Source organism: Opisthocomus hoazin, chromosome 2 (genome assembly GCF_030867145.1).
Source record: "Opisthocomus hoazin isolate bOpiHoa1 chromosome 2, bOpiHoa1.hap1, whole genome shotgun sequence".
NCBI lineage: Eukaryota > Metazoa > Chordata > Aves > Opisthocomiformes > Opisthocomidae > Opisthocomus > Opisthocomus hoazin.
In genome coordinates this window covers 6,335,768-6,624,125 of record NC_134415.1, presented here as the reverse complement: position 1 = coordinate 6,624,125, position 288,358 = coordinate 6,335,768, and the positions used below count along the sequence as shown (strand labels likewise).

Sequence of the window (288,358 nt, the reverse complement as noted above, 5' to 3'; positions counted from 1 at the left end):
TTCTCGCTTGGTCTGAGCACTTTGCCTTCCTGTCTCTCACAACAGCGCTAACTAATCAGGCAATTTTTGTGTATGATGATGAACAACTCTTTCCTGTAACGACTTTCTGCGCTCCTGGTACACTTTGTTACATCAGACAGCACTTTGAGAGACGATTATCCCCACTCTGCAAATGAAGAAGATGAGATACAGAAAAGTTACCTGACCAGGTCAGTCAAGATCCAGTCGTGTTCACAGAAATACGTAAGAAAGGCCAGAAAATCCAGACAGCTGTACAAAATCGCTCATCCTTTTTTTACTGTGCAAACACTAGTTTGTTCCCTGGCACACTGCACTGGATAGGGACGATTATTAATGCTAAGGTTCATCTGCTCTCCTTAACTGTTCCTTATAAAGCAAGCACTAACAGACATCCACCAGTCTTGAGCAGGCACTGTGCAAATAATTATTTAACTTGTTACCAAGGGTTATGGTCGTTTGGGCACATACATGTTTGTGCATCTGACATGAACTCTGCATATGGAAACTGCTTTGTGAACACACAAAGCAGCTGCTTTTGAAGTGTCATATTTTAAGGCATTTTTTTAAGAAGCAAATGTCAAAGAAAAGCCCCCTCAAGCCCCTAAAAAATTCGAATGCACATATTTTGACTAATCTCTTGCCAAAGTTTGGTTTTAATTGGCATTTTTTACATTTAATTACCATATATAAGTGCAGAAATGCAAGTCAAACCACAAAAATCTCCCTATTTTATTTCACACTCACAATAAGTTACAGCAAAATTGTCAAAAGCATGGGGTTTTTTAACTAGCTTGGAAACCCTCTTTCTTGATCAGGGACAGTTACAGTTTCTGCATCAAGGCCACTCCACAATAAAGCCATTTCTCCAAGATCCTCCTATTCTTACACTAGGGGAAGAACTCAGTGAGATGCTATTTCTCAAAAATAGTAACAACATGTGCCCAGTAAAGCAGCAGGAGTAACCATGACAGCTTCCAGCGAAAAGGTTTGACTTCTATGTGGCGAAGCATTTCCACCTATGTTTTGGAGACAAAGGTTTGGGGACGAGCTCAAACTCTGAGTTCCACAAACTCCAAAATTGAAACGCCTTTGGAAGCTGACCATTACGATGCTTCTGGGACCCCTTCCAGGAGTGCCAAATGCACCTCGCCCTTGCTGGACATGGGAATTAGGGACACTTTCTGAAGGCTGGGCTGTCAGCATCTCAAAAATCAGTTGCCTGCTAATGAGTTGCCACCTCTCATGAACCGACTGTGAATTTTTTAAGTCCTTCCAATTATGAAGCTGTTGCCCACCTGATCCTGTCACTGCCTCCAATATGCCTTTCCACTAACTTTAATGGTCTTTGGAATGGCCCAAGGGAGTGAGTTCTGGACCTTGATACAAACCTGCCCTCAGGGATGGAGAGACACAGCCAGTCTGTGAGCACATTAGAGCTTTAACACGTCAGTGGCCTGAAGGAAAATCTTGCTGTGGAAGACTCCATCCCATGGCTCTGTGGTAGAGGGTGTACAAAGCGGAGGGCCGTGCAATGCTGACACGGGTCAAACCGATGTCCTGAGAAACCACAAAGTGAGAAATTGTGAGCTAAGGGCTTTAAAGAAGTGATGACAGACAGTAACCTAAATCCACCCAAGAGCAGCCACGAAAGATGCTGTGAAGTGGCTTCTCTCCCACTCCTCCATGGTTCCCCACCCTTTCTCTTCCGTGGCAGATTGAAAGGCACATGCAAACTTGGACTTTGAACTGGTTGTGATGAGCGGTGCTCGGCAGCCGCTCACAGTTACCCCGTCAGAAGGAGGAAACCCCACAGTTAGAGATAGCCGTGGCTGTAAGCAGGGTGGAGGGTGGATGGGAAGGTAGTGGCCTTGGTGGCATGCTTGCCTCAGAGCCGTGGCTCAGCCTCCCACCTGAGATGCGGAGATAAAAATAGGTATCTTTTCATCAGGGCCTCGCCAGCAGTGGACTAAAACCTTCTCCAAGCATAAGTGCATTTATTTTTTTCCCCAAGGCTTTAAACATTTGGTTATTGTCATGTTATGGTGCAAAAGCAGAAGTGTAGTCCTCTGGCAACAGGACAGAAACATTGTGGGTGACAGAAAAGAAGGCTTGCCTGCTCCATCCTCCCCATCCTTTCTGGACAGATGACCGTGTCTAAACCTGTTTCAGTTTTACCATGCACACAGGAGACGGGGCCAAGGCACCGCTGACAAAAAGCACCGCACATAGTCTGAGAAGAAGGAATTTCTTCTCTTGCTCTGCAGCTTCCTGGCTGAGATTGGTGCAAAAGAGGTTTGAGTCACGGGGTCTGGCAGAGGTTGCAGCTCTTTCCCCTCGCTCCTGCAGTGCCGTTGATCCCCAGCACGCAATGCAGCACCCCTAAAGGGCGAGCAGACCCATCCCAGGGTGGGGACCCTCCAAGGAGTTGCCTGCAGCCTCCCTGTCCATCCTTCCTTGGCCAGCCGTGATTCAACGTGACATCTCGACGTTGCCACAAGACAACTTTCATCCATAATCTTGTGATAGCTGATGATTTAATGAGAGCATAGCTGTGGAAACAAACGGTTACCTGAATGGTTGAGGGCTGTTTTTTCACTTCTTTTCTTTTCAACACATTTCTGATTTTCACAGAAAAAAAACCCTGACGTTGAAAAGAATGCAACCTTTCATTTTGTTCTGTGCGTTGTTAAGCCAGCCTGATTCTTTTGGGGAGAGAAAAGACTGGATGCCAAGGTGGTTGTAGGGTCAGGAGGAATTCAGCTACAGTAAAAGACCCCTCAGGCTTCTGGGGAGAACGTCAGGAATTTTGAGAAACAAGCTCATCTCTCCTTAACTGCCTTCACACACTGGTTTTATTTATGCTACGGCTATGTTTGTTGATGCATTGGCTATCCTATCTGGCCAACTGCTTAATCTCAACCTATCAAATGTGGGTTTGTGGGGATGTAGAAGCAGATGGATACCATTGTTCCAGTAAATCTTTTTTACAGTGTTTCTCTTTGTTTATCATGTGAAGGAAGGGACTCTGAAGGAATCCAGAAAGCCAGAGATTTCAAAGATTTTGTAGAATATTCATGGAACAGACTGACTACAAATTTGACTGAAGCTGGTGGGTTACCCACCATAGCTCCCACAGCAGCTTATCTGGGGAGGTGCACCATGGATGAGGTTTGTGCTGTGAGATGCTGGACGTCTGTGTTGCATCAGGAGAGGGGAAGAAGAACAAGCACAGTGCAGAAAGGTAGACCAGACCATCTGCTCTGTTTTATTGAGACCTTTGTCATTAGATCAAAACCAGTTTGCTTATATGCGATTTGTTTTTACCTCTAATCTTTTTTAGAGTCTGGCTGGTGACACTCACTGCCCTGCATCCACTATCCATGTCTTTGAGATCTATGCAAAAAAGACATCACTGAACAGATAAAGATATATAGACAGACAAATGAGAGATGACTGCATTTGCTTTAGTGTCTCTTTTTCACTCTTCAGACTTTTTAAAAAGGGATTTTAAAAAACAAAGGTAGTAAATCAAGCTCTGCAGGTGAACAGAAATCTTGCAGTGGAAGCTACCGGCATCAGTCTTAGCTCAGACAAAGTGCCCTGTAACAACTCCCAGAGCAGCCAGAGAAAACAAGAGCTGGAATACTCCCCGCTTTGTACCCAGGTTCACTCCAGATCCATGACTCCAGCTCCTCAGCCACTGGTGTAGTGTGCCTCTGGGACCAGCAGCACAGCAGGTGGCATTGTCCTGTACCTTGTCCTGGCTGTAACAGCCAAGAACCTGAAGTACAAAACCAAGAAATCTTGTGGCTTGGAAATCCCAGTTCTAGAAGATAAACACATTTTCTGGAGGGGGAGCATATGATTCTAATTCCAGTTAGGATATGTACAGGGAGTGAACATATCTCTCTCCATACAAAAGCTGAAGTCAGTATGGCCAAAGCTAAAGGCATTGGTCTTCTCACCTAGAGGCAGTAGCAGTCCGTGGACACACTGGGATGTCTCCAGCTAACCCCACGCGGACTGGCACATCCGTGATGCAGACAGCTACGGGGCTGGGTCCCAAAAGCAGGGTGAGCTGTTGGGAGCTCCTCTGGTCTGCAGCAACATGAGCACCTTTGCAGGACACTGGCCACCCGTGCTGCAGAGCATGCCCTGTTCCAGCACATCACAGCCACCCATGAGACCCGAGAAGTTCCCTGTGGCTGCACAGGCCATGCCTGCCGTGGGTGGTGGGCTGATGGAAGGCTGCAGGACTCAGAATCATGAAGAGCATTTACACAGCCACAATAATGTGTATTGTTGGGTCTTTTAGGTGGCAATGTGTGTTGGGTCTTTGAGGTGGCAATGTGTGTTGTTGGGTCTTTGAGGTGGCAATGTGTGGTGTTGGGTCTTTGAGGTGGCAATGTGTGTTGGGTGTTTTAGGTGGCAATGTGTGGTGTTGAGTCTTTTAGATGGCCATGTGTGGTGCTGGGTCTTTTTCAAAATGGCAGGTGCTGTTCAGAGGCCAAACACTGTTTCTAAGTGAGTTTTCTGCTCATAAGAAGGTCACACAAATTCCACCTCAACGTGCCCTCCCTACAGGAACCTGGGAGGCTTATTTTAGAGAGATTAATGAGTGCTTTTACGAGTTGCTGAACTTGTCATAGTGTGTCCTCGAGCTGGCCATGTCCTTTTATTTTGTTGGAACCGAGGCAAATTTGTCCCATCACCTTTGCTTGCTAAGAGCAACCTCGAGGTGTCCAACAGTACCACCACCGGGCCGTGTTCTCCATGCCCTAATGCTGCTGACACTGTGATACATTTTCTATCAGGTGAAATTTAGAGGCACATTAACCTGCTTGACAGGAACAGTGAGTCACATACTGCTCCTGAGGAGAAAGGTCCGCACTGTGGAAAATGTTTCAGGGTTTTTTAGGCTGCAGTTTGATACATCTATTAATTATATTTGCAGTTTCTCAGATATCCCTGCCAAAAAAAAAGCAAAGCATAAAAATACATAACCTGCCTAGAAACACAGTTGACTCTGCTGCCTGAATTTTCTAGACCTTTCTGTCTTTAAAAAAACAAAGGCAAAATCAGCTCTGAGACTCTCTCTTCATGCCCACTCTTCTGCTACTAATTTCAGAGTTGTTTGGTCTACATCACGAGGGCTGGTGGCGGCCAGTGCACCTGCTCCAGAGTCAAACCACGAGTCAGGAAGAGATGACCTTTCCCTTGCTGTACTTGCGTGTGCCAGTCTGTCCCGCGGTCCCCAGCGCTGCGGGTGCTGGCGCTGGAGCCGTAGGTGTTGCGCTCTGGGGCTGTGCGTGGGCCTGGCTTGGCAGCTTTGCTCTCGACAGCTCTGCGGAGCAGGAGAGGCGAGGATGTGGTGCCCTGGGGTCCTGGCCGTGGCTGTGCAGGGACTCCTGTCCTGTTTTTCATAGAGGACCAGGTCTTTCCCTGTTGGTGTACGAGTGCGGCATCGCCACTCAGCTGATTTCTGGCAGGCTTCCCTGGAGGCAGGCAGACCTGAGAGGAGCCTGGAAGTGGTTTGGACATACCAGGCAGCTTGGGAAGAGCAATTGGTACCGGTTATCTCTAGCCACTTGCTTTAGGAAGAGGAGTCATTCCTAGCTGGTGGTGATGGCTATTGTCAGAGACGTTTGAAACCAGAGTTAATAGCACCGCTGGCATCTTTAACTTGACAGTGACCATAGTTAGAACGAAATCTTCCCGTCAAAATGTTGATATTGCTCGTTCAGTTTCTTCTAACTAGTAGTGTGGCTGAGCCGCATTAATCACTTCTTTCCTTCTCTTGCTCTCTCTCACTCTATGTACTTGTATGGCTCTTGTCACACTCATATCTGAGTGCCCTTCCCCCAAAGGAATTTAAGGGTAAAAATAACTCTCTATCTCCTTTCCCAGGCTGGAGAACTGCCTCCAGTATACAGTTTCCTAAAAAAGTGTTGCACATACTTTGTCCTAAAAGAGCTCTTTTCCTCGGCAGGAGTATGTGATGAGAAAGTTAAATCAAACAACAGCTGAAGGTAAACAGAATAGGGAGAAATCCTAGGACCTGCTTCTGGTCATAGACACATAACAGGAATGTGATTTCTGATATGTTTGTGTAATCATAAATGACACCACAAAAGGTGCAAAGGAAATAAGAGATTTCCCTGCAGTAGTGTACCTATTTAATTCAAGTGCAAGATGTTTTGGGATGCATTCGTTCATGCTGTAGGCCACTATGAAGATGTAAAATGCTGTGTATGTGCCAAGTATTATTATTATTAAAGTTGAATTGAATGATGTAGTAAAGATTCTGCAGGGTAATTTAAAAGAAATAATTTCTTCCAGTTGTTTTGGGGGAACAAGAACAAAAAGATTAATGCCTCATAAAGAATTAGCAAACCATTAACTGCACTTGCTGTAGGGAGATCAGTGTTTGTTTCCTGGCAAAAGACCTTTTTCTAGATAGCCCCATCCATTAGATACTTCCAATTAAATTGAACGTGTTTCTTTTTACAGATGCTTTATTGCTTGATACTGATGCTAACAACTTTTATGAAAAGAATTGTCAATCCCGAGTACTTGAAAGTAGTGTTACCATAAAGGAAGGTCTTTGTCTACAAAGCCACCTGGTAAGATCTTGAGCAGGAAGATCATGAGGCATTCCCTAGTGCGTTTCCAACGTAAGGAAGTGCACTTTGATCAATTTGTACCACCACTTTTCTACTTTTACAGTCATTTCTGCTTTTTCACCCTGGTTTCCCAGGGAGTAATGCAGGCCTTGATGCTGATAGCATGTATGAACCCATGCATCCCAAGATGACAAGCTTCGACTGGCATCAGTACTATATAGAGGGGGGGGAAAAAGTGACAAAACTGTGTGTAGCCAGTATTCTGTATTATCAATGGCACATTCTTCAGAGGAAGCTGCAAAGAATTGTAAATTTTGGTATTTGAAACATCTTCAGAGTGACTGAAGAGACAGGCCTCTAGCTTGGATCTTCAGATGCTCCTTTGTGCCCAACTCCATGGACTGCAGCAAGCGGTGAGAAGTTAACAGAACAACTGACAAATGCTTTTGATCACCCATGTACAAAAAGGGGCAAAGAATCTTAGAGTACTTGTTTAGAGCAGAACATAGCTGGGCAGTTACATACTATTTCATCTATAATAGAAATTCTATTTAGAAAAGCATGTGCCCTTGTGTATACTCCTATTTGCTAAGAGAAGGCCAGCACATGGAAGAAGAATTTTCCTTAGACTTCTCTGATATGTAAATGCCTGATAAGTGGCAACGTATTGTTTATCAGGTGGCCAAGTCCCCAGGTGATTCAGATTTGCAGGATACATCTGCGCCAGCTGATGTGTGCAGAGTGCATCTGAAGTCAAAGCGCCCATCCCTTGTGCTGCTTCCCTTTCGAGGAAGACAGGAACGCACACACATTTTTCTCTGGGAGTTCACAGCAAGCTCGCCGAAATTGAATTAAGCTTTTGAAAGCAATCTGTAGCCTGTTACATCTGAGTGGCTGAACTCTGTGTGAGGTTACATCCAGAAAGAAGCTATTTCGCATTAGCAAAGCAGATTGTTTTCATGTTTTACTCCTTATTGTGGAATGAAGACCTCATCGGGGCTTGCTCCTTAGGAAGAAATGGAAAGAAGTATGATAAAACTCTTGATTCCACTATTATCTGGGAGAAGACCCTCAAAACCAGCACTCCCTCGTTCCTGCGCTTTGTGGCTGTGAGCCAGAGCTCTCTTAACCTCTTTCCTCACTTAGATCACTAATAAAATCAGCATAACACAACACATCTTCAGAGTGGACTTGAGCCTTAATCAATATTGGTTCAGGGTCCTTGATAAAATGAGTTGTTATCATTTGCTACTGAACTGGCTTGTTGTAACAAATAACAGAAACACATTTAAGAGTAAGGTATAATTTGGAAAATCTCCTCAGGACTTGTCCATAGAAAAGCATTAGCATTTTATTGCACCAGCAGACAAAGCAGAACAGCTCCAGAGTACAAGGTCAGCTAGACTGGCGTGAAATTGTTCGCATATCTATTCCTCAACAGCAGCTTCTACCGAGGCTCTTCACACCATGTATCTCCCTTGGAGAATTTTGCCCCTCTGCCAGCTCCAGCCACGCTCTGGATAACCCCAGCCAGCGAAGTAGACCCTGGCAGCGGGCTCAGGCACCAGCTCCAGCGGTGGGACTTCCCACTGCACTGAACCACTGGTAATTACTTTTTTTTCATGCATTTTCATGTTGCAAGTATTTCATGCATCTGTTCCTGCACCAGCAATTAAGCCAAAATTGCTACTAAGATCAGAAATCATTTTGCTTTAGCAAGAATGCATGTTTATCTAGTGCTTCTGCGTATGAGTATTCCTTAAATACATTACTGCTTGACATGCTTGCCAGTTCGTAAAAACTGACTCCCCTGGACCGTATACTTCTTTAGTTTAGGAATGCTCTGGTGTCATTAAGCGGTAGGGGACTTGGCTGACATGCAGTGTCTCTCCTTGTGGGCAAACTCTTAAAAAAACCCATTATTTAAAGTGAAGTTGGCTGAAGTGCTTCAGCATATTTCATTCAGCGTGGGGTTCATCCCACCTAGCATTAAATCGTGAAGAGACACGGGATCCCCTAAGCTAAGTGCCTAAGGCAGGTCAAGAGCCTGCGAGACCTGTGTCTCTCCACTGACAACAGAAAAAAAAACTAAAAGACTAACTCAGACCAGGGTGTCTGGTTTTTAGTCAGCTTAAGTTACCATCGTCAGGATGAAGGGAAAATACCGTGTGGTTTTGCAGTCAGCTGATATCAGCCTAAACCCCTGCTAGCTGAGGCAACCTGCCATCTCTCGCTCCCTGCCCTGACTGATCCTTCCCCAACACAGAGAAGATGAATCCTTCCTCTTCCTCCCCTCCCCCTTTTTTTTAATTTTCCTTCTTTCTTTACTTGTAAGATTATTTTAAAAGCACCTGATCTGTCTGTATATATGGCCACCCCCCAAGTGCGTCTGCCATCACTAAGGGCAGTGGCAAGATGAATCTCGGGCTGTTTAAGCCTGTCATGAAACTGCACCACTTGAAGCAAAGTTTCCTTTTGCCTAAAGCTTGCTTATGCAGGATGATTTTATTAGTTACATTACATTGGTAAAAATGTAGAGTTAAATCATACAGTTTACATCGGACTGAACTGTTTGTGTGTACATTCCAGTTCAGGAATAATAGTGGTAGGTTTGGATTTGTAGTAAACTAATTCTAAAACATCATTGACTAAAATGCAGGAGAAAAAAAAAAGGGAAAAAAACCCAAGCACCACGAAAAACCCCACGTTCTTCTTTCCAAAGAAATAAATTCACACTAGGAATTAATCCAGTAAAACTAAAGCAGTTTAAAAATGTACCTTTGTTTATGCCACTATAAGTTTTCCATGTAGACAACCCCATATAGGGAAGTTACATTTTACATTATAATGAGGTTACAATGTGCTAATCCCTTTGGACTGAAGCAATTATCACCTGCCTGCTAGGTGTTAAATGCTGCATTACGAGGGGATTATTTTCTCTTTTGTTCTGACTGAGGCCTGGTCTACCCACAAATTCACAGTGGTTAAACTAATTCAGGAGGGAGTCTGCATTTCACCTCCTCTGAATCAACTATGTATTGCGTTAATAAAACTGGACTCAGTGACAATTCCCTTGATATGTTGTAATTCGAAGTAGTAAAGTGATTATTTCTGTGCTACCTGGCCATTTACCACTATTCTCTAGCCTAAGTGACTTATTTGTAGAATATTTTATTTCATAGTTGTGTATTTTCTACTCCACAGCTCAGCTTTGAACCTTGCATCGAAGCACAGCTGAAGACCATAAATGGGGTGAGTTTGGGACTTCTTCAGTCCCTGGAATGACACACAGCAAATGTAGGTGCCACAATACATAGGTCAGCATTTGGCTTTTTTTTCCCTTCTCACTCCGTGCAATAAAACAGTGCCAGGGGACAGCTGGCTGTCAGAGGTGCGGCCTTTTGAACCAGCTCTAAACACCTAGCCATTTGTAGAGCTCTTCCAGCTCCCACGTCAATTTTCACAGCAGTAATGAAAGCTTGCTGCCTTGAGTGTCCTGGGTGAGTTCCAGTTACGTTATTACAGTTTACATGTCTCAGTTTCCTTATAACTTTTTGGTATGAAGCACTGATCACAAACCATTTGTGTAGACATGCATCCAGTTTCGAGGCATCTGTCTACCACTTCAGAGCAGGCTGTGGTTTAGTGATAGTTGAGTGAGCTGTACCCATGCACACATCGAACAAGAACACACATCATGCCTCATGTACAGTCCCACTGAACACAGGCAAGGAGAGAAATGCCTATTCCAGCCTGTCCTCAGATCTCCTATCCTGAGCTGGCCCTTTGCCTCTTACTTCAAAGCTGGGAGATGCTTTTTGGCATGAGTCATTGCTCCTTGTTCTGCTGGGTGTGTTCATCACACTGCCAGGCATGGCCCAGACCCGCTGCTCTGGGACACATCTCCTCCTGCCTTTCTCTCCACACTCCTCATGGGTTGCAGGACAGACAGTATTTCTGTAGACAGGCAGTTCATGACTGTGTACAGTTATATTGGACTTGCCCAGGATTTTGAGAACATTGTGTTCTTTGGATGAAAGACACCATAAAGTACCAACCTGCCCATCACTTGTTAGTTGTAATGTATCCAGAGACTCGTTGAAGGCCAATTATATTGCGTCTATTGCTTCAGGTACTTGGAAACATTTATGCAAATTATCTCAAATAAAAATAGAATTTATTGTGGCTGTGTAAATGCTCTTCATGATTCTGAGTCCTGCAGACAATGTCAAGAAGAAAGTTGATGCCAGAAACCTTTGTACAACCGTCTTGAAACCCACTTCATTTTCTTACTGGTAAGCTCAGTCCCACACTCAGTGCAATCAGTGTAAGACCAGCACATTTAAAAATCAGTATCTGACTTCGAACAAGTCAGTACTCAGCATTTACCTCACAGACGCCTATCGATTTCATGGTGCTTACAACCCAGGGATGCTGCAGCGGTTTCCCCTCTGGATAAACAATATGGCAAGACTTGCCAAGATTTCCGGATGTTGCTGCTCTACGTGGTGACACAAAGCAAAGGCCAGCCCAACTTAGAGAGCAGATTAAGATGTGTTTGCGGTTGGTTTGTACCATAGGAGTACTGCAAGCCTCCCACGCTGGCTTGTCTAGCTTCCTGAGCTGTGGCATGACAAAATGGGGTACATACAAACCCCAGAGAAGCTCCAGTGCCTGTAAAGTCCTGAAGGGTGCAGGCCCATTCAGAGGGAATGCAGACAATATTTTGAATAGGTGATGTCACTTTTAGCAAAGGTCTAAAAGAAGAGGCAGAAGAGACTCTGGCTGAACTCTCTCTGTCATCTCCTTTCAGTAGCTGCATCATGAAATAAGGCAAAGAGTGTGGCAAGGACTGGTTGTCATCACAGTGCTTATCTATGGTAAGCGTCTGTAAGCATGCACCAAAAAGGCTGGCCCCATGTCCCACTTTGCCCATGGCAGAGTCCCAGGAATCACTGCTGCTGGTGCTTCTGCAGAGGCGAAGGTGGGAATGGGGGAGAGGACTTGCCAGCACTGAAAAGAGAAGGGTTACTCAGTTATATTTGCAAGCCCCCAGAAGTTGTTCAGCCTCTCCTTCCTAGGAGGGCACAAGTAGTCCATATTCTGCTCCTGGGAAGAAACGTGAGCCACCTCTGGTCCAGGGTGACGAGCAAAGGGAAACTCTCCATCTAAACTAGCCATTGACTAGTTGAAGGCATGTGGCAACATACAACTGAGAACCGGCAATCCATCTGGATGTCTCCTCCACCTGCACACTTCACTATCGCTGTTATTTAATTAGGAGCTGAGCATCTGCACGTTTCTCACTCACAGAATGAGAAGGAACACTTATTATTTTTTCCACAACTGTCCTGTTATTCGAGTCACATCTGATTTACGTCTAGTAGGAAGCCAAAACTGGTACTGTCAGCATTGCTGATTAATAATGGCAATGTAACCCTTATGAGATCCCTGCCTTTTGTCTCACAATAAAACTGAGAGTCCTATATATTGTGTGCGGCTTCCCCGAAGTGCTGTCCACCATGCTACTTTAATGAGGAATGCATTAGATATGTTCTTCTTTAGCTACCAAGCACTTACCAACACCCTTACCTCCAACAGGTGGGAGGGAAGGGAGAGGGTGGAGTAGTAAAGTCATAGAGCCAGCTGTGATGGAGGTGGGAGGGAACAGCATCTCTAAGTGATTCACACCTCACTAGCTCAGGTCTTTGTTGGTTTCCCTTCTGCCTGGTCTACCTGTGCCATCACCCTGGGAAACCAGACTGGAGGAGAAGGTAAGAGTGTACAAGGCAGTGGCTATCGCTGGGGGCAGTGCTTTTAACAAGGGCAGTCATCATCCTCATCCTGCCTATTTCCCCAGTAGCAGGAGGAGCAAGAAGACAGGTTTTATAGATCCCTGCATGTCTGAGGAGCCAGAAGCCTTTGGCCAGTGCCGACTCTGCCTTCTCCCCATGTTCCCTGCTTTCCCCAGCCATGTCTTAGAGCTGCTCCTAGACTCACTGGAGAACATCGCTAGAGTAAATTCTGCTGACCATGGGTTATAGTTCAGCACTTTTCCCTCTAGTTAAGAGCAAGGCACATAATTAGAGTACCCTTTGCTAACAGTACCTTCAGATGGCTGGAATTCCTGGCCAAACATTGAAAAGTTCATGTCAGTCTGCACACGACATGATCTCCCCAAAGACTGTCTTTTCCAAAATGGTTTTGGTTGCCTCTGAATGCCTGGCTTGTGGCACCCGTGCTCTGGTTTGCAGGGGCAATATTTAACTTCAGTTCTTGTAAACTTCATGCAGACTTTTGAGCCTCCAGCAGTACGCAGAGATGGGCCATGATGCCTGAAATTGGGACTGCACAGCTGACAGTACCCCAAAGGAAGGAGAAGGCATTCATGGAAGTGTGACTGTAAGCCTTTGACTAGGCATGTGAGAACAATGCTGCAGAAATCCTTGAACGCATAGGTTCTGCCTCTGCGGTGGAGTCTCTGAATGCTGATCATCAGCTCATACCAAAAGATATTTGAACCTCTTAAGTGTATTTATTGTTCAGGGAAAACTTGTCCTTGCCCTTTTTCCTTCAGAACTTGCTATGATTCAGAGATCTGCGACTGTAAACCTTCATCTTTTCAGGGTCATAAACTCTCTGTGCTGCTGCAATGTTATTGAAAGAAGCAGTTTTCCTTGCTCACATCATCTCTTGGGCACTTAGGTCTGGGTGAGGTGGCTTGCAGTTGGACAGCAAGGTAAATGATACAGCACTAAAACAAGGAGATCACATTTAGCCATTGAGGTAGAAAATGATCTGTTTTCAGCCTGAAAATGCTTTTTTTTTTAATCCTTCTATATCAGCCATTACAGAAAAAGCACACTGTGGCTGAGCCATAATTGCAGTTCATATAAATGTCTACAGTGATGAAATTCTCTTCAGTCAGATAGTAAAGAAGAAAGATGATATCCTAGTCTGCAGGTGCCCCCAAATATTAGTTGAACGATTAACTGGTTTGCATTAAATTTCAAAGGCCTATCCCATTGCAGTAGGCTTGAATTCAGAGCTTTTTTCCCATGTTGTTCTTCCTCCTGCAGCACCACCCAAATGCCTACATCTACAGCCCTTTTGCAAGAAGACAGCCCCTAGCCAGAAGCACATAGCTAGTCTCTAAGGACCCAGTTTCTCAGAGCTATTGGCTCTTCTGCAGTCGTCACAGGAGTGATGCCATGGACCTCCTCCAATTTTTGCCACAGTAACTGTGAGCTCCACTGTGGTGGCCAGCCCTGATCTTCTCAGGCTCTGGACACTCTCTGTTCTGCACCATCACACAGCATTTGGATCTGCTCCAGAATTAAAAGCACAAAAGCCTAGAGAATGAATGGGGAAATGGCAAGAGATATGGCATTGCTCTTACCTTCTCTGGGTCTCACAGAGTTCAGGAGTGCTCCCCTTCAGACATGCCTGGAGGTTTTCTTTTGTGCCTGCTTTGCAAAAGGTCCTTCTTCCCTGGTGACCCCCAAGAAGGCAGGTCTTGGAGTGGCCAGCACAGTTTCTGTGGTCCTGAGCTGTCTTCTCTTCCTGAAAAGACTGTGTTGGGAAGCAGGGGACCCATACCAGCACCCTTGCTCTACAGCTCACCGAACCTTGACTGAGGAACACGTTGTCACGTGTCACTTAACTCTGGGTTAGTTTTACTATTTGATGAAAAAGTATTTGCAATAATGTAATAGGATACAAATAGACAAAGTCATAAAAATCCTATTGTTAAGATTACACTTGCTGGTAAAGATCCTTTGCGGATCTCGGCCATTTTATGTTTTTCCTTTAACTTATATTAGGCATCAGAATCTCCCTTTATTGACGTAAGATGGAGGTTCTTTGACAGAGATGGCTGTTGCCGCTGCTGTCTCCCCTGTCACTCCCCATTCACCGAAGAGAGGGAAGGGTAGAGGGGGAAAAAACTGTTTTTCTATGTCATCCAAAGCTCAAATACCCCAGTTTTCACATAGCTTGCTGGAGAAAACTTTCTTCTCAACACCTGTGATTAGTTTTTGGACCCCATGTAGTATCATGTGAAGAGTTACCTTACTTTTGTCTTCATTCCTCCTCAGGATCCTCTGATTAAAATGTCTAATCTATATCCTAATTTGCAAAATTTTAGGTCTGGAATACTTATCTTTGCCACCGTCTTCCGCCTGCAAACAAAACACTGTGCCTCTGTAATAATGCCCAGTCTTCTGACTAGATTTATAGCTGTTGGTTTTCAGTGACTATCTAGTAAAAAACAAATGTGATACTACAGATGGTGTTGAGCAATACCAAACACTACTCTATGCATTTTACAGAAACACTTTTGGTAGACACTGTCACAGATACTGTGTGAAAAGCCATCTCAACTTATGCCACATGTAGGAAAGAAGCAGCCATCTCCTTGTCTGAAGATGGATTTTTAAATAAGATGTTACATCTGACATTGCATTTAGGCACGCACTGATTTTTGTATGAATAAGAGTTCCTAACTAGATGGCAGAAATTAAAACCTATTCATACTTTTTCAAGAGTGAGATGTACAGTCACTGCAGTCCTCCGTTCCATACTCTGACACCTTGTCTCCTTCTCTTGAATAATCTAATAATAACTGAAGTTTCCACTCCAAAAAGCCCTCTGCATTAATCATTTGGTCTGTCGAGATCTCAGCTCAATTATCATCAGCTTGCATCTCTGCAACTAGGAAATTACATTAAAAGTTACTCCAAAGTGATGTCAGAGTGCGAGAGTTGAATGGAGAAGGGGTAGCTGGGCTTCATCATGTCACAGCAAAGCGTCCTCTCCAGGGCACTGCTGAGCTGGTGTGCAGTACTGTTTCCAAGGAAAAGAAAATAAAATTAATGCAATCGATTTACTTCACGTTTTGCCTTGTCTCAAAAATTATTGAGTCATTAATCTTAGCAATGTCATGGTGTTGTCATTCACTGAATTCAATTAAATAGGAGCTCACCATTAGAGAGATCTGTGTGTTCTTCACAGGCAGTAATACCCTTCTTGACCATAATGAGCGGAGCTCCCCTTGTTGAATTAGGGGGAATTCAAAGGAAAGGAGTTAATGAAGATGAATAGGGCAAACTGCTTCAGTATACATCATCCTGTACACACCTAACCCTGATAGTACTGGGCCCAGTTCTACTTATATAGGCATGGGAATTAAATGGAAATGCAAGCTCACAAGGTTCATTTCAGGGCCCCTGGCTCTTGTGCTCTTCCATTCTCTAATTTCTGTTTTCACTGAGCTAATGCAGAGTTTCTGGACCAAGAGGCCAGAGGCTTTCATGCACCAGGGCCCCCAGCTGCCTTCCTCAGAAAACTGTGCTGTGAAGTGGCTTTGTGCCTTTGTGTCACAGCAGCCGCTGCTGAAATAGCACAGTATTGCAAGGCAGAGGAGTGCCCACCAAAGAAACCGAGTGCTGATGGTCTGAAGGAAAACTAACAGGTCTGAAGAGAAATTGGAAAAAAAATATATGTCAAGAGGTTAATTGAGCTGAAGCTAATTTACACTGCACGAGCAAGCAAAAGTTTCTGTGATGCCACGCAAGAATGGAATTACCATGAGAATATCAATGAAACTGCAGTACATTAGATCAATAGACCATCAGGAAAAAAAACATCTGATTATGTCGAAGGGAACTGCCAGAACAAAAAGTCGCTTGGGAGACTTGCTTTCGGCCAGCAGGTTGACGTTATGTCACTGGGAATGCTACAAAAGATGGCACCCGGGCTCTGATGAAGGGAGAGCGTTGCTGCTGACCACCGTGGAATGCTTGGTGGGATCTTGGGGTTACCTCTATTTCACACATGAGCACGGTGCAAGGAATCCCAGGTCTCCACTGACAGGTCTTAGGCCACCTTACGACACGGCCTGCAGGTTATTAGCAATAACAAACATTAGTTTGATTGCCTAAGGACGTATAGCTGGAAGATGCAGGGCTGCACCTAAGGTAATTAGCCTGGCCTGTTAGCAGAGCTAATCAGCTATAGCACTAGTGATAGCACAATGATATGATGATAGGGCTTCTGCTTTTGGAGCTAACATGGGTGGGTGTCTGTGCTCTGCTTGCCGTGATGCAGCGCTTGTGTCATCTCACAAGCATCACTCTCAGCCTTAACTCCAGTCCTTATGCTTGGAAGTACTCTACAGAAAACGTGTGCTGGATACCATACGGGATACTTTTTGACCTGTTTCCCCAAAATACTGATACGACATAGGGTCACGGCATGTATTATATACACTGTGGTAGTGCCATGGGGCTATACAGAGTCAGTGGTAGGCAGTGTAGACACACACGGTAAAGGAGGGTTCTGGCATGGGCTCTAAAGATCTTCCTTCAAAAGAGACAGAAGTGGAGGAAGGGACGAGCACACAGGTATGCACACAGAGCACACCGTGATCATATAAACGTGGGACACAGTCAATGACTACAAAGTGATTCAACTCAATGTGTGATGTTAATGCACCTAAATTACAGGGTGTAGAGTGTGTTCAGTCCTCAGCTGAGTAGACTCATTCAGATGTGTACTATATTTTCACTGCAGCATAATCCTCTTTAGAAGAATGACTTTATTCGCAGATGAGGGCATCTGCATAGGAGCTTAGTGCACTTTAACTTGCGCTTACAGACTTTGTACCACTGACTGACTTGCTTTCACTACCCTGAATGGACCTGTGACAGACCAATGTTTGTAGCACTGCACTTCTAATCTTCACAAATATCTAAAGACCCACCTGCCTTTGGTGTTATGGACCAAAGAGATGAGGGTAAGTCACTGCTCACACTGTGCCCCTGTGAACAAGAGGTGTGACTTCAGAGTTGTAAAGGCAGAGTTGTTGTTGTCACTGGTACTGCCCCAGTCCTGTGTTGGGAAAGAAGCACCTGAACTTGAGGAGCTTTACTCTATCCCTGATCAGGTGTAACCATTGGAGGGGTACCCAAGAAGCGATGTATGCGTCTTCATCTCTGGTCGTTTCCTGGCCTCCTAGGCTCGAGACAGCTTCTTTCAGAGGGCACATTAGGTTCTGGTCTAGCCCTGCATCATTTACTCTGTGCGTGTGTTGCATATTCAAATTGTTTCAACAGGCTTTGTAATGATTCGGGGCACTGATTATTGTTCATACAGCAAACAGTTGTAGTGGCTTAACACCTTACTATTCCCCGTCATTTGATTAATGATCCTTTCTTGGAGATAACCCCTTCACCAGAAGAGAAAAGGTGCCTGCCTTCACAATATCTTATTTCATGCCATCTTTCTTAGCACAAGGCAGCCTTCAGTAGAAGCATCACCAAATTTTGAGCATCAGAAGAAAGGCAGGTGTCTTGGCAACAGCTTGCATCAGAGCCCACTAAAGTCTCGACTGGCTCAGAACTATCCACTGGGACATCTTGATCAGAGCCCTGCCGTCCTGGTGCAGCAAGTGATCGGTGGCTGGTACTCCCCAGGAAAACAGTCTTGCTGAGAGCTCTGCACTCTGAAGTCTTTGCTTTATTAAGAGGAGGAGTGCTTGCCTGGTGAAGCACAAATAAGTTTTAAGAGCACATGGAGCTAATATTGCTTAACTTCTGCTTCATGAAATTGTTAAGCTGAAATTGGAAAAGTCGGTGAAAATGCTCACTGATTGCTCCCTCAGCATAAACACTCTCATATCCACTTCCTTCTTTTTTTCCATGCTGTTGTGGTAACTTCATTACCTTTCTCACTTCTTCTTGCTGGCTATTTATGGGGCCTCTTTCAAAACTGGCAGCTCTTGCAAAGTCTTCTGCCTATGGGGATTTTTTTTGCTATGGGGTGACTCATGGTTTGCCAGAGGGTTTTGCTGTTATAATAGGAGCAAAAAGCATTTACAGAAAGACTAGCAGGAGAAGGGGCATGCAAGCATCAGGGAACAATTCTGAGGCAAGAGCAGAAAAAGAAAAAACAAACATTGAAGTAGCTAAAGGAAAGTTCAGCCATAACTCGCAGGACAAACTGTAGGGAGATGAAAGGAACAGGAGATGACAGCTTGCTGAGGGACAAAAGTGGTTTTTGTTCACATTGATGTGTTTATTTGTAGCTCATAATTGTGAGCAGATTTTTCAAGTAATTGGAAATATTACGTTTTTATCACCTTACACATTTTTTTCTGCTTTCTGCTCTTGTTTTACCATTGATAAAGTATCTCGGACTAGGAGAATAACTAGAAGGAAAAAGGCAACAAATAGCCACTTCTTAAAAATGAACAAGTGTTTTAGTTTATGTGCTTTCACCTTCCCTTGCACTTCTGAGAAGTTCTCAGTTTGCAACACATCCACCACGGACAGCTTTTACTATTACTGACGTAGTCTTTGAGTTCTCCCAGTGTAGGGCACGAAATGGCTTGCATTTCTGTACCTGTAAGCATTTTATTTAGTTAGCTACTTTAGTTTGACTATTCAGGTGCTAACAGCGGCGGGGAGCTACCTCTGTCCCGCCCTGGGCCCACTGCAATTCTTTGTATGCTAAAGCCAGTGGTCCATGCTAAGCGAAGAGTGTCCTCCCACCCCAGCTTGCCACAGACAGGCTCATCCCACACCGCCTTTATCGGGGGATGTGGCTGGTGTGATGGCCACTGTCCTTGTCCCCCCATGGGACTCCTTCTGAGGCGAGGAGCTGGGGGATGGAGTGGGCAAGCTGGGGTGGGGAGGAGGAGGAAGGGAAAGTTGGTGCCGAACAAAGACGGGGCTGGCAAGGGGAAGCGGAGCAGAGCTGGGGAGGGGAGGGATGGCCCCACGGATGAGGTGAGGGCACCGGGAAGGAGCGAGGCTTGCCAGGACATGGGGAGAGGGGAGACTTGGAGAAAGGGAGCAGCATGAGGAGAAACCCAGGGAGCAGAAGTTGGGATGGGATGGGAGGGAAAGTGGATTTGATGGAGGGGGGAAGACAGGGGAAGAGAAAGAAGCCTCATCTGCTGCAGAAATCAGGAGGTACAGGGTGAATTAGGCATTGAAGTACAGGGAATTAAAAGCTTATCTCAAGGTTGAAGCAACTGATGACTGCACTGAAAAATCCAATTCTGTCCTTAGAAACATCAAAGAGATCCTGTATCATGCCTGACACACCACTTAAACCAGAATTGGCATTGCTGATCACTGATACTCCGTTTCTTCTTCTATTTTTTGGTGCCTGACTTGAGATGCTGGAGCTCTCCCAGCTGCAGATGCTGACAACGGACAATGCTAGTGGGTGTGTTTCATGGTCTAAATTGCCAAATATGCCCAAATCATCACACCCTGGTCGCTTCAAGCAAGGTCCTGAAATCAATGTTACCTCTTGACCTTGTGCTTTGCATGCCTCAGCTGTGAAACAAGGACCAGACAGCCTCCACCCCTCACAGCGCTGCTGGGGTGCAAAGTCACACACCAGTTCAGCAGGTCCCGAGGTGTGAATCAGCCTGCAGGGAGGTGGGTGGCCCATGGGACATGGCACCGGGAGCCTGGCCGCAGAGCTGGAAGCGGTACGGCAGAGGATGACGCGCTGTCTCGGCCACGGTGCCAAGGAAGAGAGGTGTTACGGGGCTCACCAGGATGACTGTACTGGGAAAAGCAGCTTGGGAATCGTTGGACTGACATCTGAGATAGGTTCGAAGGCTGCATTGAGATGGCTTCACAGACTGTAGTGCTCAACTGGCGGAAAGCCAGATAAGGAAACACCCAGCTTTCTGAGAAGGGTTTGTACAGTGCGCAGAAAAGTAGGTTTCATTTGCAGCAGGCTGCATTTGAAACCGAAAATATTGAATATCTGCCCGTCAAGGGAGCACAATCCGCCATGTACAGTCACTGCAACAGGCCCTGCGATGAGAAAAGGGATGCAGGCAAGGTGATCTCAGACACAATGCATTCCTAATTACCTAATTCTTGAGCATGTAATTTGGCAACTTTAATGATGCTTTCCAGTGCTGCTTTTCCCTGCAATGACTGGTATTGGGGAAATTTTCAGCACCTGACTAGGACAGAAGCAGAATATATTCAGCCTCACGCAGCAGGACTCTTGAAAATGGTGAGACTTCAGACAAAAAATGCCTGTGCTGAGCGCAATTAGGCATTTATCACCTTTGGGATGGAATGAGGTTAAAAGTACCAGTATTGCTGAGTTCCATGTTAAATGATCTAATTTCTAAAGAAATTCTTCTCATTAATGACACTGTAACACGCTTTAAGCTGCAAAGAGTGAATCCGAAGCTGGCATCTTTGAGGACAAAGGAAAAAACAATCCAAAGCATCATTTTATGGAAAAGCAAAGGTTTCTCTCCAGATTCTTTTCTCCTGTGACCTTTGGTATTTGGCATTAGGCAAGAAATCTCTTCAGAAAGTTGCATCCATCTCACAGTAGGGAGAAAGAAAGGGACTGGTAGTTGGAAACCTCTGCTACAAAACTAAGGTAACAAATTCTCATTGAAAGACTGTAAATGAGGATAATTTTCGAAAATAAGTAGTTGGGTCAGTGAATTTGTGATCTTCTCCAGCCATTTTGTTGCTGTACAGCCAACTAGTCTTTGTGGCATCTGTATACCTGGTTCCTATTGAGTGCAGATAAAAGAAAAGTGAAGACCCAGCCAACGCGGCAGCAGTATGAATGTCTTTCAAAATACTCGTCAGAGGCAAAGTCAACAAAAGCTGAAAACCCATCATAAAAAAAGGCAAGTCGGGGAAAAATTGCCCTGTGTGCTCAGGCCAGATACTAAAGTAACAGTATTACAATCAGAAAGTAAATAAAATGAAGCCCAGCAGTGAGATAAAGAAGGTGATTGTCGTGACCATGGTATGATGCAGACAGGGAGAGAAAAGCCGTCTCTCACTGTACAATATAAAGAAGAAATTCTTTACCATGAGGGTGGTGAAACCCTGGCCCAGGTTGCCCAGACAGTTGGTCCATGCCCCATCCCTGGAAACATTCCAGGCCAGGTTGGACGGGGCTCTGAGCAGCCTGACCCAGGTGAAGCTGTCCCTGCTCACTGCAGGAGGGTTGGGCTAGATGGCCTCTGAAGGTCCCTCCCAGCCCAAAGCATTCCATGGTTCTATGATTCTATTATCCTGCAGCGGGAATCACGGTGCCACCTCTTTATCAAGTAGCTTCCCAGGAGCCAAGGGGGAGCATGGCAAGGCACGTGTGAGAAACCCCCAGATTTGTAGGTGAGTGGGTTATTTTCGAGTCCCTCACTGGAACACGCAGCTCCAGTGTTTGCCACTGTTCCTCCCCAAGCTCCCATTTCAGGAGCGAGGGTTTCAGTTTCTGCCGGTCATAAAATGAGAGTGATCCAGCATCACTTTGTTTATTTTGAACCATTTATATTTATAGTTTGTGAATAACAGGGAAAACCAGGGATGCTACCATGCCAAACAAAGCAGTTGAAACACTCTCCTCGCCCTTCCAGCCTAGAGGAAAATAAATATCATGGCATTTAGTGAAGATGCAGCACTGTCATAATAACGAAATACTTGGTTTTTAAGGCAATGATTGAAAATAACAGGTTCACAAGCAAAATAGGTGGGACCAAACACATTACGCATGCAAACCTAGTAACAGTAATTAAGGTTATGTTCCTGGGAGGAAAAGTGTAACTAATACAGATGACATGCAATTTTTTTCAAACAACAGCAAATTGTTGAAAGGCCTTTAAGTGGAGCAATACAGCACACGAGTGATCCCATCTCTTATTTGTTGCCTGGCAAACTGGATTAGAGTTTAACAGATATGAAAGGCTGCGACCAGCTACAAGATTTTCCTCTACTGTTATGCAAGCAGATCTTGACTTTGCAGTAACCTGTGCTCTTCAGCAGAGAATAAGCAGAACTCAGCTTCACTTCCAGCTAGAAAGGAAGAGAAAAAAACCTGCAAAACCAACGAGGAGTGTTTTCCATATCAGCCCGCTTCGAAATGCAGCAACCTGGGGCCAGATCCGGAGCTGTTACAGAGGGAGATGGCTCCACTGGCTCCAGCTGAACTCTCACGTCTCTAAAGGTTGCAGAGCTGGCTGGGAGTTATGCAGCCCATGAATTTCTTTTCACACTGCCTTTGAAGTTCTAAATAAAAGCAAAAGTAGTAGCCATATAGCCCTTCTCCCTGCCTTTTTAGGTACTCCACTGCTAGTATGAGCAGTGCAACATACAAATAGTGAAGGTCAAATTAATTCATTTCTTTTTTTAAAAGTCGGTGGAAAGCTGCTGGTGGCCCATGTGAGGTCTTGTGTCAGGAAGCTCCACCGTTTCAGAAGCTCGGGCACAGGGGAACATTTTATTTTTGAAGGACATATTTTTAGTGAGGCTGAGTCAGAGCGTGACTTGCTTTTGACAAAAACTGAGATGGAAAAGTGGAAAGATGCTCCTGTATTAGTTGCTAACACATTTGGTTCCCCTGCTACAGATGTACGACTGCCTAGACTGGCACTTGCATTTGAATAGTGCCTGCAGGTTGCACCCAGGAGCAGAAGTTGTCCTTCTGGAGATCAGGCCATCATCAGTGTCCCAGTGTCCCACCACCCCTCAATAAATTGCCAGGGAAGCTCTATGTTTCCTGAGGGTAAACTTTCCCTCTGCAGATTCTTCAGGAAAACTTCCCCCGTTTATGCTCTCATTCAAAGGCATCAAAATAGAAACACCTAGGCTTCCTCCATAAATTATCAGGACAATTTAAATTTCTTTCTTAGAGAAACAAAACCAAGAGATTGTTTCCATTTTCAGTGCTTCTGACTCACGTATTCTGTATTCAGTGCACTGGGTCTCAGCATATAAACAGCTATTCCATGGAATCATATCAGAGAAAGATTTGACTGTTCCCATTTTTTCTTCACTAATTTTTAATAAAAAGTCCTAAAGTCATGGGCCACAGAACTTCTGATTAGGGTGTACAGAATAGTTTTCCTCCATGCCATTAAGAAACCAAAATAAATTACTGAACAACTAAATGAATGCTTTAGCTCTTGGCTAAATAAGTAAACGCAGTTCTTGATTAGCATGGGAACTTCAACACCTCGTCCCAGCTGCCATGACAGCCACCAGCACCTGTAATATTGTGCCTCATTTCTGGAGCAGGGACCCACTCTGTGACCTGGCTAGGGAAAGTCTCCCGGTAGAAAAAAAATCACTATTGACAAGTAAACCAAGGCTTTCTCCTCCCTTAACAGCCTCAGAGAGGAGAGGGGAAGCTGGCGACGGGCTCTCTGCTGTCATGAGTGAGCATAATGTGAATACCTCGACAGGCAGGATCTGCGATTTTGACAGATAGCTGCAAAGCAAGTAATAACCGAGTGTTCAACCCCCGCAGCGAGGGCGCAGCCCATCTCTGCTGGCATTCTCCTTACCCTCTCTCCCCCACCCCTCCTTTGTGAGGTCGTCTTTGTGTTCTTTAGCTCTTTCTTCCTCCTCCTTCCCCCTTTCTTCCTTTTGTGCTTTTTTCCCCCCCCTACTTCTCCCCTCCTGGGATCCAGCGGTTTGGGCCCTGCGATTCTTCACGGTTCATTGGGTTTGCTTTGCAAGGCTTCATTCCTCCGTGTCAGACAAAGATTGCGAGGAGGGGAGCAGAGGCTGTAGAAAGCAGGTTACATCAGGCACGCTGCAGACAGCGCTGAAATGTGTTTGTAACCTCGCCAGACGGACGGACAGCCCTTGCGCGGAGGGGGCTCTTGAAAGCAGATTCAAAGTCATACGGACCAGAGGGTGGGAGGGGAGGGGGATGGAGAGGCGGGATGCCCAATTTCCATACATTTCCATGAGCTTACTGTCATTTCTGCCTAGCGTGTCACCAGCAGCACATTACAAGGCTTTCCTGTACTAGTCCTGCCTATTATAAGCATACCCTGACCTAGATGCTTCATTTCCCCCCCCAAAAACAAATTTATGCTGTGGAAAGATCACAGGCGCTGCCTGGAGCTGGTAGGAAGCGTCCCTCGTCACGGTTTGCTCGTTTGTGCTGGTTGCAGTTGCTGTTCTAAGCCATGCAAAACAATTCAGCAACTATAAACAGGGATACCCCAGCCACCCTTCGAGTGTATCGAGGATTTTACTCATCACCCAGCTACAAAGGTGCGTTGCGTAAACGGGCAGACGCTCGTCACGCCAGCAAGCCTTCCAGGTGTCCCAGCCTGCAGCCGCAGCCCTGGGTGGAAGCCCACGGTCCCAAGCTCCATCCCGAGGGCAGCAGGGAAGATCCCAGGCTGGGGAGTTTACACTGTAAACACGCCTGAAAAAGTGGCATCGTTAAAAATAGCAAATAAGAGTGTTTGACACTGTTTATGAAAGGGGCTTACAGCAATGGCCCATCCTTGATAGTCTCCTTCTGTCAAAGCCCCGGGGAAGAAGAAGGCTCACAGATGCTTCATCCCACTTGTGGTCTATCCTGGGCATGGCGGGCAGCCCGAGCCCAGCCCTCCATCCCATCACCACAGAGCCACCACTGTCAGCTCTGCTCCACTGAAAACCAAAGGGATAGATCTGTCCAGGGAGACTTGAGGATGGGCTTCTCAAAGCAGGGCTTACTCTAAACATGCATTTTTCTGTACTTCAGAATGTGCCCTAATGACTGAATCCCGAGCGGCAGCTGGACCACTTTGCAGCCTGTGCTGAAGGCTGAGCGATGCCCTGCCTGCCCCAGCAGCTGAGCCTTGTAAGGGACAGACAGAAACCTCCTTTTCCCCTGCCGAGTCTGTGATGTCAGTCCTTGAGGAGAGGACAAGTTTCCTCTGGCCTTTCGGGATGGAGATTAGGGAACAAGTTTTTCTAATTCTCATCTGCTAGAACGATATAAGGCGTGTCCTAAATCACACCCACCAAACTTGAACCCTGCAGGCTCTTGGGTGGACTGAGCCTTACCGAGCTGTGATGCCCAGAGGGAGATGGTTTAGCCGGTTCCTTGAAGTGCTCCCTGCACGTGGAAAGGCTCAGCCAAGCTCTCAGCCCACAAATGCTGCCCTTATCTGGAGAGAAGCATCAGGAGCATCCAGCCTCACAGTGTCCGTGCCCAAGCAGGGCAAGACATTTTTGGAGGAATTCATGGCTTAGAAAGATTGTAACAATTTCTAAGTATTCAAAAAGAGACCATATTATAACATGCCTGTCTAGTATCCACTTTAAAATCAAATTCTAGTCCAGCTCCCTTAATATAGCTACTTACAAAAGCTAAACTGCTTTAGAGATAATTTTTCTTATATTTTGTCTTCTGCCAATGACAATCATACGTAAGTGCATGTGTGTGTGTTTTTAGTTTAGCCAAAGTCAGCCAATTCTTTATTTTAGAGGGAAATAAATAACTTCTTTTCTCCCTGTTCCATTGTCTACCTTCCTGCTCCTACCACGGCTCCCTGCTCCAGCAGCTGAAGGCCAGAAAACTTCAACAGAACTTGCAGAATCCTCAAAAACTAACGAGACGAGCCTGAAGACCACAGGTTTGGTGGCTTGAGGGGGGTCAGGTGGGTCTCTGGCCCATCTTTCCACTGTGTGGGACCGCAGCCTCCAGCATGCTCTGGCATGCAGCAAGCTGCTTAGCTGCTCAACCGCTTCAAGGAGCTTAAAATAGGACCTTCCCCTGGCAGCAAAGGCGGTGGCTGAGAGTGAGCAAGAGCGTAAGAATTTGTCCCGAAGCGTCAGAATGAGCCCGGTTTTGCTGTTACACACTGTGGCTTTCCATTGCTTTTCTAACGGCGTTTCTTCTCTCCTTGGCACTCTGTAAAAGAAGGAGTATCAGGCCCCTCAAATGCTGTCAGATGCCGCTGAGATATTTGTCACCGAACCTTAAAGCTGTTGTTTAATCACTTCGCTCACAGCCAGATTCGCCCTTTTGTTTATAGAAACTTCTGCAGTCTGGTATGTGTTTTCAGGCAAGATCAAGCTGTTTTCCAGCAAAAAGGTCTTTTCAAATCTGCAGTCATGTCTTATTTGAACTCCAGCTGGGCTCCTTTCTGAGTGCAACTTGTCATGGTTTACAACACAGCGTTTCCTTCTGTAGCTGTTGTTTTACTGTTTGCATTCAAAGTTGACTCTGAGCTTCCGCCATCCTGTGCCCGCACCAACTCCTGGTAGGAAGCCCTAGGAAACAAGGGCCACCACCATGCCTTGCTCAGTCTGGAAATACATAAAGATGTGATGCTATGTTATGCTGCGTTATAAGCAGAACGCTGCAGCCATCTGTGCAGAGCTACATCCAGCCATGCCTGACAGACGGCTGGTGTACCCAAATATCTGGTGAACGCTTGATGGTCTGCTAAGATCAATTACTGTCTAACCGCCGCCTCCTACCCTCTTAATGTATTCATTGGTTTCATGGCAGTAATGAGTAACGGTCACATTTCTGGGAATTACCATTTTTGAGAATTTTTTTACCACACAGCTCAACATTGTCTGATTTTGCAAGTTAAATTATCAGCTCAGGGTCTCTCTTCACCAGCTGTCACAAATAACAAAAACAACTGCCTAGGAGAGGTTAAGTTAGGAAACTTTCAAGCATAGTTTAAATGACCTTTTTTGTCCCTCTTTTTCATTTCTAAAAAACAACAACTAAAAAATCCCTTCACCTGACCCCAGTGGGTATGGAGTGTAGAAGTAAACCATCATATTACAAGATATGCTGTCTAGGAAATTACAATTCTTTCTAGCATGGTTCACATGTGAACATTATGGTGTTCAGAGGAAGCAAATGTAGCCACAACAGCTTAGGTACAACTCAAATATGAATATAGCAGTGTCAGCAACTGGTCTAGTGTTGAGGGGCTGTGCACAGTCCATTTTCACTGAACACAGGAATAGGATGCAGAAAACCATTTGATCGATTATATACTATTGCCCTGTTCGGCTGCATGCACAAGGAGGAATAAAACAGAAAAAAAAAAAAAATTTGGAATACAAACTAGTTAGCTATCAATGCAGAAATAGGATGTGTAGGATGACTGCTAACAGTAGGTAATTTCAGGGCTCACAGATAGCATAATCTGTTAATTTACTTATGGCTGCTATCCAGCAATAGTGAGAAGTGTGGCTGGGTGGAGAAGGATATGACAGAAAAAAAATGTACGAAGTTTACACTAAGTTTGGCAGTGTCAGCCGACAGAAGGGACCCAGTAGAGCTGGCCACAGCCAGGTTAGCTGTGGGGTGCTGGAGGAGGGGTGCACAGCACCCAGCTGCGGCTGCTTCCCACCGCCCGCTCCGCTCCGCTCAGCCAGGGGTGACAACGCAGGGAGCAACATCTCCTTCCATCCACCGGCAGATCCACGCCTCAGGAGAGGATTTATTTTTTTTCCAAATTTCAGTGAATTCTGCTTGAAAAAAATCATGGAGTCTAGCAATTTGTCCCTTAGGTAAAGATTTAAATTTCACGTTTAGTTATATGTACAGACTAACTGGTCACTGCTGAGGGAAACTAAATCGGTTACAAAGCCCTAGGCTTGGAAGGTCTCAGCACCCACTGAAATCACCAGGATTTAGGCACCTATTCTCCTTGGAGGTGATGAACAGAAGCACATCGCGTATCTCCAGCAGTCAAATGAATTCCAAAACAGGAACTGGGCTGGAAAGTGTAGTTTCTAAAACCAGCAGTGTACCCCGTTGAAAACCTCGTGTTATGTTTCATTTGGTGGGCGCTCCACAAATACTCCCAGCAGCTGTTGCAGCGTCTCGCTTAGGATTCCTCTCACCCAACTTTAGCCTTCCCAAGCCAGGCCTGCACTCTGAATTTGAACCCCTGGCCTCCCCCCACAGCTGGTGGGAGCCACTCCTCCAGACAGCAATTCAGAACTCCAAAAAGTTGCTAAGGGGAATTTCTGTGGCTCCATAGTCGAGTTTACTTTTAACAATCAACTAGTTTGTAAAGTCCTGCTCTGAGAAAACACCCTTTAACCCATCAAAAATCACTTCATTCTGTTAACATGGAGCATGAGACACACAGAAATGTAGATGTAAAATAAAACAATTGTGTTTACTCCTTGAGGTTCCAACTGCTCCTGTAGATGCGAAGCTGTAAACCAGCAGGGAGCTGGCTGGGGATGGCCCCTGAGAGCAGGATGCTGAGCTCCCAGAACTCCCAGGGACCCAAGAACATAAATTAATTCATGGCTTTGGCCTTATTTCTGTCTCCAAGGGGTGGCAGGGCAGGATGCTTTTATTTCAACAGTGCTACTTTTGAACTGAGGGTGACAAAACTTGAGGTTCTCACCCTAGCTAGAGCTGCAGTCTGCAGTGTTACAGTAAAAAGGTCTTTCCTGGGAAGGGAGGAGAAAAGGAGGAGTAAGGGGATTGCTCTCTGGATTCCACGGCAGCCTCCCGGTGCTGCAGAAGGAGCTCTGGGGCAGCCATCAGAGCTGACACAGCTTCCAGGAAGGCTGTAAAGAAATGCAGCCACTTCCCCACGGAGCGCCGGCAAAGTCCTTGGTGCTACAGCGTTGTCACATTAGCAGGCTCTACTTAAAAGCAGCGCATCCCTCCCAGTAAAATACCAACCTTCCCAAAACAGTGAGCTCCATGAGCTCTGGGTAAAAAGCAGTACCTAGGACCTACAGAATTGAGTCCTTGGTTACTCAGAGGCATTGAAAAAAAAAAAAAAACTGGGACTAAGAGAAGCACCAAGGCTTTTGGTAGAGCGGTAAACTGAGATACTAACATGGGTTGCTGCTGCTGTTCTCTTTCTAGAAGGTTTTGGGTTTTTTTAATTCTCTGTGTGAGGGGGTGGGGGCATTTCTGCTCTTTCAGGCCACCTGAAGGAGGTAATTTAATTTGCCTGTGTGGCAGCCAAAGCTGTAATTAATCTCATGACTTGCAATCACTGGAGCCTCAATCGGTGGTGAATGCCCATCAGCTGTGCTGAATGATGAGGTGCCTCTGCAAGTGCCCTTCGGCCACACAGCCTAGAGCAAGATGGTTGGTCCTCATCACTTTTGGGTGGCTGATAGTGAAGCTGTGACTACTGAAGGTCCTGAGAGCAACAGAAAGAGTTTTCTGGACTGAGCTTCATAGATCTCTGCTAAAAGTTACTGGTGAGTGTTGATTTCTACCTATTAAACCCTTGTGTGGCAGCTTGGTGATAATTAGCAGAGCAGAACATGGTAAGAGCTGACTGCAGAGTCTGTGTCCTTTTTAATCCTATTTGAGCAGCCCTTCAGCCACCTGAGTGGCAGGGTCCTTTGAAAAGTGTTGCTTTTGGAGAAGGTAGTTGTATCTTTGCATGTTGCAGCTCCGATGTTCTGATGTTTGAAGTAGAGTTAAATCTGAGAGTCATCTTTTGGGGTCAGGCTTTTCTCGACACTGCTGAGATCTGCGCACCCACCCCCTTTGCTGGGAAGGACTGGTCCCAGCCGCGCTGAAATAGGTCTGTGGGAAGAGCTATTTTTGCTTTGGCCTGAGGTAGCTTCTCCTTTTTTCTCTGAAAAGAGAATTGCTCCTTTTGAACTGTTTATAATCCCAACTTTTAGATCTATTTCATGGGAAGAGTCCATGACCTCCTGTGACATAGCATTTCCCTTTCCTCAGACGCTGGCTCCTATGGCCTCTCCAGCTGGTGCAGCTTCCAGACTCCAGCTTTGTCCCTGTTGGTGAGGAGGGACATCAATCCATTTCTCAGAAAGCAAAACTGACCCCTTGTACCTGGGGGTCTGCCTGTACGAATCGTGTGAACCCCCACGCATTGGCCCGGGGCCGTGTGGCAGAGGGGTATTTCCAGAAAGGCTTTAATTTGGGGAAGGGGGAGGCATCGAGCTGCCGGTGCGTGACTGCTGCCACAGCTGTGATGTGCATATCTTGGCTTTGTGCTGTGGCTTTTGCTCTGTTAGTAATTGAATTGAAATCAAAATATAACCGTATTGCTCTGATGCTCTGCCTGCTAAACAGCGGCATTGTGAATAAATCAGAGTTACTTCAGAGAATCGCTTTAATGTGGCGGAATTGCAGCAATCAGGGGATAAAGTTAGATTTAAGAGTAACTGGTAAAGGAGCTGATTGGCATTCAAAGGAAAGCTGCTTTTGTTCAGTCTTTCTGCAAGTGGGGGTAAGTGTTGTCCAGAGCAATTAGCAGTGCTTGAGGGCCAGGGTAACTCCTTGCTCCTGCCCTGCCCCTGACTGTTACCCTGTGGCTTTATGTAGACAATTTTGCTTCCTGCTATTTTTCCCTAGTTTTAAGAGCACTTACATCCTTGTCTCTTAGTGCTGTGTAAGACTGCTCCTTTCACCGTATAAAGAGCTATGTGGGCAATGAAGTGCCTCCCCAGTACCAAACCAGCCAGGCTGAAGGACAGGAAATGGAATTGCTTGATAGCTAGAAGTGTAGGGCGGTGGTTGGAAGGACCTAGTGGGATTTCAATCAATTAATCCCTCAAGATAACCTTATGTCTTGCCTTCTACAATGATAAATGATGCCACAGTTCAGTATCGCTGCTATTCAGCTCTCCTTCGTGTTGATCTCGTGTGCATCCCGCTGTCTTTGCTGTCGTTCCCATAACACATCTTTGCCATCTGCCACAGCCTCTAACGAGACCATGCTCTACAAGCCTTGAACAAAAGAATTAGCCTACCGAGGGAGGGGGTAAGGAAATAAAGACAGACCAATCTTAAAAATAAAAACCACTCGAGGGAGTATTGTTACTGGTTGGTGTGTGAAGGAAACTTGTGCTACAGGTGTGGTAGGTCGGGGTGGGCAGGGAGGGCTGTTGGCTCTCCTGGCTTCCAGCGATGATGACAGGCAATGAGTGAGCATTTGGTGATGAAGCTTGAGTCTCAAGAGGCTCCCGTACCAAGCTGTCTGGATTCAGACTGCCACAGCCATGTAAATGGTGAACAGGAAGGCTGATCAGAGGGGTATATCCAACCTGGGTTTACAAAACCAGATTATCTTCGAGGTATTTGGTTTAAGATGCTAGATTTTTAGGGAGGTGGAGTGTCTGTGACTTAAACTTCTTTGAATTTGTCAAGTTTTAGAACCTCTGGAAACTTTCAGCCTAAGTCTGTGGGTCAACAACTGATTTTTTTCCTTTATTAAACCCATGGATATTTTTTTTTTTCTCCCTAGTTTGAAATGGGCACAAAGACTTTCCACGTAGCACAAACTGGCAGAGGGAAAGAAGTCAAGCCTCAGTCATGCTATCATGGCCACTTATATTTTAATGAGCTCTAGTAAATGGCCCTGTGAACAGATAATAAAAATACAATCTGTTTTTCCAACGTTTTTCATGATGGCAGAAAAAATAACCCTCAACTTGCCCACTTGAAAATTTTTTTTCTCAGTTGAGCATATGCAAATTAGAATTTTGCAGATTTTATCATGAATTGTTCCAGTTTTTACCCGGAAATGCCTTTAGCTACTCTACAGTCACATTAGCATTGCAAGTCAAAAATAAGGACTGTGGCTAGATATCCCCCATTAAAAAATCATAAAATGTCACTTTTTTTTAAGTAAAGACAATAGATATGTGAGACAACTTGATTTATACATTCGTTAACAAACATGGACGAGCTAATATTTGGTTTCATTCCTGATGCAGCTTAGTTGGATTCTACATAAGCTGTAAAAAGAAGATTTCTGTGTGTGCACATGGAAGTTTATTTCAGTTTTGTGATGGAAAGGATAGCTTGTAGTTTGAGTTCTTGCTGTGGTATGTTGGCACTAATCTGATTCAATCTAGATCAGAGCAAACAAATCTATTGTTTCTGATTTCTAGATCAAATCTATTGCCTCTTATAGTTGCTTATTATTATATTATAATTGCTAATTATAATTTTCTGTGTAAAAGGCCTTTATGCTTCACGGGCTGTTTAAAGCCACTGACAATAGATTTTTTTTTTTTTCTTTCTTAAATCAAGAACTTCAATCTGTTCTTGGGATCTGGCTAACCAAAACGCTAAGGCATTTCTTTCTCTGCCTGTAGATGTCAGCCTGTTTGGAATGGAGTATTATATGCTTTGAAGTATGCACTGTTGTTCTCAGTGCTACTCTTTAAGGTATAAGGCAAAAAAATCTAAGGCAAAAGTGGCAATTACTTGGGCACTACAAGAGATCATCTGCTGAAGTCCTTGCTCCATGATATTCCTGGCATTCCCCTTGTGAGAGTAAAGGAGAGGGAAAACAGCGTGTAGGGAAGTAAAGTTCTGCCTTGTCAGATTTCCTATACAACTCCAAAGCAATATGACACATAATTTCCAGCGCTCTTCTTCTAGGTCAGCAGTTTCAGAAGGCTTTCCAAAACACCTTGGTTATAACAGTAGCTGCATGCCTTGGTTGTCTGCTGTTGCAAAAGCTCCTGCGTATCGATCCAACCTACGCAAAGCTGCCTGACTGGTTTTGTCCTACCTGCGGAGTTCACTTCTTTCAGTTTAGGGAGCCAGGTGTGAGATGGAAGAATCCTTGAATTTGTGTGTTGTGAAGCTTCTTCTTGCATTTCTTAAGCAAGATGAATACATTTGGACTGAAATACAGTGGGAAGAACAGGCTGGGGCACTTTCTGACCTGTCTACGATAAATTATTTCCAAATGAGATGCAAGGTATTTTGCATAGATCTGGTGATCTCTCACACTTTAACTCAGGACGTGCTTTACAAGCAATCTGGAATTGTCTTCTCAGCAGCATTGAAGGCTTTTTGGGTTTTGTTTTGGCAGTTTCCATGGCTCTGAGTTACTTGCAAGTGGTGCTCTGTGAACTTCTACATCCCAACTCAATAGCACGTGTCAGGCTCCCAGTGGGTTGCCATCCTGCAGGGTATCTCAGGTTGTCCAAAACTCCTGAAAATATTGTCAGTGAAGTATCAGCAGCCTAGAGACCTATGTGATTATCAGGAATGTAGAAAGAGCAAGACTAAAGTCTCTGATCTGGGGAGACTGAGAACTTGAACCCGATTCTCTTGTACTCCAGGGAAATGCACAATTGCTCATCTACTAGCTATGGTGGGAAGTACAAGTGGTTTTTTATTGCTGGGTTTTTTGTTGTTTTGCTTTGCTTTCCTTTCCCTGAGTAAGAAGACTAAGAAAGCGCGATTTCCTCAGGAGGGATACAAAAGGAAGGTTTCTGTTCACAGGACAGGAGAAGTATTTCCTGCTCCGCTCTAATAGCAATATTCCATTTGTTCAGATGGTATTTCAGGTAAGCAGTGTCTCTGGGCACTTTGGAAACTTCTAGGAAAAAATATTTCCCCTTATAAACATCTGTTGCCAGCATTTTCTGGCTCCTGCTCAAGTCTAGAACTAGTCAAAGATGGTCTCTCATATATGTCCATCCCCTGTTCTTGCAGGACCCGGAGGGAGGCAGAAGGTGCACAGCGCAGGAAGGGAAGGCTTTGTCATTCATATTTGTGGTTAACCAGGCTTGAAGGGAGGCCCAGCCTGAGCTTTGTTTTGGCCAATGGCACTTGTTCTGTCAACACCAATTCCCTCACTCAAGTTCATCAAAGAGATTTATAGGAGCCTGTGCCTAGGTGCTTTTGTCAGTGGAGAAAAGAAAGCCATCAACTCCCTCAAAGATGATAGGAACTTGGCTCTTGCCTCTGGGTGAGAGCAGCAAGTACCAGCAAAGCAGAAAGCTCTTGTCAGAAGGGCAATGAGTAACAGGGAGAAGCAGGGATGACTTGACAATTGGAGCATGTTGTTGCCTCTGTCCCAGCCATCTCTGCAGCTTCTCAACATGTTGTTCTGCTGCTTGATGCTCCTGTGCCGCTGTGGGGACAGCCTACAGCAGCACAGGCTGGACAGGACATGCTCTGGTCACTGCTGGATTGCTCCAGCCAGTCTGTGTAGACATTCATGTGTGCAGGTTGGTTCAAGCAGGTGTTGGCATCCTATAAACCTGCAGATAAATCCTGTGCCTCTGTGCTTAGCTATGGAGATCCTCCTTAACAGAAAGTTCTGTTGCTCACTTCGTCGCCCCAAGGAAATGTGGGTTTATTGCTGACTTTACTTTTTCCCCCCACTTGGAGCTTAGCCCTGCTAGTTTTCCCCCTAGACAGCAATTCCTAGTGCACAGCAAAGATGAATATGGAACACAATAAATGCCATTAAAAAGAGAAGTCAAAGCCTTTGCTGATCTTAGCTGAAGCATTAGATGACTGATGAAAGCCATTAAAGCTAGGCCAATTGACGTTTCTATTACCAGTGCAAATCAAAATGTTACCTGCTGTCTCTCTCATTCTACGTAAATTGTCACATGCCCTTACCTTGTAAATGGAGATACTACTGGCGGTGTATCTTTTGGCCTTTTTTTGGTGGTTCCTTGTTTGTCCTCTTAAGGAGGGCAATTAAGGAGCTCTATTGTTCACCCCTTGCTTCTCTGCAGTCATAAGAGCCTAAACGTCTGCACAGGGTTACCTCTTGGCCCACTGGCCCTGGCAAAGGAGGGTGAAGCCTCTCTCTTCCTCGCTGAGCAAAGTTTTCCACCTCTGTTGCGCTGTGAAGTACTGGGTGAGAAGGAAGTCCGAAGTTATGCAAGGCTGTGCTGGAGAAACAGCCAGGAAGGGCAGGTGCGTGGAGGAAGCATTCGGGTAGAAGAAAGGTTTTTGACTGTGAGACTCTGCACATTCTGAAGCAGCAGTGTGATTATTGGGTTTGTTAGAGGAAAACCCACAATGGATATCCCAGACCCTTTGCTTAATGTTTGGACTTTCCTGTCCAGGCTTCTTCATTTAGTTTGGGCCAATGTAAATGAAAAAAAATACAAGCCCTGTTGGGGTCCTGTAGCCACAACCTTGAACAAACCGTGATGCTCCAGGGCAGCACTTCCCAATGGTGGAAACTGAAGATGTGGACAAAAGCAGAGGGAAGGGCACGTCCCGATGTTTGCCCCAACAGCCTGGGGATGGTGTGCCAAGCTCTGGGCCCACACTCAGCTGGGGGGACAGGACCGCAACAAGGGGGGTCCTACCAGCTGGCGTAATGCCCAAGAACGTCAGTTGGCTTGGTGTAAGTCTGGGTATTAGAGGCAGCTGTTCCTGCCTGTGGGTTTGGGCTCACAGCCCTGGTCTCCAGAGGGCTGCTGCATGCCGCCATGGCCTTTCAGCAAGTGAGCACTCTGCATTTAGTTTTCGCTCCTCTTCTCCTGCCCTCCACTAGCTGCTTCCCTGCCTTCAGAACTCTGCAGCCACCTCCCAGTGACAATGGCACAGCAATGGGCAGAGCAGCGTCCCCACTCTTGGAAAGGGAAATCTCATCTCTCTGACACGTAGTGCTGGATGAGTCAATTCCTATGTCCTTTGGTGTTCCTTGGAGCTGATGACAAAGGAAGCCAAGCAGCAGGTGCTAACACAGGAGGAAGGGCATGTCTGCAGCAAGAAACTTTGAGAAGCAGGAGTTTAAGGGATGAAAAGTCATCTCTGGTTGACTTGCTGTAACTCACATCAGTCTCTAGCAGTTCTGTGTTTATAGCTCTTGCTTCCTCTCTGTCTACATCAGGTTCATCTGTGCTTTGCACCTTGCTTGTGAAAGGATCTTCAAAGGCTGACACCCCTCTCTGAAACTTACGCTTTAAGCTACTCCTTTTTTTTTTCAAGAGGAAAAAAAAAAAATCAACCTTTACACAACAGTGCTTTTGGTGGATTTCTAGTGTGTAATTTCAAAACCATTGCTCCATCATTGCTCATAGCTGCTGCTCTACAGCAGCAGAAACATGTAGTACATTGAAACTGTTGATATTCTACTTCGGGTTTGAAATGGTAGAGAGAAGTAAGTTGAACAAAACGGTGTTCCCCAGTAGGGACTTCATCATCCAACCTCCTTAGCTAGATCTAATACTATGGTTTTTGAAGGGATGTGGGTCCTTTGAAGTTTTGTACCTAGCTTTTCTTGTAAGAAGAGCCAGGTTCAATTTTTCATCTGGACAATATATGAAAGTTAACATATTGGTCTTGTCTTGACTTTGGGTTTGAAAATCCATCTTGTTGCCAGTTGTAAAACCCTTTGAAAGTCCACAGTTGCAGGCGTTGTGACGACTGGCTGAAAGCATGCCATGAACTTGTGAGGAAAGGCAGCAGATGCTGAGCGCGCGGTCTGCGTGCAGCCAAGGGGGCTGCAACGCACCAAGGGAAATTAATTTGTTGCAGATGCTCCATCTGTGACTGAGCCAATGGAGGAAGCGGGAGAGGGCCGTATTGCCCCTGACCCTCGTGCCACAAATGCACTCCTCCCCCCCCCCCCCAAGCTGCATTTGCTGTGTGCAGTTGGGATGGATGGGAGCCCTCATTTCAAACCTACTAATATTCTGTATGGTAAAGAACTGGGCATCCCCTGCATCCTTTTTGCCCTACCCCAACCTCCATCTACCCCTGATATCTGTAGGAGTAAGGCAGACTACTCAATGTTTGAGACCTCAATATAGCAGCTAAATAAGGGAGAAGCTTGCTGCAGTAATTAAAGCCTTATAGCAAGCACGTACTTTGCTAATCTTAGATGGGCTTTGATGTCAGTGTTTCAAAAAGCTCCAAAAGATCCCTTTTCACTGTAACTACAATAAAAGAGAAAATATAGGAGATTACTTCTGAATGGAACAAAAGCCTGTAATTGAAGTTCTTTTCCAGGTGCCATGTACAAGTGCGACAATACCTGGAAATTCAATCTGAAGGGACTTGAAGTCAGATTAAAGGGCTGCAGGCACTTTCAGAATTTTGCCATCATTAATTCATTGAGTATCTTCTGTGAAATAGTTCTTAAAAATGGAGCTGATTTCAGTGACCACTGGATGGTCAAAAATAGGAGCTCGCACTCCACTTGACTCTGCTGTTCCCCAGCCTTTCTAGGGGATGGCTCTCCCCGGGACTGACAAGCCTTCTTCTGCCCTAGGGTCAGTTTGTTCTCTTCCCAAGCCCTGATCCAGGCTGTTGCTAAATTGAACAGACTTGGCTCAAAGTACGTATGTAAGCACCTGGCCTGAAGAATCCTGACCTTCACAGGTCGTAGCACCTGCAGCTCCCACCAAAACTGGTGGGAAGCCTGAGCACTCCTCTGCTTGGAAAATGGGCACGGCCTCTTTGGCTCCTTGAAGACAGACAGAAGGAGACAACATAGGAGAAACACAGCTATTGTCCATTTAAGGGGTGGGATCTCAGATACTAGTGAGATGTAGCTGAGAAAATGTAATCACAGGTTTTTACTGGTGTTTGGATGGCGGTGGGGAAGCATCTTTCCTATTCTTTTCTATTTTGTCTGTGCAGTCCCACTTCCATGAATAAAAGATAAGCAGAGCCCTTACTCCAGCCCCCGAGTCGTGCTGTTCTGTTTGGCAGTCTGAGGCATGGAGGGTAAGGAGCTGCCACGTAGGACAAAAGAGGTTCTGCTTTTTCACTTGAAATACTACTGTTTGAGTTCAGTGTTGGTCTGTGGGGAAAGCAAACACGTTTCAGGTGTTGGAAGACAGTGAATGGAGGCAAGTCTTGCACTGGGAAAGCAGCAGCTCTTCAGAGACCAGAGGCGTTTTCTGTCTGGTTTGCACTGAATGGCTCGGCGGACTGGTAACTAATGAGCCGGTACTCGGATGTGGTCCTCGCTGATCACGCAGCGTCAGCTGTTTGGGACCCGGCTGCTCAGCGAAGCAAGGCAGGCTGTTTGGTTTCTGTCCCAAACGCACGTGTTCACATCAGGAAGCAAAATCAGAACTCGTGTTAATTGGCACGGCAGCCGGCCATCTGCGTGCACAGGGAGGGCAAGCGGGCCCTGAGCACACGGGCTGGGAGAGGGTGGCCCCGAGCTGAGGATGCTGCCTTGGCTGCTGACCGGACTGAAAGCAGTGCAGAAGTTGGGCTGGCATGGAATTTGCTTTAACAACAGTTGAGGCTTGCTGGAGATACGATTCCTCAAGTGAGAAGTGAAGCCCTGACTCCAGACTGGGGGAGGCCTGTAGAGACTGGGAAGGGGTAAACTCTCCCTAGGTGGAAAAGTACATCGTAGCTTGTTGAAATGAAGACCTTTCTGCCTGCAGAAAATGCCAGTGGTTCACAAAAAGTTTTGTAACTGTCCAGCGTGCCTTGAGAGCCCTGTTCTGAGCTGAGGTTTTAGAGCTGCTGGTGTCTGTGCAAGAGGGCTGCAGCTCTGGTTCAGGTGCCAGCACAGCTCTGCTGTCTCCACATCCGAGTCGTGAGCCTGTGCTAAAGAAACACTCCGCATCGGATAAGGGAATAAGGTTCGTTGTTACTGGCTCCCTACCTTTATTTCAGGTGAAGCTCAGTGCAAGTGAGGTGTTTCTTAGCTGGAGGGGAAGGTGGGAACACTATCTGCAATTACATCCACTGGAGTATGGAGAAGAGCTTTTGAGCTGAGCAAGTAACATTTGTGGTTTACTTATTTCCAGTGAACGTGTGGCGTTTCTTCCATATGTGCAACTCTGCCTCTTCTCCTAAAATCCATCTGGGAAAATAACTGAATCATTTCTCATCAGGCTACAAGAATTTCAAAACTCCTCTCCAGGGTTCCTTCGACACACTTCTGCGTACATCTTAATTTCCTGTAACAGCCCTAATCCGCTTCCCATAGGTACCCACGGGAGCCTTGTTATCGACCTCAACTGGAAAAAGGATTGTTTCTCTCCCTCATTATAACTGCTATTAACTGGCATAGTTCTTGTCTGTCTCCATCACAGGGGCCATTAACATAATAGGTCAGAGAAAGTGAGCTCTGCCCGTGCCCCTCGCAGGTATCCCCACAGCATGGGGATGGAGCGTGTTGGCCGTGTGAGGGGGAGCTGGTCCAGCTCCCGGCCGCTCCAGCAGCTCCGAGACCTGGGGCTGTCAGTGAGGGCATCCTTCGCCAGCATTTAAATCCCCGTGCGCACGTCTGGGAGAGTGAGATGGGTGACAGGCTGGAAACTTCCCCTGATTGCTGTTCTTTAATTGCCTGTTCCCGAAGCAGCCTCTGGGGTGAATGTTACCTGCTTGGCCTCCGAAGGCTTCCTGCAGAGCCGGCGAGCAAAAGAGATGCTGAGTTGCCCTTGGAGCTTGCTTTTCTCCTTTGCCTTCTCAGAGTAACTAGGCATCCTAGGGTGAGCTGCCGATTTAAAGAGCGTGCTCCCTCCTGATATGGTGTGACAGAGCACGCTGAAGTCTTATCTTCCTCTCCAGCACTGGGAACACCCAAATTTCAGGCCAGCATTCAAGTAAAGGGACTGGAAACAGATTTGGTGGAGAAAATACAGGGATAGCGGAGTCCCATGTGCTTGTTCTAGGAGTAAGTCGCAGGTCCTACAAGGAAGATCCTGGATTAGCTGTGGCACCTGGAAACCCCACAGGGGTTTTAGCTACCTAAACTAGGTGCCAGAGACAGGTGTAGCACAGGCCTGTCCAGGTCTTGGACTGGCCACTGGAAGGTGGTTCAGATGATGATGTCCTCCAGAGAGATCTATTCCTTCTGAAAAAGCAGCCCCTTTCCTCCTTGATGGCAGAGGCAGGAGGAAAGAGATGCTGATTCTTCTGTGCCTGTGCTCTCACGTTTGCAGTGCCTTGAGCTAGCCCTTGCAGGAGGCATTTGAGATGGGAGAGCAGTGCAAAGAGACAGCCCTTCCACCCTGTAGAGCCTGCTGGCATGGGCCAGCTGCAACCACTTCTGGTATGGCAGCAGTCCTGATGTCCAGGTCTTGCCAGGTACATCCATCCACCCATGGCACTTAGCAGGAGAGGAGCACAATGTCTGAGCTAGGACTGGGACAAGCGTACAGTTAAAATTTGAATGGTGCTACAGACCTCGTTGCCAGACGTCTGCCCGGAATGTTCTGCTGTGGCCATACAGACTAAAGGGGATGTGGAGGAAGAGATAAGAAAAATAAGCTTCTGTGATGGGCAGCATGTAGTCTTCAATCCCGACAGATCAAAAGCATCAAACTTCAGTCTGGATAAAGGAGGACTTGGTGATGCGCTTTTGGGGGATGGGGGGAAACACCCCAGAAAATGAGATTGGAGAAGTACTTGTAGCTCTGCACATGGCCAGTACACAGAGCTTGCTAAGAGCAATAAAGATCTGTAATTACATTTGTATGGATTATACTAATCCATGAATCCGTAAGCCATGGGACCTGACCACATTGGGCTAGGGAAACACAGAATTATCAGACACTGCTTTGTCATTTGCCAGTATATGTCTCGTGGCTTTTTTTCTTAATCCAAGTAGAACCTTTCTAGTAAGGTGCTGTTGCCCTCCAACAGTGTGTGTTCTGGTTGATAGTGATAATTTTTTCTCTGTGTTTTTGGGAGCATAGCCTCAACTGTACATTCAGCAGGCAGGAAAACCTCACCACCCTTTAAACTTGCCTTAAGGGACAGTATAATCAGGGGTTTATTTAAATATAATCCAGGAATTTACTTATGTGTTCTTATTTTCTTACAGTGGTGTTGGTTTTGAAAATGCAAGCAATCTTAAAATCACAGATCACGGTTTACACTGCTCACCTTTGAGAATCAACTCACTCCAGCTTCATCTATTTGACATCTAATGTTTCTCATTCTCTGGCTTAACGCTGCAACTTCAGGGTCCCAGTTCCCACAGGGCATAGCTCAGCTTAGGCTGCTCGATGGCATTTCACCATTTGAATCCTAGCACTCCCTCTTAGCTTTGGCAGTCGCTCAGATATCCCTGACAGCACCCTTTTACAAACGTTTTCTCTGACATAATTTGCTAATGCCTCTGCTGGGATGGGGAATGCTAGTCCGTGTGCTCATCCAAGCCTTTAAAAGCTGTTACAGAGACTATTGAGGAATGGGACTATTTAAACATTCACCTGCAACGTGTACTCAGAGGAGGTTGTGGCCAAGCTGGAACACCTCACACATTATTAAATGGGACTGAAAGATAAATTTAAAAATTATTGACCTCAAGGGATGAGGATATGGGTTAAAGTAACTGACCCTTCCACTAAGCTGTTGAGCATCTTCCATATCTGCTGAAACCAAGAACGCTGGAGGGACTTGTGAACATCAAACGTTTGCAGTCTCAAACACTTCATGCTTAACTGGGGAACAGCGGTGAGATAGCTTCAGCTGATAACATCAGCTCAATATTTGTCTGGACTATGTTTTGTATTATAGAATTTGCATTGCTAATGTGGACTGAAGCCAACCTGCAGAGGTCACATTCCCGTGGGCTCTGCAGCCATAACTTGTTGGACCCTGGATCTATTCAATCTTTAAAGACGTACAAAACCAGGAAAGGCAGATGAGTTGTGCTGTGGAGTAACCCAACCTGCAGAGTCATTCTGAAAAGTTACTTGTTTGTAGGAATACATGTTGGGGAAGAAAACGCATAAAATGCATCTTCCAGTTACTGGGGGCAGGGAAATAGCAATACAGTCATGGAGGGACAGCAGGTCTCACAAGTGCCATTTGGGAAGTGTTGGAACAGCAGCAAACGAATTTCTGAACTCCAGGGTGCTTGTGAACTGCTAACCTGATGTGACTCTGCTCCCTGGCACATAAAGCACTTTTAAAAAAAAAAAAAAAAAAAATGCTTCAGCATGTGGTGCTGCCATCTGCTATGAGATGGAGGCATCTTCACAGCGACTGATAACGGGGTTTCTCTTGGCAAGCTCCATGTGCTCCTCTGGAAACAGGAGTGGGACCTCAGTACCCTCCAGAGGCCCCTTATATGGCCAAAAGGTAGGAGTCGATCCACAGCAAGGCCAGCTTTTGGCCCAGACACTAGCTGACGTAATTTGCCATTAATTTAAGCTGCGCTGGGATGCCACACCTCTGGCGAGGGGTACAGAAGGAGAGGCGAGACAGACATACCCACGCCGCCTCGCACGCTTTGGACTCCCAGGGCAGGGGTGCAGGCAGACAACCCCGCCCTGCTTGGCTTAGCAGAACCACTGCTGGACCTGGCTACTGCTACTCCTAGCAGCCACGCTGCCTAATTCAGAGTATGCGGGCTGGCTGGAGTGGATACTGGTCTGTTTGTCCTGGTTTCCTCAGTCAATATTCTCCATCCTGACAAATTTTAGAAGAGCCTTCTCAAAATGGAACATTCCCTCAGTTTTAGTCACACAGGACATTTGCACTAGGCACCAGTTCCTATCCCAGGGAGGTTGTGGAGTCTCCTTCTCTGGAGATATTCAAGACCCGCCTGGACAAGGTCCTGTGCAGCCTGCTCTGGGTGACCCTGCTTCAGCAGGGGGGTTGGACTAGATGACCCACAGAGGTCCCTTCCAACCCCTGCCACGCTGTGTGATTCTGTAATATTACCTACCCACTGCTGACCAGAGAGTTAAGCAAAGTACTGAAACCTCCTTAAGAAGTCTGCAAGCTGGAAATAGAGAGGTGGTCAATATGGCCCTGCGGGTGGGGAGTTGGGGGGAGGTGAGGAGAAATACCATCTTTGTGCAGAGCATTTGATATTTAAAGCTTTGGTAGTATTTGCAGAGTAAACTGATACCTGTGGTTGAAAATGGCATGTGAAATGCTGCCTTGCCAGCGCTCCCGCGGACGTGCATCCTGTTCCCTGGTTCAGTGGGGCTCGAAGGAGCCGCCACTCCTTGTCTGTAGACTATTTGACACCAACACTGGTGACATGGCTACTGAGCTAAGCAGGCTCACAGGCTCTGTGACTCACGGAGCTACTTTTAAACTGGTTAAGGATCGTCTGGCACAGACATGGACATGCCAGAGCTCTCATACAAAACACGTCTGATGTGTTGGAGTGTGATCTGGCTCGGTAGGATGTCTGGGATGCACCGGTGGAGTGACTTCTGAGTCAGATAGGGCCTTTCCTTTGGTCCTGCTGTGTCCCCTTGCCTCTCCTGACACAAAGAACCCTGTTCCCATGCACAGCAGCTCTTCAGCATCACGGAGCCGTGCAGACGGGGCAAGCTTGCATGGCCACCCAGCCGACACCTGGCCGCCGGCTGCAGCTTCTCTGGCATGAGAATCACAGCATTTATGTGTTAAATAAGAAAACGTGAAGCTATTTTTACCATCTAATTACTGTGTCAGAATGGGTTAATTAGCCTATGCCATGATGAAAGCAGGGTCTTGTATTATGTGCAGATTGGAATGAGTAGAACCAAAGGGCTGAGAGTTGGGGAAGGAGGAAATGACCCTGCGGCTTAACTGGGGATATCGTGTCCTCCAAGGGGGAAAGGCACATGCTGCCAGCCAGGCCTGGTTATCTTGCACTCACCTAGATCATCTCTGACCTGATCGTTGCACGAAACATGGCACATCTGTCTGTGAGCCCATGGTCACTGATCTCTGCATTTGCTTCTCTTGGTTTCGGCGGGACAGTGGTGGGACAATCCCTCCCTTCTCTTGGTGTGAAGCTGATGAGAGTTAGTGGTGGGAATCACAGAATCGCAGAATGCTTTGGGTTGGAAGAGACCTTTGGAGGAGCAGCGACATGTTCAACTGGGTTAGGTTGCTCAGAGCCCAGTCCAACCTGGCCTTGAATGTTTCCAGGGATGGGGCCTCCACTGCCTCTCTGGGCAACCGGTTCCAGTGTTCCAACACCCCCAGTATAAAAAATTTCTTCCTTACAGCCAGTCTAATGGCAAGCTCCTTACTCCTCAATTTACTTTTACTCCTGCCCCCGAGCGGGTGGCATGGACGGTTTGGCTGCTGCTTGGCGAGTGCACATTACTCACTTTATCAGCTGGGCTGGAGGATATGCAGGGAGGGAGAGAGGCATCTCCAGCGTGGGGAGCAGAATGGGAAGGAGCAGTAGGTGGAGGAAACCCTTTCAGGAGGAGCTTCCTGTGCCTGTGCAGACCAGGAAATTGGTGGGGGACCCTTGTTTCTTTGGATTAGCTCCACACTTGGGCACAGGTTTTTATGTCTTGGTCAGGGAACCTGGGTGAAGGAGGCTGTTTGGCTATTTTATACTACGTTTGCAAGACTGAAAATCATGTGAGGTAGAAGGAAGTTACTGCCCTTGGTTTAGCATAAAGCACAGAATTTGTTCTACACAAAATGGTGTGCCATCAATAATATTGCTGCTAATTCCAGGTGTGTGAGGAGATGGTGGTTGAACTCCTTACCTTGCCCTCTTATCACCAAGAAGGCTGGGGTTTTGTTCTTTTTTTAATTATTATTATTATTAATCCACATAATGCAAGGAATGGGACATACACCTTCTGCACTGTCTTGCTGTTGACATAGTGATGCATGATGGGCTCTGGGGTCTTACAAGCCCTTATATAGAAGGACACATGAAATCAGCTATGCTGAATTGTGCCCTTTAAAGGGACCTGCCTCGCATCCCCTGCCTCACCGGATGGAAAGTGTCAGCCTCGTGGGTAATTGGTAGGAATTCTGCAGTGTCTGGCCTGAGTCTGTTTTCTGTTTATTGCAAGAAGAGCAAGTTCCTACCACTCTCTGAAAGCTTCACATCTGCCTCTGAGCTGGAGGAGCCAGACTTCTACAATGCCTACCTTCTCTTGCAAAGCTTCAGTGACAAATGTAGTCATTCCTGTTATTTTATGAGCAAGAAATAGATGAACTGAGAGGACTCTCATATATGTTTCGAAGGGGAGAGAAGCATGAGGAGCCCTAGCAGAGTTCAGATGCTGTAGGGATGTGGCTGCAGACGTCAAAGTTCTTTATCTTCTTGTTGCCTTAGGTCAAGCTTTCCTTAAGAGCTCAGCCATTACCCCAAAATGGGCAGTAATTCGTTCCTTGTGCTTAAATCTTTTGTTTAGGTCAGTGCTGCTTGTAAAGATGCAATTCAGAGATGAAATGCACTTTACTGGCTGCAATTACAAGCATCCTGTGTGAATATCTGTATAATCTCAAGTTTCCCTAACATTTTAAGAGCAGAATTTGGGAACCATGTCAGTGGCATGCCTCTCGCCTTAGCTTTTCTCGTGGTATCACTTTGTGGCTCTCCTTGGAGAACTCTACACGATTCTGCATGCTCTAATGTTCCCTCCAGCAAAACCTCTTAAAGGATTACTTTGACTTGTGATTAAAAGTGGTAGGGAACACCTGGCAGATCTGAGACTCTCAACACAGCAGGGCAGTTTCCTTTCTGGGCCTTTATTTGCCTCTTCTTTACGTTTGAAAGCTGTCAGCTTGCCTACCAGGCCTGGGAGGGCAGGGGGGTTTCAGTTCAAGACCAAAGGTTTAGTCTGGGAATGTGTGTATTGAGGTGGAGGCAAAGCTTTCCCTTTGACAGCCATTGATATAAATTCTTACACCATGTCCCCTGCTAGAGAGGCTGGATATCTGCAAGGAGAAACTGGAAGGAGGAGGCAGGGTCTCCAGAGGGCATCAGCAGGTGGAAAGAGCAGCTGAATATCAGTGTCAGGATCTCAGGGAGCAGCTGAGGCTGTAGGAAGTGGAGCTGCCCATGTGAATGGTGCCTGCCCAAACTCAATCCAGATCCCTCCCAGCTTGAGATCTGCTCAGAGCAACGTTGTTCCTCCACGTGAGCTGCAGTAAAACTTGCCAAGTCCCTCTTTTACCCAAAACCAGCATGGGGGAAGTTGTTCCACCTCTTGGTGAGATGATGCTAGCTCTGCAACCTCTTGGCCAATGGCTGGGGGTTGAAGTACTGGCATTTGATGTTGTACTTGAGGGTCCTGCTGGGGCAGCTTGCTTGCTCTAGGTGAGAATTAAGCTGCATTTGGTCACATACTGAGAGATTTACAAGAGCACATGGTTGAAATCATGTCACAGAATCAAAAGGAAGACTTGACCTCTAATGGGTGCTGAATTTCGCAGTTTCTGTAGTTGCATAGTTTGTCTTTTCCTACAGAACAGGCTTCATGGAGGGTATCTTATGAGCGTCATTCCTCCTCATCAGCCGAGGGGTTACACAAATCCGTGCCTAACTATAGATGGTCATGACACGTTTTCTCTTACCTCAAACCTCCTTGAAGCTCTGTAGGCATTTTCAAAATTGGACTGGTGCCTCAAGTCAGAAGAGATGCAGACCCCAACCAATGGGCCTGATGAATAGCCTGTATCAGGTGCACAGCGCTTCCTTGCAGAGGGGGTTCCCACAGACTGTATCTGATTGCCAGGTACAAAGAGCCACGTGGATTTCTTCCTAGCACTAGTGCTCAAAATCACCGATGTGCTTAGGGGCAAGGACCTCTGCCCTCTCATCTCCCTTTATCGAGGATGGTGCTGAGCTGCACTACTAAATATTTGAGACAGGTTGGAGTTGCCTATCAAGTATGAGAGGTTCCTCTCTCTTGTTTCTCTGAAGTCCTTCACAATTAATAACTGAGCTATGCAGGACTGATGTATGAGCTCTAGCTGAGCCTGGTACAGCGAGGTGCAGAAAGCCTGTGAGCATACAGCCAAGTTTTGGTAGGGCGAGACGGAGAACCAGACTACCCTTGGCTCCTGAATTTGTTTTGTTGTATCTCCAGGTGGATGAGTTTGCTTTGCCTTTGCAAAGATGGGAAAGTAGCTGGTAGGTTCCCCTCGGGGCAACTGCCAGGGTGAGCCCTTGCCTACCTGAAACATACCTCCTGCCTCCGCTTTGACCCATGAAACTAACCTTTCTCGCCTATCTGGTGGTGGTCTGTCAGCGTTTTTGCAGTGATAGGGAGAAGATCTGTAGACTCTTTGGGTGTGCAGTTAGAGACAAATGGCTCTGCTCTGTGCCTGGCTGGCCTCAGCCTCTGAGGAGGCAGATGGGTGTGAGACTCTGCTGGAAACCGCTTTCTCTGAGCTGACCTCCGGGGATCCTTAATCCCCGACGGGCATGCCTGCCTCCCCTGAGCATCAGGCTCTTGGCAGGCTTCCACCCAAGGGGGTCGGGGTGAAGCACCCCAGCTCCATTTCATCTCTTGGACCGAGCGTGTGTGCCCATGCACGTCTGCAGGGTGCTGGGGCGAGGGCTGTCGCAACCCCCTGTGCCTCGGAGCTGAGCCCGTGGCAGGGGCACAAAGCTGGGCAGAGAGATCAGAGAGCTGAAATGAAAAGAGAGCTAGCAGAGGGGAAAAGCTCTTGAATTCCAGTATGAAGTTTGCTCCTTTCTTTCAAATCCGTGCACCGTTCAGGACACAAGTAAGCCACATGTTAAAGGTGTTAAAGGGATGAACGTGGAGTGCATGTGTCTGCCCGATCCTTTACCGAGGGGTAAGATAAGCACCTTGGCAGCTCCCAAGCATGAGAAACCAGCTGACTTTGCTTGGGTCGCTGTCGAGGACTGCCCGTACACAGGAGTTGGGATTATTTTCTTCTATTGATTCAACTCCTAGAGCTAAATAGCACCTCCCATAATAAATGGTCCCGTAACCATTTACAGTTTTAGAGGCAAAACTTGAAGCTTACAAATATGTTTTGTGAAAGATAAGCAGGCTCCGTTACCAATTTATAGGGAAAGCGAATAAAGAAATCCCTGAACGATTGTCCCTCTGCCCTCAATATATCTTCTGGGAAGAACTTTCTAAAGCCTGAGAGCTAAAGCTGCAGGAAAGGAGACATTAACCAGGCCTGGTGATTTATTTATCTTTCAGGAGAAAACATTGCTGCTTCAATTTTTTTCTTTCCGCTACAGAAGATCTTCTGTATTTTAATAGGATTATTAAGCATTGACATTTAAGCAGCCCCAATCAATACTACATTTCCAATTCGGGATAATAAAAAACACACGCAGTAGAAAGAAGGAAATAAAGCTGGTGATGCCTTACTGTTCTCGTGTCATAACCAGGGAGTGTTATTGTGCTGGAAGCGCTGCTGTGCGTTGCCGCTTTCTGTTCGTGATGCTAGGGAGAAGTTTCAAGGAGAGTTGGGGGTTTAGTACAGCTGCAGCATATGTTCACTCAAAGAATTTGAGGTACTTGATGGGAAGACAAAGAAGAAATGTTTCCCATCAGGATTAATGGAGAGAGACTGGCTTCACTTGCTACAGCTCATTATAGAAAATTAGCAATGACAAATCGCGTATGGCTGTGAGAGGCAGGGTGCTCTCTTCACCTTTTCCTTCTCACTTCATGAAAACAAGCGGCAACAGGTTGACCAAATGCCACCACCGTGAGCCGAGATAAGCAGTGCCTGATAGCTGCAGTGCTGGTTGGGCTTCTTTGGGTTTTCTTCTCTTGCAGAGGATGCTACGCAGCGCTGCAAACGGCTGTCCTGCCTCTCGGGCTGGAGCGCAGTGCGAGTGCTGCGGTGCTGCCTCGGCTCCCTGGCCACCGAGTCCGGTGCTGCACTGTGAAATGGGGCCCCAGCCCTCTTTGACCTGCCTGCTCCTGGGAGGGAGGAAATTTGGCTGGAAACCCTAGGCTCCTGCCTCGTCAGGCTCTGAACCATTTTGTAAATCAGTCTCGGCATCCCAGAAGAAGATTTACAATAAGCCCTTCTGTAACATTTGGTTTCACTTGCCCTTCTGAGCCAAGGTCAAGATCAGAGAGTAGGTAAACTGGCTTTTCCAACTTGCAGACACCCAGCTGCCATGTCCTCCAATGCCACCTTGGCAGCTAAACAACTGCTTATCAAAGCATTTCTTCTTTCTGTGCTTCTTATTTTTTTTAAAAAAGGAAAATGCCTGTTAAGGAAAATACCTGTGTTTAAGATAAAGCACTCTGACTGTTCCTCAGTGCCATGGGTATCATGCAGGACGTACGAGCCTGCGTTGTGGTCTTTTCTCAATCAAGAGCATTACATCTGGGATGCAGGAGGGCTTTCTTCACAATTTCAAAAAAAAAAAAAAAATAATCCCAAGGTTGCTTTGAGAGACAGAGTTTCTTGCTCCAGGGGTCCATTACTCACCCTGCTAGAAATGTCTTTTTTTGTTGTGGAGGATTCTGCCAGATGAAATAGGCAGTTGGCATTAGAAATCTTTCCCCATGTAAATACTAAGGGACACGAGTGAGTCACCTTTTGGTCTTTAGTTGGCTAAGTTATTTGTCCTGAGCATCGCTGCTCTTCTGTTGTAAGGAAGTCAGTTTTTTCCTAATCTCCAACTGTTCTTGTACCACTTTTCCTGCAACCTTGTCCACTTTTACCTTGTGGGGATAGCAGAGTTGGCAGCGCTCATAAAAGTCGCATGTGTGCTGTGTGTGGATGGCAATGTCACGTTCCTGCTCTTCGACGTTGCCTATCTAGGAATAAATAGGTCTCATTGCTTGACTTTACTGTATTTGAGCCAGGAGAAATTAAACAATCCTGGTCCTTTTAAATTCCAGGTCCTGGCGGATGCACGAGGATTCTTCTGAAAACACACTTTAAAGTGAAAACAATAGGAAAAGAAAGTTTTAAAGTTTCTGGAAGAGCACAGAAATAGTAAGAGGGCTGTGTCCCTGGGGCCCCTCCCCATTCCCAGGTAGCGTAGCAGGTTTGCCCTGGTACCTCCAACCCGATCCCCGTGACGCTGACTCCCAGCACGGTTCAGGACGAGCTCCTACACACAGAGTTGTGCCAGGCTCCGGGCTCCTGCGCCCAAGTCTTGCACTGAGGCTGCTCCTGGAGGGAAGCCTGAAGGCGGGTGCAAAGCTCTGGGATTTGGGAGTGAGCTGACACTTAAAATCTTGATCCTACTTGGCAAGGCGTAGTCTCATTGTCAGAAAAGTAGTAAATTGGAGGTTGCTTTCTTCCCCTTGGAAACCGGATTGTCACTGTGGAAAGGTTTCCTAATTTTCCATTTCTCATCTATCATGTGTCTCCTAGTTGTGACTCTGATTATTTTAATATTCTCTCTCTTCTCCCACTTAATATTCCTGTATGGCTGCTTATTATTATAAACCGTTTGTTCAACTTCACAGGCAATTATAAGAACAAATAGCCTAGTGATGTATTGACTGTGAGTGCATCTTTGACAATGCCCCAACACCCCCTTCTCTAAGACTGCTCTTTCAGACAAGAAAACAAGGAGAGAGTGAGTGAATGCCACGCATGTGAAGAACTCGGACATTTCCTTACTCACCCAGCCCCAGATGCTCTTTTCCCAGGCCTCGTAGTCAAGCTTTCATTAGAAATTTGGGAGAAATGCTTTACTGTGGCTGCTGGCTTGGCTGCTTTTCAGGTTCAGAGAGAAGCTTCTGTATTCACAGGCCCTTTTTTCTTTTTCTCTTTTAGTATCTCCAGAAACTTGTATGATCCTCCTTAACAGTGCAGAAAAATATCCACATGTGCATAATATTTTAGAGCTTCTTTGTAGCATATGTTAATCTCTGAGACGAAAAAAAACAACACCCTCTTGGTCCCAGTCTCATTTCTAATAGGATAGCAAACTAAGAGGATACATGAGGATTATTCTAATCTCACCCTGGAGCTCTCTCCAGCACTGCTGCCTGTCTGGGACCCATTATTGAACTGCCTTTGCCAGCGCTCCAGAAAAGATGTGCTTATCTTGATTTAACAAGTAATGATAGCAAAGGCAAAAGCCTGAGCTGTCACACTTCAGAAAGAATGGATTAGCTAATTGATTGTGAAAAGAAATATTAGGCTGGAGCTAAACACCCTTTGGGGTGCTGTCCCTGCCTCGCTTTCTTCTTTGGTCCCTTGAGAATATGTTTGTACACGGGGGCTGTGTGTTGAACACAACCAGCTGCTCCTCCTCCAAAGCACGTGCCATGGACCGCTCGAGGTGAGCGGCTTCCTTGTCTTGCATCTCTCCATCGCCGTGGCAGAGGTTTCTGCACACGAAGCCTCTGTTTCTCTACAAACTCCTCAAACCTTAGGGAGAACACAGGCAGGAAAAGGGCTTCTTTCTGGTGGGATTCATGGTTATAGGTGATGGGAGACCAGTCCACCTGGCGGAAACAAAGTCCTAGCATGTTTGTGTGAAACTAGTCCTTGGGGACACCACGGTCACCCTCCCACCGCTCATCATTTCACCATGGCCATGAGGGTGTGTGAAGAGTGTGACTTAGACCTCAGATATTGCTGTAGCTGGTGTAGCATCATACACCCCTTCCCTCCACTCTTCTTTATGAGGGAAGAGCTTTCCTCCCTTGGGTGAGGAACTGAGGGAGGCAGGCAGGATTCACTTGCACAGCAAGACCGGCTGAGCCAAGCCAGGACTGGAGTGCAGGTTTTACCTGCCTTTATAGCTCACTGCATGATACTTCTCTCCCTTTCATACTGAAAATAGCTACATTTTGCCATAAGACTCTAGTCTTGAACGCATCTTTAGACTCCTTCCAGAAGGCATGGGAGAATTTTGCAAGCAGAGGAACCACTGCTGTCACCAGCTCAGCAATACTCACACACATGGTTTCTCCTGTCCTCTACTCCCTCCTTACCCACATAATGCCCACCCCACCTCAACCCCCAGATGAAATTTCTTAAATCTTGTACACTGCAGAGAATGCAAACACACCCTGGGTTAAAAACATAGTTCTCTTTATGTGAAAGTTTTCTATCCACAGATAAAAGGCAGCTGATACATTGCATAGTACACATTTTTTTTTTTAAGTATGCTTATTATTCAGCGTGTCTGAGAAAAGGAATGATTACTGGCTCTAAGTTCCCCCAACAAACTGAAGTTAATGGAATAATAAATTAAAGTACTAGTAGTCCACATTATGTATAAATAAATGTTAACAGATACAAAAATGACATGAATGATGACTGATGCAGTTTCCCCTCTCCTCAGGAGTTCAGTGTCTTATTGGAGTGGTTGCATAAGCTGAGTTGTTATTAAAAAATGCAGTGCTGACTCTGGGGCTGTGAAACACAAAAGCCACCCAGGTTTTTCAACTGAATGGCAATGTCTTCAGGAAACCTTGCTCGTGAGAATGAGGGTGCTGTTCCCCTGCCTCTACGATGGCTGGTGACTGTCTCTGCTGCCGAGCCCTTGCTGCTGCAAGGAAGCAGACTTCATGCTTCAGCTGTGGCCAGTCCTGGCCCTAAGGCACACAGAGTGTTCATCAACTATTTACATTACAGGCACTACCCCTCCAAAGGACAAAACTCATGTAACCTTAGTGTACTGGCTGCTGTCTGGGCTGTCCTTGTTGTCCCATATAAATGTTCATTGCTGGAAATTCAGGACCTGGGCCCTCTGTGGTCTTAACCCACCTTCTGCTGCCTTGAGGAAACAGCTGTAAGAAAGATCTATCATGTCAGTGTGCTTTATTAACCGTTTACCTGACCTCATGTTGGTCTCCATGCTTTCTTTGTGGCTGACAGTCATCCCCAGGCAGCCAGGCTACATGTGCCCAGCCTGGGATTCCCAGGGCAGCCGGTCCTGCGCATGGGCTGAGCATCAGTGCCGCACGCTGCTGCCTTGAGCTGGAAACCAACGCCTTGCTCATCTGCCCGGGGGAGTTTCAGAAAGTGGCAGCTATGGGGAGGCAGGCATTGAACAGGTCCAGAAAAGCCTGGAGCAGGAAACTTGCCAAACAGTGCAGCAGCAGAGAAGCAAATCTCCATTTGAGCCCGAGCAGCAGAGTCCACGCACAGTGAAGATCCAAGAGTCTTTACCACAACGTGGATGCTGGCGCATGTATTATACAATGAGAAAGGTCAACCATGTTCTGAATTACAGGGCTGTAATTCCACCCTGAGGATCCGATGACTACAGAAACCACCTGAGCTCTGCTCCCCTGGTTTGACAACTGTCTACTCCTGCACGCGATTACAATCCTGTTGTATGTCCCAGCTGCCTGGCAGCTTTTTATTGCTTCCTCCCTCCCTATGTACTTAACATTGAGGTAGAAGTTTTAACTAGCATTAAAACACACAAAGAAAATGAACACAATCTTCGTGGGCCAGTAGTCCAATGACCTTTCAAATTTGAAAAAACCTCCACAATGTGGCTATAAAATGAGTAATTGAAGTAGCAGAAAAAAGTCATTCTGAAAATATCAGAGAAATAGTATAAAAAAAGTACAGTACTGAGTTGCAAGACATTTTCTTCCTCTATTTGCTTTACAAAAAAACCCAGATAGCTTTTCTTTAAAAATTCTCCCTCTGCAACAAATGGCAGAAGCAGATTTTTTTGTGACATCAGAGACATATTGCTATCCCAGTAAGAGTACACAGTGAATTCCTAAAGGCATTAACTGTTTTGAGCAATGCTCTAAATATAGGTCACTTATATTAGTTGGCTTCAAACATTGCTTTTATTTCCTATAAAAACGTGTTTAAGTATGTGTGTATATATATACACACATATATGTCTATTGCAAAAAAAAATCTGCATTCCTTGTGAAGTTTGCAAGGAAGCTCAAAGTAATATAATAGTAGTAATAAACTTTACAAGGAGACTTCAATGACTTATTTTTCACACAATAATAAATATAAGGAACAAAAATCACCAGCATAGTAATTTTTTTTTGCTTTACAACCCATGTAATACTAAAGCAAGTTTATATTAATACTTAAATGAAGAGAGTTAAACTACTGCTGTAAGGGCTGCTGTTAGTTACCTCCACTCTGCTCAATACCACTAAGTAAATGAGGTCCAAATTGCAGTTGAAAGAACTTGGTTAGCTTGAATTTCATTCTTTTGATTTAATTACTGGCAGGAATGTGAAAATACATTCAGTGTAAGAAAGCTGTTAAAGCCAAAGGGGAAAAAAAAAAAGCTCTTTTCCAAGACATACTAGAAGTCCAGCTTTAATACTACATTTTTAAATCAGAGGAGGGGGGGAAAAAATCCATGAGCAGGGAAGACAAATACTGTTTACGAGTCTTCAAGGAGAACGTTTCACTGACATTAAAGGCAACTTTGCAGACTCGCTTGAAACGTATCAATTTGTAATCTACACATTTACAGGGGCTGCTCTGCTCTGAAAGCTGTTTCCCAATCTGTGCCAAAACATGTGAGGCTGTGTCGAATACTTCTGATGATAGACCTCCAGGCTCTTTTTCTCCATAATTGATTTAGTTATTAGCTATGCAGGGAGAGAAGAGATCCCTGAGGCTTGGTAAAACAGTATTCAGTTACTAAAAGCAGCCCTTTGCGAATTAATGTCATCCCACCAGTTCTTTCTGCTCATTATTCCTTCAAGTCTTGTTTGCCTGGACACCAGCTGTCACAGAGGAAGTCTCCAGCCTTTTCTTCTCCTGCCTCCTTGGTTGGCTGAAGTTGTACCAGCACGGTCTGGAGTGTCTCCTTCACCACCTGGATCTCCCTCTGCAGAGACTGTGCAAGCTTTATTAAGGAATAAATCTATAGGTGATTGGCAGTCCCTTTTCTCTTTCCAAGTTATTAAATAAATTCTTGTTCTGCTGCTCACAACAGATGGCCATGGCTATCTAATTGTAGCTTCAAGTTCTTCCAAATTGTTTGGATTAAATATTAATACATTTCTCACACTTGCTTTCAGAAAAAAAAAAAAATCCAAGCAAATTGAAGTTCTGAAGCAGCATTATTTAGCACTTTAAAAAAGGGAGGGGAAGGGGGATACTGCTTGGATACTGTTCTCCAGGGAAGGAAGGAGCTGAAGCAACGGCACCATGGAGGCAGCAGCACACTAACCATGAGTTTCCTGATGGAGGGAGGGTGGATTCTTAAGCTGGAGATATGGACCTGTGTGGACCAGACCCCAGGTGAAGGCCACAGGGCAACAGGAGCAGTCCGAGACAAAAGGCAAGTGACCACAGCTTGTGTGGCATTAGCAAGCTCAGCAATGAGTGCTACGCAAGGTGGGGTGGGAATCCAGGTAAGCAGCAAAATTAGCTTACAGCAGAGAAAGTGTTTCTCCTCTACTTACCTCCAGAAGGCTTTAATCTTAGCCGAATTATCAGTACAATTATAACACAGAGAACACAAATGTAAAGCAATATGAGGCTCCATAATGAATGCTTTGAACCAGCTGAAAAGCAGAGAGATTAGCAGTAGCAAGGTGATGCCATCAGGCATTAAAAGCAAAAATGCCACCTGAAAAGCATCTGATAATTCAGTAAAAATACTTCATCCGGTCAAGAAAGGAGAGCTTCCCACATTCTATTTGCCATTGTCTGGTTCAAGTGTCCCGCAAGGCACTCAGGAAGAAAATGATGGCTAATTGCTTGGCCTCTTACGAGACCTTACACTTCCCTCTTTCCCCAGCTCCAAAATGACAGTGAGAAGGTGTCAGGCGGTGCCAACAAGAATGCGAGGGGTGCAGCAGCGAGCAGACTGGCAGATGAAGGTAGGACGTGCATGGAGATCGCGGCAACCTCCGAGACATGCACAAGTTTTCAAGTAGCTGGGCTTCCTCGGCAGCAGAGCTTTGTGTTCTAGTGACTAGTGTCTCCTAGGAATAAGCACACTTTGTATTACCAATACATCGGCCTTTCTGCTGATAAATCTAATCTTATGTTAATGAGACTATCCACTATTGAATCAAGTGCAAGGACTGGGCGTAGCTCAGTGAGACAGCCAACCTTATCTCCTCTTCCATCGGTTATGCTACACGGAGAGCAAAGCAAGCGCCAGACAAGCCAGAGCCTGCCGAAGCTCTGAACCCACGACCAAGTCTGTGCGAACAAGCCCTAGGGCCCACCCCTCCACCCTGAGGCCTCCTCTGCAGGTACGGTTGAAGGGCAAGGACCCCAAAAAGCTAACCCAAGTGGGTCAAGGGAGAGAGAAGTCAGTTCATTTCTAACAGTAAGTCATCAAATGATCTCCGAGAGAGCCAGAAACTCACTTGAAGAGAAATGAAACAGGCTGACACTGAACCAACGCAATTTCAAGAATAGAACACACAGGAAGGATAACGCACAAGGACAGGTTTTATCCTTTACAGAGCTCATTCATTATGAAATGTTGTTTTACTCGACCCCGATGTTAATGCAATGTCAAGTAAATAAAAGACAACCTCGGGTTATGTGACTGTAAAAAGTGAGCTGCTGCTTTTGAAAATTTGCGACTAGAGTGGGCCATGGGGAAGCTATACAAATCACCGCTATTTCAGGCACAGTTATGCCTTGAAAAGCCTTTTGGCTGCTTTTGATTCTGTAATCAGTTCTTCAAAATTTCATCTTTATGTATTTACATACATTTACTATGATGTCTTACTCTTCATATGTTCACCAGGAGTATTCACGCATACTTCTAATTCCTGAACAGGTCCATTAGTCTAAAGGGATTCTGTCTCTGATTACAAGTAAGAGCAGTACACACAAAACTTCTCCTACCCTACAATCTGTACAAAGCACTGTACAAGGGCAAATTAATTATGCTTTGCATCTTCTCTGAAGTAAAAAACATTATTATCTTCTTACAAGCAGTTCAGGACTGTCCACCACTTTGCGATTTAATCATGATGCTCTGCTGAAAACCTAGCTGGTAAAAGAGAAATTCTTCAGTTTATGAACACCATGAAGCCTCTGAAATTTAATTACTTCTGATGCACAGTCTCTGACTACATGCTGTTATTTGTAATATCCCAAGCAATTACAATATTATTTTCAGGTAGAGAGAAAAGCAAAATTAAAATTTTTCACTGCCAGTGGATCAGGAATCTTGAAGGATGCAGAAAAATGTAGGGGCCAGGGAAAGAAATTCTTCATCAACAGTAGGATGGAGCAACAAGATAGATGACTACAGAGTCTACCTACAGCAAGTTTCAGTAACCTCACAGATAATACTACAACCAGCTGTAGACTAGTAACTGTCAAATGAGCCTTTATAGCTAGGCAAAATATACGGTATAAGGCTGAGCATAGAATCTCTATCCCTATACAGAGGTTATGTCTGGATAAAGAGCTTCACCTGTTTTTAAAATGCAAAAAACCTTAGTTTTTCATGGGTCCACATGCAAACATGTCCTTCATGCTTAAATTCTCTATTCAGCGCTCCAAATATTGAGCCAGTATCAAAGGCAGGAGCCAAACCCCATTTCAACTATGAACATTTTCTGATCCTGCTGTCTTCCTGTGAAAAACTGACAAAACCTCTCCAATGTCTCACAAGCAGTAAATTAAAGTCCTTGGGAAGAGCTTCACACAAACGCAATCCATGTTCTGCAACGATGCTGCAACTCTAACGTTGTCTCGGTTGAAACTTTTCACCTGTTCGACTTCCTCTCTCTCTCTCTCTAAAAAACTTGAGCATCGTGACAGTCCGTGACTTACAAAGAGATAAAAAGCAGATCTAATTACTACAGAGTTACTTAATTTTTGGAAAAAAGCGGGTTCATCACTGTATCTTCTGTTCTCTCAGCACAGATGTTGAGGGAAGAGAGACAAAAGACAGAGACTGCAAAGCAGTTGCCTTCCTATAGGAAAGGTTAGAAACTAAGAGCATATGGTAGACAAAAGGCTGTGGAAGGACAGTCAATGACTACCACAGGGCTGACATAAAGCCATGTGGGATTTTGGAGAATAACAGCAATTTTCGACACCTGAAGAGGAAATTCAGACTTGAAGAACGGAAATAATCAGAAAGATGGTGGGTGTTTTTTTTTTAACCTGGTTAAATATTCTGCTTGTTTCTAACAGCTGAACATTACAGTGGCTGGAGACAGAAGCTCAGCTACATGTCCCACTACACAACCACACAGGTTTCTCCTAATCACAGACACCAGTACACCTGGGGGACCTTGAGGTCACAGTGGACAGCAAACTGAACCTGAGCCAGCGATGCATCTTGTGGCAAAGGTGGCCAACAGCCTCCTGAGCTGGATTACAAAAAGCATTGCAAGTAGGTGGAGGGGGCTGATCCCTCCACTCAACTCTGGTGAGGTCCCATCTGGAGTGCAGGGTCCAGTGCTGGGCTCCACAGTACGAAAAAGACACAGACTTACTGAAGCGAGTCTAGCACAGGGCTCGTTTAATGGACTTAAGCACCTGCCATAAGAGGAGATGCTGAGAGAGGTGGGACTGTTGAACCTGGAGAAGGCTCAAGGGGGTCTTACCAATGTGTATAAATACCTGAAAGGTATTCTGAAACACCTGAAAGGTGGGAATGAATAATAGGGAGGGAAGAATAGTGACTCTTCTCACTAATGTCCATCGACAGAACAAGAAGCAACCGGCAAAAACTCCAAAATACGAAATTGAATCTGAATACAAGAGAACATTTTTTTTACTGTGAGGGTGGTCAAACACCGGAACACTTCGCACAGAGAGGTTGTGGAGTCTCCATCCTTGGAGACATTCAGAACCCGACTGGGCATGGTCTTGGGCAACCTGGTCTAGATGACCCTGCTTGAGCAGGGAGTTGGACCACATGATGTCAAGAGGTCACTTCCAACTAAACGATTCTGTGACTGCATGTGCTGTGTGCCAAAGGACCAGCGAACAGGCAAGACAATTCAATGTTTATTTGGAATGACCTGGGTTTCAGACTTTCCGAAGGGCACTCTTGGGAGCAAAGGAAGGACACCAACCAAGTTCCTGTGCTCCTATATGAGGCCTGTGTGAGAACACGCAGCAAGAGAGCAAAAGGGCCTTTGGAAGTCCATCACTTACTTCTCCTCACAACATACAGGGGTGTCTGTGGTAGCGAAATCTGATTAGCATTTTTTTATTTCCCCCCTCCATTCCTGTCTACCTCCTTCACAGACACAAATGTATTTCTACAAACTAACGTAACGCCCCTCCTAAAATTACTCAACAAAAAACCCCAACGGAACAACTGCTACATTTTGAAAAATCACTTCAGTGATCCGGATATCAGATCTGTCTCCAAAACACTTGTTCCAGCTCAAAATGGAAGAAAAAGAAGCTGCAGCACATGGGTGGAAATGCACTGACCTACCTCCATCGCAGCACGAACACGAAAGGTGGAACCGTGTTCTCTCAATGTGACGTGCACTGGGAACAGCCCACCCTCCTGTCATCCAAATTTTGGGATCCCAACATTTCTTACAGGTTCACCCAGGGTGAGATCCCTCAGCGATGTACAGTCAGGGCTGAACCCTATGCTCCTGATCCTGTCAAAAACCCACGCTGGTGTAAAGCAAGACTTGTACGAGAGCCTGCCATATGATGAAGGTGGAGGGTTAGCCAAGTGACCTGCAATGCTTAATGAATGTTTAGGCACCAAATTCTGCTTTCAAAATAACTGTTTAAAATGCCCATTTTAGCGCAAGGAATGGAGATTGCTTTTATAATAATAGTCCAGTCAGGTTTTCTTCCAGCAAAAGCATTTTCACCAGGAGGAACTATTACATGCATTCAAATTGTCTATCAAAATGTAACTGCTAATTAAGAACAAAGATGACTGTGAAATTGCAATATAGGCTCCATTTAATTTTACTGGGAATTCCAGGCCTTTACTGTCAGAAAAGTAACACCTCTCATCAGCTCTTCAGACACAAGAGTGAGTCACCTCTCATCCTTTGGTTTTTCCAATTAGTGATGCGGACTGTTTTCATACACTCGCCAACGATTAACCGTAATTGAATGTTTTGTGGGATCGTTTGGTTATACTACATAGAATTTAGCAAATATGTCATAGTGCTACAGAGGAGCTCTTCCGTCTCCCCCCCCCGCTATTGTTTGATGCTTTTTATACAAAAGCACAGTTTCACAGTTTTGCTGTGAAAGGCTTCAATAAGAAATGAGAAATCCAAGTGCATCTGTGCATATACTCAGGACCGAGAAATATCACTGGATTTCTCCTTTGTTCAGGTCATGCTGGCAATTACGACGAGCAGCACGGTTGATTTAAGTGTTCTGTGCCATCAAAATGTAGAATGAAAAACAATGACATCTGGGATTTTTCTTCTAATACAAACTTAATTATTAATCAAAGCTATGACACACACTAAACATTGGCAAATGGCTCGAGAGCATCAGGAATTTATTTTTCTCAGTGGAGTCTTTAAAAGTCTTTTAATAATCAGATGACAGGACTAATTTACATCTGTGCAGCCCCCAGTCAGATTTTTAACCTAACACAGTTTGTAACATTCACGTGTAAGGCAGTTTTTTGGGGGATGAGGGGAAGGGCAAAAATAACCAGAGAACAAGAGTTTGAAAAATTTATCCTGCTTTCGTTACAAGTCCAGATCTTTAAGCTCCTGCTCTCAGAGTTCTACAGATTTTTAATGAAGACTGCATGATTATCCGATATTTGGGATAAGAAATTGCTGTGTTTAAAACCAAATAAACTACCGTGCAAAAAATAGATCCATCTATTAATCATAAATTCTTCTACTGAGGCTAATTATTGGCACCGGTCTCAGTGCTAGTTCCTGCAATAGAGGCGAGTTCTCAACGAGTGAAAGTTTAATTTATAGGCACTGAGTTGTTATTTAAAACAAAACAATTTACAGGTTTGTAGCACTGTGGTGGCTATTTTTCTCGTTCCTTTTTGAAGTATAGCACAGCGATCACATGTACCAGATGGCAACATTTTATGCACATTGATCTGGACTACCTCTGAAATAGCAACTGAATGCTAACGAGGGGCAGCTGAACCGCTGAACCGCTTCTCTGTGTGTCTCTATGTTTTAAACATGGTTTCCTATTTTGTGACTGATGGTCTTGCTAGGAGGACTGGGATATCACACAGTGTGCATTTCTGTATTTAGATAATGTGAGCTCAGTTTCACAGACCGAGGAAATCAGATCTGCATCACATAACTGTGGCTCGGAACAAGACTAATCTACAACTCTTCTCAAACTTTCAATTATTAGATCTTATTTTTTAAACTAACTCTTCCAGTTTCAATACCTACAAAGAATCATGCACGCTTCATAGAGAATACAAATTTTACATACTTGTAGAGTATTTTCTTCAGGAATTAAAAAAACAGTTTTTCAGCTTATTTCACCTTACCTAGTAAACTGCAACTGTGATCAGACCTGACTGGTTTGAACGTGAACTGAAGTCCACTGCAAAGAACCCTTAACACAGTGTTCTTCTATTAGAGTCAATGAGAAAGGCAAATTTAAGAGCAAGCACACGTCAAGGAGGAAGGACGTAGATGCTCTGCACACACCCAAGACACACCCAAGACACGCACATCCATAAAGCTCTGAAAAGAATGCTCACAAACAGCATTGGGGAAACACAACTGCAACCGAGCATGCACGCGTAAATATAATTAAAAGAATATTGCAAAGTGGCCTATGATAAAACACAAGAAAATAATCTTTCTGCACATTGAAACGCTTAGAAAAGAAAGATTTGAAGTGATAACAAATTAACGACTGGATTTCTCCCCTCCAATGCAACCCCCTTCAGCACCTTCCCCTCCACCTCCCCCTTAAAGTTTATCATCCCAATTCAAGTTTCCAGAACAGGAATTTTGGAACGCGCTGGCAATAGGTGCCCAATTACCTAAAACACAGTGGTATTTCCACACGCACAGGAGGAACGGAATCCCTCCTAGCATCATCACCATCTCAGCTCACCTGCAGGTGTCCATGGGGACTCCTTCGCTAATCTCTCCAACCTGAATTTATTCACCTTTCTTCATGATCTCATTGCTTGCCACCTCTTCTCCACTAAAACGTAACCAGCTCATTACTCATATCTTCCTCAGCCTCACCGTTCTTATTCTCTTTTCCCTTTCTTAGAAGAATAAAGACCATTTTGTGGTAAGTTCCTCTATGAAAGTTACAAATGAAGCAACACTCTCTACTCTTAAATTCTGACAAATGTTCACAGATGTAGACCCAACAAATTCATCATAATGGTTAAGCAATCTTCAGTCAGATGCTGAATGACAGATGAAGCACAGAAAGAGATAAGGGTGCTTTATAAGACAACATCTCATCTGGTTACTTGCACTGGAGTGTTAGAGGCAGATTAAATTGCATCGGATGCCACACAATGCATCTGCTGCCCATTTTTTTTTGAAAGGAAAACAACCCAAACTGCATGTGACAATATAGACAGTCTCAGTCAATGATGTAGCAATTTAATTTAGCTAAATTATGTTGGGAAATGCAGTGCAGGGATGCTTGTATCCATGCAGCTTCTGGTGCACTAGGTATTTACTTCTACGAACATTACAAACAAAAGGATTTTAACATAGAATAAAGGCTTTTCAGTGCCTGATCTCAATTGACAAAGAATTAACTTCTGTTTAAATCAATTAATGCTGGATCAGACCGCAGTGAAAATGCACTGTAGGAAAACTTGCTTCAACAAAAACGCCCACTTCAGCAAGACAATCAATTCTCCCCTTCTTAACGTATTTAATCTACGTTAAGAACTAGTGCTCCATGTGAATCTGAAAGGCAAGCATTTCACATACATACTTACATGGATTGATATATATCTATACCTATATCACAAAGGATATGAATAACTCCCTCATCAACTCTGCAGATGGAATTTTGCAGTTGGTCTTCCAGATGCACCAATTTCTCCCTTATGGCTTCGCATTTTTCTCCCAGCTCTGCAGAAAACATGAAGAACTCCTGCAGGAAGTTGAAACAGAAAAGAAAGCATGTTTGCTGCCGACTGCACTTTTCTACATCAAATTTGCATCAAATTAAGGGGAAAATGAAATATTAGTAAGGGGATATGATACTTTGTAGTGCTGAGACCTTGCCTGAAAGCAAATTACGGTCAGAGAGACAAAAAGTTCTTACTATATCATAATTTGGTGATTTATATGAAATGGAATGAGCTTGTGGTCTCAAGTCTATTTCCCGGCAGAAAAAAGTCATGATCTCACTTTCAGCAGAGGATTAAAGGGGTGTGAAGACTGAACTGCTCTCCCTCTCCCCCGAGGTCTCACCACAGCAGGGGAGGGAAATCTCATGCTGACTACACAATTCAGCTTCCTACATTTCAAGTTGTTCATGTAAATCTAATTTACACTTTTAGGGCATTTAAGTATTTCAAGAAGCATCACTTTTGGCATCTTTTATAAACACAAAATGTACTTTTTTGAGGAAAAATCTGGCTAGAATACTTTGGGACTTTGCTCAACTGATCAGAGAAAACACATCAAAGTCTTTGAGATTACAAAATGAAACTACACTTTTTTTACTGTGTTATTATGAAACAAAAATAATGGTTCTCTACTTCGAACTTGTACAGACAAATGCTTTTTCTATTTTAAACTGAGCATTCTAAACCCGTTGACAGTGCTTCCCATAAGTTTGTTTGCTTTCAGATGTATTAGACCAGGGTAATTTGTAGCTTTTGTATTTTGTATCGACTGCTACTTTGAGAAATGACCCAAATGAGCAGCAGCTCCGAGGAGGGAGATCAACCAATCTCTGTAGCACTGAGACAAGCCTTTCATCTCCCTCCCAAGGCATCGCAGCGCTGTCTACAGTGAATGACGGGTGTTATCTCTAAGGAAAAGTTTATGATGCCCAGATGAAGTTCTGGTGGAGCCATGTGGAATAAACTGGAGTCAATCATCAGCTGGAATCCAGATAACTGGATTTTTTTTAGACCTAAGTCTATGCACTCCTCTGTACAGCCAGCTGTACACATGGCCATATGCAATCTTCATATAGTTTTTCTCCTTTAAAAAAGTACTTGGAGTCCTTTGCGCTGATCTGTTGCTATAATAGCAGCCATCAGGGTTGTTTAAGGGAAGTCAAGCCTTCAGTCAAAGGCCTTCCAAAGAAATCATCCTAATGCTTGTTGGAACACTGCCCATTGTGCAACAAACTGGTTTTTGGAAAACACATTTACCAGTTCCGTGCTACACTCTGTGTCACACAGCGCATACCCAGAGTCAAATGTCAGCAGAGCTCTGTTTGCTGGCACATCCTCTGCCACAGCCCAGAGCCTCGACCTTTCTGCCTTCGCAGGTCTCCTGCCAGACACGGCTATTCAGCAGATCGCACGGGTACGCAGCCAGCTGCTGCTCGACCTCCGGACGAGCGAGCCAGAGAGAACTCACGTCGCAAATACCCACAGCTCCGAGACAGAGAAGCACAACCTGAGAACCAGCTGAGTCCCTGGCTCTGCACACCGGCCCTGAGCAGCCATCTTCAGAGCCATTACTACAGCAGCGCTTACAGAATTTATAGACATAAAAATGACCTATCGTTTTTAAAATGAGAGCAAGGGAGGATAAAGTACTCATTCTCCCTACAGCAACTAGGAGTGTCCTTTTCTCAACAGCGGGGACACAAGATGGGGAACAAGTCTTCCATCCAGTTGTTGAATCATTATTCAGGACACCAAGCAGGACTCCATATGCAGTTAGGGAGTAGGATAACTTAGGCAATTTATATCAATAGAAAGCTTTTAGGGAATCATTCTGTGATACATATGCAAGAACAGATGACAGTTGTCTGAAGGAACTCAGGGATCAGGCTAGGAGAATCAGTAAACTGTAAAAACTTCGTACTCTGAAAGCACATCTAAAATGATGATCATCTAAAGAAAGCTCCACCTCCAAAAACTGATGCACAAACTCCCGAGTACTACTCCGGCAGACAAAAGCCATAAGTGAAGTTTTCAAACCAGCCTCTTTCTACAGACTGTGTACTTCAACAAAAGGCACTAGTCCTGTGCAGATCCTGAAGAACAGGTATCTTACAGTGACACAGGAAAAGCAGATTCTTGCTCTTAAAATGTCAATATATTGAATATTTTAGTCTGATTCCATCACTGCTATTATCAAGAACTATCACTATATGAGATTTTGGATCACGTTCACAATGTCAAAAAGGATAACGCTTCTAGTCCAGATTCAGAATAATCAGTTACTACAGACCGCAAATAAAAAAAAAAGTACCTCTTATCATAGACTGCTGAATACCATTACATATATTCAAACATAAAAAGCAATATGAAGCTATGCATTACAGTAGGGTATCCCTTTTTTTGTTTTAGGGTACTGTTGATGGCAGGAACATTTATCCAGACAACTGGTCACCCAGTTAGCACTATCTTTAGTTGCTGTAAGAGAAGATCAATTTTCTCCACTTTAGAACTGCCCTCAGGTTTCTCATCTTGTATGTGCAAAGGAGTTCGCTGGGCAGCTAACCTAAGTGATAAGCACGCTGGCTGGATCTGTCTAGCCCTGCTGTGAAGATCCACAGTGGAAAATCTTTCCCTGTTCACCGTCTCAGTGAACGTAGACAGGGCAAAATGGGCCTTTTGGACCTACCCCCTCACTGAATTTCAGGTGGGCTGGAAGATGCTGGAGACAGCATTGGCAAAACAGGCTCCGTGCTGCAAGCATGGCCGGGCTCTAATGTGCACAGATCCTGAAAACCCGAGATAAATATAACGAGAGCCTGAAATCCACACTTGCAGTGCAGCTGGATGACTATGCTTATTGGTGTATTGCTATATAATCTGATTCCATGTTTGACATTTTCTTTTCCCTTTTAAAACAAAACTTCACAGTCAAGTAAAGAAAGGTCCCAGGAAGGACGGAACCCACCAAACAAGCCCCAAGACCCTAGGACTTCGGTTGAACGCTTGTTTCGTAACATTGGAACAGGCTGCCCAGGGAGGTGGTGGAGTCACCATCCCTGGAGGTCTTCAAAAAACGTGTGGATGTGGCACTTCAGGATATAGTTCAGCAGGCATGGTGGTGTTGTGTGCATGGTTGGACTTGATGATCTTAGAGGTCTTCTCCAACCTATGATTCTATAATCCTATAAAGGCATCTCCCAGTGCTTTGCATCAGTACTAACCTGTATTTCGGGGTTCTAAGCTTTGGCTAGCAGCTTCTACCCCACTGCAATTCCAGGCAAGGACTTTCTTGGTGCATTTGTCTCGCACTGAACATGCTTAGAAATAAGAGACTACAGTTTTTAACTCACTGGATTTAATTCCTTTGTCAACTGAATACTTAGATTCTCATTTAAAGTACAATGTCCATTCTATCTCATGTGAAAAAATATAGTATATTCTTCCTGAATGGTAACATTCTGACTACATAATGAATTGTCTAAAAATGTAACAAAAATCCTGCTTACTTTGAAAATTAAGATAAATGAACAATGAGTACTAGGAAAATGGGCTCAATGCAGAATTGTTACAACAATATGGGAAGGCAGGGAAATCTGAGTAAGTAAAAATGAGACCAAACTTGTTTAGGTCTTTGAACATTTGAAACCCATCTAATCATAACTGTATGGTTATGATTATGATCGTGCTGCAGTGTAACTGCAATATCTCCATAAGGTAGGGGTTATGCTCTATCAATCATAAACTCCTAATAGGTATTTTGCAGCTTAATTCCTCTTTAGTGTATGGATAAACTATTTTTGCACCTACATGACACAGATGCCTTTTTTGTTGAAATGAGAAGCTCCTCCACAGTTCAAACAAGCATCACCTCTCAGGAACTTACAGGCATCACATGAAAAATGCAGGAGGATCATCATATAAATTCCAATTTTCTAGAACATGTATATATGGCCTTTCTTATTTTGGATTGGAAAGATGTGGTCACACAGAGAACTCTAACTTTAGTTTAACATCAAGAAGAGTTATAAATGAAATGAAAAAAAAAATATACTGCTCTCAAAAATATACAAGAATAATTCTAACTATTCAACCAATTCCACAGCTTCTGCCCCCAGGCCCTCATTTCAAAAAAGTTTGATAACCCAGAGAAACAGACGTGAAAGATTTCTCTCAGTACCTTTCATGCCTAGTAACGTCACTGGTAACATTTTTATTTGACGTTTGTCTATGTAGGCAGGGAAACTGCTGCCCGTGACACACAAACTATTCAGAACAGCTCCCGGGTGGAACGTGGCACTTTACACTGATCAACAACATCTCCGAGAGGAGAGTGGACTCTGCCGCCAGCGCAACGCGTTATAAAATACAGCTCATCCAAGCTTGTCGGTTATGTCAGTGCTACAAACCACTGTAAGTCTTCTTTGGTTATTTTTGCACTAACAGCACTTTCAGGAAGCAGCAAGGAGAGATTGCAGGACTCAGGAAAGAGCTGAGATGCAATATTGCTTTATGGATTTTTCTGTGAAGAGGGGAGGTAGCTGGTTGGGATTTACTGGGTTTTTTTTCCCCTCCCTCTAAATCCTAAAGCAGGTGAAAACAGCACAGATGTGATTTACTATTTTTTGCGGTGAAATTCGTCTGCCTTCTTGCGCAAAGTAAAAATTCTCATTCTCTCCCAGAGATGTGAGAGTCTGACGTAAGAAAGAGGAAGAACAGACGGTATTCCAGCTGATGCACAGCTGGAGCAGCAGCATGTTGAATTAAGAGCAGAGGGAATGGCTTCCACTTTAGTCTTCTGCATTTCATTTTACTATTTACAGGTCATTCTACTCACCTATGAGCAACAGCTCCACAGCACTACTCAAGGAAAATGTTTGATCAGCTTTTCCTGCGCAAATATCTTCCACGCTCTCTTGGGTCTAGTTCAGCAATTTCATACAGAAGAATCAGTACTGTAGAAGCTAGATTAATCTAAGACTATTAGAGATTAGAGTCTCTATTAGAGATTAGAGTCTCTATTAGAGTCTCTGGCGGTTGTGCTGAGCAGTAGCATTCCCAGATATATCCTTAAAAATCATTCTTCCTACAGAAGAACTTTGTAAAAATGCACTGCTTTACTTGAAAGTAGCAATACCATAAACCCAATGAGATAAAAGCCTTAGAAGACCTTCTGCAGAACACCAAAGCCAGCTTTCTTTCACCTGTACTAAATCCTCTCTCTCCTATAATAGATAAAATCATTCTAAATAACATAAATAACCACTATGAAAAGTTGCCCTTGCAGACAGATACTTTACATTCTGGCACGAGGCTTAGAACAGTGACTTATTGTTGGAAGCAGTGCTGCATGCTGACCCTCAGCCCTTGCAGAAGTTAATGGAAATTGTGAGCACTTGAAACTCCAGAAAGTCAGGCCAAGGCATCTCTCAAATCATTTCTAGAAACGAAATGCAACCATCCGAATGTTTGCCCTGCTTGAGCAGATGCTTCAGTCACTTGCAGGCTAACGGCACATGCCCTCAGATAACGAGCTAGACAGCCACAGAGTGCCCAAAGTGCAGGTGAAGGAAGCATTTGTCCCTGCTCTACGTCCCAGATCTCCTGCCCTGGGTGAACTGTTGTAGATGAGGAGGGCAAAGCGGCCACTAAGACCAGTCCTAAACTCTTACTCTGAAAACAAGGCGTGTAACCCATGACCGACACCATCCTAGCATCATGGCAATGCTGACCAGGAAGCAATCAGAGACCACCAAAGTCCGCTCCACGACTTGCAGCGAGATCAAGCCCACTGTGACTGTCCCCAGCTGGGGTCTGGCCACACGGCTCTTCGCAGCTGACAGGGATTTTGTGGTTCTGGTTGCAGGGCAGAGCCTGCTCCAGGGCTAAATTGCCCACACAATGAGCAAGTCCCCCTAATGGAAACTTCCCTTGCTACAAACCAAGACAGTTACATTTCATCTTACCCTTGCACAGCACACAATTATAACTAACCATTACCCTCTATCATAATTTTTAATGTCACTGAAGACTTTGACTTTCAACCAGACCAGGATTTTTAAAGCTTTTATTTCTATTCCTTTGCTTCCTTTTCTGCAGTGTGCTCCTGTCTTCTACAGAGCGAGGTGCCCAGACCAGTGCCGTAGTCTTCTGGATGCTTCGACATTCTCAGCTAAGCACAGTAATTATTTCTGTCTTACAGCTGACATTCCCATTAATGAGGCTGTAAATGACATTTGCCCTTTCTTGCAACAGGATGAAGGTAACGAGTCTCACTTTATTTGTAGTCCACTATAACCCTAGATTCTGCTTCTGCAGTATTGCCAGCTGCTATTTACCATCGGTATAAGTAAATCCGCTGGCAGGAGGGTTGGACTAGATGACCCGCAGAGGTCCCTTCCAACCCCGAACATTCTGTGATTCTGTGAAATCCAGATTTTTTCTACCTCAAATGTAATTTGCACCTGTCTTTTAGCATATCCCATCTTACTGATTTCAGGCTATTCTTTCAATCTATCAAGAGCATTTGGAATTCTAATCCTAATTGAAATTATGTTGATTGGCACATAAACTCCTGGCCTACCTCCTTTTGAAAGGCAAATACCAAGCCTGCCTTTTACCCATCCCGTGGGACTTCAAGATTCCTCTAGGAGTTTTCAAAGCAGCTTGTTAATGGTTTGGAGACTGTTTTTCTTGGCTCCTATGCACTCAGAAGAAACTTCATCAGTCTAGCCTGACTTGAGTACATCTCACTTGCCTTAGGACCCTTTATCGTGTTTCTCTCTTGCTACCTTGTAGTGAATACTAAGAACACCACATATATGGACATGGTTTATCATTTTTAGAAAGACCAAAAGCAAAGAAAAAAGGAAGAAAAAGAAAATATTACTGCCGTCTGCTCTCCCTTCATTATTTTCTCATTCACCTTTCTTATTAGAAGATGTTGCTTTCACCTATCCCTTACAGCTTATCCCTGAACTCCCTTGCCACTTCGCCTGTCTTTTGCTTACAGTAGCTTAAGTGTGTTCTGTGGTCTTGCTGGTTCACTCACACACTGTGCAGTACCCTTTCAGGCTCACCTTGGGAACGTTTTTGTCCTTTCCTTTTCAAAATTCTTATGGGCCACTGAAGCGCTGCTGACATGGACGCGTAGTCTGTTACTGCATTTGCTCTTTTCTGCCCCAAAAGAAGATGGTGCTGTGCTATAAACATGATGTTTTCTGCAGGGTACCAAAGATCATCTGTTGATACTTCCATCCACAGAGTTGGTCCCACAGAAACTCACCTGCTGCTTCCCTGATCTCGTTCAGGTGAGTTTATATCTCATGGAGGTGGTTACCCACCTTTTCTCAGAAGGGGGATCAAGGCTGTTTCCCAGTTACTTTTGCTCTTTTCACCTTCCACGTAAAGACCGCCAGCTTGTTTCATCAGCCTGTTTATGTAGGAGACTGCAGCACTACAACACGCTCCTCAGTTTCTCACATGCAACAAATCAGGCATAAAGCTTCCCAGACAGCTGTTTTGCAGCTGCGACCTACCTCCTCCCCACCATCACAAGCTTTTCCCACATTCCCTTTGCTTGCACTGATCCCCTTCCCTCCTCCGCAGGCGTACAACAACACATGGGAGTGTTAAATTACTCATCAAAATTACAGCCTGATGTTGGCAACTCTTCCCCTCGTGTATCTTCCATTACAGCTGTGGAGGAGTGTCCCTGGAAAAACAGCTACGCAGGAATAGAGCTTTCCACTGCCTTCCAGCACCCTGCTGCGGTCTGGGTGACAGAAGTCTTCCCATTCTCGTCTCTAGTAGACTGAAGACCTTCCCTGAGTGCAGACTTCCTAAAAATCAGTGCAGACTACTTCACTGGCTCATTTAGTAGAACTGGGACAATTCCAGTTCCTGCTGTGGGAGGATGAGGCTATTTACTGACTTTCCCAATAAAAATTCACAGTGGGTCAGGACTTGGAAAAGAAACAGAAGCAACCAAGCTGTTTTCCAGTGTCCACACCCTGCTGTGCTAGGAGCCAGCATAGCTGGGTATCGTTTATAGGTGGTTCCTCGTCCTGTTCACTCCCATCTCTGCTCCCAAGTCGCTAAGATGCAACAGTCTGGAGTGACTAACAGGGTGCTCTCCTGCAGGCAGCAGCGGGGAGACTGACAAGAGTGGATTAGGGGACCAGAGCGTCAAAGGAACATTTGGGCAAAGCCCTGACATGGTACAGGGTGCTGACAGTTTCATAGAGCTTTTATAGAGCTGTCTACAAGTCAACATCAATCCAGCTGCGGCAGTGGGGTAGAGCCTGGCTTCCTAGCAAATTTCCATTTCCTTTATTTGTATTGCTGCTCTTTTTTCTCTTTATGCACTTTTTTCCCCTCAAAACTTCAAGGGAGCAAAGTTCCTCTGCTTGCGAGCACTCTAAGAGAGTCACCTCTTAGCGAATACTTCTGCAGGGGTAGCCCTCCGTGCCTGCGAGCTCTGGTGCGTTTGCAGACCCAGCACACACCACATGCTCATGCTCTGGGCACATCTCCTGCTGAGCAAACGAGCTTCTTCAGTCAAGGGCTGGGCTGTGCTACAGCTTTCAGTGCAGGTCACTGCTGGACACAAGCACGCAGCTGTACTCTCATTTGCTTTGGTCCAGACCATAGGCAATTTTTTAGTTTCCAGCAAATATTCTGCTGTCTTGGCAGCTGTCACTACCAACGTGCCCTCAGTACTGGTGGCAGCAGGGCTTTTTGCTACCTCTATCCCATGGCACTACCCGCCCCCATTTCATGTCATCTGCAGACAAAAACACCTACACAGTTTTGCTCTAATTCACAGCAAAGCTCAGCGATAAGAAAGGCTACCTGCATTTTCTGCAGGGTTCACCTTCACTCTCCAGGCTTCCTGTTTTTATTTATGCTGAGCTCACACATGGCCAAGCAGTCTATCCCAGGCATGCTCTCGTGTCCCAGTCTCCTTGAACGCAAGGTCAACAATCTGAGTTTGGTCTTGCAGTTAGACTCTCTGTCCTGGGGCATTCCAGCTGCTCCGCAGTCTTTGGATTCATCGGTGGGAACCCAAAGAAATGCCTCACCTGAACACTTACCCCAAACTGCAATTTTTATCTATTTATCTAATCATCGCTAGGCTGAGCACTTGTCCCTTGTACTTGGGAGGTGACATCTACGCTATTATGGAGAGTGAACTGGGGGGTTACTTACCCACGTAATTAATTTGCTGGCTGGACACAATGCTTGGAAACTAGATCTCCTTAATAGGTAAGTTGCAGCCCATGGCATACCGACATAGAAATGGACCAGACTGAATCAGTACCAGCTCTTAGAACCAGTATAAGTCTTTTTACGCATATATTACCTAAACTCATAGTTTGTATGTAGACAGATTTTTTTATGTAAGCAGATTTTTCTCATCACTTACTCTCATGGGAATTGCATCTCATATTACTCAATTATCTCAGACTTTCTTAAATACATAGACTAGGATCTGACATCTTTTTAATTACGAAAATAGCGTAAAATGAAAAACATCCAGTATTTTTATTCAGATGAAGTTCCTATTGCCCTTTATTCTGCTGCAGTATGCTTTTATACTTCAGAACTAAATTCAAAGGTATTTTTAGCTACAAAGATGATGAGGGGACAGAAACACCTCTCCTACGAGGAAAGGCTGAGGGAGCTGGGCTTGTTCAGCCTGGAGAAGAAAAGGCTGAGAGGGGTCCTCATAAATGCTTATAAATATCTGCAGGGTGGGTGTCAGGAGGACGGGGCCAGACTCTTTTCAGTAGTGCCCAGTGACAGGACAAGGGGCAACGGGCACAAACTGAAGCAGAGGAAGTTCCAGGTGAACATGAGGAAGAACTTCTTCACTCTGAGGGTGATGGAGCCCTGGACCAGGCTGCCCAGGGAGGTTGTGGAGTCTCCTTCTCTGGAGATATTCAAGACCCACCTGGACAAGGTCCTGTGCAGCCTGCTCTGGGTGACCCTGCTTCAGCAGGGGGTTGGACTGGGAGATCCCCAGAGGGCCCTTCCGACCCCGAACATTCTGTGATTTAGTGGTACACAAGTAAACCAGTAAAGCATCATGATTTTGTTCCATTCCTAAGCATCATTCCAGTGCCACAGTGAGGCTGGTTAAATATTATCAGTCCTACTTTCGCCCAACATATTCATCCTGTTGCTGGTCTGTATTAAAAGCACTAGCACAGGATTTAACTATAAGCTCCCTGAAACACGCAGCAATTTTGCCATTATCTTCAACAGAAAAAGAAAAGAATGGGCCCACTCTAGCTGTGCCGGTGTTGCTTTTCTAAGTGCTTGTACACTCTCTAGCAATCTTTCCCCAAAGGTAATACTATAAAAACAAGTATCATTAGTTCTAATCGAGAACCAGAAAAGTCTGTACAATATCACCACTTTATACTACCTAGAAAACACTTACCTCAGATAAATGACCCTCTGCTCCAAATGAAATGTCTTCCATAACCTGATAGAGATAAATTATTAAGTATATGGTAGATACAAGCTATATAAACAGTAAGATTTCAATGGAACTTATAAAAACCTTATAGCACATTAACAAATTATATAAGCTGAGCAATTACATCATTTTGCTTCACACACATGAAACATTTCAACTGCAGTTATAATGGAGCAGTAGCAGCCACCCAATATTTAAAGCTAAATTTGAATACATTTTATTAAAGCCTGCTTCCCAGCTAAAACCCACAAGGAACACTGCCTCTGAAACACAAGGACTAACTACAGATTGAAACAAAAACTTTTCTATCAAGCTCCTGCAAATCTATAAACAATTCAAGAGTCTACAGAATTTATTTTTTTTTAGCACAAACCCTGTACGTGATTTTGGGCAGAAGAAATGAGAGACCCACTGATGTTTTGTATTCGTAACACGTGCTAACTACAGCCAGCTCCTCTTTCAAAATTAGCTTCATCTGAAAAAGGCTATAAGAAATTAGCCAAAATTTCATTGATTGGCTGAGAAGCAAAGAAATTTGATATTAACATTACTGGAAAATCATTAATACTTATCACACACAACAGTATTGATAGTATTTCAATAAACTGAGATAGAGATATTGCTTTGGTAGGGCAATTCTTAATATCACAGGTATGTGCATATATCTATAACACAGTAGAAAATCATTACTTTGCCATAAGAACATTGTTATTACCGGGTACTATTTTCATCTATCTGAAAAGAGGTTGCTTAGATTTTTTTTTTACCTGCAATATTAATTTTCTGATTACATTTTCACTGCAAAATACACGTAAGCATTAAGCTTACTGAGATGCTATGATCCCCAGCTAAAGAGGCAGCATTTTCACCAGCAGACACTACCCAGCCGCATCGCACGCAGCTCGGGGGCCTCTTGGTGCACAGCAACGCGTGCGCCTGTACAACGGCGACCTGATCCTTGTCCACAAGCCAGCGGCCTCTTGCTACAGAAACTCTTTCCAGCTTGGATTAATACAAAAAACACTCAGATGCTGACTTGCACTGATGCTTAATGCTGACATTTAAAACAAAGATTAAATTTAAAGTTTCCAAATTATTTCTGAAGCTCTACAAATACAACGTTTAATTAAAACTCCAATGAATGCACAGTTTATTTAGCTTTCTGAAGGCTTTGTCCTTTCCACCTTGCACATTTGCCTCCTGGACCACAGGCTATCTCAATGCACAGTAATGAGTTACAGCCTGCTGACAGAGGCTTTCTTGGTGCTTGCTATCGCTAAATTCTGAAAAATGTTGTGTCACATCCTGTGATGACTTCTTCTTAATGACAGACACCACATTAAATATTAAATATTCCTTTTTTCATGATTGTCCACTTAGCATCACTTAGAATCATAGAACATTCAATATCTTTAAAAAAGTGAATCAAATGAAGGCTTTGCAATTATAGAACATCTTCCCAACACCAGAGTGCTCTACCAAAGACCCTGAAACATCATCCCAGATGGCAAAACTGAAAGATGCAGAGGCAAGGAAAAGACAGCAGCCCTTACTCTTACCCCTGCTCTCTGCTTCATTTATGGTGAAAAAGTGAGAAATGATCTACAAGGAATTCTGATGGGATAACTACTAAAAATGCTGACTTACAAAAGGCAACGCTACTGAATTTTGGTTTTTACCTTGTAACTTTAATCACCTCAATTTTTCTTGAAATCTAGTAGGTGTTTCTTTCCTTCATAGTGATTAAGAGGGAGCACTGCACAGCATGCCAGAGAGCAGAAGGAGAAAAAAGGACAGGTCAGGAACTCCAGCCTGCAGGTGCACACATACTTCTGTTCATCAAGACACCCACTGTTAGGGAGGTCCCAGCACACGCACACATCTCTCTATTAGTTCTCATCAGCGTTTCTGGTGTTACAAAAAGGGTTTGCTTACACATACATTATCAACAAGCAAAAAATAAAGCAAGATACCACAAAGAGCGGAACAAGCAGGCGTTAATGTCTGAAGAGAAGTGAAATGTTACTGCACATTTTAGAAACCCCCCAGATACATATCTAACCATGTAGTGATCACAGTGGCTTCCACATCACTCACATGTCACCTGGGCAAAATAATCTGCAGTCGCTTTAAAAGCATGGAATATTTCTGGGATGAAAACCAGAGCCCATCTTTAATTCCTCCGAGACTTGGGAGAAAATCAAGTCCAATTAGTCATGAAAAGACAAACTAGAACTGCAGTAACGGGGCACCCTAATTTCATCACGATAGCTAGAGAGTACATGCTTATATGAAAATTCAAGAATCTATCTTAAATACATTAGACAACCAGCTGACTTTGACATGATTGAGTCTAGTAATATTGGTTACAGCTTTGCTTCAGCATTTTCTAAACACTATAATCTAATTAATCACCTGTAATTGAGAGGAGTACCTCTTAATCTTTAAGTAACTCGGAGTGTTCCACAGGATGATTTTTGCTGGCCTCACTTTATTTAGTTTTGACCGAAAAATTAGTAGTGATGTTTGAACAAGCTGAGCTGTCAAAGCATGTGACTGTCTTCCCTGGTTAACAGTCACTGTTATAAAGAAAACCTGATTTAGCAGATTATTTTGGGATGCCACAGTCTACCATGTAAAGAAACTGGGAAAAAAAATCTGTACTGTCTTAGAAAACACAGCTATGAAGACTATAAAGTAACTGTTGACAGTTAATAAACCTGTGCTCACTCATGACAGTAAAACATCAGAACTTTCAAAGAATTTATAACTTACATATTTTATACCAGAACACGTCATGTTTTATGATCTAGTGAGGCTATTTAATTAAAAATGAAAAATAGCCCCTCTGCAAAGCACCATCTGAGGATCTGAGTGAAGGGTTCTTTCCATTCATCCATTCATCTCTTTTGCTTTTCTTATTATTGTCATGTTTCTTGTTTCTTTGTTTTTTAATGAAACCTATACAGTAAGATACAGTTATATGCAAGAAAACTGTATTTATAGTATACATCAGCAAACCCAACAGCCACTCCACAGTAATACTTAGCCAGATATGACTTGACAAGTAACTGGAGAGCTTCATTTATAGCATTTCACTGTAAAGTAAATCAGTCACCAGGGAACAAAATGTACTTTCCAATGCATATAGGCACATACGCTATTATTACCCTTTGCGATACTGTTTTGAAGCAAGTAATTCCGTAACCTCTCAACACAAAGAACACCACTCTTCCCTTCCGCTTCAGTGACCAACAGCTCTCTCTAGAAATTCCCCACTGGGGAACAGAGGTGACACGGTTGAAGAGAGCAGTCATTCCAGAAATATGGCAACCACATCAAGCTACTCCTCTTACAGGGATAGCCCAGCCTTGTTAAATAATATCAAACAAGTATGTTGACAAAGACGTGCTTTTCTATTAGGCATCCCCACTTGCTAACAAATGGCTATAAACAGGTTCACTGCTAATGGACAACAGTAAGTTTCTCCATGAAAGTCACATGAATGGCTATGTTGGAGACTAAAAGCCACACCACTACTTTTTTCCCCCCAAACATTACATTATTTTTAAATAAAAAACTACAATACCACATAACAGAACACTTAAATGCTACAAAAGTGGTTTGTCTTTCAACTAAGTCCATTTAAAAATCAAGATGTATTCTCTCTTGCACTTCAACACATTAAAAACTGGTAGTTAGCATGATATATAAGGAACATGTCGAGTTTTTTGTTTGTTTTTATATTCTGCCTTGTGATGAACTACTAGGAGATGTTAGGGAAGGTTATGCTATAGCTCTTTTCTAAAAGTTTAGATACTGTCTGTCACTCCTACTGAGATCCTACCAGCTCTACTACCTAAAGTGTACTTGTTTGGGTAAAACTTCTACACCCCACAAAGGGGTAAAAAATCAGGAAAAAATCCCAGGTCCTGAAAGTATAAAAGCAAGCTGACCAACCCTAATTCCTAAGCCAGAACTCAGTCTATGTTATTTCTTGTTCTGGTTGCAATGGGTCGCAGTCATCACTGATGTGTAACTTTCGCCTCAACGGCCCAAAGCTGCAGGCAGCACAGAAGCAAAGGAAGCCCGGCTGAGTAAGCCGTGATACAACATAGCTGTGCTCCTCAACTCCTTCTAAAAGATGGAAAACAAATGAACATTCTTCTATTAACAAAACTGCTTCTTTCAAGTTTGTCAGTCCCAGGAGCGCTGCAGGAATAGATGCAAGAACACCTCCACAGGTACTTCACTGATGGGCATTTTCACGTTTATATTTACACATCAGCTTCTAAACGGATTTTGGCACATTCTCAAAGTTGAGTTTATCTGGGACACCAGGATAGAATCATAGAATGGTTTGGGTTGGAAGGGACCTTAAAGATCATCTGGTTCCAACCCCCCTGCCATGAGCAGGGACATCTTCCACCAGACCAGGGTGCTCAGAGCTCCATCCAACCTGGCCTTGAACCCTGCCAGGGAGGGGGCAGCCACAGCTTCTCTGGGCAACCTGTGCCAGTGTTTCACCACCCTCAGGGTGAACAATTTCTTCCTAATATCTAATCTAAATCTGCCCTCTTTTAGTTTATAGCCGTTCCCCCTTGTCCTATCCCTGCACACCCTTGTGAGAAGCCCCTCTCCATCCTTCCTGTAGGCCCCTTCAGGCACTGGCAGCTGCTCTAAGGTCACCCCAGAGTCTTCTCTTCTCCAGGCTTGCGGGTGGGAGACCCGCCTTGGCCAGATCCCAGGCAAAGGCATTTATACCACAGAGTTTAAGCACCTAGATGAAGAGCTGAAGTCAGGGAATAGTCTAAGTTCCCTCTAGGGCTGATAAAGACACAGAGGAAATTATCAAAAAGCAAGGTCAAAAGGAGGAGCTTAATGGCAGCACTGCAAATATGCTTTCCTCTCTGATTAAACATACGGGCAAGCCACCCCTCTGAGTCCTGCACCTCTCACCAGAACCAGAAGTCACTCCACTTTGGTTGCCCAGATGTCATTCTAGGATAGCGCTGCTGATTTCCAGGGAAATGATCTGGACTTGCAGGGGTGAAATAAGTGATCATCTACAGCACAAATCTCAGGAGTGCTACAGAAACGGGCACAAAACCTCCAAACCCTCCAGAGCTTCTCTGCTGCACTCGTGAAAGGGGAGCGCAGCTTTCCACAATCAAGAGAACTGCTCCTGTTACTTCAGTGGGCTCCTCAGTAATTCGAGGGGGGGGCAGGAATGGGGAAAAACCAAAATAATTCAAAGCCACAGCTGACTGCTTCTTCCAGTTGAAATGCTCTGTATGTGGAGTCAGTCTGTATACCATCTTCACTAGGAAAAGGCTGCAAATACTATGGAAGCCCATTTTAAAAACTGAATTTTACTAACAAGAGGAGATCTTACAGTAAGGTAGGGGCCTGCTTTCCGCTAAGTCTCAGCCAGTATAAATGCAAAATTAGGCACTGGCTTTCAGTGCAACTCACAGTTCAGTGGCTCTTAACATCAGCTGCGATTAAGCACACTTTTTAATTTCTGTCAACCAAATTCCAAGGCAATAAAACTGACAACTCCCATTGGAGGGTCTTTTTGTCACAGCAGTGCTGCTGGGCGATGATGCAAGGTTATTAGGTAGCTGTACATTTTCAAGCATGGATGGCATTCCAGAGCAGAGCACAAAAACTTGAAAGAAATTCACCAAACCCTTTAAGCCTCTTGATTTTTTTCCTCCTTTTAATATATGTTGGATGCTGGAAGCCTTTGACTGTTCCCACTTGAGGAGGAAAACTTCTTCTCTCCACACTTCAGCTAATGCAGATCCAGGCTAACGAGTCAGCAGAACTAACTCGGAGTGAAACTCATCAGTGAGATGAGGAACAGCTTATAATTTCTGTTAAATACTTAAATCGTTTTTCCTTTAAATCCTGATGTACATTCTGTATTCATTGCCTGAATAAATTCCACCTTTTAAAAAAGATTGATGGTGAAAGGAAAAAAGGTTGAAGGGCTTTTGAGAAGCTAATAAGTTATTTTATTCATGTCCCAGATTGGAGGGCAGATGTTAAGTTCATACTTAACCTGCCCTGCTGACCCGTTACCCAGATTCAACTCCTCTCAAAGGGAAAGCCAGCAGTATCGCTTGAAACACAGCTGTAGAATATTTCAGATACCTCTTTTAGCTCGCTGTGTTTGGGGCAGGGAACAGTCCCCGCCTCCGTGCCCTTCGGAAAGTGACCTTCTTTTCTTTTTCCAGAATCGGATGGGCCATCAGCAGTCATCTCCATCTCATCCATTTGGTTCTCCTCTTCCTCAAAAACACAGCAAGTGGTTTCTTTCAGTTGAAACCCTCGGATCAACAGCTGACAGGCCTCCAAGTCAGCTTCCCACACTCTTTGGAGCAGCTGGCTCCTGCAGCTGAAATAAAAGCCAGAAGAAAATAAAACTGCAGTTCAGGGAGAATAGTTGCTATTTCAAGTAACTTTTGGGGTGATTACTTATTATTAGATAGGAAAAGAAAAATAACAAAAACCCAACAGCAGTTCAAATATTTCCACCGAGATAACAGAAGCTATTTCAGATGGAAAAGCAGTAAAATGACGGCCCTATTACAAAACCGATGTCACAAAAAAACCTTTGTGCTAAGATGTTGCTTCCAGCTGTATGGTGTACGCTGGCTACGGGCGGCCTTCTCCCGGCCAGACGCAAGTCCAGGGGTCTTACGATCACAACCAGAGCTTCCTTCACGCTATTGGACACGCAGGCCTGTCATCCTAAAGGCACTCGTGGTTCTCCTGAATTTGATGTAGACAATCACGTATAAGCAATCACACTATTTACTGTATTGACTCAGCTCTAATTTTTGGAAACAAGGTACACCAAATTTCTTGCTAGCCCACCAAAGAAAAAACGGAAGTATTCGGAAATTCAAAATACTAAACTTCTTCATACTTTTAATCCATTAATCATCTCTCAGAGATGTCCACGTACCTTACAAATACTGCTCCTGAGATCTGTCCAACAGATATTTTCACCTGAAGCAAACAGGAATTCTAGGCATAGTTTTCCAGAACAAGACACTGGCTGCCAACATCACACTGCTCGTAAAAGATGTGGTCCCATCTCCGTTTAATTCTCGAAGGAACCAAAAGATTAGGTTGCCTGCTAAAATACAGTAGATTTGTGGCAGAGCCCGGGAGGGGACTCGGAAGCGCCGATTCCCACGGCTATGCACACTTCCAGACAGGTTTGAATTCCAATAGCTAATAACCACAATATTTTTTTCACAGTGCTTTTCAAATTACATCATTTGCTATATAACAGTAAGCAATTATCAGTGACTAAAAGAAGGGAAACAACCCTTTGATTTTAACTTTTCTGACTAAATTAAATACCCGCTTATCTTTTACTCTAAAGGAAGGATAAAGGAGCTGCACTGCTCACAATGAATCCATTAATCTAACAAAGGTATGTTTCTAACTCTACAAACTCTACAAGATGCCAAGCTGTAAAATTCACACAGCAATATTTTGAGACCGAGAGCAAAATTAAGCTCCAGAAGCTGAGCTACTTGATCTGTGCTTAGAGTCAGTATGTCTATCGCAGGCAGAATGCAGCATGAGGTCCACAAATTGGTCTCCCTCAAGGAGTTCAGAGTACCACTAATTAGAAAGGGAAAAAAATCTTCACTGGATTATACTTCTGTGTTCCATCCAGGTAGCATTTCACTTACCAAGCCAGAAATATAAACCAAGCCCCACCGTTTCTCTACTTGTCAGTCACACCATCACGGTTACACAGTCAAAACATTTCCTTGCAGACATACATAAGCCTATTTTCTTGCTTTTTGAAAAAGTGGGTTTGCAGCTATAGATGGCTTATTATTAAAGGCTCAGAAAATACACTAGAGACCAAAACCAGAACTTCCAGCAGATAGCCTGTTTTGGCTATCCAATTTAATGCAGAGCTCTATTGACAAAACTAGGGCAGAGATAGTGATGTATGTCGTGATCACAGCGGAGAAGATGAACAGCATATATAAAAGTAGAGCACAACGGTGCCTGGGCTGCTGTTATTCGGCCACGACTCCGCTCATCAATCAACACACTTTTGTTTGCGTCTAACTTACACCCGTTTTAGCAATCAACAATTACTGACCATGCCGCTAATAGATTGCTTTTATTTTAAGGACATCTTTGTTTTATCATTGTGTCTGTAAAATGCTGATACTTCTTGAACAAAGATAGTAAGATGTTACACTGGACTTCTCAACTGAAACCAGTGAAAGCACACATACTTGGACATTCTGAACACACGTAAGCCCAAGGACTCTGCATCTTTTAGTCTGTATTTTGAAATTCAGTGCTTAAAAGCATTTTTCAAATACACTATTTTAATGAAAGCTGAAAATAGCTGACAAAGAAACACATACCAAATAATTATTAAAAACTGTGTTGTCCCCAGCATGCAAAAATCTTTAGCTTTTGCATCAGGTGCAAAACCAAACTCACCTGAATTTCAGAGTTTAGTTTATTCGTGTCCAGTCCACACTAAAAGTACATTTGCAGTCTCCATGAAACTGAAGGTATGTGGATGCTTGTACTGAACACAGGGAGGTTTTTCAGGTATGCAACTTTTCAAAATGAGGAATCAAGATTGGATCAGATTTTATATTACTCCTATACTAACAAATATTTTATGACGTCTCAACCTCTAGGTGCTGTACGCCTCTCTGTACATTACTATCAAAGTGGTATGTGTGGCAAGTTCAATGGAGGTGCCAGGAACAATTTGCTGAAATCCACAACTAATCACAAGCCATCAACCATTTATACAGACCCAGCAACTACAGAGCGTGCCTTAGTCACCTACAGACTGTGAACTTCCAAGTGCCAGAGTGCTTGTGAGTCCAAAGCACCAGGCTTTGTACAAAAACCAAACAATCACAACGACGGCTCTTTCCTCAGAAAGCTTTTTAAATTTAAAACCAGCAACAAGAGCTAGGATGCAGACGGGGATGTTCAAAGGAACACTAAGACAACAGCAAACTGAACATGGCACGTTAGTTACAGTACAACAGTTTTATTAGTTACATCAGTAATTAATTAGTCTAATCACTGTCAAGCCCACTGAGGTATCACAGTGAATGAGTATTTTAAGCACTTGCAGGAGGCCAACGAAACAGGTCAGTGGATATCTAAGATCTCTGTCCCTCCATGAAAGAATCATGTAAGCAAGGTAAAAGATGCTAGTATAAAAACATAACGGGCAAGTGACTGATACCAATGTGGTTTAATATCTGTAGATGGAAGTCAGCCTTTTAATATCAAAAAAAAACCCCACACTGAGTAGGTGGTAAAAGATTATGAAGAGCCTTGACATTGAAGGTTAGTAGTTATGTTTGATGTGACAGGACAGAGGGAACCAAAGGAGAAAAGCAAATAAAGTTAAATTATCCGAAACATAGAATTAAAAATTAAAAAAAAGGGAAAAAAAGAGAGAGAAAGAACAGTCATTGCAGTGGCAACAGCACTTTGAATGGATGAGCGTAGGGCAAGACTGCTTTCGTCTTCATGGGCAGGGAAATGGATGTTGAAGTGAGATGCAAGACAGCCCGAGTAATTTCTTAGCTGGATGGAGAGCTGGGATAGGTCTTATCTCAAGGATAGCTTGCAGAAAGAATCTACAAAAACAGGTCTAAGTTGACTTGAAGAATGGCTGAGGCATCCACAGCAACATAAAAGGACACAGCAGGGAGAATTCTGGATTACGTCAAGTTGATGATGATGAAAGAGCTGTCAGAAAAACAGAGCTGTTTATGGACAGGAGGAAATGAATGTGGAACAGAGAGGTTTATCCTTGAGTTCTCTTCATAAAGTGGCAATTGAAATTGTAATTGAAGGTGCCTTTATCGAGTCTCAAATAATTTTCTAGGAAACGACACTGGAGACCAGAGAGTACAAGGAAACTAGAGGATATCTTCAGTCTACACATGACACTGGGTGAAACTCATGTTGAGAGTCATATTCAGCAAGGATTCTCTCTCTCTTCCTTGAAGTTCCAAAGAACATTGCTCCTTTGTCTTTTCACAAGATTTCCAGAGATATCAATAGGGGCTCTCTATGTGGCTCTCAGCACATTATTCTAAAGCTATTTTTAGTGCTAACTGGAACGACGAGAACACGACTTTCGTATTGAGGACTCTGCATACATACAAAAGGCACATTCAGTTCCTGCACATTACAGCCTAAATGAAAACATGCCCATGTAAAAATAGCCCAAAGATTTTATAATAAAACCTATTTAAACAAAAAACAAAAAACAAAAAACAACACCAACCAAAAAAAAACCCCACAAAACAAAACGAAGTCCCCCAAAATCTCCTCAAAAAGCCAATCGGAATCAACTTGAGGGGATGCTGCTAGTTGAAATCTCATCATCTCTAGTTTTTAGGAATGCCCCTTGGTGAGTGAATTGTTAGAAGTGGTTTATAGCACCCTGAGGTCAACACTGTGTGTAGATTGAAGACGTTACTTATTTTAAGAGAAATCCCTGTAAGACATCTTGAAAGCCAAGAGAGTGAGACTGAAGCCAAAAGGCGACATAGCAAGACATCTATTTCGAAACTGCATAAACAAAAGCTAACTTATAAGGGGAGATTAACCATTACTTAGAAGAAATACTCTAGACAACTTCCTTCTAACAGGCGAGCCACACTAAGGTACAGATTCAGGAGAGCACGTACTTACCTTTTCCCGGGACCTAGCACACATGTTAACACTGCATTCACTGACCCTAAAGGCAGTTTTCTCTGACAAGAAAGCAAACAAAACACAACAAAAATAGTGTGCCAGAAATAACAGGGATTTTCATTACAACAGTTAAAATGACTGGAAAGTTTTGAGGCTTGCAGAAAACAGCAATGCGAATCCAAAGACTTTGCTCTATATCCCCATTCTTTGTTGATCTTTTGTACAAACTAGGGAAAGTTTCTCTATATTTTGGTCACTCGCTCCTATTTATATTTTGCACCATAGGGAAGGAACTAGCTCTTCTTATTCTACATTTAGTTATGTCTTTGTTGCCTTTTCTTAAGGCAACAGCCATGCAGTGAACAAAGGAGGTGAGTAAAACAAAGTATGGACTAATCATACTTAGAAGAAGGAAGGCAACCATATTGCTTTACTGTCAGCAGAAATCCACCCCTTTGATTTGATACATCACATTAATTCACACTCATGCACTAACAGCCCTTCTTATATTTAATAAGTATTTACTATTCAGGAATGTATTTTGCTTCTCTCCTTCCAGCCCGATCTGTTCTTGATCTTTAACCTTAACCGTTATATTTCAAGACGCCTACAACTGATTTGTTCAACAAACCAAGGACTACAACGTTCCTACCAGCAGGTCACACGAGGCCCTCGGGAGAGGCAGGCACATCACCCTGTTTTCCCTGTCTGGCTGGTGTGCAACAGCAGGCTGGTCCGGGAGAAGGTACAGCTAGGGCTCATCAGATCACAGCTTTCAGCTGACGAACATTAAGAGAGAAGAAGGAAGGTGCAGGAAAAGGAACAAATAAAACATGGACTCTACTTGAACAGCGACACTTTTCCCTTGGCCTGTGCACTGGAAAGTCATCTTTTCAAAACATCTGAAATCAAAACCTTCCTTTTTCTCTTCTTGCAAGTCTCTCCAACTCTATAAATCCCTCCGTACAACTTCAATTTCACAATTCTCAATTTCACAATTCAACTCCTTGTGTTGTGTCTCTTCTCTCCAGTCTCCTCAGGAGCCAAAAATCTAACGAACTGACTTCATATTGTTCCGACCATGTGGCTGTCCCCTCCAGTGCACGAGACATTCTTCCTACTCCCTTATTTCAAAGCTCACTGGCAACACTTGTTTGTTGTTCAGGATTATTACTGCACTTCTCGGTGTCAAAACAAGACTTGCTCCCAGAAGGTGAGGAGACTCCACACTCCCCTGTCAGACGACAACCTGCTCCAGCACTGACCTCGGAGACTAGCTACAACTCCTAAGCAAAGTCTGAAGCTCGCAGTACTTTTCTCTGGCACAAAAAAATTTGCTTCTCTGACTTTGCCTTCTCCCTTAAAAAACACACAACAGTCTCTAGAAAACAATAAGTAGCTGACCCTCCTTAAATATGATGTTTGACCTCCTAGAGAATACTCTAGACCAGAACCCACAAGAGCCTAAGAAAGCAATCCTCACAATCCCCACCTAATTACCTGGAGCCAGGTCTCCCGTGTCTTTGTTGAGTGATCTACCCTCTACGATATTGCTAGGGAACACCCACCGCAGTCTTTTAAGTTATGCTGGGATTAGGAGCTATCACTTCTTGGCTTTGTGAGCAAAAAGAAAAGCAACAGTTCAAGTCCTCCGTTGCCCACAGCCACCAAATTTCAGATGAGTCCTGAGAGAACCCCAAATACAAGCAGACACCTGCTCGTCTGAGATACTGAGCACTGTAGACGCCCTAGGCCCAGTAGAAGAAACACTTACAGAACGGAACTGAAGTGTTACAAAGCCACTTTGGAAGGAAAAAAGCCACACTGGAATGCAACCGCTCAAACGCTGCATGATCCCCTTCTGCCTGCTGCGGCCTGCTGCATGGACCTTACTCCTTTCACATCTCTCCTCTCCCCGGGCTGAACTTTCAGTCTAGGGACAGCTACTTCTGCAGGGCTGGCCACAGGGACAACTCCACTTCCCTGCAACTGCTTTCCACCCTGCTCTGGGCTGTTACCTAGTAGGTAACACTGCCATGTTATCACTTGTGGTAGCTCCATGTAGCGTCTTTAGATGAAGAACCTATGAAAGACCATGCACAGAATAAGTGTATGCTGCACTACAGAATCAACTAGCTGAGAACATCTAAATTACACTTTATGTTTATATGTATTATGTTCTACTTGTAAACTAATTTCATTGTATTGTTTTATCCTCACGTGAAGGACTTCATAGTACGTGAAGATGGATGGATGGGTGTGAAGATGTACATATATGAAGGAAATAAGCCTTTTTAACTCATATAAATACCTTCCTTTTAACATAATGGTAGTGACATCGAAGCAAAATCAGCATACCACGTAACCGTTCTATATTTCAGATCGCTACAAAATGAGGGACAGAGTTTTCAAATGTGCATACCAAATTGTCAAAGCAGGGTAAACAAAGGGGAGCTGTCAGTGCGGGCAGTTTCCTACTTTGGATTTGGAGCTGAATGATCTCTACCAGAAGCTGACATACATTAGTGAGAACACAACCTTTAGTGTAGAAGCCAAGGCAAATCATGCGTCAGGAGGGAGGGCTGGGGAAGCGAACCACTGCCCAGGACCAACCGCATGTGGGACCACCGTATCTGACCTCCTTCCAGAATCCCATTTTTCTCTCTAGTTCCATAGATTTTGATTTAATGAAGCATTATGTTTTACAGCAATAACTGTATGTTAACAAAGTGATGAACCAGACATAAGTTGTACCCTCTCCTGTAAATTCCATTCTCCCCCTCTCCCCAAAGAACATCCAAATTATATGTAACGTGTCAAAGCATTTCTCACATAAAGAGTCACTACATTCTCACATTAATATTTTAAATCAGTTTTAGGCATTTTGTACATTTGCATAATAAGGTTACACCACCAATTCTATAAATTGCATAATTAAGAAAAAATGGATACACGTATTCTATTATCACGGATGGATTCCAAGATTCATAAGGAATTTTCTCAGGCCTTTCAAATGCTATTAACTTGAACTTGACTTCATAAAACATTTCTTAAAACATTCCTTCCCATTAAGACATGTAGAATTTTTCGTAGAAAGAGGCTAACGACAACAAATAAGAAGTAATATTCATGTAAAAATACATGGCCTCTCACACCTATCTAAGTAAACAGAAAAACACAAATATCTGATGGTATTTTCTGCCAAATGTTTAAAAAAAAAATTCAGCCCATCAGCTACACTCATTATCCACAAACTCTTTCACTCAGTAAAACATTACCTACTGCATCCAGGACAGTGAAGGAGCAGAATCTAAACTGAAATCTAAAAATAATCTGCCAAGAATCATGACATCATTCCCTTGCCCATAGAACAAAACCTGCTATCAGCATCCTAAGGACAGAACTACCACCTTTATTTTTATGTGAAATGTACATATTTTATGTCGGCTTTTTCTTTCCTGAAAGGCCTTTTCAAAACAAGGAGAAAGAACAAATTTTCTAGTGCTTAAAACCAATAATGGACATTTGATTAGTGTTATTAAAAGACAAGACACCACACAATACTGCACAATATTTTTGTTGTTTTCTCTTCAATCCTCCAGCCACTTATTTTACCCGGAACAAAAATTTAATCACGGCCTGTCATCCTCCTATCAATATTCAGTGTCACTGTGTTGTACGTAAATTATCTCCACTGGAAACACAAAATGATAGACTGCTGCAGCTGATGGTTTTCATTTTGATTCTTAATGCAAGGTGGATGTGGGGATGGGACCGACATGTCGAGTGCAGGAAATTAAGTCATTTACAAGGGAAGAAGGAAGGCACCTTGTAGTAAGAATTTACTACTCGATTTTGCCCCCACATTTACTGTACAGTTTATTTTTACTATATTACCTAATCTACAATGTAAAAATTTACTACCCACTTTCAGGGCTATTTATTCCTCTTTAAAAAAAGGAATAGAGTAATGGTCCTCTGCCACTACCTTCACTGAAACATCTATTATAAACCATCTATTCTAAGAGTAAAAAACTTAACTTTGATAAACGAGCAGAAAGCTACCAGAGAATTCTTCTTATTAAACAGTCCACATAAAGCCAGCTTCTCAACCCTAGTTTATCATTCACCTCATTCATAATCTGATAAAGCACCTTCAGGTTTGGTCCTAACACTGATCACTCAGCCTGCATCCTGCTTGCCTTCGGCTCCTGCAATAACAGCAAAGCCCCACAATGTCATTAAACAGCTGGGGGGGGGTTAGGGTTTTTTTTTCTGGTTTATTTTTTGTTTTATTTTTTGGTTGGGTTTTTTTTGTGTGTCTCTCGATGAGAACTGCTGGAATGAGATTTTTTTTCTGCACTATTTAGTATTTGATCCTAATCAGATTTAGAGGAGATACCTGAATTAGGCCCTGGTTTTGGAAAGCACAGACCTCAGGATCTACGTATTCATCCAAGCTCTGTTCAAACAGTTCAGCTGCTGCACAAGCTTAAATACTTTCATGAGCTTGAACCCCACAAAGGTTCCGACTTCCAGCGACTTCCACTGAAACCGAAGCAATTCAGTGGCTTTCAAAGTCACAACCAGTGAATGCAAGCAAACACCTTTGCTTCCAAAAGCGTGCCGCAGGCAGAAAGCGCAGCGTTTGCGCTGAGGGCGCGTTCTCAGCCGCCACAAATCCGCACCGCTGCATCAGCAGCAATGGCTGTTCATACCAAGAGAAGAATGCCTTCTTATCACAAAGCAATTAGAATAATGAGCCTGATCTCTTCTTGTTTCTCACAGTCCCTGACCGCAAGTGCTACAGAGCATACAGGAGGAGTTTACAATTCTCCCATCATTTTTATTCACCTTTGCTCTCCGATATAAAATTCAGCAGTTTATAATATATTCCCCTCTCTGAAAGGATAACAGATCTAGACTTTCAGTCAGGTGAATTTGGCTTCCTGTGTACTACTGACCGAGCAGAAATTAAGCATACGTAACGATTCAAAACAACAGGACAAAGAAGCGCCCTTTTGGAAGAGCTACAACTGGGAGAGATGATACATTGTCGTCGTGCGGGAATGTACCTTGAAATTCAGCCTTCGTAGCCAGGAAGACACACCTGGAAAATAAGAGAGCTGGCCAAATACTGATGTCAACAGCCGTGTGCTTACAGAGTTCCATGGAAACCTCCGAGGGGACGATACAACCCACTGAGGCTGCGGGGTCAGATAAGGTCAGGAGCCAAATCCTGTGCTGGCTCAAAAACAGCAAGAGAGAAAGGGCAGGGTCCACAGATCCTCCCTGGCTGGACCCCGTTAGCTACAGTGAACCCTGGCTGCTGTGCACGGCCGATGACAGCACGCTGGTAGCTTGCTGGGGGCTGCCCGTCTCCCCAGACCGGCAGAGAACTTTCCCAGCAGTAAACACAAAGTAAGGGATGCTTCCAAACGCTAGTGAGAAAGACTGTCCCAGCTGCATGCAAGACAGAGCTATCCTACACCTTCACAGGCTATGCACGTGATGATATTTTATTTATTTTCTACTCGTTTAATTATCACGATGCTTGTATCTAATTGGCCAATGAGGACTTGGTGCAAAGTATTGTCCAAACACAGGACAGGAGGATTTAGCAGCACTGCTGGACGACAGACAGACGACGTCAGATGTCCATCCTCATCTTCCTTGATGGCTCTACACCCATGACTACTGTTGATGGCAATCCTGCTCAAGAGGGATGACAAAGCTACTGAGAAATGCACAAACTGGTTTCAAGTCTTGTCTTCGGGGATCCACTCAAAAGCAGTAGCAGTAGCAAAATACACATCCACCTCTGAACAATCTTCTTGACAAGTTCAGAAGGGATCAGGTCCTTCTCACTGCATGTATTCAACCTACATGCAGCCACCAAGGGCATCTGGTAAGACAGCAAAAGCTTAGCGCCATGGATGCAGAGGTGACAAACAGTTTTGCCCGTCCCTCCCTTCATTCACATAATCGTATCTCCACAGCTAAGACAGGCTGAGATCTGCGTGAAATCAGCTCACAGCGGAGACAACCGCAGGACAGAGCTGAGCAAGGCACAGGTGATGCCGATGGGTAGAGAAGCACTCTGAAGAGTCTGCAGCCATGATGCACCCACCTTTTTCCTCAGTAAAAATGAAAGACTGGGAGAAGTCCCATGATATTACTGGAAATCGTCTCCTGCTTAATCGGATGGGTTTTTATCAATTATTCAAGTTCAGTCCCCAGCTTCTAGAGCGCCTCTCACCTGACACTATGCTCTTACTAAACATCTGCAAATAACGCTAGCACCTCCTGTTGTGCATTTTCTCCATTATCTGGATGGGATGATGAAACCACTGTCCTTCAGCTTGAGAGAGTATTCAAGGGTATCTCCTCAGCAGCTATAGCACACTGCAAATGCATCCTCATGTTGACGGCCTCCGACCTATCTTCAAACATCTTCTGAAACTCCTAGGATGAGGTCAGTGGCTGAATACTGTTTCTGAGGCAGAGTGGAGCTGTGAAGTAGAAATATCTCACAGCCAAAGCATTTTTGTGTAGGAAACAGGAAACTATCAAAAGCAAATCACCAAAGCTCACTGTATCAATTTTCCCTTCATAACACAAACATACATTAGCATAAATATCTACAAGAAAAATTGTAGAGGCTTCCAGGTCAAAAAGCCACGCAACCTTCTCTCAGGGAAGAGGAAGCCAGCGTGACTGATGTCAGTCACATTAGACATTCACCATTCACAAAATGGGATCCTCTCCGCATTCACAAGTATCGCTGACTAATGAACAAAAACCATGATGAATATGAATTTCAAACTCCTAATAAAATTCACGTAATTCAATCAAATAAAAGGAGATGAGAAAACAGGGAAGAAGACAAGTGATTGAAAAAAAAAATCAATAAAGAAAACATTAATTCTGCTCCAAAATAGGGAAATCTCAGCACACCCAAGCAGCAAAGTGATGTAGAATTACATATTCGTGATGAGGCAAGTGTTTGCAGCAGAGGGGACTACCGTGACATTAATGAGTTTCAGCAAAGTGTTGAACCATGCATTGCAGGCATGACTGACCAGCACCAGAACAACGCAGCGTAAGAAAAACGCATCCAGAATAAGAAAATTCACAATTACTAACCAGCTAGAGAGGCTGTGAACTTTCAGCCCGTTCTCTTTTTAAGCAAGGGCAATGTTCTCTGTTTTTAGAAGGGGAGACCGAGCCTCGCCCTCTGATGATTTTTGCTATGCTAAGTATAAAATGAATGGAAGACCAAGGGCCTGGAGGGAAAGGGGGGAGGCAGGCAAGCTTTTCCATGAATAGGCGGCAAAATCTCCCATCACCTTGTCTTTGCCAATTCTGCACACTAACTACTGAAGTTAATTCAGTAACTTGAAAAAAGCCCTAGCCTGGATGAAACCTGAATTAATATGGACAGAATTACTAAAGCCTGTGTGACCACGTGCTTTGCTGCTTCTAAAGCTTTAAGAGACACTGGAAACTGGCCCCAAATCTGACCTCTTTCTTTTCGTTCTTCCCCTAAAAAGAGCTAGTTTCGAATACTGATATTAGATTTAAAAAGAAAACAACCTTCCCCTGCTTCTCATAAAACAGTACAGTCATATGCCACAGTTCCCCCACCTCCCAGCTAAACAGAAAAAAAGAAATCTGTGACCCAGCATCCCTGAACAGGCAAAATGCAAAAAAAAAAAAAAAAGAAAAAAACTCCGAAAGACAACAACAATTGCTAAGCTGGTAATTCTTGTGCCCTTCCTCACTTCTTACTGTCTCACAGAGAAGCCAAACAGTCAGTAAAAAATGTTCAGGGCACAATATATACCAAATATACACTGGTGCAATACTAACTCTCTACCAGGTCTTAAAGTGGAAAAGTAAATTTTGTGTTATGCCCCCTTCCCCCAGACAGCTATCAGACCCAAAAGCCTCCCAATCACGTCCCTCCCTTTCTGCAAAAATCTCCTTCCACACCCTCAGCCAGCAGATGGTTCCTCAGGAATTCAAACAAAGTCCTCCTCCCCTCGCAGCGAGCATCCATTTTCTCACTGCAGACTCAGCAGATCCTTGCTACTGCCACAAAAGACATGGTGGGTTCCATCAATGCAATTATCTCCTATCTTGTGGAAGCCACAGGCAGAAGCAATTGAGTTTTGGGGTTTGTTTTTTTTGTTTTGTTTTGGTTTGGTTTTGTGTTGTTTTTTGGGGGAGTTTTTTGGTGTTGCTTAGGGTTTTTTTACATTTTCTCACTTGGTGGAAGCAGCAGCTTGCATTCTTTGCCCTCCTCCATTTTTACTGCTCACACAATGGCTTTCCTTCTACAGACAGGTATAAATACCAGTTCTGCCAGTACTGAAAGACACAAGTTACAGGCTGGGAACCACGAGTTGCATCCTGGCACGAGACACGAGTTTGTCTGTCGAACGATTTCCCCTAGCACACAGCAAGCAGATCACCCTGAAGATGAAAGGTGCACTACGCTGCAAGAGCCATGATGACATCCCCTGATCTGCCGCACTTCCAGAGAGGTGATTTCAGTTCTCACGCCCCGTGGGCATTAGCTACACTTTCCACATCCAGAAACAAAGGGGACAGCAAAAAATTCTCCCTTTTCCTCCAGACCCAGTTAATCTAGGCTAATCCATTTCCATGAAGCAATACCATCAAATTTCTTGGGAGATTATTTAAATTTACCAAGAGCTTCCAAAATAGTCTGTCAGGACATTACAGGCATTTTCAAATATTTTGCAAGTGATTATGAAGCCAGAAAGAAGAGTTAATGAGAACCTGCACTGTGGTCACGCAGCCTAGGATACTTTGCTAAATAATCTGCTGTGTTTTAAAAGTGAGGTTTTCTGTGGATCAGGTGCTTTCTTCTATTCCTACTACCCAACTTCACCTCCTGCCATGACAGACAGAGAGGAGACACACAAAAAAATACACAGGAAAAATCTGGAAACAAAAGAAAGAATGGAAGAATTGCATCTACAAATTGGAAACGAGACAAGTGGAAGGAAGGGAGACAGAGAAGCCACAATAAAGGAAAGACCAGGAGGAGACTCAGCAAGCCCCCTCTCTAAGAACGCTAACTTCAAGACAGAGCAATTACCAGACAGCAAACAAAAAAGCACGCAAATATTTAACGCAGACAGAAAAAAAAAAGAAAGAGTAAGAAAGGATACTTAAGTTTTTCTTCATTATTAATGGGCACTTCAGGACATGGTTTAGCAGGCATGGTGGTGTTGGGTGGATGGCTGGACTTGACGATCTTAGAGGTCTTTTCCAACCTTAATGATTCTATGATTTACTATTGTGAAAATTAAGTTTCCAAGACTGTTAAAAAAAGAGGATGCGTCTCCCAAATAAGGCTGGGCCAATACAGCAACCAAAAAATCACCCGTAGTTTATTAACTAGCACACTTAGAAGTTTGCTTTTCATTATTCACAGCTCCTTTTATTCATTAATATTTTGGGCAAGTGAACTTTCCCTCATTACAAGAGTACCAAAACAAAAGATCAGTGGGACGGTAAAAAAGCTTGCATACTGTTTCCGAGTATCGAGTGGGAGCAACTCCGCATATACATGCTGGCTTTGCCAACTTCTCCCTTCCCTATAGAAATCTATTTAAAATGCTCTTTTTGTTCACAGGTTCCTATGTTCTTGCTACCAGTTTCAGAGCTGAAGTGGTAATCCTGCAATTCATGATATTTTCGGCGAAGCTACTGAAGGTGAAGGGTTCTGGAGCAGAGGCTCGCGCCGAGGGACCCTTTCTCCGGTGGCAAAACCGCAGCGGCGAGGCGGCAAAAAGCGCCGAGAGAGAGAGGAGACCCCAGCCCCCCCCCCCTCAGCGGGAAAGCGGGAAGTGCCAACGAGCAGCAGCTCTGACTCAGCGGGGCGGAGTCGAGTGTGACAGCGGCCAAACCCCCTCAGGGATAAGAGCAGCCCCCAGGGAGCGCGAGCGACCAGGAGCGCGGGCGAACAGAGCCGGCAAACAGAGGCGGCGCAGCAGCCCGGGAGCGGCGCAGCAGTTTGCGCAGCAGTTCGCGCGGGCAGGCGACAGGCAGGGTGCATCCGCCCCTTCTGGCAACTCAAGTAGTGGGCATCGCTCTTCCAGGAGATACTCTAGCCATGGTTAACACCCGTGGTAAAGCTGTGGCTCGAAGGAGTGTGGGGACCCAGACGGAGGCCCCACGCAAGAACGCGGGTGTCCAGGTCTCTGGCTGCAGGGAGTGCCTGAGCCTGGCGCTCGTACCGGAGGACAGCAGAGACAACGGCTGTGTTCGGTGCGAGCAGGTGAATGACCTGCTCAGCCTGGTGGCAGAACTGAAGGAGGAAGTGGAGAGGCTGAGGAGCATCCGGGAGTGTGAGAGGGAGATCGACTGGTGGAGCCGCACCCTGCCCTCCCTGAGGCCGAGGCAGCAGGAGGCGGCTCCACAGAAAGCAGAGAACCCCCTACCCTCTTGCCACTGAGCAGAAAGAGGGGGCCTAAGAGATGGGGGGGAATGGAAACAGGTCCCTGCTCGGGGGGGCAAGCGAATTTCCCCCCGACCTCCCTCACCTGCCCGGTTGCCCTTAAGCAACAGGTATGGGGCTCTGGAATGTGAGGGACTGGCCACAGAGGATGTGGGTGAAGGTGAGGCTCCATCCAGGGGGTTGCCTAGAACGAGTCAGACAGCCCTACGTATTACAACTGCCTCAACTAAGAAAAAAAGAAGGGTCATTGTCATAGGCGATTCCCTTCTGAGGGGAACAGAGGGCCCGATCTGCCGACCGGACCCATCCCACAGGGAAGTCTGCTGCCTCCCTGGGGCCCGGGTTAGGGATGTTGCGAAGAAACTCCCTGGTCTGGTGCGGCCTTCTGATTACTACCCCCTCTTGGTAATGCAGGTTGGCGGGGACAAGGTAGCAGAAAGAAGTCCCAAGGCCATCAAAAGGGACTTCAGGGCACTAGGGCGACTGGTTGAGGGATCAGGGGCGCAGGTGGTGTTTTCCTCCATCCCATCAGTGGCAGGGGACAGCACTGAAAGGGGCAGGAAAACTCACCTGGTTAACAGGTGGCTCAGGGACTGGTGCCATCGGTCAAATTTTGGCTTTTTTGATCATGGGGAGGTGTACACAGCACCGGGCCTGCTGGCAACAAGTGGAGCTCAGCTATCACAAAGGGGGAAAAGAATTCTTGGCCACGAGCTGGCGGGGCTCATTGAGAGGGCTTTAAACTAGGTTCGAAGGGGGAAGGGGATATTGCCCAGCTCACTAGGGATGAGCCTAGGCTTGGAGTGCCAAGGCCAGGGGTGAGATTGACAGCCCAGCTCAAGTGTGTTTACACCAATGCACGTAGTATGGCCAATAAACAGGAGGAGCTGGAAGCCATTATACAGCAGGACGGCTACGACTTGGTCGCCATCACAGAAACGTGGTGGGACAACTCGCATGACTGGCATGCTGTCATAGATGGCTACAGACTCTTTAGGAAAGACAGGTCAACAAGGAGAGGTGGGGGAGTTGCTCTATATGTGAGGGAGCAACTGGAATGCATTGAGCTTGGCCTGGGGGCAAATGAAGAAGGAGTTGAAAGCTTGTGGGTTAGAATTAAGGGACAGGCTCACACGGGTGACATTACGGTGGGTGTATACTACAGGCCACCTGACCAGGAGGAGGAGGTTGATGAAGCCTTCTACAGGCAGCTGCAAGCAGCCTCACAGTCACAGGCTCTGGTTCTCATGGGGGACTTCAACCACCCTGACATCAGCTGGGAAGACCATACAGCTAGGCAGGCGCAATCCAGGAGGTTCCTACAGAGCATCGATGATAACTTTCTGATGCAAGTGGTGGAGGAACCAACAAGGAAAGGCGCTCTGCTGGACCTTGTATTAACAAACAAGGAGGGACTGGTGGAGGACGTGAAGGTTGGAGGTAGACTCGGCTGCAGTGACCATGAAATGGTCGAGTTCAGGATCCTGCATGGAGGAAGCAGGGCGATAAGCAGGATCAAAACCCTGGACCTCAGGAGGGCTGACTTTGCCCTCTTCAAGGAGCTACTGGGAGGAATCCCGTGGGCCAGGGCTCTCGAAGGCAGGGGGGTCCATGAGTGCTGGTCGCTTTTTAAACAACACTTCTTCCATGCACAGGAGCAATGCATCCCCCTGAGAAAGAAATTTAGCAAAGGAGGCAGGAGACCTGCATGGTTAAACAAGGAGCTTCTAGCGGAGATCAGGCAGAAGAGAAAGGTGCATGGCATGTGGAAAGAGGGACAGGCCACTTGGGAAGAGTACAGAAACATAGTGAGAGCATGCAGGGATGCGACGAGGAAGGCCAAGGCTCACCTGGAATTGAAGCTGGCAAGGGATGTCAAAAACAACAAGAAGGGCTTCTTCAACTACATCAGCAGCAAAAGGAAGGCTAGGGACAACGTGGGGCCGCTGCTGAATGAGGCGGGTGTCCTGGTGACGGAGGATGCGGAGAAGGCAGAGCTACTGAATGCCTTCTTTGCTTCAGTCTTCAGTGCTAAGACTGGCCCTCAGGAATCCCAGGCCCCGGAGGTAAGAGAAGAAGCCTACAGAGAGGACGACTTTCCCTTGGTCGAGGAGGACTGTGTGAGGGATCGCTTAAGCGATCTGGATGTCCACAAATCCATGGGCCCCGACGGAATGCACCCACGAGTGCTGAGGGAGCTGGCGGATGTCATTGCTGAGCCACTCTCCATCATCTTTGAGAGGTCCTGGAGGACTGGAGAGGTGCCCGAGGACTGGAGAAAGGCCAATGTCACTCCAATCTTCAAAAAGGGCAAGAAGGAGGACCCAGGGAACTACAGGCCGGTCAGCCTCACCTCCATCCCGGGAAAGGTGATGGAGCAGCTTATCCTGGAGGCCATCATCAAGCAAGTGGAAGAAAAGAAGGTTATCAGGAGTAGTCAGCATGGATTCACCAAGGGGAAATCATGCCTGACCAATCTGATAGCTTTCTATGATGACATGACTGGCTGGGTAGACGAAGGGAGAGCTGTGGATGTTATCTACCTTGACTTCAGCAAGGCTTTCGACACAGTCTCCCATGATATCCTCCTGGGGAAGCTGAGGAAGTGTGGGCTGGATGAGTGGTCGGTGAAGTGGATAGAGAACTGGCTGAATGGCAGAACTCAGAGGGTTGTCATCAGGGGCGCTGAGTCTAGTTGGAGGCTGGTGACAAGTGGTGTCCCTCAGGGGTCAGTACTGGGCCCAGTCTTGTTTAACTTCTTCATCAACGACCTGGATGAAGAGTTAGAATGTACCCTCAGCAAGTTTGCTGATGACACCAAACTGGGAGGTGTGGTAGATACACCAGAAGGCTGTGCTGCCATTCAGCGTGACCTGGATAGGCTGGAAAGCTGGGCAGAGAGGAACCTGATGAGGTTCAACAAGGGCAAGTGCAGGGTCCTGCACCTGGGGAGGAACAACCTCATGCACCAGTACAGGCTTGGGGTGGACCTGCTGGAGAGCAGCTCTGCGGAGAGGGACCTGGGTGTCCTGGTGGACGACAGGTTAACTATGAGCCAGCAGTGTGCCCTGGCTGCCAAGAAGGCCAATGGGATCCTGGGGTGCATCAAGAAGAGTGTGGCCAGCAGGACAAGGGAGGTTCTCCTTCCCCTCTACACTACCCTGGTGAGGCCTCATCTGGAGTACTGTGTCCAGTTCTGGGCTCCCCAGTTCAAGAAGGATGAAGAGCTACTGGAGAGAGTCCAGCGGAGGGCTACAAGGATGGTGAGGGGACTGGAGCATCTCCACTACGAGGAGAGGTTGAGGGAACTGGGCTTGTTCAGCCTGAAGAAGAGAAGGCTGCGAGGGGACCTTATAAATGCCTACAAATATCTGAAGGGTGGGTGTCAGGAGGATGGGGCCAAGCTCTTTTCGGTGGTGCCCAGTGACAGGACAAGGGGTAATGGGCACAAACTGAGGCACAGGAAGTTCCGTCTGAACATGAGGAGGAACTTCTTCTCTCTGAGGGTGACGGAGCACTGGAACAGGCTGCCCAGGGAGGTTGTGGAGTCTCCTTCTCTGGAGATATTCAAGACCCGCCTGGACAAGGTCCTGTGCAGCCTGCTGTAGGTGACCCTGCTTCGGCGGGGGGGTTGGACTAGATGACCCACAGAGGTCCCTTCCAACCCCTACTATTCTGTGATTCTGTGATTCTGTGATTCTATGATATCACAGCCTTTCCACAGCAAAGTGCGTGCTATGACATAAGTTGCTGCTTTCAGGCTGGAAAAGACTATCAGGAGAACACGAGCCTTTAAGAAACAATAATCTAGCTTTCATGACAGTGTCGCTCATGTTGACTGAAGAATAAGGTAATGGCAAAGCAGCAAATGTATTGTTCACAACAAGAATTGATTCTCCAAAGTAAGGTCTTTGATCGTCCCCATGTGGGTTTGATGACACTGCAATGCTTTTTCAACATTACTGACATCCAGAGAGGTTTTTGGTTGGCAGTGGTGGTTGAAAGCTTCTTGGGAACCCCTCAGCATGGTAAAACTCCACAGTATGTTGGAAAGAGACTGTTTTCCTTGGAAGAACAGCAAACCACAGTTGAGGCAGAATGACTTCACGTATCACAGAAGCGTGCAAAAATTTCTTCCAGTTTTATCAATCTGGTAAGTTATTCACCGTATTCACTTTCAGTGGCATCGTCTTCTAACCATGTTCCTGGCTTTCAGTATTTAAGATAATCACACAAGGCCTCAGGGAAATAAGGATCACTCCTAAGCAACAGCTTGAAGTCACAGGCAAACACCACATTTCGGGAAACTACTCCTACGTAATCAATGTTATATTAAAAAAAGGAACTATCCCATATAGACAGGAACAGTAGAGAAGTTGTAACCAGGTAAGAAAGAGAGCTATACATCCACAAGATCACTCAGCCCTTTTGATGCACTCTAAGACCACCTTAGGCCAGCTTTAAGACCACCAGCAGTACAAGACGCTGTTCCTTTGGTGTGCCGTGCTGTTCAGAGAATTCACACCCGGCTCTGCTCTCAAAAACGTTTCTGAAATTTATTAGGTTATAAAAGACACTCAAGACACATGGCACGTAAACTCACAGGATGAAAAATAAGGGATGAGAAAAACTGTTTTAAGAGAGTTTGTTTTCAAGTAAACCGTAATGTGATGTGGTGCCAATTAATCCTGACTTGTCCTGTTACGGCATGGGACCCTCAGGACACTTGAGGTCTCGTCAGAAGGAATGGAGCTTGGTGAAGATGACACATTCAAACGCATTAAAAACACTGCCTGCATGACAAAACCACAAATTTCTGACGCAGAATGCACACATACACCAGCAGCCTGAGCAACCAGCTTGCAGCCACCTTTGTTCTGCCTCATGTTGCTTCAGGGGAGATTTAGATTGGATATTAGGAAAAATGTCTTCACTAAAAGAGCGGTCAGGCATTGGAATAGGCTGCCCAGGGCAGTGACGGAGTCACCATCCCTGGAGGTGTTCAAAAAACGTGTAGATGTGGCACTTCAGGACATGGATTAGCAGGCATGGTGGTGTTGGGTTGATGGTTGGACTTGATGGTCTTAGAGGTCTTTTCCAACCTGAATGTTTCCATGATTCTGAGCTAGTCAAGTGACATTTGACTGAAACCTTAAAAAAAAAAGGCACAGATGTATGAGACCAGGTAAAACACACCTGGACTGCTGCTTCTTCGATAAACGCAAGCTGTCCCAAACACACACAGCCAATCCCCTTCACACCTCCGTGAGCAAGGAGCTGTGCAGATGAGCACACCTTAGATCAGGGTAAGACCCCACTCCTTTTCCTGCACTGTGCATCCATACATTGGAAAAAAGCCACCATTAACATGAAAACAAACACTGTCGAATAGAAAAGAAACCAAGAAAAATGGCAAAAAAAGAGTCAATGAAAGCAGTGAGGTTTTGCCCACATTGGCAGTCACCAGATGCTGCATCATTCAACAGCAGCAAAGCACAGGCATTGCAACATCGCACCTCACCAGCAGGCACGTCCATCCGTTTCCCCATTCTTGCAGAAAAACACAGAAAATAGCTCAAGAAAACACCTTTGTGTAATTGTCACCAGTTATTCTTGGACAATGCTGTTCCCCAAAAATAATTTCATGATTCCTATCTGGGAATTAGAAAAAGCAACGAAAAGGCCCCGTTTGTGTGATGAATGGAAGTCACAGCGCAACCTTTCGAGGCCCGGAGAACTGTACAATCACATTAAATTTCCCCAGCTCAGGAAATGTCATCTTTACATCAGCTGGTACAAAAAAATTGTTTCCAACCTGAGGCAATTATGATAAGGGATTTGGAAGCTGTCACCATGTGGGACATGAGATAGAAAGGAACGCATCACCGCACAGGAAGTGTCTGCCGCTCACAGGGTCGGAGCTAATGTCCTCACAGCTGTGTACGCCTTGGACCAGCTGGGGAGAAGAAAGGGACTCAAGGAGTCACTAGAAGGATACAGTCCTTGGTCTAATCTGTGTTTAACACTCCTGCAGCAGAACTGGTGGTAAGAAAATCAGATCGGATCATTAGCCAGCAAGGGATGGGGTGGTGGGCTCTCTTGGAAGCCAGCAGAAAACACATAGTCTCGGAGGGAGGTAGGCAAAGGTGGCACTTCAGTCCTATCTGCTTGCTCCTAAGATACTACCAGCAGCTGAAACAGCCCCCAACGCGACTGAGGTGGGTCGCAGGTTACACAGAACTCCTGCAGGCCATCAGCACTCCCAAGCACGCCGGCACTGCTGTGTAGGCGAGCGGGAAGAGCTTTTGGAAAGCCTCACTCAGCAGCCATCGTGCTGAAGCTCTCCTCTGGCAAACGCCAGGCTTTCCGCACAGGGACACACAGGACACTGACAGCCCAAGGTGGAATCTTACCTCTACAGAAGAGTCTGTAGGTGGCCACAGAGGGGCTTTGTCTTTAAAATGCTTGGTATTTGCAAGCTTCTACTGGTATGCTAGGATATCACAGGCTGCATTAGTCTTTAAGCAGGGCTCTGAGTGGGTGCAGGAGGCTAAAAAGCTCCAGCTGGACACAGGGACCTCACCTCACTGCAGAAAACCATGACAGTTCTGCAAAACGTTTAAACACCTAATTGATTAATTAGTGACAAAGGCAGCTCCTTCTGGGGTTTCTGCTACCTCGGGGTTCAATTCTCCCTGAAAAGTCTGGCTCTTACACGCTGAGTATGTCCAGAAGGAAGAAGGATGGTCCCAAGATCTTTGGCTTCTCCTCATGTTCGATTTGCTGTCTGCCTCCTTCCTCTCAAGATGTATTTTCACTTGCAAGATGCTCCTTCGTTGAATATTGTATTTATTATTCATTACTCAGGCTCTGGTTCAGGCATAGCATTCATGTTAACGTGCAATGCCACTCAGGAAATACTTGGTATGCCAAAAAACCCAGTTCTTAGGGCAAATGTCAAATCGTTCACAGCATACAAAAAATATATCTTCAGATGACACTCGCTTCTAACAATTGCGCCACATTTACTCCATCTGCTTAAGAGTGCAAACTTTCACAGATTATCAGTTTCTAATAAGTTTCACAGGGGCAATGTATTCCAAAAACGCTTCTGTGGCTACCTAGCAGATGGACGCTTCGAAAATAAAAGCATTGTTATTTCATCCTAAATCTCATAAAGCTGATTTGCACCATTAATTTGGTCTCCGTTTTTTTTTTGGTATAAAGAAACATAAAAAAAGTATAGAAAGTAAAGTATAAAATATTTAAAAAAAAAAAAAGGTTTATTTCCTTCTATTACTGCAAGAATAGCACAGCAGTGTCTCCAAAGGCAAGACTGAGCTAAAGGCAGCCTTTTGCTGCATGTTTCAGTGATGTAACCAAATTCCCGGTTTTGCACTGCAATTTATAAGATAACTCTATTTGCTGTGGAATATTTACTACTTTCTGCAAGGGCAATGGTCTGAAAGATTTTTTTTTTTTTTTAATTTTACCTTGTTCCACACATTTGTTTTCGTTTCTCCAGCTATCCAATACCTTTCTTACACAGATCAATCTTTCTACACACACACATCCTCAAAACCCCCTCTGCAATGGAAGGGAAAAAGACTGAAGCTAGGACAACGATTTAATGAGATACAGGAGGCACGAAAAATATGACAGACACCATTGCTCACGTCGCATGGCTTTCACAGAGATATGTAAGAGCTAGCAAATAACTCAGAAGATTATGACTTTTCATGCAGAAACACATATCGAAGGGTCCTTACCCATTTAAAAGGCAGGTAAGTTTTTCAGTATCTACAAAACCAAGTGAATATTTACAAAGCCCAAGTTCAGACTTGGATTCCTCCATCTAAGTATCTAACCAACCGTAACTTAGTACTCTCTCTCCATCTACATTAATTTCAAAGGTGTTTATTGGCACCTCACACATTTTGCAAAATCGGCCACTTTAAGTATTGATTCAGAAGACATCATTTAAGCACAAAATCCCAACCCAAATCTTCTGCTTTTATGGCTTTACAGCACTCTTCCCTGGGCTCAGTTCGTGACCCTCAACCATTTACATGACAAGCTCCCTATGGCAGAACTTGGCGGTTCTTGAAAGAGTTGGGTTGCTGAAGCCCACTTTAGTCACATTAATGACACAAAGCCCCAGCAGAGCCTCCTCATGGAGCGGAAGGAGGTGAGATGAAGCAGCACACTTTCTGAAGAAGGACAAGGGTCCCACAAGCAGATGCTCAGCTGACTTTCAATGAGCTAGATCAGCCAGCTTCTCCTGTGCAATCCCTCTTCAATGGTTCACGTGGCTGAAGTTCTCCAAGCAGAACTTCTTGCACTTCATACAGACAGATGTCTTCATTGAACACAGTTTCATTACCCGAACCCTGAGCACTTCTGCACATCTATTTACCAACAAAAGGTCAGCAATTTGCAAGGTGGAAGCGATGGCAATGGTATTCACACTCTCACAAGAGCAGCCAGTGATTTCATGTGCAGACTCTAGGAGTGGCTTGGTGTACACACTGGTGACTGGAAAAGAGACAGCCCGCGGGATTATTAAACATGCTATTTATTTATTCTTTTCTTAAAGGATACTGTCCTCAACAACTGTCAATAAGCTGCGCAGCACACAAGCTATATTTTAAAAGGAAAAAACAATGTCAAGTAATTTGTGTACTCAGCGGGTGGGTAGCTTTCTTTGGGGTGAAGTTATTATATACTGAATGTGTTTCCTTTATTATCAATGTGCATTTTCCCTTTTTTTTCTGTAGGTGCAAGGCTATTAAAAGAGTACTTTTCTTAATGAAACAGATTAACATTCTATTAAGGTACTTGAGAACCGATGCATTTTGTAGGCTACAGTCAAGACTACTGCATTTGTTTAAAAAAAAAAAAACCCAAACCAAAACACAACAAAAAAAGCACTGTGGTGAATAAGCTAGGTTCCCCCCTCCCAAAAAATAACAAACCCCAAAACAGAAGAGGAATATATTCCAAACTTTTCTTGAGAAAATAAAAGAGAAAAGGAGAGGAGAAAAAAACATTTTAGTTGATAAAAACGATACTTTTTTAATCTTCATTAAAGCTGTTTTGGTCTGAGTTTTCCTCATTAATTCTCTTCTATTATAAAAGTGGTCAAAATTTAAATTTCTAACAGCTCTACCTTATTTTGAAGCTATATCTTAAATTGAAGGGGTGTGAATCTAGGTTGTTCCTACTTGAAACACTACCTAGCAAAATGATACGTTTCATCTGGAGAAAAACTTCAGAAGCTTCTTGGAATTTGTGCTGCACAGACTTCATCCTCTATTGGTTACAAAGGCATCTAAAAAGGGCATCCATGAGCCAGAAGTAAATTCTACCTCTTTCTACAATGTAAACTTAAAACTTCTTCTTTAACACTTCCTTAGAGAGTCTGTTTTTTGGTTAAAATATATATAAAGGAGTCATCTGAGCAGCTATATAAAGACCAAAAAAAGAAACAGCCTCTCAAGTTACTCCTCTAATGGTGGGCGGGGGGAGCCTCTTGGGTGCTTGCTTACTTTTTTAATTACTCAAGCTGTAAAGCAGGTGTAGTTAATTACTTAAAATCCAAAGAACCTTTAAAAAACAATTATCTATAACCACTTTATTAGCCTAAATATAAAAAGATTTTATAGACGTAGTATCTTAGAGACGTATTTCTGGCAAAAGCATTAGAGATTTTTTTTTGCTTCCCACCAATGTTAAAAGAAATTCTCAGCCATTAATTACTCAATATAAACTATTTTTAGAATAATACCATTTGCACATGTTCAAAAACTGTCACTGGTTCAGGACTGAATCTTCACCATCTGGGGACTTGGCCAGCACCGTGGTGGGTTTTTGGGGGAGTTTTTTTGTTGGGTTTATTTGGTGAGTTTTAAGGGGTTTTGTTGTCACTGGGGGTTTTTTGGGGGTGTTTTTTTAATTATTTCTAAGAGCAGGAAGGGAAATTTTAGACGCTTTGTAATACTGCAACAGTCTGTTAGGGACAGAGAAGCTGATGGCCAGCTCTGAAGCACGTGTTAAATGCACCAGCACGGCTCCAGTGATATACCTGAGGACTTCATACACTTCTGTCCACAGCCAAGGCTGGGAAGAACGCCTGTCTCAACAGCAAAACTCTGAAGCCCACAGCCTGGTTGCAATAGAGGACCTAGACCGAAACAGGGCCAGGTCTGTGTGGTACTGAGGAAGGTAACCCCTGCACGCAAAAGCAACAAATCGCATTATAGTATTCAACAACTCTTAAATCTGCTAAGGGAAGTTTGAAACGGTCGACTACTGTTCATAAAAAAATGCTTCCAAAATATAAAGCAGTTCCAAAAAGAGGGTTTAACTTTTAATCTCTCCCCTGAAATGATACTCCCCACAGAAGTAGGATGAATATCGGCAGTTCAGCATGGAAATTTCTTCCACAAATAGCAGGAAGAGGGGAAAAAAGCACGCTGTGAGCTCATTAACAACACCTCTCAAGACACATAAAAATGTGTTGCAATTTAAGATACTGATGCAGAAATCTCCAGGTAGGCAACCCAAAAATTATACAAAAAGGCACAAATAAATGCAAACAAACCACAACCTCAAATTCTATCTGATAAATTCTCAGAAGGAGGAAAAGAAGTCTATACAGATTCTTCAAGTATTTAATAGTTCAAGAGAAATTTACTTCTTTCTGGAAGCCTAACGTTAAATCCATACAGCTAGAAGCACCAATACATGTTGTTATATGTATTGTTTATTTTTCAACAAAGAGTATGGTTTTCAAAAAGACAACCCACAGAAAGTTATTAAGACTTGTCTTACGCTTACAGATTGGAGCATATGGAGTATAAATGTTATTAATGGGGGAGATTTGGCAGGACACAGACACACAGCTTGATCTGCGAGGTCCATTTCGGTGATTTTTCACTCAGCTCTAAATCACTTTTAAATTTCAGAGTTATGCAATATAAAAGTCTATATTCAAAAGTATGAGTGAGCAAATCTAAAGATCTAGAACTCTCTCTTTATCAATACAACAAAAAAAAAAAACAGGGAACAAGTTTATTAATTATACCTGCTCACTAATAGAAACAGAAGTGGTGCTAATTTGGTGGGTTGCGTTTTCCTAAGACATAAACTCCAATTACTGCCTATGAAAGCTTTTTCCAATACATATATACTTGCGCAGGGCAAAGTCCACTATCATAGCAGATTCCATTACAACTGCAACATTTGCTAGCCATATTTCAAGGAGGAGCCCAAAATTTGAGGGGTGATCTAGAACCCGCCCTTCACACAACAAGAGAAGGAAATACAAATGCTAGCATTTGGTTAAAAAAAGAGAGGCATAAAAATTAGTCTATTCCACATTAGGATTCAGTTCCTAAAATATCTCCATTGTTGTCTTGGTTTTTGTTTGCTTTCCACAATCCCCCACAAAGGCATTCTTTCAAGACTGTTCTGTAAAGAGCCCTTACTTGTTAAAGATGCCTGGAATTCTGGTGAGGGGATCCCTCGGCTCTGCTCAGAGCTGGGTTTTACACCGGAACAGACGGGTGATTTTTCAAGGCAGCTGCCACATCCCCAACGCTTCAGGGCTCCTGGATGCTCAGGAGCTCTCACCATGGACCACAGGACCCGCAGGCGGGCTGGGGCGATGCACAGCGACTGCACGCCTGCGCCCTTTTCTCTGGCCGCACCGACGCTGCTCCAGAGCCGTCCCACGGCAACGCAGCGGCTCTTTCTTTTACCTGCGTCCATCGGCAGGCTGGTGGCAAAGCTGCTGAACGCAGCCATGAACAGAGGTCTTCACGCCACTTATGGGCTTTCCGACTTTGAACTATTTTTGGTATTACTCTAATGCAAGTTCCAAAATATTCCTTATCACTTTGATGCATATCAATGCTGCATCAACAAACATTTTTAAGCTTTCAGAGGTTTCCGTGATATCATCCTTACCTATGTAGTTTATCCTCCAGCATCTTCATGTACTTTTCAGCATTTTCTTTTACACTGGTCACTGCAAAATAAAAGTCAAAGTTTGGTAATGGTATAACTGTACAGTTTGAGTTCTTTTTTTTTTTTTTTAAACCATCTCATCTCTTACCCACCAATTTCACATATATCAATTAGAAATGAGAATTTCATTAATCTTTTCCCCATTCAAATTACAGTATGGGTGTCTTCTCCCTTTTTCCTTGAAAATCTGTTGTATCTGTTATGTTAATATCTCTAGTAATTAATGCATTAACCTCTTGGTCATGCCAGAAAAATGGTGAGACTAACAAAGGCACAATGTGCAGAAGTTTCCTCTTGATTAAAAAAAAAAGGCAAAAAAAACCCCACAAAAAAAAGGAAAGAAAACCCAGACAGCTCGGTCCTCCCCTTTACCTCCAGGAGAAGCAGGCAAGCCTAACTAATTCGTCAGTCCCAAGAGTCCTTTAAAATGTTATGAGTCTGGTATCAAATTTCTGACAGAGCCGAAACACTATAGAATGGAAAGAGTTCTCAAGACCTGAATTCTCAAGAACTCAAGATTGTTATGAGATTTGGGTTTGGTGTTTCAGGTTTTTTGTTTGTTTTTAAACTTGGGACCTAGACATTGCCTGCATACGAGTCTCTACAGCTTCTTCCCCCAGAGGAAACTCCAAGAAACTGCTTACTCACCATAACAGACAAAAATAAAGCCCTTCTTCTGCATGATCCTTGGTACTTCATCACGAATATGAATGGGGGAAATGGTAAATCCCCTCCAGGAAAACGGAGGCTTTTAGAGGATAACCATTTCTACATAGTGATAAGTTTTTTTCCCCCCCTCCCTAACAGCTGCTTGCCAACTCCTAGTCTAGTAGGACTGTAAATCAGTCAGTTTTAAACTCTTCACTTGTTGTACATCAATTAAATACATATTTGATATGAAGATGCATTCCACAGAGCATCATTGTTTTTATAGGCAAAGCTTGCTACATCGATCGGGTACCCTGGGAATTTACCCATCCGTCTGCCCCTGTCTTCCCTACAATACAGTGCATCCAAACACAGCTTATGTGTATCAAGTGCTTCACATATTTCTCAAAAAAATAAATAAAAGGGGAAATTATTTTCCATAATTCACAAAATACAACATCATACATCAAAGCCCAATCTGAAAACTCACCGTTAACCACATCGGCTGTGCTAAAGTTGCATTCACGGACATACACACCCCCACACAGGAGTTCGCTAACAGTAGCTCCCGTTAGTTCCCCCTCCCTAACAGCTGCTTGCAAACTCCAACTGTAGGAGGACTGTAAATCAGTCACTTTTAAACTCAGGTCATCCCATCAGCAGCCAGCATCAGGGTCAAGGTCACATCGACTGTCTGCAGAAGGTGGCGTTCACCTGCTCACACGGCAGTCACACATCACTGATGCGGTCTGCATCCCAACAGCAAATACAGGACACATTTTGCAAAGTTGATTTACTTTTTGGTAGGGTTTTTTTTGTTTATTTTTACAAAAGAGTTTACTGGATTAGCAAAAAAACCAAAAAACAACTCAACCCACAAAACACAAACAACCCGCCCACCAAAAAAAAAAAACCCCACCCCAAATCCAAAATAAAAAAACCCAATACCACAGAATCACAGAACGTTTGGGGTTGGAAGGGACCTCTGTGGGTCACCCAGTCCAATCCCCCTGCCGAAGCAGGGTCACCTACAGCAGGCTGCACAGGACCGCGTCCAGGTAGGATTTGAACATCTCCAGAGAGGGAGAATCCACAACTTCCCTGGGCAGCCTGGGCCAGGGCTCCGTCACCCTCAGAGGGAAGAAGTTCTTCCTCCTGTTCAGATGGAACTTCCTCTGCTTCAGTTTGTGCCCGTTGCCCCTTGTCCTGTCGCTGGGCACCACTGAAAAGAGTCTGGCCCCATCCTCCTGACACCCACCCTGCAGATATTTATAGGCATTTATTAGGTCCCCTCTCAGCCTTCTCTTCTCCAGGCTGAACAAGCCCAGCTCCCTCAGCCTTTCCTCATAGGAGAGATGCTCCAGTCCCCTCACCATCCTCGTAGCCCTCCGCCGGACTCTCTCCAGTAGCTCCTCATCTTTCTTGACCTGAGGAGCTCAGAACTGGACACAGTACTCCAGACAACCACCACTTCTTACCACCACAACCCTGGTACTCTAAAAAGCAAGCACATCTTGAGCCAGCAGAATTCTGGAAGATTATATTGTACATAGACAACCACATTTATTTATACATTTGCAGACTCATCTCACCATAAAGCAGCGCTGGTGAATGTGATGCAAAAGGTTATATGAGGAGTTTTGCAATGGCACTGGGGACTGAATGAGTTTCCTTAGCTTGTAACAGTTTTATAACACCTTAGCAGAAGTCCCCGGTTTCCTTCCCATGCTTTTATTCCTACGCTTGCTGCAGAACTGCGGAGAACCTGCAAGACTGCAAGCCTTCCTTTAACGACACGCCACAGCTTTATATAAACTACCACCACTTTTTTTCCCCAAACTCCCTGCCCGTCAGTCGCCAGCGCCCTGACCTGAGGTTCAGCACACGCTTCGGTTGCCGATAGCTCAAAGGCGTACGGCTGCCGCACTTCCCCTGCTCTTGCCGTTGTCATAATCTCCTCCAGCACGAGCTGTTACCACTCAGGGGCTTCTTTTTTCAGGTAATGAAGTCAGCAGATATTATTAATTTTTGGAGAGGGATGAGAAGAGGTGGAGAATCTGCTTCACACTCACTTTGTTTCTAACCGATATAGTGACTTCTTATGTTACATGAAAGAGAAACCTTGCTTTCAATTTCCCCCGCTGTGCTTGTCACTTTTTAATTGGGCATGATCTGATAGAGTAATTCGCACTTTCACAGCTCAGCCCTGCCCCTACATGCAATTTGACAATGCCCTTGAAGCACACAGCTTAATTTATCAGCATTATTCAATGACAAAAAGTAATGGACAAGAATACACCACTAGTCAAAAGTAGGTCAGTACAAAGCTAACACTCATTTGGAAATCACCTCACATCACTAAACCCTACTCTCTCCTGTCAAATGTTTTAACTACATGAAAAGAAATGCAAACTTTGCTGCTGAAGGAGAAAGCTCCCCAGACTAGCTTTGTCTCCTTGCCTTCTTCTGCACGTAATAGGAAAAGCTGCGACCTGGAGATTTTGCTGGAAGCAAAGCACCGCTCAAAAACCCGACGGAGGTTACCTCCCTCGTCCCAAACTGCAAGCAGCACTGCAACAAACACAGAAATGCTTCCGGCCCTTTAGATCATCCCTTTGCAATAGAAGACAAGCAACATATTAACACCTTTTTTTGTTCTCATTTAATGAATCTATTCACTATCACTTCATAGCAAAAAAAAATGCAAACAGGAAGCTGTGCACGCCTGCAATCTAGCTAAGGAAGTACTAGATGACGGAGAAAAAAAGAGTAATCATAATATCTGAGTTTCTTTTCTGCATAAACATGCCAAATGGTTTATTTTTACATTTAAGTGAATGGGATTGCTTTTTTCATCATTTCTCTGGGGATTTACAAGCCTAGCTCATATTGGTCTTGAAGGGAGTTATTAAAATAAAGAAGTATAAATACTCACAGAAGATCAGACACCAGGGCATTTGTTAAGACCAAAAATAGAATTTTCTTGGGAAGCTTTAATTGAAGAAAACTGTTTCAGCATTTCTTTCTCTTATTTTATCATATATTTTTCTTCCTACTTACAACAGCAGACAAAGTCCAACCTTGGAATCAGACCCGGTCAGACAGAGCTGAGGGGCAGCAGTGAGCTTCTGTGGTGGCCTTCTGGTTGTTACCAAGCATAAATCTCCCACTTTAGAAGCTGCATAAATATCTTCCAATAATTAACCTACACAGTGTTCTTTAAAAGTCACATGAAGTGGTGTTTCTCATCTGAAAGTAGCCCCACTGGCGTAATACTATTGCTATTACTTATAAATATTACTTGAGCCTGCACACGAAGGTGTATCATCATTTTTATCCTTCTGTTGTGGTCCTCACAAATTGACCTTACAAAGACATATAGACCATGACATATGCTTTAGATTCTATGACCAGTATTTTCAAAAAACTTTCTAAAACTGAGTATCTGACAGGAGACACCTTGAACCCAGTGTCCATATGGAAGCTCCAGATATGGATGCCTGGCACCCCAGAGGAAGCAGTCTTTAAAATTGAATTAGGTGCCTCAAAAAATTGAAAGCCAATATCACAGCAGTTCTTAAGTGCTAGCCTACAGGTCTGTAGCTCTCTACCAGACAAGGGAGCCACACCTTGAGTCACAGAATCACAGAATGTTCGGGGTTGGAAGGGACCTCTGTGGGTCACCCAGTCCAACCCCCTGCCAAAGCAGGGTCACCCAGAGCAGGCTGCACACGACCTTGTCCAGGCGGGGTTTGAATATCTCCAGAGAAGGAGACTCCACACCCCTCTGGGCAGCCTGGTCCAGTGCTCCGTCACCCTCAGAGGGAAGAAGTTCTTCCTCATGTTCAGACGGAACTTCCTCTGCTTCAGTTTGTGCCCATTGCCCCTTGTCCTGTCGCTGGGCACCACTGGGAAGAGTCTGGCCCTGTTCTCCTGACACCCACCCTGCAGATATTTAGAGGCATTTCTAAGGTCCCCTCTCAGCCTTCTCTTTTCCAGGCTGAACAAGCCCAGCTCCCTCAGGCTTTCCTCGTAGGAGAGATGCTCCAGTCCCCTCATCATCCTCGTAGCCCTCCGCTGGACTCACTCCAGTCCCACAGATACAAAGTCCAAAGGTAATCTTTTGCCTTCCACTCTTTTTTTTTTTTTTCTGTTTTTCTTTTATTTTTCCAAGGGGGTGGAGCATGAGGGCTGAATAGTGACACACATTTTTACACAAAGTTAAAGGCTGTAACAGCCGCAACGGCTGCTAGCAGGTCTAGATCCAGCATGAAAAGAACTGCCAGACATCACCTGCCTGCACGACAAACCTGCAGCCTACACGATTAGCCTCTCCAGTCCACAAGCACTACATTCCTTTCTCAAATACTTTACTAGTCAGGTATAGCAAAACTCCCACTGGCTTCAAAGAGATTTCTGCCTGACTTAAGGATCTGGGATGAGACTTGGCTCTCACGAATGATATAAAAATAGAAGTAACTGCGTGGACACGCTTTGATCCACCTGGGGTAAACTCTGAGGGCAGAATTAGGTGTGAAGAAGGTTGACAGGTTGCTTGTCCTGTCACCATTCTATCTTGTAAATGTAGAAATTATTATTAACAGTAAGAGAAAAGCAAAAGCAGAACATTATTAGTTGAAAATATCTGATCTTTTCTGTCGTGGAAGATGTGCTGCATTAATATGTGAAGCTGGGGTCTGAAAAACTGCAGAATGGCTTCCATATATTTAAATGTTAACTTGAAAAGCCAGTCAAACTTCAGAGATGACATCTCAGCTGCTCAACTACATGTCAAGATGATTTATCAAGCCCCGTTAACAAGATTCTGGATTACAGAATGGCAAGGAATTTTGCATCTTAGAGACAGACGGTGAAAAACCCAAAGAACAAGTTCTGCATAAAGAACAACGGCCTCTCCAGTGCATTATTCCCAGGGAACTCGAGTAGAAAGAACAGAAAAGGCCAGGATTAGACAGAGGAAAATAGGTGCCTTGATAAAGACATGCAAATACTTCAAAAAATCTAACGTTCTGGGTTAAGTCAATCAACCAAATTCTATGCTGGTTCACTGTCTTCCAGTAACGAAATAAAAATTGAGATAGGTAGTTACTACCTGTCTCTTCCAGCAGTTGTGGTTTGTTCTAAGGAATGTGCTAATCCTCTAAATGTCATTGCAGAAAAGCACAAAATTGGCCTGGGGAAACTACTGCCAGCAGAGATGAGGTGGCCAAAGTAACTCGCAGTAGGACAAGAAACGATGGCCTCAAGTTGCGTCAGGGGAGGTTTAGATTGGATATTAGGAAAAATGTCTTTACTGAAAGAGTGGTCAGGGACTGGAACAGGCTGCCCAGGGCAGTGGTGGAGTCACTGGAAGTATTCAAGAAACACGTAGATATGGTACTTCAGGACATGTTTTAGCAGGCATGGTGGTGATGGGTTGACAATTGGACATGATGATCTTAGAGGTCTTTTCCAACCTTAATGATTCTATGATTCTAAAATTTAGGAGGAGTCTAAATGGATTTACTATTCTGTGAATAAGAAGACTACACAAAGGTGAAATGGAAAGATGAAAATTGGTACCGAACATCCATGTAATCAAAGCCACACATCTAAAGACATAACCCAATCTTACTTGACGGAGTTGTAGATACTATCTGCCTAACTGGAGATGATTCCATAACTCAATCACAAAGACTTTTCTTCCTTCTGAAAACAGCTGGCCTGGAGAATAAGATACTGTCCTGCCACACGAACGCAAAGCTGCGCTTTGGGGTGACAGGCCACCGGCCTGCAGGTCAAGCACAGCAGTTCTGCTGGGGTCGAGCTGTGCAAACGCAGCAGGGCTGCTGGACAGCCTCAGTCCCTCCAGATGGAGGAGAGCCTGCAGCAACTGCTGGGTGATTTGCTAATGCTGATCTTATCGTAATCCCATCCCACGAGAGGACAGGTGGCTTTCAGGGATCTATTGTCAAACGCCACTCTACTGCTTTCACTGCTCTGAGGGATGCAGTCCATATGAAGATTTCCACCACCAGCTTCAGTTGCCTTTCCAGCACTAGACAAGTCAATTGCTCTGATTCCGTAGGACAACTCTTCTGATATATAGACACAAACAACTAGAGGTTCTAGCTTGAGCACCACTGTCTTAAAATGCCTTGCTCACTCTTACGTTTAAAATCTTATGGTATACCGCCGCTTCAGACCCTCAATCTTTATAAAAATATGGGAAGTAATAAAAATATACAAAAACTAATAAAGAAACACAAAATTGGCAGAACGCAGGAAAGCATAGCATTTTCCCACTTCTGCTGAAACAGGAAAAGAGGGAAAGTACAGAGAGAACAATTCATCTTCCCCAGGAAGCTCCCTTTGGGGCTGTTGATACAGAAGGTCTACTGTTAACTTTCTCTCCAACACACAGGCACATCCTGAACAGGAGGAAGGGTACAGTCTAACCTCTAGACACGCTGGGAGTGGGTGGGCACTGCAATACCCAAGCCAACCAGCTTCCTCTCTTCAGGAGACCCCAGAAAGGCCACATACCAGCTCATTTGGAGAGATGGCAGTGTTTTACGCACAGCAGAAGCACGGTCCATCTGCTTGTCTCTCTGCCTACAAGGTTCTCAACGTATTTACAGCTGGCTTAATTTGTAGGCCTTGGTGCAATAATGAATTTGAGCCTGCAACGAGTCAAGCGATACCTTGCCTTTGATGTAAAAAATTACAGCTAACCACACATAATATACAGAAAATACTGATTTTAACAGAGAAGCCACGTCCTGCCCTCAAGCCAGACATCAGGGCAGATATAAGGTACAGAAAATCTCAGCATGAAGAGAAGTTTGACAAAGAATCAAAACCCAGAAAAACAGATCTTATAAAGAGAAATGACAGGAGGTGCCAGGAGCTCTGCCTGTAACACCTTACAATTCTGTCTCTCTGCGTATGGCATAAAAGGGTTGCTGAGCAGAGAAGGAGGGGGGTGGGAACCACCCTGCATAAAAAGGGACATCTGAACAACAGACATTCCCAGAATTTACCTCCTGAACCTTCCTCATCCTACGTGGCACTTTTCATCCAAGGAGACAGGTGACCCTTCAAGTTCTGTGATGATTCTATTACCTAAACTGAAGAGAATTACCATATTTCCACCGGGTTTCTAAGCTTCTTCTGGCTTTCTTGTCAAACCTGGTGAGGCTGACAGGCAGCGGTTCCTCCCAGGCTACATGTGGGAGACAGCAGGGGGAAGGAGGCAAATCGCTTTCTAAACACTTTCAGTAAATAACCTACTTTAAAAAAAAAAAACAAACAAAAAACCACACAGCTGAAACTTTACGAATTGTTTTATTATGCATTATCAAAGCAAGTGTACCGCTTCTAAATTAAAGGGGCACTAGGTGGAATGTCAGCCCAGCAGCAACCAGAGCACTGAAGTTACATGGCAACAGACCTGCCTCGACACTTTCAGAGGCTATATAAAGTGTGGGATGGGTTACAAAGCGATCAGTGCAAGCCTACCCATGGTCTGCGAGCAGCCTCCAGGCCATCCAGCTTCAACTGCTCTCCTGCACACACCACACTCTGCAGTAACCACAGGCCAGGGGCAGACCCCCATCACATGTTGGATGCTTTTCCACAAATGGTTCAAAAGCTACAGATGTTTTTGGTGCACCAAATGGAGCCTGAAATTGGCTGCAGACCTAGAGAAAACCTTTCCTGCTTCTTCACACGCTTGGTACCGGATGGCAACATTCTCACTGCAGGGAAACCTGAACTCATACCCAAACTACCTCTGCCTTACACTGTTGATGTAAACAAGCCATCTTCCCCCAGAAAGGTCTTCTTCATTACAGACAGCTTTTACTTTATTTAAAATGTGTTAAGATGTGGAACCATGCACATTTTAAGCTCCAGAGGGACTGCGTAGTACCACTTCTGGAGGGATGCTGGAGATCCGGACGGAGAACACCCTTGGGGGACGAAGGCTCCTGAATTCACAGAATCACAGAATGGTAGGGGTTGGAAGGGACCTCTGTGGGTCACCCAGTCCAACCCTCCTGCCGAAGCAGGGTCACCTACAGCAGGCTGCACAGGACCGCGTCCAGGCGGGTCTTGAATATCTCCAGAGAAGGAGACTCCACAGCCTCCCTGGGCAGCCTGGGCCAGTTCTCCTACAGGCAAGATGAGGGTTGAGTTTTACTCTCCCATCCCATCAATAGGACCCTCCTGTTTCGCTAAACATCTCTGCAGCCACCCAAGTCACTGTTCACGTGGAACATTACACAATAATTCACCAGTGTACCACTGAAAGAATCGTATCCTTTCCAAAAGCCATGAGGAAAGTTTCCTTTCAGTTTCCACTCCTATTTCCCTTCCATTCTTCACTGAGCAATTGGGGAGAAACAAAGGAGAAGGTGGAGGGAGAGCGAGCAATCTGCTTACATTTTCTTCACTTTTTCTCTCACCTGGTTTTCCTCTCTGCCTGTTCGCAACCTATTATTTCAATCCTCTGCTGACCATCTGTTCAGACACCTCCCCCCACCCCAGAAAAAAAAAATTTTTTTTCTTTTTTTTCATTTCTCCTCAAAAAGCAAAGCCTGAACATCAAGGAGAGCCATGTGTCCAGCTTGCCCTCTGTGGATTGTCAGTAGTCACAGCAGATCATCTGGAAACCATTACACAAGCTAACAGGGCAACCAGACTCGACATGTGCACAGGCACCGAAAGAGTTCAAACTTGTTACTCGAATTGCCGCAAGTTTTTCCTGAAAGTAAGATTTATTTTAACACTGTTAGATAAAACAAAAAGACCTAGAATGAGCCACGTATACAGCTATCCAAGACAAACAACAGAGAATAGTTAGGCTTTATGCATTGGTTAAGCTCCATGACAATAACCAACAACACCCAATGCCTGTGCTATGAACAGGAGGAATGCTTCACCCTTTTTTGTCTGAAGAGACAAACTGTAAGACAAATGAAACTGCGATTCAATTTTTGGCTTCACGAATTACGTTATGGCTAATAGGGATGATCCATAGACTTTCAGACATACATCACAGCCGTCCAACACCACCATGCCCAGGTAGCCAGCAGCAGCAGGGAGGTGATGGTGCCCCTGTACCCAGCACTGGTGAGGCTGCGCCTGGAGTGCTGTGTTCAGTTCTGGGCCCCTCACCACAAGAAGGACATTGAGGGGCTGGAGCGTGTCCAGAGAAGGGCAGCGAGGCTGGTGAGGGGTCTGGAGAACAAGTCTGCTGAGGAGCGGCTGAGGGAGCTGGGGCTGTTCAGTCTGGAGAAGAGGAGGCTGAGGGGGGACCTTATTGCTCTCTACAACTCCCTGAAAGGAGGGTGTGGTGAGGTGGGGGTTGGTCTCTTCTCCCAAGTAACCAGCGATAGGACGAGAGGCAATGGCCTCAAGTTGCATCAGGTGAGGTTTAGATTGGATATTGGGAACAATGTGTTTACTGAAAGAGTGGTCAGACATTGGACTGGGCTGCCCAGGGCAGTGGTGGAGTCCCCATCCCTGGAGGGTTTCAAAAAATGTGTAGATGTGGCACTTTGGGACATGGTTTAGTAGGAATGGTGGTGTTGGGTGGATGGCTGGACTCGACGATCTTAGAGGTCTTTTCCAACCTATGATTCTATGATTAAGGCTTCTAAAACACACAGCAGCTGGTTTAAGTCCTCCCACAGTGGCTGTTCAACTGAACTTTCACGTATTCAGTATCACACTGAATGTTTTAGTCCCTGAATTGCAACCAAAAATTATAACGAAAGACTAACCCACTTCGGTGCTTTAAGTGAAGAGGTCACAAAGGAAAGGCAGTCAAAGATTTCTTTGAATCACTCTAATCCCTCCACAATTTTTTTTTCCAAAAGGACTTTGCAAAATTTCACACTAGTCTTCATATTGCCAATTATCTTTTCTCCAGCTCAACATGCTGGCTAGTCAGGCTACACAAACTAGCAAGAACCCAGGCACCTACAGCGAGACAGCCCTCATCCAGAGCATAAAATATATTCTGTACTTCAACAAATGCAACAATTTAATGCAGAAGATGTTTGTGCTCAAAACTTCTTTATGGAACAAAAGCACAGCAGCACAGCAAAAAAAAAATTAAAAAATTGGAATTTGCTCCCAAATGCTGCCACAGAATCTGGCTACTATAAGAGATGAAAGGGAGAGTGGAGTACAAGCATGAGATCTTTGAAAAGCAACAAAAAAGAAAAAAAAAAGTGTTAAAAAAGGCCAGTATTACCACTCAGAAAGGAAAATGACAAACACTTCTCTTCACTCCAGTAGAACAAATGGCTGCTAAGACATCAGTCGTTCAGATTATTTTAAAGAACGCAAAGTGGAGCTCAAAGGTACATATTGCAGGTTAGAAGTAATACAAATTGCAATAGCGCTGAGAAAGCGGAATATTCAGCATTGCAAGCTATTTTTTAACAACCTTGAAATGACATCAAATAAAGCAGGGACTTCCTGCACCGTCGCTTACAAATGGTAACGGCAAATAGCACTAACTTGCGTTTTTGCACTGCTGTTCTCTCCAAGGATCTAGAACAGGTCTTCGAACTACAGAGAAGCAGCATTTTCTTTTTTGAAAAATAGCTGACGAGTAGCGAGACAGAAAAGGAAAGTGTCCCCCATTGCCCGCTACAGTTTTCAGAAACCCTTTGTAAACTACTTGGCCGCTGTTGGCTATACCAGGCATCTTCTCCGCAATCCCAGGGTGTCTAAAAAAGCAAAAATGTGAAGCTGCCCAGCAGAGAGGCTGAGCAGAACCTGTTCTGTCGCCATTCCAGACACAAGGAGTAAAGCAGACAGCCTTAATATATCGCTTTCCTTAATCCCTAATCACCTTCGCCCTGGCCACCTCCTCCCAGCATCATGCAGCCTGCACACAACTGCTTACCAGTTTCATCAAACCCATCAGTAATATTTGGCTATACTTGACATCTCAATGTAAACATGATGCTTTTGACTGTGAACATGCAGTGACGCCTTAAAAGCCTCTCTGCTGCTAACATACAAAGCTGGAGCAGAGATTTACAAAAGGTAATTGAGAAAATTATAGCAGCTGAGCAAAACAGATGTAGCTACAAGAATGCATCTGCACTAAGTGCTCACACTAATCCTGAGCACCCAAAAGGGCAGAGGCACAGACACAAGCACACGCTGTTGAGTGGGCAGACTTTTTTTGAACTGCTTTCAAGACAAGATCATTAATTTAATTGGCTGACTTAAATCTATTGCTTACATTATAAAATCTGTTAGCTTTCTTATTATCTTTCTAGTGCAAAACTACTACACTAGAGCTCTTCAAAGCAACAGCTTTAATATCTCTAAGTTAAGACGTTTAATATCTCTAAGTTAAGACGATCCAAATGAAGGCAGAAGATTTCCTATAAGATGATAAAGTACATTTTATAAACCAGTTGCACATCACTTCCAACTGCACAATAAACAAGGGATTCCAATGACATTCTAACGGAAGACAAAACCTACTACACTGCAGATGACCATGTAATTTCCACCTATGCTACTCTATATTTCATATTTTTTTCCTTGATACCCTCTTCTGTCACCAGAGCCAGACATAAATCTGCATCTTCCATCTTCCCCTTATTTGGATAAACTATAAAATATCTGAGGTCCTTATAACCCATTTTTGGAAAAAAAAAAAGGCTTAATTCGTTCTTTGTTAACAGAGACGATGAAAAAAGCAGCCTTGTTACTAGTTCAAAATCTCTTTCTAGATTGAAGCAGTTTCAGCATCAATAGAAAATCTCTTATTCGTATTAAACCTCGAGACCTCTGTTCAAGCAATGCCCGTAAAAGAAGGGAATTAAAGACCTTGCCCTTCACACGGAGTCTCAGCATTGCTATATTGTAGGTAAGATGAGTGGATTGCTTCTTCAAAGCAGCAAAATGCTTTAATGCAGTGGCTTTTTTTTTTTTTTATATTTTTTTTCCCCACTGAAAATAACGATTTCTGGTGGAGCTGACACTTTTTCTTGACTTTTGACTACGACTTTCTTTTTTGTACATTTTCTCTTCTGTATTACCTTAGCTCTCTCCCTTGCTGACTCCCAAGTCTACATGGTTTGTGTCTCCCTTTCTCCTCCGTTCTTTTTTCTTTCCACTCCTCTGTCTTTCAAGATTCCTGTTTTTCAATTCTCGTGAGTTTTTCTCTTTCACTTTAGCTGTAAATCATTCACTACCACAGGGAATTTTACTTCTGATTTTTCTCTCCATGCCAAACTTGCAGTGCTTAAGTTACTGCCAGAGAAGAAAACTTTTAGCACAATCTAATAAGGACTCCCCAGTCGGTAGTTTGTGGACATTTTACTGGTCATTCCGGTGATGTTGAAATAACTTCCTAATGGCTGTTGTAGACTCTTTCTACAGTAGATTAATTAAACATTTTCTAATACAAAATGTTCTTTAGGTACGAATTCTCATGCTTAGTTGATCTAAACTTCATTTTTTGAGCGGCATCTGCAAAGTTTTAATATCTTAAGTTTTAAAGACATAAGCCAGAAGTCCAACTCTGGTAAAAGTCAAGGTCCAAACCTTCAAGACATCCCAGAACCCATAGCAACAGCACCAGTAGTATTGTGAGGGTGCTCCAAAATGTACCAAATTGGGATTTTTATGTCTCCTCTCTCAACCTTCTCTTCTCATTAAGGTGCAAAAGCAGCAATAACTCTTACTTCTTCTGGCCACTCTCAGGAGAAACTAATCATCTCTTCAGACAACATCTACCCATTTCTCGTCACTCCTTCATGGCAAGGGTGGCCAGGTAGATGAAATTGTCTACAAGCCACCAGCTGGACCACATCAAATTTGGGCTGTGATGCCTAGAGAATGAAGATGATGACTTGGGTTTCCTGATCTGGTATCCAGTCTAATTACTGGGCAGTTAACAGTATAAGAGAGAGAGTCTGCCCAAGCACAGACTGGAGTAGTGCCAGAACGAGAAGTGGATTGAGTCAAATAGGAAAAAAAAGAGAAGTCAAAGAAGAGCAGGTGGGAAAGTGCTGCTGGAAGAACTGAGCCCAAAGGGAACTCTGTTGGTCTGAGCTGGTCTGCAGCTGATGGGCGCACTACAGCCCACTTTCTAGGGCACTCTGTTCAAGTCTGAGTAGAGCCAAGTGCTACAAAACACCAGATTAGACAATATTTTTTTCAACTGAGCTGCTGCCTCTTTGCTTGGCTGACTGATACGTCAGTTGAACAGTTAGAGTGGTTTGCCTGTCTCCCCCTACCCCCCAACTGAATTTTGAAGGTTGGGCCAAAATGCCTACGGTCCAATCGAAGTGGTCTTGTACCAGCCTGTATATTTTTGCAAAGCTGAGGAACATTCAACAGTCTTCTACATGTTGAAGTCTCCCATAGATTTTGCTGCTCACACCAGGTCAAGCTGTAGAAATGAGAAGTGCTCACACAGCAATGCTTCCACAGTGTTGGACTGCAAGAGGCTTTTTCAAAGCGCTGTTTGTGCATTTTAGCCATGAAACTTTCAGTGATATCAGTTGGAGTCACACAGCTAAATCCCCAAGCAACAGTTTTAGATGACATATATTTCAAGGAGGATTAGAAAAAAATGCTTCTTACACCATTTTCCATGTAACATTATCAGTCTTAAACTCAGAGAAATACGAAATCATTTGGGGGAAATACATGATACACTGGGTATCAATTTTTCCATCCAATTAGGTTGGGCAGCTATGCGGAGTGTTTAACACTTACCCATGCTTCCCCCTTCCTTTCCACAGGTGTATATATTAAACACAAGTTAAGACTCCTGGGTTTTCAACTTTGTTGATTTTACATTCCTTTCGGGATTTAAAGTACTACTTTGTTTAATTATTTTTCCTCTACTCATCCACAGTATTGAATGACAGTAATAATGAGCTCAGAATCATTGCCCAAATCCCAGCAGGAACCATTCATAGTTTGCTAATAGGACATTATATTTGCATTACCAAGTTCAGTTCAAAGCACGTTGTGTAAATTAGCTCTGAGGGTTACTACCACGAATTTAAAATCAGAACATCAGGTCAATTAGCACAGCTCTAAAGCGCATTAGTTTGGGTAAAAACATAAGGGGTATGATTAAAATTCTAGTAAATCCTCCCCCTTCTTGGGCTAAGTGCCTCTCGAAAGAAGTCTGGTTTCGCTTCCTGGAGAAACCAGAATGCCTCAGCTCACAGCAGAGGGGGTCTGATGCCAGTCACCCCGACGCCAGATAAGCAATACTGGCCTGTTCTAAAGAGGAGACAAAATTAACTTGCAGGAGGTATGGAAATCCTCAGAACCCCGTAGAGACACTCTCTTCCCTATCCAAAGTAAAAGAACAGGGAAGTATGAGGAAGACTCAGAGGATCTGGGAATTTAACATAGAATATAGACTGCTTACACGAAAATACAGCTGACACAGAAAAGTTATTTCGTTTCCACCACAGAGATAAGCCTAGCACAACCAAGCCCACAGCCACAGACCAAAAAGTCACAGATCAATAACGATGAGAGGCGGCCCACAACAAATTAAGGCAGGGAGCTCCTAGTAACAACTACTGTAGGAGCACCCACCTTTTGGGCAAACAGCATACCCAGGTATGCACACACTACGTACACACAGAGGTCCCTTCCAACCCCTACTATTCTGTGATTCTGTGGAGCAGAATCATACAGACACAACAGGAGAAGAGGCATCCTAATGAAGTTCTCCTCAGGACTATGACTCTGATGAAGCTAAAGGATGCCACATAAGATTAAAAGAAAGGGCCAAAGGATATTATTTTGGCCAAGTCAGTTGATTAGTCTAAACGCTCTAGACAATTCACGTCAGCTGTTTATAAAGTTGCTTATTCTGTAAATGCTAGCCCATAATACATCATTACTCTCTGCAGAAACATACTTGAAATAATGGCTAGGTGACTTCAAAGACTATGTAATCTTAAACCAAATCATGGGATTTCAGATTACACAAAAGAAATCATTCAATGGACAGTTTTCATAGCCAACTGCATAAAAATAGTCATTCCTCATATGCTTAACATGGATATAGCTGTAACAGAGAGGAGGATTTCATCATTAATATTTGTAATTGCTTTCTTTGTACCACCCCCCCCCCCATCTGTTCAGCAACTGCCTAATGGATCTACAGGGGTTGAACTCACCAAAGCTCCTCACAAGCCCTTGAAGAAATGACTGTGACATATACAGAACCAAGTAGAAAGGTATGAAAGAAGAGACATTGGAAAACAAATTAAGATGTTTGAGTCAAGTACCTCTGCAAAATGCCAGGTCCATGAGCACGACCAGCTAAATAGCTGTAAATTCCTGGTGGATGAAGTGGTGAGAATGAAAGGATTTGCCTGTATGAAACACTGGGTATGCTTCTGGGGAGAAAACAGTACACAAATACATAACAGATTCCACCCTACCTGCAATGCAAACTGATGTGTGAAACAGAAAATAGGCTTTTAGTGAATTATAAATAGCTGGCAAGGACTTCTGCACAGTCAGCTGGGTGAAAAATGCTTTATGTGGCAGACAGTAACACATGAAAGATCAGAAACCATATGTAAATTGAAAGAAAATGAATGTATTGTCAGAATACAAACAAACAAAAGGCATATTTCAGAAAGTAAGCACTATAAGATGCTTACTATTGCATGAAAACTCTAGCTCATCTCTTTTTGCTGCTGAGTGCCCAGGAAACTACAAGTTACTTGGTATAGTAAGTGCTTCTGAAACCAGGTAGACTAACACAAATCAATAGACTGCTCACGATATCTACCTATTTAGCAGCACAGGAAGGCTTAGGTTAGCCTTAGAAGGATTAGATTACAAGCACAAATGAATTTGCAGAGGCAGGGAAGCAACATCTTAGTGCAAGATCCAAGAGGATCTACCGCGAAGAAGTCTGTATTTAAAGGACTATTCAGCTGAATTTGAATTCTCCAGATTTTGTAAAAATCAACTCCTGAGTTCTTTTCTTCCCTTGTTTCAATTACAGCTGTTCATTTCAATTTGCTGTTCTTTTCCACTGGGTTCTTGGTGGCTAGTGTTTCTTCCATCACCTTTTATATCCATTAAAGAGGCAGAAAAACTGCCAAATATTTTATTCTGGGGCAAAAAAAAAAAAAAAAAAAAAAGATTTTCTGTCATTATGCATTTCAATATCCCCACAAAAACATCAAATTAGAAGTTTCTCTTTAACATACACAGGCATACAAACGTATGGGAATCTCTGTCAGACTTTTCTTCAAGACGCATCCGCTCAGGGTTCAGGGCAAGCACAGAGCAGGGGAAAACGCTTCTCTGCTGTCTCCGTTTCATACGAGACTGTCTTCTATCACTTCCCTAATGAACGGCGTAACTATTATTTTTAATTGTGCATTATTCCAATTCTCAGCATTTTTAAAACTACATGACCCAAAGAGAAAGGAGATGTCCAGAGGGGAACCATTCCCTAAGAAAATGCATTTGAGTAGTAGCAATTAAATACTCACTTTCTAAAAAGTTGTGAGGCAGAACTGCTGAGTAATGATTCATTTCAGAGGATCCCAGAGAACCTCGGATTTTTTTTTTTAATAGCTTCACTCTCCTTGGTCTTCCCCAGGAGATATTTAAACAGGGCACGACACGGCACCCCGCAGCAGGAAGCACGCACTGCCTCACGACAGCAAAGCGACGCATGTCGGCAAAGGAAAACACCGCTGCCGAACCTCTATTTCTGGCATTGCATCTTTGCTCAGAACCTATTCTTGTGGGAAGTTCTGACATGTGGACAGCTACGGTTCTTTGAAAAGCATTAACAGATTGATGTTTTCATGGGTTTTTTAGCAGAGTTTTGAACACTTGTTCTCCCACCCAGTCGAACGATCCGTAAGAGTTCTTGGTCAGTTGAACTGGTCAAACAGACAACCAGGTATGGTCATTTTAGAAAGCTCTGACACTTCAACTCCTACTGTCTGAAGTTACCACCTCTTCCTCCTGAGCTGCTTCACAATTTCTTAAAATCCCCCCCCTATGGTTTTAGGAGCTCTCCTCAAAACTTGTCCCATCCTGCCTTCAGTTACTACTGTAGATGTCCATTTTCTACTTGGAAACCAGGAGTTTCTTGTTCCTGGAGGTTCAGGACCAGGAGCACCCTGCACAGTAGACACACCCAGGGATGGTCTCCAGCTCAGAGCACCCTGGCAGGACTTGAGTGAACAGCATCACCATCTGACCCGCCGCCCTGAGCTCCTGGGGCACGACAGCCTTCTACTGCAGCCAGCATGCGTGGTTGTCATGACTTACCCGGACGCAGATGGCAGGACAGGCCTGCTGAGCTTGCATGCCGCAAGGAGGAGCGGAGGTGCAGATGCAACGACAGGGAAGGGAAAGAAACCCTTGTGCAACAGCTTCTGTCACCCTGCCATAAAAACCACCTTGTAGTCTAGTAAAGAATCATCTCTGATTAACCTTTTTTCACCTTTTATTCCCCAGTTCAAGAAAGATGAGGAGCTGCTGGAGAGAGTCCAGGGGAGGGCTACGAGGATGGTGAGGGGACTGGAGCATCTCTCCTATGAGGAGAGGCTGAGGGAGCTGGGCTTGTTTAGCCTGGAGAAGAGAAGGCTGAGAGGGGACCTTAGAAATGCCGATAAATATCTGCAGGGTGGGTGTCAGGAGGACGGGGCCAGACTCTTTCCAGTGATGCCCAGCGACAGGACAAGGGGCAATGGGCACAAACTGAAGCAGAGGAAGTTCCAGCTGAACACAAGGAAGAACTTCTTCCCTCTGAGGGTGATGGAGCCCTGGAACAGGCTGCCCAGGGAGGTTGTGGAGTCTCCTTCTCTGGAGATATTCAAGACCCGCCTGGACAAAGTCCTGTGCAGCCTGCTCTGGGTAACTCTGCTTCGGCAGGGGGGTTGGACTGGGTAACCCACAGAGGTCCCTTCCAACCCCAAACATTCTGTGATTCTGGACCTCCTTAGCTAAGAAATTAGCAACAAAGGCATTAAATGACATTTGATTTCTTGTATTTCATTTGTACTCTACTGAGACTTCGTAAGGTCTGAACGGTGTTAATGTAATCTGCTTTCTACCAGGGCATGGGAAATACAACAGATATAACTCATCCCATTTATAACAAAAATAAAAGTCAATTCTTTGTCAATCATTTGAAGACTATTTATTGTTTTGACCTAAACTGTCCAAGAAACAGAGACCGGAGTTTCAGTGTTTACCTATAGCACATCTTTTATTCACGGTGATTTCTAGGAAAGGAATGCTACTTTCCAGTACATTTTTACGATGGACATCAGTCTTCCCTAAAGGCAATTTCATCCTTGGAAACAACACAATAACGCAAAGGCTGTTTAGACAGAGGAAAAATCTACAGGCACCCTAATAGGCTATAAATCCTTTCCACAAACTTCTGCTGGTTTTTTAAGACTCTTAAATTATCTCTGGTGCTATGGAGTGGGTAATGATGGCATTCCAGATGTGCAGGAAGGGACCAGATGGACAACTGAGAAAAAAAAAATCCTTCACTGTTCAAAAAAGGCTATTTCAGGAAAAAAATTCTTACAAAAAGCACGGAGGCAGCAATGTACTTTGGCTACCGCGATGGGAATTTGAGCTGATGGGAACCACAACTATTTCAGATCAAGGAGCTTCAGAGTAAAGCGACAGCTTGTACGTCTGGACTGTTTTTAAGGGCAAATCTCAGCCTCTTGTAAGCGTGCTTCGTCCACTGCAACTGCTGACACAAAGTGAGAATTCTCATTTTTGCCTGAAACAGTGAGCGGATGAACTGTCTTCCGGACTGGCGAGGACAGTTAATAGAAGACCCCTTTGGGAACTACCTCCTGGCAAGAAGAGAGCAGCGCTCAGGCTGCTCGGGCATCTGCCCAGGATCAGATGATCCCCAGATGACGGCTGCATGTCACCTCCTCCACGGGGAAATTCCTGTGCCAGGGAACTGCTCCGCATCCTGCCTTTAAACAAGCACCAGTTGCTGCCAGATCCCAAAAACTAAGCGATGCTCTTCACCGAGAGAGGAACTGTTTCACCAGTTCACAGTTACGTGAACAGAGCCGGCAAGACACGGGTGCTGTGTCAGCATCAGTCGAGAGAATATGAGGCAGAGCCAGGAGCTGAACCCAAGCGCCCAACTGCTCCATTCATTGCTCCAAACTGCACGCTGGGTCAAGAGACCCACAGCCTGAGTCTATTAAACACATAACCAAAATGACAGCTATTTCTGGTGTCTTGCTTCTAAAAGTGTCACGAGGCGAAACCAACTCCCACCCCTCAGCTGTAAAAGAGGGTAGTTGCACCCTGCCAACGCACGTTTCCCCACAGGCGACGGACCGGATCATCGCGTCACCTGAAGGACCAGACCGATCCAGAAGCTCAGTGGGGACGTCCTCCATACCAGAAACAGCCAGCGTTCTGGAATATTGCTTTCCAGCCTGCTGCATAGGGATATATCACCCCTCACCAAAGGAGACCTGAGAGACCCCAACAGTTCGGGGAGGGCAGGGCACCCAAGGTGACAGATCTGCTGATGGGCTGTGATTGACAATGCCTACCAAGGGGGCCCTCAAACTCTCCTCAAAGGGAGACTGTACCTTGCAAAGGTCAAAGCAAAAAGTTAATTGGCAGGTACACACCACAAACTCTCACTCCTCCCATCCTCTCAGCAGGGCTCTGATTCTGACCTGCTTATTTCCTCTTCTTTTTTTTTTTCCCCCACTTCCATTCACCCTTCTTCAAAAGACTGTTAACAAAGCTATTTCATCTACCTGCAGTCACAGCTTTAAGTATCTGCACCAACTGTCTACGTTCCTGTAGTGGTGGTGTCAGCATCCACCTTAACCCAGAAACCACACGCGGAACACCCGCAGCTGCGGTGGGCGGGTAGGGAAGGCAGCCTTTGGGGAATGAGGCACGTCGAGGCACATCCCAGCACAGAACTGCTGCAGAGAGTGGGGTTAGGAGGTACCAGAGGGCTCCATTCTGAATCTGACAGGCAGATGTTGGAAGAGCAGAGGGAGGACAGGAAAACAAATGGGAAGAAACCCTGTCACAAAACAAGACTTCTCTGTGTGTTCTGCACGGACATTAAAGTCTCTGCATCGTCGAAAGAACAGCTGATATAAATAATTTCAGCAAAATCGTGTTTTAGCTGTGTTACTTCATACACTTAACACTACTATACCCTCATACACTTAAACGGCCACCACATACAAAGGCCGATGTCGGCGCTTCTCGGGCTGCATCTGCACAACTCATCACAGGCAAGTTCCTTCCCACAGGGCATAACAGGGAATGCCCAATCCAAGCACAAGTCAAATGATACTTCAACTCAAGGCTTTTGTCTAGATTTCTTCCTGTTCTTGTCATTTTTTCACATTTCTCTTTATAATTTTATTGAAATTCTTCTGCCCGCAAGCACAATGTTTTCAGATTTTCTATTAGAACTAATAAAAAAATTAAAGGAGATCCCTCAAAAAAACCCTTGAAAAACTTATTTCTGTTCTGATCAGCTTTAGCTAAATTGAAATATTTATTGATTTATTAGTGGAATGAAGAGGTAAAAAGAAAAACAGAACCTCCTCACGAATCAATGCAACACAAAACACAAAGAGCAGGGGGGACCCACCATAGCAGAAGCACGTGTCTTCACAACTGACTCATATTAAAAACACCAAAATCTTTCACAAAACCTATAAACCAAGTTTGAGAAACAACCTCAAGCACTTCTATGTTATCTAGGTCTGATATTCCTCATAACAGACAGAAAGCCCCTCCTTCCAGAGAAGGTAGGTGCACACTTGGAGAAGTGAAGAAGAAAAATCGCCCATCCCATTACTCCACTGACATTCATTTTTAGGAAGTTCAGTCACTAATTCTCTCACTGATGGTGTTCCACTTTGAATCCTTTTGGCTGGTCATCTGCTGAGATCAGCACCTTTCAGCACTTCCAGCTCTCGGGGAGCAAAACTACAACTCCAAGACCTCCCTTTAATTGCTCTTCCTGAGCAATTAAACCTTTTCTCCAGTAATAATGCATTTTGAGTTCAACAACCTCCCATAGCATTCAGCAACGTTACTAAAGCTCTGCTTCAAAACAGCCCCAAAGCATCAGCGTGCTGCATACGAATAATGACAATTAAGGACAGGATCCATTTAAAAAAGTTGCCAGGAACAAGGGCCAAAACTCTGAATTTCTAAAGAAACAAAATCTTTTCATTCCAGAATTTAAAAGAACTCTCTCCCCTCTTCCATGAAGACTGTATCAGATTTGACACAGAGAACACCGGAACAAATTACTGATGGGGTGAGGCATTGCAGATTGAATCAAAGAGTTCAAATAGATTGTGCTCACAGTACCGCCACTGGAAAAAAGAAGCAGAACTCTCTTTGCCTCAATCACAGCTCCTTTGTCCACCGGCATAAAACTCCCAGGCAGAGTCTGGAAGCCTACTGCTTCAGCTCCTGATGAGCATTCATGGTCCACAGTAGGTAACTGGCAACTGGCACAAGAAGATGGAACAAGGATAGAGCAAAGGGTCAGGGGGTTGAACTCCACTTCATGACAACCCTTATGGAAGGGGAAGTCAAATACAAACTGTAGTGGTTCCAGGGCTCAACTGGGATATACAGAATGGGTTCAAATGAGACAGCAAAGCTATGACCATCATCATCATCTAGAATACCCTTAATGCTACACTCTTGCAAGTAATCACAGAAAGATTTATGTTTGCAATAATTTTAAGAAGCAGGAAGTCACAATTTTCTTTACTGAAGAACACTGTTCTCTAATGAAACTTAAAAATGTATGAATCTAAGTAACACTAATGATTTTTTGAGAGAACAGCACTATTTTAATAATATTACCTTTACTTCTTACGGATTTTTTTAAATTAAGCAATAAAACACAAAACATGAAGATAAAATTACGCTATCACAGTTCAAATATAAATTATTTTTCCATCTAAATGCTTTGGAAACGTCCGGAAAAAGCACAAAACAAAGAAAAAATGTGAGGTCAAGTGAGGATAAGTTTATGCTTCTTGCTAATAAACAAGCCTTTGCACATACTGCCTCAGAATACATTTTATCTAGTTAACACACACAGCTTTGACATGGGAATTAGGGACAAAAATCATCGTTTTCTAATCTCTTGATCGTTTTCAACTGAGATCAACTAAAATCTGTGATGGGCATTTTCAAAACACTATCATTTATTTGTAGAAAACAGCCATTTCCATCTCAAAATACTCCTAAAGTTTCACTTAAGCAAGGAGTATTTGATAAAGCTATTTAGAGACCACATCTTAAAGAAAACTGTTTCTAGAGTACAGACACACACACAAACAGTATCACAGCAACGATTCAAAAGCAAGGCTACTTCAACAAAGCCACATTATTCTTTAAGAAAATAAGAAGTTTATTAATCACATTTTCTCCTCCTACTGTTCTGGATGCTATTAACAGAGCAATTTAGCCCAGCAGCAGTGGTACGTCAATCTGAATTAATTATTTTTGAGAGTTCAAATCACCTCATCTGGACTTGGGCTGCTCCAGACTCGGAACACAGGAAAGAGCTTCCAAAGAAGAAACTTCATAAAGCTGAAAACGTCCCTTCAGGAGTTTCAGGTTTTAAGGAAATGACAACTGCCTCTCCATAGCCCTAGAGCCACACGACTGGGATAAGCGTGGTGCTAACCCATGTACTCCATACGTAACATTGACCCCTTCGACCTCAAGGTTTCTGGCTGGGGGTCAGAAAACAGAATCACAGAATGTTCGGGGTTGGAAGGGACCTCTGTGGGTCACCCAGTCCAACCCCCCTGCCGAAGCAGGGTCACCCAGAGCAGGCTGCACAGGACCACATCCAGGTGAGGTTTGAATATCTCCAGAGAAGGAGAATCCACAGCCCCTCTGGGCAGCCTGGGCCAGGGCTCTGTCACCCTCAGAGGGAAGAAGTTCTTCCTCATGTTCAGATGGAACTTCCTCTGCTTCAGTTTGTGCCCGTTGCCCCTTGTCCTGTCACTGGGCATCACTGAAAAGAGTCTGGCCCCATCCTCCTGACACCCACCCTTCAGATATTTATCGGCATTTCTAAGGTCCCCTCTCAGCCTTCTCTTCTCCAGGCTGAACAAGCCCAGCTCCCTCAGCCTTTCCTCGTAGGAGAGATGCTCCAGTCCCCTCATCATCCTCGTAGCCCTCCGCTGGACTCTCCCCAGTAACTCTTTCTTGAACTGGGGAGCCCAGAACTGGACACAGTACTCCAGATGGGACCTCTGACCACAACGACGGGACAGCGTGAAGGAGACCATACGTCTCTCACAGAGATGAACTATCTCATCAGCATGCAGTCGGAGGCTGGGGTGAGCTGATTGGTTTTGCTGACTGCAGACATAGACTGTCCTCAGTCCTTCACCAGCGTAAGATTAAAGGACCACCAGGGTACATTCACATCTAGGGCACAGGGAAAAGAAACTGAGTGGCCTGACTTAGGTACCTCTGGAAAGCAAAGAAGGGAAATGAAACACGACAGTATCTGCTATACCCAGTGAGGAACCACCTGATTTCACGCTGGCTTTTATAACATGTCAGTGATGGAACTCTGAGCAACCTGGTCTAGTGGAAGATGTCCCTGCTTGTGGCAGGGGGGTTGGAACCAGATGATCTTTAAGGTCCCTTCCAACCCAAACCATTCTATGATTCTATGATTGCCCCTGCACTGGTGGACAACATCCACCATCCCACAGCTGGATCTGTTTGGGCCCCCACCCCCTTTTTTTTTTTTAAGCCGACACTGGTTTTAGAACCTAAGACGCAGGAATGCTTTCTGGGACATATGGGTAATGACCGACCTACCCTTACTATTTGTCCAACCACCCCTTCACAAGGAGCCAACTGTAAGAGGCTTACAGCTGTGGTGTAGAGTCCTAACCACCCTTACAGATCAGAGGGGATTTCTGGGGTGGGGGTCAACCTCAGAAACTTCCCCCCCACTGTCTGCTGACTCCTCCAAGGAACCGACTGTACTGTCACAGCACCTCACATCCAGCAATGTCGAACCAGTGCCAGAACAGAAAAACGTGGCCACGCTCCAGCGGTGCAACATCAGGAGGCAGAGAGAGCGCAGGAAGCGCTCTAGGGAGGATGGTCTGGAGCAATGGAATCAGATCAGCGAAGTCACAGAAAGCTTGTGAGCTCGCCAGTAGCCAGCGTTCTACGAAAACCAGAGCTGAAATGATCTTAACAGCGAGAGAACCGGCCCAGCTGCGAGAAGAGGCCAAGCAGCACCAAACAGCCACCTGATGGAGCAGAAGGAGAAAGAAAACCAAAGAGAAGAATAACAAGAGCTGTATTTTCGCAGTCACAGACCCGCCTGGACAAGGTCCTGTGCAGACTGCTGTACGTGACCCTGCTTCAGCAGGAGGGTTGGACTAGATGACCCACAGAGGTCCCTTCCAACCCCTACTATTCTGTGATTCTGTGATTGCAAATGGTCAGGCCAGCACAGCGCCTTGAACCACAGGCATAATATTGCGTACCAAGCGTTCTCCGGCCCTAACACTTGGACAAGAAACAGGGCTCGTTTCAATGCTGCCCTTTAACACCTGCAAGCAAATGCTACGTTTTCACAAAGCAAAAAAATGTGTCGTGACAGAATAAAAGATGGAATAAACCTAGACAGGCAGGATACAGATGAAGTCATTTTGCTGTAAAACAATAGCTGCCTGGAAAACTGTACAACGTCATTTTTGAAATACAAATTCAAAGTCAGTAACGTGAGGAAACGCGAATTTCCAGTTCACTGTTTTAGAGCCCTCAGAACCCTCTAGTCCTAGTCAAGACACAAATTGTGAGCTCTTTCTCGCCACGTTACAGAAAGCCAATAAATGCAGTTTTGGACCATTCACTACAAGAAATCTAAGTAGAAAGTAAAACTGAACAAAAGAAAGAAACCCACCAACGCTGGCACGCCCCACTTCAGAGCTAAGCGGAGACTTTCCTCCTGCAACTGAAATTAAACAATCTCTCCCCTTTATTGGCGATCCTCGCTAAAAAAGAATTGTCTCAGTTTATTGGTATGCAAGAACGCTGGGAAGGTTTTTACCTACACTCTACACTTCCCAGTTACTCAATTCTTCTGCATCCTAATATTGGCTGGGGGACATCTAATTAGTATAAAATTTAAATTTATTTCTTTGTAATTATACAGTCCATAAAATCCATTGCTTTCAGGCACACTTTTACATGTGCACAAGTGAAGTGCCATCATTTCATCTTCTTCCTTATCGTTCTTTTTCCTTAGTTACAGTTGCGGTATCACTGGCCAAGCTACAAAAACTCAATTTTCACTAAATTCTAAGACAATTCTCATTTCTTCAGGAAAAGAGCTCTACAGCTTTATAGTTTTAGTCCAGTTCTAATAATTATTATGCAAATCCCTCAACTCCACACGGTTACCCAGCCTTAGAACTCATTACAGATTCATTAGAAACACAGTTGCTCCATCTTCTCTTTCAGAGACTTTGAAATTTAATAATTACCACGAACTAGGGGATAATGCTGCAACATAAGTATTATATTCATCACAAAGCTTTTGTGCTGGTGCACAGGATTCTTTCATGCTTAATTTGTTGTTAATCATATTTTAGATTACAGTCACTGTTGTGTTTTTTAAAAAAACACTGACAAAATTCCTTATTTGAAAAAACAGCCTGCATCATGTGCCAAGTAATTCCCACTCGATCGCACATTTTCCCAAAAGTATTAAGAGACACACATAAAAATGAATTACTCTTCACAGACGCTGGAGTGTCAGACTACTAATTGTTGTATTTTTTTAATGGGACATTAAGTTCAGAAGACACTAAGGCAACTGAGGGTTAGGGCGAGAGGGCAAACGGCTTGAAAGGGGGCAACACCAGCAACTGCGGTAGTTCCTTCTCTCCGGGGCACTGATGCCGAGGTGAGGGGAGCAACCAGGATGCAGGATGGACAGGATCACAGAATCACAGAATAGTAGGGGTTGGAAGGGACCTCTGTGGGTCATCTAGTCCAACCCCCCTGCCGAAGCAGGGTCACCCAGAGCAGGCTGCACAGGACCGCGTCCAGGCGGGTCTTGAATATCTCCAGAGAAGGAGACTCCACAACCTCCCTGGGCAGCCTGTTCCAGTGCTCCGTCACCCTCAGAGGGAAGAAGTTCTTCCTCATGTTCAGACGGAACTCCCTCTGCCACAGTTTGTGCCCAAGATGAAACGCAATACTGCAACGTGGTGGTAAGAACTACTTACTAGCCTAAACAAATGGAAAGTACCTCCAACACAATTGAGCACAAAAGTAAACTGCAAAGACTTCTCAAAACTATAAAAAGTTATAATTCGGGTGCTTTGACGCTGTTGAAACCTGGAGAAGTTCCATTATTTTTTAGGTTATTGCTAACTATTAACATTATTGTATGTAGCAACAGTTAAATCAAAGGTAAATAAGGAGTGGGCGATTCAGACAAACGTTCACAGTAAAATTGGTGACTTGCTGTGGTTTTTAAAAATGGAGGGATTTTAATTAGGCAAAATTGACAGTGATGAACAACCAAAATGAAAACCAGATTCCTGCTGTGGACACGAATTCTGTTTAAATTATCAATGTAATCAAACATTTACGAAGTCTTCACGCTAGAGCTGCACACAGCGATCTCCCAGGAGTGGAGCAGGGAAATCTCCCCTTAACACAAGGGAAACACCAAAAGGTTAAAAAAAAAGAAGTGTGTTACTATACTTTACTGTCACTGAAGTAGGCAAACACCAAACACCATGACGGGCTTCACCTACCACATAGTTTGGACCCCCACAACAGCTTCATCTGTCACGATGCCTTTTGTTGTTCCAGATAAATGAAAAAGGTATCACAAAAGGTACTGAAAAACATTATCACAGCAAACTGTAGAAGAATAAAAGCAACCAGGGCAAGTTCACTGCACAAAGCTGACGGCAACCCAAGCTTGGAGATTAGATAATGAACTTCTGCAGAACTTGACAGCAAGGCTGTGTCTCAGGCAATACAAATATGCTGAAGACTGGGGAAAAAAAGGAAAAGGGAGGAAAGCAGGATGATTCATTCAGTGCTTTTTGTGTGAAATAAGTGGCCTGTGCTTGTTCACTGAAGGATAACTCGAAACGCATCTATGCCAAGCTGCGCAATGAGGGAGTGAAAGCAAAAACACCCTACCCTGCTAAGAGTAACAGAACGAAGGATGAAAGTAAAGCAATCAAAAAGAAAAACTAGATATATATACACACAAATAGATCCTCTTTTTTTTCTTTTGGTGAAATAAGGAGGAAGGATCTGTAAAAAATTGCTTGGTGCAGGATCAATACATCCATATCCATACACGCGGCAGCAGTCAGCATCCCATAAGCAGTTCTCTTGGCAACTTAGCAAAGCATGTTTTTGCATTAACAACTCAATTCTAATCTCCTCCTCCTCTAATTTCCCCAAAGAGAATCAATAAAGAAACTTCATCTGAAATATGCCATCTAGAACGACGACTAAAAGGAACAGGCTGCCCAGAGGGGCTGTGGAGTCTCCTTCTCTGGAGATATTCAAGACCCGCCTGGACGTGGTCCTGGGCAGCCTGCTCTGGGTGACCCTGCTTCGGCAGGGGGTTGGACTGGGTGACCCACAGAGGTCCCTTCCAACCCCGAACATTCTGTGCTTCTGTAAAAAGGGTACACAAAACCCAACTCAAACTGCAGTGCAGAGGCTGATCTGACCATTAAATGTACAGCACGAGAAGATAACCGATACATCCATTTTAAGGTGACAGCAAAGCAGTCACCAGCATATTAGAAGTCACTTGATTGCCTGACTACTGTAACAGTAAAAGACCTATCAGATGTCAAAAAAACATTTCATTGAGATCTCCCTGATACTGTTTTTCTTCAGTAGTGATTGATCTGAACACGCTTCCCTTAGCCACACATTGAGTAGTTAAAACTAGCGGAACAAGTGTTCAAGTTATAGTTGCGGAGGAAAAAATTGGGGGGGGGGGAGCAGGGCGGAATTAAAGTATGAATCCCTCTTCCATAAAATCTAATGTTAGACTTCAATGTTTAACAGGAAGTTTGCTCTGTTTAGAAAGTCTCCTACAGATCATGACAGCTACTCCTAAGAGATCGTTCTGCAAGTCCTCATTTTTAATTTCTTATGGAATTAACTGACTGCAATTGGTCATTCACCTTCTGGACTCACCATCCTTCACTTAAAATGGTATTTCCACCACACCACTCTTCCATATCACAGACTGGAATTCAGCAAGGGAATAAGCAGTAAGGATCAGCAAACTTCAGTAGAACTGCAAGATCCACTTTGCCACAAAACTCCTTTAACTTATCAAAAATTTAAAAAATTACACAGTTTGCCTCTTCTGGAACACTACAAAATCATTACGTGACAATTCAAATGGTACAATAATAAAGGAGGAAGGAAAAAAAAATTAGATGCTGACTGTTTATACAATGCTAACAACCTTTTCAGACTCAGAAAGATTCTGCAGTATCAGTTGTTACCATCCCGAAAAGTGATGTTGCAATTATTCCAAGCCCCCAAAGTCCACATTCCTTAATTGTAAGAACCACCTGCTTGCCCAGAGTAACAAATGGAAAAGCAGGGAGAGAAGTGACTGGTACTGGAAGGGACCCTCAAAGTCATTCCAACCAAGGGTTTGAAGATGTTATTCAAAGGAACAGGAGTAAAATGTAGCGACCAAAGGAATGAAAACCAAGGCTGAGATTCTGCACAGGATGCCTTCTTCTCATTTTAAGTGACATGGGTACTAGGGAGTCTGACCTCCACTAACACCCAAAGAGATACTCAGAAGTGCCAAAACTGTTCAGCGTATATGACTTCAGCTTCCAAACCCTACTGGATCTTCTGAAAGCCACGACCTCTTTGCTCAGTCACAAGTCATGCTTTTGTAAGACAGCCCCAACCAGAACACAACTCTCCTCGGGACAGGGGATGCAGTTGTGGTTAAGACAAACCTCCACCTCTCCCCCTTTCTCTCTCTACCATCACCACTCCAGCCAAGTTTCTTTGCCATGCAGCTGAACTGGTGTTATTGAGAATACGGTAACTTTCATTCTAAAGAGAGGTAAAGACAAGCCTTGTGCAGTACATTCTGATATCAAAGCCCTCTGTCTTATGTCAAAAGCGTCCTCTTTACAGGGGAGGATTTTCTACATTATAATTTTAATTTATTCTGCAATTTCTGCAGTAATTTATAGATAGGACATTAGAGGAGTCACATAAGAAATACAATGCTATCTTAGCAAAAATGATCGACAGCGCTGACTCACAGTTGGCAAAAATGGAACAGATTCAAAAGCAATTTACCAGTCCTTTGTGCTGTAAGTTTTGATGATGTTTCAGTAGAGATTAACAGGCAAAGGTTTTGCTTTAAAAACCAACTCAAACATTTTCAACAAGTCTAGGGGAAACTACCTTATTGCAAATGTATCCTCTATGTTATTACTCTTTGTTTCTAGTCTATGTTTGATGTTTTAAAAACATGGAAGTAATGAAGGACTTATGAAGCCTGTAGCAGTGAAACCTTGCAGAAAGCCTTCTACACAAGTGCACGTGATCTGACAAACTGCACTGTTAGGTCTTTCTAACCAAGAGAAGTCAGTTCATAGCAAAATGTAAAGAACTTGTTTCACACATTTTCCTCTCTACTAAAATGGAACCTTCTCCACAAGCTCTCCAAAGACACAGAATTTATCACCCTGCTAATTTGTTGGTGGTCCAAACCACTCAGCATGCCTCCAACTTTTGAATTCCAGCACCAGCTAAAGCTTCCTGGGTTTAGCACCTCTATTTCGGCAAGAGCACAATGAGCAACATCTGTCTCGGGTATCAGGCTAGTCAAAGTGTTCCACTGCTCATTAGAGAGGAAAAAGCGATCCCCAAGAAGTATTACTGGGTATCCACTTGGTGGGAGACAAAGAGGACTGGCATTAAACCTTTGCTCCCTTTCTTTCCCTGGCAGTCTCGATATTCTCCAACAAGGTGAAACCTGTCAGTCTCTATCCCTCCAGGTGATAAGAGAAATGCCTATACTTTAAAGGATAGCCAGGCTTTGCTTGGGGCATTGAAAAAAAACCAGAAAAAAAAAAATTTGCTTTGTCCTCTCTTCAACGAAGAGCTGCAGGCTACGAACTCAAATGGAAGGAAACATTTCCCTGAAGGTCTGGGCTTAATACGAAAGCTCTGGAGAGACACTGGGCTGAGGACTCGCCTCTCTCCTTAGCCTTTCTCACTGGCACTGTAGATCCCTGTCCAAGGCACAATCCTCCTCAAGCACTGTATAGGATGCCCACAGGCATGACTCTGTGCTGTACCACACACCGGAGGGTCTGGCATCTGCCCTGCAGCATCCAGTTCTTTCAGATCAAGTCCTCAGTAACTTCTTAAATAGGAAAAGCTACATTAGGTTGTCTGTGAGAGACATTAAGAGAGCATGTCTGACGCGTGCACACTAAGGAGAAAGTCAGACTAAACGATGGAACAGTCTCACCCGGCCTCAGCCCTGTGTAACAGGACCTTTCACTCCGAGGGGCCAAGACACTGATTAATTTGTGCTTTCAAAAACCCTTCAGAAACATGGAAGAATGATGCTACTCTGCTTGCAAATCACTCATTCTTTTTTGCTTAATTTAATTCAGACTCCTTTTCCCTTAGCACGTATCAGTGTGTCCCCCAGTAAGATACACTGAATAAAGCACTTCAGTAGAAGACACTTTACAGTTCAAGGCTGATGACTGCGTACGTTGCTTCAACACAGTTTTTATATTCTGTATATGCTAAGGCTGACTGAAAAGCTAAGAAATAAAATAAAAACTTTAGACTGTAATGAGGCAAGCAATTTTGCACTTTGTTCCTCTGTCGTGCTCAGCATGCCCGAAGGTTGGGAACTATACGTGCCTCCTCATCTGTGGCAGATGACAATCACCTACAACAAAAAAAGAGCTAGGTACAGCTGGAAGTCTTATTTTCCTTTTGTATTATCAGGAGATCCAGGCTTGCTCCAAATTAGGGGAAAATAAAACATTGGGAGCCTCCTGCTGTGCCTCCTGCTCAAAACCAGGATCTGCCTCCACGTAGGTACTCGAGGGAGAGCACTACACACTGACAAACAACCATCCCAGATACTAGGATGCCAACACGGGCACTGGGATCAAACTGTCCCAAAGCAGCACTAACAAAACACGTGGCTTACCAGTGTGGGGACCGGCCTGGTACTCTCCACCAACATGTACGTGCTGAAGTGAACAGCACAAGAACAATTTCTCCTGCCAGTCACCCAACATGACAGGCCTTGCACTGGAATGCAAGGGCCAACGTCACAAATCCCAAGGCATCAAATACACGACTGGAGAGCAAGAAAAACTACCACGTTGTTCTCTGGGACATTTTTAATCTTGGATTATGACTAGAACAAAACCTAGCTTTAAATCAGCCTTAACTCACACTTCTACTTTTTAGCTAATCACAGAATGTTTGGGGTTGGAAGGGACCTCTGTGGGTCACCCAGTCCAACCCCCCTGCCAAAGCAGGGTCACCTACAGCAGGCTGCACAGGACCGCGTCCAGGCTCTCTTTGGATAGCAGTCATTAAAACATGTCCATCCGCAACCACACCATGTCATGTGTCAGATATATACTGTGTATATACACTGAGAGCACATGACGTAAACACTAAACAGTTATAACCTATCAGTTGTATCTTTATACTTATTATCTTCATATTTATTTTATTAGAAAATAGTAAACTAAGTTTCCATAGTGATTTTAATACATTTATACCAAACGGCTCAAATGAAAAGTGAATCTTTTTAAAAGGTATAAAAGAACACTGCAAAATGGAATGCCCTACAAAATGGTATTAATGCGCTAAATAAATTACTTTCAATGACTCGTGTACATATGAAACCCAGAACAGTATATAAAATTGATCACAAGGAAACAGTGCCTCAAATCAGGGAGCAGACACAACCAGTTCTGGGTAGCAGATCCTTCTGAGATTGCAGCCCTGTGTGTCCGCAGATAGCTTTTATTTCCAGATTGGAAGGGGGAAAGCCAGTCTGTTACTAGTTTAACTCGGGCAGTTCCTCAGTGTTCAACAAACCAGCCACTAAACAGAACCACGCAAATAAACTGGAAGAGGAAATGACCTCACAACTCCTGCAGGAGATGCGAGAAAGATAAGATGCTGTCAGCAGCTCATTGCTTCACACAAACTGGGATCCCAGGTGCCTGGAGTCCAAATTCCCGTTCAGCTCAGCGGCTGCGCTTTCCTCTTCAAAATTTTAACTTCTGTGCACGAGAAGCTAAATATGAAAAATGTATTTAACACGTCACAGCAAGCTTAGTTCTTTACTGCTTCGTAATAATAGCAAACCCAGTTTCAGACCCTTTGTTTTCACCTTCAGTTCTACACCCACTCTGACATGTTTTTGGGGTCCCCGGCTGGCGGTGGGGCTTGGCACAGCCCGGAGCACCCTGCCCAGAGAGGCTGCGCTGCCCCAGCCTCTGCTCCCACCCCATCTCCCCGTCTCTTCTCTACACACCGGATCCAAGCCACAGCTGCCGTTCCCTCAGCACACCTCAGAATAACAAGGATTTACTGCAGGAGCACTCTTCCTTTATCCTTCCCAAGGCCTCATACCCCAGTTGCAACCCCCCACCCTTTCAAGTGTGAGGATTTATTTATTTTTAATCACAGGCAAATAAGGCACACCTCCAGAGCACCAGCTCTTCTAGCTGCCACTTCCCCAGGGACATCTCCACTGCCAATATATTCAATTTGGTGTTAATAAACCCTAATGAGTCAGCAGAAACCACTCCGACCCCCAGCACTCCCCGCCCGGGGGTGCCAGCAGATGTTCAAAGGAGCCGCCAGCAGCAGGGCACTGCCAATCACCTCGCTGGTATTTTAACTTCACTTGTCTGTTCAGCTTTTAACTGTCTACATTATAAAGAGGGGATAAAAGAAACAAATCCTTTCTGTGAATATCGTCCTCTCCTGCAGAGATAAATATCCAGCTGATCCCATTCACGCCTGCACGGAAAAAACACACATAATATCGCTTTATCACCTGAAATGATACGAAGCCTTTGTCATCTGAATCAATCGGTCTCCTGTTTGCTACACAATACAGCACAAGAAAGCTCAAGGGGCTTTGTCTGCCTTTGCAGATGCATCAAACCCCGGAGCAGAAGAGCTGAAAGTGCCCCTCCGCAAAGCCGTGGTGCAGGCATCTATGAAATACTGCGTTCAGCTCTGGCCACCTCGCTACCAGCAAGGTAACAGATTACACAGAGTTATTAAAGCAGCAACAAAAATGGGAAGTGGAGATTGATGAGATTGATTACCTCAAGACATTAAAAGTTAACCGCATAAAGGTTGGCTAAGGAACAGCTTTCTGGGGGACACAGTAACAGCCTGTAAATATTTGAAGGACAAGTACGCCAATAAGGAAAACAAATTATTTAGGATGGCAAAAACTAGATACATTTAGGAATGAAGATGAAATTAAGAAAGGTCTGACTCAACGAGAGAAAAAAAGCAGGGTAATAGAAAGCAGGCCTTGAGAAGGCTATCGCCTGGATGGCTTAATAGGTCTTTTGTATCTCTGCCTCCTGTAAGTCCACGATAATAATGATGGAGTGAAAGAAAGGACTCAAAGTATGAAATCCAATTAATTCTTTGCCAGTAGGCAAACCATCTTTATCAGATATTTTGGCTTGGTAATAAGCTTAGGCTTGGCATGATAGATCCTACCTGTCAGTTATTCAGATGTAGCTTTTTGTAAAGTCTTCGGGGAAGCCAAGAGTATTTTTATACTTTCATTAAAACACAGACTACATCCATCAAAGGAGGAAGTTATATTAAAAAGATCTGTGGCATTTTCAGACTAATCTGTGCATCTGACCGGTGCCATATTTAGCGTTATCTAATCTGTTTTGTGCATCTAACAGACTGCAAACCCTTTGGGGCACAACTCCCACCCTCCCCTTTCTTTACGTTACACAGTGCCGAGCGCGTTGACAGCGCTCAACAAATCAGAGCCAGTTCCAAGGGAGGGAAGCAGCCTATGCTAGCTCACGCTGCACGGTGGTGTTTTCAAGGGATGAATCCTTACATTAGTAACGGAGCTGGGAGGCTTCACGTACACTCCAGGAGAAGAATAGCTCCGACTTCTCTCGCAGGAAGAAAAAGAACTTTACAAACACAGAAAATGCATCAGAGCACACAAAAAAATTTATCATGTGGCTAGGTACGGAAACTAGCAGGAAGCAGTGACAAAGAGGATATAAATTACTTAGGAAGAATATAAATATTGAGCAAATATATTGAAGTATTTAATATTAAACTAAATATTGAATATTTAATATACTTAAAATATATTAAATATCATGAGGAAGGACCCTGTTTAAAGACAGACAGACAATTTATGTGCACCACGATATCATTTTTAAAAGCACAGTCAGGCATTGCTTCTCAGATAACAACAATTAATCACTAAGAGCACATTTAAAACAACCTGTATCAGCGTACTTCTCTGTTTCCCAAGCACATGTTACATCCAGAGCTCACACTATTTATCGACACTACTTTGGCTCATGCGAAGGTCTTGTAGAAGCAGGTCCTGTCTGTGGAGCCAACAAATCTGCCCTCCATTTTAGTATCTGCTGAAGCCAATTTTCACAAGAGCATATAGGGACATACGCAGTTATATATGGATATGCTGCCTCTTAAGGTGTTCTGAATTAAAACTCAACAAGCCACAGACTATTTATAAGATCAATGGGATCAAGCCATTGCTGGCAGCCTGTACAGCACACCTGGACACTCCTCTGACAAACTCCTCCTTTTAAAATTTAATATTTCATCCGCATATTAATATATTACAGACTCCTCATGGTTATAAACTCCGCTTGGCATCACGCACCACTAACAACTCCACTCTCCATCATCTTGGGGGTTTGGCTTCGGGCAGAGATGCTGCCTGTGCTGCTCTTCCATGAGCTTTCTTCTGCGAAGCAATGTCAGTGCCAAATGAAATACTGATGGCCAAGGAAGGGACAGGTTTTACTGAGATGCTTTGTTTTTTAAATGATCCCAGTTAAGCGTATGAAGCATCTGTTGTGTACTGCTCCCTGTATGCAAAATGGATATTCAGGAAAGTAATTTACATTATAGTACAGAGAGGGAGATGCACACTCCTACCTCGTTTGCCACAGCCTTCAAACGCTGTGTGCATTGACAGAGTTGCTAACTTCAGAAACATTTGCACTGTAGCTTCTCTTTCCAAGGATAACATTAGCTAGAAGAATTTAAAACAGATATTCAGAAAATTGCATTTCTCTGGCTCAGTTTTGTATTCCTTAATACGAAACCAAATGAAACCCAGGATTTGACAGAAAACTTGGGAATTCTTCCTCTTCATAGAAATTTTTTTTCTGTCAAATTTTCATTTACTATGAGAACTACACTTTAAAAAAAAAAACAGTAAGATTATACTGAGATGGAAAAATACATTTTTTTTTTACTCACTTTTCATTAAACAATTAATGATCCAAGATTAAAAGAAAAACTGTCTGAAAGGATACTGGAAGCATTATATAGAGAGTAAGGTGTAAATTTTACTTTTATAATCACTCACGCCATTAAACAGCCCAAACTCTAGTTCAAGCCAATGGGACTTCAGCACTTGGGATAATTTACTCCCCTGGACAAGGCAAGCGGCGGAAGACTCTCAAGAGCCACGACAGCATCCCAAGCCAGCTTGCTGCCAGCCTCCTCCCCTCCGCTGCCCAGCAGCACCTGCAGGCAGATACATTTTTTGCAAGTCCTAAAAGTCAGGGGCAAACCCAACCTCAACAACAGACAGACTTTGTAATACTGGTGAAAAACAAGCTTTAAAGAAAGAAGGATAGGAGAATTTTTGACATCTCAAGTGATTTGAAGTATTAATAGTATTTGTCCAATATTAGCTAGAAATCCCACCTACAGCGGCTATGCGGCTGCCAGAACAATTAGAAACTCAGCTGAAAATGAACAACTTCTAACCTTAATGCTCAGTTTGGTCAAACCTAACCAAACCTTTCGTTACCTTGCAACTGACTTAGACATTTGTGGTACAACCACTCAGAAAGCTACAGAGTAGCTGATCTTCTCAATAATTTACACTAAAAAGGAAATTTAAAGCCACCCTTCCAACATTATTTTAAATATTTACCTACGCTGCTGTTATTTTAGGGGAGGATTTCTTTTCCTAGCTTTCTAAAATACTTCTTTAGGGTGCCTTAAATATAAGCCAACTGCACTGAAACCAAAAAACTTGTATCATCGTGCTACCACAGCGACAAGTAAGGGCGTAACTGCAACGAATCCCAAACGCAAGATTAGGACGGCACTGGAAAGCCTATCATTGCACGATTCCCAAAGCAATTTTTTGTTTCTTTCTTCAGAAACCAGTTAAAGACCTAAAGGGGATCATCACTGTCCAAATGAGTTGATTATCAGAGCAAAGAAGGGACCAAAAAAATGCAGGGAGGGAAGATGGGTGAAGAAAAAGAGCAGCGGCAGCCGTTGCATAAGGTATGAGATACTACAGACCACATACAACTGCAAAGTCCTCCCTGTGAAGGCCAATATTCTTTTGCTGCTTTCAATTCAGGATCTTATAGAATTAAACAAGGAAATCGAATATCATTTGGGGCTCTCTGGCTTGGAGCTCAAAAGAGAGCCCTGCTCCCACCACACTGGAACTGCCTGAAAACCCACGTGCAACAGCTGCATTTAACACAAACTCGATTATCACGAGGGAATCTAAACCAAAACCTACTCATGGTAGGATGGAACAACCAGCAGCATGGAAAAAAGACATACTACCTGTTCTGCTGTTAGTATATACATGTTCCTTCAAAAACTAGAAGACAACTCGGAGACAGAGGAAAACAACGAGCCCCACATAGTGCCTACAAACCCTTCCCCTAACACCACCATTTTGACAGCCCCAGAGACCCCCCCGCACGCAATTTAGCCCTTCCAAGTTCTGAGCTATCGCAGCACCTCCACGATTCAAGTGACAAACTGCCAAAAATTACTTACTGTTTCAATGGAGCCCCCTGGGCAAATCCAATGAATACTTATCAGCATTTTCCACAAGATTTTGCAGCCCTTCAAACTTATTGTGAAGATCAAACCACAATTTTTAGCTTGACTATAACTTTGGAATTTAATGTCTTGTATGCACATATTATATTACATGCTAAGACAGTTTATAAAACACATTAGTTATTGGGCATAAGCTCTGGACACTCCATAAACTCCTCCCCAAACACATTTTTGCCATAAAATCTTTCAAGAGGAGAAGTTTAATTATATTCTGAATTCCAGAGATCTCTGTAAATAGTTTCACAGCTTTAATCTCATCCATATCTGACAGCAAAAGCAGTAACAACTCTTGGAATGACTTTTATTAACCTTTACCCAAAACTAACCACTTGAGCAAACGCTGTAAGAGCAGCAGCTTCCACAGGAACTTTGCTGTATATCACGGTCCCGAGGAATCAAACCCAGCTGAAACCAGGACTGTAACACAGTGACCTGCTTACCAACAGTTTTCACCAGAGATGACCAGCCTCTTTTTCTATCACCCTCTGCCATTTCTATTCCATTCATACTCGGCTCCCTCACTTCACCCTGACTCTAGAAATTCCCATCATCTCCATACAAATCCATCGCCAAGTGTGTCAGGGGGGTCATGCTGTAATTGAGGGTTGATTCTTTCTTCTAAACCGACCTTCACAAATTGTTTCCAGTTGTGCTCACAGCGCAACATTCAAAACTGAGATGCAGAAGGATAAATCCCGGTTTCTACGATCCTGGCGGAAGCCTTGCTGTTTGTCACAGGTCCACAAGCAGACCTACAGAGATCCCCGCTGAAGTGCCCGTTTCCCTTTACACAGAATGGTAGGGGTTGGAAGGGACCTCTGTGGGTCACCCAGTCCAACCCCCCTGCCGAAGCAGGGTCACCCAGAGCAGGCTGCACAGGACCTTGTCCAGGTGGGTCTTGAATATCTCCAGAGAAGGAGACTCCACAACCTCCCTGGGCAGCCTGTTCCAGTGCTCCATCACCCTCAGAGGGAAGAAGTTCTTCCTCATGTTCAGACTTGGCAAAGGCAAGTTAGAAACAGCCAAATCTGTAGAATTACATTCTGAAAAAAAAACAGTTTTGCATGGTACTGCTGCATCAATAATTGCCCTCTGAACAGACAGAGCTACTTGCGCGTATATGGGCAGGGATGCAGGTGTAGGCTTCCCAGCAGCCACGCGTACCAACACAAATTTGGCTTCATATTCCTCCCCTTGCCCAGTCCCAGTGTGAACTGGAAGCACTAGGGCACAGCAGGGTAGGCATTCTGCACACGCTAGATTAACCATACGCATGCACGCACATTAGACGAGTACATTTATAGCAGCCACTTAAGTTCAACTGCCTAAATGAATTTCTTTCCACCTATATCACCTTTCAGGATAGAAGGCAAAGACATGTCCCAGCATACACAGACCAAACAAATTATACTGAGCAAAAGAGTCACATGCAAAACTCAACAGAAAAAAGGCTTGATGAGAAGTCCTTTATAAAAGAGACTTCAATAACTCATGATGTGTCACACAAGCACATGGGAAGAGAAACTGCTGACTGCAAGGCTTTGGGTTCAAGAAGACACAGAGGTTCTAGATCCTGCCCACCATTTTGAAATTCTCTTACACGATATTTCCAGGATAGTTACAGAATCACAGAATGTTCGGGGCTGGAAGGGACCTCTGTGGGTCACCCAGTCCAACCCCCTGCCGAAGCAGGGTCACCCAGAGCAGGCTGCACAGGACCGCGTCCAGGCGGGTCTGGAATATCTCCAGAGGAGGAGACTCCACCACCTCCCTGGGCAGCCTGGGCCAGGGCTCCGTCACCCTCAGAGGGAAGAAGTTCTTCCTTATGTTCAGACGGAACTTCCTCTGCTTCAGTTTGTGCCCATGGCCCCTTGTCCTGTCGCTGGGCACCACTGAAAAGAGCTTGGCCCCATCCTCCTGACACCCACCCTTAAGATATTTACGGGCATTTAGAAGGTCCCCTCTCAGCCTTCTGTTCTCCAGGCTGAACAAGCCCAGCTCCCTCAGCCTTTCCTCACAGGAGAGATGCTCCAGTCCCCTCATCGTCCTCGTAGCCTTCCTCTGGACTCTTTCCAGTAGCTCCTCATCTTTCTTGAACTGGGGAGCCCAGAACTGGACACAGTACTCCAGATGGGGCCTCACTAGGGCAGAGTAGAGGGGAAGAAGAACCTCCCTCGACCTGCTGGCCACACTGCTCTTAATGCATCCCAGAAGATGGGTGACCATGACTTAACTTTCAAGAGCTATTCTCATTTTTTCCTTAGTTGTCATTTTAACTGTGCATGAAAGGGGTTCAGAAACCTGTGTTCATTAAAACCATCCACGTTTCATCCTATACCAGGTGTTCTTCTCCAAAGAAAAGCAAAGAGAGAAGTCCAGAAAGAAATGCAATCCAACTGCAAGACCAATGGCAGGTTTTCCTGTCTTCCATACAACAGAATTAGTAAACTCATAAAAAAAACAAAATAAAAAAAAAAAAATCTCAGTAAGGTCAACTACGAAATTCACATTTTCTTCTCATTGCTAAACCAATGCCTAAACACTAGCCCTGAAAGGAAGATGGATGCATAACTCAACATAACAAATCATATTCTGAAACAGTAATTCACCTGCAACATTTGTATTGATTCTCACAGATAATAATATCTCCCCCTAAAACATATTTCACATTGTCTTGACTCCATTACCAGGAGTGTTTTATAAATGTTTCGATCAGCCTGATGAGGCTTGTAGCTACACATGCGCATCCTGCAATACTGTTGAGCTCCAAAAACATGCAGGTAGTGCATGCTAAGTAAAAAGAATCCATATTTTTGTTACAGGCTGTTTCCTTCTATACATCCGCTACCTTGCTAAGAACATGCTATACTAGATTTACCAGCAACAATCAGCTGGGTCTTCTACAAGGGAGTAACTGTATTGAAAAGGAAGGTTTTTCCCAACATGTTCTATATGTTTGGCAAAGTACTGATATTTTTAGATTCCCTTTTGATATAGATCCAGATATTTTTTCATGCAAGCACACTGTCACTGCGTTCTAGTTCAGACTGATGGATAATACATTATCAGTAATGTGGTATCAGCGTGGTACGTTGCACGCGCACATCAAGATAGAGGTGAGCAATAACACTCACGAGAACTGGAACCGCATTTGTAAGACAGATTCTAAAATCAAAAGTTTGCGTTATGGTAAGTAGTCAAGAGACAGACACTTGAGGGCTATTAAAATCATTAAAAACATTGTAATTCATTAAGACGACATTAAACCTGACGCTCCAAAGCCAGCGTGCACATACACCACACCATGAGCACCAGTACTCACAGCATCCTCAGCTCCGTATCGCTGTTCCACCGAACCCAAGTCCTGGCTTTGAGGGAGCAAAGCCTAAGACAGAATTCAAGTACCATGCCCATACTGCAGCGCCAGTTTGCACGTGCAGTTCCCCTCACGGCACAAAACACCACAACAGGTTGAGCTGCAGCTGTAGGAAAGCGGATGGCGACCAACAACTCCTTTTATCTAGACTACCAACAACTCGGACACCTGCCATGAGCAGATTCATTCTGAAGATGGAAATCAAGGCACAGAAGGACCTGCCTTTCCTTAGCAACTACCTGCAGCATTCGGCCACCTTCTGAAACTAAGCACAGCTGTTACAAACCAAATCAACTCTCTTAGCAAGCTCAAATCCCACAAGCGACAAAGGGAAATGGTGCTTCTGTCTCTGTCCGTAAAAATTAGCTTGGACAGAAGGCTAATTTTATGCACACAGTGGCTACACAGAAACAAATCTGCAGCAGCGTCAATGCACCCGCTTGTCTCCTCTCTGTACTGACATTTAAGGAGATTTGTCCTCTATGACAAAGCACTTTATGCAGCTCACTCATTCATTACTAGATAGACTTTTAAAAATTCTGCTTCATTGCATGCCACAGCATCACCAGCACTGAGCGGGGACAAAAATCCATTTTCAAAGCAGCATTCAAATATTTTGAGGTTAGGTCAGACAATGTCCAGACTCATCTGGTCACTGCCTCAACAAACATCAATTCTCTCAAATTGTCTGTTTACAAGGGAGAAAGTGGATCCATCCACCCCAGGAAATGCGGTGCAGAGGCAAGGAGGGCTCGAGGCTCAGCATGAGCTCTCTACTCCTCCACCACCTCGTTCTGTGAAGGAATCAGTATCCAAGATCGCTCTGAATCAAGCCACGCAGAGTCCTATACGTGGCTATCCCATTTCCCAGAGCACTGTATTTACTATCTGTTTTTCAGCCTGTGCCATAGAATCATAGAATGGTTTGGGTTGGAAGGGAGCTTAAAGACCATCTGGTTCCAACCCTCCTGCCATGAGCAGGGACATCTTCCACCAGACCAGGGTGCTCAGAGCTCCATCCAGCCTAGCCTTGAACTCTGCCAGGGAAGGGGCAGCCACAGCTTCTCTGGGCAACCTGGGCCAGGGCCTCACCACCCTCAGGGTGAAGAATTTCTTCCTAATGTCTAATCTAAATCTGCCCATGCAGCATCTAATAGAATGCCTCACGCTTCTTAGAACATGTATATAGGGAGCGCAGAACATCATTACTCCATTACGCAGCAGCAGAAGGAGCACGAAACGCACGTGGGGCACGCTCCCTCTGTGCTCCTCTGATAATTTTCAGCCTGTTACTGGTGTGGTTAACAAGGCTCAGCTCGGTCCCTGCCCCTGCAAGCAGCACACATGAGGTCTGTGAGTGTACCTGTTTGTGACACTTCCCCACCCAACTGCGTTAAGTTGGCTTTTTCCTCTTTTGGAATTAACTCCTCGCCTGTAAGTGCAACTTGAGCAAAACTTTGAGTTTGAGAGGCATCCCCCTCTGTGGCAAACAGATCCAGCTCTTCCCTACTGCACTATTGCTTTAAAAATTTACCATCAGGAAAGGTGCTGGCATAATATCCTAATTTTAAATGGTTATTTTCCCCCCACTGTGAAATCCTCGAGTGTTTTGAATACAGCACCAGGGCATAATACAGTGTGAGTAAGCAACGAAAGAAGTGCATTTAAATAAAACCTCCCCTATTAGCCATTCTTAATTCTTCTCCATCGTTGAGATGACAGCCTCTGGGACACCACAGCAGGGTGGGCGCCCAGGACCCACCCGGACGGAACAAAAAGCAGCACAAACCCGGGGAGAACAACCTTAAATCAGGGTTTCGGAGCCCGCCTGGCCGCGGAGGAACCCCGCAGCCCCGCCGATGAGCCCCACGCCAGCGGTCCCCCCAAGAAGCCCCACTCGCAACCGCGGGGCGCGCGTCCGCCGCGCCAACACCGCCCTCTGGTGCCGCCAAGGAAAGGCTCTGCCACCGCTCTAATTGCAGATTAATTGCAGCCTTTCACCAAGGTCGAAAGGAACGTTGGGAGGCAGCATAAAGAGTGTTCTGTGGAAAACACGCGATGTTAAAAAGGGTTTTTTTCTTTTTTAAATGCAAAATTAGACGTTCGCTGCCTTAATGAGTACAGAGCTTGCCTCGCTCGTTGTAAAACTCTGCACTAAGGCATCTCTCTCGGGTATGAAAACAGCGACCCTTTAACCCACACACCAAACCAAATTCAGCAAACACGAGGCTTTTCTCTAAATCACTCTTCAAAATACTTTCTATTGAAATTAATTCTTTCCCAAATGAGACTGGCCAATAATGTTACACTACCTGTAACTATATTTATGCGATATTCGTCAGAACATCAAACTTTTACATGGATCCAATTCAGAAGTAATGGAAACAGCAGTGCAGAGTGGCTGCTGAGTGCAAGCAATAAATCATTTAAATTGTATAATTACAACTTCCCACGGCTCCAGAGACAGTCTGCACCAGGAAAAGCAACGAATGATAAAGCGGGGTGAGTTTTGTAACCCCTAAAAGGGGCAAGCTTTGGTATGGTGGTGAGGACACAGAGGTGATGGCACAGTGTCCCCTCAGAGCATGTTCAGCTGCTGGGGTCCCACCGCCCACCTCCAGCCTTGTCCCTGTCCTGACGTGGATTCAAACCCTAGACACGGGAGAAACCGAATTCAAATACTGCACACTGAGATAGCCCGAACCACCAAGCCACTGGTCTCCTACCTCTTCTTTAAGGGAGGGGAAAAAAAAAAAAAAAAAAAAAAATGAATTCACCTGGTTCTGGAGGTTTGCAAGGGGAAGAGACTTCAGCTTTGCTTTTGGCGGAAGGAAACCCTTCATGCATTACCAAATGCAGAGCTTCTTCCGCTCTACAATACCTTCAAACGTATCCTCGGTTTTTGTGCCTCCTCCCTGACCCTGCTTAAATTCTTCCACTGAAGCTTTTTGCCCCGCCTCCTTCAATTTTCCAGTTCATTAGACAAAATGGAAAAATAAATTATTTGCAGTATCCAAATCACAGCTGCCCCCTCAGGACAACCGAGGAACAGCCCCTTCTCTTTTTCTGCTTTCTCGCAGCTGATTTACTACCAGGCGCAACTGAGCTGAGCCAGGGCCGTAGCCTGCCAGGCAGGGGAGCGCCTTCTCAGTGCTCGCCGATAACGCAGACTCGAAGTAAGTGGCAAGACAAGAACAGGCACCAGGCTTCTCCTAAAACTTAGTTAAGCTGGCACAGCCGATGATACAAGACTCCAGTGAGCGCGACAACAGTTTAACTTCATGTTACTTTCTCTCTGCTAGCAAATTGCTCCCTCTTCCAACCAATTTACGGCTCACATACCTACTCTGCTGTTATAACTTGTTACAGTAAATCAGATTTGCCTGTGATTGTTGAAGCAATAACTCTCAGCAAAGGGGGCAGCAAGAACACATTTCAATCTAATAAAACAAATGACGGTAGATTAAGCTCGCTTTTAAAGAATGCCTTACCGAAACCTTGCGGAGAGGCCGTCCTTTCACAGAGGCAGGGGGGCGGCTGCCAAAGATGAGAAGAGTTAAAGAGCTCGCCGTCACTCACACGCAGCGAGCTGAAATAACAATAACGTGCGAAGAAAGCAATCACCTACCGCAGGAATGGGGATCAAAAGCTAAATGAGTTTTGCCTGCGCTGGTGACCTTTGAAAATTAGACAGGTAACTTTTTCCTACCTAACCTCTTATTACAGAGTTGCTCTTGGACAGCAGCTCTTCTATTCTTATGCTTTTCGCCCATTTTATAACATCACAAGCTCACAATACTCAGACTCAAGCTATTCCCGGAAGAACACCCCATGTACTGAAGCAGAATTCTTCATTAAACAATCATTTTAGGCAGGTTGTTTCCAGAAAGATACCTTTTTGCCTTTTTTAACTTTACGGCTAACGTGATTTCCAGAACTATCTTGGGTATACAAGTTTATCACCAGTTCTACTGTTCAGTAGCAAAACACCATGGAGGAAATAAAGACAGGAAGCAAGAAATCATAATTTCAAAGCCAAGTCATCTTGGGCTCCCTGATGCTGCGCATAGCAGAAATGCTCCTCTGTGGGACCACCACACTCCGCCCGGAGATCTTAGTACTTCATCACCCCTCAACGGGGTCATTTTTCTAATGGGAATCTGGAAAAAACAGATGGGAACCTGGAAAACACAGATGGGAACCTAGAAAACACTGCTGGAGGAAACGCACATTTGTGATGCACAGTGGCACAGCTACTCCAGGGTTACCCAGCCACAAACCCTGTAAGCACCACATGGCACAGGGATAAGGGGCAGGGTAAGAAAACCAGCAGGTTTGCGGTAAGGACGCTGTACAACAGCGTACGTCCACCCGAGAGCTGCGCAGAGCGTCATCTCCAGCCTGGTTCTCATTAACAAGCACAGGCCACCTTACAGCAAGGGAGAGCAGCACTTCGAGCAAAGGCACTTCCATCACAGCATCCACCTGTTCTGGGACACAAGAAGGACCTGGGTCTCCTGCTTTGAGAATTTCAGACGCTTTGCTGCTGAGAGGGGGGCATGAAATACTGTCTGTCAGTCTACCCTGCACAAACAGTAAAATACAGCCCAAAGAAATTTCTTGAGATAGCGAGAAGGTATGCCCACAGGAGAAAGAAGCAGAAACAGCTTCCCGGTTTGGCTTATTCTCTTCCACTAAATTTGTACGCTGGTAAAATACTTGTCAGCAAGTACTGGCAATTTTCTGAGCAACCATCTAACCACCAAGTCCACAAGTCACGCAAGCAGAATGTTCTGTAACACAGGTTTTCTATGTGAGGATTGAAACAAGGAACCAGCCTGCCATGTTTTTTAAAAAGATGTTAAGTATCAAAATGTGGAAAGCTGGGTTAAACTGGGGAAAATAAAGCTAACAAAATAGTTTACATTATAGAAAATGAAATTAACAGCAAAGTCTGTCCATGCAGCTTACTTCAGGAACCATTTGCACCACAAAAAACTATTAGAAATGAGAGAATAGCATAATACATTAAATTAAATTATTTTGCACATACATGGATACAAATAAAAAGACTGGAGAAAATGCAGGTTTGAACAGAGACAAGGAAAAATAAAAGCAAAAGGTAAATACAGGAAAAATATATGTTGACTGGACTTAAGAAGATGAAGTCTTACAATGAAAGCAAACATGTAACAAACAGAAGAAAAGGAAAAGTTGTGAACAACTTAATGCCCAGATTCTAGAGGTTAAAACTTTTTTTCTACTGCAGAGATGCATGGCATTTATCAGAGATGGAAAAGAATTAAAGCACATGCTTTGCAGGACACTCAGTGCTAGCAAGAGGGTATTAAATAAACACAAGAACGCCAAAGATGACAGCCTCTGGGGGTTCAGAACTTTTAAGACAACTCCCAAAACCCCAAGAGAATTTTAAAAGATCTAGGTTTTCTTACTTCCTTATATTTTCTTGAAAGGCATAAAAGAACGGTGGTACCCTGCTTAGGGGGATGCTACAGAAGCCGAGCTAACTGATCAATGTATACCCTGACGGTTCGCAGCTGCTGTTCAGCATTTTAGAGCTGTGACAAAATACTCTTAACACAGGAAAAGATCCTGGTACTTTATCCTCCAAAACTGTGAACACATCTTCCATTTAGACCAGCAAATACTGGTTTTCAAGGTCAGGCAGACAGCTTGTAAAATGCTCAATGCTTTCAGAGCGTTCTGCAAGTCTCCATCTCCCCAGCCGACCCACTCACACGCTACGGAAGCCACCTCAGCAAGGGTCACCACGAGAGGCAGACTGCAAGCAGCATAAGAATGAGGTGACACCTACACACTGCGCCTTTGAGGAATTCAACAAGGCAGAGAGGACTTGGACACGGCAGCTCCTTTTAAGAATAAAACAGTCGGGTAGAGAGCGTGGGCTTGGCGAATGGTGCGCTGCCCTGGAAAAGGTGTGAAATTGTGCTCCGCGTGATTGGGAGCTCAGATGACCAGAATTTCAATGAATTATCGAATTGTAAGAAAACAATTTCATATCATGTAAGCTGGACAAGAAAATAAACCATGCAGAGATTGAAAAAAGGTATCATGAGCCAGTAAATTAAAAATGAAATAAAAAAGGGGGAAGGAAGAGAAGCAGGAGTTACTGCAGAACCTGGTGAACTGTAAAACTAATAGAAAATGTTAATAACATTCTGCATTGGGCTTCATTCGTCTAAAAAAATACCAAAATAGGAATAGCTTCTCTAGTTATCATTATATTGATAAAACTACATTGCAGAAAAAACTACAAGTCTGCAAGTCTAGCAGAGGTTATTGCATGCACTGATCCTGGCCATCTGCAAAATGCAGGCAGTAAGATTTCCCCAGATCCATTCCAGCTGGAACTAAGTATAAAAAGCCAAACAGTTCCCGGGAATTTACAACAATCTTTGCTGAACTGTGGTAAAAGCTAATCGTCCCGTCAGTTAAAAGGTGAATGACTCATTTTTTTAATCTAATGCTGTCAAGCTTCAACTGCTGGTCATTAGAAGTGATCACTTCTGCTTCTGTCTGTCACCATAAAGATCCTTCCACTACCAAGTTCTGGTCTCCGAGCAGGCAGCTGCAGACTGCCATCAGACGATGTCCGACTTCTTCTCATTAAGCTGAGCAGACGCTCTAAGCACCCTGCGCCTTCCATGACTAGGCCTGTCTCCCAACCCTTTCATCTCCCACGACTGCTCTACAAATTCTCTTCCATTTTTAAAAGTACTGACTTCATTCCACCATTAAGCGCCATCTATGACATTCCAAAACATATATAACAGAAATATTCAAAAAATTACAAGTTCTAGCTTTTGTCGACATTAGGGAAACACCTACCCACAATGCAAAAAAAAAAAAACAAACACACCCCAAAAACCCACAGTGGTTCTTTGATAAAAAATGAGAAAGACTAGCTCAAATGACAATCTAAAATTTCTTTTTTTTTTCTTCCAGTTGCTGTCCAAACCAATTCTGCGATCAGTGCAAATATGCCCACATTTCACCCAAGACAAACTCCAGGCAATGGAGAATGCTCCCACCTACCAGAACACAAGTACAATACTGTCTCAGGCTGCCTGCCGTGGCACAGAGAGGGGTCATACCTGCAAAGGGTTTTAACCAGCCTCATCGGCAAAAACTGTTCAGATACACGGGCTTTACTTTTCAGCTTCCTCTGGTCTATAACGCATACTGCAGGGCAGGTTGTAGGCAAAATCTTTTTGAGCATTGGCCAATTTGCTCATGAAGCATCTTCAGGCTACGAGACTGGCACACCACATTCTTCCGGGCTAGCAAAAGACTAAGCCAAGTACTTGCAGAAACTGTCGAAATCCCTGTTCAGCACCAGAAAGATGCAGGAAGAGATGTGTCCCTCTCCAGAGTTTCACTATTTTTAAGTTTTCCCAAGACTATCATTACATAGCACGTAAACAGAAATCACATGAATTAAAAAGAGCTAAGCGAACAAAAACTCACATCTATGCCTTTGCAATACCATCTAAGGCGCTAAAAAGGATGACACCATTTTGGATACTTCAGTCAGTGTCTAAGGCTCATTCAGAGGGCATCTCTCCCACTGGAATAACATCCGCCACCTAAGAATGTCACTGACCACTTCATGAGCTAACGAACGACAGTATGTTATACTGGTACTCACATAGCTTTTTTCACAGGTACTGAATAGAAGGCATAAACCATGAACTCCTAACTACAAAGAAACACTGTCCTACAACAAAAAATTCATTGCAAAATTCAAAGGGCTGCGAGTTCTCTGAACCAAAATCAAAGTAATTAGCTTTTAGCTTAAAAATTAAAAAATAAAATACCTGTTTCTTAGAATCATTAAGGTCGGAAAAAACCTTTAAGATCATCAAGTCCAACCATCAACCCATCACCACCATGCCAGCTAAACCATGTACCCAAGTGCCACATCTACACGGTTTTTGAACCCCTCCAGGGATGGGGACTCCACCACTGCCCTAGGCAGCCTGGTCCAATGCCTGACCACTCTTGCAGTAAAGACATTTTTCCTAATATCCAATCTAAACCTCCCCTGGTACAACTTGAGGCCATTTCTTCTTCTTGTCCGATCACTAGTTACTTGGGAGAAGATACTAACACCCCCCTCACTACAACCTCTTTTGAGGTAGTTGTAAGAGTGATAAGGTCTTCTTTAACACTAGAGGCCTACCACTGCAAAATGTATCATTTTGTGATAAAACTGAAGGATTTCCTAGTTAAAAGAATTTCTGACCAAGTTCTGCTCAGCACTTCCACCAAAGTCAGAGGACCTGCACCCAAGCAACTCAGAGCAGAAATGGACGCTGCAGCTTCAACAGAGCAGAATGCCAGAGGCGAAAGCCTAAACTCTGCTGAAACCGGAGGCAAAACTCTTACTGATATCAATGGATAAGAATTTCTGTCTCCATGTATTTTCAAAAATTTCTCTCAAACAAAGCATTCAAAATCAAGAATACAAGAGATCTGCAACTCCTGCTGTTTTCTGCAGGATTTAATATTTTCCAGAGGTTCTTAAAGTCAAGCCCACAGGAGACACAGCTGGTGCCTATTCACTTTTCTCCAGCACAGATAATTTTTCTCCATACAATGTTTTAGAATACAGGAACTGTGAAAAAAAATTAGTAGAGAAAACGTTACTATAAATTCTGATCTAGATACAGGATTCTTCATCTGCGCAACTACACATAGTTTCAGCCTGTCGTTTCCAGCTCGTATTGTTAATTATATTTCAATACACCTCACTAGATAAGAGGTATAATCCAGCCAAAAGCGTATAAACGTTGTAGTCCAAACTACGCAATGTGTCTTCCAGCTGATAATTCCAACAGGTAATGAACTGTTTAATCTTCTGCAGCCTGGCAAACACTGCCTGTTTATCTTCACCCAAGCCTTCAACGTGCACATCAAAACAAACGTATCTTCTGCAAATATGATAACAGAATCTTCTTTCCAGTTAGCATCAGTCAAAGTTTTAATTATATTCTGTCTACTACTGTATTTTTGTATAAAGAAATAAACCGGGGTTCAAACACAACAACGAGTAGTTTTTTAAATATCCAGTTTGATGTATTTCTTACAGGATCTCAGCCTATCAGTTAAAATCTGGCAGTTAATTCGAAATAATACAAATGATCAGCACCTGCTGCACAGGGATCACGGATTCTGTGCAATCATAGGTGACTAAATCCCTGTTCTTACATTATAGCCTGCTACCACCATCTCCTGCGCTGAAGTATTGAGTCCACGGACTGCAGATCTCACCACATGATTGTAACAGAAGCAGTCGTTACCTCCACTCCTCTAACGAGGAAACCATGGCACCGATCAGCTGAAACATGAGCAAACTCTCAGCTCCCGCTCCCGCTCCAGGGAGAAGAGAAATCAGACTGAAGGACACAGAGCTTCAGCTCCAGGCACCAGCAGTTCCTCGGTTTTCTGCCTTTTACTCCAGTTTATGTCTCCAAGGTCAGAGGGAGGAAGAAAATTTTTGAATGAAAACTTCCAATTCCTGAACAAGAGAGACAAAGTACTTAACTCTGCTCTAAATAATAAGATTTCCACTGCCTCAGAGTAATCAGTTAGGATTTAATGGAAGTACAGAAAAAGACAAAAAGCTTAGTGAAAATGACCGAGAATTGTAAATAGATTTTCTCTAGGGAATCATAGTGAGAACAAATAATCTCTCTCTCTTCCATTCACATTGTCTGTATTTTTCAATACGTATTTTCATTTACTCCAGATTTGGTTATACTTCTGTGTGTCCATGGGTATAAAGCCCACAGAATGCTCGGAACCCTATGGTGATTCAAGCAACAAGCTACACAGCAGACAGTAATTTCATTCATTTTAATTATGTATTTTAAGTATATAATTATTAAGTGAAGTCAGTCGAGAATGATAATGTCCCTGTTTTACAGTATATTAATTACAGAAATCTTCATTTAACTTGTATCTTTACTACTGTATTTACAAATACCTCAGAGAAAACCTTAAACCAGTAACAAGAAGAAAGACTGAGGCAGAAAGATCTGACTGCTCTGCATCTGAAAATCAACAGGAACGAAAACTGGACAAAACACCTCTGTATTTCAGGAGGGACATCTTGTACTCCAAACGGAATGGTATCCCAGGGGTTTCTTTGGTTTAGGTGCTCCTACGCCTAGGTGCTGTATCTGAATATTGCCAGTCAACATCAAAGCAAAAATGCAAGGTAATGTCTCAGAAAATTATCTGACTCCTTTTGGTCACTGAGGTGAATTTACCATCAATGTAAGGAGGTCCAAGTCTTTACAAATCGCTTGCATAGAAATAGACTCATACACCTTAACTTGGGAACACGGACAGAACTCCTCAGTGAAAACTTCTGGGTGGAAATGTATTAATGTGCTAACATATTGAATCAAAATACACACATCCGAAAAAATATCTCTAACTAAAAAGTTAAACATCATCTTCACTCTCTGGTTCTGCGGTGGTATGATCCTGTTCTAGGACATCAATTTTACATCAGTGATGACCCAAACCAACATTTTCTTGCTTACAACTAAAAATAAAATCTAAATAAAGTCCAAAATATTAACTGAAAGTAAAACGCTGTGCTATTTTTACCTTCACTTTGCAGAAAGCCTGAATCTTTGGAAGGAGAACTGCCTGAATGGTTTCACTGAAGTGCTGCTTGAAAATAAACTGACACTATTCCTTAAATATCCTATCCATCTCTATGCTCATACTCAAAGGAAAGTAAACGAGGGAAAGCATCCTGAAGAGTCCTTTGCATGTTTTGGGGACCTGAAAATATCATGCCATGTTAACACAACTTGAACAACGTCAAAAAAACAAGAAAACAAAGCAAAATCCTGCTGTTTGAGAATCAGAACTGAAATTAATAAATTAAACTGAAAATTAATTAAACTGAAATTAATAAACTTAAAACAAAGAAACCTGTGAATGCCCAGCCAACTATTTACCGGCTTTTTCAATATAACTTCTGATTTTTAAGAGGCCAAACCTGTTAATGTTTCAGGATCCAACTGCCAAACACACGCTGTAATCCCACCCGACAGGTCCTGACCGAACACCCAGAGGCAGCACCTCCACGGAACGGCAGAACCAACAGAACCACAAAAGCAACTACCTGGGCGTCTCCATTACCTCATCTGCGAGATGAGGAAAGCAGTATTGATCTTTCTTTGCAAAGCAATTCGACCCTGCCTGTGAGGTGTAACTACGTCTGTCAGCAGTTTTCCGGGGCCTCTTCCAAGCACCCCACCACCCTCAGGCAGGTCCCACACCTTTCTGCCTGCTCCCCAGCAGCTGCGGTCAGACACAACTTCATTTTTCTGCCAGAAATGGAATTCTCATAACTCAAGATCTAAAAATGGCAGCTGTACACTATCGGGAGGAAGAAAGAAAAAAAAAAAAAAAAAAAAAAGAGCTTCACAGTGAAATAAACCATAAAATACAGCGGCACGATAGCACGATCTGCTCCAGCTGCAGAAGAAGTGGCAAACCTCAGAGCATTTGTTGGTTGTCACGAGGGCTAGTATTGTGCTAAAGTAGTTAGAATTGCATATGGGAACCTGTTCCATCTGTCTGATGAGCAGAAGACACTTTATTTTTTTCTTTTTTTAATTCTAGCTTTCCGGCATCTCAGAATCTCATTCCTCCTGAAACTAGCTGTAGTCATTAAAAAAAAATTATGGAAGTTCAGTCTGAGTCCAGTATCGCAGAAGATGCAGCTGCAGAATTAGAATCTAATGAAGAATGATTAAAATTGGTTGTATACAGTTCAAAATTTATTCCAAATTAGCTCATCTGTGTTGCTTCATGTTTCTCCTGTTGCAATTGAAGCAGCCAAACCAAAAAGCGGAGTACTGCAGAACCCTGGAGCAGAGGTGGCAAACCAGGAGTAATTCAATATTACACACACCCTAAAAGTTGAATGCACTGTGCATCTCGCTGGCAATCGCATTTCAGATGTACTGGAAGGAGCTTCCTGGCATACTGTCAGAACTTACTGCTTGTTTGTCCGTACGCACACCAGCGCGCTGAAGTACGCGTGACGGGGCTGAGCTTGCCCACCTCTCGTTGCAGCAGAAGGCCATAACACCTTTCATCATCAGACTGCACCTCCATGACTCCAGCAGAGCCACTCCATACTTCCACGGCACTACAGCTTAGCAAACCTTGATGTCTTTACAGCTTATTCTAGCTTAAGAAGAGATCATCATTTTCCATGAAGAGAGCCAGCATCAAACTTCAGACCAGGCTGCTCTGTTTCCTGCACCTCATACGCAACCACCTCCTTGACTGCAAAACCAGTACCAGGTCACTTCAGGAGTTATTAATCTGCGTGTAATTAGGTCATACGGTGGTCTACAACGAAAGGCTATTACATAGGAATATAAAACATCTCAGTAAAGTTCGTGCCATCAGATCTCAGAAGAAAGAGACAGAAGAGCAGCTCACCTTTGAACACCCACAGACAACTGGCATATGGGAAGGCCCCACAGGTATCGGTGGGCTCTGAACCAACATATTTCGTATTTTCTGCACTACAGATGTTTTCATCTAATGATACAGAATGGCCTGATTAAGTTTAATACCTCCATTGCATTTATATAAATGAAACCTCTATCCTCCAAGTGAAAATCAAAGTATTTTACATATTTAAATGAACACCAGACAAGATGACCTTTATAACCACCATTATAAGAAAGACAACTACAAGTGACTAAAGACATACAGCAAATTTAATTACGCTGAAACAGACTGCTTTCCAATCTTTTCAATCCTGACAAAAATTGATGTCTAAAATAAAAATGTACAATATGTTTTAGTTAGAGGAAATGCTTAGCAGAACTTACTGTTTATACGTTACTAAATTCTACAGACAAATATTGTCAAAAAAGGTAATTCTATAACACAAAAATCTCAGTTACTTATAATTAAAAGCTATTTAACAGAGATGTTACCAAAAAGTTTTACTTACTTTACATAGCTTTTGTGGAAGCACAACACAGAATGAAAACCATCAGATTGATGCTCAGAGCTGGGTAACAATTGGAAATCAGCGACTACCATTATAGAATTATAAGACCAAGAGACGTATATAGGTATACCTAACCTGAACTGTCCCAAGTGCTTTAAAAATGATCCAAGCAAATGAGAATCATGCTCACAATCAATGAAATGCAGACAAGCACGCAATACGCATAACAGTCCAAGTCCAAGCAAACACAGAAATACCAATTTTTCAGATGAAACAGCGGAGAGAATACTGATGAGCAGAGTACAATTACTCGTGCTGCATTTGGCCATGACAACACAAAAGGAGCTCTGCAAGGTTGGGCTTCATGGTTTTTCCGTGGTGGTTTTTTCCTTTTCTTTTCTTCCACTGCCCCAGCTTTTCCACGACAGCAGGCTGCAGCGTGCTGCTTCGCAGCATCAGTGGAAGGGCAGCTCAGAATAAAGGACGCTACCAGCTGCGGCGCCAGTCCCGTTCCTGCACCACCGCCGAGGGTTCTACACTGTCTCTGAAAGCTCAGTGGAATGAATGTTGGCTAAATCGGACAAGCTCACCATTCAAACAGATGGTCACAGCCGTCAGCAATAAACCGTTCTGTTTCACCACTCACATGACAGACAACAAGCATTTCGTATAGGTACGACATGCAGAATGTAATGACCTTCCACAAATTAGAAGTGGACACACAGTAAGACTCAGACCAGCTTCTTCCTCACGGCAGGCCTACAAGGATGGTGAGGGGACTGGAACATCTCTCCTATGAGGAGAGGCTGAGGGAGCTGGGCTTGTTCAGCCTGAAGAAGAGAAGGCTGAGAGGGGACCTTATAAATGCTTACAAATATCTGAAGGGTGGGTGTCAGGAGGATGGGGCCAGACTCTTTTCAGTGGTGCCCAGCGGCAGGACAAGGGGCAATGGGCACAAACTGAAGCAGAGGAAGTTCCAGCTGAACACAAGGAAGAACTTCTTCCCTCTGAGGGTGACGGAGCACTGGCCCAGGTTGCCCAGGGAGGCTGTGGAGTCTCCTTCTCTGGAGATATTCAAGACCCGCCTGGACAAGGTCCTGTGCAACCTGCTCTGGGTGACCCTGCTTCGGCAGGAGGGTTGGACTAGATGACCCACAGAGGTCCCCTCCAACCCCTACCATTCTGTGATTCTGTGAAGCCCACCTGTTACACGCGACGTGGTCCTCCTTTAATGATTTATTTAAACAGAAGCAATGAAAAGGTTCAGCTTTTCAGTTTAGACTCCGATAATCACTCAGACAGAGGATGAAATGTGGAAAGAATATGGAAAGCCTATTTGGTGCAGAAAAATCAGCACCAAGGAAGAGAATTAAAACTACCACTCGAAAAATCAGTAAAGCAAAACGTGGAATCATTTTTGTCATGTCATAGGCAGACACTGAATTGCTATTTTTTGAAAGAATTAAAAGCGGTATAAAGTTTTTCATAATCCTTAGACATTTTCAAAAAGCATTACAAAAACCAGTTCCAAAGAGAAACAGAGAGGTTTTTGTATAACAGCTATTATTAAAAACAAATATTTAAAGTAAAAAAAAAAAAAAAGAAAAGTTCCCCAGCAGGAAGCACATTGCATGTGCTTCTATTACAAGACTTTCAGTGTTGAATCTGTCAGAATAAAAATGTGTCTCAAAGAGAATCAAAATGCTTTGCAGTAAATGGTCATTAACAGTTTGGTAAATCACATCCTATACAGTCATATATGAAGCGCAGAACCTGCTTTTCATAAATATTTCAGTATGCAAAGCCAGGAATACTTCAAGCAGCACCACCAGTGATTTATGCTGTCCACATGATATTTAGCTTCAGACTAATTAATTGCATCCTCCATAATGGCCAAATATGCAGCTTTCTGAATGACGACTGTAAAAAGACTAGGAAGAATTTATTGCTATTCTTCGAAGTACATTCTGAACACATTTATTCTTAAGTAGCTAAGTCAAAACATACTTTTTTTTAAAAGTAAATTTAAAAATGGATTTGGATAGGTTTCTCTTCTCTTAGCAGCCAGAAAGCTACAAGTTTTCTATGCAAGCATGCCGAGTGCCTGCATTGAACAAGAGCAAGAAAAACTGAGCGTGAAGGAAAACTCCAGCTTCCTTAGAAACCCCTCTGCTACATCTAATTCATTATTTAATAAATCATAGAATCATAGGTTGGAAAAGACCTCTAAGATCATCAAGTCCAACAATCCACCCAACACCACCATGCCTGCTAAACCATGCCCTCAAGTGCCTTATTTACACGTTTTGAACCCCTCCAGGGATGGGGACTCCACCACTGCCCTGGGCAGCCTGTTCCAACGCCTGACCACTCTTGCAGCAAAGACATTTTTCCTAACATCCCATCTAAACCTCCCCTGATGCAACCTGAGGCCATTGCCTCTCATCTTAGCACTAGTTACTTGGGAGAAGAGACCAACTCCCACCTCACTACACTCTCTTTTCAGGTAGTTGTAGAGAGCCATAAGGTCCCCCCTCAGTCTCCTCTTCTCCAGACTGAACAGCCCCAGCTCCCTCCGCCGCTCCTCATCAGACTTGTTCTCCAGACCCCTCACCAGCCTCGCTGCCCTGCTCTGGACACACTCCAGCCCCTCAATGTCCTTCTTGTGGTGAGGGGCCCAGAACTGAACACAGCACTCCAGGTGCAGCCTCACCAGCGCCGAGCACAGGGGCACGATCCCCTCCCTGCTCCTGCTGGCCACACCATTCCTGATCCAAGCCAGGATGCTGTTGGCCTTCTTGGTCACCTGGGCACACTGCTGGCTCATGTTCAGCTGGCTGTCGACCAACACCCCAAGGCCATTCTCCTCCGGGCAGCTCTCCAGCTACTGCTCCCCAAGCCTGCAGCGCGCTGCATGGGGTTGGTGTGACCCAAGGGCAGGACCCGGCACTTGGCCTTGTTGAACCTCACACAGTTGACCTCGGCCCATCGATCCAGTCTGTCCAGATCCCTCTGCAGAGCCTTCCTACCCTCCAGCAGATCGACACTCCCGCCCAGCTTGGTGTCATCTGCAACCTCACAGAGGGAGCACTCAATCCCCTCATCCAGATCATTGATACAGATGTTAAACAAGACCGGACCCAGAACTGAGCCCTGGGGGACACCACTTGTGACCAGCCGCCAACTAGATTTAGCTCCATTCACCACCACTCTCTGCGCTTGGCCATTTAGCCAATTCTTTATCCAGTGAAGCGTACACCCACCCAAACCATGGGCAGCCAGTTTCTCCAGGAGGATGCTGTGGGGAACAGCGTCAAATGCCTTACTGAAGTCCACGCAGATGACATCCACATCCTCACCTTCATCCACTAGGCGGGTCACCTGGTCATAGAAGGAAATCAGGCTGGTCAACCAGGACGTGCCTTTCATGAACTCATGCTGGCTGACCCTGATCCCCTGGTTGTCCTTCACATGCCCAGCGAGCACACTCAGGATGAATTGCTCCATAATCTTGCCCGGCACCGAGGTCAGGCTGACAGGCCTGTAGTTCCCAGGATCCTCCTTCTGGACCGTTCTTGTAGATAGGTGTTGCACTGGTGATCCTCCAGTCATCTGAGGCCTCCCTTGTTAGCCAGGACTGCTGACAGATGATGGAGAGTGGCTCTGCCAGCTCCTCTGCCAGTTCCCTCAGCACTCTTGGGTGGATCCCATCTGACCCTATAGACTTGTAAGCATCCAGATGGCACAGCAGGTCGTTAACTGCTTCCTCCTGGATTATGGGAGTTTTGTTCCACTCTCCTTCCCTACCTTCCAGCACTGGGAGCTGACTACCCTGGAAATAACTAGTCTGACTATTAAAGACTAAGGCAAAGAAGGCATTAAATACCTCAGCCTTTCCTCATCTTTGATGGCAATATTTCCCCTCGCATCCAATAAGGGATGGAGACTCTCCTTGACCCTCTTATTATTGTTGATGTATTTGTAAAAACATTTTTTGTTGTCCTTTACAACAGCGGCCAGCCTGAGTCCTAGCTGGGCTTTTGCCTTTCTAATTTCCTCTCTGCACAACCTAACGAGACCCCTACACTCCTCTTGAGTCGCTTGCCCTTTCTTCCGTAAGTGGTAGACTGTCCTTTTTTTCCCCGAGTCCCAGCAAGAGCTCACTGTTCAGCCAGGCTGGTCGTCTTCCCCGCCAGTTCGTCTTGCGGCACATGGGGACAGCCTGCTCCTGTGCCTTTAAGACTTCCTCACTGCAGAATGTCCATCCTGCCTGGACCCCTTTGCCCTTCAGAACTCTCTCCCAGGCGACCTTCTCAACCAGCATCCTGAACAGACCAAAGTTTGCCCTCCAAAAGTCCATGGTGGTGATTTTGCTGGCCCCCCTCTTTACTTCACCTCGAACCAAGAACTCTATCATTTCATGGTTGCTAAGCCAAACACAGCCTCCAATCACCGCATCTCCCACCAGTCCTTCTCTGTTAGTAAACAGCAGGTTTAGAGAGGCATCTCCCCTGGTAGGCTCACTTACCAGCTGCGTCAGGAAATTATCTTCCACACTCTCCAGGAACCTCCTAGACTGTTTACTGTCCGCTGTGTTGTATTTTCAGCAGATGTCCAGTAAGTTAAAGTCCCCTGTGAGAACAAGGGCTAGCGATTGTGAGACTTCTGCCAGCCTCTTGTAGAAAACTTCATCTACTTCTTCATCCTGGTTGGGTGGTCTATAACAGACCCCCAGCAGGATGTCTGCCATGTTGGCCTTCCCCTTCATCTTTATCCATAAGCATTCAACCTTGTCATCGCAACCATTGAGCTCTATACAATTGAAGCAGTCCCTAACGTACAGAGCCACCCCACCGCCTCTCTTTCCTCGCCTGTCCCTTCTGAAGAGCTTACAGCCATCCATCGCAGCACTCCAGTCATGAGAGTCATCCCACCATGTTTCTGTGATGGCGACCAAGTCATAGCTGTCCTGCTGTACAACGGCTTCCAGCTCCTCCTGTTTCTTGCCCACGCTGAGAGCAGGCAGATGCACTTGAGCTGGGCTATCGATCTCACCTGTGTGTGTATATATATATACGTATATCTCTAGAGATAGATAGATATATATATGGATATCTGTGCAATTCCAGAAAGCTTCACTCTACAAGCAGGCTGGTAAGAGTTTTAGGACTTCGACAAGTAATTTCTAAGGCAATAAAACTCAAATTATGTCAATGAGAGTTGAGCAGTAAAGACTAAAGTATCAGCCTCCAAACAATAGTTTAAAAAATAAAAAAAGGTTAAAAAGCTATTCTGATGTGCACGATAGCCTTTATTTTACACTTCCTCTAGAAATTAATTCAGCATAGAAATTCTACTTAAGATATCTTGGCAAGCACAATCTAGCAATTAGATTGCAAAGTACAGTCCCCCCTAGTTTTGCACGTACATACGTTATTTACCAGGAGATGCTTTCCCAAAAGTGTAATAGGGGCAGCGAATGGACAAGCACAGCCAGAAAAGGAACTGAGCAAACGAGGCAGACAAACCTGCCCATCAGTACTGGTGATGAGGAAACCAAGACAACAGGGTAGGGTTCATTTCCAGCCCTGGGTTACAGATGCCAATCAGCCCAAGCCAGGATTTATAAACATAATCCAGTAGTTTGGCAGACAGGCAAATAATTAAGCTTCACTTGTCTGGAACACACGGGTTTGGCTGGTTTGGGCTGAAAAGCAGTTCTCTTCCCTGCTGTAACAGAACCTGCTGATTTTATAAGGCAGGTCTGCTCAGCAGTAAAGCACAAGACCTTCAGCGATTTTCCCAGAACCATTCTGTCTTAGGCTACAGAAATACCTGCAGGCTAGAAGAATGCAAAGCTCACATAAAATATCACTTGGTTTCAAATCTGTTTATTGCGAGTGACTAACCCAATCATGATTGATGCTAGAACATCTGTCATGAAAGTTGTTTTCACCACCGTTTCAGGTAAAATTCCATGACCTCTGTGCCCCTTTCTTGCCTATCTGTAAAACGGCAGGAACAGTCGACCATTTTTACAGAAGCGTTCTGATGCCCTCAGAAGAAAGTTACTGTGTAAAGGACAAATTAGTACTATTCATCCTGAAATGCTAATAAATAGCATTACTTGTCAATGCTTCTCTTATCCAATGGGAAAAACATATTTTTGAGCATCTCTAAAAATATGAAAGGGTTTTTGTCAAATCTCCTTTACAGGGAGCACTGACAGCTCTCAGCGCAGTAAGCCAAGCCTGATTTTTGCACTACATCTGCAATATCCTTTATACTTGGGCAGCTGGCACAAAGTGAGAAAATTCATTAACATGCTAATGATGTGTCCTATTTAAAATTCCAGCTCTGATTATTGTGTGATTAAGTCTCTTCCCTTGACGTCTGCTTCTTTATATCTCTGCATTACTGTGAGAAATCAACAATTATTAATGAAGTAAAAAAAATAGGTGACCAATTTCTACACAAGACAAACCTACACACATATTCTAGCATTTCAATTTTTTTGTTTAATGTTTTCCAGGCAAAGTTCTATTATCTTTGGGGGGAAAAAAAAAACCCAAAACATTTCAAAATAAGTTTTCAGGAAGCTCACAGGCACAGAAGATCACAGTTCAACTGCCAGATGACATAGAAGTAGCCACGTGTAGGAATACCTGTGCAGAAGGTTTAAAGTTGCTATATTAAAAAAATAAGGAGGGCTCCTGACACAGAGAAAGCAGAAGATTATTCCCTGGAAATAATATGGAAGCAAAAATGAGAGGTGACAACAGCTCCAGTAAATACAATTATCTCTCCTGGTGAAAAATGAAGCATCTATTTTCTACACTGAAAAACACATAAACCCACTAACTTATTTAAACTAGCATAAACCTGCAAAGACAAGCAGACTAAGGGACCTCTTTCGCTACGTTATTTTCAGTAACCTACGTTTAGTTTATGGATGGACGCCTATTTCATAAAGAGTCGAGCCAAAGCGTAGCACAACCGTGCTGCAAGGAGGAATCCCAGGTATGTCTCTACGGCACGCCAGGACACGGACCAGCCAGCCCAGCCCGGATCGTTCTTGCTGTTTAAGCTGGCATGGCTAATTTGGGCTGAAGGGCTCCCTAACGAACTCCAGGCAGACACACAGTAAAAAAAGCTGGAGGACAGCAACATCCTCAGTTAGCAGAGTTAGAGGGAGAGAGGATTTCTCTCTCTGGCTCACAGTTACAGAGGGAGAAGCCAAACTAACCAGGAATGGGCCACACCAGGCAACGGGTCCAACCACTCACACCGATTTACCCCCCAGCACAGAGCAGCCGAGCCCGTGCTGCGCTACCAAGCTCAGGCAGTGAAAGGGTTTCAGGAGCCATTTTCCTGCCAGACCATGCTCTCCCAGCATCACGGTGTCACCAACAGAAGCGGGTCAGCATATTCCCCACCCCTGCCGTGTCACTCATGCCAATGTTGGCACTCGCCCCACGCACCGGTGCGTCCCATGGGCATGCTAACGCCCTGCTCACATCAGGGTTCTACTCAGGAGCGAGCTGTGTATGGGATGGGGCAGGAACTGGAGGAAAAGGCAAAACCACCCGTCTCAGCAGCAACACAGATTTTATTGCCTGAAATGAACCACAAAGCCTGAGGCCGTGCAGTAAATCAGCTTGACTACCCCAACGCAAATCGCGCTTTCATAGTATCACAGAATCATTAAGGTTGGAAAAGACCTCTAAGATCATCAAGTCCAACCGCCAAATGCAATGATCTCCACTTCTTTTGAATGACAGCAAAGCCAAATGGTAACAAAATTGTATTCCAATCATTTATACTTCACTCTCCAAACATGAAAGTACTGCACAAAATACCAGTTGGTTTGTACAAGTGGATGCCATCTTTAAGGTGCGATCTGTTTAGTGTTTTCCAGGGAGTATGAGAAGGCTTCTATTCAGCTAAACACATTGGTATCAAAATCTTGCTAGTGTTCTCAAACCTAAGTGAGTTTCCAATTGTTAAAGGAGAAAACAGTGTAGATTACATGCAAGGGGGACAATTATATGCATGGATTACACGCATGGACAAGGAAAAGGGAAGATCTCAGACTTCAATGTATATATCTCTGACTAGTATGTGCTTGGTAAGAGTTTTATTTTACACAAGGATGAATTTCTCCTTATGCCTACAGAATCACAACAAATTAAAAGAACAACCTACATAGTAAACACTCAGTGTTTTGCCATTGATTGTCACAAATTGTAGGACATGAGGGGTCAGGCCAAGAAGACACCTCATTATGGCTCCATAAATTCAAAGGGGAAAAAAGAATCTATGAACTGCAACCAGTTGTGCTGCTTCAGCAACAGTTTTACACAGGTTTTGTTTAAAACCCCGCTGAAGAAAAACACAAATGAGAAGTGACTGTGTATTACAGGAAGTTTAATTGTCCTAGAGACAAAGGAGCAACAAAATGGATAGCTCGGAAGGTCAGAACCTCCTTCCACTCACTTGCAAATCCAAGCAGTAAGGAAGTATTGCCTGATGGGGGTTTGAATCACATGGCTGAGAAAAACGCACTACTTAGAGGAATCATTTTTTAAATTTTTAACCACACAGATTCTAAGAAAGTTCTTACCTAGTAGAGTGTCAGTGTACATACACATATTCCTCTACACATCTTTAAAATACTGTCTTAGACGTATTCCATTTCCGACAAAACTTTTTTCATAAAATAGCTCTTGCCTATCCACTTGCCTACAAAGAAACTTCATATAACTTTTAAAACAGAGGTAATTTCCTCAACCAACCTACTGTTCATAAGATCCTGAAAAGGAAATAACATATCAAACCCCTAGGGCTTTAAAAATGCTCTCAGATTTATACTTAGAAGTAACTATAGTAACTGCACATTTGCAGTCAATTAAACATTATTCAGCTTTTTCATTTAATCAAGCAGCAAGGCCACTTGACCTGCTTAAGTTCAGGGGAGGGTACAGCAGACAAGAGGACAAGCCAAGTCATTCCTAGACTTTGCTATTTCGTTGTCAGCAGCTTTCCCAGCAACTGGACATAACTTCCCCAGTTCCACTGTGATGCTACAACCCAAGCACACTGCTTCTGGTTACAGGTGAGCTGTGTTTACCAAGCTGTTCTGCCCCCTCTCCTCAGACATAAATTTATGAAGAGAACTTTTGCCTTCAGAACCAGGCATCCCTTGCACCTCATACATTCAGACTCATCACCAAATATGTTATGCATATAACAAATTGTATTTGTTATATATATGTGTATAACAAAATGTAGTTATATATACTAAACACGGTTCTAATGTCACAGCCAACTGCATCTACTGCTTCCACATAAAAGACTACCTGTGCTTCTCTGTATGTGAACAAATGCACAGGATCACCATCATTATTACAAAAACAGGTTTAGAAAATAAAGTTACTGAGAGCTGGGCTAAGACAGATCTCCAAAAGCTATATATTGCTGAGATATCCCTTCTCCCTCTCAACCTCCCCCACCTCCAGAGGAAACAGCTGACAGTATATCCAGTATATTGCTTATCTAGGTCCTGGCCAGACTTTCCTCCAACAAATTGGTATTTCTTGTGAAATGCAGGATAGTTCATCAAACCCAGCAGACTTGTAGATGCTCAGGACTGAGCAAAAGCTGTAACAGCCCGAGAACTACTTACCAAAGGCAGCCTCTCCTTGTTCAAGTTCTTGTTTCAGTCTGGTGTAATCATCTTTAATTCTCTCTAATTTTCGGACGTTTCTGGTACTCAGAACCAACAGTTCATTGAGAAGTCCTTCCAGCCCCTCCTTCTCAGATGTTAATGATCTTATTTCTTCTGTGAGATCCTTCGCAGTACTGAAATTACTTCCTGCGTGTTTTGGGGGAGGGGGAAGAGGGAGGAAAGAGACCATGAAGCAGACACTTGCAACATCAGTAGGTTACACAGCAAACACGGGAAATGAAGCAACTAGACTTCCCAACAGCAACTGAGGGACCACTTTGGGAATAAAAAAAGGAAACTGCTTTGCAAGCATTCAAATCATTAATATACTACAGTAAGAATCATAATTATAGGGGATTTAACCTCATACACACAGAAGTAGTCTTTTATTAACTACTGATACCATTTACATTTTTGAAGAAAACCTGTTCCTAAGGGTCCACGCTTCAGAAAACGTCATACTGTAATTCACTGACCATGGCGGTGTGATCTGTCAGACCATATTCCGGTTTTGGAGGACACCTCAACTCACAAGACTTTTGAAATATGTGCTATTAACCTGCTAGACCTTGAGGTATTTCCTCCTTGAACAAAAGCAGCACTATGCCGTTGTTCGTAACGTTATAAGGTTGTTCGTAAATGACATGCAGCCCACGCAAAGACCATCAGGAGATGTTCTTCTGAGAGAACGTATTTAAAAGTCACAACTCTCCGCTTCTGGCTCTCACTGAAGCATGAAACCTCGGAGACGGACAGAATACCTCAGTAGCACCAGCTCATACTGTTCTGTGGGCTTTAAAACAGGTTCGCCTCCTTTGGACAGGGATCCAGAGTCAAAAGTTCAGTTCCCAACCCTCACAGTGTAGCCTCGTAACATTTTCCCACTTAACGTTGCTGAAAACCATTTTTCTAAAGCTGGAGAGGAACATTTCTTGACTTCAGAGAAGTCTTAAGTATAAACAGACAATGACAGTGAGATGCTCCGCTATTAAATGATTTTTAAATAGCAGCAGGGTAACTATTACAATGCTACGTTTATACAGCTGTACCTGTGTCTTTTCACTGATTCAGCTACATGGGTGGGGGGAACACCAAACACAAAACTCTACAAAAGACCCCAGTTTAATCTAAAGAATACTTGACAAAAATAATTTCCATGTAGACTTGCCCAGTACAAAAGATCTCTAGCACAAGATCTAAACTGTAGCATCATCGTAATTTAGCAAAAATTTGGTAGTACGATCTAATAAGTCAAGGCATCTAGTAAGTAAGAGCACTTTGCAAATTTAGCCTTGAAGCAAATATTAATGTAAACTGCATTCAGTCACACATATAAGATGTCTCATCAGCTTCTGATGTATACACAATGATTTTAGATGCAGAAATAACCTTATAACATCTGAATAATGGTGGTGGTATTAAGGCGTCCTTTGGCTTTTGTTTCAAGAATATAATAAACTGCTGCTTATACACAGATCAATTAAAAAGTCTATTTTAGAAAATTAAGACATAATCCAAAACGTCAAATCCACATCAGAGTACCCCAAATTGTGGCACTACATCTTTTTTACCTGGTGTCTCTAAAGTGTTGGTCACAAAGTCTTAAAGAGGAATGGTTTGGCTGTCACACGTTTCCAGAAGGGTGAAACACAGCAGCAAGATAAGCAAGACAAAAGTCACTGCAAAAATGGCAAGTATCCCGATGCTTCTAAGGCAATGAGGCTTACGATTAAACAGCGCACCTTCACCTCAACTCACCCCAAGCATCAACGCACAAGAGCCTTAATAAAACATGAAGGCGAGAGATTCTTCATTAGAACCTGGAGCCTCCATTCCGTTTCCGAAGACAGCAAGGAGAAAGGCAGGATATTACATATGAAAGTTTTATACATATTGAATGGATCTTTATTCCCAGCGGTGAAGTTTACATCAAAACTGAGGCTGTGAGGAAATGGCATCAGACAAATGCCCAAAAGCCAAAATTGCCCGATGCAGCTCCCCTGACAGCAGAAACATCTGGAACTCTGCAGTGGAAATTCAGACGAGCGTATACAAACTCAAGCACCGCAAGTGCCATCAGTGAGCTTCTGACCTCAATCACAGCAACCAAAATAACTGCTTTCTAAATGCCTTAAGAAGGTTGATTTAAAAATTAATACATAATCCCTAGCTGTCAGCATTAAAAAACATGCCCTCCTGGGGTTTTTTGTTTAAGAGACAAAGTCACACTGGATGTTACAGAAACATTCTGAAGACACGTGTCAAAATGTTCTATTCTGCCAATATCCTGAAAATGTTAAAATTCTTCTCTTTGATGATAAAATAATTATTTTGCCTAAGTGAACAAAACTCTTCCTTTGTAAACCACTCAGAGCTATGTTTCATACAGCCATACCACTGGGAGAGTTCTAGTTGGGTGACATTAGGCAAACAAAGTCAAACCAGGAAACTCAAAAATCACTGAAACTCACAAGACTGCTCTCTCAGAAAATCTGTACAGAGACAACAAAACTAAGGAATTAATAGTCTAAGACCAAAGCCGAGCTTCTGGTCCAAACCAAGACATGAGACAGGGATTCTGTGAAGGGGACTGAAGGGCAAAATGCCACCTTTCCCATCCTTCCCTGTCTCACAGTGATGCTTACTCACCGTGTGCAACTTTAGCCACTGTATACACATTCATATACACAGAATGGGTACAAACTGGCACGCCAAAGGTGGAAACCCACAAGTTCAGAAAACTGTTTATAAATATCTAGGCTAGAAAGTCTGCTGCTCTATCAATCTTATATCTATTCCATTTCAATCTGAATAAATACATGGAATCAACAGTGCTTGGATAAAATAGGAAGGAGGGGAACAGGAGGAATAACCATGTGAAGTAAAGTTGAGATTATAATAAAATCTGAAGCATTCACATGAACTTGGCCAAACTGGTTATAATTCTACAAGTACAACACCAAAAATTCGTATTTTCACTTTCCAGGTAATTTGAAGTATCCAGTGCTTTGAACAGGTTGAATAACATGCTTACAGTACACTGTCGTTAGGAGCTGAGTATGTACACTTAACTTCAGGGGCTGAACCTTACCGTTCACTCAAAAGACAGCAACAAAACCCCAGTTTAAACTTCCTCCTTAATCTTACCCTCTGGGGCTCTCTCCTCACAAGCATCCTTCATCCCCCACTCTCTACAGATGGTGACATTAGGGTAAGCTCCAAGGGCTTGATGTGAAGGCCAAAAATATCAGCCAAATCAAGCAAAACAACCCAAACTGGAAAAATTAATTAAAAAAAACCAAAACATCCCCAGGCACAAAGTGGTTATATACTTGCTTTTACTGACTGTAAACAAACAGTATATTTACCTTATTTTCCTCTGTTCCCAAAGGGGCTGAGGGAGCTGGGGCTGTTAAGTCTGGAGAAGAGGAGGCTGAGGGGGGACCTTATCGCTCCCTACAACTACCTGAAAGGAGGTTGTGGTGAGGTGGGGGTTGGTCTCCCAACTAACTACCGATAGGACGAGAGGCAATGGCCTCAAGTTACATCAGGGGAGGTTTAGATTGGATATTAGGAACAATGTCTTTACTGAAAGAGTGGTCAGGCACTGGACCAGGCTGCCCAGGGCAGTGGTGGAGTCCCCATCCCTGGAGGGGTGCAAAAAACATGTGGATGTGGCACTTGGGGACATGGTTTAGCAGGCATGGGGGTGTTGGGGTGACGGTTGGACTCAAATGATCTTAAGAGATCTTTTCCAACCTTAATGATTCTATACTACTGCTAAATAGTGCTCTGCATATCAAGTATAGAAGGGTGGTGAAACCCTGGCCCAGGTTGCCCAGAGAAGTGGTCGATGCCCCATCCCTCGGAACATTCAAGGCCGGGTTAGACAGGGCTCTGAGCAACCTGACCCAGCTGAAGATTAAATTTAGGGCTACAAGGATGGTGAGGGGACTGGAATATCTCTCCTATGAGGAGAGGCTGAGGGAGCTGGGCTTGTTCAGCCTGAAGAAGAGAAGGCTGTGAGGGGACCTAATATATACTTAGAAATATCTGAAGGGTGGGTGTCAGGAGGATGGGGCCAAGCTCTTTTCAGTGGTGCCCAGCACAGGACAAGAGGCAATGGGCACAAACTGAAGCAGAGGAAGTTCCAGCTGAACATGAGGAAGAATTTCTTCCCTCTGAAGGTGACGGAGCCCTGGAACAGGCTGCCCAGGGAGGTTGTGGAATCTCCTTCTCTGGAGATATTCAAGACTCGCCTGGACAAGGTCCTCTGCGGCCTGCTGTAGGTGACCCTGCTTCAGCAGGAGGGTTGGACTAGATGACCTACAGAGGTCCCTTCCAACCCCAAACATTCTGTGATTCTGTGAAGATGTCCCTGCTCACTGCATGGGCGTTGGACTAGATGACCTCTAAAGGTCCCTTCCAACCCACAGCACTTTAGGATTCTATGATTTTCTCTATACATAGTTACATGGCACAAACTCACGTCCATTGTAACAGTTCATTGTCAGATTTTACTATATTGGGCAGATTGTTGCCTATTTAGTAGCCTCAAACTAATATATCATTATTTTGATACCATTTGCCAGCAACAAACTGACTAAAATATGGTTTGAAATCTGTCCCATTTTGTAAAAACCAAAAAATGTGTTATTATTTAAGCTTTGTTAAATATTTCCGCTTCAAAATACAAGACAAAGTTAATGGCCCACAACTTTTTCACTCACACTTTTTCTCATATTTATGCCAGAAGTTACACATGCTCATAGTTTCCATTACTCATACCTGAAGCAGAGAGGTACGTCCCATTCCCACTGAAACTATGCTCATGGTAGTACAAGCAAAGGAACCATTTTTGCACAACAGTAAAGAATTCCTACTAGATATTGGCTTGAATGCAGGAAAGAACAGACTGATCATTATTTATAACTATCTACAAGGCAATTCTTCAGAGACTAACGCTACCTTTAATAATACATAAGAAAGTGAAAATTTACTTTTTAGCTTAGGGCGTTTGCCACCGTGGTATTTATCAATGGCACTGGAATCCAAATCTGAGAAATCTCCACGCTGTGATTAACGAGAATACAAACTGATTCCAACACCAGAAAAGAAATTTAAGAAAATAAATATAATTCAGCTGCTCACAAAGAAAAGAGAAAAAGCTAAAAACATGAGAGAAATGTAAGATTTTGGAAGCACTGCCAGTGTGCTTGCACCTCTGAAAAAACAAACAGCAAATGTGGGGCAGTCTACCATCTCCTGAAACATTTTACAGGATTTCAGCATATTTGAATCACAATTACTGTTTTTAAGCAATAACATGTGCCAACACTTTTATGAAGCATAATGCAACTGAATGATTGATGTGATCCTGAAAGGTAAAGTGAGAAAATCCATCTAGAAGCAGGCGACAGACCCCACAGACACACGCTTGGAGGAGGAATTATCTGCCACAGAAAGCCTCTTGCACCCAGACCGAATCAGTCACCACAGGCTAAACCCAGGAATCAAAAAAGGGGGGAGGGGGGAAGAAAAAAACCCAACAACTATAACATTTTAAATCAGCAATATCATCTCAAAAGCTCAAGTGGAAACTATCAATGAGAAAAAGCACAAGAAGCCCTGAAGAAAAAGGCAGCAGCTTGGAAGATGGCAATTCAGCAAAAACTGCGACACAACCCGTCCCGAGAAGCAACAGCTGCCGATGAGTGCTGGGCCTCCAGATGCCCTCAAGAGCCCATGCTGGGGGTGACAAGCCTAGCCCAGGAGCATGTTAGTCCCAGCAATTTACTACATGCACTAGCCAATATATGGTTGTGGCAAGTCACGTATCGACAAGGTAAAGGATGCCCAACTGAAAGTGCCTCCAAGGCTCAAGGGTCACCCAATAGCACCTACACGCGTGCACACAGGCTTCCCTACGCAACCACTTCTCCCTCCCTTGTAGCTCCCACTCACCTTACACCTTTCAATTTTTGGTTCTCTTACACCTCCCCTCTCTTGCCTTTCCTCCACTCACTACAACTACCAGTGAAGAGGAAGGGACATGCTGAGGGGCAGGAAACACCCCAGACCTGATCTCCATGATCTTGAGGGCTGCATGAAATCATCGCTCTCCTTGCCAACAAAGAAAGCAACCCATAGAAGGATCAGGGAGAGAAATATTCACGTCACCCAGGTTTAGGCACCAAAAGTGCACACGTTGAGGTTCAGAGGCTTGTCACCTTGGCTCCCTGGACAGTCAGTGGAAAGAGGGACATCACTGTCCCCTTCCACAGGGGTTTTCTCATCTCCTCTCCAAACCACAGCACGGCCTTTCCATGGGGCGAGAGCACCTTCCCTTCACAGCTCTCCCCATCTAACATTACTCCTTTGAGTACAAATCTGCAGAAAAAGAACAGCAAAGAGATTACTTGACCCTCTCTCCCGCTCCAGGGATAGCAGCTTAGGCAACAGGAGAGAAAAAGAGTAAGTTGTTACGTGACTGACTGACTTCTGCAAGCAAAGCAATGATTTTCTGCTGTCTGGTCGCATACCACGCTGGAACTTCAGCTACAAAAAATTATCCTTGAAGTTCACTGCAAGCCAGTAACATCCAGAAGTCTCAGCTGGAAATGAGACGAAAAGGCAAACAGCATAGCTATCTGCAGCCCGTGTGACTGTTTGGGAGTTGGTTTGGGGGGCTCACTGGTATTATTTTTAAAATGAGTTAACAAGCTTGCCAAAAAGTACATCACTTGCAGCAATACACAGCAGTAAATTTCACTTCATGGAGCATAAAGTGACCATTGTGGGAAGACACCTCAATACACAGCATTGCACGCTGGAGCCAGGCATCATGATATGGGTGTGAAGAAGAATTAATCTCATTATGCCTCCGAGCCATCAACCCAGACCATTGCTGGAACCAAGAATCTGAAAGCGGGGAACCAGCTATGTCATCTGACAGGACACAGACCTCTAGCAGACTCCAATTCATCAAAAAACTAAGCCTTCACGAGAAGGCACAGAGAGGCATTGGTACGGTATGATACCGGTAAATCTCCTAAGGGGAGGTTTAGAATAGGTATCAGGAAAAATGTCTTTACTGGAAGAGTGGTCAGGCATCGGAACAGGCTGCCCAGGGAGGTGGTTGAGTCCCCATCCCTGGAGGTGTTTAAAAAACTTGTAGATGTAACACTTCAGGACATGGTTTAGTAGCAACAGTGGTGTTGGGCGGATGGTTGGCCTCAAATGATCTTAGATATCTTTTCCAACCTATGATTCTATGATTCTATTTTTGCCTCTAAGACTAGCTGGGTTCTCCGACTGTTATCAAACAACAGTTCTCAGAAACAGGACAGGTAAAAAGAAACAGGCACACCATTGCCTCCCAATGAAAGACAAATTAAGAGCTGGACGTAGCAAGTTTGGGGAAGATCTCAACATCACGTCAAGAACTTTACGTCCATACATATTTCTGCATGAAGTGACAGAATACAGCACAGGCACGGAAACAAGACGTCCACGTTACCAAAACACACAGACATGGCTGAAAATGTCCTTCAGCCTGCACTGACATCTCTGATCCCTCTCCAACGTGCTCATTCCCAGCAGGACTGCTTAGCACCAAAGCTGGAAGGCTGGGAGCTTTTTTGTTACAGTCGCTTTCCGAGCCGTGCAGAAATTGCCCTAAATGAGTATCAAAGAGCAGGCAAACAGGCAACAGTCCCAGCATTAAGTTTTGTGAAAATAAGCTACCTAGTATTTATGCCATGCTATTTATAATCTACACCTCTACACCGACATAAGGAAAAAACCTTTTTATTTCTACTGCTGGAAATCACCCCACAACAGGATTTCCAATCAGCTCCCACTTGCAGGTATTCAATGAAATAGAAGTAGTGCTTACTTATAGGATGATGACACAAGATCTCTTACTAGTGTAGACAGTTATAAGATCAGAAGTAATACTTTTTTTTTTTTAGCTACTGACAAATCACCTCATTGTAACTTCTGTGTTTAGATCTAATTCATCTTTGCGAAGACGTAAGGAAAGTTAATGACTTGTATTTCAGATAACTACCTAGTGAATTCAGTTTTTCATTCATGTCTGCTTAGCTCCCTGCCAGCCACGTTTTGGCTATCTAGTCCCACGCTATTACGCATTCTCAAGAGGAAAAGAATTCACAGAGTATACGAAGACACTGTAAAATGTATCAAACAAGCTCTTTTATTCAAATTTAGGAACTGGACGAAACTATGACTGAAAATTAATTTTAGTTCACATCCTCCCTCCTCTTCCCAGATTATTTTCTAAGGAAAAATGGAAACCACACCATTTCTCATGTATGATTTTTTCTCCTGCAAAACAGCCTAAAGTAGGAAAACAGATTTTAATAATACTTCCACAGTTACATTCACACTTGCTTACACATCATCCTATTTTAATTTTCTTACTGGTTTAGGATTATTTCATCTGCAATTTATTCCCCCAAAAAATTTCATGCTGCATAGACACACGATGCTAACAGCAAGAACAGAGTATCGTGTACTGCCATATTCTTCCCATAACTCATGACAAAACTGTTTTAAGTATGTTAAGAGCTATCGTAAGAAGCAACTGTTATAATAATCATATGTAGGCTTCCAAGCACCGACATTAAGATGTTTTGTTTTTTTTTTAAAAAAAAAAAAAAATCTACTAAATGCTAAAAACCATAAGATTTCATCGATAAGTATTTACAAATGTGTATGTCAACAGCAGCATCTCATGCAATCAGGAGTACTTGTCAGCTGTAATTAGCTAAAGCTACTGACTTAAAACAGTGAACAATATAGTAAAATTCAATAATTATGTTTGGAGAAAAATTCTGGACTAGCATCTCCGGAGTATTAGCTGCAAGTTATTTATCACAACAGGCAAATGCCAATCAGAAGTAAGGGAGTTCTTGATATAAAGGATCTGAACTGTAGCTGCCGACAAAAATACCTCTTGAGCATTTCAGTTCGGGCTTCTTTATTTTTCCATATGAAACCTCACTGGGATTTAATTACTCTATTTATTCTATGGCCTTCAATAATCCAAATATTCACAAACCTTCCTTCATTCTCCTACAAATTTAATTTCATACTTCTTCCAGGACAAAATAAAAGGGAGGAGAGACATTTATATCTGTAGCATCATCTCTTATGTCTTTACAGTATCATTTATTATAGTCTTAAAACCAAAGGTATTCTATTGACAGGCCTAATAGAATTGTTATGCTCACATTGCATTTATTTTGGTATTTTTCTCTCAAAACAAGATCAGCTATATTCTTGTATTTTCTGGTGCGAATACACCAATACTGTAAATCAATGTTTTTGGAATAGAAAGTATAAGTTCACACAGAAGATGAATGTTGCCTGAAGCTGTCAGGGTAGCCATTAAAGGCTGAGGTATATATCATGCTTTTCAAGTCACTACATCATTAAGTCATCACACATTAGCTCTGAAAACTAATGTATCAATAACTACATTCTTAAGCTCATCTAACTTTACTTTTGGGATACATGAATCCAGATGTGCGCAGCTGCATTCAGTTACCTTTTTGCTTTCACACTGTTCCAAAATCACTAAACTCCGACTGCTTCCTCAAGGAAAGTGCTACATTAAACAAAAACAATGCAACATCTGCTTAGAGAAAACCAGTTGTTCTCGGTATCCGTTAGTACATTTGTTTTAGGACACTGTTTGAATGAATGGTCTAACTGCTACAGCAAAAGAGCAGAAAACACAGACATTCATCCCTGCCCGACGCTTCCAGACTAAATGAAAACCTCTAACTATGACCACCAAACTTCATTATTACTACATATTTATATACACAGTATAATTCACTCTAAATTTCATGCTATTCCAAGGCTGTCCTTAAATAATTGCACGTTACCCAACTGAAGAGTCTTTTGCCTTCTAACGATTTAAATATATCCAGGCTGTTCATTAACATTCTGTCAGCTGCCTGACGGTTCAGGGGATATGTACACACAGTATCTTGCTTAAATCTTAACCCGTATTTAAAAGGTTATGACCTGCTTCTTAACTATGTCTTATTTAAGAAGTGTCATTCATTTATGCCTAACACAGGAATACACATAAACTGAACAATTCAGCCTTTTCTATATTATTCACTGCTCACTGTTTTCACCCCTTGTTAAGCAAAAAGAAAAAAAAACCCACCACCTATTTTTATCTCTTTCTTCCTCTTTCCTCTTCTGCATTTACCAAATCTTTTCTTCCTGACTTGCTGCAATTCACTCTGCATCCTGGCTTTTCTGATTTTATCACATCATGCTCTAAGACTAAAATGTTTCCTTTTTTTTTCTGAAATGTTTTTTACTTTCAGGTCTTCAAGGGTGGGCTTTTTATTCCTATATTTCCCCCGTATCCTCTGAAAACTACTCTGCATTTAACATAAGCAAGTGCCATCACAGCAACTAAATGTATCCATATCTTACAATGAGGTAAAGAAATTACAGTATCCACTGTCACTAAATTACCTTTCGTCCTTGATTTTCAACCAGTTCCCTCCAGAATTTTGCCTTAGTAACAACTTAGGATTGTACCATCCACACTCATTAAAATTCCCTGAAGTAAGAGTTATTCAGAGTAAGAACGCAACAAGAAACAGCACTTCTTATCAGTACTAAGAAATAGCATCAATGCTTCCTAAAGCGTATAGAAAGGCAATCATAGTTGCAGTACTGCAAAAACAGTTTATAGAAACACCAGCATTAAATTATTTTGAATTCATTCCTGAAACAAGCAACCTCTTGTAAGAGCTAACAAGAATAAAATAATGTTATAAAGTTTTGGAAATCATTCTCAAGTTGTGATTTACTCAAATGTCCGACTGAGGTACATCTCTGGCCAACTGATACCTGCTGGCAGCACGAAGCAGTTGCGCATCCATTTTACGGGCTATTTTGTTCTCAAAGTCACAAAATGGCTGGGAAAAATTTGACCCCCTTTCCAAAAGCAAGAAAATCACCTATGTTCAAACAGCCCACGGGCAGAGAAGGGCGATTGCTCAGCTTACCTCTCGCAGGTAGACACAGAGAAACAGAGAGGGTTCCCATTTCAACAAAGTGTTACTAGAAGCAAGGAAATCAAGCATGATCAGCACCAAGACAAGATCTGGTCCCTAATTTCCTGTTGGATTTTGCTCAAGCCTGATGATATCCACTTCTGACAAACAAACCACATGACACTGCACAAGGTTTCATTTTACAATAATTTGTGTGCGCTGGTACTAGATTCTTGTACCTAACTGACAAGGTAAATCACCAGCAGACAACTACAACATGTTGCCTTGACGTGTGTTAAAAATCCTCTAGCCTTTCTTTACTTGGTGTAACACAGGGAAATTCCCCGTACCCAAGTCTGCATGTCCTCCTATTCAGCCTCCTCTCTGAGGCAGATGTCTAGCAGAGACACCTACTCACATGCCTGCAAATGATTTGCTGAATTAGAAAAGTGTGGCTGAATTAAGAAGAGTGTGGCCAACAGGTCAAGGGAGGTTTCCTTCCCCTCTACACCGCCCTAGTGAGGCCCCATCTGGAGCACTGTGTCCAGTTCTGGGCTCCCCACTTCAAGAAAGATGAGGAGCTACTGGAGAGAGTCCAGCGGAGGGCTACGAGGATGCTGAGGGGACTGGAGCATCTCTCCTATGAGGAGAGGCTGAGGGAGCTGGGCTTGTTCAGCCTGGAGAAGGCTAAGAGGGGACCTTAGAAATGCCTATAAATATCTTCAGGGTGGGTGTCAGGAGGACAGGGCCAGACTCTTTTCAGTGGTGCCCAGCGACAGGACAAGGGGCAATGGGCACAAACTGAAGCAGAGGAAGCTCCACCTGAACATGAGGAAGAACAACTTCTCTCTGAGGGTGACAGAACTCTGGAACAGGTTGCCCAGAGGGGTTGTGGATTCTCCTTCTCTGGAGATATTCAAGACCCGCCTGGACGCGGTCCTGTGCAGCCTGCTCTGGGTGACCCTGCTTCAGTAGGGGCCTGGACTACATGACCCACAGAGGTCCCTTCCAACCCCTACCAGTCTGATTCTGTGAAAAGCCACCTCTTCCAAATTATGATACAGAACTGTGCTTTGCCTTTTTTCCTTAGTGAACAGTGCGGTAATCCCAAGTAAGCTGCATGTAAAGCTGTTACGTACCAGACTCTGTAATCACATTTCAATGTTTTACTGGTTGTAAATAACACGCATGAGTGCTCCAAGGACCAAATTGCACTTCTGCTGCCAACATTGGTTGTTTAATGATCTGAACAGTAGAAGTTGCCAATTATTGTACTCCATTTTAAAGTGTCATTTAAAGCCACATTTGTAATTATTATACCTTTGTTGTAAATTTATGCTCTTAGCTGGAGAGATCTAGGCATATAACTTCTAAGGCCCAGGAACAGCTATTGATAATTATTTATCGATTTTGCCTATGGAAAATATCACCTTCTTCACATGTTTCCTGCCTACCACACAGCATCCACTTTGCCAGTAACTTCCAGCCATGGAGAGGGGCCCGCAGTACCTTACACAATGCACGGCACAGCCCGGTGCTGCTGGACTTGACATTGCTTCAAAGCATCTAGACAAGCGGAAGACAAGAAAGAAATTTTTTACGCTGAGGGTGGTGAAGCACTGGAACAGGTTGCCCAGAGAGGTGGTTGATGCCCCATCGCCGGAAATGTTCAAGGCCAGGTTGGACGGGGCTCTGAGCAACCCTGTCTAGTTGAAGATGTCCCTGCTCACTGCAGGGGGGTTGGGCTGGATGGCCTCCAAAGGTCCCTTCCAACCCAAACCGTTCTATGATTTTATGAAGCGCACGTCCATGACTTTTCCTAAGAAGTCTCAGCTATGAAAATGTCAACAACTGCTCTAACACAACAGTCATCCACGTTAGTCCTTCTCATCACTTAAAACTTACCTGAAACAGCCAGCATTTTGGCTTCAAGTAGGGCTGGTAGTTGAGTCTCAATATCACTCACTTTCCTCCTCAAAGTACTGCAGAGTTTCTGACTCGTACAAACCTAGATTGAGGCAGACAGCCATGATATACAATTCATTCATGTAAAAGTACAAGGCAATTTAAATGGGACTTCAAATGTTCTTGGTTTACAGACACGACATAACATCCTACAGCAAGGTAAAGAAGCTTAATAACAAGTGATGTCTTTACAAAAACACCCAACATGAATCAAAATTTCCAGGCTTTGCCTTTTGCCTTTTTCTATTATAAAAATGGGGAATGGTATCAGCGTTGGGTACCTGCATGAGAAAGAACATGTTTCACTACTCGATACCGAGGCTGCACATAGAAGAAAGGCCATCTTACGAATGCTGCGCAATCCAGCATTGACAGCAATGCCTGGAGTGGAGCATAAATAAGCCAGCGTTGGAATTTAAGATGTCATAACACAGGATGTACAGCAATTTTTATACAAAATATACTGTGCCGCACATCTTCTCTCAAAAAAGGCAAAGCAGCCATCATTAATTCTCTGCTCGGGCCATAAGGAAGGCTACACCAGCTCAGTACTGTACTTTGTCTCACAGTCAGGAGACACAGGTGACTGGGGTTCCATTTTTTGACTTTTCCTCTCTATTTTTTATCTTTTTAACTGGAAGTTCCTTCAGCATTTAATCAGGACTGGCATTAAAAACGTGGAGAGAGATGGGAGATAAAAGAAAGGCAGTACAACTGTTTCTGTATTTTACACACTACCACCTCAGAAAGACCTTATACAGCATACGCAATTCTATGAATTCATACAACTCCCACGTACTCAAAAATGGTCGTTCCTGCTCCATATTGCATCATTGGTGAAGGAAAGCAAAATGAACAAACAGAAAAATCCCTCATCAAGCTAAGGCCAACCTCTCGTTCTGAAGGCAGACATCAAACACATCCTTAAAATTGTAGCTGACACTCGAGAAAACATTGCAGTCATCGGAACCAAGGGGAAAGCAATAATCAAGAGAGGCACAGGCCAGTTGTGAAGAGATGAGATGTGAAATGAAATCTCCAGAGGAAAGTTTCCCTGCCCTCCTTGACTTTTTATTCCCCTTAAAAACAAGTGTATACACCATGTTTATTAACAGAAGCACAGCTACCGCTTCACTTTTTAAGAGCAAAAGCCTTACAGCTCTAATGGCTTATCTGTTTGCACAATTAAAGTATAATAATTCAGATATGACAGTAACTGTAAATCCTTTTAAATGGATAATACCCTCTTGCTTTAGCTGGGAGCATCTGTTAACCATAAAGGGGTTATATTTTTTTCTTGAGTCAATAGAACTATCCTTCAAGCAGTAAATGTTACTATCGAAAGACTTCAGAGTCTTCCTATTAATTTAAAACACATATCTCATCCCTTCTGCACCTATTATAATTTTTCAATTCCCAGTTATTTCACTTTGTTTCAGTACCCCCTTCTAAGTGACTTGCCTACTAATTCACTTAAAATGTTTTCAAAAACCCAGACCTGTCAGAGGTGAATAAATGCGCCCAAAGAACCCAAAGGCCATTTCTGTCTCACATCTCCAAAATAAATCAGAAAGTTTTTAATGACTTCTTTCTAAGCAGCACTCTCTCTTTAGGGGTACTGAATGGCTCAGTGAATTGCAATTAGATGGGGAATCTTTCAGCTCCAGGAAGATGCGTGAATATATCCCATGCTGGCAGTAACTTAAAGTCATTACCAGTAGACAGCTGTTTGGCAATTATGCAAAATAAGCTGGGAGGTTTAATCAGTTTCCAGTGAACACTGTCCACTTTGTAAGCGCTACCGCCAGAACCAAGCTGGCTGGCACTCTTTATTAAGGGACCAAATGCGGGGACCACAGGCGGAAAGGAAGTTCCTCCAGCTTGCAGAGACGATTCTTCTGGAACATAAGTACCTTACCAAGCCTCTGCTTGTATGTACGTCATGTGTACTCTGCAGATAAATGAACAACATTAATCTTCAGAGCTATGATATGGCATAGCTCAACAAAACTAAGTGAGCGACTGGGAGAGACAAAATAACGTACATCGTCTAAGCTAATAGCACTGCTTCTGCATTACATCAGTTCTACTCTGCAAGCTCCACTTTTCATTTTTTCTAACTATTTTATCATAATAACAGCCATCATTATTCATTACAGTAGCTTACTCAGCCACTGAGGAAAGGTTATTTCTTAGCTAACAAAGATGATGAACATTCCCAAAGCCAGTATTCTCCCCTAACCCGCCTGATGGCACACGCCTCTGGCCCCAGCAATGCCCCGTCGCGGTCCTCAGCGACCAGCTCTGCTACAGCCCATGGATCAACAACCTCTAAGTCTAAAAAACTTCCCTTTCGGTTTCAGGGAAGTTCTTTACAGCCAAATATTACTGAATCTATTTTAAAATCCTCTTTAGTGGTTTGTGAGGATTTTTTTAAAGCAGACTTTCAACAAAAAGGCTCTTTCTTAGGAACATACCTTACAAATCTATGTTCAGACACACAAACACTACTTAAAGCAGTCTATCTGAAACCAGTAGGATGCTGGCAGCAAAGATATGTGGAATCAAGATGAAAAGCAGCAAAATATCAAAAGCAAATTTGCCCACTGTCATCCTCTTCCATCTCGCCAGCGTATGATGTTAATCTAAAGCAGCAGAAACAGGGACAAGGACACTGACGGACGCACTGAAATCTACCCTTCCTCCAACCACCTCAAGAAAAAATAAGTTTTGGGTAACCTTCATATTTCTTTACAACAGTAACTTGGAAGAGACAGAGAAATTCTCTTTACGCTGCCTGAAGAAAAGGACAGCCCACCTGGATGTCCCATACAGCACAATCTTGCTATTAGCAAAGGCAGATATTAATTTCTGAAGGAAGGTGGTGGATAAGGGACATTGTTCCCTTTATTAACGGGCTAATCTTAGCTTTTGCAGCCTCAGCTGAAAACACCACAGATGAAGCAGAAAAGGCCATACAAATACTAGTGGCACAGGGGGAAAGAAAAGACCTTCAACAAAGCAGTGTTTTCCCCTTACGATGAAAAGGTTTAAAGGACCAGCTCTACTCAGTTTCAGAAGAAAGTAATAGGATGAGTTAACTGGAATAAATACATAAACGATAAGTGATTTGGAGGAGTCTCATCACATGCTTCCTATTTATCTTCTCTAATAAATAAAAGCCATCACATAGGAACGCAATGAAATTAAAATATTTTATCTATTGAATTTTTAAAGAAACAAACAGGCTGTGGGGTTCTACCTCACACACATCTCAATTCTTACCCAATGTTTCAGCTTCTATTGAAAAAAGTGTCTAGATACTACGGTTATAAAATAAAACTCAAGAAGCACACCTTCTCAGGGGAGCAGGCAAAAATCTGTAACTTGTGTTTCAGCTCGCAGATAGCTTGAAACAACACATCACTCTGAGGTACCGAACGTCTCCTCCGTTTTGGTAGGTGAGCTGTAGGTCAATTACAATCTCTCCTTGATACTTCATTTGTAGTCATTTAAAAAAATACAAGGGGGAGCATCATGTTACAGCGGTCTATACTAATTTTTCCCAGGATGTGTGCAGAAGAAAGGAACAGAGGAGAACGAGCTCAAATAAAGCAGGAGCGAAGGAGGGAGGGGTACTGAGATGCAGTCTTTAAACGGTCTTATTAATGGTGCATGCTGAAAGTGTGAGTTAAGATGACTTGGAAGAACAGATCATAAAGGATAAAATTTTCACTAATTCTCATGAGTGATATTAGAGAAAGAACATGAAAATTAAACTTATTTAAGAGTCTAAATTAATTACTGATCAAAATCCAGCAATACCTTCCACTCCCTGTTCCATATAGACCTATAAGAATTAGCTACTATAAACAGACCTTTTTTTCTAGAGCACTCCTGGAGCAAAGATGCTCTGTGGCTCACTGAGCCATTCTGAAATAAAAAGAAAACTTTAGTATTCTCTTTCTTGGAAGCAGGCCACAAGAAACAAGAAAATTAAAGGAAAAGTATTAACATCTCTGGTTAGAAATGAAAGGTATGCTAAATCTGCCACCTCACTTTTGTGTTTTCAAAGGGGGATGAGAATTAGCTTGCTAGTTTATTATTAGCGAAAGGGCGGGGAAAAGAGGTACTTCATTTGTGCTCTTCCTTCACACCAACGAAATCGGTCACCTATAGGAAAGTAACAGGCTCTGCATTAGCAGTGAAAACCTTCAGCTGTGACCAGAGTTCACTTTCACTTCATGAAGCTAAGGAGCCTGGTCCTAAATGAAGACCAGTGAGAAGACCGATAACTAGTAAACGTAAGACAAGCAGGAACAGATTACTCCATGTGCTTTCTTAAGCATAATTTCTGTGGTTTACCCAACATAAGTTGGGGGGTTTTTTTGAATGCATGTTTAATAATACTCACACGTAAAATCTGTTTAGAAGAAACACCACAAAACCAACTTTCTAAAACACAGACAATTTATTAAGATGCAAGGTATTATCTGCTTGTCTAAATGTTCTGAAGAACTGAAAACTGATGTGTACTTACTTTGGCAGTAGTTTCTTTAATGGACTTGCTGAATGATTGTTCTTTTTCCTGAAGGCTGGAAGAGATTAAAACAAAATAAAATAAAGTTGACCTCCCATGCTCATCACGATCTGCTACACAAGACACATTTTCATATGGGAGCGCATAGGCTTTAAGACGACTCCTGCTAACACAGAAGTGTCAATACCAAGACAAAATTTGTGTATTTGATTTCAGTGTTGCTAGTGACTAACCAACACTTTTTCCACCCACTTCATCCTGTTTGTTTGCCAAACAGTTTATACACTAGTTCTACAGATCTTAATTGATGAGTTCATACACATTTTACTCACCATTTGAAACACAACTGTGACTATTCAGGTGTAACCATAGTATCTCAGAAGTGCCCCGCAGCATCCAGGAGTGGTGCTTTGCCAGGCAACCAACACCAAGGCGCTTCCGACACAAAGAGTCTGCAGTTAGCTACCCTCTTCTAACCCAGCTTCCAACTCTGCTAGGAAGAGTAGGAAACTGGGTTGTAAGACAACTGCAGTCCCTTGGTCTCACGGTCATTTTGGATGAAAGATCACTACTCAGTTTGTTTCCTTCAATAAAATCCTACAAAATAGTTGTATCAATTGATTCAACAGTGGGATGAAATTGAGGCATCGTCCGTGCTTATACAAACAAATTCAAGGGTTTTTTCCACGTATAACAACAGGCAGGTTTGCTACTTTGATATTACTGAACATAACACAAACCTGTGCCTTTGGTACTTGTAAATAAATTCACAAATTACATTTTTAACATAAGTTCAAATATCCAAGTCAAATCAAATATTAGGAGTTAGTACAGAGATTTTTTTTTTTTTTTGCAACTTTTAGACTTCCCTCCCTCCCTCCTATTTAGCAGGCATACGCTTTTGTAGAGTGTTCAATTACTTTACCACACACTATTTTCTTTTCCGTCAGACACCTCAACTCAGTGCCCATGACAGTCAGCACTCCCCACCAGCAGAATTTCAATTCTTCCTTTCAGCCGCGTTATAAAAACTGTACTACTTTTACGACCCACTCCTGACATTGTTCCCAAATAAAGAACTATTAATTTATTTCTAAGCTTTTCTTTAGCGCTCGGCACTGAAGTATCCAAACGTTTCAGAAACATCACTGGATTTATTTCAATGACACTCTCGCAAGGCAAGGCAGCATTGCACTGATTTTACAGGTGGAAGAAGCACAAGTGGCTGTTATTCACAAAGCACGTTAAGACTGAGTGCCCATTTTGACACGCGTGCAGTCCCTGTTGCCCACCTCTATGCCTTTCACTTTCCTTTTCAGAACTTGCTCCTTGGTATTTTCCAAGCGCGGCGCTTACCGAGCCCTGTTTCAAGAGCCGGCATTTACGTTAAGTCTGAACCCCGGAGAACACGAAACAGGACTTGCGCTCAGTTACCGACCGTCAGCAAGGCTGGCTGGACCACCTCGCCCAGCTGCAGAGGCAGAATCCAGCTATCCAGCGCATCAGTTAATCGCGTTAATGAGACAGCTATTTGCATTGCTTTCCCTAACGCCCCACCTCATGGAGCACACACCTTCCCAGCCTACAGCCCAGCAAGGCCAGTCACCTCATTACCACCACAGCACGCAGGCATCCCTCCCGCTCCAGATGAGGCAGTCCCCTCAGAAATAGCTCATGACAATGTAAGTCCATGCCTGTGTAAGGCAAACAGAAATACAGCTGGCTAGCTACATAAACGCAGTTTAACAACATTCCTCACATAGCAGTCTCCAATTTCTTCCTTTTCTACAGCAATAGATGGGCAAAACACAAAATATTACATGTGTAATGATGCAATTACCAGCCTCCTGCCTGCCTCTGGGCATGCCAGAGGGAATGAACTATTTAGCCATTTCTTTTCTCAGGCTCTGGAGCTCCCAGTGACTTTCAGCATCTGAGCTGCCCAGGTTATGTAAAAAAGAGCTGGCCTTTGTGTACAGATGTCAACGGGGAGCAGCAAGGCTGCGGTGTGTAATTGAATGAATGATGGGTGACTGACCCAGTTGTTCTGGAAACTGCCTTACGAAATTCACCTCTAAAGACCCAGGCCATAATAAAATGTAAAGCGCAGTTATAGCCAGAAGAACAACAGCATAAAGATGGCACCTCCGCTTAATAAATCTCTTCCATGCGCCTTTCCTCGCAGCCAGTCATCCTCGGTTCACACAACGTTTCACTCCTCTGCAGAGCTCACACAGCTAACAGGAAGAGAGATCAATTTTTAATTTCTTTTTAAACCATACATCCAAACCAACACTGCAAACTAAGACCCAGCTGTAGAGTCCGTATTGCTAACAATGATGCACAAGCCCATGCCGACTTTCCAGTCCAAGTGCTGAGTGGGAAAAACCACCCTCCTTATGCCCAGATTTCTTTTTTATGAGCATCTATCCAGTCACTGAAAAATAAATAAGGAATGGCACACTGCCATTTCAATGGCAGCAGAACTATAGTTTTAAGAGAATTTTTATATTAATCTGACACATATCAATGAAGAATATCATTAGTAAATCATCATTTTGGCTCAAGCCTAGTGATAGCTATGCTGATCATAGACTTGAATCTAAAGAATTCTTTTTGTTACAGTTACAGCACTCACGCAGACTCTTACAAGTGTATTTGTATGATTTATGGTATGAATTTCACAATATATCCTGTTTTGAATCCCCGTTAGCCTTCAGAGTGATACCGCAGGAATCCCTTATCCCTTCTGGAGATTAGCCCGTCAGACAATTCACACGCAGCAATCAGAACAGTGTACAAACATGCCACAGTTACCAACTACAAACAGCTTTTAACTAAGTTTATTCCCAGGTTGTTTTCTTCTACCACAAAACGCCGTCATGGAGAAGTCCCTCACAAGCTTTCCAATTAACTGACAAGCTAATGACTGACAAGAGAAAACAGACAGTCAATACCGATTCGTTTTACCAACAAAGGGCTTTAACAGCCATGATCTGTTACATGTGACTTGAACCAGAAAGAGTACTTTCTTTTACCACCACCCTCAAGCATCATATTTCATTTTAAGAGGGGTATACTGTCTGCTTAAAAGTTGCTTTACTTATTACTACCAGGGAAAACGGCTTTAAAAAGAGCTCCTTGGAATAACACTAAATTCTTGCCTGGGAAGATGTCCCTAGTTCTGACTCATTGCTATTCTTTTGTGGCAGAACAGCTAATCAAGAATTTGACTGCTTGTCCTCACCGTCTCTGCAATCTATTATCAGGGCCATTTAGAAGTTGCTTCTCAAATTCAATATAAGCTAACTTCATCACAGAGAACGCGAAGTTCTTGACCCGGCTGATGGAAGGACTAGAGTAAGACAGGAATTCAATTAACGCAAATTTAACTGACTAAATGCAGGAAAAGAAAGGGTTTTAACACTTGCAGAACTATGCATCACGTGTTACTTCTTCCTCCACGCAGACGGCCATGTAGGGCTACCATTTAAATGGCTTCCAAGGGATTTGCGCACTTCAGTATCCGTAATGAGGAGAGAAGAAAATAAAAGGAATGTAGACTCCATACATCCTAGGGCCTCATGGTATACACGCTAGACCAAAACAGGAAAGCAGAGGCTGAGGAATCACCCTTTCTGGATGATGAATTAAGTAATACTTCGGCAAAACACAGACTCCATCTCGAGGACTGCAGGAAGATGTGGGAATGCTGCACATTCAGGAGCTGAGGATGACTTGGCATGTAATAACAGACTACAGGAAAAATTTTAAGATCCAAATAGTTCAAGCAAGCCACTGCTTTTTTAAGTACTGCATTTTAGTGACCTTAAAGAAAAATAGGTACTGAGCATGTTGAATGTAACAATACAGCTGCAACCTGCTGAGACAGTGATGTTCATAACCAGGAATGGTGTCCTGGCAAACAGAGAAAGCCAATTCAATGCAACAGGGGACAGGAGGAAGACTGGGAATCGAGTTGTCTGGTTCACACACTCCTCGCTCTATCACAGGCTTCCCACGTGACCACAGTGGACATTAACTGTCATGATATGACAGATGAGGTTTAAAAAGCCTTCTGAATAATATTCTGAGAAGTTACAATTTACATGCAGGATTTACAGATGCTATGGAAGTGGCTTTGTTCATAGGAAGGCTGACTAGCACAATACTGGGAAGAATGGCTTTCTGCTAAAGGAAGGCGTGTTTCTGAATGTCTTTCCTTCCACTTTGCTAGTATACTTCCCTTTGCATACCAGGCTATTGTGTATTTATGTTTTGCTTCCTAAGAAAGTATTTAAAGCATGAAAATGGGCAAAAGGCAAGTCACGCTGTTCTCTACATTGAAGATATATAAATACAGACACTGCTTAAACAGAAACAGTTCCTGTATTAATGACAAAAAATACACACAGTGACAAAAAAAATTAGTCAGAAAGCAGTTTCCACAACTGCACATTAGAACACACCACACACATGGTGTAAAATAAAGAAAGAAATTATAAGCTTGTAATAAGAAAGATGGGGACAGGCTTTTTAGCAGAGCCTGTTGTGCTAGGACAAGGGGTAATGGTTTTAAACTAAGGGAGGGTAGATTTAGACTACATATAAGGAAGAAAATATTTACAATTATGGTGGTAAAACACTGCAACGGGTTGCCCAGAGAGCTGGTCCATACCCCATCCCTGGAAACATTCCAGGCCAGGTTGGATGGGGCTCTGAGCAGCCTGATCTGGTTGAAGATGTCCCTGCTCACTGCAAGGGGGTTGGACCAGATGACCTTTAGAGGTCCCTTCCAATGCAAACCATTCTATGATTCCATGAAATCCTGTACTGGAAATTCTTACTTTCATACAGAAGCTAAGAAGCCATCTCTGATCTCTGCCCAAAGAGACTGGAAGACAAAAGAATGCCCTTTAACAGCCAATGTTCTTCCTTACATTACTTACTATCAGCTAAAAGATTATTCTAGATACTGTTACTTCACTCCCTATCTCCCCAACACAATACAGTACTTAAGCAAAAAGCACTTTCAACTCCTTTAAAACTAAACACAAGTCAGAACAATTTAAAATTACCCATATTTGAATTTCTAATTCAAGAGCAACGGCCTAGAAGCCTACGCTCAGATTGTATGCATATGAGAAAGCTTCATGGGCTGAACCCTCAATTCATACAAATAACGTATTCCCTCCTGGATAAAATGATTACTAAGGAGTTTTTTCTTGACTATCAGCAAATTTAAACAGTACGGTACATCTGAATTTGGCCCACAGTACTGAGACTGCCTGCAAAGGACAACCTCCTTCTAATGGTCACAGCCTGCAGAGGGCATGACTTTTCCAACTTTAAGTCTTCTAACAGGATTCCTTCTCTGATTCTGAAGTCACAAGAAGCTGTACTCTCTTAGAAGATGAAAATATATAAACCAAGCCCTACACTTGTAATCTTGCTTTTAACAGCAAACAGAAGCTGACCTTCTAAAAAAGCCTTTGTCCAAACCTTTGTAAAAGAAATCAGAAGTGCTACTCAGGGAACATTTGGTGTAAATATCTGCTACAGTCTACATCAAGGCAAAAATCCAACAAAAACCCAACAAAAACCTTAAGTCTAGGGACTTCACTGGGCCTTTAAGGAAGAAATCCACAATACAAAACCAAATCAAACAATCAATAACTTTCTTCTACTTTCACAGTTCCCTTGATGTGCCTAGCTCAGCAAGCTTTGAAGACAACTCAAAAAAAAAAGCTTTTGAACAAAACTATACTTAACAAGAAGCAGCTTAAAGCTTGACACGTACAACCAGGACTAAAAGAAATTTAAAAAAAACAAAACAAAAAAAAAAAAAAAAAAAAAAAACAAAAAAAAAAAAAAAACAAACAAAAAAAACCAACAACACCACACTTGTACCCAAAGCTGTCCCGAATAAAATCAACAGATTCATTCTTACAGACACCATGTGCAGTTTTTTACCAGGGTAAGGTAAAAGGGTGTTGCCAGTCCCGCACTTGTGCTCATTTAACAACATTCAGAGCTAGACTGCATTAAATGCACTCAGGTAAAACAGGGCTATTTGTTTTCTTTCTACGCTCACCACCACAAAATCTGATTCTGCCTAATCAAGGAAGACATCAGATTATCAGATTTGCATTCTATGTGATCTGTTCATAAGCCTGGCTGGGCTACGTATCTGGGTACTGCCATACCAGGAAAGCAATTTTTCAGTCAAGCAGAGAAGTTCCTTTTCATCTTTGTGCAATGATCCATGGGACTTTAAACAATGAGATTTTCACAGTGGCTTATCTCTGCGTTGGGAAGCAAAATCGTCCTTTAAACATAAGCCAGGGTTTTCCAAACAAACTCTCATTTTTCCTTGCATAATGCAGCCCATAGAAAACTTCTAGGAGGTGACAGAGCTGGTTAAACAACGATAAAACCCACAAAATTTCTGCTGAACTGCTGTGGTGAAAATCCAATTTCTTTATCTAAACTGTCAGCGCTCTCGAGGTGTGGACTTTGACACTAAATAGAAGGAGAGAAAAGCAGTGTTTAATTCATACTGAAAATGAAATTTGTGGCAGTTGCAAGCACTAGTCACCTGAATTAGCAGTAAAATGCAAAGTGTCACCTTGGAAAGCTTCCAACCTCAAAAATTAATCTGATCTGAGACAAAAAATATCAAGAGATGTACCCCAAGGTACAGGAGCATTGGACCTTCTGCACATTTCAATCTACAGAGTTCTCCAAGGAATACGAATGAGAACCCAAAATCACGTACCTAGTTCTGAACCGTCAGAGTGCTGCTTGCGCTCCAGCAATTCGCTCTTCTTCGAGCTATCGTTTGCAGAGCGCTATTTCTTCATTATTGCTTTATGTCAAGGCTGGCTTCGATACACGTGCTTCCCCACTCAGAATTTATCAAGAGGCAGAACTCAAAGTATGTTTTCCCAATGCCTTTGCATAACCTCCGCTTACCTACAAGGTTTCCCATTGACTCGTGGGTTGCTGGGTGACTGCACTTGCCTTTGTCGACTCTCGAAGAGTTACCCCTCTATGAAGTGGACTATAACAACCCATCATCCTGCCCAGAAGCTCTTACACACACAAGAACTCTAAACTGAGACGACCCTCTTGCTGCAGTGCTGCCAGAGGCTAGCCCCAATTATGGGAGGCTTGCAGAAAAATCAGGGCATTAGATGACACTTCACAATTTCTTCTAAGAATGATAAATGAGGTATTTTTTTCTTTTTAGCGCGCAACAGGATGACTGATGCAGCACCTCAGTCTGTGTAGTATGGTAGCTTTTTTTTTTTTTTAGACAAAATCAGTCCAACAGAAACAAACAGTTCACAGTCTTTTGAAGGCGCTGCTGGCATCTTCAATGATGATTCCAACCTGAATTTTCATAGCCATGTACTGAGAAATCTTCTGGCCCTATAACACACCATTCAGGCAGGCGAACTGGCCGCCTGTTTCAATCGACCCTTCACGTGGTGCTGTATTTCCCACCACTCCTTCATCAGCTGCTGCTGCAGAGTGGTGGTGGCAGTTGTTGCTCCAGCTGCTACCTAAAACAGGAGCATCAGACCGAAAATAAAGGCACAATCAAACAGCTATCTGCAGCAGCAGTTTGCCACCTCCAAACGGTTTCCCCAGATTTTCTGATGTGTCAAGCGATCCCCATTCTTCTACTACATCCGTCTGGAGTGCACTAAAAAACAGAGTTTGCCCCACAGCAGCTGCAATTATTCTCCCAAGAATAACACCCATTGTACTTCACTGACTGAAAGGGTCTGTCCCTGGATACTGTCGTTAGCTGCTTCTCTTTATTACATACAAACAAATTCAGTATTACATATCGATTGGGACAGCTGGTCATTTTTCCCTAAAGAGAAATAAATCTCATTGTATGCATGCCCAGAGGAATCGGCACATATGTGGCCCGGACTTTATCGGCTGCTACATCCCACTGGATGCTGTTCAGGCAAGCGGGGGAACCAGATGCTCAGCAGGGTCGACAGATTCCTCGTTACACTGCACACGTGGGCACTCATGCGGGTGGTGCTCATCTTTCTGCTGGGACTTTTTGCTTCTATAATGCTCCTTGGAAGGACAAAAAAATGCCTCTAAGATTGCTCCAAAATACTTCAGGTTGCTAGCAGTGGCTCTGTCCTCCAAGTTGGAAGACTTGCTCTCTCCTTTCCTTGCAGTGTTTCCAACCCATTCTGCTCTTCCCAAGGAAGGCCAGCACCGATGGTGTGGGAGCAGATGCTGCAGAAGCCCTTTTTCCTCCCTACAACATGGGTACCCTGCGGCCCCAGTAGGATCGGAGTCACCACAAACTGCTGAGCCCCAGCACGAAGGACTCGGCTCAGACACAGGCAATTCGATCAAGAAGTCCTCTGCCACAATCCCAAACTCTGGCAGCTCTTGTCTGGTGGCTTTTGTTTGCACCTTTGCAGGAAGTAAATTCACTTCACATGCTGAAGCACAGACATGGCACGGCACGCCAGGCTTTCAGTACACAGTTTCTTCCAGGGTTGCTCCCGAAAGTGAGAAGAGAAAGAAACAAAGCCACTTGTCCAAGGAGTCTGCCCTTCAATCCTAGGCAGAGAACAAAGGAATAAAACTATCCCTAGGTAGACAAACTGGAGAGGAAAACACCTATCTCTCTACAAAAGGAAAGCTGAGCCTCCTAATCAGTCAGATCGCAAAGGCAGAGGCAGACCTCTTCTTTCACCTATGACTTGTCTCAGCCTCTCACAAAAGCCTGCAGCCAACTTCTCTGAGCAAACTGAGATGATGGCCACATCACAAACCAGCCATGGGACTAGCTGGAAATGAGACAGTCCTGTTATCAAAGCTCGGGCTGGGTTACGACACTTGACATGACATTTGGAGTTTCCCCTCAAAAAGCAGAGGAAGCTGACGCTCCGAGGGCAGCAGAGTTCCCCTGGGGAATTTCCAGGGCAGAGTCCCCCCCAGGTTCCCCAGGGAAAGTCCCCTCCGGCTCTGCTCCTCTGCTGCAAGCCCACTGCTGCATGTTTTGTGAAGCTGTAGCACACAGAATAAAACAGATCGATGGATCATTAAACAAAAGAACTACAATTAAAAAAAAAAAAAAAAAACAAAACCAGGGCACAATACCATCTTCATTATGCCTACCTATAGTAGCAGCAGTGGTATCGGTTATATTTTAAGAACCCCATAACTGTATTTTTGGTCATCTCATGTAGCTTAGAGACATGTTTCCCACAACAGAGAACAGTTTTAAAATCCTGTGTTAAGCTTTAAAAAAAAAAAAATAACATGAGAGCAGCATGAAAAGGCCCTAAGTTAAGGCAGAAAAGCAAATACTCAAAGCAACCTGCACATTGTCCTCATGTCATGGAAGATGATTTCTCAGTGACTGAAGTCAACAGGAACAGGCCAAGGGGGGAACTGAAGCCATCAGAAGCCTTGAAGACTCCCATTCCCAGAGCTCACGACTGGGACAGAAGTGAAGAACAGGGAGAGCAGTTTCGGGGGCTGTGCAGCACTTCTTCACGTGATGTATTTCATACGTAAACACTTTTTCAACTCCTACAGATCCGCAAAGCTAAAATAACGGAACTAGTGAGATGACCGAGAGTTCCCTCTCCTTTGTTCCTGTTCCTCAGTGATGAAGCCCTAGCTGCGGTGGCCACTACACATCCCCTGTTCTGTCTGCACATCTGAACAGCTCAGGACGCTCATCTCATCACGCATATTCATATTTATAAGAGGGAAACAAACGGGGAACAGCTCTCTTCTCTCACTTCTCTATTTTACTCATTTGCATTTGGTTTTAATATTATCCTTTCCCCAGACTTTTGATGTGGACACATAGTGTGATGTAGGGGTGAGAGAGAAGGGGGGAAAAAAGAAGACAAATTGCTCTGCAAAGCAGGGAACAGTACAGAGGAAGGAGCCCAGAAGCTTTATCCCCTTACACAGCACAGGAGCAAGAACCTCGCAGAGATCAGACACACACGCACGCAAACACACACGCTTACACCACCACCGGTGAAATATAACTGTACCTGGGCAGGCAAGTGGCTACCGGGTATCAGAGGTATCGGTGACAACTGGCGGCAGGAGGGGGAAAGCGGTCCTAAGGGCAGAAAGCCCTTCTGCCAAGGGAGCAGCACGGGCTGGCTGGCATCCTCCCAGGGCAGAGATGGGATGATGCAGCAGGCGAAAAATCACCCACCAAGTGAAAGACCCAGAAGTAAATTAAGTTGCATGAGAATGTAAAAGCAACGGTGACTTGCTGAAAAGGGCTCCATGTATAGCCAGTCCCAGGACCAGCTCAAACCTCCTCAGCAACAAATGAGGACCAGTAGTCATCACGTAACGACGCAGTGTGCTTAAAGGTCTGCTAAACCATCAAGGTCTTCATGGTCCAACTCATAACACAGCACAGAAGTCTCTCCTGAAAATATTCAGGAAGATCTTTAAAAACAAGAAAGATGTTTTGATTATTTTGCCTCTAACCTACCTACCAACATCACTTTCTACTTGTAATTAAGCGCTGCTAAGGTTGCTAAATCAGGAGAAGGTGCAGACAACCAAAAAAATCTCCACACAACCCAAAAAACAAAGAAGTAAACCCAGAAGTAAAGACTCAGAGTACCTGGCATTAAAAGTACAATTCAGTTCTCTGCTGTCCCTTGCACGGACCCAGCAGAGTCAGGAACATTCGCAGCCTCTGCAGTAGAAACTTTTTGAGGCTAGAAAGCCGTTTCACCCCTCCGCTCTTTGTGTTTGTGCCACCCTTCTACTCCCAGGGGGGATTTTTGATACGTATGCGTTTCCACAGAAATAGCTAAAGAAAACCTCAAAACACATATTTCAAAAGGGCTTTTCCTGGGTAGACTGCACGTTATTGAGCAAACTACATGTATCTTTTTGAAAGGATAGGATGAATTTGTTTTGCCTCTTCTAAATACAACTCTTTAAAGCGAAGACCTTTGTTAAAAGACTGATGTGAATAAATGTGGCTGCATCCGGACTTCTTCAGTAATTTCGTGCAGTTTGCTAACCACCAATCTGACCAGAAATTTCACGTGGACACATACTTTGAAGAACAACAACACGCGTACAAAGCCTTAATAGCAGTACACGACAGCCCATTCTGAACGACACTTTTCTTAAGTTAGTATGTGAAACTAGAAGTCTTTTTTCCCAACTTTTCCCAAGCAAACTTTCTTCTCAAAAAAAAAAAAAGAAAAGAAAAACACACACCAAAAAAAACCCACCACCTTTTTTGGCTTTATCAGGCTTTGGCCTCAACTGAAGTTGCTGAATGCCGTGAGTATACTCCAACTAATAAGGTTTTCAACCCCCTGAGCATCTGTGTTTCACTTTGAATTAATCTTTGTCAGATGAGCTCCAGGCATCACTAAAGCAGAGTGAACTGGTTGCATAAAACTTCAAGTTCAGTTCCTTGCACCACTGGCCATGACATTACTAGAACAACTAATGGAGTACTATAAAAACTAATCTACAGAACAGAATTTCCCTATCTTCAGAAGATCCCACACACCCACAGTGGAACAAATCCCTACTAATTAAAAATTGTTCCATGGGAGGGGTGGAAGAAGAGGTGGAGTATTCAAATATTTTGAAAGATATTTAATTGAATTTTCTTTCTTTCAACCAGCATGCGGTGCCCAGACATTAGTCCAGATGGAACCGTGCAATTGATTTTAAGGATGACACGCTGTATAGTCACATGCGTCAGTGGATATGGATAAAACCAAGAGAGAAAATGTTCAGTGAAACTAAATATGAACAGAAGTATAACAGACTTCCCCAGTTTTCATTGCAAAATGAAAAGAAATTTAAAAAGTCAAATAATCAGCATGGTCTTATTTTATAATTAGAAAAGTTACACCAGTTAAAAACATGTATTTCTGAAACAGCGTCCTCTTCAGCAGAGGATACAAAAATTATATATTTTGTCAGCTCTTGCCATCTCCAGAAGAAATTCCTTCACACTGAAACACCCAGACCCATTTTCCTTCGATTTCAACATGCCGTCTTTAGCTAGAAGCTAGACACGCGTGTCGTGGTGCTCACAGCGCCTGCCGCTCCCACCTTCCGAACGCATCTCCACGCACGCAAACTGAGCTTTTGCACTGCAATTTCCTTGTTCCACAGTAATTATTACACCCTTTAGGCAATCAGGCCTGCCTGGATGAGTGAAACGACCCCATTCTGTGGTCTCAACTTCGATGAGAATCCCTGTCAAAACACAAGCCAACATATTTACTTGCACATTAACCGGCCAAGTTTGAACCTCGGATTCCAGCAGCCCTCAAGAAAGGGCCCAGGGTAACGTGTCGAAAGTTTCTCAATTCTTCAGTCTCAGAGAAGACTACAGTTACTGACAAAGGCTTCTTGTTTTCAAAAGGTCCATCACATACCAAAGACAAACAAGACAAAACAAAGGATTGTTAATCTTCCTGAAAATAACAATGTTTGACAAGAAAAATAAGCTTTGAAACAATGCTCAGCCCCATGTTACACTGACTTGCTTTCTTGCTTCTGCACACTTCTATCTGGGCAATTATTCTTCATTTAAGATGTTTTCTCACATTCCCTGAAGTTTGCTTTAATAAGTTGCTATTTAATAGCATTTAGACCAAGAAGAGCAAAATAATTTGTATTTTAGAGCAAGCCGCAAGCCATTCAATACGGTTCATTATAGCACATATTGTCTTCAAAGACGCTTCACACCAGCCCTGTGGTATCCCCGTGAGGAATGCAATTCATGTACCCAACAAATAATTACGCAAAAGCACATTATAGCAGGACTTCACTGACTAGCACAAAGCAGTTACACAAACCCAACACCCAGGAGCTTGCCGTTCACAGCCCATCAATACTGAACGACCTTCTCCATAAGGACTGATCTTTAGTATATGTACATGACTAACAGCTTTATTTCTCACACAGATAGTCCTAACTTTAGAAGACTAATTTTTTTTTCTCTGCAACGATTCATAAAATAAAGTGTACATTTCCAGAAAAATCTCTTTCACATTAAATATCGCAAGACATTAGAATTTAAAACTAATATGCTGAATAGGCTTCATCAACTATTTTAACCTCTTTCGCAAGAAGTGCTGATTTAGGATAAGCCAATGCAAGTTTCAACGAGGGAAATTCTGGCTAGGTACAGGACAAAAAAGGTCACAGAGCAAGGGTGGTGCAATGCAGGACGCCTAGCAAGTCTGCAAAATCTCCATCCTCGGAGATACACAGAACTCAAGACAGATGGGGCCCTGAGCAACCTGATCTCATCTGGATATTGCAGCCCTGCTTTGAGTGGCATTTGACAAGATGACCTCCTAAATTATTCTGTAATTGTATGGCCATTTAGGGGATGCCCTTAGGCACATGGGAAGTATATTCACACCAGACGTGTCTTACTATCTGCTTGCTGCTTCTTACAGAAAGAGAGAACAGAACATGACTGGATAGAGACATAAGATCACTGTCGTTGAGGTATGGTGGACTGCACAGCTTTGAAAGGAAGACACCCACCACTTTGTTCAGTTTAACAGTGAGCCTAACTCTCACTGTTAATTAACCACAACCGTCGCAGGAGCGTATTCTTCCCCTCAGCCCTTCTGGGTACAATGCCTGCCCTGAAAGCAAGCAGCAGCAGAGAACCAATGCTGGAAACGTGCCTGCTGACCAGCACGCAAGAGCAGCTCTGGGATGCTTTCAGCCACCTAAAGTAGCAAGTGGTTTGGGGAAGAGATCTGAGAACCAACGGCAAGGACGGGGCCACACGACAAAGCCAAGCGTTTGAGTCACACAGCTGGACTGGAGATTTCAGTTTGTGCTCCCAAGGCAGCTTGTGCTTTTATCAGCAGAGCAGCAGGCACAGCACACACAACAGATTTCGAATAGGATTTACCAGACCAAGAAGTCACATCATGTAGAGAAAGCACCTACAAGGCGTTTTTAATTCAGAAAGTACCATCATCTCCAGCAGAGAGATGCTGCCAAACAGGCAGTGAGTGGCACCTCGATTCTTTGCAAGGTTGCATCAGCCAGGTTGCAACACGTGCTTCCCAGCTCACTTTGCTTTTAAGTTGGGAAGAAAAAGAAAGTAAACGGAAAAAAAAAAAATCTAGCACTTCATCAATGGACTGTTGCCAACTCCCTCAACAACTACAACCACCAGGCCTCCCTCTCATCTTCGCTGAGTGTTATAACCATTAACCCTCTCCACTTTCACTCTCCCAGAGTCAGATCTCCTCCTGTCTGTTGGCCTGCTGGCCTTTTGCTGATCTCTGCTCTTGCATTTCTGGGCGCGTTAAGGGCCAGCTTAAGAACTGCGACGGAGCACGCTCCCTGCCAGGACACCGAATTCCTTGGCAGGCAAGAGCTTGCTCTGAGGCTGTAGGTTCAGATCCCGACGGGCTGCAGAGGACCTAAATGCAGAGCCTCCACCTCCTAAACCACGGACTCTAGCTTCCACATGACCATAGGTGGGCATCTACGTCACTGCCATTAGTTCTGGTCAGAAAAGGCTTCGGGGTTTGACAAGAGCACACAACTATAACCCGGCACAGGAGATTTAAACCATGCCCGAAGGCTGTCACAGACACCTGCCTAAGTGTGCTTACTGTGCAGCTCAAACCAGCATTTGTTTGTCCCCATTTGCAACAGGGGAACTCCAGCTGTGGTAAAGAGAGTAGAAGCACCTGATCATTGGCCCTGGTGACACAAAGTTGATCAATAAAGATGGTTGGACTTGATGATCTTCGAGGTCTTTTCCAACCTTAATGATTCTACGATTCTATAAATAAAACTAAAACCGAAGAGCTCCGTTCAAGGCATCCTTTCAAAATTAACAGAAAGTAAGTAAATTAATTCTAAATCTTCATTAAAGTTCTGAACCCAGTTCAAATAACCAATGCCTGTATTCCTTCAGGTGACTGTGTTATGCACGGTACTGGTGAGCAAAGAACTCTGAGTAAGTTCCTTCTGAACCAGTACTAATTTAACTCATCTTTAAATAATTTCCCAAACAGTTAAGTGCAACTCAAATGTTGCATCATCAGTGTGACAGAAAAAAAAAAAAATCTGAATAGTCTTTCGTAAGCAAATCCAAAACTAAGAGAAAACCCAAATCAAAGCATGGGTTCTCTGACTGCTTGAGACCTTCTATTCCTCAATCTCAGAAACACAGCTGTAAGATACTATTAAAACAAACTAAACCTAATTCAAGAAACTATTTCCTATACCCTAATTTAAAATTTTAAACAAATCTCAAGAGAGGACTATATCCTCTACGAAATGTTCTGCTGACTTAAAAAAAATCTGAATGTTAACATAACCACACTAAATCCAATAAACACGAAGAGAGAAAAAAAATTGCAAGCAACATAGTTATTGCTTATCTAGGAAAAAAGCAAGTTAGGATAAACAGGAATTTTTTTTTTATCCTGATGACATTGCCCTTTCAAAGTTCCATCACCAACGTCCCATTGACTGCCAGTACAGTTTAGGCCTTGAAGCGCTTCTGTCGCTTTTACAAATAAAGATGAGGTTATTTCCAAAAGGTTACCCAGAATAGCTGTTTTTCCATTTAAAGGAACCATTCGCTGTGCATTTAACTGTAGGCATCCCAAAAGTCTTCGTGCCATATCCCTTCCCCCACTACCTTAAGTCCACTGTCTGAGCCTAACACTCATCTCATCGGACTTTATTATGATTGGAAGGTCACTGCAGCAAGAAGCATCTCTAATATTTATTTGGATGATGCCTACTACACACTTTCAGGCTGTGAGAAATATGTTGTAATTCCACCAGGTAACAAGAAATAGTTTAAACTGACAATAGGTATTAACAGTCGATGGATATAGGGAGGTGATTCTTCCCCTTTACTCCGCTCTCGTGAGACCCCACCTGGAGTCCTGCGTCCAGCTCTGGAGCCCCCAACATGAAAAGGACATGGGTGTGTTGGAGCGGGGCCAGAGGAGGCCACGAAGATGATCTGAGGGCTGGAGCACCTCTCCTACGAGGACAGGCTGAGGGAGTTGGGGCTGCTCAGCCTGGAGAAGAGAAGGCTCCGGGGTGACCTTACAGCAGCTGCCAGTGCCTGGAGGGGGCCTACAGGAAGGATGGAGAGGGGCTTTTCACAAGGGCCTGTAGTGATAGGACAAGGAGGAATGGCTGTAAACTAAAAGAGGGCAGATTTAGATGAGATATTAGGAAGAAATTGTTCACCATGAGGGTGGTGAAACACTGGCACAGGTTGCCCAGAGAAGCTGTGGCTGCCCCCTCCCTGGCAGTGTTCAAGGCCAGGTTGGATGGAGCTCTGAGCACCCTGGTCTGGTGGAAGCTGTCCCTGCCCATGGCAGAGAGCTTGGAACCAGATGATCTTTAAGGTCCCTTCCAACCCAAACCATTCTATGGTTCTATGATTCTCTGATACGTATGCTTTCAGTAAGTGGCTCTTTACTATAGAAAAAAAAATTTTAAAAAAACACACCTAAGTGCAAGACCCTCAAACAACTACAAAGTCTTCCTTCCTGAGGAAGTACATCAACATTAGAACTTCAACATCTCTTCTTAGAAAATTTTAAATCTCTGAATCAGCTAATTAGCTGGTACAATTACAAAGAAAACACCTGACAGCCGACTCAACAATACATTGATAAGATACAAGAATCTACATTACTGACAATCTATTGAAACTTAAATACCTCTTTATTGTCCCCGGAAGATCCAGACTGAGGGGAATTCGAAGGGAGGATGCTAAAGTGTCACCTACAGCCTTGCTGATTTCCTGTAGTTCTCTCGGAGAAACACAGCCCAGTAAAGCAGTCAGTTCACAGTCCTGTGACTGAATAAGCCTATCTTGTTCTTCAATTTCTCTTCTTAGTTGTTGGTCTTTTGCTTCTAATATGGCCAGTCTTGCTTGAAGGTCTTCAATTTCTTTCTGCATAGAACAGAAAACTGAGTTTACTGTGAACTCTGTTTAACAAACCCTCTGGCCCTAGAAAAATGCAGCACAAGTCTCAGACGTAGCATGAATTAAAGTTGACCAATTTAGCACAACATTAAATGAGAAGATATTCTTTTGTTGACACACAATAATTCTTGTGTCTGTTGTATTCAGAAACTCTAGTGCTCCCACAGTCTGAAACTCCACATCTCCATTTCAACACCAAATTTCAGGTTCCTCTTCCAACACCAACTGCCACTCACCTTTTACCTTTAATACACACAGGTATTTCTCAAGTTAAAAACTTCCCCCAAAAAACCAAAATCTCAGTTCAACAATGACAAGGGCATTTTGCTGCAGGCTGGCAGCTGAAGTGATCAACCATCTATCTGTCCTCCTGCAGAATATCCTACAACAGTTCTTCTGGGCTTCCAATCCAACATCAGGCACAGGATTCAAGAGGTGAATCACTGACTGCCTGGCCAGTCCTTTTGATTACTAATATTTAATTTTAATCAAAAGCACAAAATCCCTTCCTTGACTTAAAAAGATCAGAGTTTCAAGCTCAGTTGCACTTGTCTTGCCAGAAGTTCAAACCCCATGCATTATGATGCTGATGTTTCTTGAAAGAGCACGTTCTCATTTTTCCTTCAAAACCCAGATAGCTTGCACCTAAGGAAGGAGCACTTCATGAAGGAGTCTGGATTATTCAACACACATGAGCCCTTGGTTCATTTGTCCCAGAATTTAAACAGTGAGTAAAAAAAATAACAAACAAAAAAAAACAACCCACAACCACCAAAATTACCACCCAAAAGTAGAACTACTTCTTACTACTGAAGTAGTTGAATGCCATACTGGAGAACTTCATTCTATTCCTACGTTTCTTACAATCTCTGTGAAACTCTGCAAGCCACTTCAACTATTATCTCCACACACAGCCACTGACTGAATGGTTACTAGAGAGCTGGAGAGAGGCTTGGTACAAGGGCATGGAGTGACAGGACGAGGGGTGATGGCTTCAAGCTGAAAGAGGGCAGATTTGGGTTAGATATAAGGAAGAAATTCTTCCCTCTGAGGTTGGTGAGGCCCTGGCAGAGGTTGCCCAGAGCAGCTGTGGCTGCCCCTTCCCTGGCAGTGTTCAAGGCCAGGCTGGACAGGGCTCTGAGCACCCTGGGCTGGTGGAAGGTGTCCCTGCCCATGGCAGGGGTGTGGGAACTGAATGATCGATAAGGTCCCTTCCAACCCAAACCATTCTATGAGTCTAGAACAAAGACATGCTCATATAATTAAAGACTCTCATAAAACATACATACTATGCACGGATAACTGACGTTGGCATTTCTTTGCTTTTTGAGTGCTTCACTTTGAAACCTTAACATTCTTTAATGTTTTCAGTGTAATTTAAGTGAAGTTTAGTTCACTACCGCTCATTTCATCAGCAAACATTTTCAGGTCTGCTACACTTCAACAACCTCCCTCAGTATCACTTAAAACAAGAAACAGTCCCTTCACGTTAAAAAGGTTGACTGGCTCAAGATTTCATCTTATATTAGTGCTGCACACTAGATTAATCAATTATTTTCCTCCTTTTTTGGTTTTAGATTTAGCAGCAAGAGAACAGAGCAGCCCATGTTTCAACCCACAGGCATTTGCCAAGGACAGAAAGGTCAGCAGGCCAAAAACATCACTGTTGTTTCTTTCAGCCTCAAATCAGGCTTTTAGCGCGCACAAAGGACAATTCTGCCTCTGTGTTACTGGTTTGGGAATACTGCCAAAATCTTAATAGGCCCTACTTAATACAAAGGCCTTCACACTCTTTGAAAATGTAGTAATTGCAATCACTGCAATAAGCAACCTACACGGGAACATAAATGGGAGATGAACAGAAATCGGTTTTACAAACACACTTTTCGAACTGAAATGTTTTTACAACATAAATAGATACCAGAAGCACACAATCTGCATTCACAGAAAGGAAGCTGTTCCACTCGGGAATAGTTCACAGGCGTTCTTGGGAGAATGGAAATTTTAGTCAGTAAACTGGAATTCTCTCGCGTTCTTTTCCAGAAATGCCAAGAAGCCTTTAATGTGCTCTTGGTCAGCCTCCAGGGACAGACAAAACGGACTTCAGGTCTCAGCATGGAGCAGCAGATGATATTCAGCTCACTAAACGTAAGCTGGAGTTTTCCTTTGTGGATTTGAGTTTAAACTCAGATTTCTAACACGACAGCTAATCACTACCTATTGTCAACCTCTAGATTCACTTATGGGGTGGTGTTCTCCATAAAGTACAGATTGCAGTAGAAACATTAACATGTAAATTTTATATACCGTCACAGGCTCTCAAATCCCTGAAGACAAATGCAGAACCAACAATAGAGAGGGTTAGACAGGAAAGTAGGGCTAAGGAAGAAAAAAAAAAATAAAAAAAAAAATCATTATTATTTCAGATTATGTGAGATTTTGGGCAGAGGTAATCCATAAAGAATGCTGGGAGCCACCAAACATCACGGGTCAGCCTTCTCCAGACCCTTGAATTCTTGATAATTCTGATCAAATGTTCCTAAATAGCATGCCTGTACAACAACGTGGCTAGTTTCTCCCTAGTATAACTACATAAGAATAAAGATTCACCTGGAGCAACGATAAAAATATTCGCTGATGTGGAGTCTTAAGTACAGCAGTTTTCAGTTGAATAGTTTGAGGTGGTTGGCTGGATGCATAGATTATCAAAAATAGTTTTCTAGACACTGATAAGGTTGACCTAGACTATGTCTTCTCTTGTATGTTGACGAAATAAATCCAAACAATACAAAAATGTGATGACTAGGATATAAAAGACATTTCTTCATCTAAGTAAGGTTTTGCAATGGCCATCTAAGATGTTTTTCTCTATTTCTTTCTGGGTTTTATATATATATTTACCTGTATACAAACACACAGATGATTATACTGTTGGATTCACAAAAGGAAGTATAAAATAATGAGATTTCAAGACAAGACCACAGAAAAAAAGAAACTCGACCTACTACCTCTCTAAGATGTCATCGCTGAGTGTGAGTGCCAAGGTTTAAAAGGAGATGGAACAAAGACTTGTACCAGACAGTAAACTAAGATTTTTGAAGGACAGTGAAAAGAAACAGCTAAATTTTGCTTAAAAGGCTTGCAGATATAAAATTGGACAGAAGCCATCTTAAACACATTCCATTTGCCAAATTACCACATTGTGACATCACGTGTCAGTATAAAGTTATTGTTGGCAAATGCCGACTGCTCTATGATAATTCCTTCATCCTTATGAAATGCATCAATCATCTTTCAGGAACAAAAGCTGGTAAATCATGTATTCATAGTCAATTCTAATCAGAAATGGATGAAAGACTGCATCCTTCAAAACTTTTTGTCTTCAGATAAAAACTTCTGAAGATCAATGAAATATTAAAATGGCAAATTTGAACATAAAGAGCGCACTTAAAAAGATAATGAGGAAAGCGAAAGCACGCACACAAGCCACCAAGCCTTCCATTTCTGCTTCTCTGTAATGAGATTAACACAACTCCTGTGGCTGCCATCTCCAATCATCACTTAGATTATCAACTGGACTACAGCCAAGGCTCTAATTGCTGCACAGAAGCAAAGCCACTATTACAATAAATACATTTAATTCTGTGTGACAGCTCACAAGCTTTTCCCCACACAGCACTGGTTCTTACAGACAACTGTTCCGTTACCTGCAACCCCTTCTTTTCTTGAAGAAGTTGGTTTCGTTTTGTGGTCGAAACCTGCATCCTCTCCTGGTATGTAGATCTCAGAAGTTTATGTCCATTTTCGTGCCAAAACTGGGTTTCTTCATGTCTAATTCTTTGGAAAAAAAAAATGACAAAAGCTAAAAATGGATGTTATCACTGAGTATCAACATCCCAAAACATTAAACAGGTCAGAATGCTACGTGTTACCTTCAGAGTCACAACACTCCATCACCAGAATGATTATGTCTGAAACAGATACAGTTAGAGAACAAGAGATTTTTCCTTGGCATATCTTCCTTTATTATCTCAAACATTTCCACTGTTTTTACAACACGCTGAAGAAGGAAAAAAGAAAACTTGTATAGCTTCAGGCTTCCCCCAGCTTTTTCATATTTCAGAAATTTATCCATCACTGCCTTCAAAGAGACAAAACTAAGGCATGTAATTTCTATCAATACAGAGAAAAATCTCACAGACAGAAGTCTAAAAACTTGCCAAAGCCATTTTTGCAGCTTCTGTCAGCTTTTGGAGACTACATTAGCGATCATCTGGAGTGTTTGCTCCACGATGCCAAATCTTTACTTCTCTTGCACAGCAAGTTCTTTCAAAATCGCAGTCAGTGGGATTCCTCACAGTGGTCGGCACAACCCTCAGCTGCACATCTTTGCATGATTGGACCCCAAGGTAATCAGTCCATGACATTAAGTGTGAACAATCAGCCTCTCATAATGCACCTGCAAACGACGCAAACCTATTCTGTCCTGCATGCTCCTGTACAAGAGAGCACGTGTTTGCAAGGCCAATTGCATTTCTGTGCAATGAGACAAGGGCATGCATTTCCACATAAAAGGTACAGATGCCTTTCAGTATCTTGTTCTAAAAAAATACTCAAACAAAAGATGTTTTTTGAAGCATGATTTCCCACCATAATCTTGCAAAGTAAATACATCCAGGCCACACACAAAACATGCATCACAAGTCTGGTTTAAGCATGATTAATCACACAGTTCTGATCTCCATGCGCAGCTATTGAATAAGTGTGTAGAGCAAGAGGTTCCCATCTCTTCCACAGGACCATCAGAAGACACACATGCTTTACTCCCTCTCTGTGGGCTGCAGAACATACTGAAAAGGCAAAATAAAACCCTGGCACTAAAATAAAAGGCACTAATACTTAAACAAAACAGACACAATGGCAGCACGACTATATTTCTGCAGTCAAAAAAATAGATCGGAGACACACCCGTACCCTGAGGTGCTACGCCATCACTGTGTATGTGCCTTATAACCATTCTAGACTGCTGTGGCCCCAGCCAACCACACCTCCCAGCAGCTCTGAAGCCCTCTTCTTTCACTAAGAGCTGCACCTTTCTCAGAGCTGTATGCAATAGAAATTTCTGAGCAGCTGGTCAAATTTTAGGACACATTCCACGATAAATATAGGTTATTCTCAGAACCTCCTTGGAAATCCCATGTACATCTGCCTACTTGGAACTGAGGAAACAGAAACAAGGTATTTCTGATCTCAAACCTGGGTGACTGCACAAAAATGGTGTTGTTCCTAAGCTAAACATCACCAAACCCAGCTCCTACCACCTGCCCCCAAGGTCCTCTGTCAACACCAAAAGCATTCACCTAAAAACTCATCTCAATTTAATCAAGTAAAACAAAACCAGGGCGTGAATTTGTGTCTTATGTATTAAACAAATAACCTGCCATACACACTTTTCATTTAAAAAGTTCTTTAGGTGCAAAAAGATGAGACTGGCTTGACTAAAAGTGTTCTGGAGCTAGTCTGATCATCCTTTCAACTTTCCGGGTGAAGAAAAGAAATCTTGGGTATATTGGGTTTGTTCTGATTCAAAATGAAAACAAAAACCGAAGCCTACAAATTCTCCATGAAGGAGTGGTCATATTTTCCACTCTGTACTATCTAAAAATACTGTTGGAACAGAAAAATTTTAAACACCTCTACTGAAGACAAAGGGTATGCTTGCCACATCCACAAGAGAGTCAGGCCACAGACAAAGCCGTGTGACAGGCTACAAGAACGAAGTGAGAAAAAGAAAGGGTGCCACAAGAACAGCAGTCAAACTCAAGCTCAAAGAAAGGAGTGTGCACAGGACAGAAAGGTGAAGAGGATATTCATCTGACCCTGAAGAATGGCACCGCTCTCAGACCTGTGCAAAGAAAAGAGTTAGATATAATCATCGAAAGAACAGGAACACTTTAATAATTGTATATATTATATATTTTACACATAAAAATATATTATATGTACATTATATAGGGGGAAAATAGGCAGACTACTTATTTCAAGGATGCTTTAGTGTCACCATTTCTCTGACTTTGAAGACAACACCACCTCTAAAGTCAAAATTATTATTACAAATTAACGCATAGAGCAAATGTGTCTTAATGACAAAAGACAGAATGTTGTATACTAATCTTTAAGGAATGGTAAAACAGCTTCTTAGGGTCTCAGAAGGTAGAAGGAAACAGCTCCAAGGGAGTGCAGTTTGTTTCAAAATCTGCCTAAACACTATAGAGGCCAAAAATACCCTCAATAGCTTTAATTCTTGCCATAAAATCCTATTATCTGTAATGATTTTATCTAATTTTCACATATATAAAAATTACACCCAAATGTATAGACTAGCACACTGCAGCCTTTAGACATAGAAGCTGCCAGAAACCAAATGGTGTTTCTTCTTTCATTTGTGCTATTGCATTTAAGAATAGCTTCCAATGCCTACGAAGAACGCTCTTACTTCTAACAACAGTAATCAGCAGCACAGCTGAAGAAAGACCTAGAAACAGGGACCACTTTTTCTTCCTAAGCTAACTACCTCCCCTGGGTCACCCAACACATCTCACACACCCCCAATCTTTGAAGCTTTTATTCCTTCAAAGGAGGGCTGAGAATTTATTTTTGTGACTTTATACAGTGCTGAGCACGTTACAGCCACCTAACAAGTGACGCATTAAAAGGAAGCTCCCAGAGACCTATGCATACCAAAGAAGAATCTGTTTTTACTTTATATTTAAATATCTTTTCATTGCCTGAAAAGGAGCATCAGCATCAACTCCATGGGGAGCCATTGCTCAAGCTGCCTCGCAGTTGTATGCTCAAGCTGCGGTGTCAAGGAGTCAACCCCGTTCCCACTCAACATCAGTGGGAAAAGTTCCATTTAATTCACCAGTTCACCACACAATGTTTTTCAGGGCAATTCCAAAATAATTGTAGAAAGAAAAAAAGGGGAGGCGAGGGGATTTTCATAAACAAGCTCCATATTGATAATTAAGAAGGTCCTTAAAACTCTATTAAAGTTACTCATAAAATGTATTCCACATTTTCAGAAAACACAAAAGCATCATTTTTGATAATAAGGAACCAACAAACTCACCGATGATCGGCAGCCCAACGCAGTGCTGCTTGAACTTGGGTAACAAACCTATCCAGAAAGCTGCTAATTGAAGGATGCCTTGAAGGAAGCTGAAATTTTAAAGAATTTCTCTCTTTCTCCAGTTCTTCCAGTTTCCGTCTACATTTATCAGCTAGAAATTAAATAGTAAAAAGAAAAGTTACTGAACAGTGACAAAAAGGTTCTATTTTACCTGAGGAAGAAAAAAGGTCGATCAACAAAAAGTAAAATTGACCCCACAGATGGCTCTTCCCCTTTTGATAAAATGCATCGGTCTGTCTTGCCCAAGGATAACTTAGTAAGGCTACAGTAGCAAACTTCAGAAAACCGGGATGCTAAGCTACTTTCTCCTCCGACAAGGACAAAACTGCAGCCTTCCCAGCACCTTCACACAGTTTTAGTTTGGTAAGGCTCCAGAGAACTGGCTCGAAGTTAGCATTTGTGCTCTTCTCCTAGAGTAACAGCTCTGAATTCACTTCTAAGAAAACTCCTCTTCACTGCTCCTTTTTAAACAATCTTAGATGGCAGTTACACACTTGAAGTCTGATCTTGTAAAAGTTGCATTGTTATTAGGTCAAGAACTGCAGAATCACATGTGATATCTCAGCAACGCATTTCAGCAGGAAACGCACGTGCAATTATAGCAATCACACAATCATCTTCTTCCAGACTCTGCTGAACCATGCTTACTTTATCATCCAAAAAAAGATTTACTTTCAACTTCAAATAAAAGTAACAGTGACCCTAAAGAGAGTGCTTTTACTCTACCATAATTCTATAAATTTCTTAGAGTAAACACTTCTCTCTAAGTTAATTCTTACTTTGTTTTCTTTCCCTGTGTAGAAAACAAAGGAACAGAGTTCCAACTACAAATTATTATTTCTGGTATGTATATTCTCTCTCTGCAGTGCCAGGACATCAGCAAAATCACCCAATATGATAGATAATAAGCCTGGCTGGTCCAAGCTGGAACACCTTTGATGATACATTAGTCAAATCGGAGAGTTTCGAGCTAGCCCACAAATGGAAAACCTCTATAGCTCAGTACTTTCCTCATGACCTCGCTGCCTACAATTTTGCGTGATTAGCATTCCTTTCCTTCTAGCACTTTCAACAAAAAACATTACTATCAGAACAACATCCATCTGTGCACGCTTTTTACTGCTTATTTTCTTTCCTTAGCCTCAAAGGGGTTTTAAGAAGGGTTATTTACATTTGCTGCTTTAGTGAAATGATCCATTTTTACAATAACCTATCGTTAGTATTGATCTCCTTTCTGCTGCTGTGCCGCTGGGGTGGAATAAAGACACAGAATGTACTAACGAGACTAGAGCTTCTCCCTAGGCCAGCAGACCATACCAGGGTAGATAAACTCATGATGATGTTGTTATTAGGGTGCAAAACGCTGCCAGAAGGCTCTAGCTGAAATGATCATCACCCAAGTTACCGCAGGGTCCAGGCCTTGCCCCAGCAACCACATGAACACATGTGCATATTCGTCCTGCAAAGCAGAAACACCTTTTCAGCAGTGGAGGTGAACCCCATCTGCGGTGTGTTTCACAGGGACCACAGCTGAACAGATTCATCCTCCCCCTATTGCCACAAGGAAACTGGAATTTGGGCCCCAATGAGACTTCCAAGCTCATGCTTTGACCAGAAAAAAAAATTTATCAGCATTCGCATTTCGCGTGGAATTTCAAACACAGCCATCAAAAATACCACGGTTACAAACACCAAAGCCAGGGTTGGATTGTGACCGATGACCACTGAACACCACCACACATGGAACCACCTCTTCTTACTCAAACCATTCACCATGGGGCCTCCTCTGCTACCCGAGCAGGAGTTGTGCCAACCCTCTACAGCCATTCAATAATGCTGTCATCGTTCTTCAATGTAATTATGCTCACACTGTGTTTGTAGGTCTAATTGTTTCATCATTCTACTCCTACCCACCCTGGCCCTAGAAACAGGCTATTTTGGGAAGGAAAACAGATGAGGGGAATCCACATGCCAATTCACTCTCTCTGTCATTAATTCTTGGCTGCATCCTGCCTTCTATATTCCAGTCTACACAGAATTCAATTAGTTTCTACTAACAGACGTTTCTAAATAATTTGTTTCACTGGCATTTTATAAGTACTATTGCTGGCCATATCTTCTCATCATCTCTCAGCACTAAGTGATTGTGTCCCCCTCCAGCACTGCTGTTAGTGGTTACGTCTCAAGAGAGCCCACCACCACCGAGCTGAACGCTGCAGCACTCAGCTTTTCGGCTCCTCTCCTGGAAAGGAGACCCCCGAGCCTGACCTGGCCAACGTCTTCAGTGCGTGGAGAGACCAGGGCACCTCGGTTCCAGCTGCAGAGCAGGGAACACGCAGATAAGGCTCACCTCAGTTCAGCTTTGACTACCGCAGTTCAAGAGAGATCTGGATCAGGCACAAGTAACAGAAATGATAAGACGCCTAGCAAATAGGGCACGTGAAAAAGAAGGCACTAAGCAGGGTTCCTCAATCTAGTGAAGATAAAGATTGATGGGAGTAATTTCCAGTACTATGACATACCAGGAAGCTGCAAGGAAAGCAGTAATACAACGCTTTTCACCTCTCCTCAGAACTTAAGACCTCAGTAACAAACCTGAGTTGCAGCAAAGGAGATAAGGAAAAACATTAGAGATAGTAAAGCACGAAAACCAGCTGCTTGCGACAGCCAGGAAATCTCCCCCAGAGTTGGTTTTCAGGTCAGGCAAACAGCTCTCAGGAATAGCTCGGGTACAGCTTTTAAGGCTGAGGCCAGCAAGATCAAATGTGTTCTCCTGAGACCCTTTCCCATCATATTTTCTAGCATTTTCCAGCCAAGAAGCAGACACAGAAGGACTTTGCTATTTGTAAGCCATCAGACTCAAGGACATCGCCTTCTCTTACCTTCGTTTTAGTCTTCTAAGCACGCTATTTCAACACAGAAAAGACCTTCACAGGATCCCAGAGCTCACTGATGGACCGAGACACCGAAAGAAACCACACGCACTCAGATACTTCCATCACACACAAAGGCTTAATACTTTGTTCCTCTGTCCCATGCTTCACCTCAAAATAAGTCATTTAACACACAGCTTGCATGCAAAAAGTAATCCCTCCATTTGGTGAAGCTCTTTAATGAAGGAACTTTAATGTATTCAATACATAGCATTTCACAGACAAGCATTTGGAATAAGGCTTAATTCTCTTTACGAGCCTTTTATTTCACTGTATTCTGTTGTTAGCTTGCTGCCTTGCAGTAGCCCTACTGATACCCCAGATGAAGCTTCTACTTCAGCGCAAACAGCAAAAGTCAACCCTTGAATCACCCTCCATCCCAATCCATTCCTGCCTGCTACACTTCACACCTCCCACTCAATTTAAAGCCAGCCCAGGGTACAGGCCTGGAAGATGCCGACTAACTGCTGTTCTCAATTGAACTGACAGCGGTCAGAGAACTGCACAGTCTCCAAAGATCGTGTTTCATAACAGCTTTCAGCAAAGGAAGCAATTTTGATAAATTTTAATTGACCATATGAGAACATCCGGCTACGTGTCTACTTTTTACATATTCTGATACTGGGTTTATTCCCTTGAAAAGAAGGTTCACTTTATCAGAACTATTTATCATCATTTTAAAAACATTTAAGGAATTCATCACAGTAAGGGTAGAACCTCATTTGCTACATCCTGCACATATTTATATGTTTGTTTATGTCTGTTCTTTGCTCATAGGTGGGAAGATGATCAACCAGGCTATTCTACAAACTGCTGGACCTTAAGAAAGTGTTTCTTCAGCGAGTTCAACTCCCCTTTCCCTCACTTCCCCCCGAAACCTGAAGGATCTAAACCAGGAAACTAGGATTTGTGCAGAGTTTACATGCTGAAATCACACACTGCAGCCCTAAAATCTTCTTCTTACCTGCTAGATACTTCCAGAGCCAGCATTCTTCTTCTTCAACACCTCAAGCTTCCAAGATAACTGAAGTGGCTTTGTACACTCAGCATCAGAGATATTGCTACTTATTTTGTAAGAACTAACAAAGTCCCAGGTTCAGATCCAAAGACCCCTCTTATAGACCATCTCCAACCACGCACAGTAGCATGCCTTCAGACAGAAGACTACAAACCAGGGTGCAAAGTGCCCCTTTACCTTGATACTGCTTCTGAACCTCTAACGTTTGCCAGCTGAAAGACTTCTTCAGCAAGACACTACTCCTAGATCACTCCATTGCTTTGAGGGGAAAAGGGGAAAAGAACAAAATAAAGAAAGAAAATAGAAAGTCATCCAAAACTTCTCTTTTCTCAGGCTATCTATGCTTTTGGTCTCCAAAATATACTATGACAGAATTTCAGAATGGAACTATGAATTATATAAAACACATATCCCATTTGGTAATTTTAAACCTGAAATCTGTTGATCTTATTAGGTTCTTTCTTTTTTTAATACTGTAAATAAAAAAAAAAAAAACATTCCTTCTTCACTTTCCATGCACATGAATAACTTAGATACTGTCACGTTCAAATTGCACCACTCATTTTCCAGGACAGAGAGACTTACATCAGCTCAAGCCATGCTACAAAGGCCAGACAGCGAGGATTCTAATGCAGAGCCTGAATACGCGACTGAAATGCAGCTAGAGAAGAGACCAGAAAGCAAGGTATCTACAGCCCAATTACTAGCATTGGCCTTCTGCAAAATTACTTGCAGGAGAACATGCAGACCAATTAATCTCCAAATATGATATGTATAAGACATATACTGTGATCAGAAATGAAGGCATTACAAGCAACGGGAGTATGCTTGTGCTCTTAATTTAAGGATAGAATAATTAACCATTTAACAGTACCAGACAGATACGCAGCAGAAGATACGCAACTCCTTGCGAGTCCTACCACACTGGGTAGGTGTGGGAGCTTCAGACGACCTTTGGACAGTCAAGCAGCCTGCCCTTACCACGTGCTGTCTGGTCATTGGTACAGAGCAAAACCCCTGCTACCTTCCATTCAGCTCTGCACATGGAAACCAACAAACCAAACCCAGCGCAGAGTCCAGCCGCGCACTGGGCAAGGCCGGCTCCGAGCAGCCACGGGGCTGGCAACAGGCAGTGGAAGGGCCCATCGGAGCGACAGGAGCAGCAGCTGTACCCCAGAGCTATGCCTACCCTCCCGACTGTGCGGACTAACAGGAGAACATCTGCAGCACAAAACAGCTCAGCACCGAGGAACCAACATCTGCAGTTCAGAGGGTCTTGCTTCAGACTAGTTTTAGGGTAGTCCCCATGGACTGAAGGCCAGTTAGCAGTTGCACCCCCCCCGGTACTCCCCTAGAACACAACTTCAGACTTTTACTCCACCTGAAAGAAAACCAGCCTAAGTCCTCCAAGGCTGTCCTGCAAAGCAAAGCAAAGCAAAGCACAGTAAATGGGACAACTGGGAGATTCCCTTCAAAAGCTCTCACACCTTATCTGAACTTTAATGTTATTTGGGCCAAGGTCCTTGGAACATTTCCAGCAGTCAGTGGAAAAAGTAGTTCCTGGAAAGGCTAGTAAGTAGCAGCTAAAGCTTTCCAGACATGGCTATAACGCCCTGGACACCACAGCCAAACGTTCCTGTTCAGTTCACAAAAGGTTAAAGCATAACGGCTGCCAGAGCAGAACACAAGCGAAACTACCCCGCTAACCCACCGTTGAATTTTTTTCCATCCCAACCAAAAATGCATCTTTGTGAAATTCAGCACTCCGGCTGTGCTCCTGAACTATCAAGGCAACCTTGAGGAACGGCTGAGCAGAGCCAACTCCCGGCTGCTGAACACCCTTTGGGGTTGGAGGTAACTGCTACAGAATTCACCTCAAAGGAGGAGGACCAAAACCTGTCGAGAGTCCTACAACTCCACAATTCTTTGTTCTGTGTGTATTCCTCAGTTATCTCACACTCTTAGTACAGGTGACAAACTCTTCTAATTCCTGCTTTACCCTACTAAGGTGCTAGATCAATGTTTGCCTCCAATTCTGGTGCTATTTGAAGACCAGTAACCCGCAGAGTAGAAGAGAACAGACCTCCTGCACTCCCAGTCAGACTCCAGGAACCACACCCAAAACGCACAGCGATGACCTGGTGTCACATTTGACACCGCAAGCTTCCCCTGCTGCAGACAACAGCAGCTCTCTGCCGTCTCTCCACTCCTTTTTCTTTCCTAGCAACAAGACACCAGTATACACAAACTGGGTCGGGGAGGAGCAGCAAGGAAACCTGGTACTGGAAATAGCCCCTGCGACAGAAGCACCGGAGAACAGTGTCTGAAGGATTTCTCACAAGGACTGCTCGAGCAGGCTCTCAGCCTCCCAGCAGGCTCTGCATTTTCCCCTGTACCAGTTACAAACCAGGAAATTGCTGCATCCTTAAAACATATATATAACATTTCATAATTTAATCTGCCGAACGTCAGTGTTGCAGCAGAGTTGGGAAGTCTGAAAGCTTTAAAAAAAATACAGAAACAGACACATTTCAGCTGCTATACTTCTTATAAAAAGAAGCTTGACACATTGGCAGATATTGATTTTTCCTCTCTAACTCATACTGAATTCCAAAGCATTCATTTCGGCTTTGAACAAAAAGCTACATTCTCAGAGGTTTCACAGATGCTTCCCCCAAAGCACAACTCAAAGTTTCCCGCCTGCAGTTCACATTCTGACACTGAAAAGTCTGCTGTATATGAAACTTCTTGCCAGAAGAGCACCAGTGCAAGCCCAGTGCAGGCTGTCAGCAGAAATTCTGCCCAGTGCCCCTGTTCCACAGACCATCCGTGGCAGCAGCACCGCTGGCAGACTGCCGCTCAGACCTGTAGCGCGTTCTCCATCTCCGAGCAGTGACGGTTAAACGGCGCAGGGATTTATGGGCTCCAGAGGCAGGGCTCGGGGGGGTTTGTGAGGATGCAGGTATAGCTGCTTTCAACATCAGAAATAAGATTAGCAAGAAGCCACAAAGCCAGAAAGACGCCTCCATTGCGGCTCTGGGAAAGGAGGGGGTAAGAATCCAGTGAGAAATGTCAGAGTCCTGACTCGGGTGATTAATCTGTGATGTCTCTTGGCCAGCATTAGCAAAATTTTGCTGTCCCATGTTTCTTTCTCATTATCACCTGCAGTGATGTAGGTTGAACCATCCTCACAGCTGTTCTTTCTGAGCTGAGCTTAAGGTACATCAGGACTATCTGGATAAACCTACATCACACTTTCCTGTAACATGACGATCCTGCAAGCAAAGCAGTTATTATTTACCACTATCATCTCAAGGAGTAGCCTTCAGCGGAGGCCAGAACCCAACCATACCAGGCTCAGACAACAGGGGGGGAAAAAAAAAAAAAAAAAAAACCACCACAAAAAAAAAAACCACCCCAAAAAACCCACCCACACAAAAACAACAAACCACAAACAAAAAAACCTCACTAAAAATCCTATTCCAATAAATTTACAATCAACGAATTAGACTCAAAAAGACAAATGGAAAGAGCAAAGCTTCAGACACACAATGTGGGTGAAAATGATACGCAACACTTTCAGTGTACCAGAAACAGCTCGATCTGCTCTGCTCTTAATCTGATACTTCTGAAAAACACTAATATTTTACAGTATTTTGAATAGCAACATTTTAAATAGTGTATTAATTTAATAGCCACTTCCACAGTTTTCCAAATGCTGAAGTAATTACATTTTAAGTGCCTGATGTGTAACAGTTGCTGAAACAGTGGATGGTTTTCTGTTTGTGACAACTCCTTACTCATCTTTGTAACTGCACTAAAACACAGGTACAATTCTCTACACTCTACATAGCCCTTCTCTTCAGATGTGCTGCATTTGTGAATCCCTTTGAGCAGCACAAGGGTTTTAATACGTAGGCGGTTTTGGAGACTTCATTTCTGCTTTTAGTCAAGTCACAACACAAAATCAACTGTGCCCTGTTGACTGTTTGTTTTTCGAATTCTTTCATAAACATCAGATTTCCAATGAAACCACTGAGACGCATGCATTTCCAATACGACTTTACAGTAAAAATAATTTACTATAACATCAAAAGATACATTAAAGGAAAAAAACTAGCTGACTGCTGGTGCACTTCATTCAATATCAACATTATCTTGTAAGCAGTGCTGACAGTACCATCACTACATGTGAAATTGTACAGAAATAAAGAAAAACACGTACCACTGAATCTGCTTTTTTTAAAGAGGGATCTATGCCACCGTGCTGCATAGCCTACTCTGAATTAAATTCTACTCTTAAGACCACCCCTCAAGACAAGGAAGCTAGCAGAAATCAACACAAAGCTCCTCGGCTTGCAGCACAGCTCCTTCTCTCATGGGAGATGGTAGGGCAAGAGCTTTGGTAAAGGTTTCCACTCAGCACAAGTCCCATACCTGAACAGCTGTCAGCTATAGCTTAAGGTCAACTGAGGACGATTCAACCCCCTGTCCTTGCTCCACAACTCTCTAGGTCAACATCTGCCTTTCTTCACTGCTTCTGAATGAAGGCCAGGGGCTGATTAGAGGACAGGCCAGCCAATTAGCACCGAAAAAATGCAATACTCTCCAACTAACTGCATTGTATTGTGAGACACAGGTCATTTCTATAAAGCAAGTTCTAAACGCTCTAACAAGAAATTTAAAAATCTGATGGGCTTCTATATGAAGGATTTTATGACTAGAGGCACAGGCAGATTATGTTGGGATGTTTTTTCGCACCAGGCTCTATTTAAGCACGTATTGTGAATCTAAAACGCTTTGTTCCAGCTGTCAAACAAAGAAAAGGCTCCTTTACTATTGCCTAACCTGAATATATTGAGAATACCATCCTAAAGCACACCATGGGAAAGATTTATTTTTTTTTTTTGTGCTAGTCCAAAACTAGTAAAGATAATACAGGATGTGTTTTGCAAAGGTTTATTTTCAAACTTTGAAAAGCCATGCTGTAAAAATGCACAACAAAGCAGCACAAAGTCTAGGCTAAGAAACACCAATGAACAGGTGTAGAATTGCTTCAAGTTTGAAAAAGAATAACAGGGATTTTTAAAATGTAGCATACATTAAATAGTGCAATATTCCCCAAGGACTGTAACATGTGAAGAAATCAGTTTGCATTTCTGCTGAAGCCACCAGCTACAGATCAGCACCACCAAAAGGCAATTAGACAACATTCTCTTCCTTCTGTGGCAACGCACGCTGATGAAAAGGCATCAAATATTCTTTCTTGTAGAATGGATACTACACACAGAACTATAAAGAGAATATAAACATGTGCACACAACCCCAAACCGATTGCTCTGAAAACTGCAGTGGGGAACTCCACAGGGAAACTTGAAGCTTTGCTCTAGAAACAAAAAGGGGGAGAAAAGATAAAAGAAGTCTTTGCGGTAACTGAGCTGAATGCAGTACATCCATTCATTATGGATAAGTGCCCACACACCAGAATTTTGCTTCTCGTTAAAGAACACCTTTTTTTCTTCCTCTATTGCTCCGTGCATTACACTTCATGTGTTCCCACAACAGTGCTCAATGATTTCTCATATTCCAGGTCTCCACTCTCACATAAGACCCCACCTGGAGTCCTGCGTTCAGCTCTGGAGCCCCCAGCACAAGGACATGGATGCATTGGAGCGGGTCCAGAGAAGGGACACGAAGATGATCTGAGGGCTGGAGCACCTCTCCTACGAGGACAGGCTGAGGGAGTTGGGGCTGTTCAGCCTGGAGAAGAGAAGGCTCTGGGGTGACCTTACAGCAGCTGCCAGTGCCTGGAGGGGGCCTACAGGAAGGATGGAGAGGGGCTTTTCACAAGGGCCTGTAGTGATAGGACAAGGAGGAATGGCTGTAAACTAAAAGAGGGCAGATTTAGATTAGATATTAGGGAGAAATTCTTCACCATGAGGGTGGTGAAACACTGGCACAGGTTGCCCAGAGAAGATGTGGCTGCCCCCTCCCTGGCACTGCTCAAGGCCAGGTTGGATGGAGCTCTGAGCACCCTGGGCTGGTAGAAGATGTCCCTGCTCATGGCAGGGGGGCCGGAACCACATGATCTTTAAGGTCCCTTCCAACCCAAACCATTCTATGATTCAGTAGTCTACATAATCTCAAATACATACATCCAAACTGCCTCTGAGGACAGTGTGGTTGAGGTAGGTATGGCAGGTAGGTACAGTGTGTTGACCCAAACAACAACTACAGTAACTGCCCCAGTAATAAAAAACAAACAAAAAAAAAAAGCCAGTGGATAAGGAGAGCAACAGGTCCACACCATCGATTACAAAGAGAAAGACTTGATCAAGCAGCTGGTCCTTCAACATGGGAATTGGAGGAAGCAGTGAGACAACTCAAACAAGAAGCAGAAATTACCCGGTCCCTGACCTCAGCAGAACTTTGAGACATGTGGAAGGATTACAATCGCCAGCCAGGTGAGCGGATTGCTGCCTGGCTGCTCCAATGCTGCAACAACAGGGCCGACAGTCAGCAACTGGAAGGTAAAGAAGCCCAATTGCTGGGATCCCTTGCTAGAAACCAGGGAATCGAGAGAGAACTTGGAAAAGAGGCAGCAATTTGCAGACTCAGGAAACAGCTCCTCTCAACTGTGAGGGCAAGATATCCATATTCAAGGAAGACCTTGTGAACTCCCCAGAAAAGTGGACTACTACAGATGAAGGCATCCAGTACTTGAGAGAATTAGCAGTGCTAGAAGTCTACTACAGAGATCTTGATGATGATGAGGTCTCCGAAGATCCCAAGGAAGTCCTGCGTACACAGGCCATGTCAAAGAAGGTGATTCAAAGTACTCCAGCATCATATTCTAACAGCTTGGCAGCAATATATTGCCCCAACTGTGGAGAGAGCATCTTCTTGGCTCCAAAACTTTGCAGAAAATCTCTGTACCTCCCGATCCCTACAGGACAGTGTCTTGGGAGTCAGGGACCCCCCAAGAAATCAGTCCTCTGCTGCCCCAGTCAGAGGGAGAGGGAGCCTCAAATGCATGCCGTGTGGTGTGCCCTGGTTTTTCCTGCATGACCAGGGGAAGGATATGAGGAAGCAGGTGGTGAACCCACCTTCAGCTGGAAGCCTGTGTACGCAAACTGCGAGGGAAGACAGCTGTTAAGAAAGAGCCACACAAGAAGGTTGTGACTTAGACACACGTTGCCAACATCTACCAAAAGATTTATCAAAAACTTAAAAGATGGCACTTAAAAACCTTCTTCTGGGGGATGAGCCAAATGAAAACCTTACCCAATGGACAGACTGACAAGCCTGAACCTCTTTTTCCCCCCCTGAGAAGAGACACCTTTTTGGTAAGAGTCACGCCTCTGACTTTGTCAGACATATCCCCGGGAACACATTGTTAACTGAAGTGCTAAACTATTAACTTGAGTTCAACTTTTGCAGACAGCACATTTATCAATGGCAGCTCCGAATCTGTGATGCCTGTCACTTGACTAAATTACCTATTGTTTCAACTTCACTTAAGTGTTTCAGTGAAAGTCCCTGGGAGGGCTCCGACAGGCAAATGTTGACTCTGATGTGGCTACATATCCAACCCCTTAGACATAAACCGTTGACCAAGTCTGGGACTAGAGTGGATCCAGCCACACCTAGGCTCCTCCCTGAGAAGGAGTTTAGAAAGCAAGAGTTCCACTCTGAGCCTCGTGACTCAACGGGAGGGCTTATCTTCTTGCTGCTTATCAGACTCCTTGAAACGCTTTAACGCGACAGGCTGTCACCATAGTTGCTGTTGAGACACAATGAGGCAATCAGCAATATCCCAGACACAGAAGAACTGAAATCACCTCCCTTGATCCCGGTGAGAGGACCTCTGGTCTGCCACTGCAATGGTCAGACAGTGAATATTCTGACCAGGAACAGGAATAGAGGGTCCCTGCCTTCGGCCAGAAGGAGCAAAGGGACGGCCAGGTATGCCAGACTGTGTGGATTCGGTGGCCTAGCACATCAGACCCACAGAGGTATAAGGCTTTGGTAGACACTGGTGCACAGTGTACGCTGATACCATCAGGATATGGGGGCATAGAACCCATCTGGATCTCTGGAGTGACAGGGTGATGCCAAGAATTGTCTGTACTGGAGTCTGAGGCGAGCTTGACCGGGGACAAGTTGGAAATGCACCCCATCGTGACCGGCCCAGAGGCCCCTTGTATTCTTGGCATAGATTACCTCAGGAAAGGATACTTCAAGGACCCAAAGGGGTACCAATGGGCATTTGGTGTGACCACTGTGAATACAGAGAAGATCAAACAGCTCTCTACCCTGCCTGGCCTCTCAGAAGGTCCCTCTGTTGTGGGATTGTTGCAAATTGAAGTAGAGCAGGTGCCAGCTGCTACCAGGACAGTGCACCCATGGCAATATCGCACAAACCAGGACTCCTTGGCCCCCATTCATGAGTTGATTCATCAACTGGAAAGCCAAGGAGTCATCAGCAAGGCTCACTCACCTTTCAGTAGCCCCATATGGCCAGTGCAAAAGTCTGATGGAGGGTGAAGGTTAACAGTAGATTACCATGGCCTGAACGAAGTGACACCACCACTGAGTGCTGCTGTACCAGAGATGTTAGAGCTCCAATGCGAACTGGAGTCAAAGGCAGCCAAGTGGTATGGTACAACTGACATTGCAAATGCATTTTTCTTCCTATTCCTTTGGCAGCAAAGTGCAGGTCACAGTTTGCTTTCACATGGAGGGGTATCCAGTACACCTGCAATTGACTGCCCTGGGGGTGGAAACACAGCCCTACCATTTGTCACAGACTAAATTGAACTGCACTGGAAAAGGGTGATGCCCATGAAACATCTACAATACATTGATGACATCATTGTGTGGGGCAATACAGCAAAACAAATTTTGAAAGAGGGGAGAAAATAGTTCAAATCCTTCTGAAAGCCTGTTTTGCCATAAAGCTAAGTAAGGTCAAGAGACCTGCAATGGAGATCCAGATTTTCTGAATCAAATGGCAAGATGGGCATCGTCAGATCCCAATGGATGTGATCAACAAAACAGCAGCTATGTCTCCACCTACTAGCAAGAAGGAAACACAAGCCTTCTTAGGCGTTGTGGGTTTTTGGAGGATGCATATCCCAAATCACAGTCAGATTGTAAGCCCTCTCTACCGAGTGACCTGGACAAAGAATGATTTTGAGTGGGGACCTGAGCAACGACAAGCCCTTGAACAAATTAAACAAGAATTAGTTCACACTGTAGCCCTTGGACCAGTCCAGACAGAACAAGCTGTTAAAAACGTGCTCTACACCGCAGCCGGGGAGAACAGCCCTCCCTGGAGTCTCTGGCAGAAAGCACCAGGGGAGACTCGAGGTCGACCCCTGGGGTTTTAGAGCCGGGGATACAAAGGATCCAAGGCCCGCTGCACTCCGACTGAGAAAGAGATATTGGCAGCATATGAAGGAATCTGTAGTGCACATGAAGAATATGTTAGGGAAGACCATTTGGGTTAATCCTGCCTCAAGCAAAGGCAGACCCATCCATGGGATTGCTTTTGCTCAAGGACCTGCGTCCACTTGGTGGGTAGTGCAGAAGGATGAAGAAGTCCATCTTCAACATCGCTTTCCCAAGACTGGTACCAAAGCATACACAGGGTAAACACAAAATCATTTAAACAATTTTGGGTAGTGACAACTGTAGTTGGACCCTGCAACTCCGAAAGGCAAAAAAACCCATAGAATATCAAATGTAAAAGCTGTAAGCCTTTTTTTTTTTTCTTTCTGGAAACTGTATCTCAAGCATACTTTGTCCAATCAATCCTCAATTTCAAAACATTCAATATTCCCTAACACTCCCAAAACAGCACCATATTCTGTAACAAATTCATAAAGTTTGTGGGGTTCAGAGCACCGTGCAAAGTAAACCTCTCTACAGAAACAGGTTCTCAAGCTGAACTGGAACACAGCTGCATCTCACCGCAATAACCTCCGAGGAGGCACTTCCTCCGCTATCAAGTCATACTTCGTGTCAGTAGCTTCACAGCGGCGTGATGTACTGCACCGCAAGGCACCAGCTTCCACCAAAGCACTGCCCTGAAACAAACCCTTCCCTCGCTCCCCACGCACGCGGTTCAGCCCTCGCACTGCCTACCTACTGCCGCGATTTGTTCCACTGCACACAAGTGAGAAGACCTTCCCTCAACTGGCACAGAAACCCAAGGAAAACAAACTGCCCCAAGCAGCCTTTAAATACTTTTAAGTCTTCCAAAACAGATTCTTACCCATTATGTTGCTGAGTGCTTATGTTTTCACAAGTAGCATACACTGGCTGCCTACCAGCAAAGAAAGGCCCCAGGTATCCCTGTCAGATAATGACTCTGTACTGGAAGTGATACACTTCCATGGACTGCTGTTCATTTAGACCCACCTAAAAATCTCAAAAAAAGCCAACCCACCAGGTTCTTACTCTAAAAATTACTTTGGCTTGCTGAGCTACTCCCCTCTTAACAGCCTGCAAGTCTCTGTTACAGAGATATATATAACATGCTTCCCTCAAAACGCTAGCTGTATGTTCTGCATGTGAGGAACAAAGCCTTGAAAAACTCCTATTTCCACCACGACACAGCCATTGATAAGCAATCCGGTCCATACGTTAGGACAGTATGAGTATATCTCAAGCGTGGGTGTCAGGAGGATGGGGCCAGACTCTTCCCAGTGGTGCCCAGCGACAGGACAAGGGGCAATGGGCACAAACTGAAGCAGAGGAAGTTCCAGCTGAACAGGAGGAAGAACTTCTTCCCTCTGAGGGTGACGGAGTCCTGGAACAGGTTGCCCAGAGGGGCTGTGGAGTCTCCTTCTCTGGAGATATTCAAGACCCACCTGGACGTGGTCCTGTGCAGCCTGCTCTGGGTGACCCTGCTTTGGCAGGGGGTTGGACTGGGTGACCCACAGAGGTCCCTTCCAACCCCAAAACATCCTGTGATTCTGTGACAGCAGGGTGCAAAGCAGAGCTGGCAACTCGGGGGCACCATCCCTCCGTATCCACACCAACGCATCATGGCAGTGGCAGAGGCCAATGCACCCGCCACATGCAACCCGTTCTGGACCCTTCCAGACACAACCAAGGTGGCAATTTTGACAGGCTTAATCCTGGATTTGCCTGGGTGGAAATAAGTAGAAGGCAGGCAGCCATGCGCACTGTGTGGGGTATGGTCAGAAACAGAGGAAAGGCTTAGATGACTCGCTCAGAAGTCCAACATCTTACAAACACAGTGTTCTAAGAGTACCTCAAAGTATCTCTGTTTTCCCACCCTCACTCATCCACCAGCATTTGTACAGAATTTCTGTGGGGTTATCAACAGCTCAAGAGTATTATAGGAAGAAAGACAACAGTAAAGATTTGTTTGATTTCCCTGTAGGGAGCTCAGAAAACATTCTATGTCTCTGCCCTACATTGAAAAGACCAAAGTGAACACATGAAAGGAATTAACATACAATACCTCACCAACAAAAGTATATTTTCCTTATTGCTCGTTCCCATAAGGCTCTCCAAACACTCAATGTTAACCAAAACATCACAGGATCCTGCAAATTTTAAGTGTAACTTTAGAAAAAAATAAAAGGGAAAAAAACCCCAACCCAGGAGTAGTTACAGGCATAATCAAGACAGCCCATCTAGAAGGGGACCTAATATATGCTTACAAATATCTTAAGGGTGGGTGTCAGGAGCACGGGGCCAGACTCTTTCCAGTGGTGCCCAGCGACAGGACAAGGGGCAATGGGCACAAACTGAAGCAGAGGAAGTTCCAGCTGAACATGAGGAAGAACTTCTTCCCTCTGAGGGTGATGGAGCCCTGGCCCAGGCTGCCCAGAGAGGCTGTGGAGTCTCCTTCTCTGGAGATATTCAAACCCCGCCTGGACGCGGTCCTGTGCAGCCTGCTGTAGGTGACCCTGCTTCAGCAGGAGGGTTGGACTAGATGACCCACAGAGGTCCCTTCCAACCCCGAACATTCTGTGATTCTGTGAAGGAGTAACTTCTCAGGCCACAGTTTCTTTTTCTGCATCTACACATACCTACGTGTTCAGGAAAAAAAAAAAAAAAGCAGTAGAGATACACATGGTGGTTTCATGGAAAGGGTTCTGCCCATGGCTATGTCAGGTGGCTTGAAGCCATCTTCTGCCTGTTCTCTCACAAGCACCAGTTCCTCAGTGCTGCGTTACACCTCTCCAATGAATAACCCCATTTCTTCCAGCTCCCAGGTCCTCTGTCTGTAAAAACGTAGATAGTAACAATTGCTCCACAGGGGCCTCATTAGGCTTAATTAACACCTGTGTGAGCTCTTCAGATAAAAGGATTGCTGTAATTACACAAGCTGACCTGCTTTTTGCTTAAGAAACCTTGCACTATCTCTTTCATAGTTTAACCTTTTCTTAAAAGTTATTACTCTTTTGTTCTTTTACAGGACTCTGTACCCTGTAAAAGACTATTACCTCCTGGAGTCCCCTTTTAATTTTCTAATTTCAACAGCAGATAAAGCCCAGCCTTTCTTTCCAATTTGAACATAAGTGATGCTGGAGCCTTTTTTATTTTTCCTTTAAAATTATCATTCCCCTGCCTTTCTCCCTTTCACACATACGTTTTAGTTTTTTCACGTTTGTGATGTGCTTTTCATCCTGGCTCTGCAGCTGTCCCCACCGCCCCAGCGCAGACCTCCTGGGAGTGTTTCAGATATCAGAATTACCCCCAGCACACAGGGCAGCGGGCAGGGCTGCACAGGACAATGTCAGCAGAGGTCAGCGGGGAAAAGACCAAGTTCCACAGCCCTTAACTCCTCTTGGGTCCCCATTCATCAAAGCTGTTACGAACGAGACAACATCCCACCGACCACCAGATGCAGTCAGGGGCCTGGCTGGCTTGCCTTCGCACAGGAACAGTGGAGCCCATCCAAGGACAGCCACTGCAAAGTGCTCAAAAAATGTGTAGATGTAGCACTTCAGGACATGGTTTAGCAGGCATGGTGGTGATGGCTTGATGGTTGGACTTGATAACCTTAGAGGTCTTTTCCAACCTTAATGATTTCCCCTCCCTGGCAGTGTTCAAGGCCAGGTTGGATGGAGCTCTGAGCAACGTGGTCTGGTGGAAGATGTCCCTGCTCATGGCAGGGAGGTTGGAACCAGATGATCTTGAAGGTCCCTTCCAACCCAAACCATTCTATGACTCTCTGATTCTATTATAAGAAGCTTGACCCCCTTCAGTGTGCAGATCCACCAAATAGCCTCTCACGTGTCCAACCCAAGTGGAGCGCAGCAGTGCCAATGCACCTTCACCAGTCTCCATGCTTCATGCTACCAGACTTTAAATAATTTTAAATACAGGCATGCTGCCTTCCTCCAGCCTGAGCCCATGAAGTTTCACTTCCTCCAGCAGCCTCTCCACCCGCTCGTCAGAGCCTCCTCAGGCTGGAAACCTGAGCTGCCAGACCAGTATCTGTGTTGACTGAGAGCCTGGTGAGAATCAGAGCCAGGAGGGAAGGGGAAAGAAGAGCAAACACTGATGGGACTTGGCCTGCAGAGGCAAGGGTAGGAGCACCTGCTGGAAACCAGTCTCAGGGAGAGCGGTTTGGCTACCGCCACGCTCTCCAGAGGGATTCAGAAAAGCACGTGCTCCAGAAAGGACAAGCGATTTGCCATTTTAATATGAACCCACACACAGAAGACTTTTGTCTTTCGACCGTGATCCTGTTGTAGGCCCCAGAACTGCAGCTCACCAGATATGGCTTTTGCAGCCCTGCAACTGAGCCTTCTACACGTCTCCTGCAAGCACCTAACACAAATGCATTAAAGCCTACCCTCTTTTGTAGAATGTGTTAACTACAAATGAAAACACTGCAAGAAATAAATGTTATTAACATACAGCTTCACAATAATTAATCTCTACCTTCTTCAAGGGTTACAATAGTATGGCGACAGTAGTGAACCTTGCTATGAATTTTACTCTATGGCAGTACACCCACAACACCTCAATAGTTTTAATAAGTGATTCTACCACAGTAAAATAAACATTTCTATCCAGCTTCCCACCTTGATCCTGCCCAGCAGCATCCCCTTCTATTGCTATTGTTTGAGCAGTATGTCTTTGAAATAGCGAGTAAGGATTACATTAATGTGTCTAAACAGCAACCTCCAGTAACCTTTTCCTTCCAAATACCTCCTGCAAACGCATCAGCAGATAGCTGCTTTCCCCTCTCACACCCATTCGGCTCCTTTAAACTTCACCTCAACTGGACAGCTTGAGAAGAACTGTGGTAAAATATGTAGATCAGACAGATGGTATTTGCTGCTCTTTTATTAGTCCTGCTGCTCAATAGTTTTAAAAAGCCGTGATAATTCATTACTTGAATAATCTCTGATAGATCCTGGGTTCCACTCCAATTGTGTCTTACCCATTTTTGTAAGTCGAATTATTTTATTTATAGGAAGTATCAGAACCTTCAACCAGGGCAGAAACAGATACCGGATTATAACAAGACACCTGAAATAAATGACTTTTGTTCTTTGCTTTTAAATTTCTCCTCAAAAAGCACAATCATCTCCCTTCTTTATTTCAACAGATCTGAAGAGCAGCTATCCTCTCTACTTCTCAACTGGAGCAGTGAGGCACGGACAGTTTCGCCCTCCTTTATGGTTCTCTTTACATGTATCTGTCCTCGCCCCAAGGCATGCTCATAGCTCCCCGTTCCTCCCCACACCCAGAACACTTCTCTCTTCCCAGAATTCTATCTGACCATTATTTCTTTAATAGATCAATAAATAACCAAGGAAACTGCTCATACATGTATATATGCAGCTTGGGAGGGGTTGTATATATATATACACATACACAGAAATACACACACATCCTTCCATCCTCTTGGGAGACATCTTCCTCGTCATATACTAAACACTGTTCATCTGACATATTCTTCTTTTTATGGGCAGAGGTGTTAAGAAGCAAGGTTAAAGCATAGAAAACCATTGTTATTTGGTTACAGAACAACGAAGAGAGGGGAGGGGAAAAAAAAAAAAAAAGAGTCAAAACAACAGATCTGACTTTGAAATACCACTATCTGAAGACTGTTTTCCTAGATCCGCAGTTAATCAATGTTCAAATTGCACTTTCGGCAGCAGTCATTTCTAAGCAAGTCGCTCCTTACTGATGGAAGATATGTAACTAACTTTTATTATGTTATTTATTAGAGGCTCCATATTTCAACACATATCTCCTTCCAAACAATAAGCTCCTGTCAAGTTAGCGTTCCATCAAATCTGTCAGCTGCAACCCATTTGGTGCTACAGGACAAGCCGACACATTGCATAAAGGTCAAGTGGAAAAATGTCCCTTCCACTACATCAATGTCATAAACTGATAAAGGTCACTCCATCCAATAATTGCTACTACAGAAAATAACTTTGTTGCAATCTACATGATAGGAAAAAAAAAAAAAAAAAGAGTAGTTCAAGACCATTTTTTTTCCAAGATATGACAAACTAACATTACTGTCATTTTCTTGCAGACTATACAGTCCAAGAACAGCTTAACCTACAGGCTCTACAGCTCTCAAGTACATCAATATACACAAAATTACACAAGGACAGCTTTTCCACAAAAACATGAAAATTAAAATGTCAGCATTTATTGGTAGTAAAATATTACAACTTTGAAGCTCCAACGATAGGAGCTCAAAGGGCTTTACAGTCTTTAATTAAAACTCTGATATGGCAAGTGACAATATACCCATTTTACGGACTGCTCATCTGAAGCAGGGTGAAGTAGCTTGCCTACAGTTAAAACAGCAAGAAGCACATATGATCACATAGCCTAACACAAAAACAACCAAAAGAAAATCTGTTGTACCTTTTTTTTCTTTCACCTCCCTCTTCCTGCATAAGAATTCATTCTCTCTCATCAAAACGTTTTATCTACTTCTCCAAAAAGTATCACCCTCTTGTTCGGAACGTCACAGTGTGTCGTAAAATGTAAAACTAATGTGTACAAATACAGAAGTTGGCATTAGGCCACTTTAATGCTGGAGCTGAAATCCTAAGGCTAAGCGAGCAACAACCCGACTCACACCGACTCAGGGCTCATCATCCAGGGAGCCTGGGCTGTGCCGCACAATGATGGAGGAGAAGGGGAAGGAAGATTATCAGGTTCACCTTGTCTCAGCACATCAATCCAAAAGAGATTCACATACAACTCACAGTATTCTCAGTTTCCATTATTAATGAAAGATTAAAAATTGAATGCTAGTACGTAAGATTCAGATCCTGCATCATCAAGAAAAGTTTGGAAGAAATTTTGCAGTTATTGGGAAGAACAGTAGAAAGATTTTACACACTGGACTCTAAAAGCAAAAAAAAAAAAACCCCAAGAAGCTTTGTCACCATCGTGTGCAATCAGTGCTCTGATAGTATGCACTGGGCTTCTGGATTTGTTGCAAAGCTGCTTAGGTCTCATTACATTTCCCAGGTGCCAGCTGAATATAACTAAGAACTGTGTTCATCCTAAGCAAGCTTTAGATTAAATCAACATGAAACAAAAAGGTAACCAGAGACGGCTGCAACTCTGTCCCCAAGATGCAGAATAAACATTACCTACCCGAATGTCTCCAGAATGAGCCCAACGGATATCACATCAGCAGCAGCATTAGCAACGGCATCAGGCCATCCTGTCAGTACGTACTATAAGAGATACAGTACAGCTATCTGAAGCCACATACCTGTCTTTCAAAGCATTACTGCACCATGAAAAAAAAGATCTGGCACGGCAGAGTGACATATCGCTCTGTCCATAGGTTCTCCTTTCCACAGGGAAGGAGAGGCTGGAAGCTGGCCAAGGGATGGGGCGGCATTCCTCACGTGCAAGAATGGGAGCAATGCTTGTTTCACCCTCTGGCACGTTTCCCAGGTGTGTCATATTCACCTAGTTATTCACAGGTCCTCAGTAACAATGCTATCCAGACCTTAGCAAGCCATAATGGAATTGTAGGTTTCTTCTGTGACAAGCACTACGAATGACGGCAGCATCACAAGGTCAGGTTGCAAGCAGCTGCAGTAAAGCACATCCAGAAGCAAACAAAATTAGTCTCAAAGGTCTTTGTTTTCTAGCTGTTCAGTAACGGACAGGAAATGTCATTCCGAAGCCTTTCAGGTTAACAAAGCACTGCGTTTGAGGAATGCCCCTTGAGACGTGGGTGCTTTCACTGTAACTGCACTAGCACAATACAATATAAATCCCCCAATTCTGGAGAATGGCATTTATGTTTACTTGGAAACTTCATCAAACAAAGGCATCACTGCGTAAATAAAATTTGCCCTTGGCCAGCTGTCTCCTGTCTGAAGAGGTGGAAGCTTAAAAATCCATATTTAATAATCTAAATACAAAGAATTTGATATCCACTAAAGTCAGGGGGATTCTTGGGCGTGCAGCCTATTTGCTGGCTGGAGTGGTTATACGAGCCTAAATTGCAGAAGAAAAAGGGATTTCTTTTTCATAAAGGGCTGCAAAGAAAAGTTTACAGACTACACCTTCTATCCTTCCAAGCACAATCCAGTAGCACATAAGTAGCCACACCAAAACATGGGCATATTACACCAGCAGAAGAAACAAAAAGTCTTGAAGTGACAAGAACTGCCAGGGTAGATCAGAGTCGGGTCCATCCAGCACAGGATCCTGCCTCCAGCAGCGACAACTGGATGTTTCACCATTTCAAAGGATGGAGAGAAAGGCCTCCAGGGGCAGCCTGCCAGCCTCCGGAACGCCGCACACGCTTCCGATGCTGGGAAATCCTACGGATCTCTTCAGCGGGCTCCAAGAATTACCAGGCTGCCATACCTCACACCTAACGCAATTACGCTATGATGAATATTAAGAAATAAACCCTCAAAACAAAATTCCATTGTGCTAAGTTTCCAAAACCTTTTCCAGAAATATTTTTTTAAACAGATAATTAGGCAGAAGGTGCAATCGGGTACTATAGGCAATAAGTCAAATACATGAAAGAGGATAATAAAAAATGCAACAAAGTGTTTTTATAAAGTTTCAAAGAAGTAAAAGTCTGAACATTATTATTTCAGAAAACTCCCACAGAATACTTCCCTCTGTACAACTACCTCGCCTCCTACTTTATATCCCTGTTACTGAACTTCACTGATGATCAAAAACCTTTTCTATTTTTTCAAATAAATTCTTCAGAAGTTCTTCCTGATGCTGGTAAATTTGCACTGTCATCGTTCTAACTTAAGTTCACCTTCCTCACTATTATTAGACAAGAGAATTAACATAAAACTCCCACAAAAGTTCAAAACAAAACCTTTTATAAGTAGCAAAAATATCTCTTGCCCAGTTCAAACATTCCTAGTTACTCCGTCCAGTTTCGCAAATCTTCCTTTGGGAACCAAATAAACCATCATTTGTCCTTAACCTGACTCTTTAAATTACTAGTTCTCTAAGGAATGGATTAAAATATTTAGATATTAAGACAACCTCTAGCACCACAGCTGCTTCTCCTTTCCTAGCTTGGCTTTATTCTCTCCACATATAAGCAAGGCTTTAGCTTATTTACCTAAATCCATCAACAAGCCCTGGATGCGAAACGAGTACAGATTTCCTCAAATTCTGGCAAAAAGGATTGGAACAGGGTTAAAATCTCGGTGGTGGCTGGCCCTGCGGCTCTCCCCAGGGCAGAGCGGGGAGCTCGCTCAGTGGGGTCAGAGCAAGGGGTGACTCCAGCTGAACCCCAGACCGGCAGGCTGCCGGCACGACGGATGCAATCGGACCACCAGCAGCTTGAGCTCCAGGCAGTGACTTGGAAAGGAAGAAACAAAGCTACGGGTGAGCTTCAGGAGCCGGATCAGTGGCAATGTCCCACAATAGCTTGATATAGGTGCCCCATTCCCAATACCAGAGGTAGCCTGGGAAATTCCCGGAGATACCGGAGGCGGGAAGCCTGTGCAGCACTAATAGAAACAGAGAAGGAAAGAAAGGAACAGTGATGCAAACGAGCAAGAAGGTGCAAATGTTGCCAGCTGCAGTAGAAAGCACGGCAGAAAACACAAAAGATGACGACTGCAGGCAGTGGGCAGAGAGGTTTCAAGGAACATGCTCTGAAGCGAGAGGTTAGGCTGGGAAATAAAAAAAGCAGGAAGAAAGCTAGAAGAAAGTAGAGTATTTGAGGCCATTTAATGCATCTTCCACCATGTCCTGGCAAAAAGAGAAAGCAAAAAGTATACGATTCAATGTAAATACTTGCTTTTTAAAAAACAAACAGTCCCACTGTTCTTCCAAAATGGGAAGCTCTGACAAGACCAAGGACAAAAGGCTTAGGCAAAGAGTGAGCCAGAAGTACAACCCTGTTCTCTCACTCCCAACAGACCAGGACAGCAAAGTGTAACTTTAACCCAGCCTCTTCCCATTACACCTTCCTGCCAGAGTTCTCCTGCGATCACACATAGAAGCCTGAAGCCTCAGGAAGGGACAGGGAACTTCATTAAGAGCCGAGGATGGCCTTGCAGAATCTGACCCAAACCACCTACAGCCAGCAGAAAAACACCACTTGGAAAAAACACACCACCACCACCCAGATCATTTTCACTCCTTTCCAGCAGGCAGAGCTTCAAACCACCAACATCTAATTTCGATGAAAGTAGATATATCATGTGTGGCTCCCTCCCACAGTGGCTTGACCTCCAGCTCCTTTCATATCTGCACTGCTGTTCCTCCAGCTCCCGGGGGGCTGCTGCAAAACAAGGGACACAGGGAAACACCACCTGCTAAGAAAAGGTCAATAGCTTTCCAGTCTGGTGAAAATGAACTCATTGAGAGGAAGGGACAAGGACCTTGTCACCTTGCCCCTAACCCTGACTTTAGATTATAGAGCGACTGTCTTGCCCCAGCTCGGAGCCCGCAGCCCAGAGGACAGTTACAGCCGCAGAAACACAGCACAGCAGCAGGCTGCTAATATCCACTGCCACCCGCAGGAGACCACAGTTTGCAGGCGAGGAGCGAATTCTAGCCTTGCTCGCCCGGTGACAAGCAGCAACAGCAGCAGCACAGGCAAACGAAGGCTGCTGGCTGAATAAATACATAACCAGGGCACAGGAGAGGAAGAACCTGTAACTCAGGGGAGGAGACACCAGACACCTGCCAAGCACCTTTGCAAAACACAAAGTGGAAGGAAGAAAAGCTGCTGCTAGGAGATACCCCAATGTTGTAAGATAAGGGCATGGGAACAGAGAACATCAGAGTGCGAGACGTGGGAAAGCCAGCTTCTTGCCTTACAGTCACTCAAGTTCCTCACAGCGTCCTGCACACGCAGGATGAGCTCTTCTTCATGCACAATTCCCACTCCTGAAAGACTGGAAATCTTCACTTTTGAAAACAGCATCGCTGGGGCTGACTTTGCACAGCAGGAGCCCTGGTAACTCCTCACGGCCAAAGTCACAGCAGTAAAGAAACCGCCGCTTGTCAGCCCTTTCACCAGAAAGGAACCTCAAGCAACGTATTTCTGAATGAACAAGCACAAAACGCCAGAGTACAGAATCCACCCAGGGACAGCAGTTCCGACAGCTCCGTATTTCCCACTGGGGCTACCCTGGTAATTAACACTCCCTTTTTCATCATGTTCATTCCCACAGATTTCAGTAATGAGCAGCTGCCTACGCTTGGAAGCAGTCAAGCAATAATGAAGGAAGAGGACGTTTAAATATCGACTGAAAAACAACCATGGCAAGAGCATCACCTGCACAGAGACCGTGCACAGGCAGTACAGTGCTGAACACACCACTATACTGTTAAGCATACCCCAGACCTACAGGATGTTTCTCAAACAGGTATTCCTGGCCAAAGTGGCCTCCCCACTGACAGCAGGAAGCAGGACAGTCGTGAATTTTGTGAGAGCTGGCAGTGATGAAATGTTCATTCAACTTTTTGACCTTACCCTGAGCTCCCAAGAACGTTCTCCAACTAGAAACAAGCATTGCACCAGCTTCATCCTAACCTTCAAAAGAAATCTGTGGCCGTTCGTTAATCTTTGCTGAGGAGAATATTAACACCAAGGAAGAACCAGCTTCTCTATCTCTCTTCCGCAAGTTGGTTTGGGTTGTTGCTTTAAACCCCTTAGCACAGAAGGGGCAATTGGTATTTATTTGTGACCCTTAGGTGGCCCCAGTATCTTCTGTCTGCTCTCTTGGAAGCAGAGATTATAGGTTTGTGCACTGTACATCACTTCAAAAAAGACCTCCAACTGCCAACAGTAAATTGGCCTGCAGATGAGAACCGGGGAAAAAAAAAAAATAGAAAAATCTAGTATTTCACTGTTTTCTTGTTTTTTTCCAAAGGTTATCCAGCGTACTTTGGTATAGGTAGCCTTTCTGGTTGCCTACCAGGGCTGTATAAATGCTTTCTTTGCTTTCCCAAGGGTACTTCAAGAAATTCTGCACCACAGATAATATTTAGCAATATTTCCTTTAGGTAGGCATTAGAGATATTAGGAACACTGCGTACTGTAGCATTACATGACAGCTAAATCTTGAATATTAAAAATGGACTTTGGTAATTTTAGGCAGACAACCAGCATATCTTTGTAATGGGCGGGCGGGTGGAAAATAGGATCATATAAAAAAATATGAGAAAGAAGACATGCCTTAGAACTAATAGGCATCAGCTGTACATACCTGAACAACCAACCATCCAAACAACAGCTCTTTAGATCTTTCTACAAAGAAATAAGAACCCCACAGGCAATCACCTTATGTGAAAGAAAGGAGAAAATCCACATCTACCTTGGTTAAGGACAGCCCAGCTTCTAGCATCCCTGCTCCAGCAGCGGGGAAGGTACCCAAGCCACCAACCTGCCCACGTCTCCTCTAGAAAGAGCTAATGTGGGTAAGCGCAGAGACGGCCAGGCAGCACGCTGAACTCTGGAGCAGGGAACTGGGAACACAAAAATGCGCTTTTTTTAACATAAATAGAGGAAAGGCTGCCTCTTAGGAGAGGGAGAGCCAGGAAAGCTTTTAGGAGCAAGGAGGATAAGCTTCTGTGAAGAACTAATTTTCCATCGCTCCTAACTTCTGAAATAAAAATTGATTTTGTAGGCAGCCATTCAGTTCGTTATTAGCTGCTCTCAACAGCATTCACTCTGAACGACAATTAGAGGCACTTTGCAAGGAAGTTTCTATTAAGCAATTATACCCTATAAAATTCAAGCAGTGAAAAAAGGGTTTTCTAGACAAATTAAAGCAGGCACAGCACGCGAGGCAGACTTGGCCTCTAACTCCAGGAGACACGATGCTGTTGCTTGCACACAAGGAAGGCCAGGAAACGTGGCTGACACCACTAACAGCACACACGGAGGTACCAGAAACCTTTCACCACAGACTTCTTGAAGTCAAAGTCCAAGTCTGCTTCCTTAAAGCTGCAGCCCAGGGGATGCTTGTCCAGCAGAACCAGGCCTACTGCATTATCCCCTTGAATGGCCCAGCCCTTGGATGACTGATGCCTCCTGCAGCCATCACATAACTGAGTTCTGGCTTGGCTAGGAACCAAAATCATTTTTTTAACACATCTGAGCAAAAAGCAGCATTTTTCAGGACACTTCAACAGGCAAAAAAAAAAGTTTGTTTCACATTTTGTGATATAATGAATGATTTTTTTCCCACATTCAACAAATAAGTGCGCCACAAGAGAATAAAGTAAGTCAAACACAGCTCAACTGCTTCGCTGCCCGCACCGTTTCCGAGTAACTCCCCTCTGTTTACACTGGGGAGGGTTTAGCAATTCACACAGACACGCAGCCTTGCCTTCTCCTCACTCGATTTAAAAGGAAAGGACTTTTTTGCCTTTTTTTTCTTGCCCTGAGAGAAGTAATAGTGATGAAACAGTTTCGCTGAGCATATGAGGCTGTCCCTAAATATTCAGACTGAATGGGTCAGTCAGTACAACACCTCCAGGTGAGCAGAGTCGAAGTATCTTGAAAGCTCGAGGAGGGGAGAGAGACACACTTCTTGTATACAGTAACAGGCAAGTTCAACCAACAAAGTGACAGATAAATGAAAAAAGACATCTGATACCAGCACAAATGCAGCACATAACACGGGGAATGAAGATTATTTGTTCCTCTGGCAGATTAATCTCCTTCTTATTTGGAACTGCATAACTGTTTTTGAAAATATCCAAAAGAAGAAATGTAAGAGTCATTTAAATGAGATAACAGCATCCAGTATTCCTCGTTACAACTCCTGGGATTTACAGGGGGGAAAAAAAGAACCCGAGACAGGAAATATAAAACTGCACAAACCTCAGAAGACTCCTCTACAGGCAGACATGAACTGACTCGAGATGGCGGAATAATTAATATCAGAAAGCTATTCCAGTAGCAGTGCTTCTGCAGGCACAGTGCTCTGAAACAGAATTAAATTTTAACTCTGGAATAATTCTACTTTGAAATTTCCCCCCCTCCCCAAATATTTCTCAATCTTTCCACCTTCAGCTTCTTTCCTTGGAAGATCTTGTCATTTTATACAACATTATGAAAAATTCTACAAATTTTTTTTTTTTTTTTTTTTTTTTAACAAAAACACTCATACATCTTGACTTTTCTTGCCCTAGGTCCTGCCGGGCAGGTGACACAGCGTGACTGGAACCTCTTTGTTCAGAACTCCTCGCTATTTTCATTCTTCTTATTAGTTACCTGGCACCAGAACAACCAGCTGTTGAAGCCTGCCTGTGACTGGGCTGATTCCAGCTCTTCCTCACAAGTGTTTTCTCCAGCAAGGACAGGTCACAATTAAAGTAGTTCAAACCAACACCCCTGCACTTCAATATGAATTTGTGTTTGATTTTAATTGCTGCTGTGCACTTAAAAGAGCTGAGCTTTTTTGGTTTCTTCCTTTCGTTTGTTCTTTCTCTATGAACTTGGGCAACAAAGCATGACATTTGGCCTATGTGTATAGCAGATACCGCTTGTACACTGCTCGTATCCCGACTTGGAGAAGGTCAGGATCAGTGCAGCACCCTTAAGTCACCAGAGGCACCTTCTTAAATCTGTAAACACAAGACTTCAGTAGAATTACTAATGTGCTACGAAGCTTTCTGCTTCCAGTTCACCAGTTTGACTTGCTCAGATTAAGGATTGAGAAATTGGTCCCCTTGACTGGTAGTTGATAGATGAGGACTCTGCAATAAACCCCACTAGAAGGCTTTGCACTATATTATGGTGTACAGCGGGGACCATTCCTCACTCTATTTTATGTGCTGGTCATTAAAAGCATCATTTAATTTCAGTTGACTCCTACTGAGAAAGTTCTCGCTGTCGCTCAAGATCCAGACTGAAAAGGGCACAGCTTCAGCCCAGAGCAGAGCAGCAGCAGAAAGTCATTTCACTGTAACACCACAGTTTTCGACAGTACGAGGAGTCACCCATACCCCTGAGACTGAGCAGGTGATGGTCCAAACACAAAAAGAACAAAAAAAAAAAAAAACCACTCTTGGATAAAACATTTGAATGTCATTTTGGGGGCAGAATCACACCCTCAGCCATTTGAGCTCTAACAAACAGGAATCGCATTTTCTGTAGGCTTGATTCATTGTGGTCTCAAAGCTCCTTGAATTCTTCTTTGCTTCCACAAAATCCAATCGTGCTGATGCTTTCCTACAAGCCATCTTTATCCCACCCCTTCCTGAAGCCTACCTGGGACATCTCTTCATAATGTAGACCTCATTTAGAGAGGGAAATACGATGCCACCTCCACTCAGTGCTGAGCTGTATATATAGGACTTCACTCAACCCCTAGATTTAAACTTAATGCTGAACCACGCTTCCTGGCTCTAGAATCTCGCCTCCTCCCGTAATCCTAAGAGATGCCCAAATCCTGCCACCTCCTCCAGTGCCCACACGTCCACAGACCTATAGCTTTTATCTAGACCCCCTCTCCTCTCTTTTCTAACAAGGGCCTTGATGCTCAAACCTACCCCAAGGTTGCTCCACGCCAGGCCGAACCCAAGCACGATTAAACTGCTCAACACAGTACCACAGCCAAAAAATACAGACCGAGAAGACTGTGCGTTGACAGACCAGTGGTTTGTAGGGTTATTCAGAGGAAACCAACACGGTGTATGTCGTACCGCAAGAGCCTGCTGCCTCTGCCATGTCTCTCTGTGACTGGAAAGCAATCATTTCACATCCTGCTCCACAAGCTGCCATCAGTCTCACAACTCAAGTAGCTGTGGTGAGCAGACAACGAAGCAATTTTTTTTTCCCCTCTAAGAACTGATGTAATGGAGGAGGGAATGCATGCAGGGACTTAAATACACACAGTTCAAGTTCACAGGGACGGTATACGTGATGTGGAAGACAAGAGACGCACAGCGGGATCATCGGTATGGTCAGCTGAAAGAAATGCTGGCTTTTTGGAAAGGATTACCCTTTTTAAAGCTCTCAGCTGCTTCGTCTGAGACTGAAGGCTTACGCAAGTCTTCTACTCAAAGCATTCTTGTTGCCTCCTTCTGAACAGTTACATTTTCGTGACCTTTCTGAAATGATTCTGAACAAAGCCAATTAAGGGTGAAGGACAGAAAGCAGCAATGGCCGGGCAGGCACGCAGTCTCACAGCTGAAGCAGGAGAGAACTCTCAGCAGAGCAGTCTATTCCAGAAAGCAAGCACCTCCTCCACCTGACAAGGCTAGTGGTCCTCTTTCTGCATCTCTGCATGCCGTATCATCCACAATGTCACTTTGAATTTATACTATATTTCATAAGCTCCCATTGCATTAATTTTTATGGGGATAAAAAAAATGTTTTGCTATCCATCACATCCCTAAATGACATACTGTTTGGGAATACATCCGCAGTGGATAACACGGTACGTCTACATATTTAGAGGGTTGCTTTGCATTTTTCCCTAAAAAAAATAATTTTGTATTAGTGAAATTCTTATCTCGAACCATAAATACAGGAGAACCACACAGGAAGAGAGGAAAGTTTCATTGGTGAGGTGTGAAAACAGTGAACCACCTGTAATGTTTCAGTTACAAACATTGCATGAGAGCATTTCATATGCATTCGATATTAGAAAAATTCACTTGCAGGTTGTATTGCTTGGGTGGTTTTTTTTTTAACCATATGCTCTTCTGTAAAACAATAAAACCTCCAAATTTACTCCAAAAAACAGATAAAGTAGACTTAATTTCAAGAATTAGACTGATATTCACACCCCTGCTCACATGCCACAACTCATTTCAAAATACATGCAGTTCTAGAAGCGACAGATCCTTGGTGTGACCACATGGCTGATTTTCACCCTTGTAAGGAAAACTAAACATGAAAGTCACACCCTGAGCGCTACCACCTCTTCCACCTGTGCCTTCAGAAGAAATTCAGTAGCCTAAGTGATGTACTCTTCATCTACAGGTGTTTCTTAGTTTTTCTAAGTCTTACTTCTACAGAATTACTTTATCTTAAAAAAAAACACTTTCCAAGACACCTGCTAGTCAAAACCAAAACTGAAATAGCTTCCCCAGTACTTGCTACACCTGAGAACTTTGCATATGACTTCAAAACAAATAGTTTTCTAATAATAATTCATCCAGAAGTCTCTAAAAAAAAAAAATCTTTCATTCCAGCAGCATTTCTTTTACTGCTATTGGTATGCACAACAGGAAATTCCAAACTTCTTGCTTCCGAATTTCCAGTTTTCCAATATATAATCAGAATTTTTTTTCATAAAAACCAGCCTTTTCTAGTTAATGATTTTAGTCATCTATGCATTTTCTTGGTTATGCAGCTGTAACAAAGCAGGTAAAACTTGTAACTTGCATATTATCAATTGCTATTCCAAGCCAGTCAGAATTGTCTCCCCTTCTTAACTACCTACTCCACATTCACCTCTTAGCCGACAGAAATGATTTATGATTTTTTTTTATTTGAAGAACACATTGTATACACAAATATTAATCCTACCTCACTTTCCCTGCTGCATTTAAGCAGTAACATAAAACCAGCTGCACTAGCTCATCTCTGTTGTCCTCTTTTGGAACTTTTACAGGTGACTCTGTCCTTTTTGAGATGAGTGACCAGCAGTGTACGCACAAAGCACAACAGTGACACAACAGGACTTCAGTTTTGTCCCGTTACTCTCCGAACATGACTCGTTTTTACAGTTACTGCAAAGTACCCAGCTGACATTTGTGGAGAAGCAACCATCATATTTTCACTGAAGTCTCAACAGTAAGCACCGAGCTTACCATTTTGTAAAATGAAGCTAAAACTGTCCCCTGTCCCCCCGCCTCACAATGCCACACCAGACACAACATTGTTTATAATGCACTTTACCATGACACAGGCAGCACAAGGCTTGTCCTGCTCACTGATCAGGTAGGGCAACTAGTTAAGTTGGAACAATATGACAAAATTCCAGGCTCAAAGACCTTCCACACACTGGTGTGTCCACAAGCATATCTAATTATGGTCAGACTCCTGAAGCTATTTCCCCTAGTGACAAACCTTCTCTGGAAGTCATAATGGCCCTGCAAAATGCCACCCTGAGACATCCATGTATGGAACCACAGAAAGTCAACACCTGTGTCTACAACGCTAGGCTAATTTTACCCTACTACTTCACACCACAACAGGAAGAAAAGAAGAAAAAAAAATTTCCCACATCATCTTTTGCACAATTGAAATCCTAGATCTATAGGGGGAAAGTTATAAAAAAACATTTACTCAAGTGTGCTTATTAAGTATTAAAGTTATATTATCATGCATACCAAATTCAAGCTTCTGTCTCCTGCGTGACTTCACTTCGCATGCCTCGTATATACTGGCTTGTCCGGACACATCAGCTGGTACCTCCTTGCAAGCTGCCTTTTGAAAGTTTGTTCAGGTATAGGCAGAAACTGACAACAAGATTGTCTGAAATATCTATATTGCAAATCTAGATCTCAGGTCAGCTGCACCTATTCCAAGTTTAGGGATAGAGTTCATTTTCTTCCCAGAGCAGCTGTGCAAGAGCTGGGAGGGAGCATAGCCAGTCAGCTAACCCAAGCTGGGCAATGGAAATATTCCATACCATAGAGGAGATGCTCAGTATATAAATGGGGGCTGGAACTTCTAAAATGGAACTTTTCCCGAGAGTTCGGACTTCTCCATGGGTTCAGTGAGTTCTGCGATCGCTGCTCGAGGACTGGCTGTGCAACCAATTGTCAGGCGGTGAGAAAAAAATGTATTGTGTATCACTTGTTTTGCATATTCATTATTATTATTCCTTTCTGCTGTCTTATTAAACTGTCTCTATCTCAAGCCCACAAGTTTTACTTTCTGTCCATTCTCCTCCCCATCCCACTGCGGGCGGGAGCAGCGAGAGAGCAGCTGCGTGGCCCTAGTTGCCAGCTGCCAGGTTAAGCCACGACAGGGTCAGACAACAGGACAGCAAAGAAGTATTTCAGGTACAGCACATCATGAAACAAAAAAAAAAAAAAAAAAAAAAAAAAAACCAAAAAAAAAAACCAAAAAAAAGAAACTGATAAAGACCCACTCATTTGTAAGCAGGTCTTCTTCTTGAGACCATGATCCCAGGTAGTAGTTTACCACACTATTCCTGATGCTTCGGTGCAACACAACAGATGCCATACCAGATACAATCCAGTCCAGTCTGGTTTTGCTCTTTACCCCTACTGACACGGTTCCTTAAGAAGCTGAATGACTCCTGGACAGCTTCTAGCAACCCACACTTTACAGTCTTTTCTCCAAGACACTGCCACTTCAGTGAAATGTCACTAGTGTGGAGACACACAGAGGCACTCTGGAATGCCAGAGACATGCACTAATTAACACCCACAAATAATCAGGTGAACAGTACATTCTGCAATTGAAGAGGCTGGACATCTTTATTTGTATTTGGTCGCACTATCATGTCCGAATTACACCTCTGACACACAGCACCTCATTTTGCTTCTTGTTCAACTCTGCCTCGCATCAAACCAGTCCAAATCATTAACTTCCTTTACTTTTTCATGCCTTAAAAATTGCAGCAAGCATGCAGATGTCCCAGTCACCTCCAACTCCTTAAATCAATGCCTACCAGGAATTCTGACTAGTATCAGACTGGTAGGATGGTATTAATAGCACAAGTTTAAAACTCAGATTACCTGGCATCAGTTTGGACGCTCCCACTGTCAGCACTTCCTTCAGACTCGGTAACACTCTGTCCAGAGCACGTTACTGTGTAAGAGTGCCAGGAATTTGAAAATTCCCCTCTTCACCTTTTTGATTAACGCTCATTGCTACAACCCTGTCGCCGTCCCAAGAGGACTGAAGATGTCCATGAAACAGCACTTTTTACCACTTTTACTTTCCACAGGCTAAAGGTAAGAAAGGAACACACAAACGCTTGCATACGCCGAATGAAGTGCAGGGAAGCGTCGGAGAGGGCAGACGTGCCTACAGTACTATGGACATACCCGAGCATGGGCAGAGTTGGGTCTGGGCATTGTGGACAGGGAGGACAGGAGGGAAACCTCAGGAGAAAGCAGCAGTTAATTGACTTGAGGCAATCCCACTTTGCAGAGGAGTTTGACAAGCAATGGACGATCCACAGAGGTCTTCAACAAAAGCATCCTATCAAGGAATTTGAACAGACACCACCCAGTAATCAGCAAGGTGCGCCATCAGTTCCCCACAGAGAATTCGCACTGCAAGACTTCCATTTTTGCTTCCAAAGAGTAGTCACAGTCATTTAGCATCTTTTTAATCCCCAATTACACAGACGTTGCATTACCATGCCATCTAGAAGTTTCTGTCCACGTCCAGTCATTTATTAAGCAGACAGTAATTAAAAAGAGCAGGTATCCCCCCCACTCACTTAACATGTCTTACACTTAAGGTATAAACAAGGGCAGCAAAATCAATTTCTAGTTGTTGGCTGAATTAATAGTCATACCATCTCCAGTGGTCACATTGCAAATGAAAGAACTTTCTTCTCTGGAGTTAGTATTTCTAAAGAGCTATGGAAAGATAAGCCTGTTCCGAATATAAAATTGGGCTGCATGATTTTGCAAGTGCAAAGTAAGCAGATGGGCTGGGTAGCGGGGAGAGCCGTGTCACTCACTCAGCAGGTACTGTCCAGATAGCACATCAACACTTCTCCTGAGTTACGCCCATCGCAGCGCTATGCTTCAAACGGCAATTCAGAGAGTAGGCTCTTAAATTATCCATAATTGCTTCTTTTGTTCAGCTTTTTTTCATTGCTTGTTTGTTTGTAAAAGACTAGCCAGGCTGTCTGGGAACAGCTTGGCTGCATCACGGACTGAGGAACGGAGCCCGACTACCACAGGAGGGGTAGCCCATGGTGTTGGTTTTAGACAGCAGATGGCCGGGAGCGGAGAAAGCTTCCAAGCACGTGATACACCAAAACTTCGGCAATTTGCTTTTTGTCAAGCAGCTTGCAGAAACACAAGATGTAGCTGGACTTCTTCATGCTGGTCAAGATTAAAATAAGAGAGCATAGTAGAATCTCACAAAATACTGCCACTTCCTAAAAATATTTAGGCTGCACAGCTTAAGCAAGATACTGTGTGACTCCATCAGCTTCCTCTCCAATATTGGCTAAGGAATTAAACATGGAGAAAACATGACTATTTTTGATGTGTGGACTTATGCAGACCACCAGCAAGATCCTGTTCTACCTCAAAGACACACCTTGATATGACAAAAACTGGACAACCGGGATAAAACAAGGATTCACACTAAAAGCATTTCCAGAAGTTGATGAAGATGCACGTGCTACACATGTAATGAATAAACACAAGAAGCAAAGCACCCAGAAATGTATACCAGACCTTCCTCTCAAACCTTGGCCATTACTATAATTCTTTAGTATAAAAAAAAAAAAAAAAGCCTGACGGTTTTCCAGCTGCCTACCTGACAGCGAGATAAGGAGTTTCATACCTTTAATTCATGACTGGCTCAATTCCTGTCCCAGTTTTGTAATTAAAAAAATTTAAAAAATAATTTTAAAAAAATCACTAGCAACTAGGTAAGCCAAACAGACTGCATTAAAAAAAAAAAAACAACAGCGATGTCATTACTGCTGCTGGTAGACGGAAGCCAAGACTAAGCATTTGAACAGCAGCATCTTGGTCCACAGTTCCAGCCAGCACCAAACAATAAATGGATATGGACGAAGAGAGTTCTACCTTCTCATTTCAGACCGGCGTCTTAGAGAAACACAGACAAGGTGGAAGAGCTGCAAGGCTTGGGCTACCTCTGGTTCATTGCAAGGAAAATTACGTCTAACTGACACTTCATATCAGCACTCGCTTTCCTTAAGCACTCAAACACTTTTGCTGAGGGCATTTGAGTTTGTCAGAGAAAGACAGGATAAACAAGATCCGTGCAAGGAAGACTTGGTTTTGAGAATTTGTACAAGCCTTTCCCCCTACCCTCTTACTAGCTTCACTAGAAAGTTATAAAAATGAAAAATGAGACCCCAAAAGACATACCCACAGATTTCAGGAATATTCTACAAGCTTGTGATGGAACAAGGCTCTGACAGTATAGCACAACAGAAAGCCGTATTTGTCCCATCCAGCTCAAACCCATTTCCAACTCAACAGCCTGCAACTGTAAGTTACAAGCTCACAGCAAGTCCCCTGTGTCACAGAAGCTCTGCTCCTCCAGCGCCCATCACCTTTTATTTAATCAGCAGTCTCTGATGCACAGCTTCACTCAACACGCAGCTAGGCTTAAGGATTTTACTTCCCCAGGTAGGTCCTGTCTTGAAACAGGTACAATCCAGAGTAACATGTTCTTCAAGAGATATTTCCAGGTACAGCTTCTCTCAAATTCACTGTCCTTCCTGAGAGAGAAGCTAACTTGCCTTCGTTTGTGTCCTGTTTTAACAGCCATCTGTCAAGCCAGCATTTTCATTCAAAATAATAGAAGTACAGTAAAGCAGGGATTCTATCCAACCCTCATCCGCAAATAGCTATTCCAGAAAAAAAAAAAAGAAAAAAAAAATAAACCACCACACCACCCACCTGCTTGCAAACCAAGCTGGTTCAAACGTTTGAGAGCTATGACCAGAAATATCACTTCAAACTCGAAAACTATTTTTCCAGTTTAAACTGAAAAAGAACTTTGGAAAGTCCAAACAACAATACATCTGGCCAGGAGTTTGGGGTTATTGCACAATTCAGCATTTACAAGTACCACCGTAAGAAGTGGCCTTGATGCCCTGCAGATTCCAAGACACGGAAAGGACAATTGGTATGAAGAGGTCTCAAAGAGAACAAGCGAAGAGCAAAAAAAATTCACCAATTCATACAGCTCAAGCTTTGAGACCTCAGCTGAAATAACTGAAGGCTCACATGATGTTAAACATATCTACAGCATGAACTGTCATTGCTGAGATAGGAAAGGTTCTGCCGTGACAAGCGTAAATGTTTCCACATTCTAGCTGCCTTGTTGGGCTGAGGAGGAGTTGCTCTCGTCTAACTCAACCACCTTGACTGGAGAACCCTAACTCTGAATATAGTCTGATTGCACAGGGAAGTTACCGTTCCCTGCCAGCTGCAAGCAGTGAATCCATGTGCTCACACTCCCGCATGCAAGAACTTAATAAATACATTCAGTAGTTCGGCAGAAACTTATTTCTGAGTAACAAGATGGCACGCAAACCAGCACTGGAGTCCAGCAGCAAGACTCAGGCCTGACACTTGGTTACCAATCCATTCACCCCTTGCACCAGGGTAAGGTTGAGGAGTTCAAGAAGCAAAGAACAGGAAAAGGGATTTTAAATGTTTGGGCAACAGATTGGTACCGAGCAAAATACACTTGCTTCCATTGCAAGCTCCACTCCCACAGACAGAAAAATACGCTGATAATTTTTTTTTTTTTTTTTTTTTTTTTACCTCCTGTATTCAGCTGTGTATTTAACCTTGGAGCTGTCAAGCTCCATCATGAATAATGAGCCATGGCAACACTCCGAGTGATCCTTGGAGAACAGACCAATTTTTACTATATGCTACACAAGGCAAAACACTGTTATCACATTCCCATGGCACGGTACCTGCTTTGAAAATCTACAGTGATGTGGCCATCAAGAGGAGACCACAGGTAAATACAGAAAAAATAAGCTAATCCTTGATATTTCATCACCTACAAACACAGAATGAGCAATAAAACATGTAACATTCTAATGGTTCCTTTAGGCCTGTAACTAGTGGTGTCCCTCAGGGGTCAGTACTGGGCCCAGTCTTATTCAACTTATTCATCAACAATCTGGAGGAATAGTTAGAGTGCACCCTCAGCAAGTTTGCTGATGACACAAAGCTGGGAGGAGTGGTGGATACACCAGAAGGCTGTGCTGCCATTCAGCGTGACCCGGACAGGCTGGAGAGTTGGGCAGAGAGGAACCTGATGAGGTTCAACAAGGGCAAGTGCAGGGTCCTGCACCTGGGGAGGAATAACCTCATGCACCAGTACAGGCTGGGGCGGACCTGCTGGAGAGCAGCTCTGTGGAGAGGGACCTGGGAGTGCTGGGGGATGACAGGTTGACCATGAGCCAGCAGTGTGCCCTGGCTGCCAAGAAGGCCAATGGCATCCTGGGGTGCATTAGGAGGAGTGTGGCCAGCAGGACGAGGGAGGTTCTCCTCCCCCTCTACTCTGCCCTAGTGAGGCCCCATCTGGAGCACTGTGTCCAGTTCTGGGATCCCCACTTCAAGAAAGATGGGGAGCTACTGGAGAGAGACCAGCGCAGGGCTACGAGGATGATGAGGGGACTGGAGCATCTCTCCTACGAGGAGAGGCTGAGGGAGCTGGGCTTTTTCAGCCTGAAGAAGAGAAGGCTGAGAGGGGACCTTAAAAATGCTTACAAATATCTCAAGGGTGGGTGTCAGGAGGATGGGGCCAGACTCTTTTCAGTGGTGCCCAGGGACAGGACAAGGGGCAATAGGCACAACCTGAAGCAGAGGAAGTTCCAGCTGAACATGAGGAAGAACTTCTTCCCTCTGAGGGTGACGGAGCACTGGAATAGGCTGCCCAGGGGGGTTGTGGAGTCTCCTTCTCTGGAGATATTCAAGACCCGCCTGGACGCGGTGCTGTGCAGCCTGCTCTGGGTGACCCTGCTTCGGCAGGGGGGTTGGGCTAGATGACCCACAGAGGCCCCTTCCAACCCCTAACATTCTGTGATTTCTATTTAAAATGACACCAGGACTGAGAAGGAGATTTGTCTCACTGAACATGTGTTTCACACAAATGTTTCATAGCTGAGCAACACCTGCGTTTGAAACAACCCATGGTGCCTACAGTGCAAAGACACTCCAGCAGTGACCTCTGGCAGGTGGGCACAAATGTGGGACAGGAGGGCGGCCTCTGCCCAAGCAGCCCCCCGACAGTCTCAGAACTAACACACTCCCCCATACACATGGCACTGCCAGAAAGTATAGAAGGAAACTGTAGTTGCTGGAATGAGTTACTGAAGCTCCTCCACACCCTAACCATGCCAAGGCAGGTCTTTAAGAAGGCACAGCACAGGTAAACAAGCAATGGCAAAAGCCATTTCTGCTAGAAGGGAAAAACTAAGAAGCAACAAGCTGAAGATTTTCAGCAGAAGGCATTCACTTCTCTGCTACAGAGCAATGGAGGGTTGTGGTTCCAAATATCCCTTAAAAAAAAAAAAAACATCACCTGTTCAGGAAATGAACCTGGAAAACACACATGTTCTCTAACAGACCCAAGCAGCAAGCATCTGTTCTGTGCTTCTGCAAAGGGGAAACACAAATATATCCTTATTCCTGACCTGTTTGCAACAAGATATTTGTTCGTGGCTTTATAGTAGGAAAAACTTGCCTTTATCTCCCTGCCTTTTCAGAGTCTCCTTGCCACAACTGAAGATACAGTACATCACTTTCCTCTCTGTGTAGGGGCATCACTTCCACTTCAGTTTCAAAAGTTACTATAAACTATGGGAGCTTTCAAAAAGCTCTGCAGAGTCAAAGTCAGAAAAGCTCTTGAGTTCTTGTCTGTGTTATCACAGAGGTTCTTCTCCAACCTCAACCCATAGACAAGAACTCCAAGAGATTTTCTGACTTTGGTCTGCTAAGAGCCATCCAGTCCCGCAGGAGAGGGCTCCTTTTTCAACAGCAGTTCAGGGCATTCCACAGCTACTCACTTCATACTACAGCTCCCTTTCCCCTTACTCTTAATAGAGGACTTGTTCTATACTCAAACAAGTCCCCAAAATTACCGGGACAGTAATTTTCTTTTCAGCATTATAGTTAAAATGTCCTCAGCCCTCCACACGCACCGTGTCCGGTTCTCCCACTCCCTGATAATACATTTCCATTTATGCCCCACATCATAGCTCTACACATTTAGCAATTCCATTCCCTGCTAGCAATATTTGCCAATAAGATCCCTTTAAAGAAGGCTAACTACAGATTTCACTCAAACAGAAGTTGGTACTGGGCCAATCTATAAGCTCTTTAATAAGCTTTCAAACTTCACTTCACACCAGGCAAGACTTTGCTCTGCACCAGGAGCAGCGACGTAGCTCTAAAAGCAAAGGTGGAAAGCTTGCCACTGCAAGAGGAGGAGGGGAGGAGGTCACAGATCTAATTCTTCTTGCAGCACTGCACCTTCTCCACTTGAGTCTTTCCCTGGAGATACGCTGGCCATGTTTCACAAAACAAAAACTAAAGAAGCCCATGCAGATACCATGAAAATAACTAAAAGTAGTCACGAAAAAAACCCTGGCTGACAGTTGTATCAGAAGAGGAACAAAGACCAGTATGACAGAAAGTGGGTCATGGACTCAAAAATTAGGAATTGATAAAATTCAGGATGCATGGCCACATGCATACATGCAGCCTGGCATTTTCTGGGAACACTCATGTGAGGGTGGGGTTCCAGTTTTCAAAGGGATGGAGGAATCCAAGGCAAAGCCTCTCTAGCACCTCAGTACCTAGTCCCGTATCAGGACAAATGTTTTCTACCTATATATGCCAGATTTAGCACAGAAAACAGCAATCCCACCTATGGATGCTCCTCTCCACCTCTGTACCACTGCCACATTCATTCTCTGTAAGCTGTGCTCACAATGCCCGGCGAAATCACATTTCAGCCAGACTGTTTTTCTCAGGGGAATTAACAATACTCTGCAAATCGCCCTCCGTGCTACCTGTCTGATGACTAGAGTGGAAACCAAAAAACCAAAAAAAGGCAATTGATAAAATGATGCTCAACAGAAAGATGATCCTGCTTTGAAGACACAACACTAGCACCCAGGAAAACTACGCAATAGCTTTCTGTGTGAGGTTGGACAAGCCATCATGTTCCACTCTGGTCAACGACTATGTGGCATCACACGCAGATGTCACACCTGACACACTGAAATACCGCCGTCGGAGCGGCTGACTGCCTGGAGAATCCCGGCTGGAATCTGTGGGAACCACGCGCACCGAGTACACAGCTGTCAGGAAGTCTCCAGCTGGGAACTCAACCCACAGGCACTTAAAAAAAGAAGAGTTATGAGTGTTACCCATGTACAGCACACACATCAATAATGTCGATCTGGCATAGATTAAACCCACAAATATCTACCACATCCTCAGCTTTTAACATACTGAGGGGTTTTCCCTACTGAGGGACGCCACACTGAAAGAACGACTTGTGACAGTAGCAGAGTTTTCTCCTACCTATAGGTGAACCTTTCAGATGCCAACAGAACCAACCCTACAAAAGGGCTACACACCGACTCCCTAGACACTACTAAAACACATTTTAATCGTCTCAGGGGCAGGGAAACAGCGCCATGGTAGAACTGCAAAGCTTCACACCTTAATTTTGAAAGGCAAACCACAAGTCTGACCACTCCTCGACTCCTAAAAGCTGAGAATTAAAAAACGGCAGGAAAGGAACTATCTTTTTCCAGCCTCACTCTCTGAAGTACCCATGCACATTTTCTGAAAAGTTTGCAGGGCTTCCCAACTAAAGACAGAACTAGCTGAAAGAATTTAATCTAGAACCTCAAGACTATCAAAAAATGACTACCTGAACACAGACCACCATATCACGAAGCAATCAGAAACCCAAGACATGTGTTAACAGATGCTCTAATTGCTAATTCGCATGCACACAGAGCTTATCAGAAGGGCCAAGGCACTTGAAAGGAAGAGTCCTGTTCAAATACAGATATTTGCCAGCAGCTGTATCGCCACCATATTCTCTAGCTGGTTTTGATTCAACTCAGCAGACATCAAGTTAATCCCACAGGACAGTATCATTCACTTTTATAATAGCTACTGACCTCATTTCTGTGTTTGAGCCCTGCCGTAGTGTCATGACTAAATGTGGCAAGCGACAAATCACACTGTCAGCAGCCAGTGCCTGTCCTTTCTCCTTTCAAAGCTTTCATTCATTTCTGCAGTTTTTTTCAAGTCATGCTGCTTCAAAACAGCTCATCCAGATGGTGGATATTTGGATTTCAACCTTCCCACATGGTGAGGTGGCTCAAGAAAATAAAAACTGTTGCTACCTGCTGCTGACCTACTTCTTTCTTCATTTCCTGCCATACGACAGAATAAGCAATACAGTTCACTGAACTGGTCTGCCACACCTACCCACCGCTCTGTCGCAAATATAAAATAAAATTAATAGAGGAAGGAAGGGGAAAAAGCAGCATGATCCAGTGGGGAATAAGGGGGAGCAACTCTCACCTCTATCATAGTCATCTTCCTCTACTGCTTTTTCCTGCAGCCTCTGAAGCCGTAAGATGAAGGATTTTATCTATGCAAAGAGAAAAGAGTTAATTATGAGGAAGTTGCATTTAAAAATATTTAGACTCTTAACCCCTGCGCAACAGAAATTTAATGGATTACTACATCACTCGAATGGCCCAATTCTGAGAGTCAACCCAACACGCGTTGAGTGGGCAGACCTATCTGGAAGTCAGCTGAACTGCAGCTATCTGAGCCAAGCATGGCTTTAGCCCTACCACATACAGAGAACAACAAACAACCTTTCTTGAATAAATCAAGAATTGTTAGAGGATTTCGTCAGCACAACAGATACTTCTGATCACGTTGCGCTCTACAGTATGGTCTTGAGCCCATCCTAATAATTTTTTGCCTATGTGAGCTCTGCACAGAACAAATTCAGTATTTCCATATGTAAACCACATTTTCTTCTGCAAGCAGATACAGTATGAACCTTTTGGAACAGGTAAACTCATGCCATGGCACAGAAAATAGTGCTCATGTGCAGCCAATGAAGTTTCATTAAAATATAATTTAGGCTCATCTGCATAATGTCGATGTTTGCATTTTCAGAAATGTTCACACCGCAAATGCTAGATGGGGAAGAACGGCAAAACAACAAGAGTACCTATCCCATAGACAGAGTGCCCTTTCATACCCAAAAAGAAACTCTTACCATAACAAAGTTCTATTTCAAAAGTTACCACTTCTGTTTTTTTAACATGACTGATCTGGACCAAAGTTCTAAATTTACTAAAACTTTGCAAGGCGAGGTGTGCATTCACAGGCCATGACAAGGCTTTGCTGTTATAAGAGGCTGGTTAGAAGGCAGCCAGCCCTCTCCTCACTGCCAAGCCAGCCACAGCCTACCACAGGTACAGTTACAAGACTGAAAAGTGTTTTCTTCTTATTAAATGTATACACACCCTGTACCAAACAAGCCACCAACGGTGCTGACGCAAGCGAGCCTGGAAAAAGCAGCAGCGTATATTCTCATAGCCCAAAGCCTGAAAGTGCTTGGGAAAGCATTATCCAACGCAAGAAAATTCGTACTGTAGACATTCTGCATTTCCAAAAGATTTCGCTCCTCCCTGAAACTCTTTCATATTTAAATCCCGATATTTAAACTCTAAATTGCATAGAGAAAAATATGTACCGCCAGTAAACAACTTGATAGAAACACTCCGTTATCATGACTACACAACCAACACACAAAGTAGGCAAGACATTTAAATTAATGGTATCCCTTCTAAATATGATACGTGAAAGCAGACTAGTCACAAAAGAACTATAAAAACAAAGTCAGCAAACAATCAAAAAATGCATGATTAATAACAGGCTATAGGATGCCCCAGAGGACAAACAAAAACAAAACAAATTCATTGTCTATACTCCCTTTTCCTCCAGGCTTTATTTTATTTTGTTTTTCACATCCTGAAACTCCAATCTTTTTTCTCTGCGGCTGGTGAAGAACGCGTACCATACTGAAGGGAGGAGCTCTAAATCCTCACCATAAATTATTTTCTGTATTTTATGACATACTTTTGATGGAGTTTTAAAGAAGCCTGCAGTAGGAATGATTCACACGACACTTTTTCCATATCCATGATGTATAACAGCCATCTATGCCGAGAGTACCGCTCGGCTGCTGCTCGCAGTGTTTATCCCATCGCGCGCTCACAGTGGCAGGTCATTTAAAGTTCGCTTGGGTACCACCGCCCAGGCATGCCCACGGCAAGCTGACTGATGCTGTCACACTAAAGAGCTTTCTACTTGCAGGCTGCTAAGAAGTTTGGAGCTCAACTAATCAAAGTGCTGCTTCAGTGTGGCATGTCCTATATTTGTACCGTGTGATGACCATTTTATTTAAGAAGTACAGAAAAAGCATCATTTTAATGACTTTGGTATTGCCTCCCTTTCTCAACTACAGTTGCCTTTGTTCCTTTCTGAAAAGTTTGGGACTTGCTCGTTAGCATTACAATGGGAAGTTGCTTCAGATTAAACATAACACAACTGGCTAACCAAGGCCAAAGACATCTGAGGGCACAAATCCCCAACTCTCCTTTCAATCAATACAGAAATTAAAGATAGCAATGTTTCTTTTGTGCCTATCAAACAAGCATACTGAAAAGGCAGGGAAATAATTTCCTACTCTGATTATGTTATATATTCCCAAATTTGCAGCAAATTAATTTCCCAAACCATCCCAGACTATGGGCACGTTGCTTGCACAAGCATGAAGCCAAAGAAGCTGCTCCACGTCAATGTGTGTGAAGTCTGTAAGTAAGAGCACCTAGTTTGCGTCCTACATGCATCCTCTACGAAAAGTAAGTATTAGAGAGCATCATAAGCCCAGGTCAGATGGTCACGGACAATAAAGCAAGAATAAAAGTTTCTCAACCAGACAGCAGGGTTGGGCAAAGCCTCCCCAGAGCAGGTTGTTTCACCAGGCTTAAACACAATACAGTACATCTCAGCAGGTATGTCTGAGCTGAGAAATCACAAGAACCAGGGTTTCTGGAAAGCAAACCAGAAACCTGGGGCACTAGCGAGACACTAAAAAATAAAAACAACCCACGCCACACACCCACCCAAATAAGACATCACACCAGAAGAACCCCACCACCCACTCAGCGTACCTTGAACACATTTGTGAAATCCATCACGCCCACATTAATCTCTGGATTACTGCTTCCTGCACACGCAATAAAGCCAGTACTTGGCTCAGAATGGTTTCCCTCCAATGCCCACCCTGCAATCCCCAAAACCATATACCAAAACATAACTTCTTAAAGTTTCCCCACCCCTCTCCCACAAAGAACACCACGAATAAGACTGCTTGTATATATGGCAGGCATACACACGTGCAAAAAGAAAGACTCTTGACTCGACAACCCAACACTTCTCTGTGGTGGAAGGAGAAAAAAGGCTCAGTTCCCAGCTGGAATTAGAGCAGGGACTTGAGCCCTCATTTTTCTTTGTGTGGGAAGAGTACTGATCTACTAGATCACAGGCTACTCTCATACTGGTGCTTGGTCAGAGAAATCTTTGGCTAAACTTACACATTGCCAATTACAAAGTTGAGTGTTGTTAGATCATGGTGCTTCAAGAAAAGAGTTCTTACCACCCCCAAATTTTGTACCACATATGCTCCAAACTACAGACAAAACGGCCACCTGTGAAAGAAAATGGTATTTGTTGAATCCAGAAACCAATGCGCGACGTATTAGAAATAAGAGGACCACAGTTTCAGCAGAACATAGGCATCAGGTACTGCAACAACATCACCTTTTTTTTTAAAGGACCACAAAGAAAACAAAACTGGTTCTCTCACTGTAATCATGCCGAATGCTACTGTAACCCTTCATGAACAGATGCCACAAAAGCCATTAACATCCCAACTCCTACACCAGCTTTGATTTTGGCACTATAAACACAAATGTTTTGAGGGCTGGCGGGGAAAATCAAAGACAAAGCGAGATTACTAACCTTCAACGTACTGCGGTTGCCAAGCAGGCAGTCCTGCAGCACCGGTTCATATTTTTTCATCAAAGTATCCCAGTTCCGGTCACTAACAGCAAAGCCACTTTCACAGCTCGAGGTGACAGAAGAGCCAGCAGAAGCTGCGTCTGAGGAATCTGTAGAATATGAAAACGTTGCATCTGTGTCCAAGAGTGAGACAGTCTCACAATTCTGTAGTTTGTCATTCACTGCGGTCCTGTTTTCATACTCCAAATCCTCACTGGGCCTGGAGAAGCAACGCAAAGCTCCCAAGCGCTCACGAGTTTGCGCCATCTCTTCCGGCTCCTGCGGCTTCCCCGTGGTGCTGGGATGCAGAACATACTTGGCTTCCTCGATGGCTGACTTGCCTTCAGCATCGCTTAGTCCAGAGGCCGAGTTCAGGGAGAGCTGTATGAAGCTGAAACTCGAACTAAAGCTATCGTGTGCGCCAACAGAATGAGAAACATCTCTGTTTTGATATTCACAGTTGTTGTTCACTTCTGCCTGATCCAAAGCAGACATGTTTGGGGTCTTGCTCACCTTAGCGCCGTGGCTTTTCCGTCGTGTACAGCATACAGCAGAAACATCTCCTCTGCCTGTTGCTGCAGCAGGGTAAACTGCTGTCACGGTGTCTTCTGACCCTGGGCTCTTGCAACATGAAAGATTTTTGCAGCACCCTGGCACGTTCCCAGTAGCAGCCAACACTGTTACCCCATTAGCAGGAACTACCACACTACTCGCTGCACCACAGCATAAGAATTCAAAGTTCTTTTGGCACTGTCTGTGCAGAGAGCAGTTCTCAAAGTCTCCACAACGCTGCCTGCCATGTTGGAGCTCTTCAGGGCTGAACAGCTTGCAGGCACCTGGGGACTGAAACTCTGTCTGTCCCTGAGCTTCTGGCTTCACGTATCCAGGTCTTCTCGCCAGTTTCTTTTTATGAAGAGAGCCTGCAGGCGTTAAGTGCTCCTGACCATCTGGGGGAAGGGAGGAAAAAAAAAAGTCATTGAAATGTTTCTGCCATTTTCTAGGCTCAACATATTGTAGCATCTGAAAAGAATTGTTTCAGGAATTTCAAACTGCGCATCGCCTTCCATTTCAACAAAACAAAGACAGGGACCATACCGCAGATCGAGGAGCAAAGACGTTGCCAGAGAACGTTGTGTGTTTTCACCCACTTTGTAAAGAGTTTGCACCTGCTTTTAAGTGAACTTGCTAACATAATCACATCCATCAGGACACAAACCTGGGTATGACGAACCACATCACCTTCCCTATTCACAGCACACTCTGTGCTGCTTCTTTCTCAATTTGCTTAGCTAATGGAGATGCGAAATGCTAAAGCACAGACCTTGCTTAAGTCTCTCTGATCCAGAATGATTTTCAGACTTACAAGCACACCTAGGATAGGACTGAATCTGCGTGAAAAAGACAAGAACCATACTCACAAAGATATTTTATGCATCAAGGGGAAATCATGCCTGACCAATCTGATAGCTTTCTACGATGGCATGACTGGCTGGTTAGATGAGGGGAGAGCCGTGGATGTTGTCTACCTAGACTTCAGCAAGGCTTTCGACACAGTCTCCCATAATATCCTCCTAGGGAAGCTCAAGAAGTGTGAGCTGGATGAGTGGTTGGTGAAGTGGATAGAGAACTGGCTGAATGGCAGAGCTCAGGGGGTTGTTATCAGCGGCGCTGAGTCTAGTTGGAGGCCGGTAACTAGTGGTGTCCCTCAGGGGTCAGTACTGGGCCCAGCCTTGTTTAACTTCTTCATCAACGACCTGGATGAAGAGTCAGAGTGTACTCTCAGCAAGTTTGCTGATGACACCAAACTGGGAGGAGTGGTGGACACACCGGCAGGCTGTGCTGCCATTCAGCGTGACCTGGACAGGCTGGAGAGTTGGGCACAGAGGAACCTGATGAGGTTCAACAAGGGCAAATGCAGGGTCCTGCACCTGGGGAGGAACAACTCCATGCATCAGTACAGGCTTGGGGTGGACCTGCTGGAGAGCAGCTCTGTGGAGAGGGACCTGGGAGTGCTGGTGGATGACAGGCTGACCATGAGCCAGCAGTGTGCCCTGGCTGACAAGAAGGCCAATGGCATCCTGGGGTGCATTAGGAAGAGTGTGGCCAGCAGGTCGAGGGAGGTTCTCCTCCCCCTCTACTCTGCTCTAGTGAGGCCCCATCTGGAGTACTGTGTCCAGTTCTGGGCTCCCCAGTTCAAGAAAGAGGAGGAGCTACTGGAGAGAGTCCAGCGGAGGGCTACGAGGATGATGAGGGGACTGGAGCATCTCTCCTACGAGGAGAGGCTGAGGGAGCTGGGCTTTTTCAGCCTGAAGAAGAGAAGGCTGAGAGGGGACCTTAGAAATGCTTATATCTCAAGGGTGGGTGTCAGGAGGATGGGGCCAGACTCTTTTCAGTGGTGCCCAGCGACAGGACAAGGGGCAATGGGCACAACCTGAAGCAGAGGAAGTTCCAGCTGAACATGAGGAAGAACTTCTTCCCTCTGAGGGTGACAGAGCCCTGGAACAGGCTGCCCTGGGAGGCTGGGGAGTCTCCTTCTCTGGAGATATTCAAGACCCGCCTGGACATGGTGCTGTGCAGCCTGCTGTAGGTGACCCTGCTTCAGCAGGGGGTTGGACTAGATGACCCACAGAGGTCCCTTCCAACCCCTAACAGTCTGTGATTCTGCATAAATTGTTGTTGAATATGTCCAGTTTCTTGTGTTTATATCCATGTTTCGTCAGTATGAGCAAGTGATTCCGATTCTGCTTCCAGCAGAGATGCAACTAACGCTCCATGGCTGCAGATGTCAGTCCAATGAGGTATTTTGTAAGTTGTCACTTAGATTTACTGTACTACATGTTGTCCAAGCCATGAAGTTAAAGTTTTGCATGCAGGACCATCAGTCCTGGAAAACTAATGCCACCATACGCTTGGTAGCACTGCTGCAGTACTAACACCGTTAAGAAAGGGCCTCTGCTCAATAGCTCTATTTCCCCACATTTACCTCACTTACATAGATGAAAAGATAAATTTGCTGTTTGCAGAGCCTGGCTGAAAGAACCAAGATAAAAAGCACAACAAACATTAAAAATGGGAGATCAGAATGTGGTATCTTGTCTTTGTTTTCTGTACATTTCTATTTAAAAAAAAAAACAACTACGGATGAAAGATTATGCGGTGACTACTTCCAGTTTCTTATGGATTTACTGCTAGTCAAAAAACATTCCATTCGCCTGTCCTACCCACAATCAATGGGAATACACACTCTGCACCATCATCGACTCTGTAACACAAAAACATATTGACCAGACCAATCTGCCAGAATCGCCCTTCCAAGGGATCTAGTGGCTAGCTAAATTATGCCCTCCATTAGCTGCCCTCTACTCACTGAAACAGAATCAATTGCCAGAATCTCAGCTGTTAGAAATATTCTCCTTGCCCACACAGAGCTCTTTCAAAAACACAAGTTTCAGGGTTTGTTTTTTCCTTGTACATGCAATATATATAATATTCATCTCTAATCACAACCCTTTGTCAATCCGTACATTGATAGATGTGCACAGAATCTCAGCTCCTCAGCAACTCCCAACACAGGTCTCTTACACACCTCACTACAATGACGCCCTACACAAAAATTTAAGCATTAGGAGTTCGCAGGAGACTTTTCCCAACATTCACTACACCCTTTCCAAACAACCCTCAGCAAAAGCAGTTTGTACGTTTTCCACATACTAGAATAGTGGCACATCTCACCACGGGACTGCAGTTAAGCTTCTGCATTCTGCTTCGTATCACCATAAATTAGAATACTCCAGCTATCTCTCACATCCTCTTTTGTCACGGGAAAACGCATCGCAGAAACCAGAAATACAAAAAGGTCATGGAGTCCATCAGCCTCTCTACTATAAAAAGACAGTGAAATGCTGTACTGGGAGTATTTTAACAGAAGTCTTCACAAGTAAGAACCACTCTTGGACTAAGGGAACAAAAAACTGAACAAAGTGTTCTTCGGAATTTAATTATTTTAGCTCATATACAAAATAACAGCCTAAATTTGCCTTCAACAGAAGAAATCAGTCATGCACAAAAAAAAGTAGTTCTAGGACTGGATATACCTTATCAACATTTACAAAGGCCAGTCACAGGCCTCGTCTGTAACAATGGAAAAGGTTCCTTGGTTTAATTAAAATCAGTTCAGAATTGATCTCATTAAATCACCATGAATTTCTAAAGCAGCCTGATAATTACAGCTCTTTAAACACCACATTTAAACTAAACTAATGTAAGTAAGGTTTAAATTAGCCAAAGTGTTAGATATTTGCACCAAGTGTACTGGACGCAATTCTAAAAATTATAGGAGCCAGAGTGGTACAACTCCAGTATCCTGAACGAGTCCACACAAGAACCACACATCTCTGCGTTCTTCCCAACATTTGTGGGTAACCCTCTAGTCAGGTTCATCATTTATCTCCATGATGGGCTCTAGGTCTGCCTCCAGGCAAGTCCAGCAGCACAAATCCCTCACCTGGCTACCAGAGCAGCACCACCGCCTGAATTATACTATATATAAATATATATATGTAGCCCAAGCCACAAGCCATTCAGAGGATGCTACGAGGAAGGGGCTGCAAGTCCTTGGCCCCAGTCTATCTGCACCTGAGCACAAGGTGGAGAAGGAGTGGGCAGACACAGAGCTGGGACCAGCACCTCCAGATGAGCACCCATGCCTTCCCCAAAGGAGAGGGAGGGAGGCGGCGGCCCCAGCCAGAGAGCAGTCGCAGTGCCCTTGGCCACCAGGAAATCCAGCCGGGATCTTACAATGGCTCTGGGTAAACTCTTCAGGTGATCTTTACCCTTCCGCCACGGCCCTTTTCTGAAGATTAGAATAATTTCAGTTTCATTACATAGCTGAAATTTAGTTACAAAAGCTTTGTTTTTCTGCATAGCCTTCCAACCACAAGCTTATTTTGTCTGCACATCAGATACAGAAACCGCACCAAACCAATTCAGCCAACTTGTTACAAAAAGACAGGCCTCAAATTTTTCTTACAATTCCCTCAGTTTCAATCATATCAAAAAACTGATGGCAATTAACTACAAGACTCTCAACACGGTACCTTGGAACACTGAGAAACAACTGAAGGTAATTAAAAAATCCCTACATTATAGTATGCCATGCATTGCACGAGACATGCACTTAGAAAAAGAGAAAAGTCACAAATGGAAGAAGGGCCTTTCAGTTGTAATATTACTAATATTACAAAATTTATATAAAAACATTATAAAATCAACTTTTAAAAAATGTTACAATCCCAGATGATGCATTTTATATTCCAATGAAGATTATGTGCAAATTGCTTCAAATCAAAATTACGAAAGCCCAGAAATAACTTAATTACAACGGCTCTTTCACCATAACAATCTTTCCTGATGACCAACATTTCATAAAAATTAACAAAAGCACTAACGTAAAGCAAGGCATGACCAGCAACGCTGCTCGCATCGTAGTTGCGCCAGTAAGATGAACGAGGGAGAGGTGAAGTCAAAAAGCGTTCCCCACTGATGGAGAGAGCACCTTCTCTCGTACCCAGCCTGATGCTGAAGGACAGCAGCACAGTCATCCGATTTATTTTAGATAACCAGTCTCTGTTTTCAGCCACAAAAGCAGCAGTTCAGTCTTTCGACCCCACGCTCTGGTAGCAGCTGTGGCCAGACGGGTGTAACTGCCTTCCACTTTTGCCATATCCACTAGGATTTTATAGGTCAGCACAGAAACTCGGAATCCATTACCACCCCACCCCTGCTTTAAACACATAATGCAGAATGCTTGGAAGCTCATTAAGTTCTGCCTGAAAGTAACAGAGAAATTATATATGCAGTTTTAAAGAGAGCTCGGCTATCTGAATACACCTACGTTACACATAGCTGATTTTTGTTAGAATAACAAATTACCCCTCACGAGCCCTCTGAGGGTGAACCACAGTGTGAAGGAAAAACTACTTGGTCACACTCAAAGCCAACCATCAAAGCAGCGCTCCAAGCAATTTCTGTAGTGCTGCTTCTGTGAAGGAAGCCTTAAACACCTGCATTAAATGTACACAAACAAAGCAAGCGAGAAGAAAATATTTATTATTTACAAAGACACACAAATATTTACCCTACCAGTAACAAAAATGAACGTTCTCAGGGATTCATCTATCTGACATGACAATAACAACCACAGCTCAGCTCCCATGTCATAAAAATATGGAAAATGTTGCAGGCTCCCTATCAGTTAATATTTTGACTCGTTTGCTGAATTTCAAAGATAACACTAAATATGCAAAATAAGATGGGACTGATCTCAACGCAGCTGATGTTCAAATAAACCAGCACTGTCTCTTTATACAAGTAAGCTTTCAAAGAAAGTTACTTCTGAATAAAGATTTTTATAACTCTTAAAAGGCACAGGTCTCATTTAGCTTTCCCATCTTCTTGAACGTTAACTATACTTTGATTTATCTAGCATTTTATAAAGTGTATCTATAAAACTCAAGCAATGGCTGCTACATTATATTTCACACCATTTACAAATTATTTCCTCATCAAAGCTTCCTGTGATTTCTAAGGTCACAGGCCGGATTCAGTTTTTCAACTGTTCAATTTCCAAGACACCACGTATAAAGTATTCTAAAGTCATTAAATGCACCTTAGTTTCTATTCTTTGTTAAAAACCACTTCAGAGTTGTGCATTTTAGAGGTCACAGTGGTCTTCCTCAGCCAGAGTTCAAATAATTGTATTTTTATTGATACGTTCCCATAATGCGCACGTCATCGAGTCGTTACGTTCGGGCCACTGACCTCCTCAACGCAACAACTCATTTTAAGCCATTTCATGAAATTGCAGCACCTCTCTCTAGAGCAAGAATCCCATTAGCTGAAACCAGCTTCAATACACCCATCAACTTTTCTACCCCCCAAGAAAATGAAAAAAAGGTGTTTTAAACCTGGTTTTGCCTCAACACTAAGAAGGAAAATAAGTATCTATTTAAAAAGAAAGCTGGTAAATCTCAAAACACTTCCCACGTCAGTAACAACCACCTATTTAGTCAGGGGGAATAAGAGAAGCACCCCTTAATTACACACTAAAATTGTGTTCAGTACTACTAACACTTTAAAACACATCCCTCAGTATTCAGCACTGACTATGCACAAAAGCAGGCTTTTTTCTCAAGCAAGTTCTTGAGAAAATCAGGCTGAATCAGGGCCTAAGCACCTTAATGTGACAAAAAGAACAGAAATACACCTTCCTGGTACTTTCAAACATAAAAATAGAATAAATACCCAGCTTGCGAATGCATGCGGTTGCACTGTGAAGGCCAGTTTGATAAAACCAATCTACACCCTGTGGCTGGCAACCCGAGCCCGAAGGCTTGGCTGCCACAGAGCACAGCATTCCTCCAGGCTGACCGAAGTCACACCGCCCAGCTTCTCCGGCACGGTGACACGCGGAAACTCATCTCGCTGGCCAGAGGCAAGCAGCCAAATTCGCTTTAGAACAGGCAGGTGACTCCGTGCTGTCTCTATAAAGCAGGACCACTTAGATACCACGATACTATTTGGACAAAAAAAAAAAAAAAAAAAGACATTTCTGCGCTTCTGATTTCTGTTTTCATGCAGTCAGCTACAATTACAGAAGTCCCGAGTACAAAAAAGCCAGGAAAACCCAAGACCTTTGCGATAAACTTCAGCATAACCCTGTTACTGACTGCGTGGGGTTTGTGTGGCAAGGTTTTGGTAGCAGGGGGCTGCTGGGGTGGCTTCTGTGAGAAAGTGCTAGAAACTTCCCCACGTCCAATGAAGCCAATGCCAGCCAGCTCCAAGATGGGACCCACTGCTGGCCAAGGGATGCTGGTAGCACCTCTGAGATAACTTATTTCAGAAGGGGAAAAAAAATCTGCAGCCAGAGAGAGGATTCGGTCTGTGCGAGAGCAACAACTCTGCAGACCACCAGGTCAGTGCAGAAGGAGGGCAGGAGGTGCTCCAGGCGCCGGAGAGGAAGGTTCCCCTGCAGCCATGGAGCAGACCGTGGTGGGGCAGGCTGTCCCTGCAGACATGGAGCACACCGTGGGGGAGCAGACCCCCACCCAAAGCCCAGACAGGACCCCACACCAGAGCAGGGGGTGCCTGAAAGAGGCTGTGACCCCACGGAGAGCCCACAACGGAACAGACTCCTGCCAGGACCTGTGGCCCTGTGGAGAGAAGAGCCCACGCCGGAGCAGGTTTGCTGGCAGGGCTTGTGACCCCATGAGGGACCCACGCTGGAGCAGCCTGTTCCTGAGGGACTGCACCCCACAGTAAGGGCCCCACACTGGGGCAGCTCGTGGAGAGCCGTCTCCCGTGGAAGGGACCCCACGCTGGGGCAGGGGCAGAGCGCGAGGAGGACGGAGCAGCAGAGCCAGCGTGTGACGGACTGACCGCAGCCCCCATTCCCCATCCCCCTGTGCCACTTGGGGGGACATAGAGAAATCAGGAGTGAAGTTGAGCCCAGAAAGCAGGGAGGGGTGGGGGGAAGGTGTTATTTTAAGATTTGGTTTTGTTTCTCATTATCCTACTCTGATTTAATTGGTGATAAAATAAACTAGATTTTCCCCAAGTTGAGTCTGTTCTGCCCATGACAGTAACTGGCGAGTGATCTCCCTGTCCTTATCTCGACCTACGAGCCTTTCGTCAGTATTTTCTCTCCCCTGTCCAGTTGAGGAAGGCAGTGACTGAGGGGCTTTGGTGGGCACCCAGCCTCCAGCCAGGGTCCATGCACCACACAGCCAGAGAACGAGATGTGTGAGGCATGTCTGTTACTACATCTCACATTTAAAATTCATCTCTGGTTGATGAGCCTCTCTCCAAACCTCACTCAGATTTCACCCAACCCACTGCCATCAGCCTAGGGTAGCTGCAACTGCCAAACTCACATCATCAACTGCTCAATGCAACAGCTCCTTTCTCAGGCTCCCCAGTCACCACTTACTCTACACCCGGCTCTGCGACCCATCCTGTGGTCCAGCTGATGGACAACGAAACACCTTGGAGAAGAAGACAAGCAGGTCTGAGAAAACAAGCCAGTACCAGCACTGGGCGCCTTCAGCACAGCCAATAACAGAAGACACTTAACCTGCCCACAAATACCCAGTCCAATTTGTTTTAAGCCTGTGAGTATAATTCTAACTTCTAGTTAAATAACTGAGAATCATCTATCCAAAGAGGCAGGAGGACACACAAGCTGCAAGCCTACAGAGAACACTCACAACAGAGAACCAACACCTCTTTTGTGAGTTTTGGGTTTTTTAAGGTTTGCTGGTTTTCTTCCCGGAGAAAAAACCCTTTTGTTCCCAGCATCTGTGCACCAGCCTGTAGAGGCAGTCCACGCAAATGTCTCAAAGTGGAGAGACTGCTCTGGTTCTTTCAGTCAAGATCTGAAAACAGCTTCAAATATTACACAGAAATAGGGAAGCGAGGATTTTGCACAGAAACTGTGAAGTTTAGTTAGGTCCTAAATGAATTTGCAAACAACACTTATGGGTTTGCAGTCATATCCCGTAAGAGTACTTCATCAAACATGCATGTAACTATGAAATTAGTACACAGCAGTCCTTCTCAAGAACAGTCTATTTCACACGCCACACTTCTCTTTCATCACTCTGTCTACGGAGTGACAGTGTGGATTCCCACTACTTCTGCTCAGTCAGATCATCTACAGCAAGACTCTAATATAAAACTCATCGGGGGGGAGGGGGGAAGGGAGAGAGGGGAAAAAAAAAAAAAGAATGAAGTGTGAGAGCACATTGACAGCAGTCAATTTCTAATTCAAGCACAGTTTGAGTGCTCCAGCTTGGAGATTTGAATTTTTAATTTCACCAAGAGAGTGGCTTCCAAATTAAGCAGCTGATGCACAGTCAGTCTGAAACTAGAATTGAGTTTACTGAAATAGAAAGTAATTTTCTCTTAACAGCTCAGTAGTGATCACACATAATGAAAATAAAACAACGTGGCAGTTCCTATATTGCCAAGGGTGAGGAGTCAGAATGCTTTTAGCTTTACAATTTAATATCAGAGTCCCAGGACAAATGCTCCTCCTTTGCCTGCTGAAGGAAGTTTACCTTACAGCCCCAGTCAGGCTGTCAGGACATGATGTCAGTGCTGCCTAGACAGCAACGGAGGTGGAATGGAGCTCCAGACATCAGGAAAGCGGAGTGGTAACTTCCCACAGAAAGCACAGCACCTCAGGACGCTGCTTAAATACAAGAGGCTGCAAAAGCCAGGCATGTGCACAACCTGCAGTGACAGCAATGCACGGGACACGGAGCCCACCTGTAGCGAGCCGGCAGGCAAACGAGCAGCACTGCTCCCCCAGAAAGACATTCTCAGGGTTTTGCAAGAACCCCTGCAGCTCTCCACGCTCCCGCAAAATGCCTGTGCTCAGGTATTCTCTGCTCTTTGCAGCAGCCATTGCATGGATTCTGCTTTGGCTGGCTGACAATAAACCACCACTGCAAGCAGTGAGATGAAGATTCTCAGCTGAACCCACAAGGCACCGAGTGCAGCACTGCTCTCCTGCTCTCAACAGCTGCGCAGACAACTTCAGCCAACACAAGGTCTTGCTAAAGGCCAGTGGATTACTCGGCATCATCAGCCTGCGAGGGGTCAACCTTTGTGCTCCAGTAAGCCAACGCATTCCCTTAGAGACCTACACTGGTGAGCAGGAAAGACGCACGTGGGATCCCCTCTGAGATCTTGGGATCCCACACAGCTCAACCTTTACAACCCTTACCCAAGGCTGTAGACAGACAAAACAGAAGTTGGAAGTTTGTTTCATTGGGCCTGAGAACATCAATGTGAAGACATCAGCTACATCTTTTTCCTCTAGCATTGAGGAAAAAAATAGATGGGTCAGGTGAAATTCTGAGATTATCTTATGAAGCTATGGAAGAAGTAGTACAGCAGATATTGCAGAAACTGCAGCAGAATACTAACCACAGGCAAGAACACCTCTTTTCTGGCAGAAATCACAGCTCCTTGTAAATAAGGTGGGACAGAAGTCCCTAGAGCAAGTTAGATATCCAAAAAAGAAAAACACATCACCAACAAAACATTAACATTCCAGATGTGCCAGCACAGAGCGATGACAATCAATACAGAGATAAGATGATCTCAAGAAAGGGCTGGAGAGCACTGAAAGGCTGCATCCCCACCAGCGCTAGACAGCCAGCAGCCCACACCTGGCATTTCCTACCCACGTCACCAGGTATGGCAGGAACACTGCCTCCGTAACCAGGCTCCTGGAGCAACAACTCACACACGATCTGAGCGACTGCCTAGTCAGCTCCAGGCAGGAGCCGAGTTACCCCACGCACCATGACCGGAGACTAAGGACTCAACAGGACCAAAGCCCTGTCTTCACACACATTCGAAAGCCACGCGTGCTAGAGGCAGACAAGGATCAGGGGACGCAGCCAAGCAGCAGCCAGACCGCAGGCTGAGGGAGGACATCACCAACACCGACAGATCTACTGTGATTGCCTCCATCCCAACACTGCACACGCTTTCCACCGCTCCCATCAAACCCTGCCTTCCTTTCCACCAACTTCATTTCTCTTCTTGGTCTCCAATTAGTTCTCACAAACCAACTGCTCGTTTCGCTTATAGTAAGTGAAAAATACAGTCAAACCAGAAATCTTTCCAATTGCTGCTCTGGACCTTTGACTGAACTCTGCATGGGTCACACATAACACTACACAGTCCAGAGCGATAACCACCCACAAAGCTCCCAAACAATGCTCAAAGCCAAACAGAAATACTCTCTTTCCCCATATCACTCCTCAGTACCACAGCCTTTGGTCCTTTTTGGTTTATCCTTATTGTCACGACCCTGACACAAATAAGCTTCCCCCAGTCCCCTAACAGCACACAAGCACATCTCAACTTACCTCCAAAAAGCCTCCTTGCATGAGCTTCCAGCTCCCCAATCCCCTCAGACCATCCCCTCCCCCCCAACGTGGAGAGCTTCCTGCTCCCCATCAGCAGAGCTCAAAAGCTTCTAGGCTTCTCCAGGTGCACTTAAATGGGGCCCAACCCCACTTCAGCTGTGTCCACTGATTTGGCTGCTTGCCTCCAGGTGCTCATCCTTTTGGCTACGGGGGCTTCACCCAGTTCTCAGGCCTCCTGTTGCCTCTTTCACAGCACACACACAGTCTGTATGAGCATCTAAACCAAACTCCCCTCTGAAGGCACACTGGCTCAGTTCACCCCCTTTGAGATTATCTCAGTGAAAACACTCTTCCAAGAGCTACCTTCCCGTGACTGTAAATCACTGCTATTCACGTCTAGGAAATCAAGACAATTACCTGCCACAGTTTACTCTGACACTCTCCCTGGGCTAACATATACTAGCTAATAATACAAGTTACGCTTATTAACGTATGATGCTCAACAAAAGCACAGACTTTTGCCAGAGGGTTTTTTAACTTATTTCTGTCGTGCACCATTTGTAATTCACTGAAGAATTCCCACCTAAGTACAAGGCCACAGGATCTGCCACCTATTGTTGGACCTCACCTGCCTGTTTTTATTACCCAAGTAAATTAAAGCACAGTATTAATCTTCAAAGAAACTGTATCCTTACATGAGATAGCTTGCAGATGTTTCTTGGGCGCCAAGAAATCTGTGATGTTGTAATGAAACAAAGTCTTAAGCAAAATACTTCAAGTTAAAAAATAATGAGAAGTAAACACAAAAATCAGACTGACCTTTCAAGAAATATTCTCTATATTAAAAAAAAAGATTGTTTTGCATAAGCCAATGAAACAGTTTTTCAGGTCAACAAATTCTGGATTCAGCTTAGCATTTTTAATGGATAAAAAAGGTGCAGATTGTACCATATGGTGTTAAACACGCACACCTGAAAAGATCTGCTTCAGTAACAAAACACTTGGCAGAGGAAAACTAAGTGTCATTCAAACTGTTTTCCAGAACAAACAGAGATCATTAACTCATTAGTTCAAATACTCTTTTTTTTTAAAAAAATTTGTTACTTGCTTTGGAACACCTGAATTCAGAATCCAGGATTAGCAGGGTCCTGTGCAAGGCAGCGCGCGTTTGCCTGTCCCCTGCAGCCGCGTGGGACAGGCCCCTGGGTAGCACCAGTGTAGCAGCAGGGGATTTCTCCCCCTGCCTCTTCCAGGTTTAAGCATAGAACTCCTGACAAGTATTATTATTAAAAAGCAGCAGCCAGAACTGCTGTAGTTTCCTTTCAAGGAAAGCAATGCGTTTTCAGAGACATCTGATCCCATCGGTCCTGAGGTACAGCAGTAATCCGATGCATGAGTTTGTGGTTAAAGCAGACCACGTGAGGAGCTACGCAACTTACCCAAGTCACAAAGCACGTCCAAGACAGAACTAAGGACTTGCACAGGATTCCTGAAAGACAGCTAGAAAAAAAAAGCATTTTCGCTATAAAAATACACCTAAGGCTTTGTGCTTTTACAACTCTCGTCTTCGTTGAAAAGACTGGAGATTTGAAAAGCAGCATTTAGATACTTTTATCTTAATATTCTCAAAATCATCAAACCTTGGAGTCATGAGTTCCCTCGAGGTAGATCCTGCAATAATGCTACTCCGTATGGGATTCTGTACAGTGAAGTTGCATTGGAAACTTCAGGTTTAACTTACATTTTCACCAGAAACTTGAAGCAAATACAGACATCATATCTAGATGACTCCTTAACCTATCTATAATATGACTTGCGCCTGCCTACGTTTTTGTACTCCAAATCTAAACAAGTCTATACTAATCCACAGATCTGATACAGGAAAGCATATTTATAAAATATCTGTGTCAAGTAAGCCCACCATGATGGTCCATGGACAGAAGAAGTTCATTGACGGGCTCTTTTAATTCCCAGATGAAACCATGCTACCTTTAAGCTGGAAGCCTTTTAAATCCTCTCCTGACCAGGGGAAAGGAAAACTCACAGTATTTTGAACGTAGTTGCAGAAGTTTCACAACCTAAAAAGCATCCGCTCCCTCCAACTCTCAGCGAGCAGGAACATCTTGCCTTACTAAAACAAAGAGCTGCCAATAAAACTGTGAGAGACACTGAGAAGACACGTGGATTTTCGTTTCTGTACAATAAAAGTGTCTTAGTGCTTTATTGAACAAAAACATATGAAATGTCTTAAATTACCTTAAAGTCTGAGTCATAAGCAAGGACTTTTGTACTGGAGAAAGCCATGAAGGCAGAACTAAGGACATCTTTAAGGTTAGAATGCCCTCTTTGGGTATAAAGATATATTTGCAGCAACAGTAAATTCCAGCAAATACTGTGCTAATTTTATGCTATAGGAAGGAAAGTAAATCAAAGAATGTCAAGTGTGCTACTCAAAAACTTTTAAAGATGTTATACATGGCACCTGATTACCCTCTACTAGGAACAACATTCCTAAGACGCTACATACCAACCAACAGCGAGATAACAGCAACCCACACACAGCAGCACACGGGGGTAGGACAAGAAAGGGATGGGCATAACTTAAAAGAAGAGACATTCAGTCTGGATACAGAGAAAAACCTTTTCACTCTGAGGGCAGGCAAGCAGTGGAGCTTGGAGGTTTTCAAGACCCAACATGACAAAGCCCTGTGCAACCTGGTACAGCCTCAGAGCCAGCCCTGCTTCAAGCAGTGATATGGGACCAGAGACCTCCCGAGGTGCCCTCCAACCTGAACTGTGCTATCATATCTCTAAGTTCTAAATACATGACTCAGGATTTTCAGTATTCCACCAGTTATCCACACACACACAACAAAAGTTCAAGAGTTTCATCTGTGAAGATGAAACTTTGCAAGAAAGCAATTTATCCGATTTAACTCCACAAAGGAGTCACAAGGAAGTCAGTAAACAAGTTTCATCACAACCTGGAAGCTGGAAACAGCTGACTTTCTACGAACAAACTTCAGAATGAAGTTTAGTACTTGAAATAAACAGGTTCTCAGCAAGCATTTAAGCATCCAGCATCCACACAGAGAGAAATCACGAGCTTCAGTGATCACAGAATCACAGAATCACAGAATGGTCGGGGTTGGAAGGGACCTCTGTGGGTCACCCAGCCCAACCCCCTGCCGAAGCAGGGTCACCCAGAGCAGGGTGCACAGGACCGCGTCCAGGCGGGTCTTGAATATCTCCAGAGAAGGAGACTCCACAACCTCCCTGGGCAGCCTGGGCCAGGGCTCCGTCAAAATGGTCAGTGATGGTCAGTGCCTTAAGCAAGGCAGACGCAGCAAGGCATAATAACAGAGGAACTCCTATTGCTCCACAGCAGCAGACCTTTAGTAGTTAGCTGGTGATTAAATGATGCTCATGAGCATCACTTCAATGTCACTCTGATCTACTGCAGTTATTTCACAAAAAGTTTATTATTGAGGCTTTTTTATTGGCTATACAAACCTTGGAAAGCATTTCTCTCAAGGCATTATTCAGTTTGCTATATTGAAAAATCCTTTGATACCTTTTCCTAGGCTGCTTGCCAACCAGAGGACAAGACGGAGCCATCTGTGAGGCTGTAACTGTCTGAAGACACTTGCCTTTCAAAAACATAATCCCTTAAATGGTGCCAAGGGTATTACACACACAAAATCTAACATCACTTCTGAACAGCTGCAACAAAACCTGCCACTCACACAAATTTCCTGGCAAAGGAAGGACGAAGCCCACCTCCACCCAGGGAAGACTGCCTCTACCCTACCCAGTGCACGAAGTCCAACTGTAACGCGGGCACGGAAAAGGCAAACCTGAACACTGCCACGCAGCTGCATCAGGCAGCCATCAACTGTGCCACGGATGTAGATGTTCTCTATAACTGAGTGCACAAACACAGTTATTTCTTTATCTCCTCCTTCTCAGTTTTATTTAGAATTTGAAGGATTTAGGGGCTGGTCTCTTTCTTCTTCCTCTACTTTGCAGTGTTGGTGCTTAAAATACATACACAGGCTGCTACACAGAATACCTCAGAACCGGTTTACGCTGTCCTCCACAGTGTCTTTACCTGGTCTGTTTGGCTTTTCTATCATTATTACTACTATTATTATTCCCTGCTTAGCTCCCCGCATTTTAATCTTCCTTTTAAAAACTTCTCTCATATTTTATATCCTGATTTTCAAGTAATTAGAGACCCTTTTTAGATAGCTAACACGTAGAACAATTGCTCCTAAGAAGAGACCTGGAAGAAAGACAGCAACCCCATATACTTCTTATACAGCTTGTAATGAATAGCCATACTGGCCTTTTGAGATTAAAACCACAGCCAGCCTAAACTTGCTAGGGCCATGCTTAATGCCCAGGCTTCCAACTTAATGCCTAGGCAAAGCACACAGTGTCACTGAGACCTGGCAGCGCAAAGCGCAGTAACATAAGAAGTGTGTATATCCAAACCCAGCAGAAAGGTCTGGACCCTCATCCAGAAACTCAGCGCTACACCAAGCTCACCAGAAACACAGCAAAAGTGTCGTTACACACTGTTATCACTAGTTATAACCAAGCTAAATTATTTTAAAATTATGTGAAATTAATTTGGAAAGCCAATGGCATAAATATCCACAGCCTATTCAACCCAAAGATGAAAAACCTTACCAGCCGCGCTCTAAGCGATAAACAGAAGGCCCTGAAGAAAAACTGGCCAAGCCAGCAGATTTCACACAGGGCAATCAGAAGTCCCATGGATTGTTCTCCCCAAAATGTCAACACTGGTTATTAGTTCCCAGCCCTACGTTCTACACAAAAAGATGATAATAAATATACTTCTGAAAAACAAAGCATCATAACTACACTCAAGGCAGGCAGAGAACACCTCCTTGGCTAACGAAATGGTTCCTAACTTGGCCCTGGAGCAGATGATCCCACGGAAATCTCTGCCATTGGCAAAAGCTGGCGCTGTAGCAAGAAAATTCCCAATCATCTGCTAAAAGCACAAATGCCCTACCACTAGTGCTCGCTGCACACAAAGAGAGAGGCAGGATTTTCCTGCCTTACAGCAACCTGAGACCTCTGACGAAGCGGGATTTGTCCCCTGCTCTCCGCCCTCAGAGGAAGCAGCCAGCCAGCACCGATGCACGGCTCCAAGGGGATCAGCTCTTCTCCCGGCCAAGTCTGTCCAAGACCCTGGCAGACCACAAGCACAGGAACACTACAGCAGCTGTCTTAGTCATGGCCACATTCAGGTTTCCCAGGGGAAGAGAAACAATCAAATCTGTTGATTATTAACTAGTTTGGGAGCAAAAAGTCACGGAGGATCAGCTGCACTGGTTCTGCGCTCCAGGCAATGGCAACCAGGCCCTTCTCACTCAACTTCAGTGAGGGTCTCCTGAAGATTTTCACTGCTCTTATCAAATAAAAATGTCCTGCTGTCCTAAACAAGGGCTCCAGCAGGACGGGAGCGAAGTTCCAGCACGGCCCCCTGCCAAAGCAGCGCTGCCCCACTGCAGCGGCAGCACAGCCTGGGACCATCCACGGTGTCCAAGAGCATCTCGTGACCCTGAGACCTGACGCACAGATGTTGGCACCCCTTCCGTGTCACCCTCACTGGGGACACGGCAACCACAAAGATGTTAAACTGCAGGAAACCTTGCTACAGCCATGTCAAACACCACCAAACTCAGCAGCTGTCTGTCCCGCTCTCGTGACATTGGTGAGCCTACCGCTGTTCAAGAGCGGAGCTGGGAACGCAACACATCCACAGCTCAGCTCCCACCGGTCGCAGCCTCAACGTTCAGTGCAGACACTGACAGGTTAACGCACTGCTCAACAACAGCCAAGCCCCAGCAAGCAGCTGCGCTGCCCACTCCCCCCATCACCGGGGTCTCCACGGGCCATGAGCAATGGGAACCACCCGGACCTTAGCCCAGCGCATGAAACCCAGCCTCCTCCCTGCCTTAGTCACCATCCCTGGCCAAAACCCCAACAGAGCTCTTGTCTCCAAAGCCACGCTCTCCAACAACAGGGGAAAACAAGCCCTCCCTGATACAACCAGCTTAGCCTCACAACAAGAAGTCAGATATTTTATGGGGCTGAGGCTGCCTGGATTTACTGGACTGAACAGGCTTGATGATGCTCTTTCCCTGGAACCTCGGAGTGTGTCCCTGCAGTAAAACAGTGCATGGGAAGGGGAACAACCAGACCACAAGAATTAGATGGCTATAACATAAGGAAAAAGGCTGCGGCTGTAGGCATTTGACCTTGCAGGTAGTCTCCACCAGGACCATTCCAGATGCCTGTGTATCTGTGATAGTGATAATCCATCAAACTAAGCTGATATGTCAGTGGAAAGGATGCTTACCATCTATCATTAAGGATGGGAAACAAAATGCTTTCAGTATCCCACTAAAACAGCAAGAAAGCAGCTTACTAGCAAGAAGAAATTGTCTTTCCTCGTCCCAAGCTCTCTGGAGACTTTCTGGCTTTCCAAAAACAAAACAAAAAGACCCTAGGAATGGTTTCCTTCAATACTTCTCAGATCAAAAGGCCTGACCACCAATTTAAACTCAAAGTACTGCCAGACAGATAAGCTGAGCTAGGGACCATCCTGTTCACCCAACCAATCAGCAAAGTCGTGAAGCCATCATCAGACTTCATTATCTACAGGCACATTGAAAACATCACTGTCATTTGATTCTAGTTTTCCAGTAGTATTATTATTGTGATGATGATGCAGAATTTAGCAAGGTCTTGAAAAGCCACATTGATGCCGCACGCCTCACCTTACACTGATCTGGAGACTTACAAAACAATTCAGAAAATTTAATAATATCAACTCCCAGTTCCTGCCTCTCCCACAGATACTTTCATTCTTACCCGGTGTTACAATACCCACGATCAAAGTCTTGACTTCTCGTTCCACTGGTTGCCTCAAAGTCGCTCAGCTAACAGATCTGCCTCTGTAACAGTCTCCTGCCCCACAGACCTCTCAGCCCAGCAGAAGAAACCTTTCAACCGGAGCCCACTAAACCCCTCCAACCAACCAACTCTTCTGTCGTTGGAGAGAGCAGGGAATGTTCACACATCCCACTTTCACTCTGCTCCCAGTTTCAAGCAGCCACTTCTCCCACGCAACTCCTGTCTGAGGAGATTCCACCATCTGAGCATACATACGCTGTGTTTAGCAAATTATTGTTACATTTGCAGTTCTGACTCGGGTGCTGCTGGAGCCAATCTGTACATGCAGGTAACGCACACACTTCTGAAACGAAAGGAGCTTCCTAAGCACCATTAAGAAAATGCACTTTTCAATTTCCATCCCTAACTCTGACTACACAGCTGTTTATGTAGTAAATATTTACCTTTCAAGGTAAAATCTAAATGTTTTTTTTACACTTGTTGCTGTTACAAATAATGATATTGACAGAAGGCAAGCAGTAAGACAATTTACTCTGACACGGGGGTCACACAACTCACACACGTATTTGTAAGGCAGCGAGCGAGGAAGGAAAGGGAGGAGGGGGTGAGAAAGAACAGCAAATGCCACCGATCACGTTCATTAGGCAGCAGGGTCCCAATTAGTAATTTATCACACCGAGATAATAAGAGATGTGCTGGAAGGAAGCGTGGCTCTGAGACGAAGGAGAGTCCGAAACAGCGAGCGCAGCACTGTACAGTCCGTACAAAGCGGCGGCAGAATCCAAATTCCGCGTGCCCCAAAGGAATCACGCCGAACAAAGAAACCCTACTCGAGGCAGGCACGTGATCTCACCGCTCTGTCTGCAGACTTCAGATTAGTCATTAAGCCACTTCACATTCTCGGCATCAGTAAACAGGGAAGTAACTCCACGTCAATAGCTAATTCAATTTCCATACAGAAACCCCATGTTTAACAAACAAAGCGGATCTCGGCTCCCACAGCAGCAGTGGCCAGGAGGCTCGATAAAGAAAGGTTTCTCCCCGAAAGAAAATTTCTTTTTCAGGTGAGCAGTTCATGGAATCTATGCCTACACGCTAGAAGAGAAGAAAAAAGAAAATTAAATGGAGTGTTAAATAGTTAACATTACACAGAATTCAGTAAACACCTCCAAATAAGGATACTACCGTGCTTAGCACAGGCACAGCAGCCTTTGTTCAGTGCCAGCAGGCCAAGTTTCCCCTCGTGTGACTGCTGATGTACAAAGGGCACATTCATCCCGAACACACAAGGGTTTCACAGCAGCTTTCCTTCAAGAATACTGAATAGTATTACAAGATACCCTGGGCTCAATCCTAATTTAAGTGACATAGCATGAAAGGGCCACTCTCTGGAAAAAGACACACGATGCTAAGGATGAACTCGGAAATCACTATGGCAACTCCGCAGGTTCCTTTCCGCTCACCTTCGAGGCCGATACTCCGAAGGAGGTAAGAAAACCCCTTTCCACGGGAGCCGTTAAGACGCGTTATGGCCAAAGCCAGAAAAATCCACCGCGTGTCTGCAGCTCAATCAGAGTGAAGGTTTACCCAAGGAAATCCAACGCTAAAATGAAAAATATCGTAACTCCCAACGAGCGCTCGGGAGGTGTTATATCCTCCAGTAAATCTCGATTGAAAGGTCAGGTGGTTCCGTAGCTGTCGGAGGCCCAAGTTACGGCGAGCAAAAAAAGCCTAACCGAGCGTGCCTAATTTGTGGACAAAGTCAGAATTAACCTTTCGGGTTTTCGCTTTTGTGAGCACAAAACGTTGTTTGGAGTGCTTTCTGTCTTCCTGTTCGTCACAACTAATTTATGCTGGTGCTAATAAATCCTCTCTGCTGACACGGCCCCACTACAATTCCAGCAGCAGCAGCTTAGGCACAAACTTTTGACTTCACTTTGCTGACGAGAACAAAGGCCGATTTATCTAAATTTAGAGAGGGAGGAAGCCGGCGGCAATACAATACTCTCCTCTGATGGCTCTTCAGAGGTCCGTGCTGCTGCACTGCGATCCTCAGCGTCGTGCATGAGAGCGGGTTATTTTCACCGCCCATTCTCAAAGAACTATACAGAAAACTGGTAACTTTGATAGCATAAGCACTGGGTAGTGAGAAAAAAAAGACATAGCTGGACACGGTCTTAATCTCAAGAGCACAGAACACTGTTTGTGAGCACTTCAGGGTTTGTTTACACTCCCTTAACCAACCACGACCACAACATTTTAAGTTACCACAAACCCCTAAACTCAGCTTTTTTCTTTTTAAATCAAATATTTATCTCAAGCATCCCTACTTTCCAGTTTCATTAAGTGCCTAAAAGCCCTATCGGTAGCAAAAATCTACTGTAGCTTCAACTGGAAAAACACCCTCGATGCCTTCCTGGAAGGAACCACAACTTCAGCAATGAGATGGGGGAATACCGACACAACACCACTGCAGGGACTTCGTACTTAAACAACAAGAAAAATTTAATAAAGTAGAACTTCTCCGATTTTCATGAGTTACCATAAGGCCAATCGCAAATTAGCAAGTAAATGAAAGAATACGAAAAGACAAAGCCAGAGGTAACGCACGCCAGCGTACTTTGTTCATTTCTTTGAAAACTCTCATTTACTTTCAATCACCAGTAGCGCTTGCTGCTCTACCTTCCGCGGCGTATTTTGTAAAAGCCTTTCTTGTAAAAGCACTTTGCTGCAGAGCTCTTAAATCACTATTCAAAAGCACAGCAAAAAGTTACTCAAGCACTTGTACACAAAGATTAGCGTGGATTACCAAAGCGTGAATGAGCTGTTCTCTACTGACATGTCGGCAAGGACGACTGAAGTCTTTGCAGAAAGTCTGGCTGGACTAATGGAGCTCAGAGAACCCCAAACAACCCAAAAGGCAGCAGGCAAACCGGGCGAGCAACACACCTTTCTCACCCAGCTCTCCCGGGAAAGGTGAAGTGGATTTTTTCCAGAATTTCCCCACGGCTCCGGACGTTCGCCAGCACCAGTGTCGGTAATGCGGGCAGCCCTTGCTGGGGCCGGCTGACGGCTGCTGCTCCGAGGGAGGAGAAGGAGGGCAGCTCATCCACACCGGAGGTCACAGTCTTACAAAACTCAGTTTTTCATAGAAGTATACACGCACAGGTTCCCTGTTAATGTGGGAGTTTCCTTTTTCTTCCTCTAAGCCAAGTTTGGAGGTACTACATGGGTGACTTTTCTAAGTGCAATGTTAATTCCCTCTTTGCAGTTGGTTATTAAAAAAAAAAATAAATTAATAATACATCTTTGTATCCATATAACTGCTTTCACACTGACTGAAGTGAAATTGAAGGATTCTGAGTCTATCAAATTAACGCAGTCTATGACACGAAATTAACGCAGTCTATGATTCTATGATTTTTTATGGTTCCATGAAATTCACAGAATCGTAGGTTGGAAAAGCCCTCTTAAGATCATCTCCCCAAGCCTGCAGCATTGGATGGGGTTGTTGTGACCCAAGGGCAGGACCCGGGCACTTGGCCTTGTTGAACCTCACACAGTTGACCTCAGCCCATCGATCCAGTCTGTCCAGATCCCTCTGCAGAGCCTTCCCGCCCTCGAGCAGATCAACACTCCCACCCAGCTTGGTGTCATCTGCAAACTCGCAAAGGGAGCACTCAATCCCCTCATCCAGATCATTGATAAAGATGTTAAACAAGACCGGACCCAAAACTGAGCCCTGAGGACACCACTTGTGACCGGCCACCAGCTGGATTTAACTCCATTCACCACCACTCTCTGCGCTCAGCCATTCAGCCAGTTCTTTATCCAGCGAAGAGTAATTAAATAAAAATTAATTAATTCAGAAAATTAATTAGGAAAATTAAAGCATTCCATATGACATTAAAGCATTCTGTGATTCTATGATTTTTGATGACTATGAAATTAAAGCATTCTATGATATGAAATTAAAGCATTCTATGATTCTATGATTTTTTAATGACTCTACAAAATTAAAGCATTCTATGATACAAAATCAAAACATTCTACGATTCTGATTTTTTATGATTCTATGAAATTAAAGCATTCCCTATGACATTAAAGCATTCTACGATTCATGATTCTATAAAGTTAAAGCATTCCCTGATTCTATGATTTATGATTCTATGAAATTAAAGCATTCCCTGATTCTATGATTTATGATTCTAAGAAATTAAAGCACTCCCTATGACATTGAAGCATTCTATGATTCTATTATTTTTTTTTATGCTTCTATGAAACTAAAGCATTCCGATTCTCCGATTCCATGACTTTTTTGAGTTCAGAAAATAACAATGATGTTACTTCAACGTTGGAACACGCTCACTTAGCCTACACTTACTGCGAAATCAATGCTAACATCACCGGGGAGTTAAAAAAAAAACATTTGAAGTCCTAAAACTTCCAGGCATCGAAGTGAAAGATCCGTATTTTTTCACCTAAAAGCCCTAAATCCACCAGTGTGTGTGTGTCTCCCCCACCCGCCTTCCCCGGCCGGGAAAAGCGCTGCGGGCCCCGGCCCCGGTTCGGGCTCAGCCTCCCTCCCCCAGGCCCCCGGCCCGTCCACGGGCCTCGCTCGGCGCCCCGCACCCCTTCCAGCTCCTCCGGGCGGGCACCTGCCCCGCCGGGCCGGCGGCGTGAGCGGGGGGAGAGGAAGGGGGGTAACGGCGGGGTTACCCCCCCCTCACGCCCGGCCCGGCCCGCCATCCCCCTCAGCATCCCCCGGGCCCGCAGGCCGCCCCCCGCTCACCTAAGCTCGCCGCCTCCCCCCCGCCGCCGCCGCCCCGCCCGTCGGTACCGCCCGGCCGGGGCTGCCACCGCCACATCCCGGCCTCCCCCCCCACCTCTCCCCGGGGCGGAAAGCGGCGGTGGCGCCGGCCCCTCCCAGCCGGGGGCGGGCCGCGGGGCGGGAGAGGGCCGCGGGCGGGCCGGGCCGCGGTGCTGTCAGGGCGGTGCTCGGTGCGGGGTCCGGGCGCAGGAGCGGAGAGCGAAGGGCCCGGTGCCCGGGCAGGCGGTCTCAGGCTGTGCGGTTTCCCTTCGCCCAGGTCTGCAGGGCACCGGCGGGAAGTGAGGAGGGAGGAGAGGGCGGCTGCGGTCCCGCTCCCCGTCCCCATCAGCCTGAGGGGACCAGCAGAGCCGCCTCTGCCACGCGTAGAATCACAGAACCACTAAGGTTGGAGAAGACCTCTAAGATCATCGAGTCCAACCATCCACCCAACACCCCGATGCCTGCTAAACCAGGTCCCCAAGTGCCACATCCACATGGTTTTTGAACCCCTCCAGGGATGGGGACTCCACCACTGCCCTGGGCAGCCTGGTCCAATGCCTGACTGCTCTTGCAGTAACAAAATTTTTCCTGATATCCAACCTAAACCTCCCCTGATGCAACTTGCAATATTTTCTCAGAATGAATGAGGTAGTCGGAGCATGGCCTCGGGGACCTTCTCTGGCTTTGTCAGACTCTCTTTTCTCCATGGTTGACCACTTCTCTTGGTAGACCCTTTCCACAATGCACAGCGGAAGAGCCATCTGTTGCTTTTTATTAGATCGGAGAACGAGCTATTTGATATCTTTATACCGGAGTAAATCTGGTTCCCCGGCTCCAAAAATAACTGCACCTCCACCAGATATTTGCATGGGACTTCTTCTAGGTGATTTGTTCCCAACTGGGCCAGGAGAGGTTTTACGTGAAAGGAGTTTTGTCACCCAACACTACAGCGATCCTCAGCAGAATGATAACGGCACTAAGTTGTAGATATAATTAAAGCCTTGGGTTTTTAACAGAATGATATGATCAGCATAGCATACAATTTTATAGAATCATAGAGTCATAGGTTGGAATTATGAGCCCTTTGAAGGTCACAAAATCATTAAGGTTGGAAAAGACCTCCAAGATCAAGTCCAACCGTCAACCCATCACCCCCATGCCTGCTAAACCATGTCCCCAAGTGCCACATCCACACGTTTTTTGAACCCCTCCAGGGATGGGGACTCCACCACCTCCCTGGGCAGCCTGATCCAGTGCCTGACCACTCTTGCAGTGAAGACATTGTTCCCAATATCCCATCTAAACCTCCCCTGACATAACTTGAGGCCATTTCTTCTTGTCCTGTCGCTGGTTAGTTGAGAGAAGAGACCAACACCCACCTCACCACAACCTCCTTTCAGGTAGCTGTAGAGAGCGATAAGGTTCCCCCCTCAGCCTCCTCTTCTCCAGACTGAACAGCCCCAGCTCCCTCAGCCGCTCCTCATCAGACTTGTTCTCCAGACCCCTCCCCAGCCTCGCTGCCCTTCTCTGGACAAGCTCCAGCCCCTCAATGTCCTTCTTGTAGTGAGGGTCCCAGAACTGAACACAGCACTCGAGGTGCGGCCTCATCAGTGCTGAGCACTCGGGCACGATCCCCTCCCTGCTCCTGCTGGCCACACCATTCCTGATCCAAGCCAGGATGCCGCTGGCCTTCTTGGCCACCTGGGCACACTGCTGGCTCATGTTCAGCAGCTGTTGACCAGCACGCCCAGGTCCTTTTCCGCCGGGCAGCTCTCCAGAGTGCCAGAGACTCACTGGTTTCAGCAAGGCGTACATACAATTAGGTAGTGTGGTATTTGCTGGCTTTCTGTAGCTTAAACGTGGAATCAATCTCTGCTCCAGATGTATTTTCGTTACTCCCGCATGGCTTCACGTCTCTCGATGTCACACACAGCGCTCCTGGATTTTGTTGCAAGGTGCTATCATTTATGCGTATCTACAGGTTTTGGCTGGGACAGAGGCAATTTGGTTCATAGTAGCTTGTGTAGGGCTCTGGATTGGATTTGTGAGCAGTGTTGATACCAGAGAGATGTGGTAGTCACTGCTCAGCAGTGCTTACACCCACCTCAAGGCCTTTTCCACTTCTCACACAGCCCCAGCAGCGAAGAGGCTGGGGGGCACAAGAAACTGGGAGGGGAAACAGCTGGGACAGCTGACCCCAGCGACCAAAGTGGGGTCCCAGACCAGACCCCAGCCACCAAAGAGGAGTCCCAGACCATATGTCCGCACGGCATCATGCCCAGCAGTAGAATCTGGGGGAAAGAAGGAGGAAGGGAGGACGTCCAAAATTACAGCGACTGTCTTCCCAAGTAGCCGTTACGCGTGACGGAGCCCTGCTTTCCTGGGAACAGCTGAACACCTGCCTGCCCAGGGGAAGTAGCAAATTAATTCCTTATTTTGCTTTGCTTGCACACACAGCTTGTGCTTCCCCTATCAAACTGTCTCTATCTCACCCCAAAAAATGTGAGTTTTCTCACATTTACATTTCTGATTCTCTCCCCTGTCCCACCCAGGGAGGAGAGGGAATGAGTGGCAGCTTGGGGCTGAGCTGCCTACCAGGGTTAACCCATAACAACAGGCAGCAAATAATTTCAAGTCCTTTTCCTAAGGTCACTGTAGCCTTCCTGAGGCTGTCCCCTTGAACTTAAATAGCATTGCAACAACATGAATTTCTGCTAAAATACCCTCTCATATTTTGTCTTTTAGATAATTTTAGCCCTCCATCATCTCCCGTGTATCTTCTCCTCCCTAGTTAACACATGCATCAGCTTTTGTTATCCCTAGTCTTTCTCTGCTGACAGTTGGTATTATTTCTGTTTGTACCCATAATTATGAGCTTGATACAAGCTTATGACTGCCCACTGACGGCAGCTTTTTATTACCTTTGCTAAAGTAGTACCTCCTTCAGTCAGGGATCATCATATCCACTATATTAGCCACGTACATGAAATCAGCATTTTTCAAGATTGCCTCCACCCATGCTAGTCTTCAAGAATCACAGAATCACAGAGTGGTAGGGGTTGGAAGAGACCTCTGTGGGTCACCCAGTCCAACGTCCTGCCGAAGCAGGGTCACCCAGAGCAGGCTGCACAGGACCTTGTCCAGGCGGGTCTTGAATATCTCCAGAGAAGGAGACTCCACAGCCTCCCTGGGCAGCCTGGTCCAGGGCTCCGTCACCCTCAGAGGGAAGAAGTTCTTCCTCCTGTCCAGCTGGAACTTCCTCTGCTTCCGTTTGTGCCCATTGCCCCTTGTCCTGTCGCTGGGCACCACTGGAAAGAGTCTGGCCCCATCCTCCTGACACCCACCCTTCAGATATTTGTAGGCATTTATAAGGTCTCCTCTCAGCCTTCTCTTCTCCAGGCTGAACAAGCCCAGCTCCCTCAGCCTTTCCTCCTAGGAGAGATGCTGCAGTCCCCTCACCATCCTCGTAGCCCTCCGCTGGACTCTCTCCAGTAGCTCCTCATCTTTCTTGAAGTGGGGAGCCCAGAACTGGACACAGTACTCCAGATGGGGCCTCACCAGGGCAGAGTAGAGGGGGAGGAGAACCTCCCTCGACCTGCGGGCCACACTCCTCCTAATGCACCCCAGGATCCCATTGGCCTTCTTGGCAGCCAGTGCACGCTGCTGGCTCATGGTCAACCTGTCGTCCCCCAGCACACCCAGGTGCCTCTCCACAGAGCTGCTCTCCAGTAGGTCCACCCCAGCCTGTACTGGTGCATGGGGTTGTTCCTCCCCAGGTGCAGGACCCTGCACTTGCCCTTGTTGAACCTCATCAGGTTCCTCTCTGCCCAACTCTGTGGCCTATCCAGGTCTCGCTGAATGGCAGCACAGCCTGCCGGTGTATCCACCTCTCCTCCCAGCTTTGTGTCATCAGCAAACTTGCTGAGAGTAAACTCAAGAATGCTTCTGCCTTCTCAGACGCAGCAAATGCTGTTGTAAGGTAAAAATGCTGTCCTGTGCACAGGGAAGTTTTCATAAGATTCAGAAAAGTGCTAAAAAAGCGCCCAGGTTTATCTAACAGCTGACAGCTTGCTGATGTTCTCTGGCTTCAGTCCATTTATTAAGGAATACAGGACACGCTAAGTGAGTTTTGACCTCCTGTTCCATTCCGTGCCCTTCCTGACTTGTGAGAGGAGACAGTGAGCAGCTGGGCCTCACATGCCAAAAATAGCCACGCATCCTTCTCCTTCTTCCTCGGGCCCTGCCGCAGCGTGGCTGGCTCAGACGATGTCCGTGCTAGCTCCTGTCAGCCAGAGAGAAGTTTGTCCCCGAAGGGCAGCTGTGCTGGTGCAGACGAAGGGCCCTGCTCCCAGCTCAAACCTGGCGCAGTCACCAGGAGCAAGGCAGCAGACACCACGCTTCCCCTTCGGACTCTCCCGCCCTCCGCTCAGGGGCTTCCTCAGCTCTGTCGGTACCCCCGCCGTGGATCTCACGCTCTCCAAGTGCTTGCCCTGAGCCCGCTTCAGCTTCTGGCCCCAGCACCCACGGGCGAGAGGTTCCCCCAGCCTTTGAGGGCTGCCAGATGCTTGTGCTTGAGGAAACAGAGATTCTTCCCGACGCGTTCGCGGCTCCGATGATTTCCGTGTGTGCTATCACGTCCCCTGATCGCTTTTCCAAACTGCGCAGTGCTGAACTAGTCCGACTGACCTTGCGCAGAAGCTGCTCCGAACCTCCGGTTGCCTTTTTTGCCTCTCTCTGAATTTCTTCTGCTTCTGCTTTTTGGGATGAGGGGGCTAAGTAAGGATGAAGGTTAGCCATGGATTTCTACGGTAGCATCTTCATCTTTCCTGCTGTGTTCCTTTACCGATAGCCTGTAACATTTGATTACTTTTTTCTGACTGCGGCCACACACTTCGCTGATATTTTCTGGTAGGTATCTAATCCCACAGTTTCCTTCTCCGTGGCAGTGATCATCTCAGAGCTTTTCATCGTACATGAAAGGCTAGGATTGTTCTTACTGGTAGGTGCTGATTCAATTTATACACAGTGAATTCCATCTGTTGTTTGATTTTCCAGTCCTTCGGCCTCATAAGTTCCTTCTGCAGCTCTTTGCAGCCAGCCCTTGTTCATGCTACCTGAAATAACTCAGCAACAGACTTGTTTCACCTCCTTGTATGTTGAACAGCAGAGGTTCTAGAGACACTAATCAGTCCACAGCTACCAAAAGGTAACTATTCTCTAAATTAATATTCAAAGAAAGCAAAAGAAGCATGATCTGCACTCAGAAAGAAACCTCATTAACGGGTTCTTTGCATTTTCTCTGAACCTACTCCAAGAGTTAAAGTTTATCCCAAACTTCAACAGTTCTGCTTCAGGTGACTCTGCCTTACCTCACGTGTACTCACATCAGTGTGAATATATAACAAGTCCCACCACAGCAGAATACTCAGCAGACTGTAGTTCCTTACTTCAGCAGACAATCAGCGGTATGTGTAGATGTGTGTGCGTGTGTATATAATATGCACTGAACAGGGCAATCTGTTCCTTCATCGAGAGAGGAGCTGCTTTTGGACGATCACCCTCGATCTGTTTTCAGACCGCTGCAAAGGAGTTGGAGGGAAAAGGTAGATAGTTTCTACAGAAGACTTAAAGCATGCCTGGAGAAAAAGGTGCAGGACGCAGGTATACTTCTGCAGCAAATACTGGCAGGTGAGAACAGTATTTGTGGGTTTTAATGCTGTTCGAATTGTGCCCTGCGTGGAAGGGCTGATCCAATTGACATGGTGAGACATCCAGAGCTGACGAAGAAATCTGCCCACCCACAGTTTGCCCTAACGCACTTTCAGGCAGTGCTTAGGTGTTTAGAGCGAGATGGATGGCGTAAGAGACTACACAGAAGAGCACACCTAACAGCGGATACTACGTAGCTATCTTCTATGTTAGATGAGACAGGAGGGAGCTGGAGTGTTTTGCTGTTTCTTAATTTCCAGTTTTCATTATGGTGGCATACACAGGCACAGCTGCCAGAAGAAATGGTCCTGCCCACTCCCTCCACTGCTTCTTCTCTAGCTGTGCCTTCCTTCGCTTCCCCTGTGCTACAGCCTGCCTTGTGCTGGCAAGAGCGTTTCTCTGCCTCTACAGTAAACTGGGAACAGATGTGGATTTAAGCCTTTTTTTTTCCCCACCAAAAACCTTTCTCCAGTTGAAATCGACTGCGAACCTACAGCATTACACACCGCATCAGAAATCCCACCAAATTTTAACAATCCCCGCTGTGTACTGCAGGCAGTGCTGCTGCCTCTGTGCTCCTCAAACGGCTTCCTGAGCCCTCGCGCCGGCTCAGAATTGCCCCCTCTGTTTTCCACGCCTCGTCTCGGCCTCTCTGCTTCGCATTGTCTACACATAGCTGCTTCTTTGTGCCGTGCCTTCGCTTCCAGGAGGCATCAGTCTATGGGCTCCCCCCTGCACCTGCTGCCATCGTGGACAGATTTCCTGTAGCTCTGTCCCTTATGACCTCTGGTTCTTCTCACAGCTCAGCTGCAAACTCCGCTTTTCTTCTTCTCACATTTGTCTTTGTTTTTTTCACTCCCTACTCAATCACTGCTACACCAGAGACCTTCTCTGTTTCAGTAGTAAATAACACATTCACCACAACATGCCGCTGAAGGGAGGCCAACTCTGCTTGCAAAGTCAAACTCAGGAAAAAAAAAGGTTTTAGCTATCATAAAAATGAGGGAAGCCCAGACATGACAGACTTATTTATTTTGATCTCTCCAGGATCAAGACATCTTGACCTTTTTAAGCTAGGCTCAAGTGTGGCACTGCAGCATCTGTCACAGAGCAGAAGAGTCAGTAACCATCATGTTCATGTCCTCATGTTCTAGTACAGATTTTCTCAAGCTACTCTTCTCATCATCTCCTCTTCACCTTAAAAACCATCTCCATGGCACCTTGAGAAGCGTGGCTTCAGCACAGAGGTGGGAGGCCAGGGCAGAGCAGCAGCACAGGCTGGCGCAGACCCATGGGGACGTAGAGCACCCAGCCAAGCTGCCGTATCTCACCAGAAGA

At 44.2% G+C, this 288,358-nt stretch overlaps 1 protein-coding gene across 2 annotated transcripts; it reads right to left on the bottom strand.

Annotated features, from left to right (window-relative positions):
* Nucleotides 1-51,863: 51,863 nt before the first annotated feature.
* On the bottom strand, nt 51,864-280,990 carry DISC1 (DISC1 scaffold protein). Of its 2 annotated transcripts, XM_075412179.1 has the most exons (14): nt 279,451-280,990; nt 257,567-258,552; nt 254,039-254,108; nt 212,282-212,432; nt 208,857-208,986; nt 204,881-205,116; nt 188,130-188,184; nt 183,530-183,632; nt 170,529-170,717; nt 106,425-106,485; nt 79,382-79,625; nt 73,184-73,228; nt 62,649-62,759; nt 51,864-54,603 (listed from the first exon to the last, which is right to left on the bottom strand). In XM_075412179.1, the coding sequence occupies exons 1-14, from the start codon at nt 279,608-279,610 to the stop codon at nt 54,448-54,450; spliced, it is 2,697 nt and encodes an 898-aa protein (XP_075268294.1). In that variant the 5' UTR covers nt 279,611-280,990; the 3' UTR covers nt 51,864-54,447. The 2 variants fall into 2 exon arrangements, with proteins under 2 accessions (XP_075268294.1, XP_075268292.1); XM_075412177.1 differs by lacking the exons at nt 51,864-54,603; nt 62,649-62,759 and adding an exon at nt 74,902-74,978 and having other exon boundaries at nt 73,195-73,228.
* Between the last annotated feature and the right edge of the window lie 7,368 nt (nt 280,991-288,358).

What these genes read in the sequence shown, in the direction of transcription:
- DISC1 (XM_075412179.1), bottom strand. Translation starts at nt 279,610, where the DNA reads ATGAGCTGCCCTCCTTCTCCTCCCTCGGAGCAGCAGCCGTCAGCCGGC. An exon ending in CTTCCGGGGACAATAAAGAG is followed by an intron (nt 188,185 to 204,880) that starts GTATTTAAGTTT and finishes AATCTCTTCCAG; the next exon opens with CCTTCAGGAAAAAGAACAAT. An exon ending in TCTGCAGAGTTGATGAGGGA is followed by an intron (nt 54,604 to 62,648) that starts GTTATTCATATC and finishes TCCTTAATAAAG; the next exon opens with CTTGCACAGTCTCTGCAGAG.